Below are 227,407 nucleotides of genomic sequence, written 5' to 3'. Positions count from 1 at the left end.
ATTGCCACAACCAGCAGCCCTGGGGAGCGCTGCCTGTGCTTTTGTGTGAGTGGGCCACTTGTAATTGCAACTATAATTTGTAAAAATTATCGCCAATGTTATGAATGCATTTCATTTTGCCAGACCGGCGCGCCCGCCGATGCTCAATTCTAATGGAACACACGGCGTATGCGTGATATCAATATGAACACATTCTGCATTCAGGACGACCCTTGAAGCGGCGATAAATGCAATGTTTCCATAATTTATGAATCGCAACGGACAGATGGGGCAAATATTTGCTAGCACTTTTCGTGCATTACATGACTAAAGCGGAATAAAGCAAAAGGGGACTGGACTCCGAACAGATGTCGCAAAAACTTTAAACTCCAACTGGAATCTAATCCTGCAGCCAGCTGCACTCCAACTCACCCGCCAATCGAGAAAATCCTGCACAAAATGTTCACAAGCCATTCAAGCACTTTGACAAAACAACTCGAGCTGACCTCGCCCGCACCCCGACACGCTTCAATAGTCTTGGTTCCAGCACCCAATCCTTGTCCCATTCCTGGTCGTGGCCCATTCAGTGAGTGTTTGGATGGCAGGAAATTTTTGTTTGACTCTCAAGTGGTTATTGTTGTCAGGCCCGTCATAATGCAGAGACGGGCGACACGTCGGTATAGCGATGATACGAGATATGCGATACGTGGCATGATAAATGATGGCGCTCTCTAAATAAGGCTTAGTGCCAGACTCGTAAGTATGACTATGAACTATGAACTATGAACTTATGGCATATTTGCTCGCCTTCAGCAGCAATCAACGCACTTAGCGTTGAGTGGGCTTACTCTGGTCGGATGGATGATTTCAATGCGAGTCTGAGAGCCACTTGTTGTCGTCTCCAAATGAAGCGGCGCCGTTGACACAACAGGAGCCCAACCCCTTGCAGCATCAGTGATAGCAGGTCGTCCCACATGTGCAGGACTTGTGCGAGCATGAACTTCCTTCCACTTCCGGCAACTGGTGGCGAGAAGCTTACTCCCGACAACATCCTGATGAAATCAGCCTGAAACCTTGAACCTTATTCAGTTTCTACAAATACAGCCGAAGCTATATGTATCAAACTTATCCACTACAGAAAGAAGAGAGAAAGAAAGAGAAAAGATATACATATAGACATACGCGGTGACACCAGATATACACCCTGTATAAGGGCAATTCCGCTAAAATGTCCACCATGCCAAAAAACCTTAAACGTCATTTCCATATACTTTTGTCCCGATATTGAAAGCTAAGTAGTTTAAGTAGTTTTAGTTTTCATTATCGTTGATTACAGAACCTATTCAAATAAAAGCGTTATTTTTGTATCTCCTATAAGAATGATGATAAAAGCTTTTCCTCAAAGTTGTTCTAACGTATTGAACTATCTAAAAGCATTCCACGAAAATTGGCCGATTCTCAGCTAATTATTAGCCCGGAATTTGGTAGCGTAAAGTACTTCAAATCCCAGATCGTCTTCAATTACAAAAAACAGGAAAGATTTTTATAATTATTAACTTGGAAAACTAGCACTGAATATTTCATATATACATACATATGCGAAATAAATGTTCTACACATAATCCTACTCGATTCGCAGTCTTGCAATTTTGTACCCCAACCTGAAAAACCACTTCTGTTCTCTGTAACGTGACGTCTGGTCATATTTCGGAATTAGATTTGAAATGAATATTGGCGCCAATGGAATAAAATGACAAGATATGGCAGCTCTATTTTACATACACTTGTGTGTGCGAACCAGTAGGATAAGATAATTTGGTTGCTTTGGTTTTATAAGAGAGAGAAAAGTTTTATCGTATGATATCTACAGGCGCACAAGAAAGTGTTAAAAAAGGGATATCGCTGAAAGAGTAAAATATTTTTCAAAATGTTGCGAAATGTTAACCACTGTTGCGCAACTTTTCGAAAATGAACCAAATGTTGCTAAGCGCTTGTTGCTACAAATTTGCTACATGGTGGCACTTGCCATACTGTATATATGTAGATGTGCCAGTTCATACACCAGTCATGTCGCAAACTCAATTGTTTATTCCTTTTGGGAGCATATTTCATGATATATTTCCCCGGATAAGCGGCCCGAGGCTTTAACCTCCACTTTTACGTGTCCTGCGCCGCTCTAGGGACTTTTACCACTTTGAGTAAGTTGGCGCGCGCACCCTCTGTTTGAACCGGTCGTCCTCCGGGGGCCTTACCCGTTTGGGTGTTGCCGGATCGATACTGCATCCACGAGCGCGTGCATCGCCCCATCAGGTGGTACTTTTTATGACGTATTGAGCGTGCTTCGCATGTTCATACATTACCGACATCGTCTTCCCTCCTGCACCATGCTTTACCTCATCGGCTTTGATCGGGTAAGTTTTCCTTGTCTTCCCCCTTATTAATTTTTTCCATTGACTATTTATCCTTGGTTCTTCTTCTTTTATTTTTTTATTCCCTTCAGTTGGTCGAGACCCTCTCTGACCACAAACTGCAACGCCGCGATCGCCCCCCTATTACCCCACCAGGTAAAGTTGTAAAGCTATTATTTATTCATTTATTTAACTCTTCCTCTCATTTTAGCTGATCGCCACCTCCCGTGCCCGCGGACACCGATACGCCCGCCATCGTTTACCAGCGGCTTCACCCTTCTGATCTTCTGGTTCATATGAGCGAGTGTGCGCTCGATGACGACATCGCGAACTCCCCGCCGGCTCCTGCGCAAGGGACAACGATGCTGTGCGCCCCTCGGCACATGATTCCTGTCGCGGGACGCTGTGGCCTTTGCATCTTGCTACTGCCATGGCCCATTCTGATTTTCCGCCTCTCCAGACCGCTCACCATCGGTACCTCCTACGAGCGTGATTCCGCCGTAGCTCCTCGTCCTCTCGGGAGTTCCAAAGGATGTGCGCCTGGCTGGACTGTGGCAGCCACTGGCTGGACTGTGGCAGCCACTGGCTGTCCTGCTGCGGCCATAGCTGTAATACCGCTGCTGTGTCACTGAGTCGACAATGTGGCGTTCCGTCCGCTGCAACAGGGACCAGTGATCGGCGGCGGAATTGTTGGCTCACGCCCGCTGGAGACAATGACTCCGAATCAAACGCTGGGATTTAGCTTCGATACGCGTAAGTGAATCAGATTTATAATTGTGGATATATTTTAAAATCTATCTTCCTTCACAGATGACCTACTATGTACCATACGCTTTGCCGCAAACCGAGTCGTGTCTGATTTCTCCTGCCATACGGAGTCCTATCAAAGCATCTCAGCCACACAGAATCGTTGTGTGTATCTGTGCAAGATTCGAACTCAACAAGCCATCGTCATCCTTCGATTTGGCCATCGACAACAAGGACTTTCCCTATGGCAATCAAGGGAGGAGCTACGCGGGCTACTAGACTCCAGATAGATATCGTTTCTTTTAAGTTTAAGGATATACGCGTACATATGTATATTTAGATAGTAGATACAAATCTTTTCCACTTGATTTTTATTTATACTAAGCTAAGTTTTTATCAATAAAACTATTAAAAAATGGTCCTTGCTGTGTTCTTTATCCTGGAAACTATCCCGATTATCCCGATCGGTTCACAAATAGCGGAGAAAACCAAATAGTTTGTATTGCAGAAAATGTCCTTGATCCTTGATAAGGACTCCATCAAATCAGGGACATCTTTTCGATCACAGAAAACAGGATATATATTTCTGGAGAAAATATCCTTGATCCTTGGTCCTTGGTCCTTGATAAGGACTCCATTAAATCGGGGACATTTTATCGACTACAGAAAGCCGTCGCACGTCCCGATCGGGCCCCAAATAGCCGAGAAAACTAAATATGTATGTTTGAGGTCGTTGGAGTCCTTATCGAAGGATCAAGGACATTTGTCTGATCACGTGGGGCCATGGAAAGCCCCGATCGGGGCACAGATAACGGAGAAAACAAAATATATATGTCTGGAGAAAATATCCTTGATCCTTAGTCCTTGATAAGGACTGCATTAGATCAAGGATGCTATAGTAAACAGAGGGAGCAATCGCTCAACCCGATCGGGCCACAAGTAAGGGAAAAAACAAATAATATATGCCTGGAGAAAATATCCTTGATCCTTGGTCTTTGATAAGGACTTCAATAGATCAAGGATGTTATTCCGAAAGCTGGAAGCCATCGCACGTCTGAATCGGGCCACAAGTAAGAATGAAACCAAGATATATATGTCTGGAGAAAATAGCCTTGATCCTTGGTCCTTCACAAAGACTCCATCACATCAGGAACAATTTTCCGAGCACGGGAAGCTGTCGCACGCCCAGATCGGGCCATAAATAGCGAAGAAAATTAGTATTTTTGATCCTTGATATCCTTGGTCCGTGAAAGGGACCATTAAATCAGGGACATTTTTCCGAGCACAGGAAGTCGTCGCACGCCCAGATCGGCCCACAAATAACGGAGAAAACGAAACTGGCCTGTAATTTATTTTTGAAAATGTAGTTCAAGAAATCGCCGAGAGGGGCGCCACCGTACAAAAAAGAAAAACTCGCGTCAAATGGCAAAAATCTGGATGGGATACCAGGCGAACAGAATCAGCAGCAAGCAACTTTAGAAAATGCAAAAAAAAGTGGTGCATACTTATGGGGGCTACAAAATTTTTAAAAAAATTCAGCGACCTTCTGCTGATTTCTGTTCGCCTGGTATCACATCCAGATTTTGGCCATTTGACGCGAGTTTTTTTTTGTGTACGGTGGCGCCCCTCGGCGATTTCTTGAACTACATTTTCAAAAATATATTACAGGCCAGTTCGTTTTCTCCGTTATGTGTGGGCCGATCTGGGCGTGCGATGGCTTCCTGCGTTCGGAATAAAATCCTTGATCTATTGAAGTCCTTATCAAGGACCAAAGATCAAGGATATTTTCTCCAGGCATATATTATTTGTTTTTGCCCTTATTTGTGGCCCGATCGGGACGAGCGATTGTTCCCTGTGTTCGGAATAGCATCCTTGATCTAATGCAGTCCTTATCAAGGACTAAGGATCAAGGATATTTTCTCCAGACATATATATTTTGTTTTCTCCGTTATCTGTGCCCCGATCGGGGCTTTCCATGGCCCCACGTGATCAGACAAATGTCCTTGATCCTTCGATAAGGACTCCAACGACCTCAAACATACATATTTAGTTTTCTCGGCTATTTGGGGCCCGATCGGGACGTGCGACGGCTTTCTGTAGTCGAAAAAATGTCCCCGATTTAATGGAGTCCTTATCAAGGACCAAGGACCAAGGATCAAGGATATTTTCTCCAGAAATATATATCCTGTTTTCTGTGATCGAAAAGATGTCCCTGATTTGATGGAGTCCTTATCAAGGATCAAGGACATTTTCTGCAATACAAACTATTTGGTTTTCTCCGCTATTTGTGAACCGATCGGGATAATCGGGATAGTTTCCAGGATAAAGAACACAGCAAGGACTATTTTTTAATAGTTTTATTGATAAAAACTTAGCTTAGTATAAATAAAAAACAAGTGGAAAAGATTTGTATCTACTATCTAAATATATGTACGTGTATATCCTTAAACTTCAACTATCTAGAGTATAGTAGCCCGCGTAGCCACTCCCTTGGTTGCCATAGGGAAAGTCTTTGTTGTCGATGGCCAGGTCGAAGGATGACGATGGCTTGTTGTGTTCGGATCATTCAAGGGGACCGCTTCTGCCCTGCCGGGATACGATTCTGTCTGGCTGGGATTGGACTCGGTCTGTCTCGAATACGCCGCGGTAATGCTTGAATAGAACGACTTTTGGCGGTGGGAAGTCGGAAACGACTCTGTTAATGGCAAAGCCAAGGGTACATAAGTCCTCTGTGAAGGAAGATATATTTTAAAATGTGTCCACAATTATATACTAATTCACTTACGCGTTTTGAAGCTGTAGCCCATCGTTTGATTCGGCGGCGTATTAATGAGTGCCATGGCTGGCTCATGATGATGCGGCGTTAGCCGAACGCCAGAGCCGAAGGGCCTGGGATCTAATCCAGAAAGTGCGCAGATTTCGGCTCGTTCATCTCTCCTCCCTCGAGAATCGAAGGACCATTTCTGCCCTGACTTGCTTAGTAGGTTTGGCTTGAGTACGCCTGCAAGGAGCCTAAGGACCCTTGCACCCTTTGTGGTTGAGCTCCAACGGACCAACTATGGCAATAATAAGACCATCTGTTGGCCTCCTCGAGATTTTGACGCCGCTCGACAGGCTACATCCCCACGGTCCTGGCAAAGTAGGCAGCCGATCGGGGCGTGGCATGTCATTTCGTGACCGCGAGAGTCCTGCCTACCGATTGGCACCAGAAAAAAGGACATCCATTCCATCACGATTTTCGCAAAAAATCATGATGGTTACATCATTAAAATTGCCAAAAATCGGCCTCATTTTCGTGGTCGAGATTTTGACGCCGTTCGAAAGGCTGGATCCCCGCGGTCCTGGAAAAGTAGGTCCTTCCCCGATCTGGCCCTATTTGCCTGAGATATAGCCTTCCGAAGATTTGTATCTGCACATTATTCAAATACTGGTTTCTTCAGCACGCTATATCTCTGCAATGCGGCAGCCGATCGGGGCGTGGCATGTCATTTCGTGACCGCGAGAGTCCTGCCTACCGATTGGCACCAGAAAAAAGGACATCCATTCCATCACGATTTTCGCAAAAAATCATGATGGTTACATCATTAAAATTGCCAAAAATCGGCCTCATTTTCGTGGTCGAGATTTTGACGCCATTCGACAGGCTACATCCCCACGGTCCTTGCAAAGTAGGTCCTTCACCGATCTGGCCCTATTTGCCTGAGATATAGCCTTCCGAAGATTTGTATCTGCACATTATTCAAATACTGGTTTCTTCAGCACGCTATATCTCTGCAATGCGGCAGCCGATCGGGGCGTGGCATGTCATTTCGTGACCGCGAGAGTCCTGCCTACCGATTGGCACCAGAAAAAAGGACATCCATTCCATCACGATTTTCGCAAAAAATCATGATGGTTACATCATTAAAATTGCCAAAAATCGGCCTCATTTTCGTGGTCGAGATTTTGACGCCGTTCGAAAGGCTGGATCCCCGCGGTCCTGGAAAAGTAGGTCCTTCCCCGATCTGGCCCTATTTGCCTGAGATATAGCCTTCCGAAGATTTGTATCTGCACATTATTCAAATACTGGTTTCTTCAGCACGCTATATCTCTGCAATGCGGCAGCCGATCGGGGCGTGCCATGTCATTTCGTGACCGCGAGAGTCCTGCCTACCGATTGGCACCAGAAAAAAGGACATCCATTCCATCACGATTTTCGCAAAAAATCATGATGGTTACATCATTAAAATTGCCAAAAATCGGCCTCATTTTCGTGGTCGAGATTTTGACGCCGTTCGAAAGGCTGGATCCCCGCGGTCCTGGAAAAGTAGGTCCTTCCCCGATCTGGCCCTATTTGCCTGAGATATAGCCTTCCGAAGATTTGTATCTGCACATTATTCAAATACTGGTTTCTTCAGCACGCTATATCTCTGCAATGCGGCAGCCGATCGGGGCGTGGCATGTCATTTCGTGACCGCGAGAGTCCTGCCTACCGATTGGCACCTACCTCGTCCTCTCGGGAGTTCCAAAGGATGTGCGCCTGGCTGGACTGTGGCAGCCACTGGCTGTCCTGCTGCGGCCATAGCTGTAATACCGCTGCTGTGTCACTGAGTCGACAATGTGGCGTTCCGTCCGCTGCAACAGGGACCAGTGATCGGCGGCGGAATTGTTGGCTCACGCCCGCTGGAGACAATGACTCCGAATCAAACGCTGGGATTTAGCTTCGATACGCGTAAGTGAATCAGATTTATAATTGTGGATATATTTTAAAATCTATCTTCCTTCACAGATGACCTACTATGTACCATACGCTTTGCCGCAAACCGAGTCGTGTCTGATTTCTCCTGCCATACGGAGTCCTATCAAAGCATCTCAGCCACACAGAATCGTTGTGTGTATCTGTGCAAGATTCGAACTCAACAAGCCATCGTCATCCTTCGATTTGGCCATCGACAACAAGGACTTTCCCTATGGCAATCAAGGGAGGAGCTACGCGGGCTACTAGACTCCAGATAGATATCGTTTCTTTTAAGTTTAAGGATATACGCGTACATATGTATATTTAGATAGTAGATACAAATCTTTTCCACTTGATTTTTATTTATACTAAGCTAAGTTTTTATCAATAAAACTATTAAAAAATGGTCCTTGCTGTGTTCTTTATCCTGGAAACTATCCCGATTATCCCGATCGGTTCACAAATAGCGGAGAAAACCAAATAGTTTGTATTGCAGAAAATGTCCTTGATCCTTGATAAGGACTCCATCAAATCAGGGACATCTTTTCGATCACAGAAAACAGGATATATATTTCTGGAGAAAATATCCTTGATCCTTGGTCCTTGACAAGGACTGCATTAGATCAAGGATGCTATTCCAAACAGAGGGAGCAATCGCTCAACCCGATCGGGCCACAAGTAAGGGAAAAAACAAATAATATATGCCTGGAGAAAATATCCTTGATCCTTGGTCCTTGATAAGGACTTCAATAGATCAAGGATGTTATTCCGAAAGCTGGAAGCCATCGCACGTCTGAATCGGGCCACAAGTAAGGAAGAAACCAAGATATATATGTCTGGAGAAAATATCCTTGATCCTTGGTCCTTCACAAAGACTCCATCACATCAGGAACAATTTTCCGAACACGGGAAGCTGTCGCACGCCCAGATCGGGCCATAAATAGCGAAGAAAATTAGTATTTTTGATCCTTGATATCCTTGGTCCGTGAAAGGGACCATTAAATCAGGGACATTTTTCCGAGCACAGGAAGTCGTCGCACGCCCAGATCGGCCCACAAATAACGGAGAAAACGAAACTGGCCTGTAATTTATTTTTGAAAATGTAGTTCAAGAAATCGCCGAGAGGGGCGCCACCGTACAAAAAAGAAAAACTCGCGTCAAATGGCAAAAATCTGGATGGGATACCAGGCGAACAGAATCAGCAGCAAGCAACTTTAGAAAATGCAAAAAAAGTGGTGCATACTTATGGGGGCTACAAAATTTTTAAAAAAATTCAGCGACCTTCTGCTGATTTCTGTTCGCCTGGTATCACATCCAGATTTTGGCCATTTGACGCGAGTTTTTTTTTGTGTACGGTGGCGCCCCTCGGCGATTTCTTGAACTACATTTTCAAAAATATATTACAGGCCAGTTCGTTTTCTCCGTTATGTGTGGGCCGATCTGGGCGTGCGATGGCTTCCTGCGTTCGGAATAAAATCCTTGATCTATTGAAGTCCTTATCAAGGACCAAAGATCAAGGATATTTTCTCCAGGCATATATTATTTGTTTTTGCCCTTATTTGTGGCCCGATCGGGACGAGCGATTGTTCCCTGTGTTCGGAATAGCATCCTTGATCTAATGCAGTCCTTATCAAGGACTAAGGATCAAGGATATTTTCTCCAGACATATATATTTTGTTTTCTCCGTTATCTGTGCCCCGATCGGGGCTTTCCATGGCCCCACGTGATCAGACAAATGTCCTTGATCCTTCGATAAGGACTCCAACGACCCCAAACATACATATTTAGTTTTCTCGGCTATTTGGGGCCCGATCGGGACGTGCGACGGCTTTCTGTAATCGAAAAAATGTCCCCGATTTAATGGAGTCCTTATCAAGGACCAAGGACCAAGGATCAAGGATATTTTCTCCAGAAATATATATCCTGTTTTCTGTGATCGAAAAGATGTCCCTGATTTGATGGAGTCCTTATCAAGGATCAAGGACATTTTCTGCAATACAATCTATTTGGTTTTCTCCGCTATTTGTGAACCGATCGGGATAATAGGGATAGTTTCCAGGATAAAGAACACAGCAAGGACTATTTTTTAATAGTTTTATTGATAAAAACTTAGCTTAGTATAAATAAAAAACAAGTGGAAAAGATTTGTATCTACTATCTAAATATATGTACGTGTATATCCTTAAACTTAAACTATCTAGAGTATAGTAGCCCGCGTAGCCACTCCCTTGGTTGCCATAGGGAAAGTCTTTGTTGTCGATGGCCAGGTCGAAGGATGACGATGGCTTGTTGTGTTCGGATCATTCAAGGGGACCGCTTCTGCCCTGCCGGGATACGATTCTGTCTGGCTGGGATTGGACTCGGTCTGTCTCGAATACGCCGCGGTAATGCTTGAATAGAACGACTTTTGGCGGTGGGAAGTCGGAAACGACTCTGTTAATGGCAAAGCCAAGGGTACATAAGTCCTCTGTGAAGGAAGATATATTTTAAAATGTGTCCACAATTATATACTAATTCACTTACGCGTTTTGAAGCTGTAGCCCATCGTTTGATTCGGCGGCGTATTAATGAGTGCCATGGCTGGCTCATGATGATGCGGCGTTAGCCGAACGCCAGAGCCGAAGGGCCTGGGATCTAATCCAGAAAGTGCGCAGATTTCGCCTCGTTCATCTCTCCTCCCTCGAGAATCGAAGGACCATTTCTGCTTACGTATAAATCTATAACCTCGTAGTGGGTAACATAGACTGCCCTGACTTGCTTAGTAGGTTTGGCTTGAGTACGCCTGCAAGGAGCCTAAGGACCCATGCACCCTTTGTGGTTGAGCTCCAACGGACCAACTATGGCAATAATAAGACCATCTGTTGGCCTCCTCGAGATTTTGACGCCGCTCGACAGGCTACATCCCCACGGTCCTGGCAAAGTAGGTCCTTCACCGATCTGGCCCTATTTGCCTGAGATATAGCCTTCCAAAGATTTGGATCGGCACATCATTCAAATACTGGTTTTTTCTGTAAGCTATATCTCAGCTATACGGCAGCCGATCGAGGCGTGGCATGTCATTTCGTGATGGGGAGAGTCCTGCCAACCGATTGGCACCAGAAAAAAGGACATCCATTCCTTCACGATTTTCGCCAAAAATCATGATGGTTACATCATCCAATTTGCCAAAAATCGGCCTCATTTTCGTGGTCGAGATTTTGACGCCGTTCGACAGGCTACATCCCCATTGTCCTTGCAAAGTAGGTCCTTCACCGATCTGGCCCTATTTGCCTGAGATATAGCCTTCCGAAGATTTGTATCTGCACATTATTCAAATACTGGTTTCTTCAGCACGCTATATCTCTGCAATGCGGCAGCCGATCGGGGCGTGGCATGTCATTTCGTGACCGCGAGAGTCCTGCCTACCGATTGGCACCAGAAAAAAGGACATCCATTCCATCACGATTTTCGCAAAAAATCATGATGGTTACATCATTAAAATTGCCAAAAATCGGCCTCATTTTCGTGCTCGAGATTTTGACGCCATTCGACAGGCTACATCCCCACGGTCCTTGCAAAGTAGGTCCTTCACCGATCTGGCCCTATTTGCCTGAGATATAGCCTTCCGAAGATTTGTATCTGCACATTATTCAAATACTGGTTTCTTCAGCACGCTATATCTCTGCAATGCGGCAGCCGATCGGGGCGTGGCATGTCATTTCGTGACCGCGAGAGTCCTGCCTACCGATTGGCACCAGAAAAAAGGACATCCATTCCATCACGATTTTCGCAAAAAATCATGATGGTTACATCATTAAAATTGCCAAAAATCAGCCTCATTTTCGTGCTCGAGATTTTGACGCCATTCGACAGGCTACATCCCCACGGTCCTTGCAAAGTAGGTCCTTCGCCGATCAGGCTCTATTTAGCTGAGATTTGGATTTGCACACCATGCAAATACTGGTTTCTTCTGCACGCTATATCTCTGCAATGCGGCAGCCGATCGGGGCGTGGCATGTCATTTCGTGACCGCGAGAGTCCTGCCTACCGATTGGCACCAGAAAAAAGGACATCCATTCCATCACGATTTTCGCAAAAAATCATGATGGTTACATCATTAAAATTGCCAAAAATCGGCCTCATTTTCGTGCTCGAGATTTTGACGCCATTCGACAGGCTACATCCCCACGGTCCTTGCAAAGTAGGTCCTTCACCGATCTGGCCCTATTTGCCTGAGATATAGCCTTCCGAAGATTTGTATCTGCACATTATTCAAATACTGGTTTCTTCAGCACGCTATATCTCTGCAATGCGGCAGCCGATCGGGGCGTGGCATGTCATTTCGTGACCGCGAGAGTCCTGCCTACCGATTGGCACCTACCTCGTCCTCTCGGGAGTTCCAAAGGATGTGCGCCTGGCTGGACTGTGGCAGCCACTGGCTGTCCTGCTGCGGCCATAGCTGTAATACCGCTGCTGTGTCACTGAGTCGACAATGTGGCGTTCCGTCCGCTGCAACAGGGACCAGTGATCGGCGGCGGAATTGTTGGCTCACGCCCGCTGGAGACAATGACTCCGAATCAAACGCTGGGATTTAGCTTCGATACGCGTAAGTGAATCAGATTTATAATTGTGGATATATTTTAAAATCTATCTTCCTTCACAGATGACCTACTATGTACCATACGCTTTGCCGCAAACCGAGTCGTGTCTGATTTCTCCTGCCATACGGAGTCCTATCAAAGCATCTCAGCCACACAGAATCGTTGTGTGTATCTGTGCAAGATTCGAACTCAACAAGCCATCGTCATCCTTCGATTTGGCCATCGACAACAAGGACTTTCCCTATGGCAATCAAGGGAGGAGCTACGCGGGCTACTAGACTCCAGATAGATATCGTTTCTTTTAAGTTTAAGGATATACGCGTACATATGTATATTTAGATAGTAGATACAAATCTTTTCCACTTGATTTTTATTTATACTAAGCTAAGTTTTTATCAATAAAACTATTAAAAAATGGTCCTTGCTGTGTTCTTTATCCTGGAAACTATCCCGATTATCCCGATCGGTTCACAAATAGCGGAGAAAACCAAATAGTTTGTATTGCAGAAAATGTCCTTGATCCTTGATAAGGACTCCATCAAATCAGGGACATCTTTTCGATCACAGAAAACAGGATATATATTTCTGGAGAAAATATCCTTGATCCTTGGTCCTTGACAAGGACTGCATTAGATCAAGGATGCTATTCCAAACAGAGGGAGCAATCGCTCAACCCGATCGGGCCACAAGTAAGGGAAAAAACAAATAATATATGCCTGGAGAAAATATCCTTGATCCTTGGTCCTTGATAAGGACTTCAATAGATCAAGGATGTTATTCCGAAAGCTGGAAGCCATCGCACGTCTGAATCGGGCCACAAGTAAGGAAGAAACCAAGATATATATGTCTGGAGAAAATATCCTTGATCCTTGGTCCTTCACAAAGACTCCATCACATCAGGAACAATTTTCCGAACACGGGAAGCTGTCGCACGCCCAGATCGGGCCATAAATAGCGAAGAAAATTAGTATTTTTGATCCTTGATATCCTTGGTCCGTGAAAGGGACCATTAAATCAGGGACATTTTTCCGAGCACAGGAAGTCGTCGCACGCCCAGATCGGCCCACAAATAACGGAGAAAACGAAACTGGCCTGTAATTTATTTTTGAAAATGTAGTTCAAGAAATCGCCGAGAGGGGCGCCACCGTACAAAAAAGAAAAACTCGCGTCAAATGGCAAAAATCTGGATGGGATACCAGGCGAACAGAATCAGCAGCAAGCAACTTTAGAAAATGCAAAAAAAGTGGTGCATACTTATGGGGGCTACAAAATTTTTAAAAAAATTCAGCGACCTTCTGCTGATTTCTGTTCGCCTGGTATCACATCCAGATTTTGGCCATTTGACGCGAGTTTTTTTTTGTGTACGGTGGCGCCCCTCGGCGATTTCTTGAACTACATTTTCAAAAATATATTACAGGCCAGTTCGTTTTCTCCGTTATGTGTGGGCCGATCTGGGCGTGCGATGGCTTCCTGCGTTCGGAATAAAATCCTTGATCTATTGAAGTCCTTATCAAGGACCAAAGATCAAGGATATTTTCTCCAGGCATATATTATTTGTTTTTGCCCTTATTTGTGGCCCGATCGGGACGAGCGATTGTTCCCTGTGTTCGGAATAGCATCCTTGATCTAATGCAGTCCTTATCAAGGACTAAGGATCAAGGATATTTTCTCCAGACATATATATTTTGTTTTCTCCGTTATCTGTGCCCCGATCGGGGCTTTCCATGGCCCCACGTGATCAGACAAATGTCCTTGATCCTTCGATAAGGACTCCAACGACCTCAAACATACATATTTAGTTTTCTCGGCTATTTGGGGCCCGATCGGGACGTGCGACGGCTTTCTGTAGTCGAAAAAATGTCCCCGATTTAATGGAGTCCTTATCAAGGACCAAGGACCAAGGATCAAGGATATTTTCTCCAGAAATATATATCCTGTTTTCTGTGATCGAAAAGATGTCCCTGATTTGATGGAGTCCTTATCAAGGATCAAGGACATTTTCTGCAATACAAACTATTTGGTTTTCTCCGCTATTTGTGAACCGATCGGGATAATCGGGATAGTTTCCAGGATAAAGAACACAGCAAGGACTATTTTTTAATAGTTTTATTGATAAAAACTTAGCTTAGTATAAATAAAAAACAAGTGGAAAAGATTTGTATCTACTATCTAAATATATGTACGTGTATATCCTTAAACTTCAACTATCTAGAGTATAGTAGCCCGCGTAGCCACTCCCTTGGTTGCCATAGGGAAAGTCTTTGTTGTCGATGGCCAGGTCGAAGGATGACGATGGCTTGTTGTGTTCGGATCATTCAAGGGGACCGCTTCTGCCCTGCCGGGATACGATTCTGTCTGGCTGGGATTGGACTCGGTCTGTCTCGAATACGCCGCGGTAATGCTTGAATAGAACGACTTTTGGCGGTGGGAAGTCGGAAACGACTCTGTTAATGGCAAAGCCAAGGGTACATAAGTCCTCTGTGAAGGAAGATATATTTTAAAATGTGTCCACAATTATATACTAATTCACTTACGCGTTTTGAAGCTGTAGCCCATCGTTTGATTCGGCGGCGTATTAATGAGTGCCATGGCTGGCTCATGATGATGCGGCGTTAGCCGAACGCCAGAGCCGAAGGGCCTGGGATCTAATCCAGAAAGTGCGCAGATTTCGCCTCGTTCATCTCTCCTCCCTCGAGAATCGAAGGACCATTTCTGCTTACGTATAAATCTATAACCTCGTAGTGGGTAACATAGACTGCCCTGACTTGCTTAGTAGGTTTGGCTTGAGTACGCCTGCAAGGAGCCTAAGGACCCATGCACCCTTTGTGGTTGAGCTCCAACGGACCAACTATGGCAATAATAAGACCATCTGTTGGCCTCCTCGAGATTTTGACGCCGCTCGACAGGCTACATCCCCACGGTCCTGGCAAAGTAGGTCCTTCACCGATCTGGCCCTATTTGCCTGAGATATAGCCTTCCAAAGATTTGGATCGGCACATCATTCAAATACTGGTTTTTTCTGTAAGCTATATCTCAGCTATACGGCAGCCGATCGAGGCGTGGCATGTCATTTCGTGATGGGGAGAGTCCTGCCAACCGATTGGCACCAGAAAAAAGGACATCCATTCCTTCACGATTTTCGCCAAAAATCATGATGGTTACATCATCCAATTTTCCAAAAATCGGCCTCATTTTCGTGGTCGAGATTTTGACGCCGTTCGACAGGCTACATCCCCATTGTCCTTGCAAAGTAGGTCCTTCACCGATCTGGCCCTATTTGCCTGAGATATAGCCTTCCGAAGATTTGTATCTGCACATTATTCAAATACTGGTTTCTTCAGCACGCTATATCTCTGCAATACGGCAGCCGATCGGGGCGTGGCATGTCATTTCGTGACCGCGAGAGTCCTGCCTACCGATTGGCACCAGAAAAAAGGACATCCATTCCATCACGATTTTCGCAAAAAATCATGATGGTTACATCATTAAAATTGCCAAAAATCAGCCTCATTTTCGTGCTCGAGATTTTGACGCCATTCGACAGGCTACATCCCCACGGTCCTTGCAAAGTAGGTCCTTCGCCGATCAGGCTCTATTTAGCTGAGATTTGGATTTGCACACCATGCAAATACTGGTTTCTTCTGCACGCTATATCTCTGCAATGCGGCAGCCGATCGGGGCGTGGCATGTCATTTCGTGACCGCGAGAGTCCTGCCTACCGATTGGCACCAGAAAAAAGGACATCCATTCCATCACGATTTTCGCAAAAAATCATGATGGTTACATCATTAAAATTGCCAAAAATCGGCCTCATTTTCGTGCTCGAGATTTTGACGCCATTCGACAGGCTACATCCCCACGGTCCTTGCAAAGTAGGTCCTTCACCGATCTGGCCCTATTTGCCTGAGATATAGCCTTCCGAAGATTTGTATCTGCACATTATTCAAATACTGGTTTCTTCAGCACGCTATATCTCTGCAATGCGGCAGCCGATCGGGGCGTGGCATGTCATTTCGTGTCCGCGAGAGTCCTGCCTACCGATTGGCACCAGAAAAAAGGACATCCATTCCATCACGATTTTCGCAAAAAATCATGATGGTTACATCATTAAAATTGCCAAAAATCAGCCTCATTTTCGTGCTCGAGATTTTGACGCCATTCGACAGGCTACATCCCCACGGTCCTTGCAAAGTAGGTCCTTCGCCGATCAGGCTCTATTTAGCTGAGATTTGGATTTGCACACCATGCAAATACTGGTTTCTTCTGCACGCTATATCTCTGCAATGCGGCAGCCGATCGGGGCGTGGCATGTCATTTCGTGACCGCGAGAGTCCTGCCTACCGATTGGCACCAGAAAAAAGGACATCCATTCCATCACGATTTTCGCAAAAAATCATGATGGTTACATCATTAAAATTGCCAAAAATCGGCCTCATTTTCGTGCTCGAGATTTTGACGCCATTCGACAGGCTACATCCCCACGGTCCTTGCAAAGTAGGTCCTTCACCGATCTGGCCCTATTTGCCTGAGATATAGCCTTCCGAAGATTTGTATCTGCACATTATTCAAATACTGGTTTCTTCAGCACGCTATATCTCTGCAATGCGGCAGCCGATCGGGGCGTGGCATGTCATTTCGTGACCGCGAGAGTCCTGCCTACCGATTGGCACCAGAAAAAAGGACATCCATTCCATCACGATTTTCGCAAAAAATCATGATGGTTACATCATTAAAATTGCCAAAAATCGGCCTCATTTTCGTGGTCGAGATTTTGACGCCATTCGACAGGCTACATCCCCACGGTCCTTGCAAAGTAGGTCCTTCACCGATCTGGCCCTATTTGCCTGAGATATAGCCTTCCGAAGATTTGTATCTGCACATTATTCAAATACTGGTTTCTTCAGCACGCTATATCTCTGCAATGCGGCAGCCGACCGCGTCAAATGGCTGGGATACCAGGCGAACAGAAATCAGCAGAAGATCGCTGAATTTTTTTTTAAAATTGTGTAGCCCCCATAAGTATGCACCACTTTTTTGCATTTTATAAAGATGCTTGCTGCTGATTCTCTTCGCCTGGTATCCCATCCAGATTTTGCCATTTGACGGGATTTTTTTTTTTTGTGCGGTGGCGCCCCTCGGCGATTTCTTGAACTACATTTTTAAAAATATATTACAGGCCAGTTCGTTTTCTCCGTTATTTTTGGGCCGATCTGGGTGTGCGACGAGTTCCTGTGCTCGGAAAAATGTCCCTAATTTAATGGTCCTTTTCAAGGACTAAGGATATCAAGGATCAAAAATACTCACTCAAAACTACTCATTATCCACTATTTATACTCCAATCTGGGCGTGCGACGGCTACCTGTGTTCGGAAAATTGCTCCTGATCTGATGGAGTCCTTGTCAAAGACCCAGCATCAGGGGTATTTTCCCCTTACATATATAGCCTGTTTCCTGTGATCGAAATTGATTTGATGGAGTCCTTATCAAGGATCAGGGACATTTTCCGCAATACAAACTATTTAGTTTTCTCCGCTAGTTGTGAACCGATCGGGATAATAGGGATAGTTTCCAGGATAAAGGCCACAGCAAGGATTAGTTTTTATAAGTTTGATTGATAAAAACTAAGCTTAGTATAAATAAAAAACCAAGTGGAAAAGATTTGTATCTACTATCTAAATATACATATGTACGCGTATATCCTTAAACTTAAAAGAAACGATATCTATCTGGAGTCTAGTAGCCCGCGTAGCTCCTCCCTTGATTGCCATAGGGAAAGTCCTTGTTGTCGATGGCCAAATCGAAGGATGACGATGGCTTGTTGAGTTCGAATCTTGCACAGATACACACAACGATTCTGTGTGGCTGAGATGCTTTGATAGGACTCCGTATGGCAGGAGAAATCAGACACGACTCGGTTTGCGGCAAAGCGTATGGTACACAGTAGGTCATCTGTGAAGGAAGATAGATTTTAAAATATATCCACAATTATAAATCTGATTCACTTACGCGTATCGAAGCTAAATCCCAGCGTTTGATTCGGAGTCATTGTTTCCAGCGGGCGTGAACCAACAACTCCGCGTCGATCACTGGTCCCTGTTGCAGCGGACGGGACGCCACATTGTCGACTCAGTGACACAGCAGCGGTATTACAGCTATGGCCGCAGCAGGACAGCCAGTGGCTGCCACAGTCCGATAAAATTGTATCACGAGTCGTACACAACCGTGGTTGTCACACACACAAGTGTAAGTAAAATGGAGTTGCCATGCGTGGCAATGAAGTTCCTTTGGCGCGCATATTCATTTCAAATTGAATAACCGGAATGCTTCCAAACTGAAATGAATGAATAAATGAAATAGGAATTAATTTAAAATGAGTCTTACAAGTTACAAGTTCGACACAAGTTTGCTTTTGCACAAATATCCATTAAGAGAACAGAAGTAGTAATTATATATTTATTCCTTAAAGTATTCAGATTTAACCCAAGGACTTTTGTAAAAACACGTGGATGGAGAAGTACAAGTAATCGTGTAAGGGGCACTGATTACAATGATAAATTTAAGAAATTATGTAATAAATTAAATGAATAAATTTAATTTAATGTTCCAAGTTGAAAGCGGATGGGTCTAATGTCGGAATTCTCGACTTGACTATTCTTCTACTGCTGTTGCTTGATACCATATACACACATTCATATCGGCATAGATAATGTCTCAATTTGCCTAAAATGATTGTATCCTATCGTGTTTGGTTCTTCCGAAAGGAAACGCCACGAACTCCGAAATAATTGTCTTGTCAACTTATAGATTTGGCATTGTTTGGCCATCTCCCATGGCTATCATCAATCAACCCAACGGAATCGCAGACGCACGTGGCCCAGTCCCAGACAGCACACACTCCGACGTACGAACATGCCACTTATTGGTGACACGACCATCATCAGCGTGACGGACAACTTCTTGGCTGTTTGACTTACTTTTGACCGGCCGGCGAAAAGGAACGAAAATAAACCCTCGATCAACTCCAGAGACATGACCAATAAAAAAGGGTTAGGCGCACAAATGGGCTTAGGGCGTCCTTCCTGCCGAAAAGAGTGGTAAACTTTTTCCAACAAACAAATTAAAATACCCGAGTGCTGGATACTTTTCTGTAGCCCTCTGTAGAATTAAGCGACCAACATAATGCATTTTCCACAGAAAAAACGAGGGGGAACGATGTGAGTTGCTGCGGCGACCGCAACTCTACATTTATACCCGAACCTTAGTCAGTATGGCTCTCCTCTATTAAAGGACACGACAATTTTAGTAGTGACATATTACTCATTTTGAGTATTGGGTGTAATAATTATTACACAATACAAATCAAAAATAATAATAATAATAATTTTTATTGAATAATTATTTTTTTGATTTTTATTGAATAATTATTATTATAATTACTTTTCTTGATTTTTATTGAATAATTATTATTTTTGGATCAAAACATTTATTATATTTTTGCTTAAAATAAAACTCAATGTAAACGGTAACGAAAGGGGCGGAAGGGGGTGTGTCGTAATTTTGAAACTAACTTGTCAAGGTCCGATATCACAGGAGGGAGTGTGGATACCCAATTTGGATGCTCTAGCTCTTACAGTCTCTGAGATCTTTGAACTCACATTTTGCAATGGGCAAAGCCGACCATGAAACCTGTGTGTTAGAGAGATACAGCGCGAGAGAGAATGAAATTGTTTTCTTGATTCTGGCTATAATAATTATACGATCTGGTTCAGATTTAGGCACTCTAGAAGATATAGTCATCTTCTACTATTCTGCGTTTTCTCGTATCTTTGAAATTGTGGATGCCACAAATTCGACTCGGCTATTGATGCTGATCAAGAATATATATACTTTATGAGATCGGAAACGATTCCTTCTGGACGTTACACACATCCATTTTTACCACAAATCTAATATACCCCTATACTCATTTTGCGTATCGGGTATACAAAATTTGTACGTATCCAGCACAAAGGGTTTTTATAAGTTAAGTCACAGAATTATGCATTAATCCATATATATGTACATATGTATGTATCTACAGAATTAAGTTCAATCAGCTTCGGGCCTTAGGGTTTCTACTCTATGTAGTGCTCACTGTATTTGTGCATGTATCTATTGGCATATTGAAAAAGGGCCATGGCGAGAGCTTTTTTACCCGGTTTCCTTTGCCAGAACATTTCCTTTTCCCCTTTTTTTTAGCTTCTTTTCATGTTCTTCTTCTTGTCTGGGCTTTAGGGTCTGGTCATCGGCCATTCGTACATACATGTACATATATCGAAATGTATAAATATATATATTCATATATATATTTTTGTATACCCATAATCGCACGTGACCATAAGTGCGGCTCTGGACGAGGAAATTTTGTGTATTTCGGTCATGTAACCGTGGAAATTGTTTGCATATTGTTTTGGTCAGGCCGTCAGGCCATTGTGATTTGCCATCTCTCTCTCAATATGGCCAAAAAGGAACGTGTACCAGATTGAATGAGGCAAATGAAGCGATCGTGATGATGACGAAGATGGCAGCAAACTTTCGCCTTCCCGTTGCCTTTTGTTGAACAAATTAAAATAAAATACGATATATGGGGGCTCAGTAAAAGTAACAGGAGGAGCGAACGCAAATGGAAAAGTGAGAGAGCAGGTCACGCACGTGCGCCTGTGGCTATGCAACGCTTCCCCCTTTCCACCTACCGCCCACAGTACCCCTCTGCGCGCTGTCCTCTGGACTGGCAATTCTCCATACACTCAAATTAATGGCTGGCAGTGCCATAAGTTATGTAGCTGCATATGGAGCGTCCGAGTTGGGGGCACGGCTTGGCTCGGCTCGACTAGGCTCTGATTCTGATTCTGCTTTGTGGCATTTACACCAATTATCACACAAATACCCACACACACACACACACACAGACAAACACACGTAGCTGCACATGCGGCCGAGGAGGCTGGCCAACAAGTTATATCATAGCTGGATGGAGAATATATGGCATTGCTAATGGTACATTTTCACACGCCTGCTTAAGCAAATGTCGGGGCAGGCACACCCCGGGCCCTCTCCTACTCTCGCTTCCCACATACATCGTACAATACATATGTGCATATGTGCGTGCTGCATAAACAAACAACTAACTAGATAGATAGATAGATAGAAAGATAGATAGATAGATAGATAGATAGATAGATAGATGCGGCTACAGACAGACACATGGATAGATAGTACCATAGGGGCCTCCGATTGCTATTCCCCACTCTGATTCTGACTGTGGCCTCGGCTCTGGGCACATGGCTACACATTTACATTAAGTGCGACCATAAATCAGTTTCATTCAATTCACTTAAGGACATTTTAGGTGCTAATTTCAAGATGCCCCACTGGGCTCCGGGCTCCGGGCTCCGTGCTGTGGGCTGTGGATTCTGGCATTCCTGCCTCACATGCATACATATGCACGGCGTACATATGTGCCCCACAACAAGTCAATGGGCGAGCAGAAGTCAATGACAAGATGGTCAAATAAATATTGTTGGTAATAATGAATGGGTCTGATAGATAGGAGGCAGTTTCTCGGACCCCTCAGCCTCAGCCAGAAATCCATCCACTTGTAGCCCACCTACTTTTGCCTTCCGCTGATTGCACTCAAATTGATTCTTGAGCACATATTTGCATTTGATTATTTGTTGCCTGCGATTTCTATGCAAAATTAGACCCTGAAAACAGCTTTCTCCGCCTCTGCGTGGGCGTGTGAGTTTCTGCTGGTGACACATTTGATTTGATTACATTTTAGGCCCGGAGATGTCAGGGGTCGTTCTCTGTATCGTAACCAACACAGGTGAAGGAGCTCCGGAAATCTTTGATATTTTTCAGCGTCGCATCATCTATCCACTCTGATGAAGTTGCCGATATGCAAATGTCTTCATTTCATTGCTATAACACATACAAATCTGCCAGTCTTCCAGCCCAATCCACCTACTTCCTCCAACCCGACCCTACCCATTGGTTGCCCCTTGTGGCTGCCGGCTCCGGCTTCCGGCTCTCGTGTTTGCGGTCGCCAAATGCGCGTTGTAAGCTGCTCGAATTCGAGTATGTGTTGAAAACAAGCAAAGTGGCGAGATGCAACAAAAAGAAAAGAAAGAAGTCACGGACAGACAGACACACAGGCAGGCAGACTGAAAGACTGAAAGGGAGACCGGTATTTGGGTAAAGGAGAGCGCGTAAGAAGAGTTGCACTTGCGTGAAAGTTTCTTCGCCCTTTTGTTGGAAATAAATTAAGTGCAGGCAGAGCTTTCGCTTATTTTGTAAACAGAACAGAAACACGCCGAAGGGAACCGAAGCCCCATCTCTACTCGCGGAAATGGGAAACCCCGTTTCCGCTGTCAGTTAAGTCAAATAACGGTGAAAAGACACGAAGCTCTTGCAGGTTGCAGGCTGCAGGTTGCACGTTGCACCATACAGCAGTTGTCAATGGCCTGGCAGACACTATCAGAACTTCCTTAACCTCAACCGCATTTCAAAGCCTGTTGGAGCTCGGCTCAACAAAAGGGAAGCCAATTGTTTCAAGGAAAATGGAAATGAATAAATGCCTTCAAAGGCGGTTCAAAGGTGGTTCAAAGGCGCTGATTGAACTCCATTCAACCGCAAGAGCAAGTGGGCCAGAAAAAAGAGTCGAATGTTGAAAAATCAGCCATAAATAACGAACAAGTCAATCATGCAAAATACACAAATATATGCCGCAGTTAATTAGCGCTCACTGATTTTTAATAGCGTTAATTGCACGGCATAAATGATACTCACCAGCAGCAGCAGCAGCAGCAGCAGCAATAACAGAACAGCAAATGGCGGAGGGAGCCGCTCCCATTGGCTCCCATTTTTCGCTGCGTTAATAATCTGCAAAATAAAAAGAGAATTTAATTAGCAACAGTTGCACGCACACAAAAATAAAGAATGCGGGGAGCGGCTATGATCGAACTCCAGGCTTAAACCTCCTCATTAAATTGGAAATAATTATCCATTCTTGTTTGTTTTTTTTTTTTCTCAGAGCTTCGTAAAACCTTAGCTCAAAGCATCATGGAAATTGTGAATATCAGGGATTCCTGCACGATTATTCAAAGAACTTTTTGATTATTAAAAGAAAAAACCATACGCGCTTCAGCCCACTACATGTACACATAGCTGCATATATAAATATGTACATTTATCCTCGTACTTCTGTTTCAATAAATGCTTTACTCCGCGTTTTTTGTATCTTTAAACATTCTGTGTAATTGCTATAAAAGTACGAGTGTTTTCGTACACGGATGTACGGATGCGTGTGCTATTCGCTATTCACTCGTACTCTGCTTCTTTCCGTCACGCTTTCTCGATTTATTTTCTCCAGTGACATTTTCAGCGCAGTTAGCTGTTGAGTAAAATGTTGAAACGCAGGCAGCAGCTATCATAACTTGAATTCAACTGGCTCTTGCCCCGGCTCCCTGCCTGCCCAGGGACTGTCCTGCCAGGACAAACTTTTCCAAGAGGAAGCGACAGTTGATTTAACACGAACACATACACACACTCACACTCACACTCACCGAGTCACAGACGCGTGCACCTGTCGTCAAAACTTGCATAAGTCATGAAAGCCCTGGACTGCCAGAGGAGCAATGGGGAGAGAGAAAGACGCAAAGACTTCATTTGCCACTGCCACTGCTGCAACCAGCTCCGCTGGCATTAAAAATGTCAGCTCGAGTGAGCCACACCAGAACACAGAATCCCAGATCTGAATCCGAACCCAAATCCGAATCAGAGTCAGTGCCAGACCTCGAACCAAAAATTTATGTGAGCTAATTAAATTTAATGCGCTTTGTGTGCCATCATCCTGGCCATCCTCTACCCGGGGCCAGTCTATCTGCATATACTTGGAGCCGGGAGCCGGGGGCCGAGAGCCGGGAGCCTGGAGCCTGCAGCGAGCGACTGCAAAGTCAACTGCCTGCCGAAAGTTCTCTTTAATTTTTGATCAACTTTTGCAGGGGTTTGGCTCTGGCTTGGGATTGGGATTGGGTTTGGGTTTGAGCCTTTCAATTTAAGCAGAAAGTTGTGTCCCGAAAAATCTGCCGGAAAGGAAGAAACTTTATAGGCTTGTTAGGGCCAAAGAAAGTTTTCGGCGCAGAGCTCAAAGAACTCCTCTCCACTCCACTCCACCCAGCCAGCAACAAATGAAATGAAAAAGTGTCAATTTACTTTCTGACAAGTAAGAAACAAATACAACATGCTGAAATCCAAAGAAGACTCTGGCAATCTTCATTTAATAATATGTCAGAGATGCCTCGTGTCAGTTGTTCGCTTTAATTTCCAATTAGTTTGTCAACTTTTGAATCTTCCCCGAAATGATGGTTCAAAGTTTGGCTCCGCACTCGCACTGGCCCAATTGATTAGCGGTGGCTCATGGAATGGATGCCCGGCCTGTGAAAATGGCTCGGACTTTGTGTGTTTCTGATCGCAACCCTTTACGGTTTCTGTTCCCCGAAAGTCGTTCTTTCTTTGATGGCTTACGGGCTTATTTATTATTTCACTTTTATACGTTTATGTGTATGGCCAAAAGAAACATTGCTTTGTGGTCCCTGACTTGGCGGCCAGTTTGGATTTGGGTTTTGTCGGTTTCCCCCTCTCTGGTTGCTCGTTTTTATGGCAATTTGAAGCCGTTTTATTGTCACACCGCAGCGGACTCCAGCGGGCTGTGGCGGGGGCCACTTTAGAGTTGTCTTCTGGCATCATAAATTGCGCCACGTCGGCCATTTTGTGGCAAGCTGAGACATTAATTTGATGCTGCCTGCCAGCTAGAGCTGCTTACCGGTCTTCCGATGCGGGGAGCTGCCATTTCCGGGCTCCACTCCACCGGACCCGAGTGTGAGAAGAACATAATTTATTTGCCATTATGGAAACTTCATTCGTTGTTGATTGGAAACTTCTATACGAGTAATCCCATCCACCCACGGACCCACATGCGTTTTCAATTTCGTGCGGAGAGGAGGGGGTGGGCGTGGCCACAACAACATAGCATAATTCCAAGTGCAGCCGAAGTTATGGCAGACGGACGGCGGGATGGAGGGATGGAGGAATGGAGGAATGGAGGAATGGACCCAAAGGCAAGGCCAAAGGAGCTCCTTCTGAGCTGTAAGGAGTGTGTCTGTGAAGGACGCAGCAAAATGCCAAACGCAAATGTCGCCAATATCCCAATGGCAATCGATGAAAATTTATAGAAAATTGCGCACAAATAAAATTTTACGTTTGTTTGCTTTTTTCATTTACGACGGCGGCATGCTCGTGCCTTCCGCCTCCGCCCCCGCCCCCGCCACCGCCTCCGTCTCCCACATCGCCTTCTCTTTCTTTCTCGGTCCCTTTCCTAACCTGTTTTTCTTGGCTTGTGGAATTTCTGTTTCTTGACTTCTGCTCGTCAACGTGTTTTCTTTGCTGCACCAAAGCGATTTGCATTGCAATTGTTGTTCCCACGCCCCCAAGGGTCTCACAGCATGGCATCGCACTGCTGTTAATGGTTACGATTGTCGTTTTCAATTTCAGTTAATTGAAACTGCTGGCAAGGGTAACAACACCATGACACAGTGCTCCCTTTTGAGGGACCCTCTCTGGCTCCAAACTCCCTTCACACTTTCCACATGCGAGCACGAGTGTGTGGCTGAGACGTTGGCCTTTGGGTGTTTTCTCTCTTTCAAATGCTCAAAGCTACGTTTTTGGGGTTTTGAAGCGTGTTTTTGCTGTTAAGGCGTTCGTTCCTTTGAGAGTAAGTTCATTTTCTTTGCACTGGAAACTGTGCAACTGTTTCTAGTGACAACTTTCGGGGATAAGCGGTGCTTATGACAAAGGAACGCTGGAGTCGGTTGGCTTTTTTCTGAGCAGGGACTACCCTCTAAGCAGGGACTATTATAAGTATTTATCATCAGGGAAGTAAAACCTTTTTCAACCATCTTAAATTGGATATGACAGCTTCTGGTCCGGGAATCGTAGAAAGAGTAAGCCATCCTCAACCGGATCTGCCTCCGATCCAAATCTGATATGAAGAGACCAACTGGGAATAGAGCAATCAATGCTATAGAGACCCTTATGGAGATTTTTTGTTTTCATAATTAGCTGAAACGTAAACTTTTCAATGGCTTCCATGGAAACGGAAACCGCAGGAAAATGTTCCAAGCCCTCAGAGAGGGCAAAGGGCGTACAGTTCTTTTTGCTGTTATTATATTTTCGCTGTTGTTGCTGCATAAACAAAGAAATTTCTGTGCCCCTTGCCCACTAATTAACTCAATTAAAAATTAAATAACTTTAAACTCGATTCACGCCGCTTCATTTAGCCAATTTGGCCAACCCCAAGGGTCAATGTGGCGGCTTGTGTTGTTGACGATGTGGCTCCTCGTGTCGACCGCATGTTATTGAATGGCCGGCATGAGCTGGCCCGAAGATGGCTAATTGTGGGTCAAATACAATTGGGTAACAAAGCAACCACAGCAACCAAGAGACAGCCCACACACACACAGAATACACAGCTCCGTAAGTAGTCGGTCAAAGGCAGCACTTTGGGATATGGCAGACCAGAGTGCTGTGGCTGTCTAAGCCAAAAATTTAGAGCACAAAAAGTGCATATCAATAAGTTTCTGTGTGGCAGGGAGCATAGCGGATTTTCCACATCATTAGATGGAAAGCTGGGTAGTTGCCTCAATTTAGGTTGGCGTTGGCTTTGCGGCTGACTCGAAGCAGCGGGTAGCTTCCTCCCGATTCGGTTTTTGGGGAGCCAGGCATATTCATCACACACCATATTAATCAGCTCTCCCTCTCTCTCCCTCGTTTTCTCTTCCCATGATTCTATCCATTTCACTCTCAGTCTCTAAGAGTGTGTGGAATCCCCATTGGAGGCAATCCGTGAAAGGGTAAATTGTCGGCTAAAATGTTGCAGGAGCGTGGGAACTTTTATGAATGAGAGGAAAGCTTTTACTCATTGTTTACGCGGACGGCCGAAACAATGGGTTATTTGGGGCCGCCTTCCAGTGAAAGCTCTGGAAAAATAGCGGTAACAGCGCCACAGTGATTATGGCAGAAAAGCTTGTGCAAAGCTTTAGTTTTTCCTGGAACCAGAGTGGGCATCTGTGGTGGTAGAAGTAAAATGTCGTGTGTAGAATAGGTGTAAACTCTATGGAGGTTGAGAGATTGTGTACAACGGAAAGTATAGCTTGGAAGCTAATTTATATGCGAGAGAACTGTTTTTGAAATGTTCAAAAAACATCAAGTCAGATATGCAATACATCAATTTATTACAATTAAAGATAAGTTCCAGCTAACGAAGCACCCACTCATCAGCAGATCCTGTGAGAGAGTGTGATAAGTGGGAGATGCTTCGCTTAGGAAACGACACCGAAAGCACTGGCAAGCGTGTGGCAAGAAGCTCAAATTTAAAGTAGAGCTTCCCTGGGAACTTGGCTCGCGGATACAAGGTAGTTGATAGTTGAATAAAGGACCTGGGGCTACAATAAATAGCTGTTAATGCAACTTAAGAGATACAAAGGGAGAGATACAGATGCAGACACGAACAAGCACACACACATACACATTGGGCATAAACATAGATAACAGAGAATCACTTAGGGATAAGGATACGAATAGGTGTAAGCCCTTAAGGATACGGGTTCAGTTTAAGGAACTTTCTTGAACTTGAGCAGGCACTCGTAGAGCGTCAAGTGCCTCGTCTCGGGCATCAACATGTACACGAGCAGTCCGAAGAAGAAGCTGAGGGCGCCGATGGTGAAGAACAGGATGGAGTCCGTCAGACAATGGTGGAAGGCGGCCAGCAGCAGGCCCAACTGAAGCAGCTGCTCGCAGACCAGAATGCCGGCCAGGCAGCGCGCCTTGTGGGCAATGCTGAACGCCTCCGCCGTATAGATGAGAGCCGGGACCGCCACCCCGCCCGACACAATCAGCTCGAAGAGGAGCATAAGCAAGGCAATGGCCTGCAGATTGATGTCGTAGAAGGTCTTCTTCACGGACTCCAGATGCTCGAAGACGCCGCCCACCATGACAATGATGATGCCAGCTATGAACAGAGAGAGGGAGCAGAGCTTACGACGTCCCTGAGTGTCCACGAGGAAGGCTCCACCCAAACTGCCCACCAGACCAGCGAACGCCAGCCAATAGAGACAGTTCATGTCGCACTCCAGGCCGTGCCAGCTCACGACCAGGAAAGCCCGGTTGAAGGACAGGGATAGGGCCAAGGTGGCAAAGCAGCGCAGTAGCAGCACCTTTAGAAGCGGCAGCACGCGCCGCGCGCAGCGATGCCAGCCCGGGATCTCCTCCGGCTCCTCCACAAACTGCTCCCAATCGCGGGCATTGTGCAGCTGGTGGCAGTCCTCACGCAGGCGCACCAGCTCCGTGGCGGACTGGCCGTTCAGCTGCTTCAGGGTATCCCCCACGGCCATGTCGCGTTCCTGGTGCAGCAGCAGCAGCGGCGACTCCAGCCGGTGGGCCAGTGCCAGTATGACGGCCGCCAGTCCCAAGGCGCCCAACAGTATGCCGTGCAGCTGATCAATGTGCATGGCATACCCGCGCTGGAGCGGCTCCAGATTGTACCAGACCCGCGTGTAGAAGACCTGGACACAGACCCCCAGCCAGAGGAAGATGCGCTCGCAGCTCAGGAGCATGCCGCGTATGGACTTGTGGGCCACCTCCGATCCGGTGACCAGGGCCTGTATCTGTGTCAGCCCGTAGGCGGCACCCACACTCACACTGCTGTAGCAGGCCGCTCCAAAGTGCTGAGGCAGTGCCAGATTCAGAACGCCGGCCATGAGCAACAGGAAGCCACTGGATGTCTGGGGAAACAAAGGAAAGGAAACGGATGAGGGTGTTGATTAAGATGTGTCCTGTATCCTCCGTCCCCCCAAATGTCTGTCGGCCTGTCTGTTGCGAAATTTCAGAGATACATACGAGTATGTGGCCATACTGAGTCTCATATTCCCGAACCTCGTTGAGTACATTGGAACTACTATATTATCTAGCAGACATACATAGTAATAGTGGCTTATGTGACAATTTTTGGGATTTTTTAAGTCTTTTATTATAATTATTATATTTTTTCCAGTAATTTCCATTTGGGAAAAGCCAAAAATATTGATCGATCAGCCCTCGCATTGAGACTATCGCCACTTAATGACCAATGCAGGTTGAACGCGATCACTTTATCAGTTTATTGGATTGATAAGCCGCCTAATGGCAGAGTGCTAATGGCTACAGTATCAGTACGAGTAGCAGGAGATACAACAGACCAGAGAAAATAGAGTTGGTGTAGAAGTGGGAGTACATACATACGTAGTATTCGTCCCCGTACTCACATAGGCCACATTTTTGGTGACACGCTGCACAAAGAAGGCGGCCAGCAGGGCCCCCAAGGCGGCGCCAATGAACCAGCTCATCATCAGATTCTGTGTGTTGTTGTTGTTAAGGAACTTGCCAGCGGGTGTGTCGAAGATGGACCAGGCCAGACGCATGCCAGAGCCCACAAAAACAATCGAAGCTGTCAGATATAGACGAATATAGTATGATTTACTGATCTCGTATGGGACTGGGACTATCTTGGCTTTTACCCGCAGCCATGGACTGGAACTGGAGACGATAGCGCCACATGAGGCGCAGCCAGGACAGCTTTCCCTCCTCCTCGATGGTCGGCAGCATTGGCATAGTGGCTTTTGAGCACCGCGGGCTCTACGTAACACAATCAAAAACTTCTTCAGAGGTTCCGCAATGCTTGAGTTCTTTTTATATATATGTTATTTGTAAGGGTTCTGCGATTGATTTGTTATTTGTTTACTTGGCATTCTTTTCATTGGAAATCGCCGCTCTGTTGCCTTCACCAATTTGTCATTTTCATTTTTATATTTTGCTGTCCGCTGTCCGCTGTCTGCACTTTTCTGTCGATCACTAGGGGCCACTCCAGAGGTTGGTCTGAGGTCTCGCTCTGGCCGGACCGCACAATGAACGGAAAACGGAGACGGCACAAACAACTTGACCGACTGCTCCGACGCGACTTGATATATGAAAGAGCATCGAGCGAGCAGTCATTGAGCGAGGTGCTGTGCTCGATGCGGCCGCTGGCGGAGAACGCGTTCGGCTGATAAGATAAGCACAAGCATAGAACTCTTTTTGTCAGCCCTCTTATCAGTTTGATTACTGGATATAAATAAATTAATTAAATTTGAATATATGTACATATGTATATGTATGTACATACTACTGCTGCGAGTTTTTATTCATAAAAGTATTGGTTTATGGCCTGGGGTGGACAGAAAAGTCAATAAAATTTATTGACTGCGATACGGGAGAGGGGCTTGTATGAATTGACAGTGAGGTGAGCTCAAAGCAGTGCACTGGGGGACTAGTTGGCATGGAACGAAGCCTGCGAAGCTACGAAAGTGGGGTCTCAATGAGATATTCTTCTTGTTTATATGTGGACATATGGATAAAGTACATCTAATGCGCACTATTGTATATGCTGTTAGATGTCGTGCAGATGGCAGTCTACATACATTTCTGGGTTCAGATCACAAATATTACTTTGAAATTTATGCCAGGGCATTATTGATTTCAGTTTGTGTGTGTGTAGAATTTCAAAGTAATATCAATGAGCCTACCACAAGACTCCTACAACAATGAGCCAATTGGAGATTGGCAGAAGCTGAAGCTGCTCCTGTGGAAGAATTGGACTCTTCAATGGAACCAGAAAATTCAACTAATGTTCGCCCTGGCTCTTCCAGTACTATTTCTCCTCCTCATTGTTACGCTGCGTGTGCTGGTGGAGCCCGTATCAATGCCAGTGGTTAGGTACCCACCAGTATCTATTTCGGATATGAATCTATTTAAGAAATCAGTTATACATGGAAACCTAATTATGCACGATAACGGATCACTGAATATTCCCAAAAACATCCTTTGCTATACTCCAGATAGCTCGGTTAATCGGGCCATCATTACTGCTGCGACAATGCGGCTAAGGCTTTTGAGCTGGCGATCGTATGATACCGCCTCGCACATGGAATATGATTTAATAACGCACAACTACTTGGCTGGTGTGGAGTTCGAGAGTGAGACGACAAGTGCACAGAATGACAGGGGATATTCATATTCGTTCAATTATAGAATTCGATTTCCCAGCGAGCTGCGCACCATGTATGGGCCATTTGTGGAGACGTGGCGGACCAACAACCTGTTTCCAAACTACGATATGAGTGGGCCTCGTAACATTAACGCCAGCGATGGGGGTGTGCCCGTTGGATATATCGTGGAGGGGTTCCTACCACTGCAGCATGCGCTAACAATGTCGTGGCTGCAACTGAGCACTGGCCGAAAGGAGGACGAGCTGCCGCAAATACAACTTCAGAGGTTTCCTTACAGATCGTACATCCACGATCCGCTCTTGAGTGGCCTGCAACAGCTGTTGTCCTTTATTATTCTGCTGAGCTTCATTTATCCCTGCTCGTTTGTGGCGAAGCAAGTGACCAACGAGAAGGAACTTCAGCTGAAGGATATCATGAAACTGATGGGCGTCCACAACTGGATTCATTGGCTAGCATGGTTTGTCAAAAGTTATGTCATGCTCATGGTGGTGGTGCTACTTCTGATGTGCCTGCTTCTTGGAAGGTATTACAAATCAGTCGCCATTCTTACATATTCTCATTGGATTCCCCTGCTGGTGTTCCTTCACACATATGTGTTTGCGAGCATATGCTTCTGTTTTATGATTGCTGTTTTCATTTCCAAGGCCAGTACATCGGCAGCAGCTACCAGTATTTTGTGGTTCCTTACCTATATACCTTATTCGTTTTCGTTCTACTACTATGAACGCTTGAACCTGGCGACGAAGCTTATACTATGCCTCTTGATGTCAAATACAGCTTTGGGATTCGGTTTCCATGTGATAATGGCCTGGGAAGGCACTGGGGAGGGAGCTCGCTGGAATAATATGTTCCAGCCTGTCTCTTTGGATGACAGTCTATCGCTGATTTATGTGGTTTTTATGCTTACACTTGGCGGGCTAATCTATCTGACAGTTTGCCTATATGTGGAACAAATATACGCTGGAGACTCTGGGGTAGGTCGTCGATGGTATTATCCCTTTCGGCGAAAGTTTTGGTCCGAACTTCTGGGTCACTCGGATAATACAAGACTTTTACCTTTAAGTCCAACCAGTTTGAGTAGGAGAAGTAAATATATTGGAATTCAGCTGTGCAACCTCCAGAAAAACTACGGGAAACATAAAGCTGTCAAAGGATTAAATCTGAAAATGTATCGGAATGAAATTACAGTATTACTTGGGCAGAATGGTGCGGGAAAAACTACAACAATCCACATGCTTACTGGGATAATTCAACCATCGGATGGAACAGCATTCCTAAACGGCTATGACATTCGCCACCAACTGGCATCCGCACGCAGATCATTGGGCATATGCCCGCAGCAAAATATACTCTTCAACAACATGACTGTGCGGGACCACATTAAGTTTTTCAGCAAACTGAAAGGTGTGCGCGGATCTACTGCCGTTAATTGGGAAGTAAGCAAGTACATGCGATTAATGGAGTTGGAGGACAAGTCACGCATTGCCGCCGATAAGCTGTCCGGTGGCATGAAGCGGAAACTGTCTCTGTGCTGTGCGCTCTGCGGCAACACAAGCATAGTGCTGTGCGACGAGGCCAGTGCTGGCGTCGATGCAGCCGGACGTCGGAGTCTTTGGGAGCTCCTGCAGGCCGAAAAGATTGGTCGCACTGTACTGCTGACCACACATTATATGGACGAGGCGGATGTGCTGGGAGATCGTATTGCCATTCTTTGCGACGGTAAGCTAGAGTGTTACGGCACATCATTTTTTCTCAAGAAACGTTACGGCATCGGATACCGGCTAATCTGTGTGAAGCAACAGAGTTGCAACGTTGTAGAGGTCACACAGCTGCTGAATAAACATTTGCCAACCGTTGAGCTAGAAAGCGAGTTTGGGACCGAAATAGCGTATCTTTTGCCCAGCAAATACTCAAAAAAATACCCAGATTTGTTGAATGCTCTAGAGCAGCAGTCGAACCAATTAAAACTGGATGGATATGGCGTGAGTGTAACCACTTTAGAAGACGTGTTCATGCGAGTCAGCAACATATCGGAGCGTCCACAGGCAGAAGACTCCGACCCTGCTGCTCAGCCACAAAAGGAGGAGGGATTCGATGGCTTGTTTTCTGATATGGAAATGAAAGAAGAGCGCTGGCACACTCGCTGCTGTATGCGCTGGCAGGCACTCCTTTTGAAAAAGGCCCTAATCACTAAACGTAACTACTGGATAGTGCTAATGCAAGTGTTTCTCCCCGTACTAATCATGTCCCTAACCATACTGAATTCAAAAGGCGGTCGTATTTACTATGAGCTGCCTGAAATGAAAATTTCACTCCATCAGTATCCCAAGGCCTACGTTGTATTTCATGGCGAAGCGAATAAACCATCGTTAGTGCCATCGTTGGCCTCCACCTATGCGGAGCACCTGTCCACTTACGGCCTGGGATACAAGTTGATAAATACCAGCGGTGCAAGCGTTGAAGAGTACATTTTGGGAGTTGGAAAGAACCAGATGCGTCGAGTCGATTTCCAGTACTTGGCAGGGGTGACCATCGGAAACGAAGGCCTGACCGTCTGGCTAAATAATAAGCCTTTGCATACGGCGCCATTAACGCTCAATTTACTGCACAATGCGATTGCAGTTGAGCTCCTTGGAAAGCAGGCTAAAACAGGGGTAACCAATGCCCCGTTGCCCTACAACAATCAAACACTGACCCTGCGTCTGAACAAAGGACAGCGGTTGGGTGCCGAAATAGCCATAAACCTGGGTCTATGCATGAGCATCATCACTGCCCTTTACGTGATTCCGATAATAAAAGAGCGGGAGACGCGAGCCAAGCTAATGCAATTCCTGAGTGGCGTGGATGCGTTTGCCTACTGGATCAGCCAGTTGCTGTGGGACTACGCCATATTCGCTGTTTCTGCTCTAATGGCCATCGTCACAATAGCCGCTTTTCAAGAGCCTGGATATTCAACAGTTTCCGATTTGAGCCTATACTATTGCGTTCTGTTATTATTTGGCCTAGCAGCACTGCCTCTCAGCTACACCTTGTCCAGTTTTTTCTCCGATGGAGCTACGGGCTTCACACGGACCGTCATCGCCACCACCCTCACTGGCACCGGCTTGTTCATGCTAGTTCTGGCCCTATCATTTGAGGCATTTCAACTGAAGCACATAGCCGTCCAACTGGCCTGGTACTTCAGAGTTTTCCCCCACTACTGCTTGGCGAGTGCTGTTCATCACATTCATATTGGATTTAATATTCGGCGTGGATGCAACTTTGCTGCGGTTCGTAAGCTACCGAGAACCGTCCGCTGTCGCACTGTTCCAGTGTGCTGCAATATTTCCGGGTACTTTGGTTGGCGCCACCCCGGAGTGCTGCCGGAGATCGCATATCTATCTGCGGTAGCTACGTTTCTACTGTTGTTACTTATGATTGTTGATGCCAAGATGTGTACTTGTGGGGCTGGCTGTGCGCCCTTTAAATTGTTGTGTTCGATTGGAAAACGTCGACGAACGAAAGACCAATCCAATTTCGATAACGAGGATGTCAAGAAGGAGAATTTCTTTATTAAAAACATGACACTCTCCCAGCGGAAAAAGATGCCTCTTCTGGTGGATGGCATTAGCAAGCGCTATGGAAAGTACTTCGTTGTAAAGGATCTCTCGTTCTATGTGACACACGCCGAATGTTTTGGACTGCTGGGAATCAACGGTGCTGGAAAGACCACAACATTTCGGATGCTCACAGGCGATGCGCGAATAACTGCGGGAAGGGCTTTCGTAGAAGGCAGAAACTTGTGCACAAAATTGCATAGGGTCTACGAAAAAATCGGCTATTGTCCGCAGTTCGATGCATTGTTTGATGATTTGACCGGCCGCCAGACACTGCGTATTTATTGCTTACTGCAAGGCGTTCAACGCCGGCATGTGCGAGATATCTGTTCGTCCCTCGCGGTGTACTTCGGCTTCCATGAGCACATAGACAAATTAGCCAAACACTACAGCGGAGGCAATAAGCGGAAACTAAGTGCTGCAATATCGATCATTGGAAATCCTTCAATATTGTACTTGGATGAGCCGACCAGTGGCATGGACCCTGCAGCTCGGCGACAGATATGGAGGAGACTAGCGCATATACGGACATCGGGAAAGTCCATTGTATTGACATCGCACAGTATGGATGAGTGCGAAACGCTGTGCACGCGCCTAGCCATTATGGTGGATGGACAATTTAAGTGCATAGGATCTGTACAAAACCTAAAGAATAGATACTCAAAGGGACTCATACTGAAGATTAAGGTGAAGCTTTCCAACAGAAGCTCGTCCAGCTCAGAGCTATCAGCAAATGGAAGCGATGAAGCACGGGAAATAGCGAACAGCAATAATAAAAGAAGCGATGAAATTAGCATAATCAAAGAAACAGATGCGCCCCATCGAATTTTAAAACTAAAAAGCTTTATTTCAAAAGAGATACCAGACGCAGTTCTCAAGGAAACCTGCAGTGGGATGCTCACGTACTATATTCCCCTGAAGAAATTAATGTGGTCGAACCTATTTCGACTGATCGAAAATAATAGAGAAAAACTATACATAGAGGACTATTTAATAATACAGACGAGACTGGAGGAAATATTCTTAGATTTTGCACTGAAACGAGGTCAGCCTGGTGCTGGCGCCCCAAATGGTGAGGCAGAGAAATGATAATCGATATTCTAAATTCTCCCCTCAATCCTACAGATACTTCTGGTGAAGCTGAGAAGTGATTTGTTGACCTGATTGACGCTCTTGTGAATTACTTTTGTGAGCTTATACATGTGTAAATATTAGCCTATTAAAGCTGCTAGGAGAACTTTGATTGTAGAATGATTATAATTGATGACGGTAATGCCAGAGGGTAGACAGTCTTAGTTTTCAATCTAAATTGCAGCCAAACATTTCTTTACGAGCCCAAATCTTATCTAAGATATATGATAGCCGACTTAATTGGAGTTCACAGATAAACGTTTGCCTACGCTGCGCTTATCTGACAAGTGGGATCCCCGAAATCAAATTAAAATTAGCTCTTCATGCTGATCGACAGAATGTCGGCAGGAGAGAGGGAGCGAGGGAGCGAGCGAGCGAGCTCATGCTGGCGATAAGACAAGAACAAGTGTGGACCGACAGCTGGTTCTTACTATATAGATTACAGATTTATTCACAGCTATATCTAGGGGGTGGGCGGTAGGTAGTCTTATTGTGTGATGTGTGAGAGTAGCCTACTTTCAGGCTTGCGAGACCACAAAGTTCCGGAACTTTATCTGCGCCTGTAGCAGAGTCGTCAGCTTGGTCTCTGGCATGCACCAGATGCTGCACAGAAACTCCGCCAGCAGCAGAGCAGCAAGGCTGAAGAAAAAGGCAGCGATATTGTCAATGCTGTCGATGTGCCTGCTGAGATCGATGCGACAAATGCCCAGCTGGATGATCATCTCCGCCACGTAGGCCAGGGCAATGCACTGCCGCTTCACACTCCGAGGAAAGGCCTCCGATAGGTAGGCCGAGCTCGGGCCAAAGCCAAAGCCCGCAAACAGCTGGTACAGGAGCAGCAGCCAGAGGGCCATCCTCATGTCCTTGACCCGCACCAGCTCGCTCCCCACAAACCTACTGGCCACTCCGACCGCCAGTCCACCAGCCATTACCAGGCCCAGCAGCAAGGGGATCTTGCGGCCAAGCGTGTCCAAGGCGAAGGCGCTCGTGAAGCTGCCCACCAGTCGCAGGATGCCGAAGAGCACAAAGGGCCCCGAGCTACCGGGATATACAATGGTGCTTGTGCAGCTCAGGGTGAAGGCTACCAGCATGCTGGAGCTAATGGCGTACAGTCCCCGCATCAGGCAGAGGTGCAGCAGGGCGGGCAGGGCCTCCGTCCAGGCTCTTAGCCCTCGCATCGGCTGGTTGTGGGTCAGATAGGTGTGATGATTGTCCATCTGATCATAGGTTTCAGCGGTGACGGCTCTGGGACGATGTAGACGGCTCAAAGCATCGATGGCTCCCTGGTCGTCACCCCGGCCCAGCAGATCCACGGGCGATTCGATTGTCAGCAGCCAGGCCATGCATATGGCAATCACGCCCAGGATGGCGCTGAGTACGCCCTGGAACTGCTCCACCGTGAACTCGCTCTCCGTGTCCCAGCTGGCGCTGCACACGATCTGCACAAAGATCCCCAAAGTGGTGGGCCATTGCTCGCCGGCCGAGGCCGTTGTTCCTCGCTTGTAGTACACGGACAGCTCCCCGGCCATGGCCAGTGTGGGAGCGAGGGCCAGACCATTGCCGAATCCGTTCAAGTACCTCGCCACGAGCATGGCCCTGACATTGAACCGCCTGGCCCCCATCACAGTTCCTCCAATGACCGTAAGCATTGCGCACGTTTGCTGTGTGGCGAATGGAATCGTTTGGTAATGGTAAGCGTTTTCTTCTGGAATATCGTTCTTAACATACCATGAGCTGCTTGTAGGTGAATCGGCGGCTAAAGAAGCCACCCACCATTGCTCCGACAATGGCCGCAATGAACCAACTGATGCGCAGGTGCGAACTGACCTCCAGCTCCAATAGACTGTCGAATCCAATGCTCCAGGCGATGTGCAGTCCGCCAGAGAGGAAGATCAAGGCAGCTGCAAAATAATGTATATATATATACAAACAATCAGCTTCCGATATAGAATAATAAGCACGTGTGTATTGTTACTTGTGGCTATACTAGTTCATGGCCTAAAAGGGTGTGGAAAGTGCTGTAGAGTTTCTAGCATTTAAGGTAAGTAGTCCCTCTTCACCCACAGTACTCGTATTCATTCTGTTGAACCCTGACTCACAGATGATTCACACTGGTGGCCAAGGCCTATGCTTGCTGTTTAACTATTCGTAACGTAAGTCGTAAGATTACCAGCTCCAATGGCATTCGCCTGTGGTTGATTGCGCCGATCCTGGTTGCAGCAGGTTCCCTGTCCTGCCTGCTGGATCACTTCCCGCTTTACCTCCGGACTATGGGCCGTGGGTATGGGCAGAAAGCCACTTGCTGGCGGTGGTCTCTCTGTCTGCATGACGATGGTGTCGACCGCTGTGGCCGCGCGTCCGCACAAGACTATGTGCTCCGGGGTCGAGTTCTACCAGGTGGGTATGTTGAGCTTGTTTCCGTCTGGTTTAACCATCGATGACACACTAATCTTATCGTCTACCGATTGATAAGTAAGCGCTTCGAATTTCGGATTGTTAGCTGTGGTTGATATCGCTATCAGAGCGCGATTTTCCTATCGCTGATTGTTTGCATTCGGCTCGAAGCGGAGCGGAGCGGCGTGGCGCGAGGGTGAGACCGAAGCATGTGTTGCAGTTTGCTTTGGTTTTCCCAGTTCTCTTTTCCAGGTACAAATTTTTTACAAATTTCCTTGTCGCACTCTATGGACATGTACAAAAAAAAGAGAGGCAAATACACAATTCACACCCAACAAATTAATGACATTTGTGACAGTCCAATTCTATGTTTTGACAGTCCAGAAATGTTATCTGTTTTGCGATAGCCAACCACAAAAAACACACAAAAAAAAACACAAGGCTGCAAGTACTCGTACGCTCGTGAGGGGCTATAAATATTTATTATCTTTGGTTCGACTAATACCGAAGGTAAGATCGTGCAAACCGCTGGCTGTATCTCCCATCAAGAAGCAAACAGCTTGTGTGTGTTTTCTGTTAGAAACTCCTATTGATGAATCCGCTGAACTGCTGCTGAGCGCCGCGCAGCGTGGTCAATCGGGTCTCTGGCAGGCAGAAAATGCCAGCCAGGAAGGCGAACAGATACATGCCACCGACGGCATAGAAGTAGTTGCCCCCATCGTAGATATTAAAGTGAGCCGACCCGACGATGATGAAGACGAGCATCTCAGCGATGAAGGTGAACGCGATGAAGTACTGCTTGACCGCCAGCGGATAGGCCTCCGACAGGTAGGGCGAGGTGGAGACGAAGGCGAGGCCGGCGAAGACCTGGAATATCAGCATCATGACGGCCATTCCGCCCATGCCATAGTAGAAGCTGTACTTGGAACCAATGGCAAAGCCGAGACAGCTGCAGCCGAGCAAGCCCAGCAGAAGCGGCTTCTTGCGGCCCACGCTCTCCATGATGAAGGTGGAAATAAAGTTGCCCGCCCAGCGGCAGACGGCGAACCCAACCAGCCAGCCAGTCGACGATCCTCCGTTCGCAAGGATGGCAATGATCAGGACCAAGACTACAATGCTGGATATGCTGAGGGCATTCATGGCGCGCAAATAGGTCAGTCGGAGGAAGGCGGGCAGGGCCTGGACAATGCTCTGGGACGTGGATAGGTCCCGGTTTTCGGCCAGATATCGCTTGTGCTCAGCCAGCTGTTCGTAGGTGGCGTTCGTGAGGGTGTAGGGTCGCTGGAGCCGGCGGAGGGTATCGATAGCGCCTGGCTCGTCGCCCCTTGCCAGCATCTGGACCGGCGATTCAATGCACAGCAATGCGCCCAGGAGTAGGGATAGCCCACCATATACGGCGCTCAGGATTCCCTTTAGATTCTCGGGCGAAAAGCCACTGGACGAATAGTAGAAACCAGATGAGGCCCATGTGCTGGTATAGATGATCTGCAGAAAGATGCCGATGCCGAAGCACATCTGCTCGAGGCTCGCCGTGACCAGGCCGCGCATGTACGGAACGGACACCTCACCGGCCAGGGCCATGAAAGGAGCAAACACCAGTCCATTGCCTATTCCATCCAGGTAGGAGCCGGCTAGAACTGCACCGCCATTCGATCGAATGGCGGCCATCTCAATGCCTCCAACCGTCACCAAAAGCGCCCCGACTAGCTGTACGTGGAAAGGATCAAGGAGATTGACAGATTGGCAAGAGGCAGGCGTTGTATTCACTTACCAAGATATACTTCCTGGGCACCTTGTTGGGGATTAAGCAGCTGATAACTGCTCCAATAATGGCGGCAATGAACCAGGCAATATAGTCGTGAGTTGTGGCATGGTAGAAGAGAGCACCACGGAACCCGATGGACCACGCAATGTTCATTCCACCCGAGACAAAGATCAGACCAGCTGAAAGTGGAAGAACAGAATTTTGCATACATTTCATGTCTATCTAGTACAAAAAGGTACTATGAGATGGGAATCTATTAAGACCCATCAAAATGATATAATTTGTCTGGCCTGATGACGTCACTGGTTCTTAATCAATTCCATGAATATAGGCCCCGCCCCCCATTCAAGGCTATCTTATCGGATTTCCATTGCAGAGCAGATGACTAATTCCCAGAGCTACTCACCAGCTCCCACAGCATTCGATTGGGGCTTGTTCGTTTGGCCGCGACTGAAGCAGCCCTGGGGGCGCACAACAGTAGCTGGTGCGTCCTGTGGTGGCAGAGTTGGAGCCGGGGGCGGCACTGAACCATAGTAATGGTTCGGTGGCGGTGGTCCCTGTCCGGGTGGTGCACCGTAGTACTGTGGTGGGTTTCCCTGCTGTATGAAGCCGGGCTGGGGATATCCCTGCGGGGGGTATCCCTGTTGAGGGTATCCCTGTGCTGGGTATCCCTGTGGGGGGTATCCCTGTGGTGGGTATTCCTGTTGTGGGTATCCCTGTGGGGGGTATTCCTGTGGGGGGTATCCTGCCGGCGGGGCCGAGGAAAAGCCTGCTGGCGGAGCCGCGAACTTATCGTTTTGCATTATGTTCCTCGGTGGGGCTCGGCTTCTTTTTCGAGGATACAACCGACCGTGTTGGGGCTCGATTCGAAACTGATTGACCGAATGCCAGGGCAAGTGATTTTTGTGGCTTTTTGCGACTGGGCCTGGTCCAACTGATGGTCGGTTGGAGGGACCTGGGCTTATCGTTCAAATGGCATTGATAAGACACCCAAACGGTACTAGAGACCGAACCGTTCTGCCATTCTGCCGGCCGATAAGCACTCTTACCGATATGTTCGTGAATTATGGTGTACTGTACTATTTTCCCCTATCAAATGCCACCTATTTTGATGGCTAGAGAGAAGCCATCGGCACTGTCAAGTGGTGGGCCGTCCGAGATGCGGATCGTGTGCTTCCCCAGCTGTGTTTTTGTTGCCATCCACAATCGCAGCTGAATCATTTGGTTCGGGGTAACTCTATAACTAATCAATTGGGTGATTTACACAAGGGATATGGGACCTTATTATTTGTATTTGTATTATTATTATTATTTTCATATGTTATTTATTCATAATTGTAAACTATTACCAAACTATGGAGTAGTATTTTATTTTTTATTATTATTATTTATTTTGTAGCATTATTGGAATTTTCTTTAACCAACAAATCCACATTTTTTTTTGGCAAGTATATATGTTAGATCCTAGAAATCCTTGTTAAACCACTTGCTAAACTTGTGCTGGGCCTCCGATAGCGTCGTGAGCCTCGTCTCCGGCAGGCAGAAGATGCCCAGGAAGAAAAATGCTATGGAAAGACCTCCTAGGACATAGAAGTAGGCAACAATTCCAGCAGGACTAGGCGCGAAGCTGCAGAAGATGAGTCGCAGGAAGAGTTCTATGACATAGACCACGGCCACATAGTGGGGCTTTACGGCTAGGGGAAAGGCCTCCGTGAGATACACCGCCGACGCTGTTTGCCCCAATCCAGCAAAGAACTGCAGGCTGAACAGCAGTGCGAGGGCCGTTATCATGTGCGGAGTGCGCCCAAACAGGGTGGCAAAGGCGAGGGCGAAGGAACCGCAGGAAAAGCAGCCAAACAACGTGGGCTTCTTGCGGCCTGTGGTGTCCACGAGGAGAAGCACGCAGAAGCAGCCACACCACCGCATCACACCGAATATCACATAGGGCCAGGCCTGATAGTGGGTCGCCACCTGGACGGCCGTCTCGTAGAGGGCACTCCACACGACCAGCGTCAGGCAGAGGGCATTGAGGGATCGAAGGGCCAGTAGCTTGAGGAGCGGGGGCAGTCCCATCCGGACGCTCTGCCACCAGCTCATCTCTCGATTGGTGGCCACATAGTGCTTGTGCTCGTCCAGCTGGATCAGGGTCTCACTTGTGACCATGTAGGGTCGTTGGAGGTGCCGCAGAGCTGCCACCGCCTGCTGCTCATCGGAGCGGAGCAGCAGGTTGACCGGAGACTCTACGCACAGCGTCGAGGCCAGAGCAAGGGCTACCACGCCGTAGACAATGCTGAGCACTCCGTGCACCTGGTCGGCCGCAATCGTCACGTTCCAGTCGACCTGCCACACGGCCGTGTACAGCAGCTGCATCAGGATGCCAGTGTTGCAGCTCAGCTGCTCCACCGTGGAGGCCAGCAGTCCGCGCATGCCGCGCACAGAGATCTCCCCCACCGTTGCCATGGCTGGGACAAACACCAGCCCATTGGCCAGTCCGTCCAGGTAGCGGGCTGTGATGATGGCCGCCGGGCACTCGTGGCAGGCCAGGAAGAGTATGCCCGAGACCAGCACCAGGCAGGATCCGAATATCTGCGAAGTCAGAGAGATGATTTCCTCTCCCATTCTCGTTCTCATTCTCACTCCCATTCTCCTTCTCCCTCCACTCGATCCGCTCCAATCTACTCACATAGACGGGCTGCAGGGGTAGGCGATGGGTGCAGAGTGCCCCGAGTACTGCCCCAACGGTGGCAGCCGCATACCACGAGACCTCCATGTGGGACGTCATCAGCAGCTCTTCGCGATGGGCGGAATGGACGGCAAAGCCGGCTCCCCAGGCCAGGCTCATGCCCCCCGAAATCAGGATGAACGACACCGCGCCGAGGGCATTCCACTGCGGCTGGTTCTTGTGGCCTCGACTCAGCCAGCTGCTGTCCGGAGCTGTGCACGAATGCTGATCCGGTGGCGCATACTTATCCGTCGCCATTCTCGAGTTGTCTACGAGGCGGCCGACCCATGGGCTCCTATTTATAACGATCCCTGGAGAGTGCCTCCTGCCTATCAGCTTATCGCGTATCCATGACCATATCCAGTAGCCCCACCACAGCTATAACCATAAACCCATCCGCAGGGGCGCCCATCAATCGAAATGGCACAAATCAATATGCTCGACCCGCCCCCGCCGAAGACCCAGAGTATTAATTAATATGATTTGGGCTGGCATAAATCATCGAAAGTTACCTACGAAAATACCCCCTATTTTACCGATAGCTAATCAAAGCTCGGGCTTTTTTCCGCCTCGTTGCTCTCTTACACAATCTATGAGTGGTTCAGGTTCTCGGTTACAGGTAACGGGTAACGGGTAACGGGTTCTTGTAAAACATCTAAACGCATTGATCAGATAAGATTACGTGTGCCATGGAAGATAGTGGCATATTTTGTGACTATTTGGTTAAATGGAAAACGAATAAAAGCTCCAAGAGCACTTGAACTAATTGAATACCCGCAGATAGGAGAAACTCCATAGAATCCAACTCATTGGAAGGCCGATTGGCACGATTATGTGTATTGTATAAGTCATCCCCACAAGGCCCCAGTCTCACTGCGGTTTGACAGAAGACTCACCTGGAGGCCACACAAATCCAACAAAATACCTATGGCTCTTGGGCAATAAATCAACCTTGAAGCTGCGCGTCAAACCCCTAATCCACAAATCCATGGACTTATGGGAACTCCATTTGGGGCACAGCTAGCCACAGTAGTCGGGAGAAGATCCAGAGACTCCAAAAGAAGGCTCTCAGACTCAGAACTCGGCATCCCCTGCGACAATATCTACTGTTAAATGTTAAAGTTTGACCATCGTGTAAGAGAGTTGACCTTTAACCTATACAATGTGTGCTCTATATTTTCAGTTGAATACACGATTTTATTAGCTAATTTTCAGCATTCAGCAGTCGGCATTCCATTCGATTTTCCGATTAAATTTTGTAGCTGATATCGCTATCCTTTGCTTATATACCGATTCCCCCCTCCGCAGAGCTCCACGGAGCTCCGCTTGGATTTATATTAATATTTCTCATGCCAGATCCAATCTCCTGCCAGCATTTGCATGCAGTTTCCCTTTTGGAGTTTACGGTCTGCCAGAATGAGAATTTGCCGAGTGGCCAGAAAAAGGGGGGACTTGGGCCGGCACCACTCTCCGTGCGCCTGCCACTGCATTGCGGCAGGGCAATATTAACTTCTGTTAGCAGATTAAGCCCGTGGCAGGACCATTGGCAATGGCATTGCAAATGGTGGCTTGTTTATGGTCTGCATTAGGTGTGGCGAAGGACTCATGCGTATGCCCAAAAATGCCAGCGAACAACACTCAGACACAGCCAGAGACACAGACACAGACGCAGACACAGACACAGACCGACACACATACAGAAACGTTAGGGGGGAAAGTGGAAAATGGCGCAGAAACTTTTATCGCAGGTGCTTTTCCTGGTCTCCGCCTGTGGCAGACTTTGGGCCAACCGATTCCAGCGATTTCCTGCCCAGGGACGGGGACGGGGACGGAGACGGGGACGGGGACGGGGACGGATAGACAAACGCTGGTCGGCATCGAAGTTTCGCCAACTTGCAACCAAGTTGGCGATAATGTTTGACTATGTGCGCACATGCCACGCCCCGCACTCCCCATCTGCACCTTCGGCTGGCGTTAAAATAAATTTAATTTTATCGCTACATAAATACAGACACAAACAGTCGCAGGACGCACGACGCAGGACGCAGGACGCAGGGAGCAGGGTGCAGGGTGCAGGGAGTTGAAGTGCTTGGAGCTTGTTCAACGCCTTCGGGGCCTTTGGAGCTGTGAAGTTGGGTTGTCTCGACACAATCCGAGGAAAGTTGCCAAGTGACACTTCCGGCCTGCCGGCTGCAGGCCATAAATCCCCTGGGCGGTCTTTGAAGTATTTCCAGCCTAAGTATTTTTCCTTTTCGTTTTTGCGACTTTCCACCCACATATTAATTAGAGCGCCGCCAGAAATGATCATTTGAATGGGGTGTGGGTGTGGGTGTGGGTGGTGGTATGGGTGGGGGGCTGGCATTTTTATGGTCACTCAAGCGAAAATATAAATAAATGTTATATTGATCTTTTTCCATTTTATGACCAGCCATCCCGCACACATACCAACACACAAAATGGGCAATTTTCCATTTTTTTTGTCTTCTTCTTTTTGCTCACTTCCTCAAAGATTTACGAGCTTGGGGCGGCAGAACGAAACATAAGAAAAGAACGGCAAAATGGCAGCGAATATTTTCAAACATAAACTTGGCCAAAAACAAAGGCCAAGTGGGGGCTCGTTCTATAAAATAAAGGGGGGGGGGGGGTGGGGAGCAGGGCAGACGGTGGGAAGCGTCTCAGTGTCACATATGTGGCAAGGAAATTTGCGGCTGGTGCTCGTCATATTGCGCATACGCCGCGTGTGCATACGTAATTTAAAATGCACATTATGACAGCCTCATGATGTGGCTGCGCCACACCCATACACCCACACACCCACTCAAAATACTGTTACACACAGGCCGGTATGCAAACGTGAAACAAAGCTCTTTCAATTAGTGTTGCATGCTTAGAGGCAGACAAACTCCGTCCAAGGACAAGGCCCTCCCTGAAGAGAGTCACGTTTCAGTTGGCTTGAAGAAGGTTTCGGTTAGTTTTAGCCAACTTTTCACTCGATATTTGTTCGCCAACTTTCACTTAGAGGCCATCGACGTTTGAAGCCCTGCCCCTGCCCATGCCACTGCCACTGCCCATGTCTGTGCCCCCACCGCTCCTGCTGCTGCCATAAACAATAAATCCAAAGTTAATGTACTGAAATAATAGAGTTTTTCTTGGCCCAATACTGCATGTTGCTTCGGCTCTTATTGTTCTTATCAAGTGTGTGCCTCGGACCGTCTATTGTTAGTTTATTTTGCAGTGTTTGTTCTGTGAGGATTTACTGGCAACCTTTCGGAAATTATGTTTATGCAAATTTCAATAAAATGCCAAGCCAGTCAACGCACAAATTAATTTATCAGAGTCAGAGCTCGTGGGAGGGGATGGGGATGGGCCACAAATCCTGATTAACTTCTGGGGCATGCGAGCATAAAGAAAGCCAACAAATGTGCACTTTAGCCGGAGAGCCGGAGAGCCAGAAAGACAAAACAATTGTGGCAGTATCTGTGTGTGTACACACATTCGAGGCTCTTATATTAATATATGGCGCATATCCCGGAGAGTGGAGTCCTTGTGTCGGTTAATGCACGCCAATAAATTCCGTTCCGGCGACATTTGTACCTTTTGTTGGCGGAAGGCGCTGTCTTATGGGCGGGACATGGCATGCGGCATACTTTCATTGTTAACACACGACGAAGGCGTCACAAATTCCCAGCTCTCTGGGTTCCATATTCTCCTTTTTTCCTGCTTGTTTTCTGTGCCGAGCCGTGCAACGTCGGACGTCACGAGTCTGCCAAAGATGTCTGAAAAATGGCTACAATTCATTCGCAACAGCAGCTGGAACGAGGCCCCAGGAGCGGTAGAGAAATCCCGTCGCCAGAGGAATGGGAGAGGGACCCAGGAGTACAGGCTGCAGCTTCTTTGGCAGGACCTTCTCGCTACGGTATGTCTGAAATTTAGTTGTTAGATGGAGCAGCCGTTCGAGCAAGTGATTTGTTTTGCTTCGTTTGGCAACAAATCAGAAGATAAACGACATCGATTGTGGCAAACGACATGGCAGGCCAGACCAGACCAGGCCGGGGCAGGGCAGGGCATGGCAGACGAGGCCCCAAAAAAGGATTCCATTCCCCCTGCCGCAAATTATGAGTCCTGTTTATATACACACATATGTATCGTACGGCAGAGAAGCAACTAAGCGACACATTCTGTGCAATTAAAATTGCATTACGCTGGATATTTATTTTGGGCTATTTTTGAGCCTTTTATTCCACCTGTCCTGATGGCCATCGCAATTTTATCGGGCTCCGGCCATGGTCCGATTTAATTATGAAGCGATTCCACAACCAAAAAGCTAAGGTTTTCATTTAATAATTGAAAACCGTTTGTGTTTGAATAATTAAGATAATATCAAATAAATGAATATTTATCGACGGATTTCTGGTCACTGAGCAGAGGTCAATGGGGGTCAGACCGAAAGAGAGACGGGATCTATTTAAGTAAAACCTCCAAGGACTATCCATGTATAATTAACGCGACTCAAGCTCAAGCCTCAGCCAACCACTAATTTGCATAAGCAATAACAAAACTTGCGGCAATAAAGGTTGATAAACTTAACACCCAGAGACCCAGAGATACCCAGAGATACCCAGAGATACTTGTACTCTTACTCGTACAAAATGTAAACGAGTTTCGTTTCCAGCGGCATTTTACGCGCTCATATGCGTAATCTAATTAAATGTTATGTTTTCGCCGGAAACCCCCTGCCAGGCACTCGGCAGTGTTCATTTGGCACATCTTAGTTGGCTTACACTTTTAACGAGCCACTCAAAGTTTTATGCCGGATTGGGAGGACTGCGAGCAGGAATCATAGCAACTTTTATCCCAGGGCTGTTAACTGGATCAGCCGCCTACACACCTGCCTTAAACCTGGAGCAGCCCGCACTGCTGGCTGCTGGCTGGCTACTGCCCCGCCACTAATGGCCATGGCCCGGCAGCGGGCAGCGGCAGCGGGCAGCAGGCCACACACATAAATCAATCATTATTGTCCTTGTTAACTGCAATCATGAATATTTCCTCGGCATGTGCATAAAGCAAATGACAGTCATGCCCCACATAGCTGTACTCTCCCCCGAAATACAGAAATACAGCCCACAATCCCATCATCCCTTCACACATCCTGTGGAATTTTTATACGCATGTGGATTCCGGACGGGACGGGACGGGACTGGCCCGGTTTCGGTTTGGGTTCGGTTTGGGCTCGGTTTGGGCTCGGTTCGGGCCATGCCGGCCCGTGATGCTTGACGTTTACGGGGTCTAATTACTGGTCGGACAAACTGAATTTTGGCCAAGGCCAACGAGACGCAGAGTGATTAGGCCCGCTGAAAGATTGCATCAAATGAGCTTTAATTAATTTTCAAACCAAACCCGAATCGAGCGTTTGACAGGATCGGAGGAATGGTATCTGGCCATTGAGCCATCGAGCCATTGTTGTTGCTTACATCACCGCGTGTTTGCTTTAGTTAATTGATTTTCTTTCATTGCGTTCCATTTGCATAACGGTGTGAGGGTGTGGGGGTGTGGGTGTGGGGGTGGGGGGTGGCGGTGTTTGTGTGTCTGCGGCTCTCTGACCAATGCCGCCCACTGCGGGCGTGGAAAAGGGAAAACTGAAATGCCAAATGCGAAAGGCGAAAGCCGAAAGCACGGATAGGGCCACCGAAAAGTCGTCCGTCAACAGTTTCGGGTTTTCGGTGTTTGTAGCCGAAAAACTAAAATTAGATCCCAACTAAATTGCCATTGGCACAATTACATTTTAGAGAATGATTTAATTTGCTGTTTCCGCTCGCTTTCCGCTCCCCACTTTCCTCCGCCTTCCCTCTGGTCGCTCCCCTTCGGGGGTAGGCAATAAAAATTGTCCCTAAATAGTTGCAGACATTTGGTAATTGTGTGGCCATGAGAGCGGTCATAAATGCCTCGCAAATGCTTAAATTATTGAATAAAACTTTTAATTAGTTGAGTGAGGTAGAATAAAAAGCTTCCAGCTTAAACAGAAAGCACTTCAGAGGAGGATATGCATATTTATTACGTATACGCCCGCACAAATCCCTATTCGTGGACGTATTTATGTGTGTACGTTTTTGTACATGAATTGCTTCATAAATTACAAATGCTGTGCGGCTTAAATTGTGATTTAGTTGATTGTTCCGTGGGGGAGTATCCTTTTCGGAACTGGTTCACCATTCAGCTACAGAATTATGAACAGGTTTCGCTTAAAGCTTGAGCCACTACATAATTTAGTTCATTGCCAAGCCATCAGGTACTCGAAAGCAAAGCCTAGACCCCGCCCATGGAGGGGTTAAGATTCGATAGCCAGTCAATGGACATTCAAGGCCTGCCTTACGCGCAGTCCGTGCGTGAGTGTGTGTGTGTGTGTGTGTGTGCTGCCCCGAAGGTGAGCGTCAAAAAGGACTCCTGCACGTACACAAGGCCCCCCGATTTGCAGCTCATTAGCAACCACAGGGACGACACATGTCCGAACTGCTAAGCGCGCTCTAAATCACTGGTACCCAACTTGACGGAACCTGAACTCGACGTCGACATCGACTCGCTCCCCCTTCAATCTCGACGGCAGTTCGCAGTGGCCCGTGCCCCGTGCCCCGTGTCCCGTGCCCCATTGTCCGTTGCCGGTCTCAATTAGTCAACCATTACCAGCGACAATCTGCGTCTGGTCACCGCCGCCGCTGAGCTGCAAGGAATGACAACCAGCTCTCGTACGCACCAGGAGCGCCTTTGGGGATTACGGCCTGCTGGGGAGATGGAGATACGAAACTGAGTCTCAGGTCATCGGTGCCTGGTTGTCTAATGGCTTATGAGTAGTCACGTTCCCGGGATGCCAACGTACTTATTGCCGGAGCACCACTCCCACTCCCACTCTGTCTCTTACGAAGCGAGTCTGTGGCTGGCACAGCGCGGCAAGTTTTCAACGTAAATTTGAATAATTATACAAAAATTAAACGTGTACTCGCTTGCCTGCCTGCTTGGCTGCCTGCCTGCCTGTCTCCCTAGAAGAATGACTGTAGCAGAAACTGGGCCTGTACGCGGCTTAGCGGTCCCGGTCCCGGTCCCAGTCCCGGTCCCTGTTCTGGTCCTGCTCCTGTTCCTGTTCCCGTTCCCTGTCGCACTCCTGGGCCGTATCCAGCCAGAAGTCTGCAGCAACTTTTCCCACAGCCTTTTTCGCCTCGTTAATAAAGTCAAGTGAATGCGCTTAATCAACACGTACGCGTGCGAGCATGTGGGGGGTATGTGGGGGTTATGTGGGGGTTATGTGGGGGTGGGCCGGGATGGCCTGAAAAAGGATGCTCCCAGCTTCCTGCCACATGCAAAAAATACTCACCTACATACGGGCATAATATTTTTTCTTGGTCGACTGCTAAAGAAAAAATTAATTAAATAAACTTCGGGCTTCCAGCCGACTTTTGTGCATTTCCAAAACAAATTTTCTGTTTCATTTTTTTCGAGGATTTTTCACGAGGATTTTCATTTCAGTTGGCTTCTTTTTGTTCTCTTTGTGTGTTTTTTATGCCCGACAAGCACAAAAGCCAAACTCATTGCCATTAAAAACGCATTATCCTTTGTGCTTTTTTATGACTTTTCATTTGAAGAGCCTGCAGGGAGGGCCGTCCGCCGTCCGCCTCCGTCCGCCGCCTGCTGCCTGTCGACTGCTGTGTGTTGCGTGTTTATTTGCTGTCGAGCTGTGAAAGGAACTCAATATGATAATGCCTGTATCCTTCCGGCAGAGACGGTGCCATCCACCAGCCACGTCTGCAGTCCGATAAATCTAATGAAGAATCACATCACCATATCAGACATCCCATAATTCCGTGTCCACAGCAGCAACAGACAGCAAACGGAGAGGACGCAGCGAGAGGGTTCGGGGGAGTGGGAGTGGGGGGGTCGAAGACCATATTAAGATCCGCTTGCCAAAACAGAAGCCAATTCGCCCAGGCAAAGAGAAAATATTCCTCAAATAAAGGAAAATATTCGGAGCAAAGAGAAAAAAGAAAAAAAAAACAAAAGCGAAAGCGAAATAAAAGAGGAAACAAAAATTGTTTTTGTATTCCAAGAGGGAATGCCAATTTAGGCGCCCTCTTATGCGGATTGTCTGCCAAAAAAAGGCTTACATTGGGATCTTTTTATTTGATTGCTCGAATGAAAACAGAAAGCCAAATGGAAAATTGCCCTCCATCCGAGAGCAATACTCGTCGAGTATAATCATTTACAATGCGTCCCGGCCCCGAAATAGAATGCAATTGAAAATCGATTTGCCCGCAAATCAGAATCATTCAGGGGTGTCGCCACTGATAGGTCTCTGGGGAATAATAGGTCCCTACCCTGATACCACACCAGTCGGCTGAACATCAGTGCAGTTCAGTGCGTTCATTAACAGCGATGCATGCATCTTGCCCTGGGCACTGAAGGAGATTTCGTGCTCGCACTTCAAGCAACTCTTCAGAGCTCCATCAACGCTCCCTTTGACACTCCTGGGCAGCCTTTTTGCCGAGCATTAAACAATCAGACAATGTATATTTGAATATTCCACAGCAATCATATTTCGAGATAGCTTGTCCCTCGGTCCTTGTCCCTGTCCCTGTCCCTTGCCAGGCCCTGAGTTGGGATAAAGGTTAAATAAAATCAACAAAAGTCGGGGACCCTTTTGACTTAGTGCAGCATCTGTTCGGGGGGGAGGGAGCTGGGGAATGGGGAAAAGGGTTGGGATGGCCATTGTAGTTTGTAGTCGTGTTCGTGTGTGCAAAGGATTCGTTTCGGGCTGTGGCACGTGCATTGAACCTAGCAAATTAAAAACAGCATAAGTAATGGGACACAAGGCGGGAGAGAGGGGAGCGGAGCGCACATGAGAAATGGGGGAAAAATGAAAATTAATCGACAACGCATATGAATTTATAATAATAAAAGCAAAACAGCAACCGTCGAGAACATTTTCTGCAGCTGACTATTAAATAAATTCCAACAAAAAAAAAACAAAAAAAGGGCTGGCTGGATGGCTGGCTGGATGGCTGGTAAAACACCCGGATTCGTAGATGTGCGGGCCAAGACGCCATTTCCATTCATAATTCACGAGCATAAATTTCAAGAGCGACCTGCAGGTGGAAATGGAAGTAGAGCTAGAGCTGAGAGGACGATGGAGAGGGCGAGGGCGATGGCGAGGACGATGGCGACGACGAGGTCGAGGAACGAGGGACGATTGTTGAGCACACCTTGCGCCGGGGCTGGCTTGTTTTTGGCAGTCCGGGTGTTAACGTGCCACGTAAATTTTGGCTAACGATGCACTTTGCACTGGCAATTCCACCTGCGTTGCCCCCCACCCGCCCCGCGCAACGACTTGCCTCGCCACGAGCTGCCACAATCAAGTGCAATTCATTTTGTGCCACGTCAGCAGGGTCTGGACCTGCCACACACCCAGAATCCCACACAGACGCCCCCCCCTAAAGCCACCTGGCGACAGTTGTAGCGCCACAATAGGCTGGAAACTATGTGTGTGCTTCATCCCTTTCATCCTTCATCTGGAGACGGAGACGGAGATGGAGACGGAGATGGAACTGGTGCTTTGGTAATTTTTCATTCCTTCCTTAAGCTGGATATTTATTTTTTCTTCATTTGGATGGAGGCCTCGTCAAGTAAATAATTTATTTTATAAATTCCCAAGTAGGATTAACACTGGAATATGCAGATTCGCACCGAAAAGGGTCAAGCGAGACTTGGGTCCGAAAAAGGGTCAGTCGGTGCGTCGGTGGGTCGGTGGGTCGGTGGGTCGGTGGGTTGGTCTTCCCGTCGGTTGGGACCTGTTCGTCGGCCAGATTAGCAGTTCTCCCAGTGTTAAGCCTTTGTATATTTCTATTCGTACAGTTCAAATGGCAGCCACGTCGCACGCCTCGACTCCCCTGCACTCCGGTATCAGGCCCTGTCAACTTTATGGCAAATTAAATTGAGTTTGTTTCTTTATAAATGGAACAACATTTCCAGACACTTGGCAGCACATTAGTCCGAGCACGGGACGGCTCTCCTCTCTCTCGCATTCAAACATTGTCACATGTAAATTCGTTCTGTTGTCTGTTGACAATTATTGAGCTGATGACAAATGTTGCCCGGGCCGGGAACGGGGGCGGGAACGGGGGCGGGAGCGACACATTTTTGAGGGACTTTCGTGCGGGTTAGGAGCAGGTTTCCCCAGTGATGGATTGACTTGCCAGCCCTGGCACGAAAGTTGGGTCAATTGGGATACAGTTCATACGAGTGTAAGCGGATTGTGAGCGGCTCAACAGTGCCTTTTGTCACTAGATGTGTTTTTTACTGGCCATTATGTCGCAATTCTTGGGACTGGGATTGTTTGCCAAGATTTATTGCACAAAGTAATTGGTTATTGGCTTAATTGCTAGAAGATTGATCAGAGATTGATGAAGCAACTAGAAGCAGGCTTCCATTAGCTGGTGCTTGAGGCAGAGCAAGGCTGATCACATTAGGAGAGCTGAACCAAAGGCTGGGAAAAGGAGAGCGAAAGGGATACCCGATACTCAGTCAGCATGGCTCTCCTCCTGCAGAGCGCGCACACTGCACGAGGAAGAGCTCGCGAAAGAGAGGGAGAGGGAACAGGTAGGCGCGTGGAAGATTGTTTCATTCTGGTTATAATCATAATTGGAAGTGATCCAGTCTTGACTTCGCCATAGTTCTACGTAGCTCGTATCTTCAGATTTTCGTACAAGATGGCTTCATATCTCTAGCTCTTATAGACTCTGGGACAGACGGACAAGCCGCTATGGCTGTATCGACTCTGCCTTTGGCTGTTGCACACATCCACTTTCACACCAAATCGAATATACGGGACCGGGAATACAAAGGACCTGCCTTCTCTAGTCTCTCGGTGCCCATCTCCATTATGATTGCAGTGGCACCATGAGTGGATTTTCGATTTGCAGACGCTTCGATAAGCAGAACATGAAACGATAGATTACAGAGTTGCCACACTAATTAGCATTTATACGACCTCCTTTGGCACTGTGCGGCAGACGGCTGCTGCACCCAGAGCCAGGATCACCATTATGTATGTACATTTTACTTACACTTCCTCTTCACACCACACCACTCGTCCCCCTGCAGCCATTCACACATCTACCAACTACCGAAACAATGTCCTGTCCTGGCAGGATACACAAGGCAGGGACGACAGGGAGGACAGGGAGGGCAAGAACGAAATGCAACAACAACGGATGACGATGGCGATGACGATACCGATTTGCAGTTACATGTGTTTTTCAACCATTTCAGCCCGCACAAGTCTCGATTTTGGACTGGCTGACACATTGACAGCCACTGCCGGAGCGTGTAGAGAGAGCAGAGCCAGATGGATGATAGAAAGCAAACGCTGGCAACTTTACGATAGCGTTAAATTAGACATCAACTTGGGAATGTACAGACACCCACACACCCACACACCCACACACACACACACGTAAAGAAATAACATCATTGAGAGCCCCATGCCCCACACACACCCTATGCTTATCGAGGAAAGCCCAGCACTGCCCAGCGCTGCCCAACAGGGCCGAGCACTGCCCAGACGTGGCACAACAAGCACACGAGTACTATCGCAGCGCGTCATGTTGTTCAACGCCTTGCAGCGTGCTGCAGTCTACAACGTTGCACTTACACACAGTGGGCGTATCATCGCCTCTTGATGGCTCGCTCCGGCACATGTTGAGGGCGCGCCAGGCGGCTAGAAGCAGGACATGGGACGAGGGACGAACGACGAAGGAGGCGTCACGCGTCTGGCCACCACGCCCATCATCCTAGTTTACATGACGCAATTGCCCGGGCATTCATAAGCCATTATCGGAGCCAAGTCATCGCCAAGCCAAGTCTTAAAGCAAACAATGCGGCTGCCATCTATCAACCGGGCCCGAATGCATGTCTCTGGCCTAAACAGCAATTCCTTATCTATCCCAGAGCGACACAGATCTCTCTGTCCCTCCCTCTCTCCCTCCCTCTCTCTCTCTGGCAAGATGTTTGACTTGCGGCGGTTTATGGCTTTATGGTAGTACTCGTACTCCCCATGCCGTTTGTGCCCCATCAAAGTGCCCGCCCACGCACTCGCTGCAGCAACAATTTTAAAATGGAACACAGCTAAAACGGGAATGAAATGTTAGCTCTCGAGATATAGCTGCTTGCCAGATGCCCTGTACTCATATATTTCGGGAATTCATTTACCAAATACAGAGCCCAAACGCAGGCCATGGCCGGACGAGGAGAGGAGTAGAGTGGAAGGCCGATCAAGGCCACAGTCCTCTACGGACTGGAACGAAGCTGCGCTTCCAAGACAAATCCCGATTCAAATCTGTACACATATATCTGGCACAAAATGGTACTAATTAGGACCACTGTTGAGCCCTTTTAGCCATCCCCGACCAGTTGAGATATTAAAATCTCACCGGGCAGTCCTTTTCAGTCTGTTTTAGCTACCAAGTCACTCGCTTATCAAATATACTCGGAGTGCGCGTACCTTTTGGCTGGGTACCATATAAAAATATATAGAAATAAACTTTCGCCACGCGTCAAAGTCCCGTCAAATGTTCAGAGGAAATTCAAAATGAAATTCTGGGCCCGCTTTGAGGGGCGAAGAGAGGCGAGAGCACACAGAAAGGACCAAAAAGTGGCAACAGAAGCAGCATCAGCGAATAAAACTTTTGGCTGTTTTTATAAATGTTTATTTAGCACAAAGCAGCACGGAAAAAAAAAACGAGAAAGAAAGAGACAAGTAGAGGGTGTTAAAGGGCGAGAGAGAGAGCGAGAGAGAGGCATAGGGGAGGGCTACTGCCAGAAAGGTGAATCAAGAGCAACAACAATGAGTTGGCCTTTGTTGTTGGCCGGCATTTGTCTTGAACAAGGCCAAAAGCGGGAGCAACAACGGGGCAGCGATTTTGTTGGATCTTCTCTTGCCGGCTGTCCCTTTTTTATTCGCTTTCGCTTTGTGCCTTCAACAATAATTTTGCTACTTAGACGGATTTTTCTATTTGTGTATCAACGTTTTATTTGCTGACAGGTGTAAAATTGCTTGAGCCCCGGACCTTGCCACTTGCCACTTGCCGCCCTCCACCGCTGAGAGATCGACATTTTGGCCGGGAGGACTTTTTTCGCTTCCGTTTCTTTTGTTTCCTTTTATGGCTTGATTTTCGGGCTCGCGGTGGGCGGGGGGCTGCGAGTAAGCAGTTAATGGAGCAAAGGGGAGGGGGGGATGGATAATTGCCAGTCGGAAGGCAACAAAAGCGATTAGTTTAATAGTTGGCCATTAATGCTGCCTGGGCCATCATTTGATTTGTATCTCATTGCCACATTACGCATACGCCATGTTGTCCCCATTGCAGGCATTAATCAAAGCGAGGCGGCAAGGAGACGATGGCTCTCTCTCTCTCTCTCTCTTTATGTATGTATGTATATGGTATGTATACATATATGTATGTGTGATGCGAGGCGGAGTATATTCACATCATATTTCCTATAATAAATATTGTTTGCTGCACTTTGCCGCGTGCCATATTCTGTGATGTGCAAAATATTTTACACATTTCTGAAGCGCCTGGCAACGTCAGCGCCAGATGGAGGGGCCCTCCACACAACTCTCCTTCACTTCTTAACTTGGCCAAGACTCTGTCTGAGTGTGTGTCTGTGTGTGTGTGTGTGTGTGTGCTGTGTGGGGGTCTCTTCAGTGCCAGCAATTTCCCCGTGTTTGCATTTGGCATGCACGTGCAATTTTTTCCCATACCCCCCCTCCACCCTACATACATATACTGGTATATGTATATGGTATATGTATATCGAGAATGTTTTGATAAATATGCACGACTTGAGTTCTTGAAGTACGACTTCGACGTTGCTCCGGCTCTTGCCTGTTTGCCCAATTTGATTGCACAAAGTTCTGGTTCCGGCCATATGCAATTCCAGCCAAGACACTCCACATGTGAAGATGTTGCCAACTTCAGCCTTCGGTAATGACCATATCGATAAATTGGTTTGGGGGGAAACAAACTTTTGGGAGTTTCCCTTCGTTCTTTCTCCATTCAAAACTTGAAGCATGCATTCCATCGATATTTATTGAATGAAAAACTGTATATACTCGGCAATCGTCTCTCTTTGTCGGCGGACCATTGATCGATTTCCACTTTCCACCACTTAAGAAGCCATAACAAATTATGGGCCAAATCACAAAAAAGGGATAATAAAAATCAACGAAATTATAAGCTGAGCAGCGCGAAGATGCCGCCGTCGAGGCAATTCTGACTGAAATAATAAAATTAAATTAAATTCATTTCAGATTGCTGGCACACAGCACCAGCAGCAGCAGCAAGTGGAAGCAAGTGGAAGCAACATCAGAGCGGAAGAGGGAAAGGGAAAGGCGGCAGCAAGACGGCGAAAGCAGCGCGTTCGGTGTTTATTTAAAAAAATAAATTACATTTTAAAAGCATCATAATTCAACGAAAACATTGCCAGGGCAGGCAGCAAGCCAGCAAGGAGCAGCCAGCAGCCAGCAAGCAGCAAGCAGCAACCAGCAAGGACCAGGAGCAGACCCAGGACCAGCTCCTCCAGCTGGAAATTCATTAAGCATGTTATAAATGCCTTAAATTTATAAGTAATTGTAAAGTTTTTATGCGGTTCGGAACGGTTTGAACGTGTTTATCATCGCAAAATTTTGAAGGGCATTGCCATGTAATTTATTTAAGAGCCAAATAAACCAGAAACCAAGAAGCTCAGGGAGAGCCCTCGCCTCATGCCTGGCACAAATAATTGTTGGCAAATATTTGCTCTAGACCCCAGTCGCCCCCAGTAGCCCCCTCTCGCCACCACTCGCCCCCCTCGTCGAAGACGAAGTTCAAGGTGATTTTGAGGTTTCGGTAGTTTTTTTAATTGCAGGCCGGATCAAATATTATCATCAAAGCAAATGTGCTCTCTTGAGGTGATTTGTTGGCTTGTCGGATGATGAGTTTCGCAGGCGTTCCACGCAATAGTTCTGGCCTATATGCCGCGCCCGCGCCCGCCCCGCGGCCGTGTCCCCGACTCAATTTCAAAGCAAAACATCAATATTTGCCAGTCTGGCACATCGCCAGTGTGCGAGTGTGTGTGGCGGATTGTGCACACTTATCTATTCGGATGGATTTATTATGGCTGTTGTCGTTGCCGGCTTTCTATCAAACTATTTGCCTATTTATTGGTCTTGCAAAGCGACTGTAAATAATATGCCTGATTTGCATACGTGGCGGGGAGTTTCATTAGAAAAATCGACATACCCTGAAACTATACGCGTACATCCGTCAGGGGTTATCCCTGAATGAGTGCTTTGAACTCCGTGGGCTCAGTGGACAGAGATGTCCTTCTGTAGTTTGTGGAAATCCTGCATTCGAACAATTTCCATCGGGAATGTTTGCTCTCCCTGGAAGGGGCACTTGATATATTCGCCTCTGAACTTTTGCAAATTAATGTTAGAGTGTTTCCTGAGGCATTACAGAAATTAATGGCGTTACTTTTAAAACCTTTTATACACGTCAGCGAAAACGGCAAAAAAACACAGAGAGAGAGAGAGAAAAAGCGGCCGAGGGCCATGCCCCGTGCCCCGTACCCCGTACCCCGTGCCCCATTCCCAGCAGAAACTCGTAAATTTGCGAGCCATAAAAATCAATATGTTAATAAGAAAAAGTTGGCCATGTGTGGGGGAGGGGGGCTGTGGGGGAGAGTGGACAACGAGACTGTTGAAATATAAATCCTATTGTCAACAATGCCCAGCAGCATTGACATGCGACGACGGACGACAGAGGACGGATGGCATTCAGCAACGGACACGGGAATGGACCCAGGAACGGGAGCGGGAGGGGGAGCGGGAAAGGGAGCGGCAACGGGTTGCAAAGGATGAATGGATGGATGGATGGATGGTACGGCTGGCTGGGTGGATCGATGGATGGATGGCTGGCAAAAAGGACACGGGCACGGGCACGGGCACGGGCACGGTCCCGGCTGCTGCTCCTGCTGCTCCTGCTGCTACTGGTGACCGCAACAGCATCAAGTAAATACAATAAATACACATGTGGAAAGATGAATTCGCCAGCAGATGTGAGCACTGCACAAAACCTCATTAAACTGTTAAATCTTTTGACAGGGCGGCGACACTGATGGAGACGGACTGAGCCGGATATGCCACTGCAGCAGCAGCAGCAGCAGCTGCAGCTGCAGCTTCAACTGGAGCTGCGAAAACTGCAATTAATTGTGGGAGGCATATGCATCAAGTGTTCAGGGGCCGCAGTGGAAAATATTGACCAAGCAAATATCGAAGGACTCCTCCAAAGCCTCTTTCGAATCCCAAGCAAGCCAAGGACTGTCTGTGAAATTTATGCAAACTAATGCCGGGATGGGGACGGGGACGGTCCCACCCATCTTTCAATTTAAACGAGACACTCAGCGGGACGCCTGCTGTGCCGGGGGGAAGGTGTGGATATCAGGGCTGAGGTTGTCCCCAGCCCTCGCGACTCTGGGAATCAACTCAAATTGATTTATGGATATTTTTAGCAAGGCGTCCGCCCGGAGAGAGCGGCGGAAAAAGTTTAAATCGTGTTGCGTGCCAAACGCAAATATCAAAAATCGACATTCAACATTCAACATTCGACATTCGAGGCGTGGTCGCCAGAAACCGCTCGAAAATTATAGCTTTCAGTTTGCGCGCGAATTGTAATAAATTTAGAAAACTTATATACACTCGTGTGCACACAGCCCATAGTACACTCACTCCGCAGCCCCCTTGCGGGGGTTGGCTCTTCACCGGAGTCGTTTCCATAAAGTTCGCAGCGCAATTGCAGTTTTACGCCCCGCTCCGGGCGCGCTTCCCCCTTCCGTTCCGGCGCGGAGCCAGTCCCGCCCCACGAGTTGGCCAACAAACGAGCCTCAACCGGCAAAGGTCGTTAACAGCTGGCATGGCTTAAGCCAACAACGGCCCACGGCTGAAATGCAGAGCAACGGAACGGGACAGAGCGGACAGAGCGGAGAAAAAAACGCTGGAAGGCCGGGCAGGGCCGTGCCGGGCAGGGCCGGGTCGGCGTAGGTGCAAACAAGCGCACAGCTTGAAGTGGCAGAGGATGTTGTGGCAGGAAGCTGGCTCTGACCTCGACCATGGGATACGCTGCAGACGAGCGGGGCTGGAGGGCACCCCAAGCTATCAGAAATATGCTAATGTGGATACGATGGCCTTGGCAGCGAATGGGAATCCAGGCGTAGACTCCTACCTTGGAAGGGGAACGAATGAGCAAGCGAGAGAAGTAATACTCGTACCCGTGGGATAGATCCAGGGACAACCACTTGAGAAAAGCCGCAATTATCTTGACAAAAACCTTGTTATTGTATAATTGTTGTTTACCCAAAAGAAGAGCCGCCGCACCGTCATTATCTTTTCAGCAGTAATCCTAGGAATCCTTGGCTGGTGTCTGGCCCGGCCGTAGCCACGCCCCTTCTCCGTGTTGCATTCGAGGCGAACAACATAATAACACCCCTGGCAAGGAAGTCGTCTACAGGGCATCAAGAGCGAATAAGAGCCCCAGAGTGGAGCCGCAGGCGGAGGCGGAGACGGTGGCGGCGACAGGGGCAGAGGCAGAGGCAGGAGTAGACCAAGAACAACTTGGCCAAGTTAAGTAACCAAGAGAACTTAGCACGCAATCCGAGGCAGGCTTAAAGGTTAAGCATTATAATTTGGTTTACCTTTTTCCTCACGTTTTTTACCCTCCGCTCCCTGCCGCTCCCTGCCGCTCCCTGCCGCTCCTTGTTGTGCTCCCGCGGCAGAGACGCCGCCCAAGTGCAAAAGTTAAATATAGTTGAAAAAAACTTGCTGAAATTGAATTAAATTGTAGGCGTTTCGCAAGTTGGAGGCCCCTCCTCCCCCCCTCAATCCTTTGGGGGCATTTAAAGCGGCTGGCAATATGAAGGGACTCTAATTTACGAGCAGCCCCCCTCCCCTCCCCGCAGCGCTCCGCCCTGGTCCGGCCTGGGGTTATTTATTGTAAAACGCCAGCCAAGCTCCCCGAAAACAAGAGAAGAATACTGTTAGATCGATAGGCCGGAATCGATTCGAACGGCTGGAATGGCAGGAATGGCTGGTGGAATGGCTCGTATTTAATAATTTCTACATTTCTACATTTATTTCGATGCCGTCTTTGTTGTAATTGTTGCCAGAGAGGGCTGCGCGGCAGGGGCGTGGGCGCTTGTGTGAGTTCCGCTCGGGGCATTGGCGTGCCAAACAAAAATATTTAACACTTGTGCCATAAACTATTGTCAGGCTTTGGTCTTGGCGGTTGGGGTTCTGTGGGTTCTGGGGGTTCTGGGGGGTCCGACTGGGGGAACCACAGCGTAATGTAGGTCGTGGTTTTGCAGCCCCTGTTGTATAGGAATTGTAGCCATAAAACCATATATACTATATGCGAAATTAAACCTACAAAAAAGCAGAAGATAATTTACTACGAGTATCCCCTGTTCCATGTTCCATGCTCCATTCAGGCCTGAATCGTTTCGGGGCACGGCTTGAGCCAGTGTCCCCTTCGTGTTTGCGGCATTGTTTGCGGACTCTTCTGTTTTTTCCCCACACATAAAACTACATTTAAATTATAATTATATTTATTACGGCCGGCTGCCAGGCGGCAGCCAAAAAACCAGCAATCAGATACTGCATCTGAGCGCTCCATTCGCATTGATTTCGCCAGCAAAATCCTAAGAGATGAATCCTGCAAAAAAAAAAAAAAAACGACGACGACTGCGGCTAGGAAATGGGTGAAAATTAAGAGGCGAGTGTGAAAACGCATTGCAAATGCAAACTACTGAAATTAATTCATTTGCCATAAAATATTTTGCTTTTATTTATTCAAGCATTGCTCTGTGTGTGTGTGTGTGTGTGTGTGTGTCCTGTGCAAATATTGACACGCAACCAATTTAATTTCCACCTATTTGTGTGTATGTATGGATGTATGGTGTTGATAAACGCATACATGCCTGCACATGGGGGAGTACAGGCCTGGCCCAGTAGGGTGGCCCACGAGCGGCGGCTCTGGAGCTCAAGGAGCTGTTTTGCAGCGAGCCGAGGCCCAGAGACGTGCCTCGGTCTATGGTGTGCTCCGGCATTGCTGTGCGTTTTTTCTCGGCTTTGCTGAGTGAAGCACCCTGCCGCAAGCTGATGCATTTTTTATGGACTCTCCACCTTTGTGCCACTCAATCGCAGCATGCACAAAAGCATAAAAGCAGCTGCGCAAAAAATGTATATTTGTAATTATTTTGTCATGCTGTAAATAATCCCCTCGAGCAGATCAGGCACTCGGCGTGCCTGGCACCGCGGAATACCCTGTAGTGAGGGCACACCCTGCGGGAATCGGAGAGCTTAACAGGGGACCCTTCATCGCTGGGCCAATCGATCGGTGCTCTATCATTTCTTGGGTGGTCCCTGGGTCCCCCTTCTGTCCCCCTCTGGTGCATATTTGGGGCAGGATCGAAGCCACCCTTCCGGCTGCGCAACAAACTTATCCATCCATAAATATTTTCACTGCTCTCCGCTCTCCGCTCTCCGCTCGGTTACTGTTGCTGCAACAAGCAAATATGCTTGTTTGCAATTGTGTAAATCGTTCGTTATGTTTGCCGAGGCTCAAAGGAAGAGCAAACAATTTTTTAATGGCGGCGTGATAAGCGGCAAATAAGAACAAAAACAGAAACAGAAACAAATAACAGAGCGAACAGAGAGCGAACCCGTGCACAACTGCAGCCTGATGATAATTGTTTGTTTTGAAGTGTCGTTCCGGCTGTTCTGGCCGTTATGAGGCCACAGACAAGGTGCTTAAGATAGCCGGGCCCAAACAAAGGGCAGAGAAAGGAGCAGCACTGCTGCGAGTAGAAGGAGGCACCAAAAGGACAATGAGTCGTCGTGGGCGTTGAGTGCCGTGCCCTGCCCTGCCCTGCCCTGCCCTGCCCTGCCACGCTGAGACAGAGAATCCTTGAGGCAGCTGCCGCCGAGTGTGCGTCTGGCAGGCGTGCTCATTACGCAATTAATTATACGCCATGTCGTACAGCCTATGGCCAAAAAGTGGCAGTGCAACTAAAACCGCAAACATAATGAGATAATCTCCGTACAAATAGCGCATATGCAGTGCGCCCCATCTTTCTTTTCTCCCCCTCTCCCTCTCCCTCTCCCTCTCTCTGTGTCAGCGTCTTGCTCTGCGATCTGTCTGTCTCTTATCCTGACCCGGAAAAAATGGCATACGAAGTGAACTTTTGGCTTTAATGGCACTATGTGCTGTTTTTAATTAGCAGAGCAGAGAGCACAGAGCACAGAGCACAGCGCACAGAGCAGAGCGCAGAGCAGTGCCTGGGTGTGAAAAAAAGGTTGAAAGAGCAGTGTAGGAAAGTCGGCGAAGAAAAGCAGAGAACGGGGGGGTAACGGGGGGACGGGGGGACGAAAGCCGTGCGAGCCAAATGCAACACTTTATATGCATTTTTCTTTTAATTCCTTTTTTTATGCGACTATGGGGCTGCAACGACTGCACCGACGACGACAACGGAGTCGAGGCCCGGATATTTAGGTTGGCGTTTCATGGGCCGCATTCAACTCACGGATGCGAATGTGACTCCGTCTGTGTGCGTCTGTCTCTCTCTCTCTGTGTGTGTGTGTGTGTGTGTGGCATTGTGCTAGTGTGAATGCATATAACTCGTAATTAGAGTGGAAAAAAACACGCAATTACCATTATGTACGCCGAATTTCGTTTTACGATTCCAGCCAACTGCACTAAAAGCGCATTCCCTTTCATCCAGCAACAAAAAGGCGTTGCACGAGCACGAGCTCCGGCTCGAGCACGCCGTGGCGCGACGATGCCGAAGCAACATTGTTTTTGGTGTCTCTTAGTTGACCTCAATTTATTTTTAAATCCAAGTCGTTTAGCTTAAAACATGCGCCAGAGACTGCCACTTGCAACTGCCACGGGGCGAAGGACTCCGTCCGTCTTGGTCTGTCTTTTCCAGTTGCTGCTGCCGCACTTGTCCTTGGCTTTGCGGGCGCTGCAGAGGCCTGGGCTTTGCCCCAAGTGGTGGCTAGATGTGGCTACCTCAACTCATGATTCGTTCGGTCTTCCAGCCCAATCATTCACGTGGTCCTAAGCTCTGCTTGGCCAAGATTCGCTCGGGTTTCATTTGGCCTCGATTCGAATAATCTGGCAAATCTGTTCGAGAGATTCAATTAACATTTAGACCAAATGTCTAGGCCAAAGTGTTTTATCATCGCAACTTTAGTGCTCCACTTTCCCACTTTCTCCACTTTCCCCACTTTGTATCCGCCTCAGGACTACATCCAGGACTCTGCCACTGGCTCGTACTCGTACTCGTATTTTCTATTTTCTTTATTTGCCAACATTTATCTGGCACTTGTCTACAGAGTCTCGCCCATAGTTTATGCTTCGTTGATGGATTCCGGCTGCCTGGCATGCTGATGACTCTGACTCCGGCCCGGGCTCCGGCTACGGCTACGGCCCCAGCGTGTCGCGTGGCTCAAGTTACAAATCCGGAATGACTTCGGGGTGGCTCAAGGTCAAGCTGTGACTGACATTTATGGTGAGTCGCGGCGCAATCTCCGAAATGGTTTCATTCCACATTCCACTCTCCACACTCCACATGCCACATGCCGCATGCCGCATGCCGCATGCCCCTTAATGCTTAACAATTCAGCACATGGGTTCATGGTTTCTTATGCTTTGGTTTTTGGCCATTTTGGTCATACGCAAACGACTCCCCTCCCCCCCCCCCCCCCCCCCATTCCCGCGTCCTCAGGAGTAGATAAAAGCGTCTCCATGCCAGAGTCGAGAGATGCCCCCCCCCAGGCCCCTCCAGGCCACAAAATCCACCGCAAACTATCTTCTGGTCGCATGCTGTGCAATAAAAGTGTCCCAACTGGCCGCAGACACTTGTACAGCAGTCCATGTCCTAATGCTATAAAAAAGGGCCCAGCCAGATGCGCTAAAATCTATGAGAGCTCTCGCCTCTCGCACACACACACACTCGCACACACACACATGCGGCTTAGAGGACACAGATGCTCCTGGCCAGGCTTATGGACTTAGGGCGGGCGGCCAAAAAACGAGAGCAGCAGTCAGTGGGAGCCGCAGCAAGACTGACAATTTCGGTTAGACAGAAGTGTTGCAACAAAACAGTGCGGGGAGCGACCAGTCCGTCCTGCCCGGCTGCGGCTTTGCGGCTGCAGCAGCAGCTCCAACTAATATGTCAGCCGAAAGTTCTTTTCCATCTTGTGGGGGTAATAAAATTGCTTTGAGGGCTTTGCGGTGGCAGAATGCATAGGTTGGAGCTCACCGAGAGAGAGAGAGGAGAGTGGAGAGCGGGGTAGCGGAGAGATCCGAAATGAATTCCAATTTCATCCAGGAATCAATCCAATTCCCCGAACGCGGGAAACAAATTTCCATTTTCCCCCTGCAGCTGCCAAAAGGGACATTTCCATATAGAGAGAAGTGTGTGGGGGATCGGGGGGATGGGGGGGATGGGGGATGCCATTCTGGCAGCCATTGGCAAATACCCGTTTTATGGCACAATAATTATGCTAATTCCGCACAAAGTTATGTCCGTTATGAGCTCGAAATCGAAAAAGTTTCAATCATCCGCGCGAGCTGCAGGCAAAAGTTACCTTTACCGCCAGCTTTGGAGTTGCAACTTTAACGTGCAACATCATCGTCGACACAGCGTCATTGCTGAGCTCATTTCTGGTGTGGCAATAAAACGCTTGAAATGTTTTTTAATATGCCCTCACTTAACCCCAATACGGTCTCAGAGTCCGACAGACACACACTTGACCCAGTCGGGGGCTGGGCGGTGGCGGGTGGGGGGTGGAGGGTGGGATGCCACCCACAAAGCAATCCGCAGATTGATCCCTTGATTACACGTAATTAATGATAATTTTGTGCCCGCCTTGGAGCAGATGACAAACTATTTCGCCTCCGTCGTCGTCTTTGGCTCGACGGCTCGACGGCTCGACGGCTCCTTCGAAATGAAGTACTTCATCTACCAACACCCGCACGAGCCGCCGCCGCCCCCGCCTCACCCGCTCGTGCCCACTCCCTCAGCGAAGGCGTCCATTATAATTGAGTGCAAAATTATGCATTGAAGCCGCCTGATAGCATCGAGCAGGCCATAAAATAACTAATAGTCCCTGGAACCCAGGCCCAAGCCGAGGCCCAGGCCCAGGCCCAGCTGTAGGCCACAGCAGAGTCCACATTATAAACAACACGCCCGAGCCGGGGATATTATGGCCACGACACCGGCGACAATGTTGGCCATAACAATGCTCCGGCTAATAACCATCAGGTAACAATGTCTGTGTGTGTGTGTGTGTGTGTGTGTGCCCCAGGGAGAGAGATTGCATTGGTGTTCCCAGAAAGGATTTCATCAACTTTAATGTGGCCCACTTTCGAAAAAGGGGAAACCCCAACCGAATCTGGCAGGAAATCAATTGCCAGAACACTTTCGAAAGTTTGCCCGGGCCCACAGTCCCCGACCGAACAAAACTTTCTTTGGTTTGACAATATTTTCTTGAAATTTATGCTGCACACCTAACCGAGACGCCCCGCCCCGCCCCGCCCCGCCCCGCACCGCACCGCCACCCACCCCATCCTTTGTGGCGCCGGGCAATCATGATGCAATTCATTTGCGTAACGCTCCTTGGGGCAACATTTTTTGGTAAACGGCAAAGATTAGGCCGCATTAAAGTCGAAAGCCAAAACAAACAAGAAGATGAAAAGGCAATAAAAATGTGGCCGCACACAAAAGAGCCGCAAAGAACGTGGAGCCGGACCTGGCCGCCAACGGAACTGAACGGAACCGAACGCAACGGCGGGCAACAGAGCGGGAGCTCGGCAATAAATAAACAAATTTGCACAGCTCATCAGCAGGAAAAGAAGTGAGGAGGAAATCTCTTGGGGGAAAGTTTTAGCCAGGTGCTTACAAATGCTTTGCAATTATTATGGCGCTGCGCCGTTAAGTATGCAACAATTTATGCACTTTCCGCCAAGTTCCCAATCTCCGGATGATGTTGTTGTTTGCTCTGCACTTTTGAGCTCTTTCTGCCAAAGATTTGCATTTTCAATTTGTTCTGTTCGGGTCTGCCTTTCCAGCAGAGATGGAGACGGAGATGGAGCTGGAGATGGAGACGGAGACGGATGGGAGACAGATTACTCAAGCCGAAGCCTGGCAACTTCCTTGGCAGACAGACAGACAGACAGACATCTTGTTCAGCTGTTCAGGGACTTCCACCCCTGACAAATCGTCTCCCCACTTAACATTCAAATGTGGCAACAAAATCAAAGGCCATGCCACGCAAATTCAACATTTTTATAAAAGAAATCTTTGGGCTTACAACACATTTGCCTCGACATTCCCAATCTTTGGAGGCTTTATCGGCATCGGCATCGTCATCGGTGCGAGTATTTGGTATTTTCTATTTGGCATTCCTAGCCCTTTTTTTCCGTCTCTCCGTGCTTCCCCTGGGCCTAATGGCATTCGTAAGTGGCGTCTAAGCTGGGGACATTTTGTTTACTTGTCGCTTGAAGTTCTGTGCCTCTCCAGGCACCAAATCTCAAGCATCGCCCAGCGTATTTGCTGGAATTACTCTCCCATTCGATGGTTACCTTCTTTCCAGTTTCCACTTTCACCTTCACTTTCCCCTGAGCCGGGCTGGGCTGGGCTTTTCCCCAATACAAATTGACATGGTACGAGTGGAGTGTGCCAGAAATGAATTGGGTAATTTTTGATGGCATTGCTGCCATTCAAATGCTTAACAAGTTGCGAAAAGTTTGCTCAAATTTTTGCCACATTTGTGTCCCCCCCTCCATGTAACCAAGTGCGCGTGTGTGTGTGTGTGTGTGTGTGTGCGGGCTGCCACTTTGCTGCACTAAATTGCATTTAATTCTGAGATTTGCCCCGTTGTGGTGCCGCTGCCGTTGCCGTTGTGTTATTGCTGCTGTGGCTGCCTTTGGGTTGCTGCCGCGTTGCTCGTGGCCTTCACCCAAATAAACCACGAGTGCACCGCTCTGTGCTTGTGTGCGCGTGTATCTGTGTGCAGCCAGTGTTTGCCTAAAATTTATGTGTCAACACAATGCACAGCAACACCAGCCCACACACCCCGTCGCAGCGCGCTGGCAGCAACAAAGACGGCCTGCAAAAAAAATCCTGCATATTTTTGTGCGGCTTTAAAAATGCCAACTCAAAAGAATTAAAAAACCCGTGTATGGACACACACACACACACACACACACACACATATGTATGTATGCAAGAGCACAACATAATAAAACGTTTGCATAATTATACTCTGGGGGGCAATGGGGTATGCTGATTCCGCTGCACTTGTGGGGGGTGGGTGCCGCCCCGTCCCATCCCATCCCATCCCATCCCCTCTCATCCCATCCCGTCCCGTCCTGTAACAAAACAACAGTTTAAAACGAATTCCTGTTAAATTTTTGTTATAATTAAAAGTCGTTCGAGGACTTACCCTCTTCAAGGACTTCGAAAGCTAATTGATGGCTAATTGAGCGATAATCTAGACGGCATCCTGTGGCCAGCCAACAGGATATAATCCTCAAGGAAGCTCAGTGCAAACAAAAGGATATCCCGCCAGAGAGCACGGCGACTTCAAGCGAAAATACTTTGGGTTCTACGACAATAATTCAAATACAGTTTAGTCTTTTGTTGAGCCCTCGATCGTTCCCCTGGTCCTCAAGGGTATTCCACATTCGTTGGTCTTCGTTTGGAACATGCATTCCATTTAATTTTTTATGATTCTCGCGGCAATGCAAATGAATAAGTCTCCTCCTGCTTTGAATTTGGCCTCCGAAAGTGTTTTATGGCTTTAAGACAGAAAAGACGGGCAGGCAGGCGGACGGACGGACGGACAGAAAAGCTAGATTTCAGTTGTTTTGCGATTTGTGTGTTAGATCAGAAATGTAACAACTTAATTAACTTAAATTGGGTTGGCAGTTGAGAGGCGATAAGGGAGCGCAATGCGCTGGATTCCATTTTATGTTTACGACTACGGACCGACGCGGCCCGGCCCGGACAGGCCCGGCCCGGCCTCGAGCCCGGACTCGTGGCTTCGGGGATTGAGTTTTCGGCGAGTTCCTTCGCGCAGTTGACACATTTTTCTTGGCATGCAAGACACGGACAAGTTTTCCACGTTGGCGCTTAAAAAGTTTTCCCTTTTTCACCAACAAAAAAGTAAAGAGAGGATTGCGAAAACTAAGCTGGCGACTTGTAGGGGTTGATGGTTGCGGGTTGCGGGTTGCGGGTTGCTGGTTTTGGGGGGTTGGGGCTGCTTAAGGAAGAGCCGAGTACTTTGACGAGATTTGCATAAAATTAAGGATTATTGTTGGCGGGATTCGGGCGAATTGCGTGGCAATATTGAACTTTATGCGCATATTGATGGCCGGCAATCCTTTGACACGGCTCCATGGCCACCAGAGCCCGCATCGGGTCCAGCCCCGGAGCCCGAGCTTGTTGGCGCCTCAAAATTCATTAGCAAATATTTGTGGTCCAAGGGGCGGCGTGTATTTGAGTTATGGCGAGCTGTGCTGTGGCTTTGGCCTGGCCAATAAATCAACTAGCCCACACACACACATGGACACACACATGGACACACACATGGGCACACACGGAGGCACAGATAATTGTGGCCATTCAATTTGATTATTCAATTGCAAAATTCTGACAGCAGCTAAAGCAAATTCTAAGAGGAAATGCACGCACACAGATGCATTCGTTCAGATACAGATACAGATGCGGATACAGATACAGATACAGATACAGCGAGGAGGACACAATGGATCTGGTGGATCGCGGGGTGCAGCCGAGCGGCATCCTTCTGCCCCCCAGATAATGACATTTTAAGTGCAAAGTGCTTACATAATTGAATCGGTCTCCATCCTGATGGCCAGAGCTCCTTCTGTTCCTGTTCCTGTTCCGTGCTCCAGTGCTCCCGTGCTCTCGTGTCCTCTTTGATGGGAAATGGATATTTATGGGGCCGGTCCATAAAAAACCAAAAAGAAAGTTGTCTCTCTATTAAAAATAAATTATATGCGGGCCACGAAAAAAAATGTTGTACGAGTATTTGGCTTTGGCCACGTCTTGGGCCATAAATTTCCGGCAAAACAAACTGACTTTGCGGCCGGCCCCGGCAACAGGTGCACGCGTGTCGGCCACATCTGGGAAGTCGTCCCGATCCGGCCAGAGGCTGGCCCCTCGTCTGCTCTTTAATGCATGGCCCCGGTCTCGTGGACTGCTCTCCGGAAAAACAATAAATCACAAAAAATGTTGCTCTTTTGCATTAAAATTTACAACCTACTAAACAAGACAGACGTCCGTACGGCGGACTCGGGACTCGGGACTCGGGACTCCGGACTCTGGAGTTTCCCCACTTGACATGTGCACGCGCGCGGGCCCTAGTCCCCGATACTTGCCCCGATATATGGCATGAATAATTATGCATAATTCAGGCATTCATCTTTCGGATCTAGACCAAAGCGAGCAAAGGCGAGGGCTTAAACGAGCAGCAGCAGAGCCGCCAGCAGAGCACCAGCGGCAGCTGTAATTAAGTTCTGTTCGACTGGATTCGGTGTATTCCCGGGCCAATTATGAGCCACGTATCGCCCACGTACGCGCACACGCAAATCAGGAGGAGCCCCAGTTGTCAGGCAATTAGCAGCCAAGGAGGAGAGGTCTCAGCTGGCCAGCGTCTTGGCCGTAATCAATTGAGCGGTATTGAGTTATTAGGCTTTTCAAGTCCGTTTGTGGGGGCCGAGTCCCATGAAATGCCACTTAATGTGGCCTAATGCGAATGCCATTGACAGCCAGACAGCCAGCCAGCCAGCCATCCATCCGGCGTGGGGGTGAGAGTGAGTCAGCGTGCTGAGGGCACTCAGCTGTTAAACGCGACAGCGACAATGATGATGACAGCCATTTTTGGTAGCAGACTGCCGGGCTGCCGGGCTGCCAGGCAGCCACAACTTTCGTGGCCAATTTTGTGGCCAACTGAGTAGATAAACAAATGGGAGGTGGAAGGGTGGTGGAAGGGGGGGAAAGCACAGCGGCTGGCTCTGCAATATCACCGACAATTAGGGGCTTGCATTGAGGCATTCGCCAAGCATTGTACATCTGTTCAATGCCACGCGAGAGAAAGAATTTTGGATTAGCGACTAGCGACTAGCGATTTTGGGGCAAACCAACTGCCAGCTGTTCTAGAGGAATTCCACGGCCGTGCCGTCCATTCTACCTGTGCCTTCGCTCGTTTATAAGGGAGCCCCGTTCAGGGCTCTGCAGCACAGTCCAGCATCGACCATGAACCGACTATTTCCGCTACTCAGCCTGACGGCTGCCCTTCTTCTGGCCGCCGATGCCCAGCAGGCGCAGCCCGGGTCTCTGCCCGGGTCCCTGCCCGGAGCAGCAGCAGCGGGAAACAATCAGATCCTGGCGCTGCCCACAGGACCCGAGAATCCGTACTGCAAGCCGCAGATGTGTGCGCGCGGCAGGAGGCATGTGGCCTGCGAGAAGTACACCACGGTGAGTGGCCGGGGGAGCATTAATTCCGGTGGAGAACTGAATACAAATCCACCCCCCACAGCCCTATCACAGATCCTGCCTGACGGCGGAGCCCAAGATGGTGAACCTTACCGTCCACGCGGACCTGATCCTCCGGCTGCACAACGAGCAGCGCCAGCGGGTGGCCAGCGGGAAGAACTCCTCGCTGCCGCGCTCCGCCCGCATGGTGGTGATGCAGTGGAGCGAGGAGCTGGCCACGCTGGCCGGCTACAATGCGCGCATGTGCCAGGCCAAGCACGACGACTGCCGCAACACGCAGAACTTCACCCGCTCCGGCCAGAACATCATTGTGTTCAACATGACGCACCGCGTCGAGGATGAGCTGCTCGAGCGGCTGTATCCGGAGCTGCTCGGCATCGGGGTGCGCACTTGGTGGGGCGAGCACGCCAACATGACCGCAGCGGATATGGAGCACTATCCGTGCGACCCGAAGCGGCAGCAGTAAGTGGACCTCTGCCCTCTGGCCTGTGCCCTCTGGCCTCTCGCCTCTTGCCTCATGCCTCCTTTCCGATATTTCCGACAGACTCCACCGACACTTTGCGGTCATGGCCATGGAGAGCAACTCGCATGTGGGCTGCGCTGGCGACCGGTATGTGACCAAGGGCCTGACCCACTTCAAGCTGACCTGCAACTACGCCAGGGATCCGGTGTGCGGCCAGCCGATCTATCGCATCCGCACCGAAGGCTGCCTCACGGGCCGCAACAAGCAGTACCCCGCCCTGTGCTCCACGAACGAGGTCTTCACTTGAATCCATACCATCCCTGCCATCCGTGCCATCCGGGCGGCGTTCCATGTTTATCTGACAAATAATCGTTAACTCCCTCTACCAATAAATATCCGCAGCGTAACAACACACCTTTTGTCCCATTGCCAGTTACCATTTCCCCGCCCCCGCCCCCCCTCTCCCCACACCCCTCTCCCATTTGCCAATCCCGAATGCGTTATGGCGGAGAGCTATGGAGCTATGGCGCTGTGGTGCATGCACAAATTCAAGCGGGGCCCACGCTCCATCAAAATGGAATTTCTGCAAATTTCCTGTCCCCGAGGCTCCGATGGCGGGACAGGAAGCGTTGATGGCAGAGCAATTACCTGCACAAAAGCGGGGGCCAGGACAGGGCCAGGCCAGGCCAGGACACAAAGAACTGAACCCCCGCGGGAGGGCCATTCCTCAACCAATATTTATCCGCGACACAGCGGATCCTCTTCCAATAGCAAAATTATGCATTGCATAGAGCAAACCCCCTTCATTAGTGGATCTCCGTTTCCGCAGCTCTGCAAATTGGCAGGAGTGTAAACGAGTTGATTAGGGGATGTCTCCGACTCCAGCTCCAGCTCCAGCTCCATCTACGGCACTCCGGTCTAAGCTCATTTAATTTAATTTTATTTCTCCATAAACTTGATGGCTTGTTTCGGATTGCTACGAGTATTTAATGCCCCATCGAGTGTCGTTTGGGTCATTAACCGGCACTGGATGTGGGAGTTGTAGTCGAGCTTCCAATGCACTGCCTTCCGCCCCGTCCGCCCCATCCGCCCCATCCGCACCTCTTCGAGTGGCAGCCGTTGGTGTACAATAACATAAAAACTAACTATCACTGGAGGCGGTGAAGGAGGAGGAGCATTTGTCGAGGGGTTAAGCGGAATCCAGGAGAGCGAACACATGTTTTCTTAACGCGATTCTGGATGTCGGATGCTCGATGCTGGAGGTGCTGCCACACAGGACAGCTGATGCGAGATAGTTAATTAAAACGTGGGAGCTTGACCCCACCCCCCCCCACACAGCCAGCAGAATGATGTTCATTAGCACCCCCCGGCCACCGCCCAACAATCACAGGTTTCTCCACTCTCTCTATCCCATATTGCATGCCACTGAAAAGCAATCCGATTAGCACTCTCTCTGTCTCTGCTGCGTCTGTATGGCATTTCCCATTCCATTATTTTATGCGACTTCATTTGATTGAAATGCATGAGACTGTGTGCGATGGCGAATCGGGGGGGGATCGAAGGAGACCGGGGAAATCGGGGAAATCGGGGAAATCGACTTTGGCCCTGGACTCGGCAGCAGCTTGGATTTCATTTAACCGGCCACCAAGTGGAGGCGATGCCCCTCCACCCAAGTGCCTATCTATCCTATCCTAGTGCCCCTCCCCCCCGCCACCCAACCCCGGGGGAGCTCTCCACTCTCCCCATTCGCATGTCTGACACCTGGCGAGCAAAAAACTAAAAGTCGCCACTTCCGCAGCACATAAATTTGAAGCGCTGCTCGTTTTTAAGGTTTCCTGTAACCCAAAAAAAATGCAACAAGCGGGCTAAAACACAAGAAAAAACCCAAAAAAAAAACCAAAAAAAAAAAAACTATATACATCCAGACGGTGTCCCTGGCGCTATTTTTCTGGTTTTACTTTTTGGTCGTTTTCCTCTCGCATTGCATGCCAAATTGTTCATGTAGTTTGCAGTTTTTGTTTTGCCACAATTTGTTTTGCTTTGGTTCACCGTTCAACGTCCAACTCCGCGTTCCACGCTCTCCTTTTCCGCTCTCCATTTTCCGTTTGTTTTCACTTGAACTTAAAGCCTTTTCCCTTTTCCCTTTTCGGGGGCTGAAGAACAACTCTGGCAACAATTTATCAATGCAAACATATGGAGAGACCCCCTCTCCAGGCAGGGAGGATCTAGAGCAAATGTTTGCCTCCACGGTGAATGCATCATCGACCTCCCCGCCCATAAATATCTATTAAAGCCTTTCAAGTCCACAGATGCAAGTGAAGATTTACGGTCTCTGAAAGGGTCGGTGGGAAGGGGGAAGGGGGGCGGGGGCGGGGCGACCTTCTGATAATGGTGCATTAGCGTGCAAAGCGTTTTCGATGCACTTCTTTCTTTCAGTGGAGCTGCCAGACAGACAGTTCTCATTGAGCGCCAGGGTATATCTTATTCGTGCACTCCCCAGATACACACACGCGTACATACCTCTGTGCGCAATGATCGTGGAGATCTTGGAGACTGCTCCAATTTCCTGCAGACAATCCCCGAGTAGTGGGTATCTTTCAGTCGGATTTTCCTAATTACTTTCGGGACTTTCTCTCGCTTTCTCTTCGCTCATCGCTTATATCCAAAGTCATTATCATTGTCAGCACGTAAAGGTTCTGCTCGCATGTTCGATTTATGTGCGAGTATGTGTGTTCAGGCTCTCGCGGTTCCTCTTTGCATTTCTCAATCCCAAAAGGTAGATGCCGACTCTGCTTTTTGTATGCCCCAGGTAGTATGCTACAAGGTAGAAGAGAGTCCTTTAGACTGGAGGCACCATGGACGATTGGCATAAAGATGGGCATGTGGCCACTGGCAGGATCTGTCGTCCACAAATGGAACTTGGAGGAATTTACATTGGAAAACGAACGTTTCCTGGATTGATTCTGGCAATCTGGCAGGCAATAATTAATAATAATTAATATTCATAATTAAAATTAATATTAATTAAAAAATTAAAATGTATTTGAACAAAAAATATTTACACAAAATTAAATTTTTAATTTAAATACTTTTAATTCATTTTAAAAACTTTAATTTTTAAAATTTATTTACATAAAAAAAAAACACAAATATAATCGCATGATTTTTATTTTCTCATGGCTTTTTACGTAATATATTATAATATATATATGTATATATATCCTGTACATCTATCACCTTTTAACCCAGCCTTCGAAACGATCGATGCCAGGGTGCCAGGGTATCCGAAATCCATGCTGCCCCTGGCCGCTGCCGCTGGCCACTTGCAAACTTATTTTCATTTTTATTACCTCCAACATCCCGTATCCCGTATCCCGTTCTGGTAATGGAGCACGGTTTACGTTTATTAGCATACTTCTCGGCGAACTGGCTTTAGCCTCCATCCGCTCTCTCCCTCTCCCTCCGCTCTCTCTCCGCTCTCTCCGCTCTTGGCCTTGGCTCAAGGTGCGTTTAATGGCGGACATCTAGCTGCCTTTTTGCCCGGGCACTTTATGACTTCATTAGGAAGCCATTTACGAGTATGTGCTTCAGATGTGGCACCAGTCCCACGCCCCACCTCCACCTCCAGCCCCCCGCCGTGTCCGCGCCCGTGGTCTTGCCCCGCTTTATGGCATCGAACTGAAGGCCAATTGATTTGATATAGAAGATGGAAACAAAAGACGCCAGTGGAGTGTGGAGCGGAGTGTGCCCCGGAGCTAAAATCTAATGAAATTTATGCAGGCGCTGCATTGCGGCTAAACATGAATGGGAAGCCCCGCCGAACACTCGCACTCACACTCGCACTCGCACTCTCTCTCACACCTCGACAACTTCCACCTGCCATGTTGTTGCCAGCACTTTACAATGTGTGTGTGTGTGTGTGTGTGTGTGTCTATGGCTGACCTAGTTCCTTGGGAGGGGCAGGCTGTCGGGTTGGATTTTTATGAACACTCTGGGAACGGGCCTTTTGTCTCGGCTCTTGGCTAAAACCCCACACATCGATGGCCAGCTGGAGCCAGTTTGGCGACCTGTTTCCCCATTCTCCATTCTCCATCGTCGTTCGAGTCGAGTCGAGTCGAGCATGTGGAAGTAACAGTTTAGCGCTTAAACATGCCCCAAGTTGCACTGCCCCATGCCCCATGCCGCATGCCCCATGCCCCATTCCCCAAGCCATGGTCGAGTAGTGTGCGCTTTTCACTTAGCCGCAAAAACTAAATTCGTGCATATTTCTTGGCCAAAGTAAAAGTTTCTCGCAACAAATACAATTTGTGCTCAGTTTTAAAAACAAACAACTTAAAGTGCTCTCCCACGGACGGGCTCCGGCCGAAAGGATGAGCATCCTGATACAAGGTGTCAGTTGCTTGCCGGCTCCGGGACGGGGACGTGGACGGGGCCGGGTCCGGGTCTGTGTCTGTGCCTGAAAAGGAAGGAAGCTTTTCCAAAAATGCCAAATGATAAATGCATTTTTAATGGAGCACCCGAGACACGCCGCAAAATGGGAAGGCGCTTCCACAGCTTCCAAAACGCGAACGCTCTATGGCTTAGGGGATGGCTGGGGCATAAATGAGAACACCCTCCTCCTCCTCCCCCCACCTCTCGCACGCCGTAGAGCTTTCGGTTAAACGGATGATTAAGCCAGTGTTGGGGCTCCTGTGAGCCCCGGCGAATACTTGTTTCAATTAACCGAAGAACCGCCAAACGAACAAATTGCTAAGCGCCACCGCCACCGCCACCGCCCCCCCCTACTCCTGGATAAACAAATTCTCGGCACGTGTGTGTTAATAAATGGCCGGGAGTTTAACCTTTCGCCCCGGCCAAATGGGCAATTGTTTAAGCTTTTATTTGTGCAATCAGCCTGTAATGCAATGCAATCGCTTTCGCCTCGCATTCCTGATCGGCAGCTCAATTTAATCAATATTCCAAACACAAAGGCAGCGGACGGGCACAAAAAACAAGAACAGCAAACTGTTTCCAATCCAAAATTGTGGCTAAAACCTAAACTAAATGGAAAACATGGGTCGAAAAGGGAGCGTGCGGGCGGGCAGAGTGGAGAGTGGAGAGTGGAGCGTGGAACCTGAAACGTGGTCGACTAAAAGCATGCCACACAAATTGAAAATAAATGCTGCCGAAACAAACAAAAAAAAAAACGCCTCGCTGACCATTTTAATTTACTAAGTTTTGATGATGCATAGAAAAAAGCATACACCCCAACGGAAGGGCAGGGCACGGCAGGGGAGGGGAGGGGAGGGCATGGCACGCACACACCAAACAGATAGATATAAATATTGTTTTTGGATACATACAATTTACACAGAGCAACAAGGAAAAGCAGATGGAGATGGGACGGTGGCCACGCAGGGAGGATAAGAAAACGATAACCAGCAAGCAGTGCAGCGGCCAGAAGCAGGCGGGAAACAGCTGCTCGACTATCACGGAACACTCACGAAATGGAGTTGGTGGGATTTTCGGCCCCAGGCCCGAGTCCCAGTGCCATCTCTAGAAGTTGGAGCGAGGAGCCTTGCAAGAGTCGAGGAGTGAACATGAAAAATGGCTTGTGTGTGGGGCTCTCGTGTGTGGAGGATGGAGGATGGAGGATTTGCCTTAGATAGTTATTGATATCTGGTGCGGTCAGCTGCATGGCCAGGCACCTGCAAGCAATCAATTCATAATGCTGGCGAAAACAGCAGCACAAATGGTTATTCAATGGCCGGGCCAGAGCAGAGGGCGAGAGCAGGGCCATCAACTGGAAAGTGTTGGCGTAGAACGAAGGCCACAGGATAAACGAGCTGTTGATGGCCAGCCGTAAGATGCTGCAGGGAATTTGATAGAAAACGACCCACAATCCGATTGGCTGGCCAAAAACCGAAAGCACTTCCAATCGCAATCGAAACGGAGCTCGAATGATGATTACAGCCTTCAAAGTAAACAGCAATTCGGAACTAAGACAGATTATCCCCCGCCCTAATCCACCGCCTAATTACCATTCTAATACGGTCAATATCTGGCGATAATTGGCAACTGGTTTTTGGCCAGAAGTAGGTGGAATGCAGGCACGGCTCCTGCCTTCCGGGTGGAGTTTGGCCGGGTTCAACTTTTAATCAGCTTGTTGGCCAAAGATACAGAATCGCGGAATACTTGAAAAGTTTAATTGAAAAAGCAGAAGAGAGAGAGAAATTTAATATATTTTTTTCGCCCAGTCCACACGCAGTGATAGCAGTTTTTTCCTCCTCTCCTCTCGTTTCGCTCCACTCCGCTGGGGAGGAAACTTTTCCTTTGTTCTTCTCCCATTACTTGGCCGGCAATTATGCATTTTTTACTGCTGCTCTCCCTCTCCCCCCTCCCTCTCTCTCTCTCTCTGTTTGATTATTGCTCATTTTGCAGGGCCAAAGAACAATTTATTAATATCTCTCCCTCTCTCTCTCTCTCTTTCTCTCTGTGTCGTCTGTCTCGCAGCTATTGAGTTTTTCCCCATTTAAATGGAAAATGCCAATGGAAATGTAGTTTTTTAATTGCATTCGGGGCAAATAGCCAGCAGGGTTCGAGGTTCGAGTTTCGAGAGCGAATTGCTCTTAACAAAATATTTGAAATGAGTCCTGGCATCGCCCGAGAAAGGGATAGAAGGTGTCGTCGAGTAGGTGCAACAATGGTTGCCACACAAAGGCTTTGCGGCAGGCTGCAGCAGGCCCCCGTCCCCTTCCCTCTGCCACTCTTGAGGGCATTCCCTCCACTGCATTGTTGCAGCTTCTCAAACAAAGACAAAGGCCGGCTAATGTGTTGCACTGTCTTTGCTTCTTTGCGGCGGCGCTGCGGCTCCCGATTTCCCCAGGACCCGCACAATGGGCCGCAACTGCAATAAGGAAGCGACGCGGCGATTGTGTTCTATATTTAGGCAGCGGCACGCCCCATTATCTCGGGGCTGGCTGGGCCATTGTTTATGCCACGCGCGTTGATTCAATAAATTGCACTGCACGTGGAGTCTGTAGTCCGTAGTCCGTAGTCCGTAGTCCGTAGTCCGTAGTCCTCTGTAGCCCGTTGTCTGTGCCCTGGCACTAGGTCACAGCAGAAGGGGAGCACTTTGAGGCCACACCAACGATCCACAGATACCCTGCCAGCCCCGCTAATATGGCGTACATCATAATTGATTGGCTTTGGCCTCTCGCCTATCGCCTGATTAGCAAATCGCTTGAACATTAAGTATATTCAGATAATTTGTTCCCCCGCAGATTATCCCATAAGGAGTTGGCTCTACAGATTCCCTTCTAGCAGGTTACATCTCTCGTCTGGGACTGTCGCTGTCCCCGTCGCTGTCTTGTGGCCAAGCAGGAAGAGAGACAGAAAGCGCAGGACCAAGGAGACCAAGGAGACCAAGGAGACGGTATAAAATGAGGTTAACTCGTGCACTTAACGGCAACTCGAGCGCGCCTCGAGGACGAGGACAACATTATAAATCCTTGGCAGGCATTTGCAAGTGGCAGTCGCAACTTGTATCCAGTAGATTGTCTGCCCCCAATCCCAGTTGCGTCCCCTGCTCCCCCTCTCTTGTCCCCTTTTCTAAGCGCATTACCCCACAGACTGTGGGGCTGTGGGTTCTTCTTCCTTCTTCCTTTTTTTTCGGGGGAACGTGGCTCACACACACAAACACACAACTCAATTTAGTCAGTTTTTAATGAGCAAATGCTGCAACACATCCAGATCTTGCCTCCACCCCCCCCTCCCCCCTCACGCCACCCCCCTTTCGAGCAGGCCATGGCCCATTTGCATTAGGTAAGCGTTTATGAGTCTGGCAGGAGTCTCCAGTGCACTGCTCCTGGGCCAGTCAGTCGATGGCCCTATGGCTTACTCAAAGGAATTTTCCTCGATGCCTGTCATGTCATTTATTACCGCCAGCTCTCCCTCTCCCCCTCTACCGCCACCATCGACCCCTCCATTCAACCCCCTTCCGGTTTCGCCTCGTTGCCTTCCGTTTTGTTCAATCGTTAGACATTTCCGTTGCGCTGTCCCTTTTTAGTGCGAGGCTCGTCCCGTCCTTTGTGTATTCTGTCTATCCTGGGACACTGTCCCGCCCTGTCCTGCTCTGTCCTGTTCCGTTCCGTTCCGTTCCCGCTCAATGCTATCCAGTTATGTCGTGCACTGTACTCGTACTCGCCACAGCGCTGCTTTGTTGTTTGTGTAATCGCATAAAGATGGCTCAATAACAACATGAGGGGGACCTTCTGCTCCTGCTCCTGCTGCTCCTGCGGCTCCTCCTGCTCCTCCTGCTCCTCCTGCTCCTGCGAGGAAGCCCTTTTGGGCTGTGCCAGCAATTTGTGGGTCAAATTGAATTTGTTCGAGTATTGTGCCCGAGCAGCGCAAAATTGATTGAAACATTTGCGTGAATTTATGTCCTTGAAACGATTGGCCCGGCCGCATCTTTGAGCCAGAGTCGAGCCGTCGTCATTCCTCTCCATTCACTGCCATTCCATTCCCATCTGTCCAGCTCGGTTTGCCTGGTCCTTGCATTATTTATGGGATTAGTGGCCTCAGACCATTGGCCATTGGCCATTGGCCGTCCGGCAACGCTGCGTCCGTCCCACGTGCCACGGCCGAACCTTATTTTGGCCTCAAAACTGATTAGGTTCAATGAAATTTTCCCCGTCTCTGCGGCCTTTGCGGCCTCTGCTCTCTCTGTCGCTGTCTCCTGTCTCCAGTCTCCACTCTCTGTCTCTGTCTCTGTCTCTGTCTCTGTGGGGCCATTTTCCGTTTGGCCTGTCTTTCGTTTCCACCGGCCGGCTTCATCTATTTTTCATGCCTGCTGCCCGCCCAGGAAAATAAAACAAATTTGCACTTTAGTATACGCCACTGTTGACCTTGAGTTCAAAACTCAGGCGCTCACACACACACACACAGACATGCATACGGACCATGTTCCCGTCTACTGGGCTGTCAGGGCAACAAGTTGTCTTGTGTGCGCCTGGAAATCTGGCCAACAGACTGCACACACGACCGACAACGTGGCTGTGCAAATTCCACACTGGACAACAAAGTCGTGATTAGTGGGAGGACCTCAGAGGGTACAAATTGAACAGGCCCATGCCCCGACGAGCAACGGGACCGACCAGAGTGAGCCGAGCCCATGCGCGCCTAATCCAAGCCGGCAGAGGATCAGCAGCAGCGAGGCAGAGACGCAACAGCAGAGCCCCGAAGAGCGGTCCGAACCAAAGCGAAGCCGAGCTGCAGAAGCAAAGAGATGCCGACAGAGGGGCCTAGCATGTACCCATGTTAGGCGGGCAGAGGCCGGCACGAAGTCAAGCGGGCAGAGGCCGACCCGAAGCCAAGCAGAGACTGTGAGATCGACGGCAAGCGGGCAGAGGCCAACCCGAAGTCAAGCAGAGACAGAGGCAGGCAGAGGCCGACCCGAAGCCAAGCAGAGACTGTGAGATCGACGGCAAGCGGGCAGAGGCCAACCCGAAGTCAAGCAGAGACAGAGGCAGGCAGAGGCCAACCCGAAGCCAAGCAGAGACTGTGAGATCGACGGCAAGCGGGCAGAGGCCAACCCGAAGTCAAGCAGAGACAGAGGCAGGCAGAGGCCAACCCGAAGCCAAGCAGAGACTGTGAGATCGACGGCAAGCGGGCATAGGCCAACCCGAAGCCAATCGGAGACAGAGAGATCGACGGCAAGCGGGCAGCGGCCGACCCGAGGCCCAACGAAGTTCTGTTGCCAGAAGGAAGGCAGACTCGGCAGAGACTCGGCGATCTCCTTGGCATCCCCGCACCCAACTTTTGTTGCACACTGTCGGCGTGTAATGAAGCCAATGTCATGCCTCGGCGTGTGCACGAGAATATATGTACATGTATATATTTTTTATTTAAAATATGACGCTTTGGATTCTTTCCGCCACCGTGCTTGCCAAATAACACCAGAGGCGGGCCAGACAGGCGGGGGCTGTACAGGTTATTTAGGCGCGCTGGCAAATAGTTTAATTTCTTTGAGTGCCCAGCGTGGCGTATGCGTAATGGTTGCAGCGCGCCAGCACGACAGCACGACAGCAGGGCCGACGCCTGGAAGTAGGCTGCAACAAAATTTCAATTACAAAATGTCAGACAAGCCGCAGATACAATGTAGGAGGCAGAGAAGGCACTTGTGTTGGGCTTATCAAGATGTTCGCTGCTGCTGCTGCTGCTGCTGCTGCTGCTGCTGCTGCCATGCATGGGCTGTACTTCAATGTGTGTGTGTGTGTGTGTGTTATCATTGGCATTGTAAAACAAGTCGCTTAACACACAAACAGATACACAATACAAAACAGACACAAAACAGAAACACACAACAGACAACAGACACAGATACAGATACAGATACACATATGAGATACACGGCGTATGAATGCATGGGAAAGAAGTTAAATTTGAAGCTTTTGTTGGCAGTCGTAAAACAATGCCTTGCAAGTGTATCCCGTCTCTGTGTCTGTGTCTGTGTTTGCTTTGTGCGTGTGCGTGTGCGTGTGTGCGTGTGTATCTTGTATCTTTTTGTTTAGCTCAAGTCAATTGTTCTGCATGTGTCGCACTTTCTCTTTGTGTCTGTGTAAGTCTTTATTTGCATGTTATCTGTGCCCATTTGGCCCCAGAGGCACACCCTCTGCTCCGTTGTGCTGCCGCGTTGCCACGTTGTCGTGTTGCCGTGTTGCCGTGTGGCCGTGTGGCCGTGTTGCTGCTGCTGTTGCTGCTGTCACTTGTCTGCCTATTGCACCCTGATTGTTTGCATAAATTAGCATAATTAACCAAGGCTACAGATGAGATACTCTCACTCCTTTGGGCTGGCCTGAAGAGAGAAATCAAATCAAAGTTCTGCCCCAGAATATTCCATCTCCATGGAGAGCATATCGGATCCATATAGACTGGGAAACTGGGGAACTGGGGAACTGCAGGGCAGAATTTTAAAGGAACTGCTGCATAATTCTGCTTTGAATTTGGAAATAAACGCCGCTTCCTAGTGCCTTGTGAGCCTCCTTTGTGTCATAATTACACAAAACTCAACCAAAAAGTGGTTCAAATATTCCCGGTGTTCCAGTAGAAATGTCTTCGACTTCAGTTCCCATTTCATGAGCCAGGCACCAGGACAAGGACCAGGCTGTCGAAGAAATTGCGTAAATTTCTGCGTTTCTTTTTCGTTTTCCTCAATCGCGACCTTTGCGCGTGTCCAGTCGTGCACGAAAAACAGGGACAGCCGGACAGCTGGACAGCCGGACGGACCGGCCAGAGGGCCAGAGGTAAAGTGTTATATAATGGGAGAAAGATGGGGCCCCGCCAGGCCGGCACAATGCGGCGTATACGCAATATCGGCAGGCGATGGCGATGGCGATGGCCATCGTCGCTGTTGTCGCCTTGTTAGCTCGCTGTTGGCCATTCGTTTCCATTTTTTGTATGCATTGCTGGTTGCCATTATTTGGCTTTAATTGCTGCATGCAACCCATGCCGAATGCCGAATGCCGCATGCCCCAAGCCTCCATTCTGGTCTACGTGCCTTAATTAAAATACAATACAAAGAGCAGGCAAAGGCAGAGGCAGTGGCAGTGGCAGCGGCAGTGGCAGCGGCAGTGGCAGAGCACAAGAAAATGTTCAAGTGATAAGTTGACGGCTTAAATTCCATAACTTGCGAATGAGCAGTACTTTTATTTCGTCGTCGGAGGGGGGGCTCTGGGCTGCTTTGTCTTTGCCATAATTACGCAAATTAACTGTGAATAAAAATACATTCATTGCGTGTGCCAATCAAAAGGCAACTTGTTAAGTGCCGCAAATGAATATCGGGGCACATAAGAGCCCATAATTCCATTCCATCCCCGAGGAACTTATTTATGCGCACATGAATGGCTCGAACCGACTCCGGGTCCGACTTCGACTCCGACTGTGGACCTGGCCCTGGCCCTCGCATTCGTAATTGGCTCACCTTTAATTTGACGGCGGGGGCTGGCGGGGGCTGGCGGGGGCTGGCGAGGGTGGAGTGTAATAAATAAATTAACATAAAACAAACACAAATTAATGAATGAATAAATGATTGCCAAGGAGCGAGAGCCGGGCGCAGCCGTCAGCTGGAGGCGCCGGCCGTGCCGTGGGTGCAATCGAATAAATATTATATTTATATACATATACATATATATATTTCTATATAAATGGCAACTGTCGATCAACGTCAATTAGTTGGCAAATGGCTAAGGCAATTTCACAGCATTTTGTTTGTTCTTTCAGATGTTTCTCGACTGCCAACAAATCCCATTCTGGCCAAATGTAAATTGTAAGCAAATCAATCAGGCATCAGCAAGAGCAACAGCTGTTCATGATTTATTCAGACGAAGAGACACAGAGGCACAGGGACACGGGGACCGAGAGACCCGGGACCCAGTACCCCGAGAGGGGGCAAAGGTAATAAAACATTTCAAAATTTTAATAATATACAAAGGTTGTTGTCAGTCCGTCGAATTGATTTCTCTCTTGAATTCTCATTTAATGTCCTATCGTTTCCGTTCACTTATTTATGCGACACAACGTCAAAAGAATGGCCGAATAATTGACGAAGTGCTCACGATGGTGCTCCAAGGGAAGTCGTTTTTCCTGGAGGACTTCTATGAGCATGTGGCCACGTCCCCCCACTCAAAGATTGATCGACTCGGAAAGTTTTTGGCAAAGTTACGGCCTTGGAGGTGTCCGCATCGGCAACGATTTGAGCCATCGGGTTGTACATTTTAATTAAACACAATTTGTGTCAAATTTGAACAAGAGTATATTGCATAATTAACGACACTCCCCCCCCCCCCCCCCCCCCCCCCCTAACCCTAGCCCACCAATAAATAAAAGTTACATCCCCAACGGAAATAATTAACACGGAAGCAAAAGGAAAATAACTTTGCAAGCACTTTTCTGGCCATTCGTCCAGAGACGATGATGATTGAGAGACGATAATGGGGGATGGGGGATGGGGGGGTGGGCCCTTTGTCAGCAATTTCCCCTGCCAAAGGTGAATGAACCTCCGGCAACGCAGGTAATCCTCTCCAGCCACATGTGGAATAGAGAAGCGTTTCTCGGCCGAGTCTTAGCGGCGTGCAGGTCCTGTCGGGGACATCTGTCGCTTTTCGTATTGTAAATTGCGGCTCATATATTTCAATGGCTTCAATGGGGGCAGGGGGGCAGGGGGCAGGGGGCAGGGGGCAGGGGGCTGGGGACCGCAGTGTCCGGGCCACGAGTAATGTGCAATTAAAGTAGTTTTAATTTATTATTTGCCATTGATCAGCAAACTTCGGTGGCATAAATCATTCGCAAACTGCCCCGTTTTTCTGCCCTGCATTTATGTGCTGTTATATTTTATTTAAATGCTGACAGCACACATTAATGCGAGTGCGACTTGCGGGGGGGTGGGGGAGGGGGGAACTTTCGCAACCCTTTGGCTGGAATTTGTATTCTTTCTGCCATGCATCTGGGTTTTGTTGTGCTGCCAAAGGGTATCCCTGCACTCCCCCCTGCCCCCCTGCCCCCCTGCCCAGCACCCGGATGCTGGCACTCATTAATTCGGTTGTCGCTATATTCGATTAATTACGCCCTCCGCCCTCCGCCCTGCGCCCTCTCGAATGGCAGGTAAAATGAGTTATGCTCCGGCGAAAGCGGCAGCAGCCACAAATTATGTTTACGGGAATTTACCAGAGAGCCGGGATCCAGGGCAAAGCCGGGCTAGTGGGTCGCGAGTGGGGGCGGGGGGGCTGGGGGATGTCTCGTCTCATCAGGCTTGTAATTATATATTTTTTAATAAGCAGTTAGCATAACGAGGACATCGCCGACTAATCGCCGCTTAGCATCTTGGCTTACAAAGTTAAATGGCGTTTCGTTGGCTTCTCTTTTATTTTCTTGCATTTAATAACTTAATGCAGAGGCACACACACACGTGTGGGGGGGTCGGTGTTAGGGGGGGGAAAGAACAAATTCCGTTTCTGGCCGTTGTTGACGGTTGGCGTTGCGTTAGCCAGGTCTAAACGAATTTAATAAGCTTAATGCGTCTGCCAGGAACTTAGATGAATTCCCCAAGATATGCTGGGCACACCCTCAAGATACACACACACTCTATCTATCTATCCCTCTCTAGCACAGAAGTGACTTGTGCGCCCAGAAAATGCAATTAATTATAATTTTTAATTAGCTCAGCAGCAGCTACAGCGCGCCAGGGGGTGGGGAGGGGGCGGGTGGTGGAGGTGGTGGAGGTGGGTCAGAGGTGAAACGGAACTTGTGCACAATAATAAAAGAAGGGGTGGGGGGGGGGGGGGGGGGAAAGCGAAGAAAATTCTATTCCATATTGCCGACGCATGACGCGCCTCGACACGCGATTAATAAAAGGGGCCAACCGTCGAGTCAAGTGTGCCGCCCGATGGGGCACGGGGGGCACGGTGGAGCGGGCGGCGACCTCTCCCGGCGACAGTAAGTGAAAGGTATTTAGTCACGCGGAAAGAAATGTTTACTTTTATTAGACCCGAACCAGGGGGCGACCAGGGAGCCCTGCACTGGACGAACGTCCAGCAGAATGGAGGATCTCCTTGGGACCGTCGCCCACATCGATGGGGTATTTTCTGGCAGTGTAGCAGCAGAACCTACAGGAGAGCGGCCCTACATGCTCCGGCAAGCTGAATGTGGATTAGCCACGCCCCCTAGTCAATGTGTTGTTTACGTGCGAATGTGAAATTCTCATTTATATTTCGTTGTTGCCCCAGCCCCAGCCCCAGCCCCAGCCCCAGCCCCAGCCCCAGCCCGTCCCAGAAAAGGATGATGAAAGCAAAACATGGCCAGAGGGGCTGGGGCTGGGGCTGGGGCAGGCCCAAACCTTTGCAATCCATCAGCCTGAATGGCTTTAAGCCGCCTTTTAGGCCGTCAGCCTGTCTGCGAATTGTCGTTAATGCCGCCACCGGCCCAGCGTCGGATCGGCTAAAGGCGCTCCAGCTTCAAGGTCGTCGGTCGCTGTCGTCTGTCGCTGAGCAGCTGCTAAGGCGCAAATTAGATTTGGGCTGAGCCAGCCGTGTGCCCTAGCCAGACAAAGCCGGCAAAACAGTGACAGATCAGGGCCAAAGGGGCCACCGGAGAAGCCACTGGTAGCCATGGCCAAGAGGAGGCGGAGGCTGTCTCGTTGTTTGTTGCTAATTAGGCAAAAAATTACATTTTAAAAAAGGCTTTCAAGCGTTAAATGGAAAAAGTTCTCTCTCGCCCCTGCCCCTGCCCCTGCCCCCTGGTTGCACTCTCGATTGCTGCCACAAGGAGGTCATCTTCTGCAGGGACAGAGGGGAGGCCAGGACCTGCCCTGGACACTGCAAAAGTGTGAATTTTGCACTTAAACGAAGGCAACATTCTATCCTCGTGGCTGACCAAAATGTGGCAGCTGCCCCCGAATTATTGATATGCAAACATTTTGTTTCTGTCATTCCCCTGGGGGCGGGGGGCGGATGGGGGGCGTGGCCTCAAACCGCGCCGTAATTTCATTTAGTTGAGTGATAAATGCAATTGCCAGCCTTCCCGCAAACATCATCAATGTTATTGGCCAAAAACAACAATTTGGGGCATGCAACAAATGCCCTTGAGCGAATTTTTTGGCCAAAATTTGTGCACTTTGCACTTTGCTACCCTGTACACGTCCAGCAGGGCAAAATGAGACAGAAACACACCCGGGTATAGGGTATAGGGTATCTCCCAGTCGGTATATTCGAATAAATCAGAGAATTTAATTTGATGTCATATCACAGCCAAACATTTGAAGCAATTATCGACACGTTTGGCATTTGGAAAACATTGAAATGTTTGCTGTCACACATGCTGTGCGTGTGTGTGTGCGAGTGTGTGTGTGTGTGTGTGTGTGTATACAAAAAATAATACATTCGAAATTTATGGCGGAAATCTTGCTTCACTAAGCCAATAAAAATTCACACAGGAAATGGATTGACAGGCCGCCAAAAAATGTCAGTGGCCCATCAAAAGGGATTCACGCCAGGCAGGGGGGACAAGGGGTGGGGGGGGACATAGGGCAGACAATGTGTGAGAATGGAGTCGGGGCTATTTGAGGCATATTTTACACGCTTTTCTACTTCGTTTACACGCACGAGGCGGAGGACCAAGCCGAGGACCAAGCCGAGGACGAGGACGAGGACGAGGACCTTGCTCTACTCAATCCATGGTGTGCCATGCATAGAGTCTCGTCTCGAGGATTCTATGGATAGTGGGGGAGTGCAAAGTATTTGATGTTTGTCTGTGTGTGTGTGTGTGTGTGTGTGTGTGTGTGTGTGTGTGTGTGTGTGTGTGTACTAGTGTGCATATAAAGTGAAAACATTTACACATGTTTGATTTATGGGTCAAGTGTGTGATAAAACTACAAAAGCAGTCGGCACACACACACACACACACACACACACAGACACTGGAGATGGCTGTCGAAACAAAGAGAGAAAGATAGAGGGGGGGTGGGTGGAGAGAGAGAGACAGCAATGGCGGAATGAAATCTGAGTAAATCATGCAAAATACAAACGAAAGATGAGAATATTTCAGCACGGCAAACGTACAGCAAAATTATGCAGTCACAAGGATGTGCGAAATGTCGCAACGCAAGGAAGGAGAAGCGCGCGAGTTTGCAATGACAAAAACAAAAAAAAGGACAAAAGGATGGGGACCCACCTTGGCCGGGCACAGTTGCCCCTCCCCCCTCAGCACCCCTCCACTGCCAGGGAATGTCCATAAAAATGTATTTCAGTTAAGTGCCCAGAAATTGGATACCGTCCAGGACCCCGGACGAGGAGTGGAGGAGGGGAGGAGTGGAGGAGACCTGGACAGAGTCCAGCTTAAATGGCATTAAATGCATGCACACAGGACGGGGTGGGAAAGGGCCAAGGGGGGGGGGGGCCCTTGGGGCTTACAAACGACGCAACGTTCATCGAATGGACAAAAAATAAATATAGTTTGAGGCTCGGAAATCTCGCATAATCCCTTGATTAAAACTGATGGGCATGCTATAATATTCCACTGTTTGTTGTGGAAGGTGGACTCTAAGCAATCCGAGGCAGAAGGCAGTGCAGGGAGTGCGGGGAGTGCGGGGAGCACTTGCAGGCCAGTAATTGCATTTGAGGTCATTTCGGGCAGGGTTTATCGGCCAAGACACTCGACAAAGTCGACAAATCCACTTAAATTGACGGCTAGCTGAGGGGCTGCAAGTGTCTGAGGACATTCAAATCAGGACAGGACTCTGCCCGGGACGAGCTCTGGCCACACAACTGGAATTGAAAAAGATTTCACAAATAAACAATTTGCATCTAAACGAAATTGGAAAAATAATTATTTACACAGCAATTTAAGTGCAACAGCAAACAACAACAAAGGACAGACGGACGGACGGACAGACGGACAGACGGACCCCGACAGTCATGCCTAATTTATGTGAACGAAATGCCAAAAATTCCATTTGAAACAAAGGCCAGGAGGCAGAAGAGCACAAATTGAAAATGACAAATTGCATTACGGGGCAGGACTAGGGCGGGGACGGGGGCGGAGAAGGATATATGTACGTGAAGAGGGAAGAAGGAAGAGGGAAGAAGGAAGAAGGAGTGGTGTTGACCACAAAACTGACAGCACAAAGTGTGCAAAAAGTGAGCAACAAATTTGTCGAGTCCTGGATATTCATTTATGAAGACAGAACCAGCCCCGGCACCAGCCCTGGCCCCGGCTCCAGCCCCGGCAAACAAACAACAATGTGGCACATAGTCAAAAGGCACAAAGGGCGCTCCACCAATCATAGAAGCAGGGACATGGGCATGGCTTTTCGGCTACACTTTCTCCATGGCAGCCAGCCGATCGACTCTCCTCTCGTAATACCCTTTTAAAAAGGGAAAACAAAACCAAAAAAAAAAAAAAACAAAAATGTGTTTACAATATACAGGAAAAACAGACAACAGGAAACCCGCTTAAACCGATTTCATAATCAAAGCCGTATTACTGCCCTAACCTCAAACCACACACACACACACACACACACACACACACACACACACACACACACACGCATGGATAGCATCCCCCTCACGCACCAGAGGAAAATTTAATTATGAGCCAGAGTACACACACAAATTGCTGTTGTTGTTGTTTTGTTTTTTTTTGTTTCCAGCGTGAAATATAATTAATTTGCTATTTTTAAAGGCCAAAAATGGTGGAAATTTGGCTGAAAAATTGGCTCCAAAATAATTTCCAAGGGAATAGCCAATCCCCACCCTCGCCCATCCCCTCCCGGTGGATCGCATGAGTAACCGCAGAAATTTCATTACATCTGTAAATAATAAAGCAAATAAATTTCGACTGCTGCCTTTTGCTGGTTACGGAGAAAAATGAGGAAAATGAGGAAATTATTCAACTCAATTATTTCTCGCTGCATGAGGGTGGGGGGAAACTGCAGCTGTTTGTGGTGATCAGGGGCAGGATGGCTCAGCAATGGCATCTATAATATATTTAGCGAGTCTGCGAGAGTCTGTTTCGGAAGTTTCAGGCCACTAAGTCGCTCTTTGAAGTCCTCCGATTGTCAAAGAGCGCTGTCATTTCTATGCTACTTAAGACCGAACCAAAGCCCACCAATCAATGCGAGATGCAGCACTGGAATGCATTTAACAACTCACTTTGCTGCCATTTAAATTGGCCATCAAAGCGGCGCCACTGGCACTCGCTTTGACAGCGTCACAAGCACGCAGCGGAGGAGAGAAAAGAGACTGCGAGAGGGACAGAGACAGAGACAGAGAGAGGTGTCTGTGACATATATGGGGGGTGGTATGGGGGTGGTATGGGGGTGGTATGGGGGGGGATCGGTAAAATAATGTACAGTATTCCATTTGGCAGCTGGAGGACAGAATTCGGCAATACCTGCCGTGGCTTTGGCCCTGCCAGACATCGCAGTCATGTCAATAAATTATGTACTGGATTTTCACACAGATACAAGTCCGCACACACGTTTACACACGCACACGTGTACACTTGTATTTGTGTGTCGGTTATTTTGCATTTGAAGCCTTAGACGCGTGATTTATGCCCAATATGAGCAAAATCATGCGAGTACTCAAAGTGCGCGAAAGCACCGGAGAAAGCAGCAGAGAAAGCAGAGAAGAACCAGGCAAATATACATAAATTGCAGTGCTCCGCCGCTATAAGGTACAGGCTACAATCTGAGGCGGAGCGGAGGAGCGGAGGAGCAAAATCAAATCATATTTTCACATTAAAAATGTACCCGGCCATAACGGCAGCCAGGCAATCCTGGCATCCCCAATAAAAGCGAAACGTGTCATTCTCTGTCTCTGTTTTGCGTGTTTTTTTTTTTCTTTTTTTTTTCGCCCGTCAAAGAAAAGTGAAATTCCTCGCCAAATTGCCGGAGTTTTTTTTTTCATCATGTTTGTCCTGCAAGGATGGGTGCTACAGGGTGCGCGTAGGGCGTTTTTAGGCAGCGGAAGGAATGCGACACAAAGAGAATTACGTTGACAAATGAAAATGTCACCAATGATGATAATTTATTTTCCCTTTTCTCGATTGCCCTGCCCCGGCCCCGGCCCCAGCCACAGCCCCCGCCTGGTGCTCGGACACAGCCGTGTGCCACATTCCTCGGGCATTCTCGCTTTCATCCGACGACAGCTGTGTCCCGAGCAATGCGCAATTAAAGGGAATATTCGACAATTGCTCGCGGGCTTGAGCTTTTCGGGGAACTCAGTTTCCCCAAGTGGGGGCTCAGACGGTGGTTGACAGGGCCACATTTGAGCATTTAGTATCTTGAAAAAAAGAAATACTCTTACCTTCTGTTTCGTTTTTTGTTAAGCCTTGCTTGCAGCCTCAAAGCTCTGCCCAGAAATCGGACGTCGTGTCTGCCTTTCGCTTTGAGGCCGTTTTTCACTCGCACTTACACTCACTTTTTGCCCTTTGTGCCTTGTGCACCTCTTTCAGTCAAGCTGTGCTTTCAATCACTCTCGCTCTCGCTCTCACTCTTTGCGAAAAAACATTCAAAATACAAAAACAAAAAGAACCGCAACAAAACTGAATTAAATGGTGCGTTTAGCGAGAGCTTACATGATAGATCATGTCGCGGTTTGGAATCTAGAACCGATTGATTTCACTGACTTGTTGAAAAAGAAAAAAGAATGCGAAACTTAGACACGCGTTTTAGACGACCGCTTTGAATGTGGCGAGCGAGGGGGACAGACTGGACTGAAAGCTGCGATAAGAGTGAAGCTGCGTGGGAGTCTCAAAGCTTCTTCGAAGAATGAGAGCGAAAGCTGATAGAGCGTAGTGTAGAAATAGCTTGCGTTGGCGCGTCATAAGAGAGGGCGTGAGAGGGCAGCAGCAGTGCAGCGTAGGAGAGTCAAAGCTCAGCTTGCAGATCGGCTGGCTCGACTTCTATTTGTCTCACAGCAAGAAACGAAACCGAAAGTTGATGTAGGTCAGGGCCTGCTCTCAACATAGTGTTCTCTCTCTGTTAGCTCGCTGCTAAATTAACATGCCCCTGTTAGGCCGTAAGAGAATTTGTTCTGCCGCTGTTAGCTCGCTGCTCAACCTCTGGCAGCAGACACGGCGACCAACTGTAAAATTCAAACAAACAAAAACACAACAAAAACGAAATGAGACGAAATCGATTTGCTTCATTAATGGCTGATGCGTACAGCGTGAACAGAATATTGTAGGTGTGGTGTAAATAACATATCAAATCGATTTCGTGTCGGCGCTTCTGCTGCCAATTCGTGTCGTGTTGCATCTGGCCGATGACCAAAGTATGGCTTGACTTGCTGGCCAGTGCTGAAGTGTTAGCCGATGTGTTAACCGAACATGCTATCGGCGGCCTTCTCCAAGTCCCAGTTCTCCTTAGAGAGGATCAGGCGCGCGCCGTGCTCGTCGATGCTCGTGTTCAGCTCCCTGAGATCTTGGATCTTCGCGTCACAGCCGGGAACGGTGTGGGAGCCGCCTGCGTATGCATTGGTCCAGTGCTTGGCGGTAAGCTGAAACACATCCTGGTGTTCCTTGAACTGGAGCCCCACCTCCCTGTCCTCTATGTAATCCGGCTCGGCAGCGGACAGCCACACCTGCAAGGACAGCAGAAAGGCGCGCAGCGACGTCGCCACCACCCAGCTGTCGTTGAGTAAGCGCTCGCTGAAGGCGCCAGTCTCCGAAGAGACGTTCGGGTGCCAGACGCGCGTGAGGAAGCGCACCTGCGACGAGATGGGGATTGTTTTAGTCATTTACCTGCGGCCTAGGGCTGCTTTAGGGACACCAACCTTCGGCGGATTGAACGGAAATGAATCCGGCACTTTAATGTCCAGTACAAAATTCCCGCCCTCGTAGGGCGTGTCGGCGGGCCCGGTTATCTCGCCCCGCAGCCATGACCACTGCCCGTTGACGACTTCGATTTTTATCGAGCACTGGCCGCCGATCTGTCCGAGAGAGGCAAGTATTTGGGTTAGGTATTGCTGCGGCTTCCGCCGCCATGGGACTCCATGTTCTGATCGCCCCACTTACCTCCTCGAAGCCAATAAATTGCTCGAACTCTTTCTTGACGCGAGTTTCAGCTCTATTCGGCATGATGTATGTAGATCTGTGTGTTCCCAGCGCAGTTTCTAGGATTTTGTATTTGTTTATATTTTTGTCCGACGACAATTGTGTGACTGACTTTCTGTACTGTTTCACAACTGACGTTTTATTCTTTTGTTGTCGATTTGGTGTTAAATTGAATGCACAAGGAGGCGGGCATGATGTGCTCTAAAGTTCTACCCGATACTCTGACTCAGCATATATCGTATGTATTTTATCCGCCGGGACCGTTCTCGGAGCCAATGACTGCCCCAAGCCCTGGCACTGTTTGTCTCTAGCTCTGCCCCTTTCCATCGAAGGACCTATTATATGCGAATTTTATATAAGATTTCATATGTTTCCGCAACATCTGACCCGCTCTCACTCTTCACACATCAACGCCAGCCGTTAAGCCTCGCTCCCAGAGTCCCAGAGTGTGGCTATATATGGAGATCATAATATGGTCATCCATCCGTGTATACGGATAGGCTTTCTTCTGGGTGTACCCCTAGAGTCCTCGAGAATCGTGCATACGAATCTCGTGACAAAGGGTTTTTGGTTCAATTGTGCCCAAACCCAAATCTCAAACCCAAATACAGTAGTCTTTGAAAAACACGTCTTTGTGACTATTTTTCAAGAAAAACAAACGAGTGCAGAAGCAACAACTTCGAGCCTCTTCGACTGATTGAAAATTGGGAACTGAATATTGTAAGTACGTGAAGGGTTAGAGAGACAGAGAGAGAGAGGGCGTGGCACTTTTTCGCATTCCAGATCCCACGAAATGTCCTGTCGCTTCACTGAGCACAAGAAGGAAAAGCGTGCGCAGCAGGTGCTGTACACGCGCGGACCCGGCTCCTCACTCAAATGGCAGTGTAATGGCAGCAGCTTCCGCAGTCGGGCCGGAAGATCCCCGGAACGATCAGATGAGCTCCAACGTCACGGCCATAGAGGGAGGTCCAGAGATCCTTCCAAGGAGCGTGACCACCATCGCGACTGTGAGCTCTCCAGACGCACCAACCAGAGTCGTCGCTCGGACTCGCCAGATCCAGGCGAAGGCCCTCGCCTTCAGAGCATCAGTTGGCGGCCCCGTTCCCAGCAGCCGAGCGCCGCACAGCAGGATGACCCCCAGAGCCAGCCAGGGCTTGGACTAGGCAGAGGCGGGTCGTCTGTTCCGTGCGCCCGAGACCGCATTCATCGGGAGACACAGGAGAGGCTGAAGAAGCTGCGGTCGACCTTGGCCAAGGACCCGAAAATGTCGGCCACCGCCAAGGCGGGGACGAGCGGCTCCTACTTCGCCAACGATGGGTCTTTCTTGGATATTTTCAAGAAAATGCAAGAGGAACAGAATACTATCGCCCGGGAGAGTATAAGCGCAGTCGGTCCCTACATTGTCGCTACGGCGGTCGGCGCCCCAGCTCCACCGCCCCTCTGCGTGGGACGTCGTCGTGGTGGCAAGGCCCTGAAGACCGGCCGGGTGCCCAAGCTGCAAGATCGCGCCAAGAAGATGGTGGATCCAAAGGACTTCTGGTCCGTCTACCTGGCCGAGGTCGAGAAGTACAACACCACTGGCTGTGAGAAGGCAGAAGGCCATTCCAAGTTGGTCAAGTAAGACCACGCCCACGACCACTGCCCCATTTGTTGCTCTACTGCCCGTCAATGCGCTAATCCCAGTGCAGGTCCAAATAAACTCAAATCTGGCAAAGTCGGTGCTTATTTACGGATGAAAAGTGGATGGTAGTGGTGGTAGTGTTAGAGCTGGCCGGAAAAACGATAGTAATCGGTATTGAGAGTGGTTGCAATAGCCCCTGCAACATCCGCCTCCGATTTAGCAATCCAATTCTGCTCCACTCGTACCAAAAGTGTCTTTCTTCTGGGTCTCCATTGACCCCACAGATCCTCGGTGGCATGCGGTACATACATCTTGCACACAGCACGGAATACGGGTGTTCCAATCACCATCATCATCAGCGTCGTCGTCTCATGATGACGGCAATACCTTCTCTGTGCGGCAGAACGGGGGTAACAACTTTCCGGCTCATGTGCCTTATGCGCCTTATGCGCTTCTTACGCTTTCCACTCAATTCGGTTTGATGGGTGGCGGGAAGAGGTGAGGAATGGAGGAATGGAGCAATGGGGCTGGGGCTGGGGCTGGGGCTGGGGCTGGGTGACGCGTTGTGCGCTATTAAACTTTTTGGCATGATATTACCGTTATTTGCCTTGGCCAACAGAGGGAGAGAGAGGGAGAGAGAGAGAGAGCGAACATATGCACATACTCGGATATGGCGAGAGAGAGAAATATATGTACTTACTTGTCATATAATAAACTTTTATGTTAACGGCTTTTGATGTCTTACCAAAACGGCAAACAGAGTCCTGCGACAGGATAGCGCACACATGGCCTAGTCCTGCCAGCCAGGCCATCCCATCAGCAAGGACAGCCAGACGGCCGGACGGCCAGACAGCCATCCTGCCAGGCACTTAATGCCCATTCCTTTCCATTCCTTTGGCTTTGCCTTTCCTGGCTTACACTTTTCTTCTTGCCGTTTGCATTGCGGCTTTATTAGGCTGAAAAATGGAAAATGCCGCCCCCGAAAAATACGAGAGAACAGAAGAGAGAAACTTGCAATCTCCCAGTAGGCAGGCACTCACGTTCCATTGTCTGTGTGGGCCATTAAAATTTTTTGGCCAAATGCATGAATAGCAATGGAAAATATTTGCATAAATCTTTCCCGGACTCCCAGCCCGGCGGGAGGCCATCACGGCGCAGAGCAGAGCAGAGCAGAGCTCCATCCCAAAAACCAAACCGCACATCAAACGGAGAGGGGGAGGAGTGGGGCTGTGGGGGAGGGCACTGTGTATGCCTGTGTGATACACATATTTATCATTAAATGGTAATACCCAAAAAAAAATCTTTATTGAAATTTCCATACCGATTTCCATAGTTGCGTAGCTACGCTGCTTAAAAATTAAAAACAATTTCATAACCTTTATAATGCGTTGCCATTTTTGTTTGCAACAAAGGTCAACAAAGTTTGTTTTTTTGGTTTTCTGTTTTTCTGTTTTTCTGTGTGTGTGTGTGTGTGTGTGTGTGTGTGTGTTTATTACTGGCTAGTTTTACGCTTAAACATTATTTTATTTGCTTAATTGCAATTATTTTGTATGGTATATTCCGCTGTCCCGTTTATAGCAACATTAATTTTACCCATTAAACATTCATTTACATGTCGCGACTAATTTTGCATGCGTTCGGTTAACATTATTAATATCCATATATATGTATATACTTATTACATATATGTACTATATATGAATGCATTATCTGTATATATAGTGTGTGTGTGTGTGTGTTGGTGTGTGTATGACTACCACATAAATTGTTGAGTACAGGTTTATAGTTTATTCATATATGGTATATGCATGTTATTTACAATTTTGATCGGATAAATTCGGGCCCGTTTCCGTTTTCGGGCCATGACTCCTCAATGAATGGCGGCCGAGCAGTGTCACAGTGGCCTTTAGTGGACTTTTAAATGTGGGCCACACGTACATACAACACATACACATGCATGAAGGGGACTCACTCACTCAGCCAGTCACTTACTCGCTCCTTCAAGAAATGGAAATGCAAATATTCAACCGACAAGAGTGCTCGGCGGCAGTGACTCGGCAGTTCGGGCAGGGGCTGAGAATATGCAACCGGACATGCTGAAATAGAAGCTCTAAATATTGCTGGAGTTGGCCAAGACGACGACAGAGAGTGGTGGAGTGGGGGAGCGGTGGAGAAGGGCAAGGAACCCATTGCAGGAATTGGTAACGGGAACAGGAACTTCCCACATGACTGGCACTAGCCCCAAACGAGTCCCTGCATATCCTTGGCCGTAGGAAAACTCTTAAATAAATTGTTAGCCTCGGAAGGTCCTACTTCAAAGTGAAGCTAGCTTTTGGCAGGAATTTCCCATACAATTTTGATGTCCCCATAGATTATTAAAAAAGCCAAAGAATTCCCCAAAACGGAAAACTCTTCTCCGAGTGTCCGTACATTTGCCTAACTTACGAAAATTCTAAACAAAAAAAAAGACAAAAAATTGTAGTTTAGGAACCTCTGACAAAGTCCACATAAAAATATTCTATTGTATTGTATTGTATTGTATGGTATTGTATTCCTAACTATTTACACTGCTTAAGGACTACGTCTACGCTATACAGGGTACACCCAAGAAACACAAGAAATCCCTTTAGTATTTACAACAATCTGAGTAAAGTTTTCGCTACGCAATAATGTCTCTATGTATAGGTAGTATCTAGTGTCTAGTATGTGTAGTACTCGTATTCCTTGAACAAACTGGGCTGAACTGCACCTGAACCCGCTTCCGAACCCGAACCTGAACCGGAACCTGAACCGGAACCTGAACCGGAACCGGAACCTAGCTCTAGTCTAAGCTGGCCATATGATTTTGATGATTCGTTCAAATGGTCTCTGCGTTTAGCCGGTCTCTGCCCGGGTCTTATGTACAAGGCTGCGGCCCAGCCAAAAAAAATTTCCTGCTCGGCTAACTAGATCCTTGCACACTTAATTAGAAACACTCTTACTTACAACTTAGGAGGAGCAGGAGCCGCAGGAGCAGGAGAAGAAGCAGTTGCAACATCTTTTCATCATTAGCATAATTAGTGGGGGGTTTTTTGTGTCGTTCTTAAAGGTATTACATGCAGCTCAACTCTGAAGAACTTTCGAGGGAAACGGAAAACGGCTCCTTCTGCTGCTCCTGCCGGCCCCTGCTGTGGCTGCTATAAATCATTTCTGCTGCAGCTCTCTGCCTCATTTAGGGGCGGGCGCTGCTGCATTGGCGGTGGAATTCCAACGGAGCGACATTAATTTATCACCGTGCATTCCTGCTGCCACTATTGACAGGGCCGCCGGCGGGCGTCATCATGGGAATGGCATTCTCCTGGCCAGCACCAGCGGGGCAGCAGCTTGTGCTCGGAAACTCTGGGTCGCGGCCGGGTCTCTCCTTGGCACGACCTCCTCCGCCGGCAGCACCTGGTCCACCTCCGCCCTGGAGCAGCAGCGAGGAGCATGCCTCCAACAATACAAATGCCGCGACCATTGTGCTAATTACTTTGACCGCCTGAGTGGCCTGGGCCGTGTGGCAGGACCAGCAGGCCAGGGCGACGGCGGCCGGCGCCGCATTCGTTTGCATGGCCTCGGGGCGTTCGCCTGTCCAAAGAGAACAGAACAGAACAGAACAGAAAAGAAGAGAAAAGAAGAGAAGATAAAACTTGAATGAGTAACAAATTTGTAGTCGAAAAGGCCTGTTCTCTCGTGCTCTTGTGGCTAGTTCATAAATTGCATAAAGTTTCGCCACAAGAAGAGACGGAGCCAGAGCCAAAGCCGGAGCCAGAACCAGAGCCAGAGCCAGAGCCGGAGAAAGATGCAACTTTTAATGCATACAAATCGAGGTCAAGCAGAAGCATGAATAAATAATTCACATTATCAGACTTTGGCATCAAATTAAGGCGGTCTTAAAGTCGGCCTCTGAGAGAGAGCGAGAGAGAGAGCCGGAAACCAAAAACTGAAACCGGAAACGGCCGACGGTGGCCCACACTCACCCTGCAGGACATGGACGCGTATGCTGGCTATCTCCGAGTTGGATGGATAACAGGAGTACTTTCCCGAGTGGAGCAGGTCCGCATCGTAAATGAGCAGAATGGATTTGGTCTCCTCCGATTTGATGGTCTTGAATTTCAGACGTCCTCCGCCAGTCTCCTCGCTAAGCACCTGCGGACGGTATAGAGCGGTGGAGAGGTGCAAGAATATTAAACAAAATTTTCCCTTGCTGAAAAGTTATTTTCAAAGTGTGGCAGCGAGCGGGAGTGGGGGAATGAGGGAATGAGCAAGTGTGTGGCCATGGGGCATGGGGTATGGCGTATACCCTAAATGCAAAAGCATGTTTTCTCATAATCATAAAAGCCAAAATTAAATACGTTGCGTATACGACGCGTAAACAAACGAGAACAAACTCGCACTCCACCCATCGCCCCCCAGCGCCGTAGCCACACCCCAAAGAGGCGCCAGCCCGGAGCTCATAAAAGTTAAAAACGTTTATCCCCCAGCAATTGGCTGGGCGTGGCACGGCGGGGCGGGGCGTCCTTCTCGATCCCAATCCCGATCCCTCTTGCCCTTGCCCTTGCCCTTGTACTTGCGCTTTTACGGCGCACCAAACTCAATTATTGCAAGATAATTTGGCACCAAAAAGGAAAACCTTAAATTGGTTTTTCGTTCGTTCTGTGGGCGCTTTCCCTGTAAATTGATTTCAAGGGAGTGGTTTGCTGTGCTGTGGTGTGGTGTAGCGCGGAGTGGCATGGAGTGTAGCAGCGGCGCTACTTACCTTGTCCTGGTGATACCAAAAGATATGGGTCGGCGGCTCTGGGCTGAACTTGATGATGCATGTAAGATTTATGGTGCTGCCCTTGTCCACGTACAGATCGGGTCCTCCCAGAATGGTGGCCGTTGGCACTGTGTGCGGGAGAGAAACATAACGAAACGAAACGAAACGAAACATTGAAATTAGCGAACATTTTGCAGTTATGCCATTCATTATGCCCTGCATCAGAATGCTGCCCCTGCAGACCCCTTTCCCGGCAAAGCCTACCACTTGAGCTCTGCCAATCATTGGGTTACGTTGCCTAATCAGCTCCGTTCACAGCTCTCGCTCGTTGCCCCTCTTGCCTCTGACGAGTTTTGAAATTCCGAACTGGTCGTCCCGCCCACTGCCACGGCCATGCCCATGCCCAAGCCCCTGCCCATGCCCAAGGCCATGCCATGGCCAGTGCTAGAAATTGCCCAGCCTGTGTTTGAGCTGCATTTGACCAGTGACAAGTGCCGCTCCAGGCTGCAGCCCATCAGCAGACCAGTTGGCTGGGCCACAGTTGTTGCATGGAAATTTTCATAGTTGAGGAGGAAATGTTCTGCCAGTCAAAGTCAGTACGTTAAATAATCGATTACGGGCCCCGTCATGGGGGGGAGGGAGGATAGGATAATGGGAAATGGCTGGGCACCCATTCTGTTTACGAATACATTTCTGTGATTCCTTCCGCCCAACATTCGTTCAACACTCGTTCAACATTCGTGCTACCCCCGTGAGGAGTTTTCTGATTTAAATGCCAATCAAGCGACCTTTCATATAGGGGCAAACAGGATACTACCCTTTGGTCAGTTATGAGCCTCATAAGTCATAAAATGTTAGTCAGACGTTAATAGAGAAAGTTTGCTCTACAATTTTAAAAGTATTCTGTGTGCGGACTTAAAGATTTAAAAATGTACACCAATAGATTTTCGCAGAAAGTGGAATATTTAGAAAGAAATGGTTTTCAGTCACACTTTGATATTAGTAGGAAAATATTTAATTAAGATATATTTTATATTTAGTGTAAATTAAGTAGACTTCCCACCAATTTATTTTTGATTTTCTTTATTAATTTAAATATGTGTATTTGTCCCACATTTTTCTTGGAGCATACAAAACTGGCCCCATGTCCCACTCCATTTATCTGTTACGGTCGAATGTTAAAGATGTTAAATGTTAGGATAGAAGAGAAGCGACCGAGCAAAGAGAATGCTGTTCTTGGATGTTGCGCTCTTAAAATCTAGCTCTCTCTAACCGCAAGTATTTCCCAGGCTCATCCCAGCTCATTTCAACAATTAAAATCTTTCGACACTAAGCAATCTGTATATTTTTGTTTCATACGAAAAAAAAAACAACAAAATACCTGTTTTTCGTTGCGTAGTTTCGTCTTGAAACTGCTTCCGAAATTCCGCTCATGGAACAGAAAACTCAACACCTGATACCTGCTGTTTCACCCAACACAAGCCACTTGTTGCAGATGCTTTAAGCCTATTTAGCCACGTAGGTTTCAAGCCCTCTGCAAACATTTGGCAGTGCCGCACAGCCATGCAGCAAGAGTTGCAGTTGGTTCTCCTGAGTCTCGGGCTCTGGCTGAGATGCTGCCTGGCCATAGACTTTTGCGGGATTGAGGCCTGCCGGGGAATGGCTCATTTGGGCTGCAACAACAGCATGGTAAGCCACTCAAGGTGGGCTGTCCCATCTATGGCCTTTCAGCAATCTGTCTCTCTCTCACTCAGAAATTCGATCCAAGCTGTCTGCGGGAGCACACCGTAGTCAATATGGAGATGTACCGTCGGTATCTGGTGGCGATGCACAACATGTACCGCCAGAGGGTGGCGAGCGGGGAAGTGAGCGGGCTGCCAAGGGCCCAGCACATGCCGGAGATGGTGTGGGACATCTATCTGGCGCTGGTGGCCGAGTACCATCTGAAGCGCTGCCTGCGGGAGCTGCACAACCTGTGTGTGGCCACCGACGACTTCTCCGAGCCCGCATTCAGCTACGGCGAGGATCTGCAGCCGCGTTCCGCGCGCCTCACCTCGAACATGCGCCAGATGACCTTCCTCACCGAACAGTGGCTGCACGAGGTCTACCTACTGAAGAGCATTTACACGGAATCGGCGCCCAAGGCGATACGCAACATCATCACCGATCGCGCCGCCTACATGGGCTGTGCCGCTGGCCAGAGCTACGACAATCGGCAGGTTCGATTCGTCCTGATATGCTACTACGACTTGGGCCCCCCCCACCACCAGAAGCTCTACGCGACGGGCCACTTCAATGAGAGGCGCTGCCCCGGTGGCAGGAGCAGCCGCCACACGAACCTCTGCAGCACGGTACCCAAAAATGACTAGAAGCCTGCCAGAATAAATACTGCAAACGCTCTGAGTATAATTAAATGTGCCAGCCACTTGGGCAATCAAAATAGTGGGCAAATAGTTCTCGCAAAAAGAAAAAAAAAAACAAAAAAAAAACAACAAAAAAAAACCCTAAAAACACCGTAAAACGTAAAAACAGAGTGAGGAAAAACTGCGAAAAAGGTGCAAAATAATAAGAGGAGTAGCAGTAACAAGCTGGCAAAAGTTAGTTGGCAAAAGCTGGTTGGAAAGCAATTTGCTCCGTCATGAGCCAGAAAAATGTTCGCTCAAGGCGCACACAGCACTTGACTCCCCGTCCCCCATCGCCCATCCCCATGCCCGTTCCCGGAACAGTCTTCCATTCCCCATTTCCTCGTTTTCCCAGGAACCACACCTAACCAATCCGGCTGGCTTCCTTCACTTTCACTCTGTCCCACAACCTGAGCACGAAAAATGTTGTAAAATATTAAAAAATAATATGCATGCATGGCAGCCCTCAAGCACTTCCAAGCCCTCCCAGTCCCCTCACCCAGAATGGCTTTTTATCCCCACACTTTCGGTCTTCTTTCTGTCCGTGCTGTCTATCTCTCCATCTATCCGACGGGTGGGTGTCCGTGTCTGTGTCTGTGTCTGTGTCCGGGCTTACTCCGTGGCTTGGCTTACGGTTGGAGTTTTGTCAGTAGGCGAATATGAATTTTCAGAACAAACCGGCTACTGTCTGGATGGGCCCAAACATGCCCGCGAACTCGTCATCGCTGGATTGATAGACCCGATCGGCGGCTATATAGAAGGCGTCGTCGTTGTAGTACTGCTGCATCATGTTGCTGGTCTCGGCATCAATCAGATCTGGGGCAATCGGTAACCAAAAATATCCGCACAAACGAAACGAAAGGAAAACAAACAAACAAACAAATGGTGGTGTAATAAAAATAGAAACACGAATATAAATCAGTGAATAAATTATAACAAAATGGTAAACTAATTAACTTAAATATTTTTGACCAGAGCCCGAAGTCACAAATAGAACTCTCGCCCACTGTCCATTATAATTATTGCTAGAAAGTTCGGTAATTGTACTTTTCTGTTTTATTTTCATTAAATTATAATTCCAAGCCCGCTTCAAACATGACCAATTGTCTAATATATCAGATTGTGTGTTTATTTTCGGTTAAACAACCTCTCTACAAATAATGGAAATATAAAATTAAATAGAAATATGGCCGAAGGATTAAGGAGAATGTTTTTCCATATAAATTTATGGCTTTTTCCACCTTTATTTCGGTATTCCTTTATTCCTGTCAATATCCATTTGTGGCTGGGCTTAAGCCAGTTGGCTCTTCGCATCGGCTTTCACTCCATCAATCTTCCCGAAAGCATTTCGAAAATTTCCCCACATATTCCGAGGGGCAAATGGTGTCCGCCTGTATTTTTTTTATTTGTTGTATTTTTTTGTTGTATTTTTTGTATCCTGTTTTTCGACGATTGCCAGGTCTGCATAATTTACACTCTTGCAAATTGCATGAATATGCGAAAAAAAGAGATACTCGCAAATATGTGAAATTCCCCAAACCACCCCCGACCGAACCCCCGACCCGATGCCACAGGCATGGATTGTTGTATTCGTATCCTCGTATATTACGTATACGCAGTGTACAGCTCTGGCGGAAGCCAAACTGAAATATGCAGCAGCAGATCCAAAGGCTGGAAGGCTCAACCCGAAAGCGACACTCCAACGGTTGGATATATACTCGTACACCCGTACACCCGTACACCCGTATACTCGTATAGAGCTTGATGGATGGATGGACTGTGACGGTACTCACCCACAATGTTCAGGTTGACCGAATAGCTACGCACTGGCTGCGTCGATATCTGGCACTCGTAGATGCCGACATCCCTCTGCTGGGCATACTTGATCTGCAGTGTCCACTCGTCGATGTCCCGATGATAGGAGGTCTGGAAGCGCTGATCCGTCGTATAGGTGTAGGTGCCCACGGTGAGTATGTGCAGGTCCCGATGTCGTATCCAGGCCACCTAAGAACCGAACAGAATAAAACAAAAACCCCATTAATACGGACGGGGCCAAAAGCTGTCTCCGGTTTTTGTTATAATTTGTTCTCGGGCTGCTCCAAGCCGCAAAATTTATGCAGCTCACAATCTAGAAATTTTCATACAAGCTGAAATTAGTGTGCGAAACGCATGACAGACCCGGAAAATGATACTCGGGGTGACTCTCTGTGTCTGTCTCTGTCTCTGTGTCCTTGCAGCGTGTTTCCTCTCTTAGTGGCTGCCGCCTCTTCATTTCGACATTCAGTCGACATTGCCCCACTACATTTTATGCCTGTACACAATTTTTGAGTTGGATTCCTTTTGCTGGCTTTTTTTTCGGTGGAGTCCAGGTTTTGGCTCGCAGGCTCCTTGTTTATACGGCTAACTGTCTAACCAATAGCACACACCACACGGTCGGAGGGGGGTGGGGGGGGTCTGGGGAGAGACTGCGTCAGAGAGTCAGCCAACTGTGTTGCCTTGTGGCATCCATCTGTGCAGTTCCATTCCACTTCTGGCCACCGTCTGTCTGTCTGTCTGTCTGTCTGTCTGTCCGTCCGTCTCTCTATCTAATTCTGCAATAACAGCACAAAAAAATAGGGAACCCAAAAAAGTAGGAGCAGAGCAAACTTGTGCCCAGTCTGGCCATAAATTTACTGTTGGCCAAAACCGAGCCCCCTCTCCGTTCACTCTCCGTTTGGCCGGCCGACCGTGTGTAGTTTACTGATTGCGGAAGCGGATTTGGCTATGTGGAAATCTATGACCCGGCCTCAGCCATGACTGGAGCTAAATCGCTTAACGTAATCAACGTTGCCACAGCGTTTCGGCTTGCCAACACCTGAAAACTTTCTCATGCCCCATCCCATGGACGTAGTGGCTGCCAGTGGAAAAAACGTCCTCCCGGACGGAGCGAAAATTTGGCAAGTGCGTTGGAAGTATTTCCGCATTGTGTCTGTCCCGGCGCTGCGGCATATTGAAACAGGATATAGGAGGAGGCTGCCCCCGGCCACCCGTTTGTTATGGCAACCACTTTTGAATTTCGATTGCTGAAATGCAACACCCGAACTTAAAGTGCCGCGCCCTGGGGCTGGAAGACGACACTTTAATTGGGGCAAGCGAATCGAGTGACGCCATCGCCATCGCCATCGGAGATGGCCCCCTCTTCCTATGCGTGGCCCATGTGTGGCGAGTGCGTGGCAGGCCTGCCAGCTGCTGTCTGCTGTTGTCACGTATTACATAATAAACTGGCACCAAATTTAATAAGCATACTCCCCTCCGACCGCCCAGCCCCCTCCGACCGGACAGTCTCCCGACGACTATCTCGACCATCTAAGTGGATATGTGGTGGCATATTTGGCACACTTGTGGCCAGCCGGACCCTGAGCCCTGACCCCTGGCCCTTGGATGCCGACTGGGTCTCTTTGTTTATTAAATGTAAATAAAAATCAAGATTATTATTAATACCAAGTGTTTCCGTTTCCGTTGCCGTTGCCGTTACGGTCTCCGTCTCCGTCCATTCCGCAGGACTACTCACCGTCTTGTTGCCCAGATGCTTGACGCGACAGCCGAGATATGCGGACTTGCCCACCAGCGATGTGATGTTCCTGGGCATGGTCTGATCAAAGTACGGCTCGTTCCACTTGTGGCCGTGCGGATAATGCGACGGCGGCATGTGCGTGGGCTTCGACTCGGCATTGTTGTGGTTGTGGTTGTTGTTGTTGCTGCTCACAGATTGTCTCTGGTAGCACAGGGCCAGTCCTGCAGAAGAGAGTGATAAATGGGAGCGTGAGCACAATGGTGTGTGGCAAGTGCTAGTGCTCAGCACAAGTCATAGCAAATGGCTGGCTCTAATGTGGCAAGCACCTGCTTGCTAGCTGGTGACGCCACAAGGACCGCCCTCTCCTCCCTCCTCCCTCCTCCCTCCTACCCTCCACCACTCACTCACATTTGTCTGAGTTTAAGTGTGGCCGAAAAAAAAACAAAAAAAATAACCTACGAAAGGGCAAAAAATCCAAATGTGGCACAGAAAAATGAAAATGCCAACGAACTGCACCTTAACATGTTCCACGTAGTTTAATTAAAGCGATGACACCACATAGCACTTGGCCTGAAAGGGATCTGAGAGAGAGAGAGAGAGGTTGATACCCCTCGTTTTTATATCCTCTAAATGACACTGAAAAAGGGGTATATTGGAGCTTTCCAGAAGTATTCAACGGCAGCACTTCTATCCCTTCTACCGAATTCCGATGAGTATTCGAATTTCTAATAAAATAAAAGCCTTAACTATAAGTAAATCTCGTGGCAGTAGGACAGAATCATTGGGGTTATCGTTTCTTGAAACTTTCCCACCAAATGGAGGGTATCTGAGGGTCGTATTGTCTCTGGCAGTCTTCATACTTATATTTTCTTCCTTTTTTTTTTTGGTCTTTTAGTTACACTTTTCATTCAATGCGGACCCTGGAGCGCGGAGAGTTGCTCGAGCGGCCCATGGCTGGCTGATTCGCAGAGTGTGGACCATGTGGAGTGGCTGCCAGTGCTCTTGGTGGGTTGTTCCCTTAGTTGTTTCTGTTGTTTCCATTCCCACTCCCCAGTGCTGTGCTAGTGGTAGTAGCAGTGGCATTGCCAGTTGTTGTTACATTTTCATTTATGGCCGGCTGGCTGGGGTTAATTTTCTAATTACTCGACGCGACGACGACTTTCTATGACTTCGTCGTCGTCAGCATTTGCAGAATGGCAGAAAGCAGAAAGCTTTTATAGCCCACACTCAAACCAGTCAGTGGGTGGCCATATAAAAGGAACACAAACCCTTTTTCCAACAGCAACAGCAACAGCAAAATTGTTAAACTGTAAAACTGCAAAAATTTCATTTCCGCCTAAAAGGAATCGCAGAAACAAAATCCAAAACAAAAACAAAACAAAACAAACAACAACCTAAACTGACTCCCAAACGGCGCTGTTCATAAAACTTTGCCATTTACCAAAATGAATGAAGGGGGAGGGGCGGGGTGTTGAACGGGGAACGGAGAACGGGAACGGGGAACTGTTTAGCAGTCAACGATTTTTGGAGCTGAAATAATACTGGGTGCAAAAATACAAAAAAATTCACAAATGAAATCACAGAAAAAACAGCTTAGAAATTCTATTGAAATATATCGTACATATACGTACTCGTACAGGGAAAATCTGTGTTCCCTGGGGGGGGGGGGAAAAAAACTAAAAAACATCCCACAATTCCATGTGGGAAAAATTCTTTAGAATAACCACAAATTTTCCTATAATTGAAATAAGTATTTGCAGTATTCGGAAAAACCTGAAAGCCAAAAGAATCCATGCCACAAGCCGCAGCAGCACACAGAGCACGAGGGGAAGAGGATGAAGGGCGGGAAGGATGCATTCAATAGCCACCTACTCGTATAATGGCATTACTTACTCTACTCAAAGCTCATTTCGAGGAGCTGATGGAAACTCAACAAATTTTGCGTTTCAAACCGGAATGTCGCTTGGCCAAACGAAGTTGTGGCAGCCACAGAGAACCTTAAGGGGAGATGCAAGGGGGCAGTCGGCAGCCGGCAGCCTGCAGCCCGAAGCTCGACTGAAGCGCCTTTGATGGGTTTCCCAGTCGGAGGCAAATAATGCAGGAAAGTGAATGCAAATACCAGCACAGCCCAGCCCAGCCCAGGCCAGCCCAGCACAGCACAGCACAGCATTGGCATGGCGCGCATACGATATGCGTATTGCTTTTATAAAACTGAAACTGCAAATACCTGATGGTAAGACCTCCGTCCACCATCACCCATCCCTCCGACCAGCGGCCCCCGTCCACCAACAGAGCAATGTGCAGATTGTTTGTACGGACTCGTTAGCCAGGGCGCTTTTGTGCTGGCCCTCTGCCGGCCCTCTGTCTGGGGGGCAACTCATTTATTCATAGAAGCAATTTAAAGGCGAACAAAAAACCCCCCAAGGCAAAATCTGAACCGAGATCCGAGATCCGAGATCCGAGAATTATTCAGAGTGCGGCATTGGTTCGGGATTCATGACAAATTCCGCTAAAAGGTCAAGGTGCTGCAATGGAGAGAAAATCCCCTGGCCGGGTCACAATCGAAGTCACTTGTGCAATAAATATTAATGTTCGGGGACTGAATTAATTCCGGGCAATAAATCAATTAGTGCTCCTTGGGGTACAGCCACAATGCCTGGCAATAGCACGTATACGACCCGTACCGCACCGGGAAGTGGATTGGAGCTGTTGACAATTTATGATTGATTCGCTTTGCGGGTGCACTGGCCCCGAGCCACCACAGGCAACGGGACGAGGAACGAGGAACGAGGGACACGGGACACGGGACACAGGACCTAGGACACAGACCCCCAGTGCTCATAGCGCCCTCCTGCCAGTGCTATCCACTCATTGTTCATTTGCATATGCACATGCAACGAGTCCTGTGGGCCGTGGCCCCCTCTGCCCCCCATAATGAATGATTCGAGTGCTGCGGCGGCTCTGGGGCTTTCTGCTCTCATTTTACGCAAAATTAGCCTTGGCATCCGCCGCAGACAAGTGCTGCAGTGCTGCAGTGCTGCTGCTCCTAACGGCAAAACAATTGGACCCCGGACTTGGGCCAGGTGCCCACGATAACGATTACGATAACGATTACAGTCCACCCCCACTGATGGGCGGTAGAGAGAGGTAGAGACTTGGCTCAAAGCTCAGAGGAAACACTGGCCATAAAACGCTTACTGCTGGCTGCATGTTTAAATGTGGCCAGGACTACGCATGCCATTCCTCTCCTCTCCTCTCTCTCTCTGTGTGTGTGTGTGGACTGTGGACTGTGGACTCCCATTGCCTGCGTTGTCTGCTTAATAGTCTTAAATATTTATAAAGCAAACGCTGGGCAGCCGCAGAAGCTCCACAACTCCACAATGATGTGAGCAGAGCCTGAAAGGGTTAACGATTAATTGAAACCAAGCCGAACTACTCCTGCGGGCTCCTGTTCCTGGTCGTTAAATATTGAAGAGACCAACGCATAAACACTGGGCTCCCGGGGAAAATTGAATATAATTTTATTGCCCTGGAAAACGGACTAAGAGCTTACTGGGAGACGATGGATCCATCCAGAGCAAGCTATTAATGCGTATCGCAACGAAAGCTGATTAATGGGCAGTGCTGCTTGAGGGCAGTGCCCTGGTGGATAAACGATCTTTGTGTGGAAGCTAAACCACCACTTAGGAGCAGATCCACCAGAGACTGAAGAGACTGAAGAGAGAACTCACGGAGGGAATGAAAATATTGGTCAAATCTTGATTGTTCAACGATCTTTTGGGTAAGCGTTTTCGGCTTCTGGCTATCAAAAATAATAAAACCCTCCTGCTTATCCAGATCGCAACTCTCTCACACACACACACACACACGAGTATCCTTTTTTCAGGAGCTTCCTATTCCCTTTCCCAGTAACTGTTTCTTTCCGCAGCTCAAATCTTACTGCGGAATCTGCCTCATCTCCTGTAATTGATGTTTCCCCCATACAAAACACTCTCCGTACTCGGTATTCAGCACTCAGTACCTTCGCCCAACCAACACTGAAACCCACTCAAAGTTTAACCAAAACCATTGCCCGACAGACAGACACACACACACACACACACACAAACACACACAGGAGACAGGAGACAGGAGGAGGATATGAAAAGTGTGCCCAGCGGAGCGTGGCAGACAAGACAAGGCGCTTTTGTTCAGGCTGGAGCCTTTCGTTTTCGCTTTTTGCATGCAGAATGTTACCTCAATTAAAGATAAGTATCAAAGTGCATAGTAATCAGAAGGCAGCCAGGCGAGCGACGGGGCCAATGAGTAACGTAACACAGCCCGAGGGCAAGAATGGGGCAAAGAGGGGCTCAGTCCTGGCTCTGGCTCTGGCTCTGGCTCAGGCTCAGGCCCAGCGCGGTGGCAACACTGGCAGAGAGTGCTTGTCAAAATGATTGTCTTACATGCATTACCCTCTTTCCTGGGTTGCTACCCGTTTTCCTCGTTTCCCTGTTCCATGGCTCCCATCATTCAACCATTTTATGTTTGCCTGCTGGTCGGAGCGGACGGGGGTGCACCTGGCGTATGCGCAATTTTTCCTTCCCGTGTTACTTATTTTCGTTTTGTTCCCTTTTGTTGCACATCGTTTTTCAGCCACAAAATGTAAAATTTTGTGCGCCATTTTTACTGCAATTTATGCACATTGGCAACAAAGGAGAAAGAGAGAATGAGAGCCGAAGAGTGTGGGGAAGCAGCGACAACAAAAATGAATCCGAAATCCCAGACCAGACCAGAGACCCTGCCACGGTAGGAGCGGTACGAGCGGCAGGGACGGAAGAGACGGTCGGGACGGAAGGGGAGGGCCCTCTTTGGTCATTGCTTGTTAACACACCCAATGGGAGTTATTAATGTTTGCGGGGCTTTATTTACGGCTGGCAGGCAGGCATCGAGAGCTCCTCTCCGGCCGGATGGGACAGCGCCGGACAGGAGTCGCCGGGCAGGCTGCCCAACGAGTCGATTTTTTACGACTCCCAACGGCCGAACAGCCGCCGAAGGATTCGCTGATAGGCACTCAGCCCCTCCAGGCCCCGCTCCACCTCCTCTGAAGTTGATTTAAATTTGGTGTAGTTAATTTTTAACCCAATTTTTTACGTATACCCAGCAACTTTTTTATTTATGTGCACCCGCCCTTTTAATGTTGCAACATTTTATTGCCCGTATAAAAAACAAAAACCAAAAAAAAACCAAAAAACTGTGCGGCTTAAAGGATTCAATTGCCTGAAGAGAGCTGTTGATGGGAATGATTATGGGACCGGGTGGACCGGGTGGGCTTGGTGTCTGACTCCTGGTAAAGTACTGTATATTTCAGCGGAATGCTTTCACTCATTTTTAATCAGTTTGAAACCTTTAACAAACATTTAATTCCGCTTGAAACTTGTCACATTTTGCAAGAACTTTTTCATGTCGTTTTTCCTTCGTCTCTGACAATTCTTGACTCGGAAAGTTTTCCACTTCAATTTCTTGCCATGTTTCCCTCTGTGTCATTTGCAAATCAAATTGTAATTGAAGAAGTTCTGTAAGTTGTGGCCCCGTTCCACTCCACCCACGGCCCCACACACACACACAGACACACACAACAATGTCGGAGAGTATCTTGAGCAGTCAGATATTGTTAGGAGCATTTCTATGCGAGTATATACCTATACAAATACATATACATATATTAGAGTGTATGTGTATTTGAATTGTGGCATATCGAATTCAGATCTTAATATAGTCTCTGAATTTGCATGCAAATGTAGCCGGAGACTGGAGCTGGAGCTGGTGCTGGTGCTGGAACTGAAATGAAAATGATTCTTTACAATTTGTCCGATTTGATTATCCGCCATCGCCCTGTTTGAATTGGCTTATTAGAATACTCGATGCCCAAGGAGAGTTCACCGGGGTTCACCCTTGGTATATATGTCAATTGGTTGATGGCAAAAAATCAATAGTATAAGCCTTTCCGGGAAGCATTATTGTCATCTGATTAAAAATGCATAATTGCCATGTTAAAGTCCGTTGTACGGTGTACGGTGTACGGTGTACGCGGACGGAGGGCCCCACCCCACCACGCAAGAGGAGCCGCCGCCGGAATAGGACGGCGGAACGTCACGCATTGTCTATTTGCGCACATGGCCACTACAGTGCGTGGCACAACTGTACGGCTTGAGCCTTCTCTTCGCTCCATTCAAAAGACTGGCCTAAAGGCTGCCTGCACGCCTGTACGCCTGTACGCCTGTGCCTTGTTCGTTCTTATATTTGTGAAACGCACTGCCTCTAGCAACCAAACGGCAAAGTGAATGACCATCAGCCCAACATGCAAATGGGGAATGCCCCCCCACCATTGCGCTTCTGTGACTGCTGCTTCCTTGATGGTGGGCGGGGTGGTGGGGTGGGGGGGGGGGTAGTGTTATTCGTGTGCGCTTCGTTGCATGCCACAGAGACTTGGGCTTGCCATAATTCATATTTCAGCTGTACTCCCGCTGATGTTTATTAATGTTTATTTGTCGTGGTGTTTATTTAAGCAATTATTGCTATTCAGGCATGTCAGGCAGCCGGCTTGCATGCGGGGCGTGGCTGAAAATGCTAATTAGATTCTGCAGAGCCCGAGCGCCAGACGACAACTATTAAATGGCCATAAATTGAAAATTAATTGAATATGAAAATGAAAAGGAAACACTGCCCCGACATGCGAATCAACTGTCAATTAATGTTGTTCCCCGCCAAATACTGTTGCGCTTTCAATTAAGGCGACTGCCGACTGTCCACCGTCGACTGTCCACCGTCCACCGTCGACTGTCCACCGTCCACCGTCGACTGCCGACTAATAAATGCCGATGATCCGTATCCGATCCGAGCTGAGGCCCGCTAATCGCATTAAATAAAAATATATTCGCTGTTTTTTGTCTGTTTATTGTCTGTTTGTTTTTCATTTAACAAGTGCCCATAAAAAAACCGCTTATAAATGAATATGTAAACATGATAAATGTTCAGAGGGGGTCCTGGGGTTCCGGAGGGGTTTTTTTTTTTTTTTAGTGAAAATATTTGCGCAATTCACACATCAAACGAGGCGAAAGGTTTCCCATTTTTTCACTCTTCCATAGAGAGATTTTTCTGTTTGATGTTGTTCAGAGGCGGAAATTGCACAAATTGTAGACCACCACTTTCCGGCCACTTTGCCACCCAATCGCCCCATGGCCCAACGGCCCCATGGCTCCATGGCTCCATGGCTCCATGGCCCCATCTTCCCATTAATCGCCTCCTGATATTTCTGTGTGTGTGTTGCGGCAACATCCATTGGTCAGGCGTTAATTGAATTATGTTTGCCGCACAATTGGCCGTGTGGTGGGGGCCAGTGCAACAAAGCAAAAGAAGAAGCAAAAGTAAAGGCGAGCATTGAACATGTTTGATTATTTGGCTTAGAGATGAAAAGTATGCATTCTGGCGCTCCAGCCCACCCCCCTTCGGGACCCATTCGGGAGCCACTGTCAAGCCACTCACATCCCAAGCATCCCTCCCAGGCATCCCTCCCAGTGAAGCGCGGATGGTTTGTGGGTAAAAATTAACAAAAATTGCATGCACAAATGAACTGCACAAACAGCAAATAAAATAACATACACAAACAAATTAAATCAAGTGGAATCGCATTTCAAAAGAAACAATTAAATCAGGAATTAATCGAAATATATCAGACACCCCCCACCACAGCCGGTTTTCCTGCTTTCCCAGCTCCAGCCATATGGATTGAAAATTCATCGTACAATTGAAATGAATTCATAATCAATTCGAGAACATAAATAATGAATATGTTTCGTACATGCTAGTATGTGGGGATATGCATATAAAAAACGAAACAGGAGAAAAATCCATTAAGAATGTTTTAATATTTATTGGGTTAGAAAGTCTGCGATTTTTGGGGCAAATAAAGTGTGTTATCAAAAGTTTATAAAGTTTATGGCCAGATTAAAGTTGAGATTGTATAACAGCTAACCGTCATTTACTGATTCTCTTAGTGATTCCCCTGGCATAACCCTAATCACTCCCATATTCTCGACGGCCTGACAGAGAACCTCTGCGGCGTGATTCAGGCTATCTGGCTGTTGAGATCAATGTATTATTCATTCCGTTGATGACCCGCACATAAGCAGCTCCGAGCAGCTCATTACAAACAATCAAATGCCAATACGAGGCAGCTAAAATTACACAGACCACAGGGCTTATGGGATGGTCCGTGGTCCCCTCATAGCTGAGGCCATAAAAGTAAATAGTGCCACAAGAAAAACAAACCAAAACCAACACACACACATATACATACATACGTATATATACTATATATAGTGCCAAAAATAAATGAAACAGTAAAACTTAATTTGGTGTTTATGCCGAAAGAGCAGGACGAACCCTAATGACAACGGGCCATAGCCATATCCTTTTGTCTTTTGGTAAGGCCCATCTCCCATCTCCCATCGGAGGATTAATAAGGCAAGTTTCTCGGGGCTCTGGGCTCTGGGATCGCTAATGAACTGCGCCGTCGAGTCCCTGGAAATGAACTTAAGGTCTTCTCGGTTCTGGTCTGGCCAACGCGACGTATGTGTGATGTGGAATATGCGATTCTATGTACATTTCGGGGGCGCTGATTGTCAAATGCCTTTGGCAATTGTTTTGTTTGGCCAACTCCGCTCACTCTTGGCCCCATAAAAAATAATGAAGAAAAATAACTTAAAGCGACGGACTATAAAATAAATGATCCGGCAATGGGAGACGCCTCGGCCATCTCTCCTCGCTCCCCCTCTCTTGGAGGGGCAAACATTCATAAATTGTGTGGAAATTTGCGGCCAAAGTGGCCATGGCCTGCGGTTATACGAATATGTGTATATATGTATGTATCTGCTTACATCTGATGTTCGGCTGGGGCATATTTGTCGGTCATTTGCATTTGGGTTGACAGACAGACAGACAGACAGACGAGACCCCAAGCTCGGATCGGGCTAAAGTTTTGCCCGAAGCTCCATTTATTATGCTCCCATGTATGGAGGTTGACATTTGCTGGCAAAGAGCCCTGGCCAAGTCTCGTGTTCGGGGAATTCTCAGTGCCACAACATATCGCAGCGTATCGCTTCCCCTTCCCACCCCAGCAATCCCGCGTCAAGGACAAATAAATCAAAGCCTACTTTGCCATTTTATTGGAATTGTTGGCCAAATTTTATTTCCCCATCCGCCCCATTCCGGGGATCCACGCAAATGTCATCAAATGGATTTGTATTTTTAGCGCAAATTGCATAAATCAAAAGTTTTGCTTTGTCAATTTTTTGTTTTTTTTGTTTTTCAGTCCCGTTTTGTTTTGCCAACAAACTTTTGATTGCCTTTTTGGATGTGGCCATGTCCGAGACCTACGCATGGAACAAGTCCGAGTCGGAGTCCTCTTTTGCATGCCACAGCGAACCACTTCAAACATTCGGCCGAAGAATGGGACGAAGAATGGGCAGGGAAACGGGGAAATGGAGGAATCCCAAGACCGAGAAGAAGCACGGCAGGCCATGACAGGGGCCACTTTTCACATTCCGCATGTTTTTGCCAGCTGTAAGCCGCTTTGTGACTTATGAATCATAATTAAATAAATTTCCATTTAGCCTGTTGACACATCTGAGTGCTCATTAAACATTCAGAATGGCCCAACACTAAATCTGGCACCCGTGGGGCAATATCTTTGAGCACGCTCCGCATAATTTATGCTCGTTTGCAACTAATATCGCATTAACTTGTTTAAAATTCAACCGCAGATTCCATGTTTCGGCCATAAATTGGCGCATTCACATTGGACATTTCGTTTCACTAGGCCGCAAAATCATTCAATCATCTCAACAATCAAATTTGTGAAGCGTTCAGGGACACAGCCCCAGCCACAGCCCGATGGACAGCCATTAACATCATAATATCAGAGCACTTAAAAGAGTTTATTTATAAAGTACTCTTCGTACTTTAGTTACAAATTAGCTAAATATAAATATTCATTAGATATTTTATCCATTTATTTGGTGAAAAAATATCTCAAAGGTCCTAAATCATGTTGATTTCTAGCTTGAACTTTTTAATGATGCTTTCAACGAATTTCAACAATTTGCTAATGGAAAAAACTGAACAGAGAAAGACATTTTTCATTGCACAAATGTATTTGTGATTTCACTGACAAATTATAGAGAAATATTTGGAATACATTAAATATTTAAGAAAAGGCAAATTGGGAAATTCAAATAAACATTGGCTGGATTAATAACTCTGCAAATAAATCATGTGCATGAAAATGCACTCTTCCATGCCCAGCCACATTGAAAGGACTGTGACACTGCACTGGACACAATATCCAACAATGGATCAAGAGCAAAATGTATTCTCTAATAAACCAATTACCAAAACTATCCCGAATATCCCAACCCCTGCAATTAAAAATCAACCGGCGAAAACTGAGAGCGACCCGTCCATCAAGGGAGCGAACAAAAAGTTGCCCCTCCTGGTAATGGTCGACGTCCTGGTCATGTTCCATGGCATGTCCATAATTTATGGGACTCTCACAGCTCATATAATTTTATATTTCACTTTATTTATGCTCCTCGCATTCATGATTTTATGAGCAGCACAAAATTTGTTGGCCCTGTTAGTTTTACACGCTTTTAATGAGGGCCAACAACAACAGCAACAACAACAGCAACAACAACAGCAACAACAACAACAGCAAGAGAAGAGTGATTTTCATACGTGATTTTCATATTGCGTCAAAATGAACAAGAGGAATTTGCAAAACATAATTAGCAATAAATATATATGGGGCGGTGTGCATATTTTTGAGAGGAAAACGTTTGCACTGTTACTAATTCCAGTTGAGTTTTAATTAAGTCACAATGGATGAGGCACGGCATTAGGATGAAATTAATTATGGCGACAACGGGCGGCAAAAAACGGTGCCATTTTTCTCTTTTCGGCGCTTTAATGAGCCTCAGATTTGACAAAGTTACGGCATATTAAACGCATAGAACCAGCAGAGAGACGCCACTAAAAATATATAAAGCAGGGAAAAAAATACATTTTCTTTTTTTTCTTTTTTTCTTTTTTGCAGGGGCCCAACATTATTAATAGGCACTTAGAGAGTGTGGGGGCGGCTGGCGGGGGCCCAGCAGCAGGATGGGTGTATTACGAGCTGATGAAGACACGTTCTTACATTTTGTATATTGACGTTAAAATTAGATGCCAACTTGTCTCCTTGTCGCATCGCTTGTGCGCTGTGCCCCCAAACAACGCGTATCATATTTTAGATGCTGATGAAGATGGTGATGATGGTCGTGGTGGTGGGGATAGGTCTGCCGAATGGCTACAGATGGATATAGGTATAGGCATGGGGGATGGTGGATGGGGGATGGGGGATGGTGGATGGTGCAGGTGTCTGCCAGAGTGATGATATATGACCACCACGTACTCTGACACAAATCAACATGTTAAATAGACTGTGAGTGTGTACCACAACACCATCCCCAATATCCATCCCGTTCCACCCATATTTTTAGCCAAACGAATGGCGGGTGGCGTTCTCCATGGGCGCTGCTTCGAGGTACTGCTCCCCAGTGCGGCACAAAGGGGGGTACTTGGGATCGGTGCCCGCCTGGCAGCCGAGGGCCTTCTCCCTGTAGATGGGATGATCCACCGCATAGTTGCTGGCATAGTTGCAGGCCATCAGGAAGTCGGGCTCCACCTTGCGACGGACGAACCGCAAGGCGGCACAGCCCACGAAGGTGTTGTTGTCCCGGGCCATCACAGCGAAGTTACGAATGAAACTGAGGGAAGGGAAGCGTATCAGCCCAAGTTAAGATCCGTTTTTTGGGATCACCCACACTCCCTGTTTGGCTCTGGGGAACTTCTGGACTCGGTCTGCGGTCACATTGGCACTCTGCGACCACCATTCCGCGATGGACTCCTTGATCAACACCTCATCCGTGCGGTTCTCCTCCGGAAGGGAGAAGTTCAGATGGATCAGGGCCAGATTCTGTCCGGCCTGCGGAAACTGCCTCGTGTTGATGCAGGGGTCGTGGAGCAGGGCACAATGCTTGACACTGACTGTGGCAAGGTACTCCAACTCGGGGTGCCACTGCAGTGAGGCCATGCGATCGGGCATGGGCAGCAGAGCGTGGACCTTTCCGCCGGCGAGCACATTGCGCAGAGCGTTGTGCTCGCTGACGATCAGGCCCTGATAATTGGTTATGTTGAGCAGTTCCGTGGCGTTGATCGGACACTGGCTGCCGAAATTCTGAAAGAAGGTTTTTGAGGACGATCTTCCCTGATTCATCGGAGCATATAGGGCTTACTCCATTGTTCCTGCAGGCAATGTGCTTCTTCATTTGGGGACACAAGCCCGGCTGGCAGTAGTCGATGGTGCTGCCAGTGCTGCTGATGCTGCTGCCGCTGCTGTTGGCCTGCGACTGGGAGTGGACGCCTTGAAGGAGGCACAGCCCACAGAGAATAAATGACAAACCCAAAGCTACGGACATGCTGCTGGCTCAGTCTTTGACTGCCAGTTTGCCACTTGATTTCCCCTTTTATACACGGAGCGGATATTGGGATTGGGCAGTGGATTGGACAACTGCTTTTCAATCGGACACTTGGCCCAGCTGTTTTAGCAGCCTGAATCACCCAGGGAGACAGAAAAAGCGAGAGAGAGAGAGAGAGAGAGAGAGAGAGAGAGAGTGGGTCTAAGCCCCGACAGCACACAAATAGCAAACACAGCAATGGCCATCCATTGTGGAGAGGGGATTTCGAATGGGATTGGCGACTGGGATGACACTTGCTTGCAAAGACTATCAATGCCATTGGCAGCTAAATAGGTACGTACACAGCCTCCCATCCTCTCCGTCCCCACAGTCGTGTCCGTCCTCCTTCCATCCACAGACTTATGCCACTTGACATATTATCCTAGTTGCCCCCACACCCAGACGCATCCTCTATCCAAAAAAGCAGAGAGAAGCCAAATGAAAACGAATCCTTAAATGTGAAAAATTCCTTTCATAGTGCAATTTAAACTGCAAACAAACCGGGGAGCAGGGACGGGGAATCTCGGCTCCAGCTATTCACAGAGAGATCCAAAAGAAAAGGAGGCAGGCACAAAAAAAAACCAAAACGAAAACGAAAAGCAAAGGCATGGAGAGGAAAGGAAAGGAAAGGAAAGGAGAAAAGAAAATACGAGAAAAACCAGAGGGAGAGAATGCCGCCGTGTCCTTGCCGTTCATTTTCTACCTCAATTGAAATAGTTTTCTCCTCGGCAGCAAACTGTTGGCCGTTGCAGGCGTTGTTTTTGTGGGTGGTGCAACAGTTTTTCACTTTCATTACAGGCGGAACGGAGCCCCAAACGAGGGCTGTATGAAAACTTGCGGCAGCAACCAAAAGTGGGTCCTTCAAGGGACGAAAAATGAAGAAAAGGATTACGTCTCTACCATTTTGCTTGACAAACACTCCTCCAGCAACCCTTGACCCTCATAATATCTCATTCTCTTTCAGTGCAACCATTTCTCGTCTCTCCTGCCATCCGCATTGTGAGTGCAACACGCAGTGACAGTTCACAGGAGACAAAAGTAAGCCGAGTCCAAGTCCAAGTCCGTGTCCAAGCGGCTGGCAGGCCTCTGGATCCTGGTCCAACAAAAGATTTCTTTCTCCCTTTTAGCAAACACATTTAAGCATTATTATTTATTATTACTATTACCGTTGTTGCTGCTCTTGTTGGCCAATTTCATTTTATGCTCTCAAGGAGGAAGAAAATAGACAGAAAATGACAGGGGCAAAAGCGCAAAATGAAAGGAGACAAACGGAGAGTGGAGAGCAGCTGCCTTCGAACGAACGAGAGGCATGGCTAAATCCAATAGCCCAAAGGGGATGGGGATGGGGAGGGGTGTGGTGTGGTGTGGTGGGGCCACAAACAGGAGAAGGTCAGCAGCTAGCTACAGTTAACTACAGGGGGGGGCGGTAAACGGAGAGGAAAAAGGGGATGCCAGAGCAGGTAAAGTATCGGCTTACACTTGCTTTTCACTTAATTGGATTTGCCTTGCCTTGCCTTGCCAGCGTTCGCGCTGTCTCCTTAAGATCCGCATCCGCATCCGAGGCTAATAATTGCACTTTGTAATTATTTTTGTACCCTATTTTGCACCCCAGCTGCACCCTTTTGCTGCGTTTGAGCCGGGCTTAAGAAAGCGACAGCCAAGTACTTGCTAAATGTCAATTGCAAATTAAAACTTTCCCAGGGCTTAAGGCCCCCAGCGCCAGAGCCAGCGCCAGCTCCGAGCCCAAACACGAGGTGGTCCTTGAACGCCTTAAAGGGAATTTTATGTGCGAAACAATTTCAATTTGGTTTAATTTCCTTGCACACCAGAATTTATTCAGTCCGCCCATCGATTGCGGGGTTTCTTTTGATTGGCAGAAATTGGTGGCATGCTGGGGGGTTGTGTGTGCGAGAGTGTTGCCACCGCAGCAGGAAATTGAAATTTTCACACACACACACACACACACACACGTAGATTGCAAAAAAGGGGGTAGGGGGTGGAAGTGAACAGAACTTTCCTTCCTTTTGGCACTTTGAAACATTTATTTTGAATATTTTAAGCTGCAATTTAAATGTTAAGGGCTCCCCTCCCCGTTATCCCTTTTCTGAGTGTGTGCGGCGTGTCAATAAAACAATGACAAGTGTGCTACGAAAAGGTTTCGACCAGGGCATACCCGTTAATTGGATGGTAATTTAGTTCTTATAAATAGCCTCCAATCGATCATATGATAAATACCCACTCGGTACTGTACCCTTCGCCCCGGCCCGGCACTCGTGACGGGGTAGAGTGACAGACAAAGACAGTTCTCAAGTCAATTCTCAGCTCTTCCACTCTCGGAGTCTCGGACTCGAGTTGGGGCATGCTGCAAGCTGTCACTTAAAATGTGCCGTCTCCACTCAATTCGAATGTCACATCGAAGGGAGTCTCACTTGGAGCTCCAGTTTGTGTCACGCATTATTAACACACGCCCGGACAGGCAGACATACGGACAGACTGGCAGGCAGACCGATGCCCGATGCCCGTGTCCCCATGCCCCTTGCCCCTTGCCCATAACCAGACCGACAAATGCAACGTGAACGTGGCGTATGCGCAATGCACTGGAAGGCGGGCGAGTGTCCTGTCGACTGTCTGCCGAGTCGTGAGATGATTGCTAAACGCATTTCCAATGCCATTTTCTATGCGAGATTGTGGCTCAGATTTGTTTGCCTTGCCTTGCAAAAATATTGTCCTCGACTTTTCTCTATTTACGTTTCATTTTTTTTTAGCTTTTTTTGTTTTTTTGTTTTTCCTCCTCAACATTTTCTGCGCTTCTTTTTTCCTCTTTTGATTTTGTTGTCCGCCTGCGCTTATGCAATGCTTTTTGGCACGTTCCGCAATGCCTGAAACGTGCTGGGAGTCGTTCTGCCATGTGTGTGTGTGTGTGTGTGTGTGCGTGTGTGTGCGAGTGTGTGCCTTCGTGTGACATGCAGCTGTGCGGCACTTGCACTAATGAAAAACTCTGGCGGTTGTGGCTCTGAAGGCGGCAGGCAGCAAGTGTTTCAACTACTCTTTCCCCCTGACCGACACTTTGGCCGTGAAGTTCTGCCAAAACCGTAAATGGTCCGAATTCCCTAGAGATTTTTGGCCAGGTATGGGCATGGGCACCGACACACCACTTGAAAGAGGGCCCTCTGCTTCGCCTCCCCCCCCACCCATTGGGTAGAGGTAAAGACTGCTAATGAGGCCTCTCCTGCGTATGGATGGATAATAAATAGATAGAAGACATTTCCCCATCAGCACTTACCGGTTGTTCCCTCCCTAACTTCACTCTGGCACACGACATCAGTTTTTCTTTCTCCCCACGCCACTCGAAAGCTGGGTTCAAGGTCGCCCAAGATCCGTGTGGAGTGTCGTCAAGCATATTGATGTCATTATCCTACCTTAAGCAGCAGGAGCGGCAGCAGCCTAAACAATTTCGGTGTTTGTGTCTTCCTCTCGGTGGCACAACACCCCCCCCCCCCCCCCCCCCCCCCCCCCCCCTCGATATGCAACAGACAGACAGACAGTTGATGACACGCATCGGTGGCATATGCCACAAGCTGCTTCTAGTTGCCATTCCAACATGCCACACACACACACACGAACACAGCAATCTCCTTCCCAAAAACACAATCCCCTAACAGACATTGCCAGCATGATGTCGTCGTTGTCGTTGTCGTTTTCGTTGTCGTTGTTGCCTCGTTGTTGCTGGCGATGTTGTCGCCGCGGTTTTTCCTAGAGCATCCCCCACCCCCCTCTGTTTCACCCCTCCTCTGGTTGTCTACCGTGTCTGCTGTGATTTCTTGCCAACTGATTTTGTGATTTTCGCAGGAGCCCCTGTGCCACCACTTGGGTGGTGCCACAGCGAGGGCGGAGGTGGTGGCAACTGCGGCTGGGGCTGGGGCTGGGCCGGGGCCGGGGAGGAGTCTGCTCATTAAATACGCTTTGTCAATCGCAGCGCCCTGCCACTGCTTATCTGATTTCGGCAGAATGTCGGGGCGACCAGACAATGCTCCCTCCCATATGCCCCTCTCCTGAGCGAGTGCCATCCCCGAACATGTGTCCGCCTGCTAGATCCTGACATAATTAGCTGCGTGATCTTTAAATTTGTCTGCACCATAAACGCCATATGGCTGTGGGGTGCAAAAACCGCTCTGTGTGTACGAGTATATTTTATAAATATTCTTGACTATAAAATCCGACATGGCCACACCCGCAAATACCTCCCACTCCTCCTCTGCGCTTCTCGCATAATTGTTATGTTGATTGCAAGTTTCCAGGGAGAGAGAGTGGAGAGTGCGCGACCAGAGCTGAGCAAAAGTAAATTCCCCAATTGCTTGCCAAACAACGCTGTTGAGGGCCACAGCCAGTGCCAGAGCCAGCGCCAGAGCCAGCGCCAGAGCCAGAGCCGGAGGAGAGTGCTCTCAGTGTAGGAGTAGCTCTGGGATGGGAATAGGGAGGGGCAGCTTTGGCATGGCGATAGGAGAGAGCAGAGCTCTGCTCTGGGGTGGGGCGGGGTGGCTCCTAGGAGGCATCCGCAATGGCCGTTCCGGGTGTTGCCAACTCGAGACGCACTTTTGACATGCAAATTGTTTGCAATTTTTATTTTTTTTTTTGTTGCTGTTTGCGATGCAAACATCAACGTCCTGCCCCTAACCCCCTGATGATGATTATGCTGTTGTTGCTGTTGTTGCATTTTCATGTTTCTCAACACTCACAGCAATCCCTACTCCCTTCTCACGCCTCCCTCATCCCGCTACCGTACTTGCCGCTGCAATTGCAATTAATATAATTTCTGTTTTCATACGCATAAATTTAAAAACATTTTTCCCGGTCCTGTTGTTGTTTAAACTCGTAAACCCCTGCGTGACTTTTAACGAGCGCTGAACGAAAGCTCGCAGCCATTTTGTACCACAATTTGAGCTGCAATTTTTCACACTTGACAACTGACCAAGTCGGCAGCACTCCCTTCCCTCCCGGTTTCCGCACTCCCTTTGCATGGTTTCTGTTGGGTTTTTTTTGTGCGAGCCAGAACCTTCCTCGGCAGCAACTAATTAAGAAAATATTTGCTCAGCTCTCGGACGGGTTGGGGAAATTGGGCTGAGGTGGGAGAGCGGAATACGGCCACACTGGCAGCAGCGAGGCGTGCAATTGCCGCATTCCGTCTGCCGAGACGACTTGCTGCTGCAGTTTGTATTGCTTCCCGCCGCCGCTCCCTGGACGCCCGCCAGGATGCGGATGCTGGCACAATACAATTCTCAAGAATCAACATCTTCGCAATGCCAACAGCAGTCACTGGAGCATAATATCCTCGACCACAGTGGCCACAGTGGCCACAGTGTGGTGTGGTGTGGCGTTCTCGTATACTCTAACCAACAAGCTTGGGTTTTCCTTTAGCAACAAAAGGTGGCATTACTCTCCAGGAAGTGTGAAATATTTGTGATTGGGAAACTACTTTAAGATGGGGTTCTTGTAGAATTATTTCCGTACCGAAAACCATAAAAAGATTCCTCTGTGCGGTAAGAGATTCCGTGAACTATCCTCAAATCAGAGACAACAAGAAACCTTTGATTTGATTCCGCCTCACATGACACTTGGACCGGACCGCAAAACAAAGTGAAGCTTAACTTAAACTATAAAAATCCTCTTACGAGCAGGAATGAAAATAGTTTAGAGCAGAATTTCACTATATCCAAAGTTTTCCACGCATTGAAGACAAACCCTTTGATTCCGCTTGAGATCAGAATGTGACCGCAAAGGGAAAAGTTTCCATAGTTTCGCTTGTTCGCCCGCAAACTTTTCCACAAAGTTAATGCACCCCGAATGGTCTCTCGAATATTCGCTTGAGCCTCTGGGGCAGCTTCGCTTCCCATCAGTCCGCACATCCACATCCACTTTCCGTTCCAGCTCCCGTGCCCGTTCCCGTGCCCGTTTCCGTTCCGCGCCGTACCGTGAAGCCTTGAAGAACTGGGTTACAGGTCAGGTGCAATAGCCCAGATCTCAGATCTCAGTTCTGAGATGGAATGGAATGGGATGGGATGGGATGATACGATGGACATTGTTCATCTTCCTTCAGCAGTGCACGCGCCCTCTCCCCTCATGACGAGGCCTCAAAAGTTCTTGGACCTAAGTTATTCAAAGGAGGTGTCCAGAAATGAAGCCATAGTCAAGGTCTGAATAGGGGTGCACAAAGGTTAACGAATGCTGTTGGGTGGTGGTTGGTGGGTTGTTGGGTGGGAACATAATTTTAGGGGACACTCTCTTTGTTTCATGCAAATTCAAGTGCGTTGTTCTGGTGGCCCAGGCGGTGCGGAGCCCTAATGATATTCAAGAGCACAGGGGGAAAGGGTGTCTGAGGTAGGGTATAGCGTAACAGTGGCGTCAATGTAAACAAACATGCCACATGGAGCGCCGCAAAAATTAATATTTGTGTTAATAAAGCCCCTGTAAAGGGAACGCCAGCAGTGGGAGCAGCAGATGTGCGGTTATAAGTGTTTACATAACATGTTTTTGGATTCCACATTTAGTCAAGCGGATGCAGGGTGTTGTGTGTGCGTGTGTGTGCGTGTGTGTGTGTGTCTGTGGTAGAGGAAGATAAAACGAAAAACGTGCCAAAAACCAAAACGCTTAAAATAGAACCCGAAACGTAAGCTCCAAATGGCGCTCCCTTCCCCCTGCCACCCCCCTGCCACCACCGCCTAATGGGATCTGTCTCTTTGTCCCCTCTGGCACTCTCCATTTGACAGCTGGAATCTACCCATCCCTTTTCCGCCTGCAATTGAAGCTGTGCAGCGCACAATTCAATTAACGGAGTTTACTCTTTTTCCCATTTCAACTTGCGCTCCCCACCTCGCTCTCTCCTTTTTTTTTGTGTGCCATTCCATGCCGTTTGCTGCGTTGGCGGTGGTTGGTGACGTCTCAATTTTTACCATCGCCGGCGGCGTCGATGGCACCGCAGGCCAAAGAGGCGAAAGCGATTGGAATCGCTCCCACCCCCCGCCCCAAGTACTTAACAAAGTAAAGAGAGTAACAAACAAGAGAGTGGAGTGGAGTGGAGTGGCAGTAAAGTGAAACCAGCACAGTGGTCGAAGATAACGACTTGTTAGCAATAAATAAACATTCGTACAGCAAGCTATCTATAATTTACTTAACCAAGGATACATTGCCCACTGCTTGTCGTGGCACGAATTTTTTGCATACGAATCTGTTCATTTCATGCTCGTTATTTTACCCCGAAATGAATGCGAAAGCAAAAACTAACAAAAGCCAAGGGCTTAAGTTGTTCTTTTTCCCACTTGTTTCGCTCATTGCAGCCATTGTTTGGGCGCTCCTCTCTGTCTCTGCTCTGCCAGCATCTCACTCTCTTCTCTGCTCCCCACACTCTTGACGCCCACACTTCAGTCTCCCACACCATCAGCCCGCTCTCGCTCGCCATCAAACAGCCACTTGGCATTGCATTTTGGCTTTGCCTCTCTGTTATTCTCTTTGTGCGCGGTGCTTGTGGGGTATATTGGTTTTCTGGCGAGCTTAAAGGTCACAAATGCAGAGGGAACTTCATACTCTCATAATGCCCAATGTAAATACAATTCAAAACGCTCATTTCATGTACTTACTCTGGACAAAAGCAGATGAAACAAATGCCCCAGCATTCCTCGTTGTTAATTTTTTGTTTTTCTCTTTTACTTTTCACTTCAATTCCACGGTTGGAGGGCGGCCACGGCTGGCATTGAAGTGAAATAAAACTTCACAGCATTACCGACACTCTCTCGTCTCCCTTTACGAGTGTCGCGCTGCCTCTGCCGTACAGCTCTCTGCTTAGCAATGAATGAAATGCAATTAAACTGATGTCGATACGGGTTTACAGTGCCTTGCTGGGCGGACGGACACGTCTCTGCATGGCTGACATTCTAGGCAGCAAACACCGAACAAAGCAACACCTGATTATTGATGAGCGCCGAGCTTTTTGTTGTTGCAGGCACTGTACCGTTGCCGATGGAGGAGAACGAATGCGTTTCCCAAGGGCGTGTTTGGAGTGTTATTGTGAGTGGACGTGAGTGCATGTGAGTGGAGCAATCCAGTAGTGAGTGAGAGAGTGAGTGTTTTGGCACTAATGAAGTCGTTTTAGTACCAGTTGTCATGACGGCTCTGGGCGTCCTATTTAATTAACTCAATCCTCGAGCATGTATTTATGCACATTCTGCAAGATCCGAAACGATTTCCACATTTCAGCTGCTAACTAAGTGCAACTGTAGCTGTAACGGGACCAGGCACGACAGCTCTCGAGCTCGAGCTCCAAGCCAAAAGAATATTATTAAAATAAACTTGAGTGCAAACACAAGGCCTTAGCACTTCTCTCCTTCGCTCCACGCTCTCCGCTCTTCACGCTTCACTCCATCCAAGCGAATCAAGCCTCTGCATACAGTGCGTTACAAAAATACATGAATGCGAGAAGAAAGATGGTGAAAATAGAGGACCGACTTACGGTTTTAATCTTTAGAAAGAAGGAATTTCCTAGTGGATCGCAGTTACGATCGCTGTTTAGGATATGTTCTCCTCGCAGTCTTCTATGCAATGCATTTAGTTAATAGCCCTTTATGCTAATTATGAAAGTTTATGTATTTCGTTGCGTTGCTTGGGCTTAGTGTTCCTAAAGTTTTGTGGGGCACTGTCCCTGTCCGGGTAGTGAGAAAAACTGTCAAATAGTCGAGAAACTAGCTAAAGTTGCACATGCCACACATATGTACATGCATATATACATCTCTGCCACGCCCACACACTTAGTGGGCTGTTCCCATAATGGCTTTTGGTTAGAAAAGGAGTTTGCGGCTGTTGGGGAGTAGAGTGCGCAGGTTAGAGGGGACCCGAGACAAAAGGCAGGGCAAAAATTTGCGGCTACAAGTTCATTTATCATTTTGCTTGAGTAATTGAAATTTCAACGTCGCTCCGGCCCCGGCCCCGGCCACGGCCCAGGCTCCGGCACAGTGGGGCAATCAATGGGGATGGGAGGACGGGGCGGAATGCTACCCAGAGGATGGCACCACAGACTCCGAACCCAGACCCGAACCGAACCAAAGTAGAAGCCAATACATTAGACGGTTCCGTTGTCGGTGCCATTGCCGCCTGTCCGGACACATCTTTCGCTTTGAACTTAATGGATATGAAATAAATAAAAAATGTATGTGTATAACGTATTCACCGACACTTTACACTCCACAATATACACGAGACCAGACCAGACCAGAGCAGACCAGGCCAGACCAGGCCAGACCGCCCCATCCCGTTCCCTGAAAGCATATGCAAATCGACAAGGGAACAGAACCTTCCTCAAAGTCGCCAAATGGCGAACGAACGAGCGAGCGAGCGAACGGAAAGTCATTCAATGAGTCTCGCTTCTCATCTTTTTTTTTTTTTTTTCTTTTTTTGCCCCCCGGAAAATCGATTGGGGATTACTTTCGGGGCATCGCTTTTCATTTTTACCTCGTTTCACATACATATTTATTTTTGGGCCTCCAGCTTATCCTCCTCGAGGGGGGCGGTAGGGGAGGCAGGGGTCCTAAGGCTCTTAGGGGTGTCCGCTTACGCATCGCCGCACAAATGATTTATAAGCTAGACAAAGGGCAAAAATTGAAGCCCCAATCCGGATAGTAAAGGCCTCACCTCTGGCCAGGGATGGCGCCCTCCCACCCGTTCGATTGGTGACACAAAAATGAAATCATTTGACCATAAACATTGAACTAAATTCAAAATCAATTTAGCGAAATAATAAAACTGAGCCAGATTAGAGGGAGGAAATCAGAGCAGAGCTGAGCAGAGCTGAGCAGAAAAGCTGCTCTCCCAGAAGTCTGTCTGCCGTTGGGCAATTATGTCAACAATTGACTTGAGTGGCCATTGAACGGGCCAAGGCCACAAGAGGCTCAAACAATATTGAGAAAACTCCGAACTGTGGCGACAGAAAATATGCAAATATGAATAAATTCTACACATACAGATGCACGAGTACATGTAGAATGCAATTGAAAAATGCGATATTTATTCAACACTTTGGGTTTAATCACCATATTAAGTTAAGTTTCCAAGATTATAAACTCCCCAAAGAAATGGACTTTCAAGAGTGGCAGCCAGAAAGAAAAGTTAACTTCACTAACGTAAACTTCCGGTGAAAAGTTGTGGAAATTTGTGTGTTTTCTTTTCGTGACTTTCGCCTGTTTATTCGCAAAATCTGTGGACTTTAAAGTTGTAAGCTTTTTACGGGATATGCACAAGGAGTTGCATACATATAAATATGGCATCAGAATGTTGGCCAACTCCACCGACAAATAGCCATAAATAAGTACCAAAGACAAGCAGACATACGAGTGTGCATGTATGTATGTATGTCTGTCTGTACATGGGGGTATATACGAGGATGTGTAGGTTTGGATATTGGCAACATCGACCATTGTTGGCCCGAAGCGCAGTCAAGCGGCAGCCAAGCGGCGACAACTGCAGCAAGTCTGGCCCAAAGCTTATTTATGCCCTCAGACACAACAAGACCAGGAGAAGGACGTGGAGACCAAGAAGAAGCCTTAGCCTTGCCAACCAGGGGGAAAAAATGTAGCCAAAAGTCAAGTGAATTTCCTCAGCACAACACACACAGATACACACTGATGCAGGGAATAAGGAGACACAATGCCATGAAATGTAGTTTGTTATGAATTTCTGCTACATCCTCTTTCGGTTTGGGGGTTTCCTTTGCCCCAGAATCGTGCCCCGCAGAAGGACACAAACACATCCGTAAACAATTTGTTCTGCTCTTATTTTTTCCCCCCTGCACTGTTATGTCTTCGTTTTTTGCCTTTGTGGAGAATGTTCTCTGATAAGCAAAATAAAGAAATGAAGAGAGAGAAATTGAAAATAGGCAACCCTATTACAAGGGTTCCAAACGGCAGCCCAACAAAAACAATTCAAATGAACTGCCCCATTCCGCAAAAGGGAAACACAAGAAGTCCAAGAATTTTTCAGCAACAAAAAAAGGGTTAAAAGTGGCAATCAACGCCTCGGATTACAAATTCGACTTGGCCATGCCGAGGGCGGTCGCCCCCCTTGGGAGAAGATGGAACCCGAGAAAGCATTGCCAGCATCAAGAAAAACTTGTGGCCAGCTCGTTAATTACCAATTGTTGGCGCACGTTGCATATCAGATGGAAATGTTTTTTCCCTCACGAGGTTCTTTCCCGAAGGTTAAGCCTATTCGCTTAAACGGGTTCTCATTTTTTCAACAGTTGCTTCTGTACATTCAAACGGTAATGTTTTTGCTACAGCCAGAAAAAGTTTTAACTAAATTAAATGGATTTCCAAGGCTTATAAACCCTTTAGACGTTTTAATCTCAGTTGAGTGTAATACTAGAAATTGTTTTTATTTAATATTTAAATTATTCAAAAATCGTTTTAATCACACTTAATACTCTATTGATTTTCGGGATTAGGGCTGTACTGCGGCAGACCACATACCATGTGGGCTGGCAGGAAAGCTTAAGTGTGCTTTCCAATATAATTTACGACTAAAAATACGAAAACATACGGATAAATCCAAATGTGAAGAAAGAAGGATGGGAGCACCACAGTTTCCAGTCCAGAAAAGTAAAACTATTCAATTTACATACATATACACTCATCGCTTTGCACACCTGATTGAGTTTTACACACTAGCACATTACACAAATATTTATGTTTTGTGGATCAACTGCTTGCCAGAGCGATTCAAGGGAAGCGGACAAAACCTTCAGGTTTAGGCGGCACTGCTTGATGAAAAAGAAACCAAACGTTCAGGTCTCAGCGGTGCACTGCTTGAACCAGAGCTTCAGGTTTAGTCGAGCAACTACTTGCGGGATCATTTCCAGAGGAAACGAACCAAACCTTCAGGTTTCGCACTGCAAACTGGCTGTGCAAGCCTTTCTTTTTGTTGATGGTATTCCAGACCAGGCCTTCAGAAATTATAATATGATATGTTAATACTGCGATTAAAATGACCGATCGGTAAGTATGTAAAAAGCTAACCTCCTGCTCCATTTAGAGTGTCTTCCGGCAAAAAGATGGCCACCGTTTCCAAGGCAAAAGCTCAGAAGCAATGTTGAAAGGTCATGGCCTGCGAATCATCACGCCGAAGAGAGACAGCGAATGATTGCATTAAACTGTTGCTGCATTCATCAGAGTGTGAGGGGGACAGACAGCCCAAAAGGGGGGCAGAGCGAAATGATGAGGCTGCTTAGGGCCAATCGCTGATGGCACTAGTGTGTGTGTGGGAGGGGGCGAGCGCTTGTGTGTGTGTGTGTGTGTGTATGCGTGTTTCACTGTGTCAACGTAATTTTTCTTTCGCTCTCTCTGCCCCACTTCAGACCCGTTCCTGTTTGCCATTTCAATTCCATATGCACAAAGCAAATAGGCAAACAAATTGTGGGGGGAATGAGGTGTGGATGGTGGCGGTAGTGTGTGTGGTGGTGTGTGTGTGTGTCTGTGTCTGTTAATGCAGCGTTGGCAGCACTGCGCTGTTGTTGCTGGTTGTCTTGGCAGCAGCAGGGTTATCGGGAAGGCGGAGGGGGAGAGGTGTGTATGGGGATTCTAGGGTTGTGGCATCTTGACAGGCAACAACTCCATGCTCAGTGACACGTGTGAAATGTTTTGTTGCAAGGAAGCGAGAGGCGGGCGTCGAGAGGCGAAAGGCGAAAGGCGAGCGGCGAGAGGCGGACAGGAGGCAAGCGGGCTACCAATTTTTTTGACATATACAAGGGGCGAAACGCTGGCAAATTGGAAAGTCAGGCCAAAAGTTGACAGGATTTGCGCGCAAAAGGATTTAGACCGGGAAATATATACCAGGGCGATGTGCTTCGAACAGGAAGTGGAAACTGGAGCAACAGAGAGAGGATTCAGCGGCAGGGAGATCTCGTAAGCAGGATAATCGACTGCCTGTCATTGTGTTTACACTAAATTTCAATTAAATTTTGAGGCCTACTTTGACAAGTGACAGTCGGCCAGGATCCCCACCAGCTAAGCAAATCAAGCGTAATAAGAAGAGAGGAAGGAAGGAAATCAAGAAAGGAACCACGGAGCCTAGGCAGGAGGGGAGGAAATCAAGCAGTACAAGCAGAGGGACAGGAAATCACTCAGAATAAGTATAAGGAGAAGAAAAGCTAAGGCTGACGCTGAGGCTGAGGCTGAGGCAAAGGATAAGCGTAAAAGAAACAATTGCAAATGCCGCACTTGGCCCATGCCCCCTATTCCCCATGCCACATGCCACTTTTAGGCAAACGACAACAAATCTCGGGGCCCACAACTCTCTGGCAACAATTTTATGCGGGAAAATGAAGCCACTTTTCCTTAGCGCCCACAACAACAAAAAAACTAAAAACAACAATCCCCAAAAGCGACGGACGGGGGCGCGGGCATGGGGCGTGGAGATGGGGATGGGAATGGGGATGGCACTGTGCTGGATTTGCCAACTGGATTTAAAATGGAAATTATTTGAAGAAAACCAATTCGCTTTATTACTTTGGGGCATACGCAGCAGCAAAGTAAAACAAAAGCAGTCAACGGTAACGCCAGCAGCAGTGCCAGCGCCAACAACAACAAATACAACAATTGTGCGAGAATGAGAAACAACAGCAACAGCAGCAACAACAGCAACAACTACAGCAAAATACAACCTGAAACAAAGAACAACAAAAGTAAGCGACCATAAAAATTAATGCAATAAAAACACATGACAGCACTGGCAGGCAGGAAAACACACACACACACACACAGAACCAAAGGACACTGGAATAGGCTGCACTGAGAGAAGAGGAACACAAGTGTTTAGGTATATAATGGTAAAATATTGCGGTTTGAAATAAGTAAAGTATGGAAAATAGGCTGGCAGAAAAATGTTCTTGAAATGTGACTTATCACTCGTTGTATGGCTTGAAGACAAATTGTTTCTCTCTGTGTAATGGCAGCCAGAGAGTGAGAAAAGAAAGGACAAGCTGAAAGTCAGTGTGGCCCACGTTCGATAGCGTTTTTGCTTACACAGAAAGCGTTGATTACCTCACCGATAATTTATCGCCGTGAATGCTGTAAATTATTTGCAGACCTCCTAGGCAGCCCAAGGGACAAGTTCTTATGAAAATTTCCAAACTTCTATGCAGAGTGAAAAGCTTGACGATAGATACATACGAGTATATGCAAGTTTTCGCTAATCAAAGGATGAGTTATAGTCTATTGAATGAGAACAATCCTTTTCATTTGGAAATTGGAAAGGCGTATAGAATCAATCGTTATAATGAAATCTACTAGCATTAAATGCATATCTGATAATTGCGTGAGATATCGATAATTAATTGTATTAATCGTATAGTTAATTGAGGGTAGATAGTCGTACAAAGTTGATTGCTGTTTTTAATACAAATTTGAGGATTCATTAATGCAATTTAATTAATACAGGAAGTGACGTTTATTATTCAGAGTATTGGAAGTGGGGGATATGCCTATTTCTGACAATAAAAAATTCGTTCTCTTTTGCCATTTTGCAGGCGAGCAACAGGGCAAGGCAATTCTTTGCAGATACTCCTTCGAGCAAGTCTGTCTGTGCCAGGGCATTACCCCTACCTTGGCCTCATTGCCTCCACGGCGCTGTTTCTTGGACTCCTGCCTGGCTCTCTTTCTTCGGTCTTGGCTTCCACTCAAGCCTGCAGCAGGCGGTGGCAATTAAAAGGACTTGCGAGTCATAAACATTGCGCTTGAGTGGATTGTTGGGTGGGCGGTGGTGCGGTGTCTGGTTCCCCAAGATCTGTGTTCCTTTGCCTGTTGCGGGCTCGCTTGATTGAGCTTACAGTTTGCGGCTCATAAAGTCGCAGAAGGAGAGAAAGAGAGAGTAGGTCCCAGTTCCAGTTCTAGTTCCACTCCCAGTGCCAGTGCCAGTGCCAGTCCCGGCCATAATTACACTTTTCAATTATGCATAATTATGTGTAGAGAGCAATTTGTGGGCTGTATTGTGCTGGGCTTTGGCTCCGTTTAAAATTTAAAGTGCAGTGACACGACACGACCCTCGGCCTGTCAACCCCTGGCCGGGCACATTCCTCATTGGAGCTGCCGCCGCTGTTATGCGATATGCCCCAAAGGCGACCCCAAGCGAGCCAGCCAGCGACCGCATTTGTTTGCTTTGGCTCCTTTTTCTCCAGTCTCCTTCTCCCCCTCGCCCCCTCTCCCCCTCTGCTCCTGCTGCGAACAGAACAGAACAGGGCAGAGCAGAGCAGAGCAGAGCAGGAGGACTGACTGCAAGGACAACGCAGCAGGCAGAAACATAAATCAGGATTTTCGCAGCCTGAACCACAAATGTTTTTAAAAGGATTCATCGCTGTGCCAGCCAGCAACAATAATAACCTTGAGGAGGGTGCTCTGCGGCCACATACCCTCTGTACGCCCACACATATATCGCTGATAATCTTATGCATGCTTAAACAGGATATGGGATAGGTACGAAGGAGCGCTTTACCTATGCCATTCCCCATTCCCCAATCCCCCAATCCCACCGCCAAAAGCGAGCAGAACCACAGCAGAAAGGTGGATGTGGCTTGTGCACGAGCGCACGAGTAGGCCTTGTTCTTAGAGTAATCCTGAAGAAATCTCAGTTTCAATTAACTTGAATTGTATTCGCAGTATCCTTAAGCACGTTCGATTTAATTTACACTGATTCGTCGAACGGTGCTACGCTACGCTGTATAAATTTCCCATAGGCGAACGGACGACACGAAAGGCACAGCTCTAGACCTCCTAGAACCCTCCTAGAACATCCGCGATTGTGAAACCATCTAGTGGTCGGAGCTCGTTAAAATCGTTTTAAACTTGGCATTAAATACTTTTAATAATCTTGTTCATAAATAAGTAAAGTGCTTGGAGAGATCAACTTACCCGTTAGGCAGCAGAAGAGCGCCGTCCACAGGGTCAGCATTTTGCGATGACCCTTTTATGTTTCTTCTCTTTCAAGTCTGTGGCTCTGGCCTCCTCTTCTATTCCGCTTTATCAGGTCTGCTCGGTGGTGCTATCAATTCGCACTTTCGTTGTGTTTCTGTTCAGGTTTTGATCTATGGCAATCTCTGGGGAAGATACGACAATATATTGGGTTTTATTCCTATTTTTCGCACACAACAAGCCCGCGATACGCTCGCATTGTCTCTTTCGCGTGGCCCTATCTGCCCCTCTGTTTCTCCCTCTCCCTCTCTCACTCTCTCTCTCTGTTCCTCTCGTTTTTTTCTCTCCTTCCCGCTCGTGAATTAAACACTTGCAATGACATTTAAAACACTTAATATCAATGGCAGACAATTTAATCCTTTAACGTTCGTTTGTTGAACTTTTTGTTGCTGTATTGTCCTTGCTGCCGCTGCCGCTGCCGTTGCCATGCCCCGTGTCCTTGTTGCTGTTGATGTTGCAATTGTGTTTGCTCTTTTCGTTTTTCGCTGGGACAGCCCCGGTCCTAGACCGGAATACTATTTTTTTTTTTTTTGTTTGTTTCCCCCTACATTTCGCATTTGCCTGACCGGAATTTTCGTTTTTTTCTTTTTAGCCTGGAACCCACCCAAAAATGGACTTTCATTGAGCCTTAACTGGGGATTTTCCCATGTTATGGGAACATAAATTGATTAAATTTGTTTTGATAAGCCAGATTCTGATCGTATGTGCAGCCTCTTTTGTTGCAAAACGAAAGCTCTTACATAACTCTGGGCAGGAAATGCAATTTCCTGTTTCAAGGAAGCCTGGAAAATCGTCTTAAGGCCACAAAAACTAAACCAAAAGCAACAATTATCGATTGAATGGCTGATGAGTAGGTTGTAATCTTTGTTACAGGGACTATATATGTATATACCATATACACACATACATATATATATATATATCTGAAAGATTCCGGCCCCGAAAACGTTAGGCATTTCTTAGGCTCCGACTGTGTTTATTCAGGTTGATTTTGCGACCATTTCAGACGGCAAATCATCCTAAGGAGAGTGTCAAAATTAAATGAAAATTGAGTGGCAGAGTGGCAGATTAGAGTGGCAGGCTGAAGGGTGGGAGATTAATGCCCCATTCTTCTATCGCTGACATGGGCTTTGGTGGCTATAAGGATGTAATGCAGTCTCTGAGTACTCTGCCAGCTGCAGGAATTTTCCTATCACCTTCACCTACTTTTCTCACACCAAGCTCTCCCTTGAGCTCCAAAGTTTACACTACAAATTAGACAGCAGGTTGGCCGGGGTCAACGCCTACGACTCAACCCTAAAAAATGGGAAAATAGTAAAGTTTTTTCCCTCATAGAATTCATAATTTTTAATGCATAAACTGGAATTGGTTTCGGGGTTCATGTCATGTCCGCTGCATATTTCATGAGTCCGGATCGCATGTATCCTTGTTTGGGTTTTTGGGGGTCCGAAAATAAATTCCGACAAAATTATGAGGCTCTCGAATAAGAAAAGAGGGCAATGGGAAAATGGGAAAATGTACAACAGCAAGCCATATCCTGTCACGCCTCTACCTATGTCTCTGGCTATTTCTGGACCCCCACCTCCATCCGTTCATCCGTCCATCCATCTATCCATCCATCCAGCGAGCCAACCACTTTGGCATCAATCAATTTGCTGTCCCCCAATTCCCATGCCCGCCCCCCCGGTAGCTGGGAAAAACGGGAAAAACTTTAGTTTAACTTTACCATTTCCCTGGCTTCTAATTTGTTAAACATTTGCTGAGGAATCGCCTTTTTCACACGCCTCTGGGAAAAATTCTTTTTCCAGCAGTACACTTTTTCCGCTGCCGCCACTTCGTCGGCTGTTGGAAATTAATTAAAACTTAATTAATTGCAAACTTCCCCTCTGAAGAGTAGGGGAGGGGGTGGGGGGGGGGGAAACTAATGAGAGGGGGAGCAAGCAGAGGTAAAAGTCCAATTTCTAGATCCTGTGGAATCCCATGCCAGGGCCATCTCCTGTGTGGCTTCAATCAGGAGTTGCTGCTGCTGACAGATTGTCTCCTGGTCTCCTGATGTCCTGGTGTCCTGGTCTCCGGGCCCTTGGCCGAGGACCCCAGCCACTTGTCACTGTTGCTTCCGTAATGGAATTAGAGTGGGGTGTGGGGTGGTGAAGGAGTGGCAGGTTTCCAAGACAGAAGTTGAGGCACATTTCCAGACTCCCCAGCAACGTCAGCAATGTCTCTTAAAAGTGTTAACGCACTCAACTGCTGCAGTCTCTTGTTATCCCCTTCTCTATCCAACTCGTATCTCTCTATCTCTTTCTTCCACCCGTCTCTCTTCTGTGTGCTAAATGCTGCCCTAGGCTTCCAGGCAGGAGCTGAAGTCGAGCATCCTCTGGTGTCCCTCTCTCTTTAATTGTAAACGTCTGCACTTTGTTGCCCTCGTCCTTGAGGCAGTGTGTGAGTGTGTATGTGTATGTGTATGTGTATGTGTGTCTGCTCTAATGCTTAGTATCTGTGATTAGGAAGCAACTTAAGTTCCGGGTTCACCCACAGCATTCCCTCTGCTCCTATTCCCTCTGCTCTCCTCCTGTTTTCCCCATTGTGTGGCAGTAAATTCCTTGGGTATGAATATTTCATTGAGAAATGTTTGCGTCGGGTTATTTTGTTTGGTTTTTGGGGCAAAACTCAAACAATATTTATAGCAAAGGTGGCGCAAATAATCAGAGATCCAAATACAGATACAATTAAATCTCAATGCGGTTTCCTGTTCCACAAATGTATTTCTGCAGACACAAAATGGGCTGAAGAAACGAGTTAATCATTTCAACAGACAAACAGTATCCAAACGAATTCGTTGATCATTGATTCCGCCTTGAGCCACGCCAATCCAATCCCACCATGAAAGCAAAAAGCAGCTGCTTTATAAACAAGTTTTTATCAAGACATAAATCCCATTACAGTCTTAGGACTTTCTCAACATTTCTGTGAAACAAACAGATAAAGAAGAAGGCCTTGAAAGCACTTGACACTTGACAATTTCCACTGTTCTTATTTTCATTCGCCTTGCCTCAAGTGTTTTTCCTGCAACAGCCGACTGTGTGTGTGTGTGTGTGTGTGTGTGGGAAAACTTTACCAGCGAAAGTTTTTCCTTTTTTGCCAGTCGAAACAAAAGTTCATTTTCTTTAGAAAGGCAGACACGAAGATATTTTGAATACAAATATTGTAGTTCTTCCATTTGGCGCATTGCGCATACGCAGTGTGCTCGGCAAACAGCATCAGAGGCAGACACCAGCACCAGACCTCCAGCCCCGCAAGAACATAAGTTTCCCTCCATTTCCGTTGCTCACTTTTAAGCACAGAGAAAAAAAACAATCAAGTATCAAGGCGGAGGGCCCATACCCTATTTGAGAGGCATGAAAATAAAGGGAGGAGCAAGGATCATTAGTCACTCTTTTCACTCGGTTAAAGTTCTAGTCTTGAGAGCTTTTGCATTCATTTAAATCACTGTATATTGTAGGTCTGGGCACTGCCTGACAATCACTATAGTTTTTCTCACTGTGCATTGCCTTAATATTTTATGTGTTTTCTATTAATTTTTGTCACATTCTTTTTTCGTTTCTGTTGGACAAATATTGTATTACACGGGGGGGAAAATACATATATTAATGTTCGATATACTATTTGGGACGGCCACCAATTTCTGTTTTGACGCGCGCTTTTCGTGTTTTTCTGGGTGGGGGGTGGGGAGCCAACAGATCAAAGATTTGGTTTTGGTTCTTGTTTTTCTTGTTGTTCCAATTTGTTAATTTATATTTGGGTTCTTTTTCGAGTGTTTGGGGGCTTCTCCGGCTCTCCGTCTCTCCGTCTCTTTCTTTTGGCTAAATATAAAACAACTTAATTTGCTGCATGCTAATGAGAGGGGTGTTGGTCGGATAGAAAGGGGGCGGGGCTGGAGGTCGTTGTGTGGGCGTTTAACACTTTTATAATTTGTTTGGCTGCGGCTCTCCTTCTGTTGATTGTCGGTCTCTTGGTCGCTTGGTCTCTTGGTCTGTTGGTCTTTTGTCGCCTGCCACAGCTGACACGCACCAATTTTTGGGTGTTTCTCTCTTGGTTTTCTTTCGAAACGAAATCGTACATAATTTTTGAGACGATGTCATAAAGTCACAGTATTCGCGTGCTGAACGCATTTTAACTTAACTGCTCGACAGAAATAACAGCCACAATAACTGGAACAAAAACAGCGACAAAAGCGACAAAAGGTCATTCAATTTTTTGTTGTTTGGGGGGTCTGCCGGCAATAAGGCAATGAGGCAATGAGGCAACGAGGCTTTTCCTGCGTTTTCACACGTTTTCCAAAATTTACGACCCAATTTTGGGCTCCTTCCTTCTCTGACACACACACACACACACACACAGACACACACATTCACACATTGAGTCCCGCAAGTCTGGTCCTATATAAATATGTATATATATTCAATATACTTTTATATTTCATATTTGTAGATATTTTAAGTAATTACGTTTATGACAAGACAAAAAAAAAACCAAAAAAAAATCACACTTATATGCACATCTGGCGATGGTGGATACTTTCGCGTCTCACGTTTTTTGGGCATTACATTTTCATAAACTTTTTCGTTGGGGAATTCCTCGGTCTTGAAGTTGGGTTCGTGATTCTCAATAATTATCGCGTTGTCGGGCGCCGCCTTCGCCCGCGTACTACGTTGAATGTCGCGCTAAAACTGAAACTGATTTGGGGCCCTCGTCCGTGGCGGAGGCCCAAGCAGCAGCAGCAGGCAGAAGAATGCGACAGCAGCGGCCAGCCGAAGGAGGGGCGACCGAGCGCACACGAGCCTTTATCAAAAGCACCGAGCAGATGCCTCGGCTCCGCTTCGTGTGGGTGGCTGGTAGTGGGCATGCCGAAGCGCCAACACTGAGCCGAGCTCTTGCCGAGCTCGCCGCACGGTGAGGCCCGCACTCTCTTTCGTTGGTTGGTAAAGTGCCTCTCTTATGTTTCTATGAGGAGGGCCTCTCTTTTGTTTCCATTCTAAGCATATTTCAAAGGTGTATTCATGCAAGGTGTAACGTTTCCACTCTTCGGCCGCCCGCTCTCGTACTGTAGCCGAAGGCGGAGAAGAAAAATGATTTAGAAGCTCACAAAAAACGAAGAACTGCCGAATTAGCTGTGCTGAAAACTTCGAAAACTCGCCCAGACTAGTTCGGTTTTTTGTGTTTGATGGATCAAGCATGTTTGTTTTTATCAGCTAGTGCGAACAAATGTTATAATGTGGCAGCTATATGGTACCCATAGTGGTGCGATTTGGGGTGATTATCGTACAAAACAAAGAAGTTCTTTTTGGAAAAACTTGTTATATAGACACGCCCGATTCCGACCAATGTAAAGTCATAAAATATCTCAAAGAATTGTTTTATATAAACAGACGGACATATAGCAATCAGATCATCTTTCAAATCAGCCGACAGTGTGCGCACCCAGACCTTCTAAGGTCAAATTTTTGAAAGCTTCTTGTTCCTCTTTCTGCTCCTCTTTTTGTTCCTCTTTCTACTCCTCTTTCTGCTCCTCTTTTTGTTCCTTTTTCTGCTCCTCTTTCTGCTCCTCCTTCGGCTCCTCTTTCTACTCCTCTTTCGGCTCCTCCTTCGGTTCCTCCTTCGGTTCCTTTTTCGGTTCCTCTTTCTGCGACTCCTTCTGCTCCTCTTTCTGCTCCCCTTTCGGCTCCTCTTTGTCCCCTTTCAGCTGTAGTGTGCGCAATCCCTTCGAGTTTCGTTTTGTAATCTTTCATACATTTTATCATTCTCTCGAATAAAAAAAAAGAAAAATGAGAGTGAAGCAACATGTCCTCACCTTTAATAAATGCCCCATGGCTTCCTTTTCCTCTCTTTTGCTTTTGTGTGTTCTCTTTATATTTAGATTGTAAATGCTCTCTTTCAAGGTCTAACATTAAAGGTCTAGCAATAAAATGTTTGAAATAGTTTTAGGAATCGGTAATAAATATATTAGTGGAGACAGGTAGAAAGACCTAATGGGGTATAATTATAGCTTGGCGCTTAATAAAAATTGACTTAATGACATACCCACTTAAGGGGTAAATTAATATTTATGGTAAGCGCTTAAGATACGCCTTATAGACGCGACTAATAGGTATCGGAAAATAATGAACAGAATTGGAAGGTGAGAAAAGGAAAATGATGGAGTAATGGCGATGGAAATATCCATCACAAAGCTAGTTCCCTCAAAACTCAGACCACCAGAAATATCTTAACAATCATAAACACTCACCTTATCACTGCCTCAGACACTATCCCACGCGAAGCGGCCGCCTTTAGGTCAGTGCCAAAGAGAGCCGGCAGGCAGCTTAAGCGAAGAGCGCGCATGCACTGAAAATATATTTAATTTGAAAATCATTCTCTTGTTCTCTTTGTTTCTTTCAACGGCGAATTCAGTAATGTGGCCAGCAGGCAGAAATTTCAATAAAATACACTCAGCGAGCGGAAAGAAGTTTGCATAAAAAGAGCTAATGACAATATAAATTCTCGTGGCGTATGGAAATTTGCCGCAGATGGGCGACGGGTGCTGGGCTGGCCGCTCCCGCTCCGGCTCCGGCTCGTTCCGTTTTCCAAAAACCAGAGATAACAGATCCCGTATCCCTGCTCCCTGCTCCCCAGGGAGGGTTATGGGTTATGGAAGTAGCGGGGGGTGGGGGGCGGCTAACAGCAGTTATCGCTGAAGCGAAAGGCAGTAATTAGCGTAAATTGAGTTGGTAAAAAGCGCAAGTGCTCAAAATCGGATGGGCAGGGCCTCCTACATCTACCCCCACCAACCCCATCACCCCATCCCCTATCCCATCGTATACTTGGCCAAAAATGTACCTAAATTGTGCGAGCGTCATGGCAACTAGAACATCAAGGGGAGCAAAATTTGTATTGAGAAAGTATTATAAGTTAGAATTGAATTCATTTTCTCTCAGTGTACTCCCCCAATAGTTGTCACTCGTTGTTGCGGTTACTTCGCGGCTGGTGGCACTGCTGGTGGGTCTGTTGTTGATTATGTGGCAATTAGTTGTCGCTTTTGTGGCAAGCCGCGACCAGGACACTTTCAATCAGAGAATCTTATTCCGACAGACCCGCTAATGCCCATCCAGGTGCGGCTTAGAGAGCTAATTAAACAAGCCGATTACCGTACGTCCAGCCACCCGCCGACCTTGGGCCCCAGCCTCCACTTGTAATGCCCACCCGCCACACAGTGTTGCAGAAAAGTTTCCACACGGCTCCTATCAAGCCTGATCCCACACCACACACAGCCTTTTCCCAGCTATCAACTTTCCACACATATTGTCCGAGGCGTGTATGTCTGAGTGTATTGGTCTTCAGGGTGGAGGTCACTGGTGGGCTGGTTGGGCTGGTTGGCTGGTTGGGTGGTGGTGGGTCAAGTTCTAGGTGAGAGCAGACTCCAGTCTAATGAGCGCCAGTCGCCCTGTAAAGCCTTTCTGGCCATACGAAACTTTATGGAATTCCAGAAAACCAAAACTTTCCAATTTAGTGGCATAGAAAATATTGTTGCAGGAAATCTTTGCACTATTTCAAAGCACAGAACTGGGAATACTCTAGGGAACATGTAAAGAATATTCGATGAGAGCTGTGGACTTGAGAACATCAAGGGTGGAGTTTTCATCGTACGAATTCCAACAGAATGGTCTCTGACTTCTGTTCGCTTATGGGAAATTTAAACGGCAAATAAACAGAACTCGAATGTGCCTGAATGTGGTCGTCTGTAGCCTGCTTTGGGTTAATAAAACCCCTTATCTCTAGTCTTTTTTTAGAGCACTCGGGCACAGGCCATTTGTGTATTCCTCCTCCTTCGTTTTTCACTTGAGTTCAAAGTCTAGCTCGTATGATTGATCCCCTGAAATGGAGGAGAGCCCAAACAAGTCAAAGTCCCACCAATGAATGCCAATGCATCGTCAATCCATCTTCTGGTTGGCCCTTTTGCCGGACCCCACAAACGTGTCTCCGCAGCTGAGCGACCCCCACGAAATGTAGTTCATTTGTTGAGTGAACATTTTATGATTTATGAAAATGTTCTATTTCTGTTCCTGTCTTCTCCCCTGGCTAAACAGTTGGGCGTCATTCCGCCCACTTTGTATTACAATCAGGATCTGGCTGGGAATTAAATCTGGTAACCGAGTTATAGCCTCGATGCAGGGGCTCGCCGCTCGGGGCCGTGAGGCGGACTCTGTTCTGGGGCATTGTTGCATATTCAACAATTGCAACTGCAAACCGACGAAGTAATAACAAATGCAAATTTTAAGCTCAAGAATTTTCAGTTGGCAAAAATTGTTACATTTTTTGTTGTCAGTTTTGTATTCGTTTTTTCGGGCTTTGGCTTGGGCCTGGGCCTCGGCCTGGGCCTGGGGAAACAGCAGGCAAAAGTGCAAATCAGTCTGCCCGCCCCTTCCCTCCCTCCCTGGACAATTGAATTTGTTTAAATTGTTGCAACTTGGTTTATTCTTCTTCTTCTTGGTGAGCATGGTGGAGTGGTCCATGCATCAGCAATCAGCAGCGGGAATCAGGAATCGGGAGTAAATCCTTCTAAACTTAAAATCCGAACACATTGTCCGGAGTGTCCTCGGTCCTAGCCAATATAATCAAGCGGCAGCTGGCAAAAACTTCAAGTGCCAAAGTGTGGGTGTGTGTGTGGGTGTGTGTGTGTGTGTGTGTGGGTGTGGGTGTGTGTGTGGGTGTGTGTCTTGGGGAGGGTAGGTTGCAGGTTTGGATGGCCATATAGGACTGGGGGCACTGATGAGTTCACTTCAGTGAGCAAATGAAACGATATTGTTGTCAATTTAGGTGCAACAAAGAGCAGCAACGAGCCCCATATCCAGCTCCCAGCCCCAGTCTCCCGTCAGACAGGACAAGACAAAACAAACAGCATGCAGGGCGGGCGAAAGAGACAGGCATAACCAGAAAGAGAAAGCGACAGAGAGAGTGAGAGAGAGAGAGAGAGAGAGAGGGAGGGAGACAGATAGTGTAACAACAAAGGCAAACAACAACAAATTGCATGTCCTTCCGCCTTGGGTTGCAACACAATATACAACGCACTCATATTTACTTTGTTGGAAGGATCCTGTTGCAGTCCGCCCTCTAACCGGACTCCCTCACTGCTGCCCGCCCGTGCCCCATGCAGCCTGCAACATTAATGAAAACTGCAAGCGACCTGACACAGATAGGTACGGGACCGGGACTGCCGCTGCAGCTGCCACTGGGGGGCGACATTGCTGCACCTTTATTTACAGACAATGCGGCGGGGAGGGGCCGGAGGCCGGGGGTAGGGGGGAGGGCCAGGCAATTGGGGGAAAGCATTTTCAGAATAGGACAATATTTTTAGTCATTTTCTGAGCGAGATTCCTGAGATTCCTTTTACGTTGCATGCCCCTCCAGCAGATCTTGGATAATTGCCAACTAAATTGGGTTTAATGGGTTAGCAAGGGCTTCTCCTAAATGGCAAATCAGGTAGTATACTCGTACGTACATACATATGTACATAGGTAGTTGCGGCAAGATGTAGACAGAGTTGCACGTTGTTATCGGACAGAGAGAGAGAGAATTGGTACAAAAAGTTAATAATGAAATAATTCGAGTAGATTGTTTGTCATTTTGGGAGCTGGACAAATATAATTTGTTCGCTCCTTGGGGGACTTCCATTAATTTTCTCCAGTTTCCAATTTCCAACCGAAATTAAAAACAGTTGGCTCAAAAGATTGGGGAGACTGGAAAGTGGATAAATAATAAATACCTACTAAATAGATGAGAAATATTTTGGGTGATTTTCCAGCCAAAATTTACAGCAAGTACAGTCAATGCAAAGGTTTGCATAGTCAGAGTTGCTTTATTATCGATAGGCTGGGCGATAAATAGATAGTTTAATAAATTAAATAAATAAATAAATAAATTAGGCACATTACACTAGAGCGTAGACTATCCGTGTCTGGCCACGGCGGCCAACCAGGATTACAAAAAAAAATTACAATTTAGATAGCTGAGAAGAGAGCAGTAAAAGAAGGACAAGGAGCACATCCCGCTATCCTTTAAGTCCTTTAGAGCCGTACAACCTCAACGCCCTGCGGCGCAAACAGCGATTCGGCGGCCAATTTGAGCTTCTCGTTGACCAATTTGGCGATTTTTGGCGTGCGGCGCCACACGAACTCGCGTGTTCTATCGTGATTGTCCTTGCTCTCCACCTCCACCTGGAACACACAGCAGAAGTCAAAGGTTAATTGGACAAAGGGCAATCATAGCGGACGCGATGCGACGCTGCGCTGCGCTGCGCGACCCACCTGCTTGGGCTGCTGCACCTTGATGGACATGAGGGTGGCCCGATCGTCCACCACACTGAACTTGATGCGTCCGATCATCTCGTTGGTCCTGGCCGTGGCGCTCTTCACGCTCCTCACGCTGCCGCGCTTGAAGGACTTCTCCACGCGCAGGATCAGCGGACCCAGCGTGAACTTGGCCTTAATCGTGGAGTTTCGTCCCTCCGCATCGCTAATCACCTTCACGTTTCCCACCCGCTTGAGGGAGGCCAGCCCCGAGAGACTGCCCTCGGCCTTCTGCAGCTTCTCCACATCTCCGGCCTTGCTAGCACCCGCGGGCTGATTGTAGTTACCAGATTTCACTGCCGTCGTACCCGAGGCCTTTTTGTTGGTACTGTGCTTGTGGCTCTGGGTGGAGCCGCCTGCCGCGTTCGTGGAAGTGGACTTCTTTTGGCCGCTTTTGCCTCCGGACACGGTTCGCACTTCCGCTTTTGGTGCATCGGAATCAGTGGTAGTGGCATTGGCAGAGGCTGCGGCCTGGTCAGAGGCAACGGGCTTCTTTTCGATGGCTTTGATGGCCAGCTCGGACTGTAATTGCATCAATTGCTCCTGCAATTTGCCGGCGTCCTCCTCCTTTGCCTGATTGTTTCCACTGCCTCTGACGCTGCCGCTGGCCCTTGGCTCGGAGCGTGTGTTCTTGCTGCAAGAAAATTTCACAAAATTTGCATCAATTCACTCTGATTCTGGAGTGCACTCAAACGAGAGAATGTTCCTTAAATCTACGAAAATCGAGTTACTTCTAAAACTGCCCCAAGTACTTAAGCGGATACAAACCGGACTTTTCGCCAACTTTTGTTTAAATTTTGAAAAGATATAGGAAAATATATCAGATTCAGATATTATTTCTGGGGACTTTTTTTTGGGAAGTAACTATTGAGATGGTTTTCTTCTGCCTGTCACTTACAGTTTCTTGTGTCCGCCGGCCTTGGTGGCCTTGTTCTTGTTGGTGGCCTTCACCGTTGTGGCACTGCCCGCGGTGGTCGGGGCCGAGCGTCCGGCCAGGCGCACCACGAAGGGATCGTAATTGTCGGATACAATGCGATTGATACGCGAGAAGATGGCATCGATGAAGTGGTTGTGCCGCGCCTGGAACGCATCCGTAGACATGTCGATGACGTTGTTCTTGAGGTCACCTGCAGCAGCCAGCGTCAGCAGGGGTCAGCATGGGTCAGCGGGGGTCAGCAGGGGTACGGAGGTGGCAGGAGCGGAGAGGAATTCACATTAGTTCGGATCGGCTTACACAATGAAAGTTCAATTTGAGGACAGGGCGGGGACAAAGGTCGTTTGTGAAGAGGGGGAGCTTTTGTGGTTTTTCCTTTTCAGTGATGCTGTGATGTGTGTCTGTGTGTGTGTGTGTGTGTGTAGGCTTTTCATTATGTTTTCAGCCTCTAATTACATTCAAGTGCGAGAGTGTGAGTGTATCTGTGTGGGCATAAGCTGATGTTTGTCCTAACCACAGCAACACACACAGACACACCCAGGGACACTGATTATTCGGAACTACTTCGTGTGTGTGTGTGTGGTGGTGGGGGGGTTGTGTTTATTAGTACGGTGGGATTAGCAAATAATGTACAAAGGGACAAAAAAAACATTGACATTGAAGCCAGAACCAGGCAGGCCTCCACCTCCCATCCAGATTAAAATAATTATAGCTCTTTGCCAGGGATGGGCTCAGCGATTGATTGCAATTCTCCCCCCGATAATAATTCATCGCACGGCCTAATGGAAAATAATCATGGATACTTTATCATTCCTTAATTAAGAATTTGTCATACATTTTCATCTAAGAAAAGACATTTCTGAAATACGATTTGGAGAGAAATTTCCGCAAGAAGTCATTATTTTTAGTTTAGAGTTGATATAGTAGTTCTTTAATGAAGACTTTCCCTACATCAAAATCGTATATTTTCGAACATTTCCTTTAGACTGTGGGTCCGCTATTCATATTTGTGACACCGAGGAGGCATGCAATTATTCCCGAAATATCCCCTCTCAGGGCAGACCTAATCCTTGTCTTTCACCTGCTTATCGCATGACCCATCACCCGGCAATGACTGTTCCACAAAGGCCACCATCCCTCGAGCCGCCATCCGCAGGCGGATATAATCGGAAACTCGACCAACGTCGGGCATGATGAGGTACTAATGTACTTTTTGCATGTTAGCCCTGGTCCTCCCCCCCCCCCCCCCCCAAACCGGCTCCGTGCCAGCCCCTCCAAAGCAGTGAGTCTGTTAAGTACTCGCCCTCTCACCCACTCGGCCCACGCGACAGAGTGTGGCTTATATAGTTTCAGCATTTGCCCTTTTCTGTGCTTGTTAATTGAAGCACAAAAATTTTAAATTTAAAACGACATTTTCTAAAATAGATAATTTTGTGGGCGTGTCGCAAGGCCGTGTGAGTGGAAGCAGAGGCTTACGGATGGGGGCAGATGGGGTGGTTAGGTGGTGGGGATGCACAATGACGAGGGAGAGCAGCAGGGAGACGGAGTCGAACTAATTAGAGCGAATGTTACAGCAGCAGCGGTAGACAAGCGGGATGGATGATACAAGTGCGGAATAGATAGTACCGAGCATTACGGTAATGACGGAGCAGCAGCAGGGCTAATGATAGGAGTGTATGTGTGAGAGAGGGGCATGTGCAGGTACAGATTCAGATACAGATACAGATAGAGAAAGAGACAGTGACAGTGACAGTGACAGTACCGATAGCCTCGCCTAAGGTAACGCTTGAAAGTACTCTCCTCCAAAGGATTCCGCACAAAAGAATTATACAATTAATTTCATTTTCGCAAATTTATTTAAGCAAATTTTTGTGTTGTGTTCTTTCGTCTTCTTCTTGCTTGATTTGTGGTTTTTGTTGAGTTGTTTTTTACAATAAATAATAAATAAATAAATAAATAAATAATAAATTACAAATTAAATGACCTAAAACGCAAAGTTTAACATTTTTCTATGGTTCTTTTCTTTTCTGTAAAATTTTGCGCTGCCTTTCAAGCGTTCAACTTTTAGCTACAATTTTTTCCTGTTGGTTTTTTTCTTTTTTTTTTTTTTTTTGTTAATTTTTGACTTTACAAAAAATTTTGCGTTATTTACGTTTGGAAAATTATGCGAGCCGAAAAAGAGAGAGCGAGGAAAAGCCAGAAATATTACAATTACTTTTTTCGTTCCAAAAATATTCAATTGTAAGCCAAAAAGTGTGAAAGCAAGATAGCGATAGTGCTTGTGTGTTTTTGTGTGTGCAAGAGACAGAGAGAGATAGATAGATAGAGAGAGAGAGAGAGGGAGAAGGATAGACATTGGTAAGAGGGATACAGAGTGAGATAGATATGTGTTTGACATCATGATAATTAATTCCGAATCGAATCTGAGAAATTATGGTGTTTAATTACAACTAAAAATAAATAAATTACACTAAGTGAACAATTCTTATTGCTGTTTTACATCAATTTAGCTATAAGTGTGTGTGTGTGTGGGTGTTTGGGGTGTGTGTGTGTGATAGAGATAGATAATAGATATGTGGGCAGGGTTAGAGTGGGAAAGAGAGCAGGAGCGGTCTGAGAGCAGCCCTTAATGGTTAATGGTTGTCTCTCTCTGTGGCCACAGCTCCCCCCAGGCTACTGCTACTGCTCCTGCTCTGCTTCTTCTCAGGACTCAATGGATTCAATGGATTCAATGGATTCTTCATCATCAGCGCCTTCTCCTTCATCTTCTTCATCTTCTTCTTCTTCTTCGTCTTCTTCCTTATCATCATTTCCATCATCATCTTCTTTGTCTTCTCTTTTCCAACCATTTTGTGCTTGGGCATTAAACATGTTGCTGTTGTGTTGTGTTTTTGGTGCGGTACAGTTGCTCTTGCAAATCTTAGTCAGGTAAAAACAGTCCGTGCGTAAATAACTCAAAAAAAAAGGTGCGTTTCATTGCGGTGTGGGTGTGGGATGTACATATACTTTTGATAGGAGGTGTGGACAATTGTGCAGCGTGCAGCGTGCAGCGTGCAGCTTGAAAAGGTTGCAGTTGCATTTGCATTTTGTTCTCTTTTTGCAGATAGTTTGACTAGCACCAAACTCTCAATCATCTCCTTTCGAGGATGTGTTTCTGTACTTAACTCAGTTTAAATAAATTAGAAATTATGTTGGACTTGCTAGGGATTGCTGGGGACGGGACGGAACGGGACGGGACGTGTGTGTGCGTGTGGATAGTCAGTGCAGGCAAAGATCTGTTGTCCGGATCGAGTCCTACCCCGGAAATTATTGGAAAATTCACTTTCCTTGATGGGGCTTTCGATTGTCATTCAACGTTGTTGTTGTAGTTGTTGGTCCCTGTCTTTAGTTGTTGGTTTTTGTTATTTGTTTTTTGTTTTCGGTTTTTGTTTTGTTTTTTGTTTTGTTTTGTTTTGTTTTGTGGTTTTTTTAGCAATTCTTGAATGGTTTTTAGTTGTTGTTAATGCTTGAGCTCTTTTTTGGTCTTCTTCGAGGGACTTGTAGATTTCTTGACTTTGGCTGTTTTTGAGGCTGTTGCTGACTTGGGCTTGGACTCACGTGCTTCGCGCCGGGCCTCGATGATATCGTCCCCAATGATATCATCATCGTCGTCGTCCTCATCATCGTCGGCCTCCTCGTCGTCGTCGCCGGCTATACCTGCAATTTCACCAATTTCATCGACTCCATCATCAATATCATCATCATCTTCCTCATCGTCCTCATCGTACTCGTCGTCGTCGTCAGCGTCGTCAGCGTCGTCATCGTTGTCGGTGGCGCCGCCAGGAGCAACAGGCCCGGGATCAGCCCCCGGTGCGGGCTTCCCCAGGGCCGCTGGTCCGGCGACTATTTGGTTGTTATTAATTTTATGGATACTGTTGGTTAGAGTGTTCTGCGTGACTGTGCTTGTACTGTGATGCTGATGCTGTGATGATGTTTGGCCGATCGTTGCGGACTGTGTGGCATGTTGCAGCTGTTGCTGTTGCAGTTCTTGTGCGTTTGTTTGTTTCTGTTGTTCGTCAATTGCATGGGTGCTACTTAAACTAGTTGTGCCACCACTAATACCATCTACAAGTGCATCTTCATCGTAAAAAACATTTTGTTCACCTTCGTTGTTGCTGCTGCTGCCGGAGGCTGCCGTGGCGGGGGCTGCCGCTGCGGCTGCGGAAATGTCCTCGGCGGCGTTGCCGGAGGCGGCGGCCTCAACAGCGTTGCCGGACTCGGCGGGCAGATCCACGCCATCGGAGATGCCGGAGCTGACCGAGGAGGCGGCGGGAGCCACTTCCTCCAAGGCCTGGGCTGGCGAAGCGGCAACGGAGCTCTGCTGGGCACTGGCAGCGGGAGCGACCTCGTCATCGTCGTCCTCATCATCATCATCTGGGGGCGGGCAGGCGCTTATGTGATGATGATTTTCAACAGGGCAAGAGGGGCAGACACTCACCTCCCAGGATGTCGTCGAACAGCCTGTCCAGATAATCATCGTCATCGTCGTCCTCCTCGTCATCATCGCTGGCCGTGGCCGCTGGGGCAGCCTGTCCCTGTGGCGTGTCGTCCTCCTCCTCGTCGTCATCGTCCTCCTCCTCATCATCATCTGAAAGTCCCGAAATCAAAAGAACTATGTTACCCAAGGGAAGGGACCAGAAGAGTCAAAAAATTCTCGTTAATAGGGCTGGACAAGATCGATCACATCACATTGCATGCGGTGGTGGCAGTTCAGAGTGCATTTCATTTGCTCAGTGGTTCATTTGTTGTTGGTGGTGCTGGTGCTGGTGCTGGGTGCGTACTTCTTAAAACACAACTGATTCTATCCTCTACATACCGTCATCGTCATCGATCAGATCTCCTAGATCCGGCTCATCATCATCGTCGTCCTCGTCATCATCTTCGTCGTCATCGTCGCTGGCCGGGGCCGCGGCCGGGGCCACATCGTTGTTGACCGCCTGCTGGCGGGCCACCGCCCGCTCGCTCCTGGACAGCAGCTGCACCGGCGAGGCCTCGATCTGGAGGAGCAGCGCACTCAGCACGCACAGCAATATAACGAACTTCATTCTGTCTTGGGGTTTCTTTTCAAATCTGCAAGGAGTCGAAGCACACGGATGGATGGGCATGAGAAATCAGTTTTCTTTCCAACGGAGAACTTTTACTTTTGCTGCGGCTGACCCCAATCGACGACTAACTGGTTGCAGGAGGCAACACTTTCTTTTTCATGCCATCGAAAATTACATATTTAGTAAGCAAAGTCAACTGCCAAACAGCGGACAGTTGTTGGTGGCCATTCAGTCAATAAGCCAGCCAGTCAGCCAGTCAGCCCGCAAAGAAAGCAGACAAAAGAGAGTCTCTGCGTCTGCGTCTGTATGTGTATGTGTGTATCTGTGTGTGTGTAAGTTGGAGTGCGAATGTAAACATGTTTTTGAGCTACGCCTCAAAGTTGCCGCCGGCAGTGTCCACATGTCCATTTGCTGGCACTTGACATACAGCGGCAGCAGCAGCGGCAGCAGCAGCAGCAACAACAACAGCAGCAACCACACCTCTTTGTACAGCTCCAGGCGCCGTTGAGGAAGCCGCCACAGTGGCAGGTAAAGGCAAAGGCAGCGACGACTGTAGACCAGATCGGGCCGCACCGTTTCGCCATGGTGTTGGCCCCAGCAGAACAATGGCCAAAGGAAGTCCTTAGCCACGCAGGGTATTCCCCGTTTCGGCTTGAAGATCTCATTGTTGCCATTGTTGGTGCTGCTGTTGCTTTTGGTGGCTTTTTAGTCATGACAATCAGCACGGCCAACAGCCAACGGCTATAACCAACAACCGCAGCAGCAGCAGCGGCAGCGGCAGCAGCAGCAATTGTTGCCATTGTCGTAGTTGTTGCCGCTGCTTGTATACCCTGGCGCAGAGGGTAGTATGAGTTCCATGAAGATCGGATTACTGCCAAGGGAACAGTCAATTGAAACAATAAGACCACGACCTGTGGTGCTACCATTTAGCTGCCATACACGAGCAAGGGTATCAACAGCCTCGACCCATTCGCTGCTTGTTGCTTTCGTTGGCATTGTCGCAGTGTCAAGTGTGGCTGTTGCAGCCTTAGCTCTTGGCCAAGTGAAAGCGACGCCGACTGTGGCGACGACGCAACGTTTTCCCAAAACTTGTTCGCCGGCCGCAACGATTTGTTGCAGCAGCAACTGTTGTTGCCGCTGCCGCTGCCGCTTATTGAAAAATGGGTAAAACGTTTTCTGTAAATCGAGTCCGGTGCTGATAAGCAAACGGCAGAGTGGCCATAAACTAAAGTGAAAACCCAGTGACCTACTGGCCAACTGCAAGCAGCAACATCATCCACAGCGGCAACATCATCAACATCATCCACAGCGGCAACTTGACTGACTTGACTGACTTGACAGCCTCGACTCCGAGTGGGGATTGGTTAACGGGTCTTAGGGCCTTGGCGATGACTCTGGCTCTGATAAGCCGTCGAAGTCGCAGTTTTATGGCGTCCGAATGCCCCAATGCCCCAAGACTCGGAGGTTGCCAGGCGGCAGATGAAAGATGCCACGCCGAAGAGGAGCCGACTGGGGCTCTGCTTAATTAAAAGTTTTACGGAGCGCAGCTCTTGAGCGGTGTTTATTAAATACCAATGCCGCAGGCAGGAGGTGGGAGTTGGGAGTTGGAGTGGGCCAAGCTTCTTAGACTAAATATGATGATAGACAACCTGGGCAAAGAGTTTGGTAAGCCAGACCCAGACCCAGGCACAGTGGGTGTTGTCAAGAGCAAATGATGGAAATCCAGGAAACAGAGAGGCCAATTATTCCCCAATATTCGCTTATTAACTTGAATTGTTTTATGGTACCACTTGGAGGGCTTAAGGCTTCGTTTTAATAGGGATTAAGGATAAGGAGCCGTGAAACTTCGTTCTTTTAGCTCAATGACGCAAAATAGTTTTCCCACTTTCAATTTTCCTCAACCACACACACACACACACACACACACAAGGCACACACACTCTTGTGCATATTCATAAAGTTTTGGTATCACTTTGGTTGCATCCACTGTAGGTCGCCCCCCCGCACCCATCTCTCCTCGCGTCTACTGTTTCGAAGTACTTATAAACTCCTGCCTATTGAAGTCTTGGGGAAATTGCATTTACTTTTTCCCACTAAGTCTCCTCCTATGCTCCTGCACACCCTGCCCGCTGCCCGCTGCCTTGACACCTCCAGCACCAGTACCCACCACCCCTTACAATGCGCTTTTATCTACCATTTTTCCCACCGAACTCTGAGCATTTCACGCGTCATGCCGCAGCAACAAGAATGGGAAGAACAAGGGGGGGGGGGGCCAGAAGAATAGGAAGAGTTAAAGTGGGGAAGAGGAACAGAGCAACAATGCAATGCAAAACTTCTGACAAGCATGAGTGGGAGCAAGAGCAAGAGAAAGAGATGGGGATGGGGATAGAGATGGGGATGGGGATGGAGAGGGGGGGAGCAAGCAACCTATCTCTGTTCCTTAGCTTTGGCAACTACTTGGCTCTCCCCACACTCCCCACACTTGTTCGTACTTCTTATTCATCTAGTACTTCTATATCTACTCTCTTCTTCTGCCTTTATCTTTGTGCTCCTCTTGTCGTTGTTGCTGCTGTTGCTACCGCTGTTGCTGCTGTCTATTGTAGGGACTAACTCATATGGAACGCTGCTCCCACTATATATTTGAATGCCCCCCATAGAAAAACGCAGCTAACCGTGTGTGCATTTTACATTAATATTCATGTGCGTGATGCTGATGGAGATGATAGGTTGCAAGTTGGGAGCCATAGACGGGGCAACAGAGGGCTCTGGAGAAGGGTGTATGTATGACGGGTCTGTGGAGTGTTTGCTGTGCACTTGCACGTCACACAGGCAGCAAAAATTACTTAAGCTCCACTCAGAGCCAGCGGCAAGAGCGGGGGCAGTGGGAGAGGCAGTGGCAGAGGCAGAGGAATAGGGGGAGAATCTATTGAAGGCAATGCCTGAAGCGAGGCAGCTGCCACTTGATGAGGTCCCCCCGCCCCCATCTGTGGGGCCGTCTCCATCCGCATTGTCATATCAGCGTCATATCAATAAATATGCAGGGCCCCAACAAAAGGACACGTGCAGACAGGATTTGCATGGTGGCCACCAGGCCACCAGACCACACCCGGCCATTGTCTCATATGTTTCGAGGGGACTGCCGGCTGCTGAAACTCCTGCATGTCCTCCTGCGTGGCAGTTAATTTTCCAAGACAATGCCACCAAGAGGTAAAATAGAAAAATAAGCTTTACACGTGCCACACACTCCACTGCAGCGCCGCCAAAATGCAGTAAGCGACTTCAAGGCAAGGAGATTTTCTAGAGATTTTCAATCGCGGCATGAGTAGACGACGCGTCGTATCCTTGGCAGTGGTTCGTTGGTTCGTTTCGTTGGTGTCTCCACTGTCTACGCAAAAACTTCTTCGCATGGCTCTCCTCGAGCGCCCGCTTTGGGCCCTCTTTCGCATGCATTCGCACGTCACATGAATTAGGACTTTGTTATCGTCGCGTCACCGTCACCTGGCAGCACAGCCACTAAGCAGGCTTTGTGGCCGGGACCGAGACCGGGACCACCCACCCATCCCTCCAAGGCGAAAGGTAATGGACGGGACAGGCTCTAGCCATGACTGACATGCTGCATAAACTGCACCATTTTGTGTCGTGAACTAGCTTCTGGGCCACAAACGAAAAGAATAAGGAAGAGAGGCGTAATTTTGGGGGAACCGAAGACAGAGATACCCTGCAGATTGGTAATATGGTCCCATGTTGAGCGAATTTGGCAGGGACTAGGGTATTTTCACAAGGACGTAGCTTCAATCGATCGTTTCTGTGCATTTCGGATCCAGATTATATATAGATCGTTTTCTCACCGATGCATACCCGTTTCTGAGGTATATGCAACACCAAACAAAACAAAACAAAAAGCACAAAAAAAAGAAAAACTGTTGAGGAATGTGTGGAAAAGTGGAAAATGAATTGGAGCAGGAGTCGTGGGCCACTCAAATTTCGCCAGCCAATGGTCTGCTGGTACTGCTCTGAGTACAGCAGAATTCCTCTGTTAATAGCTTGTCCTTGCTGGACTCCCCTGTCCCCGACTCCGCCGCCTTGAGTGTGTTTTGTTTGGCAGCAAAGTGCTGGCCAGTGTAAACAGTGTAAACTATAACTTGGCTGGAACTGGTTGATGCTGCTGCTGCCACTGCCACTGCCACTGCCACTGCCACTGCCACTGCTGTTGTTGCTGCTGCTTCTGCTGCTGCTGCTGCTGTTGATGCTGGCCAGGAAACACTTAAATTAACTGCTTCGAGTCGTTCCGTATGTAGGTCAGCTTGGAAGAAGAAACCTGAGCGCCATGAGAGATGATTACTCAACTGGCTTCTCTTTCGGCTCGGTTTGGTTCAGTTCGGTTTGGTTTGGTTTGGTTTGGTTTGGCTTGGTTTGGCTCTCTGCTGACCGCAGAACCCCCAAACATCAAGAACAGCAGCAGCACATGTGAAAATAGAGCACATAAAAAGCGGGGAGTGGATGGAAGGCGCTCTAAATTGCTGCAGATACAATTTATGACCAAGCCAGTTAAGAGTCCGCTTCCAAGTGCAAGTTGCTTTTTGTAGTTGAAAATCAATTAAAAGTTCTTGCCGAAGACGTTTCTGGTTCCCGTGGCAAGGCCAGGCCAAGCCAGGCCAGGCCAGGACAGGCCAGGCCAGGCTTTATGGGTCGTTCGGCCGCTTCAAGGGAGATGGAGATTCCCGTTCGCCGGCGATAGAAACTTTGCATCCAAGATTTTAGATTTCACACAGACAGGCACCACGAAGGCGGAGCACCGCCTCGAGGGACGGGGCACACGGAGTAGATCGAACAGGCTGATTTGTATCTCAGCTTTCACAGTAAAAATTACAACAAAAAAATAAATCCTCAACAAACGAAAAAAAAAATAATGGTACCAAAAGGTCCTCTCAGTTTTGTATCCAAGTTCTAAGTAAATTGTGGGGATGGAATGGATCCCAGTTGCCGAGTATCCTCCCAGCTTTTATCCAAGTGCTAACCTTGACTAAGTACAAGCGATAAACTATCGATAGTCGGTACACACACACACACACGATAACAACCGATAACAGCAAGTTTGCACCGTTGCGCACTCCTCGAGTTGCGAATGAAGACTGTCGTGGTTGGATCGCTTCTTGGATGGTTTTGAGGCCCTCCCTCGACTACGTGATTCTTGGACAGACTTTCTTTTTGTTACGGCTCTGCCGCAGCGCAGTCGCTCTTTACCTGTTTATGGCTTTATGGGGGAAGTATATCTCCGATTCGATTGTGAATTCTGGGCTCGAGCTTCGTTCAATTTTCACACCGCCGCGCACACAACTGTCTCGCACGACTGAGCGTCTTTAACTGATCACTGGCTCCGGTCTCCGCTTACCAACTGCCTTGCAGAGGCGCCACCAGAGCTTGGCCCGAAGCTGAAGCTGAAGCAGAAGCTCGGCCCGAAGCTCGTTTCAGTTACATTTCATTGCTTTCTTGCGGCACTCCTCTCTCCAACTGTCCAGCCATCTATCCATTTCTCACACTCTTGACTTGAATCTTCAATTCATTTGAGGCGGTGTCCGCGGGAAAGTATTTGGCACACTAAGCGGCCAGGGCCGGCTATAACAGTTAGCGGCATGTCAGCGGCTCTCTGACAACTTCTCGAGCGCTCATAAATTATGATCTAAGACGACCGACCGAGCCCCATAAACGGGATGGGATGGCAGGGAGGGTCTGGGACTGGCTCTGGGACTGGGACTGGTCTATGGGGAAAGAGTGCAGTAGCCTACTTGATTTCGTTTTGATAATGTAAGCCATAAACTTAATTCGGTTTTATTTGGGCTTTGTGCCACTTACAGTGGAGTCAAGGAAGGTCCCCACACACTGGATGATTGAGGAAAAGCTGTGCTATTTCCCAATTTAAAGCTATGCCAGTGACATTTCATTAGGTATAGGGGCATACTCTAGTCGGGAGATGGTTCTTCCCGCTTCTGTCTAGAAGGAATATCAACCCATACCAATACTGGTACACATTTTGTATATTCTACCTGAAATTCATCACATACTCGTATTGGATGTGCTATATTGACTTTATTCAGTCATCGTTCCGCACCCTAACCCCATTCCGCAGTCGCCTCCTGGCCTCGATCCGTTCAATTCGCATATTATGGATATATATTTACATAAATATATTAGCGGCAACGTATGCGATGGATACAGGTGTGCGAGTGTGCGAGTGTGCGAGCGAGCATTCCCCAAGTGCTAATTTCTGTGCTGCGACCGAACAGCAACAAATCAAAGTGAAATCGCAATCGGAAAGACACAAAAGACCAATAAAAAGAGCGAGGAAAATAGGTAGTTTTTTATAATCGCTGATAAATTGAGGTATACTCGTAGTTAATGTGATTTGCCCTGACTGGCGTTTCATTTTCAATGTCCGGGACGAAGAAAATTGACAGTCACTGGACTGCTCTCGGAGTCAAAGTCAGAGCTTTCCCATGAAAATTGGTTGACAGCGGACACTGATGCCGAAGCCGATGCCGAAGCCGGCAGCGACGCTTCCAACAGTAAAACGTGTTCTACTCGTTTGTATCTGGTGCTGCTGCTGCTGCTTCTTGCAGTTGGGCAAAAGTTGTTTTTACTGTAGTCAAGCTGTCTTGGCCGTGTAGCTGGCTGTCTATAACTTTCTTCGCAAGTTGTTGTTGTTGGCTCTGCCTTTGCCTTTGCCTTTGGCACAAAGTAAGTCGCTGCAAAGCATTTCTGTTAACAGGTCAGTGGAGTTTTCTTCAAGTTCCAGCACAGCACAGCCCAGACCGAGACCGAAACCGAAACCAGAGTCTCCAGAGTCTCGGCTCGGCGATAGTGCCATAGTGCCGCAGAATGTTACGAAATTTTATGTAATGTGCCAAAAAAAAAAAAACAAAAAACCAAGAAGCTCTGCTCACTGAACAAAGAGATGGCTGCAAATAAAGATTCGAAAACAAAAAAAAAAAGCTGAAAAAGCTGAAAAACAAAAAACTTTCATTCAAGGCAACAACAAAACAAACAAACATCTTCGCTCGGCTAAACTTTAACTATTTTTGAAGCGCAAAAGTCGAAAGTCAAAGGGCATGAAAGAGTTGCGCCGGGGCGAAGGCAAGTTCACAAAAGCATATAATTTAGCATTTTAATGGCTTAATACACTCTGACATTTGGGTGGCGGTGGCGGTGGCGGGGCGGGGCGGGGCGTAGCCGGGGGGTCACTCAGGTGGAAAACTAGTTGGGGGGAGAACCCAATCAAATCAACACTTGACACTGACGGGATGCCCCCGCTCTTGCCAGAATAATGAGAATCCCCACCGCTCCCCCCCCCGCCAAATATTTTCATAAACAAATCTGCTAAGGAGTCTGCTTCCCTTACTCCATTTGACTAATTAATTTTTGCTCAACTTGTTCCCGCAACCACTTAGTGGGTGAGTGGGGGAGTGGGGGGGATGGGGGATGGGGCTACCAAAAGTTTTTCCGGTTTATTAATTTTCCTTGACTTGTTGTTGCTTGTTGTTGTTTGGCTCTGCTAAATGGGCCACCCGCTGAAAATCTTTGCCAGCGATTGGCAAACTCTAATTGAGAGTTTTCTTCCCGCCTGTCGGGGGGCTCGTTTCGGCCATTAATAATGCATGTCAAACGTTTAAGTGGTGCTTGCGATATAGTTTCATTAAAGAAACAGAAAAGTTCGGGATCGTTGTTAGTACTCGTATCACTGGATATTCATTCGATTTTCGAAAGAGTTTCCACTTCCCTGGCACTCATCATTTCACAGTCCGTGCTTATTTCCATTCGCATTTAACCTTATCCGAATATCCATTTCCATTTCGCGTTAACTGGCGTTCATCTGTATGGCCCTTGGAGCTCCTTCGTCGCTCGAGAGCCCCTCATCCCGGCTCCTTCCACCTTCCATTGCACGAACATTGTTCACTTAACGCTCATTATTGTTCCGCTGCTCATTTAACCAATCCAATTATCCTCACTAACCCAACTCCCCCCCCCCGCCTCTCTGCCGCACCTCTGGCACTCTCTCTCTGCCCCCTTGCCCCTTCCGGAGGTAGACAATTAAAGGCATGAAATTATTTGATTACCAACGTTGTGTCGCTGCCAAGTCAATGTCTCCACGAAAATTTCGCTTTTCTTTTGGGTGTTTTCAGCCACTACAGCAACAACAACAACAACAACCCACACGATGGACGTGTAACAGCAAAACCTTTACGACTTTTCTCCGTTTTCCTTCCATGTGTGTGTGGGTGTGGGTGTGTGTGCCGGTGTGTGTGTGTGTGTGTGTTGGTATAATTGTTGTAGTATTTATTCTTGTAATTTTTGGTGTAGTTGTTGCCGGTGGGTGAGATTATGCATGAAAGCGTCTCTGTGTGCCTGGAATAATCAAGACAGGCACTTTTTTTTTGGCCCCAGACGAGGAAGAAGACGTGGGGGGGTCGGGTATGGAGGCTGCTGTTCACACGCGCCGACTGTCAATAAAATGACAGTGATAGAGGGGGCGGAGGGGCGACAGAGTGGAAAGGTGCCACAGACACAGCCACAGCGACTCCCCCATTTCCGCATTCATTGCGTGCGGCGGCCGTCAACTAATCGATTTTCAAAAATCAGCTTATAGTTAGTCGCTAACACTGCTGTTGTAAGTGCCAACTCCAGCGTCAATTCCGTGGCGTGGCATGGCGTGGCGTGGCGTCCGGTGTCCGTCCGTCTGATTATATGCAAAATGCGTGCGGACAATTTCATTTTGTTTAAACTGAATAAATGCAGGGGCCAATATGGATTCGGCATGGGGGATTGTTGGTATTGGTATTGGTATTGGGATTTGGATTTGCGTTTGCGTTTGACGCTGTTGAATTTCATTTGCCGCATTACATTCAATTTTTCATGCTGCCTCGCGCCGCGGCTGCTCCTGCTGCTTTTTGGCTTTATTTCTTTATGAATTCATTCACGTACAGCGGCCGCACACAATAGGCAGCTCTCTTGACCGTTAAAGCCCCGACTCCGACTCCGCCTCCGCCTCCGACTGCGACTCGGGCCGAGTTCCTGCCACCGTTGGCTGCCGCCTTTTGTCCGGCTCCACTCTCATTTCGCATTCAATGGGCGAACGCATCCATCGAACGAAAGCCAAGACAACCAAAGCAATTTCAATACAAGCGAAAAAATCAACAGCAACAACAGAAGCGGCAGCCACAACAGCAACAACAACAACAGCAACGACAGCAACGACAGCAACGACAACAGCAACAGCAACAGAAGAAATGGTAAATGAAAGTGCCCTCAAAAGGTTTTCTAAATTTGTGACTCGAAGTGCGCGACCAGCAACTGAAGAAGAGTTTTTTTTCCCCCCTCGCCCCTCCCTGCGCCAGCCCCTCCCTGCCATTTCATGGAGTCTTTCCCCGTCGCTTTTGAGGTTGGGCCAAGCGGAGTCTACCTGGCTTAATTGTGTCGCACTGCAATGACGGAGCGACTGCAGAGAGAACAGCCGCGCTTGTCTTTCAATTAGCGAAAGTCCGAGCTCGAGTCCGAGCTCGAGACCGAGTCCGAGACCCATGCCGGGGCTGTAGCCAGCAGACATTGATATGCAGATGAGGCTGGTTCTATCCAAGGCCCAAATCAACTCAAATTAAATCAAACCAGAAAGAAAAAGTTGTCAACGGCTAGGCTGCTTCATTAAAAGGCCATCTAATGAGCTGTTTATGCCTAGTTTTACTTTTCAACTCTGCTTCTATTTCTTGTCTTTACCCCGAAACCGTCTGTGCTTCTTTGGTTAGGGCCAATAGCCAAGGCCTAAAACAAGTGGCAGGCAGAGAGCGGCTCTCGCACAGGAAGGGAAAGCTGCCACTCGTACGCGTGTGTGTGTGTGTGTGTGTGTGTGTGCCTCGTTTTACAGCTTCAAAGAAAAGCAAAAGTCTGAGGCACATTATGGCCAGAAATTGACATTCTTTGCTGTCCCCCAACGCCTCCCGGCAGGCGATCCACCATCCAGCATCGGCAACACATCGAAAACAATTCGAACAGAAAAAAAAAAACGACGATGGAAAAATATACCAACAAAAAAAAAACAATAAAAACAACAACAAACTGGCTTCGGGCACTTTCTCTTTCTTTCACTGAGACGACGATAACGGCCACAACTGTACTGGGTTGAAGGAGGGGAGACCTGGGGCATGAGGCGGCCTCAAAGACCAACAACAACAAAAACAACAACAACAGCGAAAAGGGAAGCACGAAATCAACGACAAATAGAGAGAACAACAACTACACTCGAAGCAAATAGCAAATAGCAAATAGACCCGATTGCTCTTGTTGTTGCCTCCAAGCAATTTTATAATTTATTTATGGCTAACACACACACACACACACACGAACACAGGGCCACAGAGATCACTCATGTATTGGTTATTGACTGAGGCCTCTTCTTGGCTTAATTGACACTTTAAGGAGGCGTTGAACGGCCAGTAAGGGGCCAGTAAGGGGCGTGGCCACACATACAAAACACCATTTACGCTCATAAAACTGTCAAATAGACGTGTCGAATGGGCCTAGAAGCCCAGAGAGGGAAATCAATGTCGTATCAAAGTATATCTGATGGAGGCCAAAACGAATCCATGCCAAATTACAATCCGATGCGCCCAAAACTTTAATTGCACAAACATTCGATTGGCATCCATTGATATCCCCCCGCTCTGTCGCTGGCAAAAGTTTCATTCGTATCTGTCATCTCCTGTCTAGCCATTAAAGTTGGCGGGGAAATCCCCTGAAAAGTCCCCCCCCGCCGCGCTTAGTCATACAGCATACAGCGCCCTCGAAATAAAGTTGCAGATTTGACAGCCACCATGACGTACGGACAGGCAGACGGCCCCGGCCCCGGAATGCATGGGAATGTGAAACTTGTGGAACTTGCTGACTAATTTAATGTTTTTATTTGAACAACCAATTTAGTCACGATGTGGAAGACACAAATCAATGCGAACGTCTGTGTTTTTGCTAATGAAACCACAAGTTTAGGGGGAGGCATGGAATCCGGAATCGATAAATCAGGGCCCTATTCTCTGTAAGCCTGGGCTCTGGCTTATCAAATTCAATCAGAAAATTTAATAAATATGCAAATTCGGTGCGAGAACATGTCAATTTTTCGATTATCCATCCTATTGCCGTGTGGCTCCGCCCCTTTCCCTTTCGGCAGTGCATTGTTGATGTGCGCTGATGGACTTTTAATTGCTATACGGTCGGTGTCATTAAAATTGCCATAGTTTGGGGGCATTGTTGATGCTACAATTACAATCTCGGTGAGAAAACGTGACTCAGCTGTCGGCACATTGCGCAATGGTAGAAATTCGTCGTGCTCCATTGAATTATGCAAGGCGTTAAACATACACGTTTAATTAAAGTCACTTTCTTTTGACACATTTGAAGCTGGCTGTGGCTCTGGCTTTGGCTCTGGCCGTGGCTCTGGCTTTGGCTCTGGCTGTGGCTCTGGGTTTGCCTTTGGATCTGGCTTTAGCTTCGGGTCTTGCGTGTGCTGGGCATTAAATAATGTCATTTGAATTAACACCCAGCGGGCAGCGAGAGAAGAGCCAGGCGGCAGGCACAGCGGCATTAGCATAAGTTGCTTTTTGTGGCATTATTTTAGGCGGCAGAGGCAGACCACTCGATGTCTGCCTGCCCCTCGGGCTGTGCCGCGCTGTTAATAAGGTAAATGTTTACCCAGAAATGTTTGGGTGGAGGCCACACCCACACAGAGCCCTACAGGCCCTACAGGCCCGTACGCCCAACGACACAAGGCAAAGGTAAGAACCAGAGGGTACCGGACCGGACCGAAGCCGAGACAGATTTTTATTTCGAGCGAGAAATTTAATTTGCATTCGTAAATGCAAATGCAAATGTATGCTCGATGGGACTGACAGCTGCTTGGCCTGTGTTCATTTCGGTGTTTTCTTCTAATTGGATGACTCTGGTTCTGGTCAGCTGCATTTCCCCAAGCGAAGGGAAAGTGGAAGCAGAACCAGCGACAGAGCCACAGCCAGAGCCACAACCAGAGTTAGACGTTGAGGAAGCGAAAGGTCTTGGTCTTGGCCCAGGCAAATGTCGGAAATCAAATGTCAAATACACATTGACTTGACGTTTGGTGAACCGGGCCAGGACACGGCCTAACCTTGTCAGGGCTGACGCTGACGCTGACGCTGCCCGCTCCTTCCATTCGAGTAGGACTCTATTTGATTCTCTTTTACCTGGTGTCTTTCTTAGGTCTTTTTCTTTACGCTTCTTTGGTTGCTTATTGCCTGGGGACTAAGCTGAAATCTTTTTGAGGATTTGTTTGTTGCCCTGTCCTGAGTCCGAGTCCGAGTCCGAGTCGGAGTGGGAGTCGGAGTCGGAGTCTGGGTTTTGGGCATGTCTGAAAGGAACCCAAACTTCCGGAGGCAAATTCGATTTTCGTCGCATTTTATTTTGAATTCAATTGAATTTTCCCGGTGTTTAAGCACGGTAAACAATAATTAGATGTCCCTGGCCGGGCCCTGATCCCTGCATATATGCATGTCCTGCGGCATCTGTGAAATGGAACCCCCAATCCTCCCACTCGTCCCTTCAAGAAGTGCAGCCCTCTTTGTGGCTGGGGACTTGCGGCTGCGGCTGCGGCTGCGGCTGGACCGCATCTTTAACGATGAGACCATCGTCGGGGGCCCTTCGATTTGTGCAAAGTGCAGAATCAGTAAAATTAAATTGGATTTCCATTGTGACGAACTGCACGGCAAGCAGGGGAAATTTGCGGTCGGTCACTCGGTTAGGATAGCTTTCACTTAAAGAGGAGCTGTGGCGCTGAGGGATAGAGACCTTGGACCCGAGTCCTTGGGCTGGGCACTCCTCTCCTCTCCTCTCCTCTGCTCTCCCCCTCTCGTTAGGCATAAACTTGAGCTTCTTCCCTATGACTGCCAGTTGAACTTTCTGCTGGCCAGTTGAACTAATGTTTTTTTAAACGCTGCCATTGTCGGCGACTCTCGGCGGCTCTCGGCGGCAGTGGGAGGACGAGGTGCTGCCGCTGTGGCAGGAAAAAGACTGGGGGCTGGCACAATGGGAACATCGATGGGGATTTGCGGTCGGCACTCTGTGGGATATAACAATAGATGAATGGATTTATGACAAAATGGGCATTAAAGATAATTGTTTGAATAGAAAGCGTTGGTAATTGTTTGAAAACAGTGTTTATTACTTTAAAACATTGATAGCGATAGCAGGAGTTTATCTATGGAGCTCCATAGATCGATTGCAGGCAAAGAGATAATCCCAAAGGCTCCTCTTCAGGCTGCCTGCCTCCTGACTATTTCCTTATCGGCAGCAATCCTTTTTACACCCAAGGTCATAGACTCCACTCCCCTCCACTTATCGCCGCGATGAGCACTTGAATGCAAAATCCACTTTGTGTCGGGCCATTCTTGGATGATTATTTCTGGAGCCCCGTTCCGTTCACTTAGCGATAATCGCCCCATTGTGCCCGATAGGCAGCTGCTCCTTATGGAATTGAGCAATTGCATGGAAACGCAATTATTCTGTGTATTCACGCTGTCTGGGGCCCCCAATCATAATTATTATTGATCGTATTTCAATTTATTGGTACATTTTTTATCCATCCCCGCTTCGCGCTGCCCGCTACCCCACACCCTCGCCCACCCTCGCCTGCTGCCGCTAACAATGCTTCCATTACCATTTGGCGTCCATCGTTGGCCGAGCTGGCAACACTGTCAACGCTTTGTTGATGATTTTTCAAATGCGCTTAATGACATCCATCGGATTTGGTTTGGTTTGCCAGAGCCACCTACTGCTCCTCCAGCTCCTCCAGCGGCAGCTCCCAGCTACTGCTCATCATACTCCGATTCCAGGACTCTCCTTGAACGGGGGGGAGGGGGTGCTCCGTGCTCCGTGCTCCGTGTGGCGTGTGATTGAAGCGGCTCTTAATGCATATGAAATGGTAATTACGCATACGCCGCATTATGCAGCGGAAGGAAGGAAGAGCGCATGGCCTGGCACGGCACGGCATGGAATCGAAGTGCCATCTCCACTTATTGCCGCTCATTTATCTTATTAATAGCCTTAAGCTCCTCGCAGTAATTTATCAAGCGCTAAAAAACTCGATCCGTAGACATTTGTTTCGCTGTGTTTTGCTTTGCTTTGCTTTGCTTTTCTTTGGTGCTTTTCTTTGGCGCTTTTCTGCTTTTGTCATTTCTATAATCAACTTGGAGACATTGACTGGGCCTCAGAGCCAGCAGCCGAAACCAAAGAATGGCCAAAGTAGGGCCAAAGTATGGCCAGAGCATCGAGTTTTGACAGTCGCCTTGGTCTAGACAATGTAATTGTCGACAGCAGCAAATCGAGTGTCCACTCGAGGACGGTGGCTCCTCCGCACTCCTCTAATGGCCTCTGTGGCAGTAAATCAGCCCGAATCGTATAAATCACCAAGTCCAAGGCTTTGGTTTCATATGTTGCGGCTTTCTAAATCACAAGGTGTCGGGCAAGAAAAACTCTCAGACAATTTTGATGAGGGTTCCTTCCTCCTGCCTTTGGGGCCGGCCCGACGAAACTATGCTAAACAAATAGTCAGGGCAAGGGTGAAAAAGGAGGGCGAAAATAGAAAAGGGGAATTGGAAAATGGATTGTTGAATGCTGAATGCTGAATGTTGAACTTACCGCACAATGGGGTCAGGTCGGCATAAACATGTTATAGCGCCGGCACGGCGCTCTTTGCTTATTTATTTATTTGAAGTGTCCAAACAGTCGACCACTTGTCACGGACAACAGTCGCAGCTTGATTTATAAACATTTACATATCACAGGGCCCCATACCCCACGGATGGGTCGTCCTTCGTCCTCGCTGGGTTGGGTTGGGGATGTTGCTGCCCAATTAGGCGCAGCAATAAATTCAAGCGGAAAGGAGGAGAAAGGAAACTAGCCCGGAGAGACGGTGGAGAGACGGTGGAGAGATGGCGGAGCTGGTGGCGTTGCCAGGCTGCTTCAGAGTCTGCAATGCCGTTAATTAAAAAGTTTTTTAACAAGTTAATTGAAATAGATCTCGATTGGAGTTTTTATTGATATTTGGCTGACGTTTGGCGTTCGCCGTTTGGCATTTACCGTTTGCCGTTTTGCCGCTGTGCCGCTGTGCCGTTTGCCGTTCGGTTTTCTTCCCAAAACGGAAAACGGAATGGAACGGCACGGAAGGAAACTAAATAATTAGTTTGCTGGCCTCTTTTGGTGCAAACTTTCTGTGCCACTTGAAGTGGCGAAGTTGATTCGGGAGAGCTCTAGCAGCAGGGGGGGCGGCTAAGAGAGGGGCTGGGGCAGACTGTTTGCCAACAACTCGAGCACGAGCCACTCACTCGACAAGCGAAAACTTAACACATTATGAGTTCTGGGCTTTGACTTCCCCCCCCCCCCCCCTCCACCCAGCCCAGCAGCCGCCCCCCCCCCCGCGAATGCATTTGACATTTACGTGGAAGCAACAGCTGTTACATAAATTAAAAAGTATAAAGAACAGGCCAGAGCCAGAGCCAAAGCCAATGCGAAAGCGAAACGAAGTCTGCCATTACAAATAAAAGAGCAATAACAACACAAAAAAATCGGACCAGAACCCAAAAGGGGAGAGAAGTAGGCATATTGAAGGGACCTCTCCAGGCTGAGCCGCAGGCTGGAACCGGGCATAAATAATATGTACAAAAGAAACTTTTTGTCAAAGCGCCCCAAGTGGCACTCGGTGCTCACCCTTTTGCAGATAAGCCTGGCCACCCAATCGGGAAATCAATAATGATTTCGCCTAGCCATCGACTCTAAAATGATTTGGCCGCCTTTCATTTATAGAGACAGCTCAATACTCTTCTCACGAAGGGAATCGATAGAGAGCTTACATATTAAGAATTCTCAGTTTATGGGCCTTCTCACCTTGCAGGCGACAGGTGACCACAACAGGTCGGGGTCACCAGTAGTAGGGGCAGTAGTAGGTCTGCCCCTGGGGCAATGTGCGTGTCACCTGATGGCTGATGGCGGATGGCGGATGGGCCCTACAGTAGACAGCCAGCTGTTAACAATATGTTCACCTTTCAGGCCGGGACAGGAGTCATTAAAAAGTTCTCGCAGTCCCCCGGGTGAGAGTAGAGCGAAGCGAGCCATTTGAATGGCAACCGGCAACTGGCAGCCATGGCGACAGCGTCCACGTTGAGAGCCAAAGACTTGGACGGTCATCAAAGTAAAGTGTTTTCGAACTTTTCTTTTCTGGTCTTGCCACTGCGATGTTTTTTGTTTTGTGTCCTTTTTTGCGTGTGGCAGAAACTTTGTGGCGCTTCGCAGCTGCTCCTGCGGCGGTTGTTATTGTTCTTATTTACTATTAAAGTTGGCCTCGACTCGATGGTGCACGGATCGTAAACAGCTAGCGGGCATGCCCAGTGGCAAGAGTTCCCCATTCCCCATTCCCCATTCCCCAAATGCCAGCTGCCGATTGGCTCTGGGAGTTGTTGTTTTGGGCGCAGTAATTCCGCAATTTCCGGCTCCATGGACCACGGCTTTATTACCAATTAAAGTTATTCAATTGCCGCGCAAAAGTTAAAACGTTGCGCTAATTTCATTGCCCCTCGCATGGGGCACGGGGAACGGGGCACGGAACACATCGCACACATGTAAATATGCAATGGGAATATCTATTTTATGCTGCCGTTTATTGTACGCCCTGCCCCGCAATGCAGGCAACAGTTTGTGGCATGCGGGTTTTTGGGCTTTCGCATGTTTAATGCATCTAATCAACATTAAGCCATGTTTGGGCATGGCCAGGGCACCGCCCGCGCCCGCACCCGCGCCCCCGCCCTGCCCCCAATGCCATTGTGTACGTGGGTCAACCGCCGGCAACACCCACAAAAGATACAAAATTCAGTTGCAGATACATCTAGCGTCGGTTGCTCTGTTGCTGCTGTCACATTTACATAATTTCATTTGCCACACACCATTCCCCCCGCCCCCCACATGGGGTGGGTGGCACATGTGTCTGCCACAGAGCAAATTATTACACGTTTTTATTAACCAAAAATTATGCTCAGCTGTTGATTTGCCGCGTCATCGGTGGGGGCCATGAAATGGCCATTCTCTGGTGATTCTGCTCTATAATTTTGCCCATTTCTTTTCGCATAAATATTCATCAGCTCGCACGAGTATCTATGCCCTACAAATAGATGTAAGATGAGATCCAAAGCCAGTGCCAGAGCCAGAGCCAGAGCCAGAGCCAGAGCAAGGTGGAGGAGGCAGCTGCCTGGAGCTCTTTCATTAATTAAGTTCAGGTTTTCCTTCCTGCAGTGCGTAATCAAGGAGCAGAGCCGTTGGTCTCGCAGAATGCGATGGGGGTATTGGAGAGCCAATCATTCGACGGGTTGCCCTGCTCCACCGCATGGGCGAAACGATGACGATGACTGCGATACAAGAACCACTCAATCTTGTTGAGTAAGCGCCACTAATTTGTTTTTTAAGGCCTGCTCGATGGACACGACACTCCCCGAGGCCCAGGGAGCAAACATCCTCACTTTGCATATTTTATTGACCGCATCGGGTGGTATGTATGTACGAGCATGTCAGTATGCCACAAATACGTTTTTAAGAGCCATCTCGCCGGCTGTGGCGGCTCTGGCGGCTGTGGCAGCTGTGACCTGGTGCAGCCTCGGGTCTCTGGCAGTCAGCTCATGCAATTTGGCTATTAAAAATCATTAGCAGCAGGGAATTTTGTGCCTTGGGGCCTTGGCCAGATATGAGGTGTGTGCACGCTGATGGAGTAATATCTTCTATGGCAGGCGGCAACATTGTTGCTGCCGCTGCCGCTGCATACTTTGTGGCGTTTTGGGCAGGCATTTTCATTAAGCACGATCCCGGAGCATGCTCTGACTTTGTACGGGCACTCCGACCAGCACTGCCAGTCAAGTTCAGCGGAAGAGAAGGCCGATGGCCTCGATTCTGACCAGAGCTGGTGGACATATTGTATGAGGTGATGATTCAGGAATCGTATAGAGCATTGCAATTTCCTGGTGAGCTTTGAGCTACAATCCACAAGAAACATCTCTATTAATTAGGACCTCTTCGTTCTTGCTAATTGCATTTGGCAGCAACTAAAGCTGCAACTGCTAGTGCAACTGCAACTGCAACTGCAACTGTAGATGGAATTACAAATTCAGAGAACCGCAAAAATGTTGTAATTTGAAGTGCAGTCGCAACCGCATCGTGTCCTGTCCTATCCTGTCTCGTCTCGTCTCGTTCCGTTCTGTTCAGTTTTTGGGGATTTGGTGGGAAAAATGAATATGCATAGATAGCGCACACACAAGTGCACGCACAAAATAAAATATACAATGACCGAGCTAATTGTGCAAAAATGTGTGTGTTTTTCTGCAAATATTTTGTTAACAAATTTTGCGGCCATTTAAACCACAGAAATGCAATTAGCCATGAACGTAATTAACCGAACAAAATGAGGAATGCTAAGTGCTGGGGGGCCGGCGGCATTCCGGCATTATAAAACCACCAGAGAATGCGTTGAGAAATCAAAATTTAATTTTGATGTATTGTATATTGAAATATCACGCATACGCCAGGTGGGTCTCGGGGACTGGGGACGGGGGGACGGGGGGGAAAAATTGATGGCCAGAATGTCTTTGACACCTCAGCGGCGCGTCATTTCATGTTGATAAGGGTTCAATGTTTGAGGGTCTGCCAGGTCCGGGTACGGGTACGGGTACGGGTACGGATCCGGCAACGTGTCTGTGTTTGAGCGGAGCAACAAGTTTGTCAGGACCACACACAGATACGAGTACACAGGGGACAGGACAGGACAGGACAGGACAGGCAAGAAACTCCTGCCATTTCGGTTATCAAATTGAGCAAACAAAAGCCCGACCATGGCCAAAGTTTGTTTCAAAATTAATTGAAGGGACGCTCTGTACCGCTGTCCCACTGTCCCGCTGTCCCACTGTCGATGACAAAATTCATAGGACAGCGTACGTGCAACTGAGGGGCAGAAGCTGTCGACCACCTTTCACCTTTGACCGGAAACCTGATTCATCGACAACAACAACATCGGGACAGGGGAAAATTGTAACCCAAAAATGTAATTAAATTATGTGAGCTCTTCTTGTATTGGGGCTACCTACCAATGGAGTCCAGCCTTTAACTTGGTTAATTTCTGCCCGAGTTGAACTTTTATTACGCCTGTCGAGCAGGAAAATTGGTCGCTTGTGCATACCGTCGTCGTCCTACCTTGTATTGCTGTAATTGCCGTATTGACTGCACATGTTCTGGCGCCCCTCGACTTGGCCCATTGTCTCTGGCCCTTTGTCACCTGGTCGAGTGTGAATGCCTGGCATGCCTATGCCGGCATAAACTTGCGTCCATGAATGCCCAGAAGTTGAACTACTTATTTGCTTGCGAATGCTGCGATTCCCCAAACACCCTCTGAATGCAAATTTCCTGAATGGCAGAATACAGGGAATGAGGCTCTTCTGTTGCCCTTTAAGCTGCTTTGCCGATTTCTGACGTTCGGCTTACAGCATTTCAAACTTTTGGTTTAATGAAGTTCTTAGTCTTCGAACTGCATTCATAACTCTCTCTGATTGTCCAACCAATCGTTATTTATTTCCCATTGCATGGACAAATTTCTCCCATTTGGTCCATCAATCAATCAATTCATTCAGCCATGGCCCGTGTGGCCGGGCAACAAAAAGTTTGACTGCAAACAAATTGGGAATTTTAATAAAAATTCTTGCGCTAAATTACGCTCAACAATCACGGCCAAAGCGGTCACCTTTCCCGGACTACCAGGCTACCAGCCTCTAATCCCCACACCGCCCCCACTGGGAATTCCCAATCTCCCCATTGTCAATGTCCAACTGTTCGCTTAAGTGGTGTTAAGTATTTGAAAATCTCTGCTGCTCTGCTGCTCTGCTGCGCTGCTGCCCATCCCCCTCACCCCTCTGATGCTTTGCGGCCGCCTTCCGTTTTATTGTTTTACGACAGTTGGCCAAATACTTTGGCTAGCTAAAGTTTTGCCCTCATGGTCATCCAATTGTCTGTGATTTACGAAGGTTTCTCTCCACCATCCACCATCCCCCCATCCCCCATCCTCTATCCCACCCGCCCAGGAAGGCCCACCCGTCAGGAAGGCAGCCAGGCAGAACCCACAACCGAACAGAACTCCAGCGACATTTAGTGATATTGATTTATTGCTGCTCCCGTTTGGCAGCTCAAATCTGCTCGTAGCTCTCGATGACGCCGTGCGCGCGCACTGCCTTCAAGTCCCGGAGGCACTGCTCGACGGGTGTGACCACGCAGAGCGGCTTACGGCCACTGTAGTAGGCACTGCTGGGCCGGGCGTAGCTCACCTGGCGCTTGTCCAGCCAGGCGGTGATCTCGTCCAGGCACAGGCACTGCCAGGGATTCCCCTCGATGCTGATGTGCCGCAGCCGGAGCAGATACTGGGCTGCCTGGAGCGATGGCAGAAAGCTGAGGCGGTTATTGTTGATGTCCAGGCGGGAGAGGTGCTCGAAAGTCTCCAGCATGTCTTCCTCGATCTGCTCCAGTCGATTCTCGCCGATGGCGAGCACCTGCAGGCGTCGCAGGGGGGCGAACATGCGCACGTCCAGGGCCGTCAGCTTGTTGCCGCCGAGGCGCAGCTCTCGCAGATGGGGCAGGGCGGAGAGGGACAGCGGATGGAGCTCCACGATACTATTTCTGCTCAGATCCAGATGGGTGAGGCGTCCTAGAAGGGAGCCTCCAAAGACCCTGGCTCCCAGCTGCCTAATGCTATTCCTGCTCAAGTCGAGTCGTTGCAAGGCCGTCAGATTTGAGAATACTTCATCGGGCAGGGCCGAGATTTTGTTGCCCTGCAGTTGGAGGGACTCGAGGGCGCTCAGGCCCTGGAAGGCCCTCGGGTGGATCTTGCTGATTTGGTTTAGCCACAGATTGAGCGTCCTGAGGTCGCCCAGCTTGTCGAACACTGAATCCTCCAGGACTTTCACATTGTTGGAGCTGTAGTCGAGCAGCAGGAGCGGAGCTCGTCCGCTGGGACCCGTGAAAAGGCTTCCCTTGATCTCACAAAGGTTGTTGTTGGACACGTTGAGCAAGCGCAGCCGTGGCAGTGCCAGGAAGAGGCCCATGTCGAGGTTCTCCAGCCAATTGCTGTCCAGATGCAGCTCCTCCAGGTTGGGCAGTCCCCGCAGCCGGCGCCAAAGGAACTACACGAACGAAAAACGATAAAGATACTCCAGCTCCAGACAGCTTCTGCAGTGCTTTGTTCTTGGCGTCTACTTACGTCTCTCACGTTGTTGTTGCCGATGGAGAGGTAGCGAAGGTTCGCGATCTCCCCCAGGGTCACGTTCACCTGCTCATTGGTGGTCAGGTCGAGAAACTGCAGCTCCTTCAAGCCCCTGAAGGCATTCGGCTCCACCTCCGCTATCAGGTTGTTGGAGAAGTTGGCGTACACCAGATTTGGCAGTCGGTTCATCAGCTTCCCCGTGATCAGCCGTATGTCGTTGAAGCTCACGTCTAAGTTGCGCAGCGATGAGTTCTTGGGAAAGTGCTCCTCCTTGAGCTCTTCCAGCTGGCAGCGAGTCAGGTTGAGCCGTTCCAGCTGCCTGAGGTCCCGCAGGCCCCTCTCGCCCAGCGTCAGGCCACCCGACTCCGACAGATCCAAGTGCAGTAGCCTGGACAGGCACAGGTCTGGCAATGCCCTGGGATCGTCGCCCTCGATGCCGGTGTGCTCGTTGACCACCCTTACGCTCCGCCAATCGTCCTGCACGTATCCATTGAGCTGTTGGAGGCTTTCGATTTCGCGGCAGATGTGACTGCCCAACCCTAGATCTTCGCACTCCTGGAGATCCTTGGCTGTCGCCTCGAAGCAAATCAGGAGCAGCGCAAGCAGAAGCTTCAACGCCGGCATTCTGAGCACTAAACTGATGTTGCTCCGAACGGAGTTCTTGGCTTTGTGTTTATTTGTAATCCATCCAGCGCAAACCCGTTTCTGTTCGGCTCGGGCCAGGCAGAATGCCAACGATAAGCCGGTTTCCATTGGCGAACAAGTGCAGCCCATGCAAGGAGGAGAGCAGAGGGCAACCGTCCAGAGGTTACTGATCCGCAAGTGGACTCTATTCCATTCTCATTCTCCCCTCTACCGTCCCGACGGCGACGAGGCCTGGCCCGCTCAGGTCGGATGAGCATGGCGGAACTCTAGCGCTCTAGCGATTTTATTTACAATAATTAAAATATACAGCTACCGATCGGGGCGTGGCATGTCTTTTCGATAGGCAGAAAAATAAACGTACACTTTTTCACGGTTTTCGAACCCCACGATCCTCTCCATACATTTTGTAAGTCTTTGTAGGCCAAGCAATAATTTTTGTGCTATTTCCTTATATGTATGTACATTAGAGTGGATCGATTTGTAAGGCAATCCGCTATCCTCCTGGCTACGCCTTAATCTGAAGGCAACTCTGGATGCTGCTATCCGCCCAGGAGATACAGCAGTGGGTCGTTCGAAGCCAATGAAGTCCATAAGTCTCACCAATTCCAAAACTGCAAATCACTCGAGCACTAAAGACCGCACTATATGCAAAAGAAGGCTCTCGAAAATGGAAACTACCTCTTAAGACAGACATTAAAATTTAAGGTTTGCTTCAAAATTATTTCGTGATTCAATATTTTGTTTCCTGGTTGCGTTTTTGGTTGTCGTTTTTGATTTCAATCATCTCGTGCCTCTCGTGATTGAAGTTCACACAATTGCGACAATAAATCCATAAAATCAGGAACATATTTCCGATCACAGCCAGCCAGCGCACGTCTAGATCGATCCACAAATAGCTTAGAAAACTAATAACTAATATCTTCACATGGCTGGGGCTGTTCAAGGATTTGCTTCCGATCACAAAAAGCCATGGCACGCCCAGAACACAGGATACGCTGCTCTGGACGGCTCTGCATGGCTTCATGGGCGTTCAAGGCGCCCTGCTCCATTTGATTCTGGGCCCGCGTAGCTGTGGCTTCCGGCCAGCTTCCAATCTATGGAATCGTCAAGTTCCCGCAACGATCAATAGGGCTATCATAAGCATTCCTATAAGTCTAGCTGGCAATGAGAATCGATCGACTTGAGTTCAATTTGCCCTTAAGCCCTTGCAGGCATTTGGCTTCAAATCCGCTATGAGGTTGTAAGTCGAATCATGGGCTTCCCTGCGATGAGCTCCCGTTCAGGATGCCAACGCCCAGCTAGTTTCCATCCGAAGTTTTATTGGGGTATACAACATGAGTGAGAAGTGGAAAAGAGGGGAGAACAAAAGCTTAGATAAACCTATGGTGACCACATCTGAGATTATTTTCACCCCATGATGACAAATGGAGTTTCAAGAATATTATGGGGTTTTTCATGATTTGTTCCTTGGAAAGGCGATAAGATCTGACCACGACAGCTGACTCAACCGATTATCAGCTCTCAATTAATGTTCAAAGAACATGGCATCCTGTGAAGAAACAAAATGGGTTAACCACATCATTTGGGGGTACGTTAATACTCACAATCAGGAATGTGGCGCCGAGGAGGACCGCCTTCATACGCACATCCAGCTCCCTGGGAAAGCTGATGCCGAAGAAGTCGGCGTCCGTGAAGAATTCCCGCACCAGACCCGACCACTGCTTGGAGATCCTGCCCACCTTTGCGCCAGTCAGGGATACCACCTGCAGAACATAGCCATGAGTAGAAAATGAAATGAGAGTGCCCCCAACTAGTCGCTGCTTACATGAAAGTCCACGTTGCCCCACAGGGAACACGTGCAGAGCGGACCCTCGATGCGGTAGACCTTTTCGCCCAAGTGATTGAGTATGCGGAACGAGGGCCACCCCACGGACCACTCCTGCTCGATGGTGCCAATGACGTTACCGGGCGGCGCAAAGACCTCAATGCTCTGCAGGCAGCAGGGGAAGCAGCAGGCCGAGCAGGCCAGCGGACGGTGCATGTGGATGATCTCCCGAGGCGAGTTGTCCAGGATCCTCAGGTGGAAGGGCCGCGAGGTGGCGCAGCAGTTCCGGGTGCAGCAATCGCTATCCTCCACCGCGTAGAACACCTTCTGGCCGGATGCGTTGAGGATGGTGTACTTATTGCTGGTCTCGAAGCCGGTTAAGACTTCGGTTAGTTCCACTTTCTGCTTGACCAAGAGCTGGTCCACAATTGTCAGGTAGTCCAGTCCGTATGGTGCATTGGGGTTCTGCGGATTCCTTCCAGGGCGCGATTCCAGAATTCCCGGCTGATTCACGATGGCATCCACCGATCCGTAGGGTCGTCCAAATCTGCTGCTTGACATGATTCCTCAACCTCTCGCTGGCTACTGATGGCTGATTTCTGCTGGACAGTTCCGGGACTCACAAGTCCGACTTAAAAATAATACAAGTGCGATAAATAAGTGCAGATATTATGGGCAGGGCGATACGACAATGACTCAATACACAATCCACGAGCCTTCCGCTCTTACGAATACGTCATGCACTACTATATCCTATGTCCAAGGGTAGCACTCTGTTGACTTTGGTTTTGTTTTATTAAACCAATCCGAGTAATACATTTGAATACATAAATATAAGAATATCTTCTGAAAACTTAAACGTAACATCAAGGTAGATTATTGTATTGCATACTTGTTTGTTTTATGTGTTAGATATATTATGTATAAGACACTCAGTGTACGGATTAAAGTACATGGTTCACGTGGGAGTTCCCTGTTCCCTGTTTCACTGTGCATCGTTGTAGAGGTACAAAAAATTCATAAAGGAAGCAGTTATTCGTTGAAGATTGCGGCTGTGGCAAAGGAGCGAAAATGCCAACGTGTTACTTAAGCGTAGTAGATACGAATATCCATCCCGGCAATGTCCATTCGGGGGACACCTGAGCGTGTCCTTAGCATTAACAAAGATTCCAGTATTTGTATTCCATTTTCATTTTTAAGCATTTGGTAGAGAGTCGTCAGCTTTGGCCATCAGCGGACTAGTACGCGGTGCAGAGACCACTGCAACAGCAGGCCTCAGATTGTTAGAGCATGCCGGGTCCGTCGGTCTCTCGGTTGCCGGACTTCTCAAAGAACATTGCATCCTGGGTGGGGGCAAAGGCAGGGAAAGATTCACATTAGTATGTCTGATTGGTTGATCGGTTGCAACGCGGAGCGGTGCGGGGCTAGCCTAATCGAACAAAGCTGGACTTGGACTGGATCGGGCTGGGCGCACAACGACCTTACCTCAGCACCAACGTAGCCTGCGTCGCACCCGCTTCGCAATCTTAGGCCGACAAAAGTGAACGCTGTACAACTGAGTTGTGGCAAGCCCATTTCATCGATTAGAGCGGCAAGCCTCAGCGTCAGCAACGGAACTACTTACAATCAAGAATGTGGCGCCGAGGAGGACCGCCTTCATGCGCACATCCAGGTCCAGGGGGAAGCTGATGCCGAAGAAGTCGGCATCCGTGAAGATCTCACGCGCCAGTCCAGACCACTGCTTCGAGATCTTGCCAATTTTCTCGCCAGTCAGCGACACCACCTGAGGAGGGGAGCAATTCGAATTCGAGTAAAGAAAGTGTTCAGTAAACCCAATGGAAAATCAAACCCACATTGAACTCCACGTCGCCGCAGAGGGAGTAGGTGCACAAGGGGCCCTCAATGCGCAGCACTGTGTCCCCGATGTGGTTGAGGATGCGGAACGAGGGCGAGCAGATGGACCACTCCTGCTCGATGGTGCCGATCACGTTACCGGGCGGCGCCGAGACCTCAATGCTCTGCAGGCAGCAGGGGAAGCAGCAGGCCGAACAGGCCAGCGGACGGTGCATGTGGATGACCTCCTGGCGGTAGTTGTCGAACACCTTCATTTCGAAGGGTCGCGACGGACCGCAGCAGTTGCGCGTGCAGCAGTCGTTGTCCTCCACCGCGTAGTACACCTTCTGGCCAAGCGCGTTCTTGATGGAGAACTTGTTGTTGGTCTCGAAGCCGGTGAAGGCCTCGAGCAGCTCCACCTTCTGCTTAACCAAAAGCTGGTCGATAGTCGTAAGGTATTCCAATCCGCGCGGACAGTTCGGAATTCCGGCTGGTATACTCATCCAGTCGCCTAGAACAGGGCGGAATCAATTAGAGTTGGTCTTCGCGTAATCTTACGTCCCAAATTGAATCAACGCGCACAAAAGGCACATCTTGTTTATCTCGTTGCCAGTGTGTCAATTGGTCAATGTCGCCACACAATTGCTGGCCCCACTAATTGAAGGCCTCACAGCAGGGGAGGCCCAGCCCCAGTGCACGGCCCATTGTTCGACTTCAAGGCACGTATCAAGGCTTTTGTATCTAATCTCTGCGAAGAAGATAAGCTTTATGGCAAAATCTCATGTGCTCTCCCCCCCGTTAAACCTCGAATTTCATCATTAGAGCAACACATCGCACGAGAAGCCTGAATGGGTTCTAATTGATTGATTTTAGCTAGTTCTGGTCCTAAGAGTCGCCCAAAGAAGGAGTACTGGGTACTGTACTGGGTGGTTCCATCCAGCTCACCTTCTGTCCTCTTCGCTTATGTAGTAGTCGTAGCCCTTTCGCTTGGCGGACTTGTTCAGACGCATCGTGTGTCGCAGCTTCTTGGGCAGCGGCTTGTTCGCCTCTCGGCAGACCAGCTGCTTGAGCGTCTGCGATCTGGAGCAGAGGTGAGTGTACTTGCTGTAGATCGTGTGCCAGATGAGGCGTATCACCTTTGAGCCGCCGCTAACACCGGCGCCTCTCTGCTCCCCATGCTCGCCGCTCAAATCCAATGTGGAAATGTAATTTGAGGCAGCACCTGGGGCAGGGACTGCGACTGCGACTGCGACTGATTCTCCTGCGGTTGACATGGCGAACGCGATTGAATGACGACCACTTGCAAAGCTGTACAGAGATGAACTGAGCCGTCTGGCACCGTCCGAGCACACAAGTTGACATCTACCGAGGCTGTGTGTGCGTTTGTGTGTGCGGAAAATCAACGTAGTCTACATAGTCGAGCGTTTTAAATGCCGCTTTGTGTTACTTTATTGGTCCAATTAAGGCTTCCCGATAAGCGTCGGGCTCCGCACGGAGCCGTTGAGTTTCGGACGGACATCAGAAGAGCAAAGAACACTCTGACAATGACGGCAGGCAAACGCATCTCATCTATGGACCTGATAAGCACAAGAGCCCGCCGAATCTCTCGGGGCTAGGCAAATATTTACCCACGGCATATTTCGGTTTTTCAGTTTAGTGTTAGATCGAACACTTTGTTCTGCCCCGATTCCCCACCTCAACATCCACGAGCGGCTTTCTGCTGCGATTCTGGATGATGGGTTCATTGGATGCGGCCCCGGAGAACGTTAACGGTACTTTAGCTGATTGGACAGTATCGCGAGTGGCGGTGCATTGACACGGCACGTAAACAAACAGAGATGCGGCTGTATTGATAACTTGCCTCCGCCCATTCCGGGTCCCATGCCCGGCTGCGGCTGAGCGGGCGGCATTCCTGGCTGCGTGACAATCGGCTGCTGCGGTGCTCCGGCCGGACCCGGTGGATATCCAAAGTGCTGCGGCGGTCCCGCCGGCCCGGGGGCATAGCCGAAGGACTGCTGCGGCGAAGGTCCTCCTCCGCCTCCGCCTCCGCCCATATATGGCGGCTGTCCTGCCCCATAGGGTGGTGCCTCTCCGTAGGGCGGCATCTGTGGCACTGGAGCGTAACCCTGTGGCTGCTGGCCCGGCACAAAACCCTGCAAACACAAAGAGTAGAGTCGAGTGAGGAATGCTCAATGGGTGGGCGTTCTGCGGAGTACTTTGTTCCGTTCGTAAAATCTATTAATAATTTGTTCCGCTTATCAAGTTCTATTCGCTTAGGATCGGGGGAAACAAAAGCAAATGAAACGTGTTAATCCTGTTTCTGGTTTCTGCTGGGGCTCGACCTCGAACCTTTCTCTTCACCGTTCCGCTGCTTTCTGACCAATAACTTTTGTATAATCACAAAAACTAAGCGTAGGACGCTTCCACTTGATAAGCCAGCCCCGTGCAGATTGGCTAATAGCTGTGTTAATATTTACAAACGACAAGCAATGATTGATACTGAAGATTCCTGAGGTATGACGTCATGGATGTGACGCCCCCTAGTCGGTCTCTGGGGACAGACGGCCCCGTGTCATGACTCACGTAGTTCATTGGCGGCTGTCCCGGCGGCTGGTGGTGCGGCGATGGTGCGTACGGATGATTTGGGGCCGCTGGCGGAGGATAGCCGTAGCCCTCGGCTGGCGGTGCGTTTGGCTGGTATCCAGCCCCGAATCCCGGCGGCACGTAGCCCCCCTGGTTCACGTTGCTGTGCATTGTCTCCTCTGATGTTCTCCTTGTGCGTTGTTCTTGCTGCCCGACTGCGGCGTTTTCGTTGCCACGCCCCAAACGAATTCGCAAACAACGCTGCTTTATTTTGCTTTTGTTTTGCACGCACTTTCTTCGTTTTTAATTGCGAGATTATTCGATCAGCTGGCTGTTGTTATCATTATCGACCTGTCGATTTATCGGTCAAATATACCGAAGTATATTTTCAAAATATACCGATAAAAATATACCAAAATATAACCACTCAACAGCCCCTGTATTTAAACAGGTGAACAGCTTGTGTTTAAACCGCGAAAAATTAGTACTCCATCCACGATATGTCTTTCACTTGAACTTTGCTAAAATTCTTAAACTTTTACAATTTTCGTTGAGAGGTCTACTGGTCGGGAAATCTAATTCCTCGATTTTGATATTCGTTTTAGTATTATTAGCTAATTAGGAGGGCTAGGGGCCTTAACACATAATTTTTTACGATTGATGAATCATTTTTTCACATGAAAATCGCAGCCAATGACTGCCGCATGTTCTCTCGCTCTTTCAGTCTTATGTATCGGCTGAAAAAAAACATGGAAATAAAGAGAGGAATTATTGCACTCCGTTTATCCCGTTTCCACCTATTTTATTCGAATTTTAAAATATTTTATCTTTTCCATTTTTCCGCAACATCTCTCTCTCTCTCTCTCACTGTTCACACCAGCCGTTATAACTCTCTTTCCTCCGCCGGGAGGGGCATGGCTCACGACACACTGCACGAGGAAGAGTGTGAGAGCGAGATGTTGCCTTCCTGCTTCAAAATTTAAAATCTGCCGCGCACCGCTGTGGTTGCAATTTTGTGTTATCGATTATTCTTTTTGCTCTTTGCTCGCGGATAACAGGTGACGCCGCCATGTTGTTGCTATTGACCCATAGATGGCGCTAGGCGTCAATACGTCTGGCAGCCCGGATCGCAGCCCAGCCTCCCATGGTGTTATGACATTATACTTTGCTGCAAAGAGAGAGACGAAATGAGAGAAAGAGCGCAAAATAAGTGGTCGTAGCCAGACACCTAGACACCTCTTCCGGCTATCAGGCTATGAACTGTGGTCCTATTTGTGGCAAAATCATGTTTTCCAACACACACAGCCAGCCAGTCAGCTAGTAAAATTGGATCTGAAAAGTGTAACAATCGAACGGCAGCAGTGCTCCCAGCTGTACCGGAGAGCCAAGATGGCGCATATATTTATACCGCTCTGTTTTCAGAGTTAGTCAGTCGGAATAGTTTTATGTCATAAGGCACGAATTGATTTTTTAGTTAATATAATCGTTTTGAATTTTGCTCGCACTTGTCATGAAAGATGGGAAAAACCTAGGTCGAGAATAAGGAACCAAGACCGCTAGTTATGTTCTAAAGTCTAATGTCATATGGCCACTGCAACCACAAATCACTCGCCGATCTGGCAACACTTACGAACTCGACTAGTCCGGCAACTCTACAGCCTCGACTATCACGCACAGTGGGACATTCGACCATTTCAGCTTTCTAAACTTATAACTTCTGAACGAATGAATTCTTGTTCATGAAATAAACTGCCTTTAAAAGGGAAATCTTCCTAAATTTAAACTTCACAAGCACATGGGGCTGGGTTGTCTAGAAGCTTTACTATACCTTGTCAAATTTGAACTATGTTGCCATTGCATATTTCCCAAAGTAAAATGTACAATTTGTACTTATTTCTTGATCGATAAAATGGTGTGATTTTAATCTAGATATTTTAATCTAGAAATTTTAATGCTAGATACCTTCGGCATTCTTTCAAAAATTGTAATGATTTTTTTCTTATTTTTTTGGTAACTAAAGTCACAAAACAAAAACTCACAATGCAACAAAAATTTAAAAACAAAAAATTTCTAAGTTTCTAAATTGTAGAAAACTTTAACTTTGGCTCGATATAATTTTGGCCTAGCCTATCCTATACTATGAAACGTCATTCAATCATCAGCTGTATTGTAAGTGCGCAAAGACACAAAATGGCGGTTTTTAAATTTTAAATAAAGATTTTGGGTTTTTGGGGCTGATTTCCGGGTCTTAATACTATTGGGTCTAAGTCTTTCCGACCCCATAAAGTACATACATACATATATTTTTCATCTGCATCAAGAGCCGAGACGATATAGCCATGTCCTTCTGCCCGTCTTTCCGTCCGTCCATCTATCCGTCTAGTTTGACGCCTAGTTCTCCGTGACTATAAAAGCTGGATCAACAAAATGTTGTATCCAGACACCTTTGATATCACACTAACGAAAAGGCACAAAAGACTGAAATATATTGCATCCAAAATTTGAAGATACGAGAAAACCAATCGTAGAATCGTCGGGAATGGCCTAATCGCGGATCAGATCGGGTCTTTATTATAGCCAGAATGAAGAAATAAAATTGCAGTGGCTACGCAACCCCCAGCGCCAGCCCTCCCTTTCTCACTCTCCACTCTTCCTCGTGCAGTGTGCGTCCTCCGGCGAGATAAAACAGCTGATGTAGGTATGAGAGTAGAAAATAGGAGACAGATGTATGTAAATACAAAATATACAGAAAAATGGAAACAATAAAATCTTATATACATATGTATAAAAATCTCACAAACGGCTCGATAGATATTTATGAGATTTGGTTTGGTAAAAAATTAAATCGTATATTAAATAAAAATGCTCACATATGTATAGACTGAGTACCGGGTATAAAAGTCCCAACGTTCCCCATTTTATTTTATTTTATTATATATCTACCACACAAAGAAATTAATCTTATTATATTATGAATTATGTACATATATGTATAAATATTTATTAAATTTAAATTAAATTTATTTATTAAATTTAAAATATTAAATATTAAATTTGTAAAATTTTTTTTTTGTTAAATAATTGTTAAAACTGTTATTTTTAAAAACCTATTACGAACATGGTAACCATAAAATAAAGAAATACAAATTTGTTCTCCTTTCGGTTAGAGCGTCTTTCGGGTATAACGAGTGTCATTATAACCGGACTCTACTGTATTTTATTAGACATTTTTTTGAATCTTCTATTTCTTGGCCTTCTAGTTAGAAGTCTGGCTAGTAGATTGGGCTGCGTGTAGTTGTATAACATACCTACCACCATAGAATCCCTTGGATCTTTTTCGATGTCCTTATATCGAACGTACTAGAAATCATTACATATTTTTCTTTAAATTTTTGACTAGGCAACTCCCCCAGCATATTTCCATCTGGGACTCGACATAGACTTGCTTTCCAGCTTTAGCCATAACCGACCGCTGAATCACAATCAAAATGAGACCAGAAAAAAGATGCTGAACCAAAGGCTCTACCAGGGCTATAAACAGAGGATCAATACTACTAAAACTATCTCTCGAAATTAACCGAATACACCACGGACCAAGCTGCTGCCATCCGTCATGCAGGGCCACCGCACGTGCTTCAGGAAGGATATTCAGGCATCAGCAGCAGATATGTTATATGTGTCCAACCACACGTTACGCTTTCCCCACATGACTTTGCCAGCCAGTTCAGGAAAAGGATGCCGGAGTGTAAGTCCAATAATTGCTCCACATTATATAAAAAAAAATGTAACAAACGCGTGTAATTTTCTAGACTTTAACTGTCGAACAGCAAGGCTAAAGGTTTAAAGTATTTTCCACTTTAAGACAATGCATTTTATTTATTTAATCATTACCCTTTTGTATGATTTGCTTGTTTAACTCGGGTTTTCCCTGTATTATTAAGAGGAAATAAATTTCAAGCATATTTTACACGACAGAAAAAAAGACCATTTTGTATGCCACACACACACACACACACACACACATACATACAAACAGCCCACATTTTTTTCTAATGTGAGGCTGGGCGAAACGCGTCGGGGAGGGAGTGCGAGGGAGAGCGAACTAGCGGGCGGAGGGCGAGAGGGCGGCGTAGTTAGCGCATAAAAATGGCGGTTTCCGACGCAAAACGCAAAACAGATATGGAGAAAAAAATCCACTCCCTGGCAGAGGGCGGGGCGGGTGTTCTGCCAGGGTGAGACGCTGTTGTTGCTGCTGCGGCAGTGCGACAGAGAGAGAGAGAGAGAGAGGGAGGGCGAACAGCACAAAAAATGCTAAAAAAAAATGTGTGTATAGAAAAAAATTGCGAGCAGAATCCACCCCGTGGCAGAGCCGGGGTCCTGGACAGCCAACAGACGTCACTCACTCAAACACACACACACACACACAGGCGCACACACACACTATTGTAATTACCGATACAAATGCAAGGCGAATAATCATCAGCAGGGCTCCCACAGAAAGGACGCCAACCCTGAACCTGGGCAAGGTCCTGGAGCAGATTAAGTCGCTGGGGCCGCTCCAGGGTCATGGAAAGGAATGATAAAAAGAGCGCCTAATGCGCCATATAACGCGATATTCATGCATCTCTGGGGAGCAGAATGGCTGGGTGGCTGGGTGGCTGGCTGGCTGGCTGGCTGGTGGCGCACACGTTTAGCACATTCAATTAGATGGCTTTGTAACAAAGCCACCAGAAGAGAAGGAGCACATAGATACATGTGTATCCATGTGTTGGCTTGGGCAAAAATTCACCAAAAATCAACGGCAAGCATAGACATGTGGGGCTCCCCAATATGAATCATTCAAGAGGCTACCCACGGCGCACCGAAGAATCGCACCGAAGGCTGCTGACTCATTAGCCGGGCCGAGACTTCCTTTCGGAACGAAAGGACCAAAGGCTGCTTTTGGCTATCGCAGAGCTGATCTAATTTATGTGCTTGTCCCTCGGCTGAGGCCAGGCAGCTATCGCCGATGTGTGCGAACGGCGACAATAAATCAAGTTTTCAAGATTCCATCTAATGTCCCGATCGATCAAAACCCCTTTGGCACGCGGCCAACGACATGAAAACATCTGCTCTTTTCGGGGTCCATGAACAGGCTGGCAATAGAGCCATCAGTCGATGGTATTAGTAGGGGCTACGAATAACGAAAATAAGTTAAATAAAACTAAGTCGGAAAGAAATCGCATGCCTGTGATCGACGGTCTTTCGGATCAAGAAAGTTGATGGAACCATTAAAGAATACAAATTCGACGATTGGTGAATGTTTTAAAACAAAAATTCTGAGGGATATTCACTGGTATAGGCTCCCTGTTGTTCGGCAGGTGGCAGGGCACCAAAAACTAGAAATTTCTCGGGTTTAAGCCCACAAAGTATTATTTATCAGCCTCAAGAGGAGAGTCGATATTGCTATGTCTGTCTCAGGGACTAGAAGAGCTAGAGCAAAGACATTTTGTATCCAGACTAGTGTGATATCACACCCCTTTTCGACCCCACAAAGGACGAAAATCTGCGGCCACCAAAAACACAGAATCATGGAGAAAGACCATGTCTAACAGAGGGCTAAATCTGGATCAGATCGAATCATTATTGTAGCCAGAATGAACTCCCTCTCTCTCTCTCTCTCTCTCACACACGCACCCTTCCTCGTGCAGTGTGCTCCGCTCTGAAGGAGGGGAGCAAGGTAAAACGTCTGATGTTGCGTAGGTGTGTGAAAAAAGAAGAAACAAATCATCATAAATCATAAGCTCACATATGTAATGGCTGATTACCGCAGCCTTTTCCACTATTATTGCTAGATATTACTAAATTTTATATTCCCTATTTACTCTTATTATTTACAAAATTATTACTAGCAAGCATTCAGCTTATTTTAGCTTAAAATGTATTTGGCATCTGGATTTCTACAGAAAAAGTAGAGGTCGCGTCTCCATATACGAAATCCCCTCAACAAAATCACCATTACGTCGGGTCAGTGAGGCGTGGGAATCCATGCCCATCCCCATCCCCATCCCCATCCCCATCCCCAACCCCAGCAGCAGACAACAAAAAACAACAAAAAAAATGTGTCAAGAAGCAGCCTGGGGCAACGTGCAACCTGCAACCTGCAGCCTGCAACAGCGACTGCGACTGCGACTGCATTTGGTCAATGACCAGTTGGGGACCGATTGACCAGATGGATGACCCTCGCGTACAGAGTGCACGCAGAACGGAAGGGGAGCTGGGACTTCAGTGTCCATGTGTGCATATGCCAAATGCAATCACGATGTCGTGATTACCCAAAACGAATGACAGGAAATTCAGCAACAGAACCAGACACAGATACGAATGCAGTGGCAGTGGCAGTGGCAGTGGCCGAGGGGCAGGCCGAGAGGTAGAGGCACAACATACCACCTGCCACAGAATCAAACTCGAACCCAAATCCTGAATGCGTGATGATTCCCCAAGCTACTTCACCTTGCCGTGGGTCAGTAACGGCTGCGTGACACCGACTTCGAAGCGGCGATGGGGGGTGAGGGGGAGTGGGGCAGGCGTGGACAAAAGGGTGAAAGTGTTTTCTAGCTTAATTGCTTAATTACGATCTGCCCGGACACTGGCCGGGCAGCGGCCGGCGGAAAGAAGGTCAGACCTGCTCCTGGAAAAACTGGGTCAACAAGAGGAAGAAAAAGGGTTATATACAAAAATCTTAATGAGTTTTCATTTGGCCTTTCCTACCTCCCCGCTGGCCACCGCTGGCCACCGCTTGCCACCGCTTGCTCTGTGAAACGTTTTCTAATTAAAAGCACAATGACCCCGACTCGGGCCCGGGCCCGGGTCCGGGTCCTGGTGACCCTTTCGGCCAGAACAGGACGTGGAGTGGGCTGGAGTGGGGTGGAGTGGGGTTGGAGTGGGGCTTATGCTAATGAGTCAGGCACGCACTTCGCTCAGGGCGGCTCTCCGTCGCCGTCTTGGGGCTGCTGGCAAATTAATTATCAAGTGTTGAACTTGAACTTGTCGGGATGTCGGGATGTCTGACCGTTTTTAAAGAGAACTCTTATCGATTTTCGCGCTGCCAGAAGAGCCACGAACGGGTTTGGCGGGACCTTGTCTGGACGCCACATGTCAGGGCCAAAGATTTAAATCAGAGCCGACAGCGGCAGCAGAACTGGTCTCGGGGCTGGGCTATATTTGTATTTTTTTTGTGCCTCTTTCTTTCGGTTTCGGTTTCGGTTTCGGTTGCGTTTTCGGTTTGGTTTATTTCGTCGAACCCCCTTGTTTTTCGGCGCTTTGTCCGCGCCGAGTGGCTGAGGCTCAACCCTTTGGCAGGACTTTGGGCAGGACTTTGACAGGATGCTGCTGGTGGCTGGTGGCTGGTCGCCGCTACACGGTAATTGCTTATTTAAGTGCGCGCCTTCATCCTTTTACGGGATGGATGCCAGGATGTGCATGCTGAAATACCAAAAAAAAAAAAAAAAAACCAACGCGAAACAAAAGCAAAACCAAATGCCCTGTGTAATTACTGGATGAGAGAGGGAACCGGCCGGGGAAGGGCGGTTGAGTAGCCATCCGGACGGGGCAGCTGTCTAGCCGGACGAGGACGGGGACGAGGACGGGGACGGGGACGAGGTCGGGGACGAGGACGAGGACGCGGACCAGTACGAGCAGCATCTCGGAATGAACTGCAAATCAAACGGGGTGGGGGGGGTGGATTGGGGGTGGGGGTACTGGGAACCACGGGGCCACCATGCGTGCATATTAAAAATGTTTTCAGTTGAAATTTTCGGCTGCCTGCTGCCTGCTCTCTGGTCTCTGGTCCAGTCAGAGTGAGGGGAGAGGGCTAGCGCTAGGGCTAGGGGTAGGGGCAGGGGTAGGGGTAGGGGTTAAGGAAGGTAGGAGATCAGTGGCAAAAGGGTTAAGGCCCACACCGGGCAGCAGCTTTTGTTGTGCAACCAACTGTAAGGTCCTGGTCGTGGTCCTCGTCCTCGTCCTCGTCCTGGTCCGGTCCGCGAACGTGAGGCTGAGGGTGCAGCTGTCGCTATCTAGTCTCTCCTATCGCCATCTCGCAATCCGCACAGGGGGGTCAGGGGTCAGCTTTGCTTAGTTAGGGTTGATCGATCTGCCGTGCCCTTCTGGGGTTTTCACAGACTATCGCGCCTCAGCATGGCCGTGGACAGCTGGCCGGCAAAAACAACTTTTGTTAACAACTCAATAAGCATAATACGAGTAACAATTGCAGAAAAAGTTGCCGCAAGATTCCGTCTGTCCATAAATTATAACGAGTTGTCTTTGGTACGGTTTGGTTTTGGTTTTGGCTTTGGTTTGTTGGCCGGCCTGGTTGGTGGGCATGAACAAACATGCGGCCAGACATGTTGGGGCATTTTTCAATTTTAATGACACTAAATGAAGGTAGACGACGACATGCCTCAGTTAGAACTCTTGCCCAGCAGCCCCAGCAGGCCCAGAGCACGGAGCACAGAGCACAGAGAAATATCCATAGAACTGACACAAGAAATAACTGAAATTATTGTCAATTAATTACAAACTGTGCTGGGGCTGGTCTTTGACGCGTTTGACAGACGGTAGGAGTTGGACCATAAATAGCAGCCGTGTGACGTTCTCTATTCTCGCATTCAGGTGCTGATCGATCCAGGGGTGTAGTCCGTGGTCCGTGGTCCAAGGGATTTGGCACCCCCTTTTGGGTAGACGCCTCTGGGCCACTCAACACCTTTGCCTCTCCCAAGCACTCCTTCGCGCCTCTGCAATCACGTCTGAGCTGCCTAAATGGCTCAAAGCGTTTTCGCCAGGCATTTGCATGTGGCTGCCACAGTCAGATGAGTTGCAGACGGGGGGGCGGGGGCCCGGGGAGGGGTAGAAGGCCACAGTGGCTTGGCATGTAATAAACGTATGTAATAATAATGAATTTTAATGTCGCGCATTAACAATTCTTGCATTTTAATTGGTCCACCCAAACGATTGGGGAACGCTGTTCTGGGCCCCCACCGATCCGCTGCGATACGATACGATCCGCTGCGATCTCTGTGTGGGTTTGCATAAATTGTTGCTGTTGATATGATTTAGTGACATGAAACAATGCACTGGAATTTATGGCAAAAGCTCTACCCTGCAACACATTTAAGCGGATTATGTCGGGGGCTTTGCAGGGGTCTCGCTTGTAAATAAATTTTCATCTGTAATTTGTCAGCAAACATGACAAAATCGGGCAACTCATTCCCTCCTTTTTTTTTGTTTTTGTTTATGCCATTTCGAATGCTCACAAAATGTTAATCGATGCACAAATCATGTGAAAATATTCCCCCCCCCCCCAGTCTCTAGGGAGAATCGAAGGCGTGTGGCCCCAGCCAATCGATAAGCGGTGGGCGTTTCCCCACAGTGGGTGTGGCAGAGGGGGCTAGACAAAGTGGATCCAAGGCGGCCGGGCCGCTTCCATTAGGGAATCTGTTCAATCAATGTCGGCAATAAACAAATTTTTAATTGCCTGCCTTGGAGAGGGATCAGAGGAGGGGGGGAGGGGCTTGGCTTGGATATAAGTCTGATGTTTCTTTAACTTATGATCCCTTTGTAATCAGCGGACAGCCTCCACCTGGCAACTCCATCGAGGATTCCCTGCGCATTCCTGGGCCTTCCTCTTTTTTTATCTACCCGATGGCGCTACAAGCAATGGGTGGATCTTCATTAGCGCTGAAATGGCTTTCCAATTTGTAGCCATTGGCATAACTTACGAGGCACCTTGCGGCACCAGACCAGGGCAGACCGCTCCAGATCCGGCCACCGAGGCAGGGTTTCACTTGGAGTTCCACTCGCAACGGCAATCTGCAATCGAATTATGGATGGGAGAGTGCTGAGAGCTCTTTGTGGATCGCTCTGGCCGGGCATGGTGGCATGGTGGCATGGTGGCATGGACCTGGTTTATGAAGTCGTAAAGAGCCCGAGACGACTGTTTGCCCCGCTCTGCGTCGCGTCGGGTCGGGTCGGCTCTGCGTCGGTTGGATGGGGCAGAGTGGAAGTCAGCAGCATCTGTCACATGCAATTAGAAGTGCGCACCACACACTAATTAACTACAAGGCACCGCCCTGTGGCAGCCTCACCTTTTGAAGTAAGCAAATGCAGGAGAGAGGGGAGGGGGAGGGGGGGTTCAGGGCATGGCAGGGACCAAGCTTTAAGCATCCTTATAATGTCGCAGCGCCACTCGAGGGACCCCAGCGGCAACGGCACAGCAGTTTGTCAACAGGAGACACACGAAATGAAAAGAAATTGCCACTGTCTGATGCTGCCTCCTCCCGACTGTGCGGCTCTGCGACTCTGCGACTCGGCGACTCTGCGCCTCTCTGACTCTTTTGCTGCGAGGCGTAAAAAGCAAACCAGCAACAACAAAAAAAAATAAGCAAAGAAAAGGAAAAAACGTAGGGAAAATGCAGGGAAAAAGAGGAGACAAAAAATGGAAGGAAAAAGGGGGAAAAAAAATAAAAAATAAAAAATAAAAGGAATGCCAAGGAAACGCAACCATCTGCACGAATTGTAATTGAAAAGATTTCCCTTGAAGGAATTACACGAGCGTGGCACGGTATGGCGTGGCATGGCGTGGCATGGCGTGGCGCGGATTCCTACCAGGTCCTGCCGCCCGGATGGGTGGGGTGGGGCATAGAAAATTTAATAAGGAAACCCTGGCGAGTCCATATTGTACTTTGTGTGAAAAATAATAGTTTTCTAAGCGGACACTGGATTGGCCGGCGGCGGTTGGTGATGGAGCTCGGAGATGGAGACGGTAGAAGGGAGAAGGCGTCAAATAATTTTATTAACTGGAAAATATTTTCGCCGCCCTCAAATATGAAGCATAATGAAGAAATATTAGTGCGAGGCAAAGCCAAATGGAATTTAACATTCAGTTTAAAGGCATTGCCATGGGATCTGTCGCTGTGCTTCCATTCCGTGCTTCTCTCGCCTTCTCGCCGTTTCTCTGCGGTTTTTGCAAATGTGGCAATGGCAAATGGAAGTGCTGAGGCATTTTTTAATGAAATCCCTGAAACGGAGACTGCCACCAGGACTCACGGATGAGCTACAGATGAAATGGACCAAGGCGGAGGTGGAAGCGAGGTGGCCCAGCCGTGGGCCACAGCGCAGGAGGACGGGCTCTTTGGTGACTGTACTTTTATTTCCAGGTTCTTTTTTTTCTCTGCTTGGTTTTGGCCTCCCCCCATTGGAGCTTTCTGGCCGAAACGAACTTCTTCTGGTTGGTTTGGCTGCGTCTGCGGCATTTCCATTTAGCATTCGCGTCTGGGGAGCCACACAAAAGGGTCAACAGCGGCAGAAGGAAGCCCCCTAAGAGGCGCCAATGAACTCAGGTGGCAAATTAAAGTATTAAAATAATTACTTGGGGAAGCGGTTGGGTATGCGACACAGACACAGACACACACACAGACACAGACAATGCAATTATGTGCAGCAAATTGAGGCGCGTCCCTCGGGGCGAGAACCCCTCTCATTAACCCCGCTCAATGAACGCCTTTCTCCGGCGGTGCCATAATGAGAGTATCAACAATCAATATCCCAATCAATGACAACCGCACAATCGATCAGCAGCAACTGTGGCCGTAACCGGAGCACGAACAACACCAGCAAAGTGAGCATTGATCGATCCCGAGTCCCGTTCCGTCCTGGCTCTGGTTCCCTGGTTCCTGGGTCCTTTGTGAGGGGTGAACGTCAGCAGGGGTGCAACCCCTCACAGTTTTTTTTTCTTCTGTTGTATGCCTTTCGACCTTTGTTATCCCATTGTTCCCCCTGGGTGGAGGAGAAAAAGGTTAATAGGCTTACTTTTTTGTCGTCCGTCCACTCGGTGACTCGACTTTTATTTATTGTGAAATTTGCTCAAGCACTTGAATCTGACAATTTTCGGTTGTGGCTCGTTGAGGATTCTCTCGTTCGGATTCTGCTTTATTGACTCTTGACGGTACCGTCAAAATCCCATTTGTATGTCAATAAATTTGCAAAAAAAAAAAACACAGGGATTCTGTCTGTTGTCTGTTGCACAGAGAGTTGCTGCTGCCTGTTGCCGGTGGCCTGTTTTACGGATCTATTTGATTGATGTTCCCTCATCGGATGGCAACAAGCGAGAGATTAATGCGGTTTTAAGTTAGTGGAAAGTTTTGATAGATGCTGATGAAGTTGTATCTACGAGAACGAATTCGTCTGGAAAATTGGCGTGCCCCAGGTTCATTAATCAGCCGAATATTGGGTAAACAAATGAGGTCTGTGCAGTGGGAGAGGTGTAAAGGTGTAGAGATCTTAATAGTGGGCGTAGTGGGGGGTCCCCTCTATCAATAAAATACTAAGAACAGCTTTGATATTACCAATTTCCTTTAGATATTGATCTTTAAGAGACTGCCTCGCCTTAGACACACACTTCAAAGGGTTACGCTTCCCTCTGGAAGCTCTGTTACCAAGAGCGGACTTCTAGACCCGAAAAGAGATCAAGGGGAAGCGAAAGAGCCTAGGCGCTGGGAGGACTGTACAGAACTCAACCAGATCTCATCCCATTCGCCCTCTAAGCCTCAAAGTAACAGCTTACTTATGATTGCTCCTCTCCCATGATCCCGACTGGCCTGGTGCACGCTCTTTCGTGGCCCGAATGCCACTCGACAAACTCAAGCATGAAAATCAGTGTTTTTTTTTTCTTCCGGTTATTTCGTTGAGTTAAAATTTATAACACTAAATGCAACCGACAGCTTGTCAGTGGCAATGCGCTTTTAAGCAAAACAGCAACAAAGGAAAATCCATTTACATTAAAATTTATAGAGCATGAAGCGAGTGCGCGTTTTTTTATTTTAATTTCATTTTGTTGCGAGGGAACAGTTCCATCCAAAAAAAATGTTACAGTTTGACTATAAAATTACAAATTTTTTGCTTCATTTTTTGGGTCCTTCATTGTTGAAAGAGAATATGTCAGCATGTGATTCCAAAGAGCAAAAAAAAAAAAACAAAAAAGTTTTAATAAAAACTCACCGGAAATTATGTGCGTAACGAGGATGCCGAATGGACGGGGACGGAGACGGGGACGGGGGGGGAGAAGAGCAGAAGGAAACCCAATTCCGGCAGCATATAACGCTCGCTTTGACTGCACACACACACACACACATACCCATCCATATAGACCATAATACGCAACACAATATTGTTGTCAGGGAGCGCGTTTTTTTTTTTCGGCATTTTCTGTTGTTTTTTTTGTTTTTTTTTTTGTATCTTTTGGCTGTGTTGTTCTGGCGCTGCCACACTATTTTAATTTTTCCGCGTCGCTTTCTGTGTGGCACGAACAATTGAATTATTTTTGTACGTGGCAGCGGCGAGGCGAGGCGAGGGGTGGTCCATTGCCCATTAGCAGAGTGCCACCCCACGATCATCATCAGCATCCCAGTTAGGGCACTCCTCATCAACGCCTCAACAAAAACCAAAAAAAAAAAAAAAAAAAAAAAAAATCTAGAAAAAATTTGTAGCAAAAGTTGTACGACGTGACTGTTGGGAAGTTTCTGTTCTCCTTTTTTTTTTTTTCTCCAGCATTTTATTATAATATTCTTTGTTTTCGTTTTTTTTTTTTTTTTTTTTTGTAACAAATTTTTAGACGACTTGATTGGAATGTCAGATAAAGTCAAATGGATTTCAGCGTAAATTAAGTTGCTCGAAAAATGGTCGTCCTCTCCCTCGTCCTCGTCCTGCGCACAGCTGCCGCCGAGAAAGTTTCGCTTGAGATGGAAAAAAGTTTCCCTGGACTTTAGGGGCTGCAAAAATATCTGCTAGAAAAGTTAGAAGCTAGATATTCTATGGCTGGGCAGAAGGTTCAGATGTAGAGAGGCTTTGTATTCTATGTAGAGGTCCAGGACATGCCTCTAACAGCCTCTATATGTTTTCCCAATACACGCTCAGTCCTAGTCCTAGTCCTAGTCCTAGTCCTAGTCCTAGTCCTAGTCCTAGTCCTAGTCCTAGTCCTAGTCCTTTAAATTTCCCAACGTAACCATCTTCTTTTGTTGCTGGGCTCATTTTTAGTAATATTTCACCCAATACGCGTCTATGAAGATTCCCATAGGAAAGGGCTAAGCGTAAATGATAGGGAACCGGTTAAACCAGTTTCCTCAGCGAAATATTGTGGTATTTTTTATGAAAATATTTAAACCATTTGAAATATAAATATCCATAGAGAGAGCGAACGGGAATGCATATAAATTAGATCCGCGATGGGCTTGGGATTGGGTTTGGGATGCAGCTGGCAAGCTCGGCAAATTACAGACAAGTTTCGGGTAAATTCAGGTAAAAATTCAATTAAAATTGGGTGGAAATAGGGTAGAGGGAAGGTAAGGAAAGGGGTCTGGCGGGATAGCATGAAAAGACGAGCCGCAGCATCATCCTTGGCCCGATCGTGGACCCTCAAAATCACAAAAACAGAGAGATGATCGCCACATTGTGAGAACACAATCATCATACACCATTCTCTCCATTCTCTACATTCTATTCTCCCATTCTCCCATTCAGCATTCATTATTCCACATTCATCTTTCACCCTTTTTTTTGAGGGAAATGCGTTGACAAAACTGTTGCCTTAGTTTCTAATGCCGCATTATCCTGTGCCTGTGCCTGTGCCGGGTTCGAGTTCGGGTTCGAGTTCGGGATGTTGTGTCCTGTGCAGTGACATTCCATCTAATTTGAATATTGCCCGCCGTTGTTTCCCACGATTTATGCTTATGATTGCCTTCGAGCCTCTTGTCGTTTTTTCTTACTCTGAGAGACGTTCTCGGGATTCTCGGGTCTGGGCACTCGACAATCCTTAACCCTGATATGCTAATGCAGTGGCCATAAATTCGTGTCGCTCCGCTCCGCGTCCTGGCTACAGGTTTGCCTTACATTCGTGCCATTCGAAAGCCCCTTTCAGACCTTTTGTTTGGCCCCGTAATTGTTGTAGAAATTATTTACACATTTTTTAATTGGCATTCAAGTGGTGGTCGGGCACCGCCTGCTGTTGCCCAATCGTTCCTCGAGATCCAGCTGGAGATCTCTTCGAGGAAAGCCCCTCCGCCAGACACCTTTGACCTAGTCCATCGTCCGTTCCGTTCTAGCCATATACCGATTGATATCCCATCATTTCTGTCGGTTCTGCCGGCTCTGCGGCTTTTGGGTGGTCTGGCGAGAGAGTATCATTTGCTTTGCTGACTCTCAAAAAAAAAGCAAGCTGTAAAAATGTGGAAAAAAAGTAATTATGCCGACTAAGAGCTTCATCAGACATCCCATTATGCGGCCTGCACTCGACAAGCGGCACAAACACACACTCACACACACTCACACACACTCACACACATGCAGCCAGTGGAAACAAAGGCTGGGCGGACTACCTTTGTACAGTCGCTGCCCCCCCCCCCCCCTGTCAGGCCGCCGTCATCATAAATGTTTGCATATGAAGTGCAGAACAGAGAGGCGGGCGACTGCAGCAGCGGTGGGTGTGGCATCCACTTGAGTTGAGGCATTGAAAAGGAGAGAAAAACCTTGCGTTGGGATTAAAAATGCAGCGCATTGAATTTGCACAGGACCCCCCCCTGGCACCCCTGGCACCCCTCGAAACGGAGCCACCACCCACTTGGTTGTGCCAGCCTCCATTTGCAACAAATAATGATGCACTTGAAAAACTCTTTCGTGTGTGTGTGTGTGTGTGTGTGTGTGCGGGCACAAGTTGCACAACACAACACAAAAAAAAGGAGAAAAAAGTAGAAAAAAAGAGTATATCATTAAAAGCTGCCTCCTGCTTCTCCACCTGCAGCAGCAGCAGGAGGGTGGGGGTGGGGCACCCCAGCCGCCAGGATTCACAGGGAGGCAACGCTTTATTAGAGCCAAAGAAGGTGGCCGTCTGCTTCTCAGATCCCTGCCGACAGTCATGCCATTAATATTTCATTTAACGCTGCAATTGTCCCAAGAGCCATATCCCTCAATATCCCCCCCCCCACTGCCCCACCCACTGGCGCTTACACCTACAGTCCCCTCGCCCTAAATAGCCTTAAAATGTTTAATTCATTTTATGGGATTTCATTCAGCACGAGTTTTAATTATGAGCAGAGCGAGCCCCAGCGATGACGACGACGATGACGGCGCCTCGAGTGTATATAGTCGTTACAGCCACAGAGGGGGGGGGGGGGGGGGGCTGGCGCTGCGAGCCTTGTGGATGCCCGTCAACTGACTTGTGTAATTTGTGCATAAGTTTCATTTACTTTGGGGGCGACATAATCTTCAGTTGCTTACTCTGCCCCACGGCTAATGCCAGCTTCAGCTTCAGCTTCAGCTCCAACTCCTGCTTCTCCTCTCTCCTCCTCCTCCTCCTGCACGTGGCAGCAGCCCAACTTGTCTCAATGGCCTTGCCCGGGCTTGGGCTCTGCTCTGCTCTGTGATTATGCACTTGATGTGATGTGCATGGAGCTGAATTTTAATTACGAGTAAATATTTAAACCATTAAGCTAAGAGAAAGACCGAGACGCGAGTCCGAATGTCCAAGAAAGTATAAAGCCAGGCCCAAAGGCCCTAATGATGTGGATCGGGGCTCGAAGGCCCTGCTTTAAGGGCCGTTTTTCAAACTTTTTCCACTATAAATTTCCATATATTTTTCACTGATTAATTTGCCCAACAACAGGGAAAAAATATTTTATTAATTGTTGAGCTTTTGTGCTGGGGCGGGGGGGCGTGGGGCGTGGGGCGTGGTGCGGCGGCTTGGGGTTTGGGGTTCGTTCAATTAAAAGTTTCAACATCGACCCGAGCCCGAGCCCGATAACAGTGGCGGTCAGAAGTATGTGTACATTTTAATCAATGCAAATAATGGAGAATCAGTCATCGATTGAGGGGTTAATAAAAACAGCAAACAGCAGGCGAACTTTTGCAGCAGAGCCATAAAAAAAAAAAATATGGCGGTGCTGGTGCTTTCATTTCAAGTGGCAGAGTCCTGCGAAGGACCTCTAACAATCGCCAGGGCTGTGGTTGTTTGCCCGCCGCCCGCTGCCTCCTGCCCGCTGCCTCCTGCCTGCTGCCTGCTGATTATGTGTATTTGCATGCTAAAGCAGTTGTCCTGCGTCCTGCTGGAGTGTGTCGCCTCTTGGCCAGTAATGGCCAAAACGAATCCCCAGTCCGCACGCCGACCGCCGCCCTCTTGTCTACGCTCCGCTAACGTAATTTCCATAAAACATTTTGTTACTTATTTATCTTAATTAAAATAAATTTACATTTTTCTAATTTAAGAGCGCGACGGCAGCGGCAGCGACAGCGGCAACATCAACGCCAACGACGACGACGACGACTAGTCAGTCGTGGCGCCCATTCCCCATTCCCCATTCCTTGTGGGCCTCTGCCGAGCCAGCCACTCCTTGTCTCGGGCATTAGAGAGCGACATTTTCTTAACAAGCCAAAAGGACATTTGTTGTCCCTCAGGGGCAGGGGCAGGGGCAGGGGCAGGGCCAGGAGGAGGGCCAGCCATCGCACAAAGCTTCAAAATGAAACACAAGAAGAAGAAAAAGCGAAACAAGCAAGAACAAAAAAAAAATAAAAGAAAAATCCTGGAAAAACTCGACGTAATGGAAAGTTGCCTGAGCTCTCCGCTTGGATCTCATTAGCGTTGGTTGCCACGGGGGCCAGAGTCAGAGTCAGAGTCAGAGGACTGGGGGGGACAGGGGGGGACAGGGGACTGCAGCTCGACCACGCCATCTTACGAGACAGCTATGTGGAAGGTCCAGGACCCTCCGTCGCAAGGAAGAGCATAAAATTAAAAGCTGATGAGCGCAAATGATGGGCGAAATAAAAAGATTTCTTCACGTATTTTGCGTTGTTCGTGTGCCCACGGCATTTTTTGCCGCCTCCTTCTCGGCCAATCCCGAAAACGAGCGGAACGAAATGTTTGCCCGGGGACCGACCCGGACCCGGACCCGGACCCGGAGTAAAATGCGACAGGAAATATGAGCAGCAAATGGAGTGGACGGCGATTCGACAACAGATTCGATAAAACACCGACGATGGGCTACTGTGGAAAAGAGCGTTTCGCAAGGCAAAGAAAATTCCATTTATTCCGTGATTAAAATTCAAGAATTTTCGCTACATTCTAAGAATAAAAGGCATTTTTTTATCGCGGCGCTGGCAGATCCACTTACCAAATCGAGTCCATGGGCCGCTTCGATCGGTTGGAGTCGGAACGAAGCCGAAGTCAGATCCGTAATTTCGGTTTTTCTTTCGCGCTCACTCTTCATTTGATTTTTCTGGCAGAGAGAACGAGAAAGAAATACAAAAAATCTGCTGGTGTTTTGCTTCGCCTTCTGCTTGAAATTATACGTTTTCTTGATTTACACTGAAAAAAATGACTATGAATAATTTTTTTTCAGTGCAAAAAAAAACCCAAATGTGCGCAGTGGAAGGCTTACGAGCTCCTTGTTGTGTTTTGAGTCATAGAGGTGATCCGTGCCTGCCTGAAGGAGGCATTCATAATGATCGAAAGCCTTTGAGGAGGCATGAATGTTGCTATGGCTTCAGGCAGGACTAGGAGTTGGAGGTACGGGCCTACATAAGTACAGTTGCCTCTGACTGTAACTAATCATTGGCTCATTCTATTAGTCCTTTACAGGGGGTGTGCATAAATAAAGCAAATCGGCCATAAATCAAAAATCAATACCGTCAACGCCATTTTGTATTGGTAGTGTGTGTGTGTGTGCGTGTGTGTGTGTGTGTGTGTGGGCGAGGGGGTAGAAAAAGCGTCAACTAAAACCAATACAAAGGCCATAAATAAATCTGTGTGAACCTGAGCAGCGCTCCTTCTCCCTCTGCCTGTCACACTTTCCATTACGCTCTCTCTCTCTCTCACTCTCTCTCCGACAAGAAATGTTAGAAAAGAAACAGGCAGCAGCAGCAGCAGCCGTAGAAGAAACAGCGCTAAAACAGGGCAAAAAAAGAAGAAAAGAAAAAAATAGCATCCAATCCACCCCCCAGCCAGTGGCCCGTACAAAAAGGGGGAGGAGTCTGTCCCACCGAAGAAGAAGAGGAAAATGGAAATGGGAATGGGAGAAAAAAGGAAAATAAAAAATAAATTCAAAGCAAACGAGACTAAAATTATAAAAATTGCCCTCCCGGTGGTGCCTTGTCGAGAGTGCGCTTCCACTGAAAAGCCCCTCCCCCTCCTCCTCCTCCTCCTCCTCCTCCTTCTCCGGCCAGCATCCTGATGATGATGAGGACAAGGACCAGGACGAAACGAAACGAAACGAACGCGATTCCAATACGGGACATCAACGTCAATGAGGGTGGCTGTGCCCGGGTCCGGCTATGGCTACGACTACGACTGCCTGCTGCCTGCTCCCTGGTCCCTGCTCCCTCCTCCTGGCACTGCTTCTCGGGGGTGGTACATAATGTGGACTCTGCCTGGCACTGCCGTTGGCCTTCCCTGTTCTGGCCTTGCTCTGCTCTGCTCTGCTCTGCTCTGCTCTTCTAAATATGCAGGAGCCATTATTATGTACATAGTGAACAGGACTCGTTCCACGTGCCTCCTGCCACTGCCCCGGCTCCTGCTCCTTCTGCTACTTGTGTATATAGCCCTGGCCCGCAGCGTCAATGGACCAAAATAATAACGACTAACGGCCTGTTAAGGGAAAATGCAACGAGCCAGAGAGCGGGGGCCAGCTCCGGATGGGCGTAGGGTGAGGGTGAGGGGTGAGGGGGGGCTGTGCTGGGTGGCCAAGGTTTTTATAAGTGGTCGCGCGTGACGTGCACATCGGAGTCCTAGGAGGGGGGAGGGGACCGGGCCAGAGCCCCTGCTGACGTGGTATTTGCCAGCTCCAGAGGACTCCTCTGCTCCCCCACTCCCCAACGATCGGTGGAATATTTTTTGTACCACCCCCCTCCCCCCTCCCCATCTGTTTGTACACAAAACTCTTGTTACTAGCTGCCATTATGATTTTGAAAAGCCATTGCCATTCCTGCCACACCACAGCACAGCACACACCACCACCCTCAGCCGCCCCGCCCCCTCCCCCCACCACACGCCCACACTCCCACTGGAATCTCCTCCTGTGTTTGCCTTCATTTTTGCTCATTGAAAAACTGTGAAATTTTATAATAAGCATTTCTCTGCTTTTTTTTTCCTCATGCTTTTTCATGTTTTTTTTTTTTTTTTTGGATTTTTTTTGGTTGTTGCTGCTGCCAGATTATTGTCGATGATTGTGATTGCGTTTTATGTTGTTCCTTTTATTACCAGGTCGCTCTTGGGGAGAGGCCAATGGAGCACCATCAGATGGATGGAGGCTCTATGGCGGGGTGGGGGGAGGTCCTTTGCATAACAGTTTTTTGGTTGATTTTTTGTTGATTTTGTTGTTGGTGATGTAATATTCCTTTTGAAAAAAAACCTGGAGTCTGTGCTGTGCGGGATTTGCCGGCATTCGGCTTGTGCTCGGCCAGGCGCTATTGGTTTCCATTTAAGCTTATTAATTTTAAATGCGATTTTTAATTAAATATTATCAAAGCGTGTCGAAGGGCATCATTAAGTTCGAATCTTGCTGTGATCTGACCGATTGACGAAGGGCAGGTGGGGGCTCCAGGGCTCCGGCAGGGCGCCGGCAGGGCGCCGCCCTTCAATTGGCATTGTAGGTGGTCCTCAAGAGGGCAAAGAACTGATACGACATGCTGATGACCTAAATAGAACCAAGAAGAGCTCACAAAACTGTTGTGCATAAGCCATAAGCCCCGGCCTCACCTTCATGTAGGTGACCAGTGAGATGGGGGGGAATGTGGGCGGCCTGATCGAGGCCGGCCTCTGGCTGCGCATGATCAGCATCTTGAGCATTTGGCAGTAGGTTTTGCTGCACTGAAACCACCTCTGATTGTAGGCAGCGTCGCCCACTCGCAGGCTCTAGAAAGAAGAGGATCAGTACCGAGGGAAGGCAAGACCACGAGGAGCAGAGCCCACCGTTGCGATCAAGGTGTCGCCGTAGTAGCAGACCAGAAACACCTGCACCATCGAGGTCATCAGGAATATGCAGTAGATGATGATCACCTCGACGGTGGACTCGGTGACCTGAAAGGCAATGAAGCAGATCTGCATGGAGGCCATCAGGAAGTTGAGCAGCAGCGAGAAGCTGTACAGATTGTTCACGTGCTCGCAGAGGCTGTCCGGCGATAGTCAGGGATAATCAGAGGACGCAGGGCCATTGGGGAGAAGGGGGGCACACTCACGTGAGGCACTTGTTGTGGTAGCGGACGATCCAGACGAGGAACTCGATGTTCTCCCTGTCCCTGCCCGGCTCGCAGGGGTGCTCCTCCAGCCGCCTGGAGACGTAGTCGAAGTGCATGCAGATCTGGGTGATGACCACGATCAGCAGCAGATCGGCGCAGAGGAAGGCGATGCCGGCCAGGTACGCCCCGTGGGCAATGTCCCAGTAGACGATCCAGTAGACCAGATTGCTGCTGGTCGCGTCGAAGGGGAACCAGATGAGGAAGCCGAAGTTGCGGTCGAAGGTCTCGTAGCCGAGCAGGTTGAACTTCACGGAGGCCTTGAGGGCCGGGTAGAACGAGAAGGTGGTGGTGTAGGCCAGGCACAGGAACGTGAAGATGCTGATCACCCGCTTCATGGTGCGCTCAAAGTCGGGCATCCGGTAGGCGCGCTGCCGCTCGAGGGTCTTCGGGTGCATCTCCTCCAGCTCGTCGAGCAGCCGGACCAGGGTGCCCTTGTAGTAGGCCATCGCGAACTGCTTGAAGTCGGACACCAGGGAGAAGCCGATGCACGGAGCCACGGCAATGGCCAGGCGGACGGTCTCGAAGTCCTGTATGGACTTGTAGAAGAACACCAGCTCCCCGATCAACAGCAGATTGAAGTTGATGAAGCCCCCGTACAGGTAGACCTTGAGCAGCAGCGATCTCCACGGACTGGTCGACCGATGGGCGTAGATGTCCTCGCCAATGGTCCGGTAAAACTGAACTGGGACCCTCATCATGTCCTTAAAGGTTCGGGCCGTGTCCGGCTCCTGTTCTTGGCCGGTCATCTTTTCGGTGAAGTTTTCCACGCTAAACGCTGGTCAGGAACTATTTGTGGTTACGCGCCGTCGGCTCCATTTATATGGCAGGGACTTTTGGGGCGTGTCTGTTAAGTTTTTGTGCCCCATCATGCGACGCCTCGAAGAGTGTTGATAATTGTGCGTAAACTTTTCAAACAGCTACCGACTGCCAATGTAATTAGCCGTCAACTTTTCCAATCCCAGCCGGCAGCTGAGTGGGTTCCCAGGCCGGGATTGGAGGTGGAGGAGGTGGAGGAGGTGGCGTGCACGGACTGCGACCTTCATCGGGCGCTAATCAACGTGAATTGCAACAAAAGATGTCTCTGTCCGGGCGCTAAAGGCGGGAAAAGGTGTGGTGGTAGCTCCGCGAAGGACATTCTTGGGGGCCATTATGAATGTGTTGAATGAAATGAAAATAATTTTTCTTGTTATCCTGCCTCCCAGAGAACACAAATTGAGCGGAAAATAACTAATAAAGTCGGACGTGGACCAGGGCCATGAATAAAGTGCAAGACGTCGACGACGGCATTTGGCCAAGATTATGGGTGGGGGGTGGGGCAGTGCCCAGGCAGCCCGGCAGGACCGGACAAGGACGAGGCAAAGGAAGAAAGGAAGCCAAGGAATCCTTCTCGGGGCACGTGCAAAATGGCAGCTCAAATTGAAATGCCGCTGCCGCTGCCGCTGCCGCTGCTGCTGTTGCTTCTGCCACAATGGGTAATTTTCATTTCAATTTTCACAGTTTTCCCCAGTCCCCCAGTCCCAGTCCCCCAGCTCCCCCCCTCCTGGTGGACTGACAATTTTTTGCTCATTTGCAGCTTGCATTTGAGAATTGAGCTTGTGCCCGAAGCGAATGCAGGATACGGGATACGGGATACGGATACGGACGATGGTGAAGATTTTCTCTGGGCTCGGTTGGGGCTTGTGTGTGTGTGGTTTTTTTTTCGTTCTTGCCACTGCACTGGCAACTTTTGCCCCGCCAGCTGCGGCGTGCGGCTGGCAGGAAAAACTTTTTGGAAATGTAGAAAATGTTTGCAACATATTGAAAACTCTTTGGCATTTCTCCGCCGAGGGAGCACTTCGCCTTCGCCAATGAAATAAAGTTGAAATTAATCCAGATATCCACAGGTCCACGGGCATTACAATAATTTGTCGCTTCGAACGCTTGAATTATGTAAAGAAAGTTGGAATTCATATTTTAGGGTTTTGTGATTTCTTTAAATGAATTTTCAAAGTTTAGAAACGATTTACCTGGCAGCAAAAAAAAACGTATGGCCCAGGACTCAAAGGATTTGCTCGGGATTAAAGAATTTTTAAGAAATCAATACAAATAATATTAGAAAATAATTTTTTAAAATTACAAAAAATTAAAAAACCCAATAAAAGAAATGCAAAATAGCAGGAATATAATGTAAGCTGGTAAAAATATATCATAAAAAATTTTAAATGTTAATGGCTGAGTCTTTGATTTAAGTAAATAATTTTAATGTATAATAAAATAATAATAATAAATAAATAAATAAATAGGAAATTAAATACATTTTTCAAAGTTTAGAAACGATTTACCTGTCAGCAAAAATAACGTATGGACTAGAACTCAAAGGATTTGCTCGGGAGGAAAGAATTTTTAAGAAATCAATACAAATAATATTAGAAAATAATTTCTAAAAGATACAAAAAATTAAAAAACCCAATAAAAGAAATGTAAAATAGCAGGAATATAATGTAAGCTTGTAAAAATATATCATGAAAAATTTTAAATGTTAATGGCTGAGTCTTCGATTTAAGTAAAAAATTTGAATGTATTATTAATAATAATAATTATAATAAATAATAAATAAATAAGAAATTAAATACATTTTTCAAAGTTTAGAAACGATTTACCTGGCAGCAAAAATAACCTATGGACTAGAACTCAAAGGATTTGCTCGGGAGGAAAGAGTTTTTAAGAAATCAATACAAATAATATTAGAAAATAATTTCTAAAAGATACAAAAAATTAAAAAACCCAATAAAAGAAATGTAAAATAGCAGGAATATAATGTAAGCTTGTAAAAATATATCATAAAAATTTTAAATGTTTATGGCTGAGTCTTTGATTTAAGTAAAAAATTTGAATGTATTATTAATAATAATAATTATAATAAATAATAAATAAATGAACAAATAATAAATTAAATAAATTTTTCAACGTTTAGAAACGATTTACCTGGCAGCGAAAATAACTTATGGCCCAGGACTCAAAGAATTTGCTCGGGAGGCAAGAGTTTTTAAGAAATCAATACAAATAACATTAGAAAATAATTTATAGAAATTATAAAAAATTAAAAAACCCAATAAAAGAAATTTAAAAAAGCAGGTCTATAATGTAAGCATTGGAAAATATATCATAAAAATGTTAAATATTTATGGCCAAGTCTTTGATTTAAGTAAATAATTTTAATATATAATAAAATAATAATAATAATTATAATATAAAATGATTAAAAGTTTAAGCTTGTAGCGCTGGGAATGAATACAAATCAAATTAAATAAATCTTTGGCTAAAGTTATTAAATGATATCTTTATATTTTAATATATAGAAATCTTGTGTCACGGTGGATGTGTTGGAACTCCTACCAAAACGGCTCGTCCAATTTTTATATAATTATTTTTGTATATTTAGTATGTAAGCGAAATGGTGAAGTATTTTTCATCTTCCTGCCACTACCCGCCATTTTTTAGACGGGATTTTAGTATTTTTTTAAGACCAAATATTGTCAAAATATCCCATCGAAAATGTAAACAAAATCAAGAATGCTTTGATCAACTTTGTCTCGTCTTTCATTCGAATAGTCCGCTCATCCGAAAGTGCTGATTGGTGCTATGGACAAAGAAAAGCCCCATTATCATGCGCTCAAGTTCGATCAGGGGTCAGACACCAGCAGAACCATTGAGGGGCTTGCTCATCGGCCCTGATCTGGACCTAAACCTGTTCCTGAAGTTCACATTCGCACAATCGATTAGTCTTTTAAGATGTTCCCATGAAAATCCTAATATCATAATATTATATACAAATTATTATCATTTTCCCCAGCACTTGACGTGTAATAAAGCTATAAAATCTGTATTATTCAATTTTGAATACAGTCTGAAGGCAGAACAAGTTCTCTTTGGGGGGACGGGGCACTCTCCTGCGCACTTCCTATGTACTCCCCCACCCCACCCCCCCTCAATGGCAATTCTTTATTCATTTATTCCTCTGTTCAATTGGAACTTTTCGATTAATTAGCACAGCTGTCAGGATGGCTAATACATAGACGGCCTCAGTGCCACGGCAAGGACTGAGGCGCAGGGCTGCTCGGTGTTGCCCCTCCGTTCGCTCTTGAGTTGAGTTCTTTTCGGGAGGGGTAGCACTTGAGTTTCACTCCGCAGGGGTAGCACTTGAGCCGCCACTCATGCGATGTTCTCATCGCATGCGACGAGCACTCCATCGCCCCTGGCTTGTGTGGCTGCCGTGCGATGTTCAACGGACTGTTCCCAGTGGAGGTGTGTCCGTGCTAAGGCGGTGGGAACGGTTTTTCGGCCGCACAGATGGCGCTGGTGGGCCGCTGAAAGACTATCAAGGATATTTTCGATGTTCTCTATTGTCTATGCTTTCTATGTTTTCTATTTTCGGCGTTTAGATTTCCTAGACTCCAGAGGTCGCCTCCCCAGTGGCAGGGCTTTAGTTCGCTCAAAATTATTCACTATTTTCTGGCGGATTTAAGAAAGCGCTGCACCCCCCCTACCCACCACACCCCCCCCCCCAACAAATGCCTTTCCTTCTACTGTTTCCATTTCTTGTGAATTTTTGTGTTTTTTTGTTGCAGCCTGCATTTTGAAGAGCTGCACTTAAGCGCAGATTTTAATTACTTTCCGGCCGACTGGCAACGGAAGGCACACACACACACACACACACACACACACACACACACACACACAAGGACAAGCACCCCAAGGAGGCGTAGAAGGGTTGCACGTAAGAGAGTGAGAGTGGCCTGGGTTTTTGCAACATTTAGAGAATGCATTTATCTGACGGACTCGGGCCCTGGAGGAGGGGATTCAGAGGCGGGGGGGGGGGGGGGACATCTGAATTAGCCGCTTGCTTTTGTCGCAAAAGGGAAAGAAGAGTCGGAGACGACGTCCGCCTCAAGTGCAGGGCATTATGTATTCATTCAATCCCCCCCTCCCCCATGCCCCACCCCCCACACACGCCCATTAGATGTGGCAAAGAAAAAGAAATGCTGGGCAAGTGCACTTAGCAGCTTGTAGACGCCCCAGTTGACATTGCCACACACACACACACACACACACACACACACACACACACGTGTGTGTCCATGTGTGTGTGTGTGTCTGCCACTCGGGGTGCCACTTGGGGGTTGTTTTCTTTAAGCCATAAAAAATTCGCACATGAGCAATAAACGCATACAGAGACGAGACAATGGCGCTGCCGCTGGTGGCACGAACAGAACGAGACGGCGAGAGAGACAGGGACAGGGACAGAGATGGTATGAGGCAAGAGGGCTGGCCAAAGTGGTGGCTCCACGGCTTGCAACCCTGCTGCTGTTGCTGCTGTTGCTGTTGCTGTTGCTGCAATTTTCAAATGGCCTAAACGCTCAAGGCGCAACAACAGGCAACAGCAGCGACATATCCATGTCCATGTCCATGTCCTGGCCGCCTTTTGTTGCCGCCCCCCCCCGCCCGCCCGCCATGGCCCTGGTGTAATCACAAACAGGCAACAAAGGAGCCAGAAACAGGCTCAAGTTAATGACTTGGCAACATGTTGAGAGAACGCCCTGGCCTGGCCCCAGCATTTGATGGGAAATGGGGGCGAGAGACGGGAGAGACGGGAGAGAAGGAGTGCAAGAGTTCAAGCTACAGATGGGAATGGGAATGGGGCATGCACCTGCTTTGACTGCGTTTTATTGCATCCTGTGGCAAGAACAATGCGGCCTTTGTCTAGGTCTGTCTAGCTGCAGCTGTTACACACCGAAGAGACGATGGAGCCAGCCAGTCGGCCAGCCAGCCAGCCAGCCCCCCGATCTTGATGGCTAATTGAGCTGAGGACAGATGGGAAATTTGTCGCAAGTCCAAGTCCACGTCGGAGTCGAGGAGTCCAGGAGGATTGCCATTGGATTGTTTACCATATCAGTTCCAGCGACACGACAACATTCCCCAATTTTTCCTTTGCCCCAGCTCCATCTGTGGCTGCTGCGTCTTTCTGTGATTTCCCCCCCCCCCACACCTCTGGCGGTCTCCCTGTCTCTGGGGGTGTCACGCATGCGCCGTTGTCACCCGTCTGAGCCACGTCAACACTTCGTCCGTTTTGCCGCCGGTCGTTGACCATTTTTGGGCAAATAACTTGCTCAAGAAATCCCGTTACCGCGTCGCCAAGGAGAGTGGCGGGGGGAGTGGCGGGGAGAGTCGTCTCTCTCCGGTGGAGACAGGCTAAAGAGTTGTCATTCAGTTGTCTCTTTTTCTCTGTGGCAGGGACCACCGCTGGAGTCTGCCTCTGAGCCGCTGAGCCTCTGGCTCTGAGATTGTGGCGTGTTGTCGTCCGCAAATTGTTCGCGTCGCTATTATCCAGGGGCATCAATCTCCCAAGCAATTGACAGGCCTGATCCACTGGCCTGCTCGCCCCCCATCCCCCCCCTCCTGGCTCTTTGTCAGCCTTTTTATGGCCAAGACGAAATTATTTACTCAGCAGCCAACCGCCAACCGCCATCGCCACCGCCGCCTCCTCCACCGCCACCGCAATTGTCAACGCGGGAATTGGCCTGGCCAGAGAGCATTGAGATCTCCTGCCGCTCCTTTTTCCTGGGTTTTATGGCAATTTGATTTGTTGGCAGTTTTTCTGTAAATTGCTGCAAGTCTGCGTCTGCGTCTGCGTCTGCCTTTTGTCTCCTGTCTCCAGTCTCCCGTCTCCCCTCTCCCGTCTCCCCTCTACCGCCTCCTCGTTGCTTAATTTAATTTGTATTTCGGCCCGAACCCGCACTCGCACTCATATTTATGGCTAGTTGGCAGTCAGAGCCGTTTTCCTTTTGGGCTCCGCTGATTGACGGTTTGGCTTTTTGGGCTCTGGCTTCGTTTGACTCCTGGGAGGTGAGAGGTTTCTTAACAAGTGTCGGCACTGACAGCGGAAGGACACCGACTGATTGGATGTAAATGATGGCGAAAGGGTATTGATGGATGCGGCCTGGGAGGCCTCTATTGTCTGGCCTTAAAGTCGCCCCCCTTTGGCTTTAAGCTGATTTTGCGGTCATAACTAGACGGAACCCCACCCAATCCCATAGCGCCAATGAAACAACAGCAATCCAACAACTTTTGCCATATCAATGCCAGGGAGAAAAAAAACACAGAGAGAGAGAAACTGCACAAATGTGAAGCAAGTGGAGATGGAAAACCCAGCCAAGGCCCCTCCTCAGACAAGGGCCCTGGAGCAAAGGACTCCGGGGGGGCAGGGGGGTGGGCGGGATGAGGGTCGAGAGTCCGTTCCATTGCATTTCCGTTGCTTTTGACGCGGTTTTTTTCCCACACACAGGGCGCTGGCTGCCGCTGTTGCATGCAACAAAAGGCGAGGGAAAAAAAAGCAAAAAAACAAAAACAAAAACAAAACTTTTGCCATTTTTAATTACAGCTCTGAAAAGCGCCGAAAAAAATTCACAGTTTGCTTTAATTACCGCGCGGAAAAGCGAACCAGAGAGAGAGAGAGAGAGAGAGGGAGAGGAAGAGAGAGAAGTGTATGAAGAGGTTTCCCTCTGCGCCCTCCACCCCCCTCTCAGATGGGGAGCAGTTTTTTTTCCACGCTGATGAGGCGCACTTTGATGAAAGAATTGCAGCAGGCGAGGGGCAGGGCGAGGGGCAGGGCGAGGGGCAGGGCGAGGGGCAGGGAGAGGGGACGGGGGGGACTACGACGCAATTATGGCAACATGGAAATAAAGAAAAGCGAAAATAATTCTCGTACTTCAAGGTATTGCCACAACAGCGGCAGCAACAACAACTCCATTTTGCCACTGCCCCTCGAGCTCTTGGTTGGCTGCTCGGCAAGTGGATATGCATTGAAGCATGCAACACAGAGGCAGCCACTGCCACTGCCACAGCCACAGCCACAGCTGCACTTTAACTTTGGCGCGAAACGCTGCCCAAAAGAGGGTTTCGCATGGCCGCTGCCACGCCCCCCAACCCCCTCCCACCATATTGAAAATATGGAAAACAAACCTGGCCACATTTGATACCCTGTTCGAAGGAGCCTTGGCACCCCTCAGCCCCTCCCCCCTCCCTCCAGGGTATTCAAATAATTACAGAAAAATCGCAGCAGCAGGAGATAGATGGATGGATGGATGGCTGGATAGACATTCATCGCCAGAAGGGGGGGGGGGGGGGGGGAGGGAGGGGCTGGCTCATAATTATGCTGACAAGAGTATTCCAGCTCTCTCTCTATCTCCCTCTCCCTTGCTGCTTCTTTTGGCCTGGCCAAATGCAATGGAAATGTCATTAATATTCGCGCCCATTAAAATCGACGCCAAGCCGTAGCAGGGGGGGGTGCTAGGGGGGGGGGGGGGGCTGCTGGTTAGATACGAGTATAGTATATCATTGCACTTTGAATGGGCTTCATTAGTGCGGTTGATTGGGAGCTGCCGCTGCCGCTGCTTCAAGCATAGATACAATTACAAGTGGCAGCTCTGGATGGGATATCCCGTAGATACAATTGCAAAAAAATTTGTGCCGTCTGCCGGCTGAAGTGCAGGTCCATTCAGCGATCTAAAGTGGGAGCGAGGCCCTCAATGGTTCCAATAATGATGATTCAATTGGCCACCGAACGGAGGGGCACGGGGGGGCCACGGGGGGCACGGGTGTAGCCAATCATTTGAGGCATCTTGCGTTGTGGCTTTTAAGCATTTAAGCATTTAATCTGCTGATCGTCTTTAAAGACCTCTGCCATGGCAGCCGTTTTTTTTTCCGCTCTCTCGCATCAATTTTAATTACCAACTAAATACGGTTCTTTGCCCCACCGTCACGCCCCCGGGGAGGCCATCATTTGCAGCATGCGTTGAAATAATTTGCGTTAATTTTTTGTTGCATTAACAAGTGAAGTTCTTGGGTCTTGGGTCTTCAAATGGAGGTTGGACCGGCGCCTGCAAGGGGCAATTAATCATAAGTTGGCTTCCCCCTCCCCCCCCCCAAAAACCATTGCCGTTTCCCTTTTTTTTGGGTTTCTCGGCAAACAAAATGCACGCCCCGTCGTCATCGCTGTGTCTGCGGCAGACAAATGGCTGGCCAAATAGCCACTGGCCCAAATGTGACTGGCCCCTGCCCCCCTGCCCCCTTGCCCCCTTGCCCCCCCTGTTCCCTGCTTTCGTTTTGGCCAAACGAATGTCTGCAACGGAAAGGAATCGTCCCTCACATGGGGGTTGCATGTGGCAGCCACATATTTGGACATGGCCGAGTGCCGAAATTTATAGGCCATCCCGGGGGGGGGGGCCCTGGAATGCAATGGAAGGCTGTTTGACAGTGGAAGGCATTGAATGCCTTAATGCCTTAATGCTTAATGCCTTAATGCCTTAATGCGGCTCTTAAACATGCAAATTGGCTCATTATAAGCCACGTTTTCGGCTCCTACCTATTCATGGGCGCGACTTAATTAGCCTGGCTAATTGCAATGCGCTACCGTTTGCCGTAGCTCCACTCCACTCCACTCCACTCGAGTCGACTCCCGGTTTTATGGCGTGTTAATTGGCTTCCGAATCGGCGAGCCAACCAACCGATATGTGCCTTTGTCTCGGGCCCATTTCAATTTCGGCAATTCTCGACGCGAGTTTATGATGCCTGAAATTGAAATTTGCTCAACTGTGGTGCAGCGGTGCAGTGGTGCAGCGGTTGCCTACAGGTTGCCTCTGGCTGCGGCTTCCAGCTGTGGCTTCATGGCGAAAGGCGGCCCCGAGCTAGCCCAAAGGCTTTCTCCATCCATCCCGGCCTGTTCTTCTCCTTTCTAAAGCTGCTTTCCACTCATTGGGGATCACTTCTTGTGCCTAGACCTGGCCATATCCCCCCTTTGACCCGTTTCGGACCGTCTTGGGTGTCATTTTCCGCCACGGAGTTCATTTTCGTGGCAGCCAAAACTTTAAATGCTTCGGCAAGTTGTCGCAAAATGCCAAATGATTCGCTAACTTTGTTTGCCCCATTGCCCCCGGTCCCCTGCCCCTTGTCCCCTGCCCCTTTTCCGGGGGGAGGGGGGGGGGCTACTTTTTATTGTTTTAAGCTGTCGCTGCGTGAAAACTTTGGCCGCGTGGAAAAGTTTTAACCGCCGCAGCGGAGCCTGTCAATGCCAGAGCCTGGATATTTATAGACTGCAGTCGAAGGATAATGGATGGTTGGGCTCCGAAGGTGTGTGAAGGAGCGGCATTCGTGGCAGCTGTCTTGAAATTTTCACACGCCGCAAGAGCGAACCCTTTCGCTGTCCTCCAGTCCTGCCTTTTGTCATGCGGATATTTTTCTAACTGTGCGACAGAGAATTATATGCAAATTATGCAAATGCCTCGCAACAGATACCCTCGAGAGGGTAGGGCCCAAGGACGGGCCTCCTGCCGCACAGGACATCGGTTTTGTGTGGCCCCTGCCGCCGCCAATCGATTGGCAATTGGCAATTGGCAATAATCGAACGGCATAAGTGCTAATTTGCATTGTCCGTGTGTCAGGCCTGCCTGGAGGGATTGCCATTTTGCCATTTTAATTGCAGCCCAGCCCTGCCCACCCCTCTCCCTCTCGAATGAATGGTAATTGCGTGTTACAGGAGCGTCCCGAGTCAAGTGGTGGTTTATTATGGGGTTTACGGCCACTGTTGCTCTTGTAATTGATGCCCAGAGTCGTGTGTGGATTAAGTCTGTACTTTTTGCTCCTTGAAACGCCTTTGGGCTGTCCATCCAGAGAGATGATCCATCTCAGGAGCTCTCAAGAGGTCTCTCTCTCTCTCTCGCAGGCCCTTGCCTTCTCCTTGGATAATTTCCAGGTTCGGTTCCTGTTCGCCTGCCACCTTCTTGGCAGCCAACTCTGTGGCCCATTCACACCTACAGCCCGGCTCAGGGGCAAGGACAGCGCACACAGATACACAGATACACAGCCACGTCTAGCCACGCCTCCAGCCTCGGCAGCAGAATTTAATTAAAAACTTTTACCGTCTTCTGGCGTTTGCTGGGCGCCTGTTCCAAGTGACGGCAAATTGCTCTGCCTCCTCGGTGGCGAGAAAGAGAGAACGAGAGAGACACACACACAGAGAGAGAGAGAGAGAGAGGGAGAGCAAGAGAGCGGTTGGCAAAGAGAGTGCCACAGAGAGAGAGAGAGGGAGAAAGAGAGAGAGAGAGAGAGAGAAAGGGAGAGAGAGTGTTAATTATATTAGCGGCCGACACTTGCAGCAAACTTTGACCCCCGGGCCGCAGCGCATCGCAGCCTCAATTTGCGGTCAGCGGCATTTTCAACACTTTCGTAACGAGGTCATCCCCCCCCCCCACACACACCCCCCACCGACCCCATCCTCATCCTCTGCGCATTGCGTAAATATCCCCCCCTCTCTCCCTCTCTCTCTCTCTTTGTGGCCTTTTTCGCGTGTTAATAAACTTTTTTTCTCTTCGCCGCCTTTTCCTTTTGGCCAAAGGACAGTTGGTCCCTTCTTTGGGTCAGCCTTCGCTGGGGGGGAGGGGGGGGGTGACACTGAAAATGATGGCAGGGCGGCGGCGGCGGGGGAGAACGGGGGGGTGGAGGGCGACGACAGCAAGTGGCTAATTAGGTTTTGGCTCCTGGCTTCCGTATTTCTTCTTTGCCTTGGTGACGTCATCGTTTTGGGGGCGGTAGGAGGGGAGGGGGGTGTAATTTGGTATGAAATGAAATTAGACCAAAGTTCCCAGGGGTTCCCAGGGGCGAAGTGCGGGCGGGGTTCGGTGTCTTCTGTTTTGGGTCGCTTTATAATGAGTTTTTGTTTTTTATTTGGGTCTGGGTCTGGGACTGGGACTGGGTCTGGGACTGGGTCTCTGGGTCTCCACTAATTTGCATTTCAAGTATATTTTGGTCAAGGTCAATGTCAACATAAATTCCGACTCGGTTCAGGGTCATGTTTCGGCCACAAATTCGGGGCGGCAACTGGTGGCTAAAAGAATTTGCTTTAAAAAGTGGAAAAAAAGAGTTTTTTCCGGTGCACTTTATTCCAATAAAAGGGAACGGAATTAGCCACCAATTGAGCTCTTAACTAAAGTCCTGAGAAAACTATAAATAAATCTTCATTGAAGGCTTTCCCTGCCCGGCAGACGCTTTTATTCGAATAAAACTTGGCCAAAACTGTACTCACATTTTCCTGGTAAAAACCTGCCAGATACACATACATGAGGCACCACCCCCCGCCCCCCCCTCAAAGGGAAAAACTCACAAGTTGCCGCCCCTCATTTTCAGTTGTAACGCCTCCCATCAGCCCCATCTCCCTCCCCCCCCCCCCCGCCCCATTGCCAGTCGCGTTGTTGTTCGTAGATTTTCGCAAATCAACGGCAGACAAAAATCTTTTATTCAAATTTTATTTGATTGCTTTGCGATTTTCGCTGTTGTTCGCCGAGTAAATAAGAAAGGTAGAGAAAGAGAAAGAGACAGACAGAGCAGCAGGGAGACGCAGAGAGAGAGCGAGCGAGGCAGACGCACATTTTGTATGAGAGAAATCAACATGGGAGAGCACAGAAAATATTATTTCGAGGACGACAACTTAGGGTTATTGTTCAATTTAAGCACGCAGACAGTGGCTGCAAAGGAGTGGAAAATGTTCGCGTTGCTGGACAGGACAGCCGAAAAAAAAAACAACGAAGGAACGCCAGAAAAGCGTGGAAAAAGTTCAACATCAGCAGAGGATGGCAAGGGGGCTGGAAAGGGGGGCAGCAAGGGGGCTAGAAAGGGGCTGGAAGGGGGCTGGAAGGGGGCTAGAAAGGGGCAGGAACGGGGGCTAGAAAGGGGACAGCAAGGGGGCTGGAAAGGGCCAGGAAGGGGGCTAGAAAGGGGCTGGAAAGGGGCCGCAACAGTGGCAGCAACGGTTGGACCAAGACGAAGACGAGTGCCAGACAGGCAGTCACTTGCAGTCATAGACAAATTTGGCCAGAAAATAGTCGCCGTTGACCCCCCCCCCGCCCTCGCAGGAGTGTCTTTAAGAACAGACTCCAGGGAGGCGCCACAGGAGGACCTGTCCAAAGGGGCACAGGAAAACTTGCATTAAATTGCATTTGCATTAAACTCTTTAACCGCCGCCGTTATTATTAAATTTTGCACATTAACAGCCTGGCGGGGCGGGGCGGGGGCGGGGCCGGGGCCGTGGTTGGAGGCCAAAACAAAATCTAGATAAATATGCCAGGGCAGATAGAGCCCCAGCGAGGCTGTGAGGATCCCTCAGTGGAGGCAGTCAAGCGCAAGGTTCAATTTTCAAGCAAACAGACTGCCGTCTCCGCATCCGCCTCGGACCCGGGACCCGGACTCGGACTCGGACCCGGACTCGGAGCCGGGACACATAAGCGGGGCGCGCCAGTCAGTCGTCTATAAATTATATCCGTTCCAAATTGAAAAGCGCGTTAAAATGCAGTTAACTTGGTCGTTCGTTGGTCTCGCTGTGTCGCTGGCCCTCGTTCTGGCCCTCCGTGTTGTTATGGCCACCGTTATGGTGCCCCCCCCCTCCCCCCGGGCAACCAACTTTTCCCGTTTTTACAGTTTTGTGCGCACATAAAAATAGAAAATGGCTCGAAACGGGCTGCACATTAGAGTCCTGGTTCCTGGTTCCTGTGCCGCCCAACATTGTCTCCAACGCTCCACCTGTGTGTGCCACAAATGTGGGGCCAGAGAGAGACAGAGAGAGAGAATGGAAAGACAAAAGCTGCTAAAGAGGGCTTTGGGCTTTGGGCTTTGGGCTGGAGATAGGATGTGGTTTTGGCTAAAGATACGATATAGATAAGATTGATGGCCCAAAAGGTTGCACGACGGGGTCCAAGGCTTAGAGGGGGAAATGGGAAACTGGAGTAGAAAATATTCCAGGAAATGTCTGGAAAACAATGAGGATTGATGGCCTGCTGTTCGGGATCGATGATTTCAAGAACACGAGTATATTTTTACACATTTTGATGCACTCGATTGGCCCCATCCACCCCCCTCACCCCCCCCCCCCCACCCGCCGGCGGGTGCATCGAACCTTTGAAGTGTTGTTCCCCCCCCCTTCCACCCCTCCTCGATTGCTGCTGCGTGCGGCGCTCAAGTGTTAAGCTTATGTCATCATTGAGGCATGAACGAGCTTTGGACACGCTGCCTGATTAGGCACACGCCAACGGGCGAGCGCACAGGCGCCAGCCAGCCAGCCATCCCGTCCAGCCAGCCAGCCATCCCGTCCAGGAGTTAAAGCTTTAAGATCCAGTGGCGGAAACCAATTGGGAAATTCAGCTAAAAGCAAATGCCACAGCAAAAAGCGAGAGAGAGAGAGAGAGAGAGAGCGAAGTGCTATCTCTTCGAATGCCTTTCAAAAGCCAAAAAACTTGTCGGTTTTTGAAAAGATGAAAATGCCACGCAATTTGGGGAAAATGCGTATAGAAAGTTTTGAGGTTGCGAGCGAACAAACATGGCGGCGGCACGGCCGTAGAAGAGCTCCTTGTAAATACATTTGCAGAATTTCCTGAATAAATGCGAGAGTTAAAAGGGAGGAAGGGGGTGCGGGGGGAATGACGGTATGAAAGCATTTCGCATGGGTGGAAAAACTAACAAAGGCCACATAAAGAAAATTTACCATTTTATATGGAAAATAGGAAAAACCCACGCACACACACACACACATAGAGAGAACAAACCACCACCACACACACACACACACACACACACACACACATCCATGTGTGTATTGCTTTAATAGAAAATTGCAAAAGTTTTGCAAAAGAAAATGCCTCGGCCAACCCTCCTCTACCCTCCCCTCCCCTCCTCTCCACCCCGAAAGTCGCCGCTGAAATTGAAAAGAATGTGCAAAAGTAGCAAACCAGAGAATCCCCCCCCCCCCCCCCTCAACGAATGGTATGGGGGGTGGTTTTAAGGTGGGGGATGTTTTGAGGATCTGGGCTTAGCATTGGGGCTGAGGACGGGGGCTGGCAAAGAAAGCCAAAGTAAGCATGAAATAAACCCTCATCGTCGGCACATGGCAGCGGCAATGTTGTCTGCCTGCGACGGCAAACAAGAAGGAAAGCCACACTGAATTGCCAGGACACTTGGGATGCCCTACAACGGGGCGAGAGAATACGATATACAACGCCAAGGAGATGCCAAACAAGACAGGATCGAAGGTCCCGAGATCTTTGGTTTGCTGTGGCCGCCTGCCTGGGGCCCATTCTGTGGCGATTTCTTCAGAATCTAGGCCTTGTCTTGCATATGAAGGCCCCTACATCTATTTCTTGGGTGGATTTTGTTGGAATCTGCCTGCGAGACACGCTCCTCGGCGGCAGGAGGGCTGCTTTTTGCCTGGGATCCCCGCGTAAGAGCCTTCTGGTGGTGCCACACGGGGGCACTCGATGGTGCAGCACGTCCCACAATGATGCCTTGCTCTGAGCTCATTTTTAATACTAACCTGATATCGGAATATACCAGAAAATGCATCAAAAATACCCTTAAATACCGCAAATATACTTCCATCTCAATTTCGAAGATTCTCCCAGCATTCTTCCCATTTCATGGATCGACTACCACATGTGTCCCTTGCCTTGTCCTTTGAAAAGGCACAAACCCCATCGAAGAACCAACGTGGCCGCTGGCTCTCCTTCTTGCGACATGGCAGAGCGAAAACATCGCAGGACAAGGCAGGACAAGGCAGGACAGGACAGGGCAGGGCAGGACAGGGCAACACACGCAGCAAACTCTATGAAGATTTACCGGTTTTAACGTTGCCAGTCAGCAGTTGCTGCCGCCAGTGTGTGCCCCGCAGTTGGGGATTGGACTGGCTCTGGCTCAGAGTCTGGGTTTGGGTTTCGGCCCAGTCCTGGTCCTGGTCCTGGTGGTGGTCCTGGTCGTGGTCCTGGTTATGGTTATGGGTCTTCGTCGGTGTCGCGTCTGGCATGCCCCATGCTCGGTTTCCTGTGCGCCTTGCCATGTCGTCATGCTATCAGAGGCCAGAGGATGGGTACGCTGCATAGATGTGGATGTGGTTGTGCCCCGCATATCGATTTGTTGGCGAGAGCGAGAGAGGGCGAGAGCGAGCGGCACAGGTGAAGAAAACTCACCTCGTGTTGGGTTTTCGCTTGCGTGGGGGGGCGGGGAGGGGGGGCAGTCGGTTAGCAAATTCAATTTATCCGATCGGGAATACAACGTGCTAATTGCAGGGCACCCCTCCACCCCCCCTCCCCCCCCCTGTCCACCACTCCCATTCACGTTTCATGATTTGCAATCGTATATCTTTCTGTTGCTGTTCTGCCAACTGCATATTTGATGAGCGATAGTCCGCCCATAATTAGGCGATACTGCCAGAACCTATCCGGACATGCAACATTGTTGCAACTGCCGCTGCCACTGCCACTGCCGCTGCCACTGCTATCAAACTAGATACGAGAGCACTTTGAGGGCTTTCGCCCTTATCAACGGCCACTATCTGGCCGCCCCGACAAGTGCGTGCAAGCCGGCCATAAAGTCAGTCCCCAGACCCGCTTCTGGGGCTTCGAATGGAATGGAAAATAATTAACTTAATGCTAAATGCATTTTCAGGCATAATTATCACGGGTTTTTGAATGCAAAAACACAAGAAACACAAAAAACAAGAACAGGGCCACAACTAAAAGCAAAATCTATCATTGTTAATGGGCCAGGCTTTCCGGTTGAGGCGGGTACAGTACCGGCCACGAGTGTATATCTTTGGCGATCTGGCTAACCAGATCCGATCCTTTCAACGCACTGCATTATCCTGCAGATCCTGCAGATCCTGCCGCATGTCGCGGCCCATTAAATTCATTAAAAGCCCATCGAAATTTATGGCAAAGCTGGCAGTAATTTGCCTGTAATCCATCAGGATGTCGCCGTTGACACCCGAGGGCTGTGCCAAGGACCAGGACCACGCCGAGGAACCCTCTGTATGTACTATAGACAGGTATTTTATATAAATATGAATTACAATGTGCGGCTTAACATGTTAATAAGATGAGAGAAAGGCCAGCCGAGTGTCTGCGTCTGCACTCCACCCATTTTTGGTTACTTGTAAATTCAATTAGGGGACGGCGGGGACGGGGGGGGACCGGGGGGGACGGCGATAAGTGGCAGCCACAAAAGCCGCAGAACGGGAGCCTAGGATAAGCTTATCCCGCCTGCGATCTGTGGCACAGTTGCAGTTGCAGCTGCAGATTCATTGTGTGCGAAACGAGCTGAATGCGTAATTTAATAAAACGTCACGACTCGATGGAAAAACTAGTTGGGCCCCCCCCCTCCCCCAGCCACGGGCCCCAGCGGGATTAAAGAGTTGCATTTGCGTAATAAAAATTTCAACTTTATTGTTAATTAAAAGGCTCGAGCTCGAGCAGAGGTCCTGGTCCTGCTGCTGGTCCTGCGGCAGTGGCAGCTGCGTTGCCAGGTCTATCAATGTAATGACACTGACACACAAGACGTGACCGGGGCCTAAAAAACGGTGGCCCGAAAGTGTGGAAATTATAATAAATTTAGCAAGTTTTTGGCCCGCAGTTACGGCTCATAATTATGCAGACACCTTGTGGCCGGCGATCGGCATTGGGCTCCAATTGCATATGTATGGCCATATTGACAGCTTGATGGATGTTTGTCTCTCTCTGGGGCACCGCCCTGGTGTCTCTTTAGCCACCGAAATCGAAATCGATTTGAACTGGCAGCAGGCCTACCCCCCTCCGGGGTGGTCGCGTGGGGGGGAAGGAGGGGCTTTGACCATTTAAGACAATAAATTTCATAAATAGCTTATGCATAAAATGCATTCACTGGACTCTCCGAGTGGACTCCAAGTGGACTTTTAGTGGACTCCCGATTCCCGCTGTGTTGATATTAATTGGACGACATAATTGCGGTGCCACGCTGCCCATAATAATGATGCGGAGCCCCTACCCCTCGCCCCCCCTCGCCCCACCTAGTAATTGGTCTGGAAACACGTTCCACTAGCTGCGCCAGCCCCACTCCCCTACGCCCTTCCAGCCAGGAATTTGTATAAATTTGGCAAAAACTTTTCTCCCCCCCCCCCCCCCTGCAGCCCGTGTCCCTCTGGCCAATAATTATGGGGTCTCGGCCTTTGTGCTGTTGTGCAGCGCTGCATGTGTGCAATTATCGTTGTGTGTCCGCCACTAATTTATTGTCTTTGGGGGGGAGCCCTGTCTGTGGCTCTGTCTGTGGCTCTGTCTCTGGCCTAAATCCAATTGTAAGGCAATACGCGGCATTTATCATATTTAAGAACCAGCCACAGATCCCATCCGAGGGCACACACATCCTGTATTTACGGCCTGCTAATACGCGGTTTAGGTTTAATGAGCGACTGTGTCGGAGTACCCCCCTCCTCCCCCCCTCGATGGAGGGTTTTTGCAAAATTAAAAATGCTCACGCTTTTCGTTTGTTTGCTCATCATCAAGATGGTTCGCACAGCGTCCGAAGGACATTGTTATGAATATAAATATTTATTTTATGATACGCTGTGGGCCCTGAAAATCGGTTAAATGGACTGTGATGTTTATTTTTACTTGGTCCCTTAATAAGCCCCATGAATGATGGTGGAACCAGAGGGCGGGCCAGTGGCATGTGTGGCATGTGTGTGGGGCGGGGGAGAGACCAAAACAGAAAATGGCGCTGCACACAGAGAGAGAGAGAGAAAGACAGAGACAGAGCGACAGTTAAGCTCAAGGACTCAAGACAGAGGACATGTCCGACTGAAATTGCGCACAATTACGAGGCAAGGATCCCCCAGTGCCACTCCCCCTCCCAGTGCCGCCCTCCGCGTCTTATCCAAGCGGAAAAGAATTATTACGTTGAGTTTTTCGCCCGAAAAGAAAACCCACACACACACAGAGAGAGGGAAAAAGCTGGGAAAAGTTCTCATTTTTTGATAGCCACAGGAGAGGAGGAGGAGGAGGAGGAGGAGGAGGACAGGGAACTGGGACCCTGCCGCCACCAACATTGCCTCACGTGCATATGACAGTGGAGTAAACAATTTCATTTCTTTTCGCCCCAGCAGGAACCCGAAAGATAACTGCCACAAACGAATGGGGCAAGATGCTGCAAACAGAGAGAGGGGAGGGGAGCGGGGAGGGGAGGGGAGGGCAGGACAACGACAGCACTTGAGTTCTGTTTTCGAAAAAGCAACAACCCGGCAACCAACCACCCAGGAAGGCCAGCAGCCAGCAGCCAGCAGCATAAGAAGTTGCGTAAATATATTGTCCTGTCGCTTATTCATAGCTGGAGGGGGGGGGGGGGGGACCCTGGCAGGACACTGCGGTCTTGGGGGGGGCAGCGCCGTGGGCGCGTTTGCCAGCAGTTAGTCGAGCGTGCCCCGGCGGATTTTTTAATGCGTGCCTCTATAAATTTTGCACGCCTTTTGTAAATGTCCGTGGTCGGTCCAGGATCTCTTGGGGGAGTCCTCTGGCCAGCTGTACACGTGGCCAGGGCAGTGTTTTTCCTTTTTTTTCTTTTTTCGGAAACTGTCAAATTTTTTTTTTTTTTTTTTACTACTGTTCGTTCGCCCTCCTCCTGAGGGTTTGCCAGGGGGCAGGGGATATCTTTTTATATTTATCATACGAAATGCTGATCCCTCACCATTATCCCCATTTCATAAATTACTCTGTTTTTAGCCTCTTTCGATGCGTTTGGAGGCCACTAATTGTAAGCCCATAGCTCTATGGCCACGTTTAGAGGGTCCTTTAGTGTCCTTTAAGGTGGGTTTTGCATTGCCAGCTCAACGTTTTTGTGCCTCCATTGTAATTTTTCTCTCTCTCTGGCGCAGTTTTTCCTCGGCTCGAGGCGCATCGGAACTCATCCTGACGTGACGCGTCGCCGTCGCCGAGCGCTGATCTGCAACAAAATGCTGGCACAGCATCATATGAGGGTACCGCGGGTGAGGGTAGGGGCACGGGGCACGGGGCACGGACAGGGTGGCTCTGTAGGTAAGGAAAAAAATGTATTTGCATACCCAATATTCAACGGATTTGCTGTGGGTCGGTCCATGCCCTTCTAACCGTTTGAGAAATTCTCTATTTATTGTGCAGACGCGTATGTGTGGCGGTGTACCCTAGGAAAGGGCCCTGCACACCTGGAGGTGCAAGGTCCTTAGATTTTGGTGTCTTACAGCCTGCTAGTCCCCCTCTTTGAGGGACCCCAGAGACCCCCTTTAAAGCGCTCTAAAAACCCCACCAAAACCCTCCAAAGGGTATGCCAAAGGTCGTGGCTCTGGCAGCTGAATTTCCCTTTTTATTTTCCTTGGTTTTTGTTGCAGCCACTTGTTAGTGGAATTGTATGCTGGCTGGGTCGACCCGCGGATGCGTTTTGGGAATTTTCCCAGCAATATGCTCGAAAGAGACTGGCATAAAAAAATAAAAAAATGAATATACGACAGGACCAACCCGCAGCCAAAGCGCACAAAATGTTGCAGCAGATTTTCTGTGTGTGCTGCATATTGTTTTGTAATTTCCGCGATGATTTATTGCACTCGAAACGGATGGCAGAGGGGAGGGAGGGGGTTTGGGGACAGCTTTAAGGCAGGCTTCTGGCTCAAGGACTATGAAAAACAAAGCTTCATTATCAAAACAGCAACAATTGACAACAAATGGAAGAGAGACCAAATCACTTGATATGTAATGCCTGGCCTGGGCCCGTCCCCGGCCCCGGCCCCTTCCCCGTCCCCCTCCCCGTCCCCGGCCCATAAATAAATCACATTGCAGCAGCGGCCGCAGCAGCATAATCCATTGTAAAGTGTCGAAAAACTGCAATTGAAATGCAAATCAATGCAAATCGATACTTGAATCATCATCAAGGCAGAGGTGGAGGCAGAGGCAGCATGAATGATTCATGCAACGCACACGCGAGCATCATTCAAATGCAAATTTCAAAAATGCAAAATGCAAAATGCAAAATTATCCGAAATGCAAAAATCCCACCAAAGACTGGGCAGGGGAGGGTGCACACTGGCAGGGGGGGGGGGGGGGGGGGACTGTGTTCCCGCTGTGTGATCGCAACAATCAAATCGAAATAAATGCACCGCAGCGCACAATGCAGCGGCAGAGATCCCCGGGATGTTGCAACAAAGCCAACAAATAAACAAAACACGGCAAACAATGCTGCACGGGGGAGCAAAACATCAACAAGGAGGTTGGAAAAGTGCTTGCGGATTTTCGCACTTCCGGGTTAACTGTTGCTAATTTGATTAGAGACCCACCCGAGGGGCGGGGCAGGGCCAGGGCCAGGGGCGTGGCTCTGGAGCGGACCAAGCGAAAAGGCCATAAACTCTGGCTCTGTCTGTGCGGTGCTGCCAACTTATGCAAATTATCTCATGTGATTTATGCCCAGGAATTTGCCTCGGAGAGAGTAAAGCGGCGGCCGTGGCCAGGACCCAACTTTCAGCTCCTTTGTGGCCGTAAATTGAATTTCTACCAAAAATAGTTTCACACGCGATGCCCGCTGCTGCTCTTTTGAGACCTGCTTTTCATATTCAAATCAAATCTGTGGCATAAGCGTTTCAATCATCATATCCTGCCAGGAAACTGGATCTTGTGCTTTTGCTTTAACCCTTTCGCCTTGGCAGCCCTCGCTCAGATCGTTCCATTGTCATGCTAATTGGGCGCAAGGCACAGGGTCTTTCTTTCTCTCGCAGGATCCCCAGGTAGGACTCGCAGTTCGTCTTGAGTCCTTGCCGTGTGAAGTTCTCTCTGCCAAAGGACAGGCAAATCCGTGATGGGAAAACAAACCGGCATCGCCCACACAGTAATCGCAGATGTCCTGAAGCCCCGCCCCGCCCTCCTCCGCCTCCAATTGTGGGGGCCAGAGGCATGACAAACATTAACACGGCCTCTGACGCAATTTAACACCAATTACAATATCCGTTACATCTAATTATTGTTGGACTCCGGCCAAGACGTTCACTAAATTAAAGGAAAACAGAGGCAGGAAAAACAGGACACCCAGGACATGGGTGGCGCCATTTGCGGTTGCCAGGACATTAACAATGGCAGTTCCCGGGCCAGGACCACGGCCAGGACCACGGCCAGGACCACCAGCAAATGGCGGCCATAAAACAACAGAGAACAGAACCCCGGCTACAGCCATGAAATATGAGAAGGAAGGAAACGAAACGCAAGAAAACATCCTGGTGGGTGGACGAAACGAGGGGGGGGGGGGGAGAGAGCATTTCTTAATTTCCAACAATTTACGCTGAAAGCTTTCTCCGCTCAAATGACGACCAGAACAGGGACGGGGGACCAGGAACAAAAAAAAGTCTGGGCCAAGGCGACGGCGACGGCGACGGCAACGGCGACGATGATGATCTAACGCCATTATTTTCCGGGCAAACGACAGGCAGTTGTTAATGGGGCTTACCACTTAAGCGCGACGGCATAAAATAAACATGCTCCCCACTCCCCACTGCCCCTGTGCCCCTGTGCCCCATGCCCCATGCCTGCTCCTGGCGGATGTCCTGTCCTGGCAAATTAATTAACATGGCGTGCGTTTGCTTCCAGCGCATTTCCCAGAGCTCTCTCTCTCTCTGTGTTTTCCTTCTGGTCCTTCTGGTCCTTGTTTTTCTTGTCTTTTGGCAGTATTTTTTTTTGTGTGTTTCGTCTGGGCGGTGGGCGGCCACCCCGAGGCGGTTTAACAATTAAGAAACGTTTAAAGTTCGCTTGAAATTGGGGCGCGGCTTGCCTTTTTTTTGATTACGCATCCAAAATTCGGGGCAGGAAGGAGCCCATTCCCATTGCCGTGGCCATTCCGGCTCCGGGCAGGACATTGAGCATACGCGGCACGTTGCCTACATCCGTTTGACACCTTTTGTGGCACAGGAAATGAGCTGGGCTGTACGTGACTTGTTTTCGTTGGCCGGCATCCGCCGGCTTCCTTCAGAACGGGGTACGGCCACCAGAGAGTCTTTAAGCTGACCCGAAGCCTTGTCCGGGTCCGTGTGTCCCGTGTCCGTGTGTCCTGTGTGTCCTGTGTGTCCCGTGTCCTGTGGACTGTTTAAAATTCCAAATTTGTGCACTCGCTCAATTTCCTTCCATTCCAAGCCCCAGATGTAATTACCTACCCGAAAGTCGTGGGCCAAGATTTGACATGAATTTCTCGTGGCACGGCCGGGAATAATTAGTGTCCATTCAAAAGGGAGCTGCGGCCCGGCTACGTGCCAAACACAACGCCCTGCGGCAAGGACGTAGCCGCCCCCCAGCCCCTCCTTGGAATAATTGCAATTAAAATGTTCGCCTGGCACTTTTCCGGAGTGGAGTGGAGTGGAGCGGGGCAGAGCGTCGTGGAGCGCAGCGGATGAGAAGTGCAAACACTTTGAGGCAATTGCCGTGAACAGAAATAATAACAGGAACAGAAGATTGTGCAAATTAAAATATAATTAGAGACAAACAAGAAAAGGAGCCCCGGACGGGGCACGGTGGCGCCGCCTGCCGCTCGGCGGCTGCATAACGTTTACGCACTTTCCTTCCACTGGAAGTTCCACTGGAAGCCTGCGGAGGCCTGCGGACAGCCCACCTTCTCTGTCTCTGTCTCTGTCTCTCTGCTCGGCCAGAGGGAGAGAGCAGGGCTGGGCCATGGGGGTTGAACCAGGGAGAGAGGGAGAGAGCGAGGAGCGAGAGGCGGGCCACCTGGAAAACTAACGAGCAAGTAATTTTGTGGGCCAGCTAATGCCCGTGTCCGTGCTCCCGTGCTCCCGTCCGGGGGTACTCCCCGGCAGCGTCTTTAAATCGTTGCCTTGGCTACTTTAAGCCGCCGTTTTTCCCTGGGAAGCCGCCTCGCAGGCGGGGTGGGCCTTGGCCCTGGCTCTGTCTCCGTCTCCGTCTCAGGGGTAGGCCTGTGAGGGTCGTTTTTTTTTTTTTTTTTTTTTTTGTTTCGTCCTTCCACAGGCCACACCTTCCTTCAGGGGTGGGCTTTCTACTTTTTGTTTGCCTGGATTTTCGATCGAAAAAAAAAAAAAATGCGTATAAAAAATCCGAAATAAAATAAAATAAAGACCTCGAATGTGGAGGAAATTTCTGGCTGCCTTATGAAATGTCAAAACTTCAAAGCGAAAAACTCAACCGAAAATGCAAGGAGGAAAATGCGAAAAAATATTCACTTGAGTGCGCGTTCGTTTTTCTTTATTTTTCTGATGTTTGGGCCCATTGTTCCCCGCCGCTGCCGTTGCTGTTTGAACTGTTGTTGATGGCCTTTATTAGTTGTTGGCCCAAAGCTTAGGCGCTTACACATCGCTTCAGCCGCCCCCCTGCCGCCCCCCTGCACTCTCCCACGGGCACTTCCTGCTTCCTGCTCCGAAATTTCCGCGCTAAGGACACGGACACAAGGACTCCGGGTCCGGGTGCGGAGGACGGAGCCGGGCCCCGTGCGCTCTGTAAATAGATATAAATTTTTCTCTTCTCTCTGTCTCTGCCACTCGCTTTTCTCGTTTACATTCTTTGTTTTTCATTCGTTTTTTTTGTTTTTTTTTTGGGTTCTTTTTTATTAAAAAATTTTATATTAAATCAATTGCGTGGAGATTTTCCAACTCAGGGGGGGCGGGGGGTGTGTGTCAGATGTGTTCATGCATAAAGTCGCTCGAAAAGAAGCGCCACAGGGGGCGGGGGCGGAGGCGAGGGGAGAGACACACATCACGTATGGCCTTCAATCGATTGCTTGGCTAATTGTCGTCATTAAGTTGTCAAAACCGTCAGAAATGAAGGCCTATAAAAGGTGGTTTCTTCAAGAGAAGTCCCATAATCCCAGCACCACTCTGATAGAAAGGAAAACTCTTTGGAGAGACCATGTCCGAGGGACCCTTCGAGCGCTACTGCAAGATCAACCGGGCCATTCGCTTCTGCGTGGGCCTGTGCGGCAACGACGTCATTGCCGAGGACTATCGCATGTGGTGGCTCACGTACGCGGTGATCGGGGCCATACTGTTCTTCTTCGGCTGCACCGGGTACACGGTGTACGTGGGCGTTGTGCTGGACGGCGACCTCACCGTCATACTGCAGGCCTTCGCCCTGGTGGGGTCCGCCGTGCAGGGCCTCGCGAAGCTGCTGGTCACCGCCCGGATGGCGTCGGTGGTGCGCCAAATCCAGGCCACGTACGAGGCCATCTACAGGGAGTACGCGCGGCGGGGCGGCGACTACGGCAGGTGCCTGGAGAGGCGCATCAAGACCACGTGGCACATGCTCATGTCCTTCATGTGGGTGTACGTCGTGCTGGTGGGCGGGCTGATCGCCTACCCGTTCTTCCATCTGATCCTCGACCACAAGAAGCTGCTGGTGATGCAGTTCCGGGTGCCGTGGATCGACGAGAGCACGGACGGGGGCTATCTGGTGCTCATCTCGATACACGTGATGCTCTTGTCGATGGGCGGATTCGGCAACTTTGGCGGCGACATGTTTCTGTTCCTCTTCATCAGCAACGTGCCCACGCTGAAGGACATCTTCAGCGCGAAGCTCAGGGAGTTCAACGAGGTGGCTGTGCAGCGCCAGGACTACCAAAGGATGCGCACACTCCTGTGGGATCTGCTCGCCTGGCATCAGCAGTACGTGAGGTGGGTCTGGGGGCACAATTTTTGGCGGCATTCACCCTCAACTCGTTCCCCCTTCCCGTCTAGCATTCTGCGGGACACGGAGCGCATCTACAGGATCGTTTTGTTCGTCCAGCTGTCCACCAACTGCGTGAGTATCCTCTGCACCATATCCTGCATCTTCATTGGCGCCTGGCCCGCAGCCCCCATCTATCTGGTGTACTCCTTCATAGTCATGTACTCCTTCTGTGGCCTGGGCACCATCGTGGAGACTTCGGTGAGTGGCTCCGACACCCTTTCCCACTTCGAATCGAACTTTATTCCGTTGGCAGAACGAGGACTTCAGCAAGGAGATCTACGCGAACTGTCTGTGGTACGAGCTGCCCGTCAAGGAGCAGAGGCTGGTCATCCTCATGCTGGCCAAGTCGCAGCACGAGATCTCCCTCACCGCCGCCGATGTGATGCCGCTGTCCATGAGCACGGCCCTCCAGCTGACCAAAGGCATCTACAGCTTCAGCATGATGCTGATCACGTATCTCGGCTACGAGAGCTAGATTCGAGGCACAACGAGATGTTTGGCTGGACAAATTTCATGGAAAGACGTCCGTTTTGGGACTTAAATGCACCCTCACTGAGGTCATAGGTTATAGACAGCAAATTATATTATTATTCATTGTTAAAGAAATTAAAATAAAATAAAACTCTTTGAAAAATCTCAGGAATACTGTTTTTTTTTTTTTTTATAAATTTGAATTTTAGAACAAATTATGTCGTTAACATGATTATTCATTTTGAAAGAAATTAAAATAAAATAAAGCCCTTTGAAAAATCTCAGGAATATTGTTTTTTTTTTTAAAAGATAAATTTGAATTTTAGAAAAAATTATATCGTTAAAATAAAATAAAACTCTTTGAAAAATCTCAGGAATACTGTTTTTTTTTTTAATTAATTTAAATTTTAGAAAAAATTATATCGTTAATGTTATTATTCATACTTCATTAAGAAATTAAAATAAAATAAAACCCTTTTGAAAAAGTTCTGGAATATTTTTTTTTTTTTTGTAGAAAAGATAAATTTTAATTTTAGAAAAAATTATGTCGGTAATTATTTATTTTT

General features: G+C 48.3%; 18 protein-coding genes across 25 annotated transcripts; 5 read left to right on the top strand and 13 right to left on the bottom strand.

The window, feature by feature from the left end:
• Positions 1–27,735: 27,735 nt before the first annotated feature.
• LOC6600248 lies at positions 27,736–30,645 on the bottom strand. The gene is made up of 3 exons (XM_002025377.2): positions 30,079–30,645; positions 29,827–30,008; positions 27,736–29,307 (listed from the first exon to the last, which is right to left on the bottom strand). The coding sequence occupies exons 1-3, from the start codon at positions 30,170–30,172 to the stop codon at positions 28,138–28,140; spliced, it is 1,446 nt and encodes a 481-aa protein (XP_002025413.2). The 5' UTR covers positions 30,173–30,645; the 3' UTR covers positions 27,736–28,137.
• Positions 30,646–31,096: 451 nt separating this feature from the next.
• LOC6600249 (ATP-binding cassette sub-family A member 3) lies at positions 31,097–36,540 on the top strand. The gene has a single exon (XM_026993272.1). The coding sequence runs from the start codon at positions 31,113–31,115 to the stop codon at positions 36,288–36,290; it is 5,178 nt and encodes a 1,725-aa protein (XP_026849073.1). The 5' UTR covers positions 31,097–31,112; the 3' UTR covers positions 36,291–36,540.
• A 219-nt stretch (positions 36,541–36,759) lies between these two features.
• On the bottom strand, positions 36,760–40,552 carry LOC6600250. 3 transcript variants are annotated; one of them, XM_026993275.1, is made up of 3 exons: positions 40,498–40,552; positions 38,061–38,233; positions 36,760–37,993 (listed from the first exon to the last, which is right to left on the bottom strand). In XM_026993275.1, exons 2-3 carry the CDS (start codon positions 38,106–38,108, stop codon positions 36,851–36,853), a joined length of 1,191 nt encoding a protein of 396 aa, XP_026849076.1. In that variant the 5' UTR covers positions 38,109–38,233; positions 40,498–40,552; the 3' UTR covers positions 36,760–36,850. The 3 variants fall into 3 exon arrangements, with proteins under 3 accessions (XP_026849076.1, XP_002025415.1, XP_026849077.1); XM_002025379.2 differs by lacking the exon at positions 40,498–40,552 and adding an exon at positions 38,503–38,948; XM_026993276.1 differs by lacking the exon at positions 40,498–40,552 and adding an exon at positions 38,308–38,311.
• LOC6600251 lies at positions 39,176–92,373 on the bottom strand. Of its 2 annotated transcripts, none has more exons than XM_026993274.1 (3): positions 92,180–92,373; positions 40,498–40,670; positions 39,176–40,433 (listed from the first exon to the last, which is right to left on the bottom strand). In XM_026993274.1, the coding sequence occupies exons 2-3, from the start codon at positions 40,642–40,644 to the stop codon at positions 39,303–39,305; spliced, it is 1,278 nt and encodes a 425-aa protein (XP_026849075.1). In that variant the 5' UTR covers positions 40,645–40,670; positions 92,180–92,373; the 3' UTR covers positions 39,176–39,302. The 2 variants fall into 2 exon arrangements, with proteins under 2 accessions (XP_026849075.1, XP_026849074.1); XM_026993273.1 differs by lacking the exon at positions 92,180–92,373 and adding an exon at positions 40,898–41,363.
• LOC6600252 lies at positions 41,941–43,471 on the bottom strand. Its single transcript, XM_002025381.2, has 2 exons — positions 43,175–43,471; positions 41,941–43,077 (listed from the first exon to the last, which is right to left on the bottom strand). Exons 1-2 carry the CDS (start codon positions 43,469–43,471, stop codon positions 41,956–41,958), a joined length of 1,419 nt encoding a protein of 472 aa, XP_002025417.1. The 3' UTR covers positions 41,941–41,955.
• LOC6600254 (venom allergen 3) lies at positions 71,636–72,750 on the top strand. The gene is made up of 3 exons (XM_026993240.1): positions 71,636–71,857; positions 71,919–72,337; positions 72,420–72,750. Exons 1-3 carry the CDS (start codon positions 71,636–71,638, stop codon positions 72,643–72,645), a joined length of 867 nt encoding a protein of 288 aa, XP_026849041.1. The 3' UTR covers positions 72,646–72,750.
• A 633-nt stretch (positions 92,374–93,006) lies between the features above and the next one.
• LOC6600256 (ubiquitin-conjugating enzyme E2-22 kDa) lies at positions 93,007–94,066 on the bottom strand. Its single transcript, XM_002025385.2, has 3 exons — positions 93,891–94,066; positions 93,650–93,805; positions 93,007–93,583 (listed from the first exon to the last, which is right to left on the bottom strand). The coding sequence occupies exons 1-3, from the start codon at positions 93,951–93,953 to the stop codon at positions 93,194–93,196; spliced, it is 609 nt and encodes a 202-aa protein (XP_002025421.1). The 5' UTR covers positions 93,954–94,066; the 3' UTR covers positions 93,007–93,193.
• A 656-nt stretch (positions 94,067–94,722) lies between these two features.
• On the top strand, positions 94,723–95,550 carry LOC6600257. The gene has a single exon (XM_002025386.2). The coding sequence runs from the start codon at positions 94,723–94,725 to the stop codon at positions 95,548–95,550; it is 828 nt and encodes a 275-aa protein (XP_002025422.2).
• Positions 95,551–97,065: 1,515 nt separating this feature from the next.
• Positions 97,066–139,566, bottom strand: LOC6600258 (zwei Ig domain protein zig-8). 2 transcript variants are annotated; one of them, XM_026993291.1, is made up of 7 exons: positions 126,507–126,535; positions 106,280–106,503; positions 104,523–104,733; positions 103,408–103,545; positions 100,328–100,455; positions 99,549–99,717; positions 97,066–99,156 (listed from the first exon to the last, which is right to left on the bottom strand). In XM_026993291.1, the coding sequence occupies exons 2-7, from the start codon at positions 106,415–106,417 to the stop codon at positions 98,819–98,821; spliced, it is 1,122 nt and encodes a 373-aa protein (XP_026849092.1). In that variant the 5' UTR covers positions 106,418–106,503; positions 126,507–126,535; the 3' UTR covers positions 97,066–98,818. The 2 variants fall into 2 exon arrangements, with proteins under 2 accessions (XP_026849092.1, XP_026849093.1); XM_026993292.1 differs by lacking the exons at positions 103,408–103,545; positions 126,507–126,535 and adding exons at positions 134,814–134,998; positions 139,478–139,566 and having other exon boundaries at positions 97,067–99,156.
• On the top strand, positions 101,891–102,767 carry LOC6600259. Its single transcript, XM_002025388.2, has 2 exons — positions 101,891–102,016; positions 102,082–102,767. Exons 1-2 carry the CDS (start codon positions 101,891–101,893, stop codon positions 102,694–102,696), a joined length of 741 nt encoding a protein of 246 aa, XP_002025424.2. The 3' UTR covers positions 102,697–102,767.
• On the bottom strand, positions 117,446–118,836 carry LOC6600260 (venom allergen 5). The gene is made up of 3 exons (XM_002025389.2): positions 118,654–118,836; positions 118,183–118,595; positions 117,446–118,125 (listed from the first exon to the last, which is right to left on the bottom strand). Exons 1-3 carry the CDS (start codon positions 118,834–118,836, stop codon positions 117,855–117,857), a joined length of 867 nt encoding a protein of 288 aa, XP_002025425.2. The 3' UTR covers positions 117,446–117,854.
• Positions 139,567–144,835: 5,269 nt separating the features above from the next.
• LOC113566667 lies at positions 144,836–146,375 on the bottom strand. Its single transcript, XM_026993288.1, has 3 exons — positions 146,151–146,375; positions 145,211–145,886; positions 144,836–145,120 (listed from the first exon to the last, which is right to left on the bottom strand). The coding sequence occupies exons 1-3, from the start codon at positions 146,351–146,353 to the stop codon at positions 144,971–144,973; spliced, it is 1,029 nt and encodes a 342-aa protein (XP_026849089.1). The 5' UTR covers positions 146,354–146,375; the 3' UTR covers positions 144,836–144,970.
• Positions 146,376–149,685: 3,310 nt separating this feature from the next.
• Positions 149,686–156,600, bottom strand: LOC6600261 (nucleolin). Its single transcript, XM_026993289.1, has 5 exons — positions 156,515–156,600; positions 151,042–151,295; positions 150,664–150,813; positions 150,330–150,599; positions 149,686–149,882 (listed from the first exon to the last, which is right to left on the bottom strand). The coding sequence occupies exons 2-5, from the start codon at positions 151,268–151,270 to the stop codon at positions 149,686–149,688; spliced, it is 846 nt and encodes a 281-aa protein (XP_026849090.1). The 5' UTR covers positions 151,271–151,295; positions 156,515–156,600.
• A 14,933-nt stretch (positions 156,601–171,533) lies between these two features.
• Positions 171,534–173,458, bottom strand: LOC6600262 (insulin-like growth factor-binding protein complex acid labile subunit). Its single transcript, XM_002025391.2, has 2 exons — positions 172,608–173,458; positions 171,534–172,530 (listed from the first exon to the last, which is right to left on the bottom strand). Exons 1-2 carry the CDS (start codon positions 173,382–173,384, stop codon positions 171,541–171,543), a joined length of 1,767 nt encoding a protein of 588 aa, XP_002025427.2. The 5' UTR covers positions 173,385–173,458; the 3' UTR covers positions 171,534–171,540.
• Positions 173,459–174,554: 1,096 nt separating this feature from the next.
• Positions 174,555–175,822, bottom strand: LOC6600264 (phospholipid scramblase 1). 2 transcript variants are annotated; one of them, XM_002025393.2, is made up of 3 exons: positions 175,081–175,822; positions 174,860–175,018; positions 174,555–174,804 (listed from the first exon to the last, which is right to left on the bottom strand). In XM_002025393.2, the coding sequence occupies exons 1-3, from the start codon at positions 175,639–175,641 to the stop codon at positions 174,781–174,783; spliced, it is 744 nt and encodes a 247-aa protein (XP_002025429.1). In that variant the 5' UTR covers positions 175,642–175,822; the 3' UTR covers positions 174,555–174,780. The 2 variants fall into 2 exon arrangements, with proteins under 2 accessions (XP_002025429.1, XP_026849067.1); XM_026993266.1 differs by having other exon boundaries at positions 174,555–175,018.
• Positions 175,823–175,856: 34 nt separating this feature from the next.
• Positions 175,857–179,803, bottom strand: LOC6600265 (phospholipid scramblase 1). 3 transcript variants are annotated; one of them, XM_026993263.1, is made up of 5 exons: positions 179,497–179,803; positions 178,775–179,066; positions 176,934–177,424; positions 176,705–176,863; positions 175,857–176,423 (listed from the first exon to the last, which is right to left on the bottom strand). In XM_026993263.1, exons 1-5 carry the CDS (start codon positions 179,665–179,667, stop codon positions 176,364–176,366), a joined length of 1,173 nt encoding a protein of 390 aa, XP_026849064.1. In that variant the 5' UTR covers positions 179,668–179,803; the 3' UTR covers positions 175,857–176,363. The 3 variants fall into 3 exon arrangements, with proteins under 3 accessions (XP_026849064.1, XP_026849065.1, XP_026849066.1); XM_026993264.1 differs by lacking the exon at positions 179,497–179,803 and adding an exon at positions 179,130–179,255; XM_026993265.1 differs by lacking the exons at positions 178,775–179,066; positions 179,497–179,803 and adding an exon at positions 177,859–177,880.
• Positions 179,804–200,082: 20,279 nt separating this feature from the next.
• LOC6600287 (odorant receptor 67c) lies at positions 200,083–201,608 on the bottom strand. Its single transcript, XM_002025396.2, has 4 exons — positions 200,746–201,608; positions 200,480–200,678; positions 200,267–200,422; positions 200,083–200,204 (listed from the first exon to the last, which is right to left on the bottom strand). The coding sequence occupies exons 1-4, from the start codon at positions 201,549–201,551 to the stop codon at positions 200,145–200,147; spliced, it is 1,221 nt and encodes a 406-aa protein (XP_002025432.1). The 5' UTR covers positions 201,552–201,608; the 3' UTR covers positions 200,083–200,144.
• A 23,946-nt stretch (positions 201,609–225,554) lies between these two features.
• Positions 225,555–226,845, top strand: LOC6600289 (odorant receptor 67d). Its single transcript, XM_026993238.1, has 3 exons — positions 225,555–226,315; positions 226,379–226,568; positions 226,624–226,845. The coding sequence occupies exons 1-3, from the start codon at positions 225,555–225,557 to the stop codon at positions 226,843–226,845; spliced, it is 1,173 nt and encodes a 390-aa protein (XP_026849039.1).
• The last annotated feature ends 562 nt before the right edge of the window (positions 226,846–227,407 follow it).

This window comes from Drosophila persimilis, unplaced genomic scaffold, assembly GCF_003286085.1.
Source record: "Drosophila persimilis strain 14011-0111.01,24,50 unplaced genomic scaffold, DperRS2 tig00000824-arrow-arrow-pilon, whole genome shotgun sequence".
NCBI lineage: Eukaryota > Metazoa > Arthropoda > Insecta > Diptera > Drosophilidae > Drosophila > Drosophila persimilis.
This window is presented reverse-complemented; position numbering and strand designations above follow the sequence as displayed.

Excerpts from the sequence above, each read along its gene's own strand:
- LOC6600248 (XM_002025377.2), bottom strand. The coding sequence starts at position 30,172 with ATGCCAATGCTGCCGACCATCGAGGAGGAGGGAAAGCTGTCCTGGCTG. Across the intron at positions 30,009-30,078 it reads GTTCCAGTCCATGGCTGCGG|CTTCGATTGTTTTTGTGGGC; the intron begins GTAAAAGCCAAG and ends TATATCTGACAG. Across the intron at positions 29,308-29,826 it reads TCACCAAAAATGTGGCCTAT|ACATCCAGTGGCTTCCTGTT; the intron begins GTGAGTACGGGG and ends TTGTTTCCCCAG.
- LOC6600249 (XM_026993272.1), top strand. The coding sequence starts at position 31,113 with ATGAGCCTACCACAAGACTCCTACAACAATGAGCCAATTGGAGATTGG.
- LOC6600250 (XM_002025379.2), bottom strand. The coding sequence starts at position 38,659 with ATGCAGACAGAGAGACCACCGCCAGCAAGTGGCTTTCTGCCCATACCC. Across the intron at positions 38,234-38,502 it reads GGCGAATGCCATTGGAGCTG|CTGCCTTGATCTTCCTCTCT; the intron begins GTAATCTTACGA and ends ATTATTTTGCAG. Across the intron at positions 37,994-38,060 it reads TCACCTACAAGCAGCTCATG|CAAACGTGCGCAATGCTTAC; the intron begins GTATGTTAAGAA and ends TTCGCCACACAG.
- LOC6600251 (XM_026993273.1), bottom strand. The coding sequence starts at position 41,294 with ATGCAAAACGATAAGTTCGCGGCTCCGCCAGCAGGCTTTTCCTCGGCC. Across the intron at positions 40,671-40,897 it reads ATCGAATGCTGTGGGAGCTG|CTGGTCTGATCTTTGTCTCG; the intron begins GTGAGTAGCTCT and ends TTCCACTTTCAG. Across the intron at positions 40,434-40,497 it reads TGCCCAGGAAGTATATCTTG|CTAGTCGGGGCGCTTTTGGT; the intron begins GTAAGTGAATAC and ends TTCCACGTACAG.
- LOC6600252 (XM_002025381.2), bottom strand. The coding sequence starts at position 43,471 with ATGGCGACGGATAAGTATGCGCCACCGGATCAGCATTCGTGCACAGCT. Across the intron at positions 43,078-43,174 it reads TACCCCTGCAGCCCGTCTAT|ATATTCGGATCCTGCCTGGT; the intron begins GTGAGTAGATTG and ends CTGACTTCGCAG.
- LOC6600254 (XM_026993240.1), top strand. The coding sequence starts at position 71,636 with ATGAACCGACTATTTCCGCTACTCAGCCTGACGGCTGCCCTTCTTCTG. Across the intron at positions 71,858-71,918 it reads CCTGCGAGAAGTACACCACG|CCCTATCACAGATCCTGCCT; the intron begins GTGAGTGGCCGG and ends CACCCCCCACAG. Across the intron at positions 72,338-72,419 it reads TGCGACCCGAAGCGGCAGCA|ACTCCACCGACACTTTGCGG; the intron begins GTAAGTGGACCT and ends TATTTCCGACAG.
- LOC6600256 (XM_002025385.2), bottom strand. The coding sequence starts at position 93,953 with ATGCCGAATAGAGCTGAAACTCGCGTCAAGAAAGAGTTCGAGCAATTT. Across the intron at positions 93,806-93,890 it reads AATTTATTGGCTTCGAGGAG|ATCGGCGGCCAGTGCTCGAT; the intron begins GTAAGTGGGGCG and ends TCTCTCGGACAG. Across the intron at positions 93,584-93,649 it reads TTCCGTTCAATCCGCCGAAG|GTGCGCTTCCTCACGCGCGT; the intron begins GTTGGTGTCCCT and ends ATCTCGTCGCAG.
- LOC6600257 (XM_002025386.2), top strand. The coding sequence starts at position 94,723 with ATGTCCTGTCGCTTCACTGAGCACAAGAAGGAAAAGCGTGCGCAGCAG.
- LOC6600259 (XM_002025388.2), top strand. The coding sequence starts at position 101,891 with ATGCAGCAAGAGTTGCAGTTGGTTCTCCTGAGTCTCGGGCTCTGGCTG. Across the intron at positions 102,017-102,081 it reads TGGGCTGCAACAACAGCATG|AAATTCGATCCAAGCTGTCT; the intron begins GTAAGCCACTCA and ends TCTCTCACTCAG.
- LOC6600258 (XM_026993291.1), bottom strand. The coding sequence starts at position 106,417 with ATGCCGCCGTCGCATTATCCGCACGGCCACAAGTGGAACGAGCCGTAC. Across the intron at positions 104,734-106,279 it reads AGCATCTGGGCAACAAGACG|GTGGCCTGGATACGACATCG; the intron begins GTGAGTAGTCCT and ends TTCGGTTCTTAG. Across the intron at positions 100,456-103,407 it reads GCCCATCCAGACAGTAGCCG|TGCCAACGGCCACCATTCTG; the intron begins GTTTGTTCTGAA and ends TCCCGCACACAG.
- LOC6600260 (XM_002025389.2), bottom strand. The coding sequence starts at position 118,836 with ATGTCCGTAGCTTTGGGTTTGTCATTTATTCTCTGTGGGCTGTGCCTC. Across the intron at positions 118,596-118,653 it reads TTGCCTGCAGGAACAATGGA|AATTTCGGCAGCCAGTGTCC; the intron begins GTAAGCCCTATA and ends ACCTTCTTTCAG. Across the intron at positions 118,126-118,182 it reads CCCAGAGCCAAACAGGGAGT|TTTCATTCGTAACTTCGCTG; the intron begins GTGGGTGATCCC and ends CCCTTCCCTCAG.
- LOC113566667 (XM_026993288.1), bottom strand. The coding sequence starts at position 146,353 with ATGTCTACGGATGCGTTCCAGGCGCGGCACAACCACTTCATCGATGCC. Across the intron at positions 145,887-146,150 it reads GCCGGCGGACACAAGAAACT|CAAGAACACACGCTCCGAGC; the intron begins GTAAGTGACAGG and ends ATTTTCTTGCAG. Across the intron at positions 145,121-145,210 it reads AGGTGCAGCAGCCCAAGCAG|GTGGAGGTGGAGAGCAAGGA; the intron begins GTGGGTCGCGCA and ends TGTGTGTTCCAG.
- LOC6600261 (XM_026993289.1), bottom strand. The coding sequence starts at position 151,270 with ATGAAGTTCGTTATATTGCTGTGCGTGCTGAGTGCGCTGCTCCTCCAG. Across the intron at positions 150,814-151,041 it reads TCTGATCGATGACGATGACG|ATGATGATGAGGAGGAGGAC; the intron begins GTATGTAGAGGA and ends CGGGACTTTCAG. Across the intron at positions 149,883-150,329 it reads CAGCAGCAGCAACAACGAAG|GTATAGCCGGCGACGACGAC; the intron begins GTGAACAAAATG and ends GTGAAATTGCAG.
- LOC6600262 (XM_002025391.2), bottom strand. The coding sequence starts at position 173,384 with ATGGGCTGCACTTGTTCGCCAATGGAAACCGGCTTATCGTTGGCATTC. Across the intron at positions 172,531-172,607 it reads GCAACAACAACGTGAGAGAC|TTCCTTTGGCGCCGGCTGCG; the intron begins GTAAGTAGACGC and ends TCGTTCGTGTAG.
- LOC6600264 (XM_026993266.1), bottom strand. The coding sequence starts at position 175,641 with ATGTCAAGCAGCAGATTTGGACGACCCTACGGATCGGTGGATGCCATC. Across the intron at positions 175,019-175,080 it reads GGGGCAACGTGGACTTTCAT|GTGGTATCCCTGACTGGCGC; the intron begins GTAAGCAGCGAC and ends TATGTTCTGCAG.
- LOC6600265 (XM_026993263.1), bottom strand. The coding sequence starts at position 179,667 with ATGCACAGCAACGTGAACCAGGGGGGCTACGTGCCGCCGGGATTCGGG. Across the intron at positions 179,067-179,496 it reads GACAGCCGCCAATGAACTAC|GGTTTTGTGCCGGGCCAGCA; the intron begins GTGAGTCATGAC and ends TTGTGTTTGCAG. Across the intron at positions 177,425-178,774 it reads GGGACCCGGAATGGGCGGAG|GCGACTGGATGAGTATACCA; the intron begins GCAAGTTATCAA and ends GCCCTGTTCTAG.
- LOC6600287 (XM_002025396.2), bottom strand. The coding sequence starts at position 201,551 with ATGACCGGCCAAGAACAGGAGCCGGACACGGCCCGAACCTTTAAGGAC. Across the intron at positions 200,679-200,745 it reads TACCACAACAAGTGCCTCAC|CCTCTGCGAGCACGTGAACA; the intron begins GTGAGTGTGCCC and ends ATCGCCGGACAG. Across the intron at positions 200,423-200,479 it reads GCGACACCTTGATCGCAACG|AGCCTGCGAGTGGGCGACGC; the intron begins GTGGGCTCTGCT and ends TCTTCTTTCTAG.
- LOC6600289 (XM_026993238.1), top strand. The coding sequence starts at position 225,555 with ATGTCCGAGGGACCCTTCGAGCGCTACTGCAAGATCAACCGGGCCATT. Across the intron at positions 226,316-226,378 it reads TGGCATCAGCAGTACGTGAG|CATTCTGCGGGACACGGAGC; the intron begins GTGGGTCTGGGG and ends CTTCCCGTCTAG. Across the intron at positions 226,569-226,623 it reads GCACCATCGTGGAGACTTCG|AACGAGGACTTCAGCAAGGA; the intron begins GTGAGTGGCTCC and ends TTCCGTTGGCAG.